At 38.5% G+C, this 267,441-nt stretch overlaps 2 pseudogenes; one reads left to right on the top strand and one right to left on the bottom strand.

Moving 5' to 3' along the window:
• Positions 1-30,397: 30,397 nt before the first annotated feature.
• Positions 30,398-195,347, bottom strand: LOC110213423 (mitochondrial import inner membrane translocase subunit Tim22 pseudogene; annotated as a pseudogene).
• A 12,527-nt stretch (positions 195,348-207,874) lies between these two features.
• LOC110213422 (AP-2 complex subunit mu pseudogene) lies at positions 207,875-208,992 on the top strand (annotated as a pseudogene).
• Positions 208,993-267,441: the final 58,449 nt, after the last annotated feature.

Genomic DNA, 267,441 nt, shown 5'->3' with positions numbered 1-267,441 from the left:
ATGCTCCGTTATTATCCCATTTTAACTGATGAAGAAACTGAGACTAGGCAGTAAAGGATCTCATCCTAGGTCACACAGCTCTTAAATTTCTGTATTAAGATTCTAACTTTGGCCTTCTGACTCCAAACCCAGCGTTCTATACCACCTGGGAGTAGAATCCAGGTCTCATATCCTGGCTTACCTAGTTTTGTCACCACTACATTTTGAAGATTTAATTCAGGAAAGTGATTGGTAAATATTCACTCTGTGGAAATTTGAAAATACCTTAAATAGAACTAAGTCTGTTCCCACTGTATAGAAACATTGAATTTTAAAGCTAGAGTGCAACAAAGAAGTCATAAAATCCAACCCCCTCACCCCCACTGTCAGGGACCTGAAACCTAGTGAGCTATGGTGACCTGCCCAAAGCTCACATGAGTAGTAATTAGTAGAACAGAACATTTCTTGTGTGAATTAGTTTTGCTTCTAAGGGAACGTGTGTGTGTTTACCCTACTTTGATTTGAAAGTAGGAAAAAAGTTTTCGTGCCTCTGATCAAGAAATGAATTACAATACAATTCAACAAAATATTGACAAGCATACCTTGCTTTATATAATGCTTATATATTTGAAAAGTTATGAGCAAATCAATTTTATTTATTTATTTGGTAAATAGGATAAGGACTGGTATGGGAACCAAAATCTATGGTTCTATTGTAGCAGGGTATCCTGGTGAGGATGGGGGGAATGGTTAAGTGACTTGCCCAGAGTCACACAGCTAATTAGTGTTATATGTCTAAGGCTAGATTTGAACTCAGGTCTTCCTCACTCCAGGGCTGGTGCTCTATCCACTGCACCACCTAGCTGCCCCGAGGAATTTCCTCTTACCAATGTTGTTAACACCTTCTCTGCAACAATAGTCTTCCCTAGATCATTGAGAGGGTAAGTAACCCAGCTTCACAGAGTGACTATGAGTCAGAAGTGGGACTAGAACCCAAAGGATCCTGGTTCCAAAGCCAGCTCTCTGTCCACTGCATGAATAAGGGTTTTGTAAGCAGAATAATAATTAGAAGGAACCTTAGAGATAATCTAAGACCAACCCAGTCCTTGACAGATGAGGGAACTAAACGTCAGAGAGTTCATGTCAGCTGTTCAGCCTGGTTTCAGCTCTCAGAATACATTGCCCCTTCCAGGTTAATCTCACTGCCATGCTGCTGTTAACTTAAGCCTTGACTGACACCACCTCACTTAGCCTCCTCTCTCCTCTAATTGGAATGCTGAAGAGTGGAGTACCAAACTCCTCAAAAACTTTTGACTCATTCTACTCTGCACCTGCAGCTCTGCCTGGTTTCAATTCCATAGAACAAAATACCTGGGTACCCCCTGGTGTCCCCTCACCTCCTTTCCTGCCTCTTTCTGTGTGTTCTTTCTCTCTGATAGACTGTAAGCTCCTTGAGGGTAGGGACTGCCTTTCTTTATATTGATTGTATCCCCAGCCCCTGGCACATAATAGGCATTTAATAAATGTTGATTGTGAGTTAGTTTATAGAACTGGGAATCAGTCTTCCTACTGTACCATATTGTCTTTGTAATTTTCTCATTAACTTTTGTAATAATTTCATTAGATGCTTTGTCATAAAATCTCAGTTGGAAGGCACCTCAGAAGCCATCTGGTCCAACATATACCTGTCTAATAATCACTTCCCTAAATCATTAATGAGTGGTTATCAAAGCTAAGTTTATTGGTCTCCAATGAAAGAGAACCAGTGCCTCCTAAGGTGGTCTGTTTCATATCTGGTTACTGCTAAATGTCAGGCAGTTCTTCCTGACATAAAGCCAAAGTGTCCCTCTGCAGCTTCTGTCTTTGTTCATCTTTTGAGGACAAGCACACCAGACCAAGTGTAGCTAATTCTGCTTGAGAACCCTCCAAATACTTGAAGACAACTAATCCATCTACTTGAAATCTTCTCTTTTCTAGGCTAACCATCCCTGGTTCTTAAATGGCACATCCTGTTATTTCACCATTCCATTCTATCGTGGACACATTCCATCTTGTTTATGTCTTTCCTAGAACATGGTGCCCAGAATGAGATGAACCTTCACATGTAATCAGAACAGGGTAGATTATGGTGGACCTGGATTACTTCTTTTGCTCTGAATGCTGTACTCTTCTTAGTGGGATCTAGAATGGCATATGTAATTTTAGGTCCTCATCACTGGAACTGTTTTCTAGCCATGTCTTCCCCATTCTTTATAGGTGAAATTAATTATTTGTATCCAAGTGTAGAACTTTATATTAATCCTTATTCAAGTATGCACATTTTCCAGCCTAAGATATGCTCACGAATGAGATGGTTCTTATAATAAGATAGTTCTCATACAAGAAAAACTATGTGGTTTTTCTAAGATAGTTCTTCCTCTAAGCTTTGTATCAAGGTCATTACCAAGATAAATGGCATTTGTATGTTGCTTTAAGGCATGAAAACATTTCCTTTAATCTTCACAACCACTCTGTGAGGAAGATGCTATTTTTAATCTCCATTTTATTGACAAGAAAACAGAGGCTCAGAAATGTTAAGTGACTCACCCAGGTCAAGGAACCAAGGCATGTCTAAGATGAGATAGGGACCACAATCTTCCAGTTTTACAAGGTCAGCATCCTATGCACTGTACCAGGCTGGCATATGATAATCTGACAGTCATGGCAACTGCCTTCTTTCAAGTTACTGATAAAAAAAAAAAGTTAACCATCCTAAGGCCAGAGTTAGATCTTGGGCTTTCCATGAAAGAATCCCAAATCATGATTTCTTTGTGGGGCCAGTCATTCGACTTGTTATAATTTCACTTAACTGTCTATAACCTAGCCCATATCTTTTCATTTTGTCTGCAGACACTATGTTTTATTCCATTATTTGCTGAAATTTAAGTAGACTGAGTCTACATTTCCCTGATCTGCCTGCCAGTCAAACTGTCAAAAAAAGAAATTGTGTTAATCCAGTACTACCAAACAACAACTCAGTAACAATGTGTTCTAGAATTTTTTTTAAAGTTTTAAAATAGATTTTTTTTACATTGTCTAGATTTTCACCCTAGTTCTCCTCCTAGCAAGCCATTCCTTAAAATAAATTTTAAAAAGTTTTTATTCATATGCTTTGTTTATATATTGCCTAGATTTCACCATGTATCTCTCCCCTTACCCTTTCCAAGAGAACCATCCTTTATAGGAAAGATTTAAAAAGAAAGATGAAAAAATCAGCAAAACTGCTGATTGATACATCAAAATAATGTGCTATTATATTCAGTGTTCCACACTTGGCCCCTCCTCTTCAATGAAAAGGAATGAAGAGAGCAAGGAAGGGAAAGTGGTCTCATATCCCCTCATATTTTGGGGGGCCAAGCTTGGTTTTTGTAATTTTGTACCACTCATTTTTTGTTACTTTATATTATTTTATTCTTTCTACACTGTTAATTGTTGTATATATTGTTTTCCTGCCCCTGCTAACTTCACTTCTTGGGGTTCATGCTTATATTCATTATTTTTACAGCATAGTCGTACATATCCCACTATATGCATGTACCACAATTTGTTTAGCCATTCCCTAATTGAGTGGTATTTACTTTGTGTCCAAATCTAACAAAATACACCTTTTAAAAAAAGAAAAAGAATAAAAAAGGGAAAAAAAGCCTTGGGGAAAATGGATGATTAATGGAAAAAATGCTAAATATTCTAGAATTTATCCGGGAATAGAATTCAGGCTCTTTGATCTATAATTTGCAAAATCCACCCTTTTCCCTCTCCCCACCTCCCATTTTTTTGGGTGGAGGGAGAAATTGGGACATTTGTTCCTATACTGCTACTCGTTCATGATCTTTCAAAGATCACTGACCTTTGCAGCTCAGCAATTATAGCTGTCAAGCTTTTGGGTCCTTTAGTGGCTTAAATTCATTGTGGTGTTTCCTGAGAGCTCACTTACCTTAGATTTCCATTTCCTATTAACTATTTTTATTCTGTTGTACTCAGTCCAAAGATTATTCTCCTTGGAAGAGAAAAAGAGCAAATTAAGAGTTGAGTAGTTCAGTTTTCTTACAGTCATCCATTGTCATCATCCTGTTTACTTGAATCCCACCCCTTCTCCATCTGTGCCCTTAGATTTTTATCTTGTCTTTGTTCTTCATTTATCTTTTAATATTCTCATTTATTTGGAGCAGCTGGGTGACTCAGTAAATATTGGACCTGGAATCAGGAAGAGCTGAGTTCAAATCTACCTTCAAACATTTATTAGCTATGTGACTTGGACAAGCCACTTAATCTCTATTCGTCTCAGTTTCTTCCACTGTAAAATGGGAACAATAACACCCACCTCTCAGGGTTGTTGTGACGATCAAATAAGATAATATTTGTAAAGCAATTAGCAAAGTATCTGGCACACAGTCAATGCTTAATAAATATTTGCTTCCTTCTTTATCTACCTTCTAAATTCTATTTATCTTCTTTATTGGCTTCTAATAGATCCCAGTAAGCAAGGGATTGCATATATTTCTCCTGAGATTTTGAAACCACAGATTTTGTGATTAATCTCTTTGTATTGTAGGGTTTTAAATAGTTCCCTTTAATTTAGTCTGTGGTGAGGCCAGTTTGCTGCTCAACATTGTTCTGCAATTGCGGTGGCTTAATGAGTGATTTTTTTGGTCTCCCCATAGTCAAGGGAAAAGGCCAAAAAATTTTCCCTTTTATAAACAGATTGGTTCTAAGCACAAGGAATAGCCACTGTGCAAGGAAAACCACTGGAAGAGGAATGTGCAGGTAGTAAAATTATCAACTGAAAAAAAGGAGAGGTCATCCTGTATGTTGAACATAAGGCTAATTTTTCCTTAACAAAATTTGCCCAAAGGAATAGGATCTCCTAATCATGATAGGGGATCCAGGGAGGTTTGCCACGTAAATGTTTGTGATTTATAGGTTTTCAATTCTCTAGTCTTACAGATGGGAAAATCAAGACAGAGAGAGAAATGCCCATGGCAAACAAATAATAGGTATCAGAGACAACATTTGAATCAAGAACTTTTGACCCTTTCTTGACTGTTTTTATTTAATCAGTGCCCTTCCCCCACAAGCTGTTCTGGCTATTCCTTACCCAGCACTCCAACTCCTTTCCTGTGCCTTTGCTCTAGCCTTGTCCCATGCCTGGAGTATATCCCCACCTCTCTAACTCTTAGTTACAAGAACAACTGGATCTTTGACTTCCTTCCGAATTTAAATGAAGCATAACCTTTCACATGATGCCTTTCCTTCTCTCCTCCCCACTCCCCATCAGATACCAATGTCTTCTCCCCTAACTACCTGGCATCAATTTTATATACATTCTCTGTGTCTGTCTGTCTGTCTGTCTGTCTGTCTCTCTCTCTCTCTCTCTCTCTCTCTCTCCCCACTCCCCATCTATGCCTCTCTTCCCTCTCTTTCTTTCTCTATCTCTATATTCATGTATGTGTATGTATATTATCTCTCCTCAAGGTAAAGGGCTTTTTCATTCTTTGTCTTTATCTCCAACCTAATGCCAGTGTTTGACACGTAATAGATGCTCTGTATGTGCTTATCGATTGCTAGGATTCTGATGCTAGACCCAATGTGTTTGCCCTTACATCATATTACCTTCCTAGGTCTTACTTATAAGTCCAGAGGTCAGTCTGCCACCAGGCAGCGCCCTTCTTGGAAAGGTATCCATGCAATAAGATAATCTAAAGATGAGTTAGAGCCATATCACCAGCTCACTGGGTGACCCTGAGTAATTCTGAACTCTTTTTGGCCTCTGATGCTTTTTTATCAGGAAAAAAAGTTGGGCTTTTGCAGAGTCAGTGTAGAACGGAGGAAAGAGAGCTGGATTTCTGGATCTGAAGTCCAAGGACCTGTGTCCAAATCCTGGTTCTGCTATTATGTGTACATGGGCAGGTAACTTAACCTCCCTGGGCCTGAAATTTCTCACCTATAAAATGAAAGTGTTGGACCACATGGCTCCAAAGGTCACTTACACTTCTAAATCTATCATGTTTCCTCTGTAAAAGGAGTAGTTTGAATTACATGATCTCCAAGGCTTCCTTGAGCTCTGACAACAAGGTTCTTAACCTTCTTTGTGTTGTATGTCCCTTCTCAGAATCATGTTCTTAAATGCATAAAATAAAATGCATAGTAATGCAAATGAAATACATATCAATACTGATAACTGTATTTCAATATATTTGATTACCAAGGAAACCAAATATATTGAAATATAGTGTCAGTCAGTCAATAAACAGTTATTAAGTACCTACTATGTGCCAGGCACTGTACTAAGCACTGAGGAAATAAAGAAAGACAAAACTAGTTCTTGTTATCAAAGAGCTCATAGTGGACAGGGGAGACAACACCCAGATAACAATGTACAGACAGGCTTCACGTAGGATAGAATTGAAATAATCAATAGAAGGGAAGGGAAATAAGCATATATATAGCACCTATTATGTGCCAGGCACTGTGTTAAGCCCTTTATAATTATTATCTCACTTGATTCTCACAACAGTCCTTTGAGGTATATATGATTACTACCCTCATTTTACAGTTGAGGAAACTGAGGCAAACTGAGGTTAAGTTATTTGCCCATGGTCACCCAGCTAGTATCTGAGGTTAAATTTGAACTCAAGTCCTTTTTACTCCAGGCCTGATTCTATTTACTGTGCCACTAGCTGCTTCCAAATTACACACACATATATACGTTTATTTTGTGTGTATATTTATTTTGTACATAGTAAACACTTAATAAATTATTCATTTATCCGTAATTTTTTAAAGAAAAAATCAAGTTCACTGACTTCAGATTAAGAACTCCTGCTGTAAATGTAATGATTTTCTTTCTGTAACACATACTTCCAGATGTGCTAAACTATCTTCTATTTGGGAACTGGATCCTGCTTCTCCTGGGCTCTACCATTCTGAATTATTCATGGAATTCTTGACTCCATAAACATCAGGAAACTTTAAAAAGAAAGAATAAGAGGGAAAAGGCTGAGGTCCTTCAACCCAGCTGAAGAAGAGATTCCAGAGTGAGCTCTCAGCAGGAGTGTTCTGATAAATGTTTAACAACTGGCTCTGAAAAAAAAAATGAATGTGCTCAGGATACACTTTTAAGTTTAATCTTCATTATTAACATTTTCTCCATCACTTTCCTAAATTTAGACGATCAACAAAATAGCAAATTGAACCCTGATTTGTAGCATTTGCTTATTTCCAAGGTGTGAATTCTTACACTGATAATTTAACAATCAGATCTTTTGAACCAGTTTGAGCTAGCTCTAGCACATTCATGGCTCTAAGTACTTCTTGGATGGGGATGAAGCAGTCCCCAGAGTTTGTCTGCAAGATGATTTGATACTGTTTTTATACTCACAAAACCATTTCCTTTTTTAAACTAATGCACTTTTAGGCACATAAGGAATATTAGTAAGTTTAGGATGCACGCTAAATGTTGCATGTGGGAAATAAGCCATTGGTATTTAAAACTTCCAGATGGAACAGATTATGTCTTTTTCTTACAATAGAACATTCTCAGAGCTGTGACGAAACCTTTGGAGGACATACTTGGCTTTCTATGCAGTACTTCAAAGAGTTGATATTACACGCTAAGCAGTATTATCCTGTTTTGTCTTATGAGTTACACTTTTAGAAATTCTATTAGAGCAGATGTGATGCTCGTGTCTTTGGACTCATTCAAAACAGGGTTTTAAATATTGGTCCTGGTGCTTCCAAGCTGTGTGGCTGGCCAAGTGTCTTAACCTCTCTGAGGCTCAGTTTCATCAACTGTGAAATGAAAGTAATAATATTTCCATGACCTAGCTCATAGCGTGGTTGAGAGAGAGGAAAGCTCTCTCTGTAACCTTAAAACACTGTAGTGATATGGTTATTGTGCTGGGCCAATTATCACTAGCTGCCTTATTATGTGCTGGTTACCCTTACAGTTGGCTTCTAACATAAAGTAGGTATAATATATGAGTTCCGAACTGCAACAGGCATATGTTATATATAGTTGAGGAAACAAGACTTATAGGGAAAAAGCAATCAAAATGTGGGGTAATGAAATCTCTACTATATCAGAGAATGGCAAAACTTGGGGCGGGATAACTAACATACTGTTAAAGGATTTGAAAATTTCTCAATAAATAAGATGAAATTTAAATGCAATAAATATAAAATATTAACTTGGGTTCAAAAAATCGATTTCCTAATTGCATGATAAGCATCCTGCCCCTTTCCTTCTGTTCCTCCACTCTCCTACAGAGATCTTATGTATTATAAAATGCTGCCATTGAGGCTGTCTGTTGAGGCCCTAGTAAGCTTCTACAGCCTGGAGCCTGGATCTCTACACCATTGGAAAAAGTCCCTTTCTTGGTACCTCCCCAAGAGGGACCAGGGTGTAGGGTTGAGTTTTGTTGCAAGCCCGTGGGTTGGGTCGTTGGGTCAGTTAACACAACCTCTCTATCAGAGCATGGTGGGCAGGGTGTGTGTGTGTGTGTGTGTGTGTGTGTGTGCACGCGTGCATGCTGGGTGAGCTCAAGGTAGGTATCTGTTTGTGTTTTTAATTTGTTTTTAACCCTGTTTTGGTTTCTTGGTCTTCTAGATCATGGAGACAGCTGAAGTTGCTTTATGCTTGATGCAAAATTTTTGTTTTACAGAGGTGTGAGAGGTCATGAGGATTAGAGAAAATGTTTAGTCCTCCATCATATGAATAATGTGACCACATTCTGCAGTGATTTTAAATGGAACATAGCTTTCTATCTCTTCCTATAGGATTTTCTTGATAGATTTAGAGTTCAGAATGATATATATGTATAATATATTACATATACACATATGCATGTGGTAGATAGATAGATAGATAGATAGATAGATAGATAAATAGATAGATAGATAGATTTGTCTATAGCCATTGAAAGAATTTATTTTGCTTGACCATGGATATTTGTTATAAGAAATTTATTTTTTTCAGGTGGGGGTATTTAGAAAGAAAATATATTTCTGTTCTTTTCTTAAGTAGATATGGTGGGGAAGGAAGTACTACAGATGTGAAATGTTGCATGCACTTTCAGATGAAGTCACTGTATTATCAATTTTACTCCATCATTTTCCTTTGTTAGAAGAGACTTCTCATGAAGTAGAGTAATCATCAATATTTGTGATGTAAAAACAAACATATCAATAAAACTTCAAAGGAAGAATAAAAAGAAGTGATAGGTTCCCCTCACTGTGGGAAGCAAAGATTGGATGACCACTGGTCAGATGGGGTGCTCTAGAAGGAATTCTTCATCAATTCCCTTCACTTTCTACTCTCAGGTTTTATGTGATTCTGAATGTTAGAGCCAGAGAGTCCTTTAGAGAGCACGTAGCCCTGTCCTTTGATTTTGTAACAGGAAATTATGATCCCGAAAAGGAAGTAATGCACTTAAGGTCACACAGGGAATTGATGGCAGAGCTGGAGCTAATACCTAACAATCCCATCTCCTTTCTCAGTGTTCTTATAGCTTTATGTTTATAGTGAAAATTTTATACATTCAGAGTAGTTTTTTTATGACCTACTCCATCTGTCCTAATAGTAAACGAGTACAAAGGGACACTGTTGACAGAGGCATTTTGGAATAGAACCAAGTGGTTCATGCCAATGAGAACATAAAATGAGTATAAAACCGACAGATTATAGCTAAATAGGGACAAATATGGGATGGTATGTTTGTAAGGGTGGGAATAAGCTATATAATTGTAAGGCCCAGGATGTTGTATAGAGACATTGTGGAAATATATCAGACTTGAAGTGAGGAGACCTGGGTTTGAATTACACTCTGACCAACTACAGATAATTGTGGGCAAGTTATGTAAACTCTCTAAGATTCAGTTCCCTCATCTGGAAAATGGGTACAATAATTGGGGAAATAATACCCCACTAACCTTACACTGCTGTGATAGAGAGAGTACTTAGTAAACTTAAAGGAGTATATTGAATTGTGTATTTATTAGAAGAATCTCAGAATTTCAGTTCTGAAAGCAAACTCAGATCACCTAATCTGGACAGGAAACTGCTATTTGTGCAGCCTAAAATTATATCAGCATTTTTGGTTGCTATATCATACTGTTGACTCATTTTGAGTTTCTACTTTATGAAACTTCCCCCTCTACATATGTATATCTTTTTCACCTGAACTATTGTTTACCCACACCTACTCTGGCTTGTACTTTCATTCATTTGATAAACATTTTTTTAAGCATCTGCTCTGATTAAGGTATTAAACTAGGTTCTGGGGATCCAAAACAAATAAGAAGCAGCTCCTTTTTGAATTCTGTTTGAGACCTCTGCATTTCTTCCAAGCAAATTTTGTCTTATTTGTGTTGGCCCATTATTTTAGCCTTTTGAGATCTCTTGGGCTCAAGATTCATCATCTAATGTGTTAACTGTCTTTTATAGCTTTTTACCATCTGTGAATCTGACAGATATGCCCTGCTATCTCTTTATCCAAGTCATTGATAAAAGCATTGAACTGAAAAGGGCCACAGAGAAGTCCCTTTGACATGCCACTTGAGACTTCCCTTCAGGTTGACAATGGCCCATAGATAGCTACTCTTGGGTTGAGACATTTCAACCAGTTCTGAAACTAATGGCACCATTCGTCATCCAGTCCACATCACTTCATCTCGGCCACAAGAAGATCATGAGAAACTTTGTCAAATGCTTCACTGAATTCTTGGTAAACAATATCTATAGATATCTCTGATGTGCCAGGCCAGCAACCCTGTCAAAAAGGGAAATACACTTGTGCTGTATGACTTTTTTTCTTTTAATGTAGCTGTGCTGCCTTTAGGAGTCATAGTGGACCACAAGTTGAATTTAAATCAATGTTATTGAAAAAGACAACATAACTTTCAGATGACTTAACAAATGTCTGTTTCTCTTGCATGCAAGATTCAGGGAAATTAGATATGTATACTCATGGAAGGGGAAGGAATAAGTTGGCCTCAAGGCACAAATCATGGACAAAAATGCAACAAATTTTTAAAATTTGTGTATGTGAAGATTTTGATTAAAATATTAATGAAATTCCAGATAAAGCAAAAAAAAAAAAAACCAACCCATGAATAGCAAAGTACCAGGGATGGCTTTCCATTTCATATGATAGCTTAAAAGCCTGAACAACTTAAATGAAAGCAAAGCACTTCGTGGAACAGTTGCTCATCTATCAAACCTCTTTCCCAACACACTGAGCGTAATTATAGTCATTCCCCTTTGGCTGGCCAGACTGGGTTATTTAATGCCATATGGATTGTTTGACTTAAAAAAAAAGAAGAGGTTGATTAAAACTGAAGCCAATAGGGAACAAACACAACAGAGAGAATGACTCATCAGTAAATAAGTGAGGAACAAATAACAACAAATGAAGTAATAGAGTAACACATTTATTTAAAGAAGGGGACAAAATCTGAAAAACGTTGTTGTTGGGTTTATTGAATCACATCCCTGATTAATGAACTGAGTAGTAGATCTGAAGTCATATAACCTAAGTACAAATCCTGTCTCTTCTCGTATTTTGGCAAGTCAGGTAATTTCTCTGAGCCAAAATAAAATTTGAGCCAAGCTCAAACAAAGATGACTGCATGGCATAACAGAAAGAGTAATGAATTTATATTCAAAGAACTTGGGTTCAAATCACAGCTCTGCTGCTACTAATTATCCTCGTTTCCATAATGGATTTCCTTTTCTGCTGTGGGTCTCAGTTTTCTCATTCATAAGGCAGGATGCTAGAATAAATTATACAACATCCTTTCCAATTATGTGATCCCAGGATCTTTGGAAACCGATCTTAAGTTTTATCTCAGTCCTCAGCCCTTTTTGCTATTTTCATTAAAAGTAATAATAGCAATCCCACATTACTTTGAGCCAGTGCCATATTGATACAGAGTACAAAACCTAGAAAAGACATGATTCAGTCTAACCTGGACTTAATGCAGACTCTCTTCCACACACTCCCCAAAGAGTGGTAACAAGTTCCATTTGAAGACTTCTATGGATAGGCAACCTGCTGTCTTCTGAGGTAGCTCAGTCCAATTTTATGTTACTAATTGCTAGGAAATGTTTCCTTACGTTGAGCTGGAATTTGCCTTTTTGCCCCTTTGACTCTGTTCCTAGCTTTGTTGTACGTGATCAAAGAGAATAAGCCTAATTCTTGTTACTCATGACAGGGCTCAGATACTTGAAGGCATCTCTCTTGTCTCTCCGAAGTCACAACCAAGTAATAGCTCCAAATTCTCATAAGCCAGAGTGATTCCTTTCTACTAAGAAAGGTAAATTAAAGTCTTTCAATTAAATTTAAAAAATCATTTTTACAAATACAAGATGGAGAAGTGATGACTAGAAAACATCTGGAAAAACAACAACAACAAAAACTAAGGGTTTTATTACTTCTAGCTTAATGTGTTAACAGCACAATATGGCCACCAAAAAACCCAATGTGACCTCAGGCTGCACTGAGAGACGGAATACCTAAGGAGAGGGCAGTGATAGTCTCACTGAACTCTGACCTACTCAAGTTATAACGAGAATGCCGTGTTCAGTACTAGATGCTCTGTTTTCTAGAAGGACATTGATAAGCTGGTATGTATCCAAAAGCAGATGATCAGTACGGTTCAGTGATTCAGAACCTGGAGCACATGACCTTTTTTTTTTTTTAAGAAATAGCATGATGATTATGTGTAATCATTATTAGTTTCCTTTGTAATCCTATGAATTTTGCTTTATTTCATTTAAGGACATTATTCTGAGAAGGGGTCCATAAGTTTCAACAGACTGCCAAAGGGGTCTATGATACACAAAAAAAGTTAAGAACCCCTAGTTTAGGGCTTTGAGGTCATGTAAGGGATTAAATGGAAAGAACTGGGGGTCTTTTAGCCTGGTAAAGAGAAGATTTAGCAGTGTAATTTGTTAAGACAGTGCAATTAGCACCATGTTACTCTCAAACGAGAGCACCCACAGCATCTTGCTGTCTTTATGTTCTCTTCCCTCTGGCCTCTGCCCATGGTATTTTCCATGACTATGACCAGGGTATTTATTTGATATTGAAAATCCCAAAATACTTAAACAAATTTATCTCTGCAGCTGCACTTAACAAGGCATTGTATAACACCTTGACATATGAGTGAGAGAAAGCCTATTGAATAAGAGTCTTTAAGGCTGTGGTTTTCCCTCTACCCTCATTGTTTGTGTGTGTGTGTGTGTGTGTGTGTGTGTGTGTGTGTGTGTGTGTGTGAAATCAACAAACAGTAAATGCAGCAGCATCCTGTATTCTCTATACTTTTCAGTCACATATGTAACTTTAAAGATGATATTCTTCTGTAGAAAATTCTCTGTGGAAGTCTCTCCTTTCCTAAGACAAAGGTAGGTGGTGCAGTATATAGAATACTAAGCCTGAAGTTAGGAAGTTCAAATTTGACCTCAGATCCTGACTAGCTGTGTGACCTTGGGTAAGTCAATTAATCTTAGTTTCAATTTAATCAATAATAAAAGGGGGATAATATAGCACCTACCTTCCCAAGTTGTTGTGAATATATATTATTCCCTTCTTCTTTCTACATATTTTCATCTAGGACACCAGTCAGTATATGGGTAGTCTCTTCTCAAAATGATGATAGAGATGAGAAAATAGGTCTATGGGTCTGTAATTGCTGGTTTCTTCTCAATAGCTTTTATTATATTAATATTAACTATTATTTTGCTTGCCCCTATTCCTTACCCTATGCCTCACCATTTTGGTATTTCTCCTTCTTTGTGATATCTTGACCATCAATCCCCTACTGATTCCAAATATCAATGGTAGCAGATTGGATGTCTTCTATGTGTAATCAATGAGATCTAGCTGCTTGTACCCCCTTCTTAAGGGCATGCCTCTGCTCTGTTTCAGCAGTGTGGAGACACGGGAGGTTTCTTCAGTCAGACTGGTCAGTGGGAGCTGAAAGTAGTGGGCCATTATTTGGTGTGTTTCAACACCCACAACAGAGGTAGACAACACATATTAGATAAGTGATGGCCAAGAAAGAAAATTTTGATTTGGGAGAGTCACAGAGCTGGTGAGCTGATTTATGTGCATGTGTGTATATGAATACTATGTGTACATGTATATTATAGAGAATATCTATTTGCATTGCCATTGCTTAGTATGGTGCCTGGCATGTAGTAAGCATATAATAAATGCTCATTCATTCATTCATTCATTCATTCACTAATATTGTGGGATACCTGGATTCTTTCTTATTTCCACAACTGGATAAATCAAATGGCACGGGCATAGGTTATATTTTGTCTCGCTTTGCTTTTCTAGATAAGGAAGAGTGGATCCTTCCCAATGTGGTATGTGCACAGGGTGTAGAGTGGGGCAGAGGGTATTCATTGGGTTTTGATGGTTCCCCGATTGTTTCTGTTCTGGCCAGAAACTCTGATGGTCTTCCCTGCCCAGAATGATTCTTTTGTAAAGGCAAATTAGGCCATCTTTTGCCTCAATTCTTACCTAGCCTTTAATTATCAAATCTCAGACAAACTGAGACCTGGGAAAGACCTTAGCTGAAAAAGGCCAAGGCGTCCCACTGCATCTGGGCCAAGGCCAGTCATCTTGACCTATGTCTTGCCACTGGGCTCTGATGACTCTGGAGGAGAGAGTGGGGTTGGTGACTTTGCCCAGCTCTACCTCACTTAAATCCAATTCACTTGCAAATCACATCACCCTCTTGGTATCATTGATCCTCTTTGAGAACATTGAAGGATGAACAAAAAAAATCAATATTGATTAAGCCCCTCCAACTCTGGCCAATTGATGAAATTATGAGAGTAAAAGGAACAAAACAGACAATAAGTTTGAAAGTTTTCCCTCTTTCAGACTCTGAGTGATTGAATTCAGAGCTCATAAAGGTTGGGGAAAATCTTTAGAGGTTCACGCCCTGAGGGACCTATTGGCAGATTATAAAAGATTACCAAATTGAAAATAGCCCATTTGGATCAAGTAAATGGTTCAAGCTTTTTCCAGATTTTAATGGGCCAGTGTAAATAAAATATGGAGAACTGTTTATACTTTTTACTTCTTTGGTAGGTGTGAAGTATTTCCGTAGTTAACTTGATGGGATCATAGGGCAGTTAATCTTTGAATGCCTGAAGAATCAGCCATCCCACTAGTTACATTACAAAGTAACAAGTTCTGAGAAGGTAGTTTCCCATTCTGGCAGTTCAGAGCAGTAGTACTTGTAACTGAATATGGCAAAGTGGAAGAAGAAATTTCTTTCTCTTATTTCTCCCACCCCTACTCCTCCAAGACAGATCCAAAGAGTCCGTTTACAGTTATGTCAAGCAAGTTGGTAAATGAAGCTGAGGACCTTCTTGGGAAATGTCAGTGAGAGCCAAGGCTCTTGCTGATCCCAGGGCTTAAGCTCTTTCCAAAAACAGCATAGGCCAGAATGTCAGCCAAATCTGCAAGCTAGGAGCTGGAATAACTATAGCCAATCTGTAAGGCAGTATCTAGCAGAGCCGGTAAGGACAGCAGCAGTTCTGCTGTCCATTTGCGTTGCATGGATTGCCCCTCCCCATAATGGCCTTGGCCATATTTGTTCTCTACCTGTGAACCTCACTTGTTAAATCTAGGAGCATCCATTCTTCCCACTGACACTGTGTGTATTTGTGGGAGATCATACCCCAGATTTGTGGAGGAATGATAGGGACGCTATTCTTATGATGACATTCCATAAGTGCCTTTCCCTCTAGTTTGTTGTGTCCTCCGACTGACTAGAGTACAAGGAAATGCACTGCTGGGAACCGGGGAGTGATATTTGAACCCCTCGAACCTATAGTATTCATATCTGGGGGAAAACAACCTTCAGCTCTACAGAGCTGGGGGAAATAATGAGGAAAAAAAACATGCATTGATTTAGCAATTCCTTAAAAAGTTCTCATAAAAGAGACTAGCTAATGAATGCTGAAAGTAGTAGATCTTTATTCAGCTTTGCTTCACACAAAGATATTAGGCTTAACTTTGATTCCCAGAGACCAGAAAATGGGGGAATTGGGTTAACAGAAGAAAGATCCAGGGCTAAGGATACAATTAAGTCACTTGATGGAGGTAGTTTCCATGGTAACCATGTTACCTTGGGTACCATGATATTTATACTATAGTCAGATGGAGGTCATTAATGGTCTCCTGTGAGAGGTTATCCTCCATATTTGACACACCCAGATTGTACCAAGTTCTTATCACTCCTAGTTGATGGAAAGGGATGTTTGGGTACTTTGTCACTTTCTTTCCTTTTCTTTTTTTAGGCAATGGGGTTAAGTGACTTGCCCAGGGTCACACAGCTAGTAAGAAACAATTTTAAATTTTTGTTTGTTTGTTTTTGTTTTGGGTGAGGCAATTGGGGTTAAGTGACTTGCCCTGGGTCACAGAGCTAGTAAGTGTCAAGTGTGAGGCCAGATTTGAACTCAGGTCCTCCTGACTTCAGGGCTGGTGCCCTATCCACTGCACCACCTAGCTGTCCCTTCTTTGTCACTTTCACATCAGGTCAGCTCAAATGTCACAACCTAGGGCAAGGAGGAGCAGATTCTCATGCAGTGCAGTACATCAGATTGTTCTCCTGTTTCTGATATTGCAGGCAGGGAGATGTTGGGAATTGCCCAGAGGATGGCCCCCACTGTGAATTATACGGTAGGGAAATTTCTAGTGTAGAAACATCAACATATAGACTATTTCAGAAAAGAGACAGAGCAGGAGAAAAAGATATGTCAGCATGAGAAGAAATCTTTCACAAATAAGGCTTATAAAACTCAGAAATGCCCTAGATAACAGAGAGTTTTTTGGACTACCCCATTGCCATTGACAACTGTTACAGTATTGGAGTCTATATATGGTCATTCCACTGTCACTGATGATGAGAACAGATTGCTTTGGAATGATGGAGTGGTAGGCTATGTATAGAACTGAGTCATTGACACTATTAAATAGTCAATACAGAACAACTAGTACAAGTTGGTGGGGAGATAGCTCCTCCCATGGGTAAACATTTCAAGGGGAAGGACTTCTCAAAGTAAGTACATAGAAGCTGCCATCTTCCCCCTATGGAATTCCTCAGTCCCAACTGTACTGCTGACCACTTTCCTTAGGGATTGTTAAGGAGGTCTTGAAAAGCTGGAGGACGTCTCACCCAATCTGTATTTACGACACTAAGTGTTTCATGCGTAACAAAGCAGATCAGACTTCCTATCCCATAAAAGGAGACAAGCCTAGTTGTGTGGGCCTTTTGTTGTTGTTGTTGTTGTCTGCTTTCAGCTTTTTCTGTCTTGGGATGGAAGAAATAGAGATTGTAGACTGGAAGGGAACTCCATTTTGCAGAAGAAAAAACGTGTGGCCTAGGTAAGTGAAGTGCCTGGCATGTAGGCATGTAGTCAGAGCTAAGATTTGAACTCAACTTTGAATCAAGAGTTATCACTTCTGCCCTTGCCCCATGTTGATATGACCTAATTGAATATCACACCAAGCTTTCTGTAGGATTATTTTTTCTTCTTCTTTTGCCATTTTGTGAGGCAATGCTGCTCCCAAATGGGCTTATGTGTTAAATGAGTTTCACTGCTGTATCTTTCTGTTTGTCCAGTTCAAGTTTTCTTGCCCTCTGAGGTGGTTTGGAATCCTTGTTTTGCAATTGTTTCTTATCAGCTAAACAGCTTTAAGAAATGCTGATAATCAGAGAGTTAATGTCTACTACTATCCATTGCCCACTTTTCATAGTCAATGACTGCTTGGAGCTGTTGTAATTACAGTCAGTATCTTTTACTCATCTTTATCCTTCTAATCCAATATTGATTTTGCCCTTCACTTTAATGATGATTTGACACACAAAATAGCTGCCATTTCAGTAATCCTTCATTCCTAGTCCATTAAGATATAGTCAATTACTTTTTTTATGTTGTTTACAACTCTTATATTGAAGAAAGTATTTATGAAGTTTCTGATTCCATTATTTCCCCCAGCCAGAAGTAAAACCCACAAATGACACATAGTTCTTGATGTATATTTCTCTTATGCACTTATATTCTAAATTGTGTTATAGTTATTTATGTCTCTGACTGCTTTCTGAAAACAGACACATCATCCTTTGCCACCTCTCCACTATTAGCTACTCCTGTTACACAAGCTCAATACATAGGGCCAGGAGAGGTTGACATACTTCCTAACATTGCTGCTTTGAAGCTCTGCCTCTGCTACCTCCATTCATCACCTTATGCTCCTCTGAAATTCATTCAATCCACTTATGTAATCTCTAGGATGAGCATCACTAGTCCCTTCAACCATTCCTCATGTGGCACAGTCTGAAGGTGCCTCACTATCTTGGTTCTTGTCTTCTGGACATTCTGGATATTGGCTATGTCCTTCTTAAAAATGTGGCACCAAAAATAGGTTATGATGCCCCATTTATGGTCTGACTAGACCAGTGGCAAGCGGGGCCACTTCCTTTATTCTGGATAACATACCTCTCTTTAAAACAGCTAAGGACATTTTTGAGAGAAAGCTTACTGTATTGGATAGAGAGATGGCCTAAAGGTCACGAAAGCTTGGGGTTGAGTCCTGCCTTTGACTCATATTGCCCATGTGACCCTAAGCAAATTATTTAACTTCTCAGTGTCCTAGACTATTCTAATACAATAATTTACACCGAAAGTGTTAAGCATAGGTAGAAGTTCCTCACTGGGAGTTCCCTATGATTATGAAATCACAAGTCTCATCCAAAGAAACCCAAAGCATTGCATCAGCCTTTTAGCCCCTATGTTGTACTAGTAGTTCATCTTAATCTTGCATTCTATTTAAAACCTGAGTAGTTTTTTTTTTCAAATTGCCTTTTGGCAATTCCAGTCCCAACGTAATTGTGTAGTTAATTTTTTTAAACTCAGTATAATATTTTACATTTATCCCTAATAATTTCATTTTATTAGATTTAGTCCATCGTTCAAGCTTGTGGAGAAATCTTCCCATATGCTAGTGCTCCCTCTTACCTTTTCATCATCTGAAAAAGCTTGTCAAGTTTATAACCCCTTCTAATTTATTGATAAATATATTGAAGAGAATAGAGTAAAGAACAAATTCCTAGGGTATGAGAGACTTATATCTATGTTAACATTGTGCCATTGGGGACTGAGAAGTCAGTTTTAAATCCACCCAATTCTAATATTGCTTGGCCCTTATGTCACCATCTTGTCCCACAGTGTAGCATCCGAATCTCTGCCAATTCCTTTTCTAAAATCTAGGTAAAATATGTCTATAGCATTATTCTCTTCCACCAGCTTAGTGACTGTATCCAAAAAGAAAATAATACTAGTTTTTCATAACTTGTTCTTGATGAAGGCTAACTGACTCTGGGGTCATGGCTTCCTTTTCTAGCTGTTCTTGAATTTTTCAGGGATCATATTCAAGGTCACTAGCCTATAATTTGCAAACATCATTCTCTGTTTATTTAGTTTTATTTTACTAATGGTATATTTGCCTTTCTCTAGTCCTGTGACATTCTCCTGATTCTTTATGATCTCTAATCAAGTCTGCCTTTAAAAATGGGATATATTTCTTCTGGCAATGGTGACTTGAAATCATTATGGGCATCTCAGTGTCTTCCTTGGGTTTCTGTTCCTTCGTTTTTGTTTTCTCCTTTCTAGTTCAGAGACTATTCTCTTTGGAAGTAAAAGAAGAATCTAAAGAATTAAGCAGTTCTGCCTTCTATCCTCAGTTACCATTGTTTCAGTCAGCACATGTTTCCATCCTTTTGTTTATCCACCTCTTTTTCCCTGTATGTCTACCAAAAACAAAACAAAACCTGCCCACTATTTCTTTTTTCTTTTCTTTTCTTTTCTTTTCTTTTCTTTTCTTTTCTTTTCTTTTCTTTTCTTTTCTTTTCTTTTTTCTTTCTTTTCTTTTCTTTCTTTCTTTCTTTCTTTCTTTTTTTTTTTTTGCTGTTTCTTAGTTTTTTTTCTCTCTAACCTCAGCCCCTTTAGCACTCCTTGGAACTATTTTCATAGGACTAGTCTAGAAATTTGCAGTTATGTTTTTCTGCCTTTTCTTCCTTTTTCTGTACATGCCTTGTCAAAAAAAAAATCTTAGATGGTTGATAACTTCCCTGTACATCAATCTGGTGCATTCCCTCTTTAATCCTCACTGGAATTGTTCTCTTTACTTCCTCAGAATTTCATTCTTGAGAGCATCTCATTTCTTTCGAGCTGACTTCCCTTGTAGATTTTTATGTTATGGGATTCTACCTAACCTTTCTCCGAATCTATTAACATTTACTCTTCCCAAATCTAGAGTGCTCATCAAAAGATTTCTAGCTTTCCTCTACTCTTTCTGTTATAAAAGTGGTTTCTTCCCTGCCCCCGAATCAGTCAATCAATCAATGGAAATAATGGAGTTCTAAATGTATAAGATGGTTTATATTCTGTGATCTTTATACAATGTGTGATTCTTTTTGACTGGATGAAGAAAGAGAGGAATGTGATTGGTTCAGAGAAGCAGTCATGCCCATTAAGCCTATGTATAAAATAATATTCTGTACATGACTGGTCCAGAGGAGTCCAGTCCAGTAACTGATTTTGATTCTGAAGTTGAAAATTCTAATGTGAGCAAAGCCCTAGAGGGAAGAGTTTCTCTCCGTCTCTGTCTCTCTGTCTCTGTCTCACTTCTCTCTCTCTCTCTCTCTCTCCTCTCTCTCTCTCTCTCTCTCTCTCTCTCTCTTTCACTTCTCTCTCTGTGTCTCTGTGTCTCTCTCACTTCTCTCTCTGTCTCTGTCTCTCTCACTTTCTCTCTCTCTCTCTCTCTCTCTCTCTCTCTCTCTCTCTCTCTCTCTCTCTCTCTCTCTCTCTCTCTCTTCCTCCCCCCCGTCTCTTCCTCCCCCCCCGTCTCTTCCTCCCCCTTCTCTCTCTCCTCTTAACCTTCACCATCCACGTCCAAGGAGCTTGTCACTGGAGATAAGTAATGAAGAGGAGACAACACATCTATTTCAGAACACAGAGAGACACACCAAAGACAAATATAGACCACCCAAAGAGGGATGCAGAAAGATGGCCACCTAGAGGAGAAAGCAGTCTTAATGCTTAGACCAGTTTGAACGGGAAAAGAAGCCAGCTGTTGATTAAAGAAAGGACTTCTGGTAATCAGGAATTTTTAATTTATCCTTAGGCCTCACATGTTGTCTATATTTGTGACTCACTGTCATCATACTCTAAGTGCAATCTCCCCCTCGATTACGTATGTACTTACGGGAGAGTATGACCCTGGCTTTGAGAAAGAAGTGGGGAGCAGAACATTTTATGCCAATTGCTCTTACTATATACTGCCTTAGCAGATAATTTTTTTTCAAAAGCCACTTGAAGTTACTGAATGATAATCAGTGGGTAGCACATTGGTAAGGAGCCATGAAGAACGACACTAGAAATCCTAGCCCCTTGGGGGTATCCTAGGAGTCCAGAAGGGAAAAAGAATCTCACTGTTGCTGCTTCAGAAACCAGGTCTTCTTTGTTGGTTAGAATCGAGTGTAAAATAGCACTTCGCCTCATCACTTCCTCCACATTTTGAAGGATGAAACTATCACCAAATATCTGATTGTGTGGGTTTTCTGCTGCAAAAATTAAACCCTTGGCTGTTCTCAGTTGCCTCTAGATTAGAACACAAAATGCTTTATTTAGCCTAACATTTAATGACCTCCGTAATTTGGTTCCAATTTACCATTCCAATTTTTTCCGTCCTCTCCTTCATCCTCCAGTACTCCCCTTCAGTCATTCTACCTTCTAGTTAAACTGGACGCTTTATCAATTCCAAGCTGCTCTTTGACCTTGATATTCCCTCTCACTCCCTTCTGTCTCCAGGGTCTGGCATGCACGCCCTCCTCACATAAGCTTTGGAATCCTTCTCTTCCTTCAAAGCACAGTTCATGTACCATTTCTGCATATTGTCTTATTCCTCCAACTGAAAATACTCAATTCCTTCTCCAACTTCCCGATAGCTCTTTGTCTAGATCTCTCCTTTGCCTCTATTAATCCCCAGTTTGTATAATGGTTATTTCTGTTTATTCCATATCCCATAATAAATGCGAGCTCTTGGGAGCAGGAACTCCCATTTTTTTATCCTTGCATCCTCAATGCACCTTGCCTTGTGCCTTTACACAGGATGTGCCATATTGTAAGTGATTAGTAAATTATTTTTGACTGATGGATATCTTCAGGGCTTATTATCAAATGTTTGTTGATTGATTGAATATCTACTATTCCCTTGTATACTTACAAGCTCCTACATAGGAGCTATGTCTTTCTTGTCTTTGCATCTCTTGTAGCACTCAGAATAAGGCCTTTTATATAGTAGGTACTCCAAAATGTTTTCTTTTCTGCTTTTGGTCCAAATGAATCTTGTGACAATGTTGCCAGACACATAGAATGTTTGCTTTGTGGATGATTAATATGCAAATATAATAATTAAATATATGCATGATTAATTTTAACTGTACTAAAAAAGAGATTATTTGTAGACATAATGGCAGATTAAACCCAGGCCATCCTCAGATAATTGAAATATCTCTGATTAGCTACACTTTAAAAAGAACAACCACCACTATGCATAAGATGCACCAAAAATAGTGTTTAAAATGCACTTCCCTAAGAGTTAGCATGATCAAATGTAGCCTTTCCTAAGTTATGTTTTTAGTTATTTTTACATGAATTCATCTCTCTCACTTTCAGCTCCAATTTAGCAAGGAAGGAAGGAAAGGAAAGAAAGAAAGAAAGAAAGAAAGAAAGAAAGAAAGAAAGAAAGAAAGAAAGAAAGAAAGAAAGAAAGAAAAAGAAAAAGAAAAAAGAAAGAAGAAGAAAGGAAGAAAGGAAGAAAGGAAGAAAGGAAGAAAGAGAAAACAAAACCCTTATAACAACATATAGTCCAGCAAAACAAATTCCCATATTTGACAAGATTTCCCCAACCTCTACAGTGACTTCACTTCTTCAAAGGTAGCCTGCAATAAAAAAAACAAAAAAGCAACTTCCCTCCTCCATCCAGCACCCCTCTTGCTCCCACAAATGCCCAACAGTGCATTTCACACATGGCCCAAAGTTCCAGAGCATCAAAAGCTAACCTTGGGGTTAACTGAGTCCAATCCCAGTGTGACCTTGAACAACTATAATAGTTTCATGAAGTCTGAATGAGATCAGACTTTAGTTTTACATATGGAATGTGTGTTCATTATTGGCTTCAGTTTTATTCTAGAATGTCTTTTTTTATTTGAATAATGATTACTCCCAACTCAACATTTGGATCTTTGAAGTGTGCCAAGCCCCTTGGGAAAGCTGAGCCGCAGGATCAAGGGTGGGAACACTATACTTTGGCTTTTGTGGGCTTATCTTGGTTTCTTCTCTTGACATCCCAGTTGTAAACCCACGCCATATTGATTTCTGTGGTGGTCAACTGATCATGAAGGAAGTCCTGGTCTTCCTTGAGAGATTCCAGATTGCTGGTGGCAATGCAGTGGTTCTTCTCCAAGAAGGCCTGAGCTTCATCAATGTCAAGCATGATGTTGGCCCTCAACTGCAGGCAGACTTTATCCATAGAAAGAACAGAAGCTTTGCAGCAAAGGTTATTAGCCAGTAAGAATCTAGTCTCCAGGGGCTTTGTGGTTTCCTTTTTCTTCTGCACATATTTTAAAATGTGTAATGTCTGTTTGGTTTCAGGAATCTGACTTTTTTAGCACTGATATTGGTGGTGTGATCCATCTTCAGGTCTCTGGACCCCTGTATTGTCATTACGTTAATCAGAATTCTTCTAAAGTCTTTCAAAGAGTTTTTCCTTTATAATATTATTGTCATTGTGAAAACCATTCTCCTATGTCTGCCCACTTCACTCTGCATCAGTTCTTAGCGATCTTCCCATTTTCTCCTGAGGCTGTTCATTATATAATTTATTTATTAATTATATTTTAATTAATTAATTAATAATATTCCATCACATCCATATACCACAATTTATTTAGCCATTCTCCAGGAGATGAGCACCACTTAGCTTCTAGTTATTGGTCATTACATTTTTGTTATTAATATTTTTGTACATATGGGCTCTTTCCTTCTGTCTTTGATTTCTTTGGGCTATAATCCTAATAGGGATATAGTTGTGTCAAAAGATATGAACAGTTTAGTACTTTCTGGACATTGTTCCAAATTCCTTTGCACAATAACTAAACCAGTTCACCAATCCTCCAGTAATGCACAAGTGCCTGTTTTTCTGTAGTCCCTCCAGGTTTTGTCATTTTCCTCTTTTGTTATTTTTGTCAACCTCATGAGTGTGAGGTAGAACCTCAGAGTTGCTTTAATCTATACTTATCTAATTATTAACAATTTAGAACATCTTCACATGGTTGTTGATAGCTTGGATTTCATCCTTTCAAAGTTTTCAAAATCAATCACTTATATATCTTGAAAATGAGACTTTTATCAGAGAAATTTAATACAAGGACTTTTTTTTCACCTTTGTGCCCTTCTGTTCCACTTGATAAGACTCAAATACTTAAGTGGATTTGTGATCTCAACAATTTGGAAGTTCCTTTCATTGATGGACATCACACCCATCTGTGCCTGCTCAACTTGTTGAACTCTTGGCCATGTCCTCCCATAAGTTCACCAGAAGGGGTTCACACTACATGTTGAAGGCCTTCCATGATTTTATCTGATGTTGGGAGGTTACCAGTGAAACACTCTTTTATCCCATTATCCTTCTTTCTTGCCAACTCACCAGCCTATCTTTTCTTTTTGTTGTATAATTCTTTGATGACATCCTTTAACCCTATTCTTCTTCAGGTTCCCTCAGCCTACCCAAACTAATCATACACCTTTCCACTGCCCTCTGTGATGTCCATTCTTAGTTATTCAGTGACAGTGATGGTCTAGGTCTCACTGTCATCTAGTAATACTGATAAAGTGTTTATGTGGAAAAGATAGGCTTTTGCCGCTTTGGACACTTGAAGTCAATGTCTTACCATCCATCTGCATTTTCTGCCACAGATATGCATACTTTTGGACAAGTCATCCATTTGATGTAGGAAATTTCTGTGGTTGGGGGAGGGGCGTGTTGCGTGGTGTTAGGAGTTGGAAATGTGCAGCAGGTAGCAAACAAACATATGAAGGATGACTACTGTGCAATATAGCTTTCCTAATTCCACCCTGAAAAGTTAAACCAAGTCAACAAGCATTTATTAAGCATCTACTTATGTGCCAGCAAGACCCATGTATTTCCCTCCTCTCACATTTTGGTCCCATCCACATCACACTGAAGCCCCATCAGTACATCCCCCCTCTCTTTGCTTCTTCCATTCCATTCACATCTCAGATCCCCTTTTGAGTTTTGATGGACTATAATTCAAAATGAATCAGCAGTGTGATGTGGCAGCCAAAAACAACCCAATGAGATGTTGGGCTGCATTAAGAAAGGCAGAGTTTCCCATAAGAGGTAGGTAATAGTTTTGTTCTACCCTTGTCAGAAGGCTCTAAAAGTGGACACTGATAAGCTGGAGCTCATCCAGAGAAGAGCAATCACAACTGGGATGATGAAGAGCTAGGAGTCTAGAGAAAGGAACAATGCATGCTTACCCTGAAGAGAAAACCTGGGGCTGGGCCAGAGGTGGGGGGGAGCATGACATATCTCTTTAAGTAGCTTAAGGATTGATATTTAGAAAAAGAATGATACTTGTTCTGCTTGACTCCAGAGGGCTGAACTAGGGGGATGGGTGGAAGTTGTCAAATGGCCAACTTAAGATTGATACGGAGGAAAAACTTTCTATAGCAATTAGAGCTGCCCATGAGTTGAATGGGATTACTAAAGAGGAGACGAACTTCAAGTAAAGGTTGGATGAACTCTTGTGAAGTATGTTATGATCAATATTCCTTTTCAGCATAAGTTGAAATAGATAATAATAATAATGTTGTTCAGTCATTTTTCATGTGTCTGACTCTTCATGACTCCATGTGGGGTTTTCGTGGCAAAAATACTGGAGTGGTTTGCATTTCCTTCTCCAGCCTATTTTAAAAATGAGGAAATTGAGGCAAACAGGTTTGAGGGACTTGCTCAGGGTCACATAGCTAGTAAGTATCTGAGGCTGGATTTGTACTCAAGACCCAGCATTTTTTTCACTGTACCACGTAGTTGTCTTATTATGCCTTGAAATTCCTTCTAACTCTCACATTCTGATTTTGTTACCTTGTGATTGTTTTCCTTCACACTTTGACCACAACCACCATTTTCTCTCCTCACACAGTTCCTGACCTCCCTCAAACCTTGTCCACGTTATGTATCCCATTATCTCTCCTCATGGCAAACATCTGACACACAAACCTAAAACTAGCCTGAAGCTAGCATGGCTTTGCTTAAGGTTGATGACATGGAATCATGGCATGTTTCCTTCCAGGAAAAAGGCATGAGGCAGCTATGATCACCTCCACCCATTATGAGGTATCCTTTGCCTACCTGCTCCAGCATGTCCTACAACCACTTCTTCTTCTCATTCCCCTCTACATACTTCACAGTCCTGCAATGGTAACTGGGTCCCTTTTTCTTCCTCACACAGGACACTGAATTTCCTGTCTCCTTGTCTTTTTACTTGCCATCCCTTCTGCCTAGAATTCTCTCCCACCTCATCTCCATCTCCTAGCTTCTCTGATCAGTCTTGAAAGAAACTGAGATCAAATCCATTTTCTTCAAGAGGACTTTCCTATTTGCCATTGCCCAGTTTAGTTACTTCCTTATAATTGCACAATATTTATCTTCCATATATGTTGTTATTTATGTGTTTCCTCTGTGAGGGCAGGGACAACTTTTACCTTTTTTATTTTGTGACCCCAGCCTTTAGTACAGTGCCTAAATTACAAGGCGTAATAGTTATTTGTTCGCTGAGTGTGTCTAGATCTTTCTAGTTGTGTGTTCTGAGCCTCATTTTCCTCGTTTTAAAAATCAGTCTAATAATGCTTGTACTGCCAACATCATGGGGTGGTTATGAAGATCAAATGAGAAAAGGTATCTAAAGCACTTTGCTAACTTTAAAAATGTTTTGGAAATATCAGATATTGCTATAATCTGCCTTTGTCCTGTGTCTGATGCACACATACTGTGATCTCTCCTTCACTCTGTGTTTCTCTCACATGTGCTACTATCAATCTTCATACTTCACACCATGTGACTGACACCTAAGGAGACCTTCCCCTTTATTTTGCTCCAAAGCTTCTACTTTATCTCAGAAGCATCCTGGGACCTCCACGGTGCCTTCTGCAACAGAAAAGCGGCATTTATCCGTATGGGAGAATGCACCACCTTTTATACAAACCCTTTTTTGATTTCCCCAGATGTGTGTCCTCTCTCCCAAACACCTTGCATTTAGCTACTTTGTATTTATCCTTTTTATTCTGTGTATAGTTATATACATCCTTTGGCCTCCCTGTTAGAATGTAAGATCCTTAAGAGAAGGGATTATTTCATTCTTTGTATTTGTAGCCTCAGTGCCTGGCACATGATAGGCACTAAATATCTTTATTAATTGGCTGATCATCAAGTAAAAACTGCCACTTGAATCATAGATGCATCAAAGTATCTCATCTCTGTGGTAACCAGATGTTTAGAATCAAAAGCAGAATCTATTTAATCTCACTTAATACGTTCTGCACATTTAGTTCTCTTTCCTGTGAGAAATCACATGGAAAAAAAATAGATGAGAACTCAAGGAGTGCATCTTTCTGGAGGCCTCTGACTTACAATGTCACACAGAAGAGTAAATGTTGTGCTATTACACAACAGCACTTGGATTATTTTGAAGGTTTGTTGTTCATCTTTCACTTTTAAAGAAGACCAATGACATCATGGGTGACATTTTGACTTGCACGTGAATTGGATTCACGTGAGGCAGAGTTGCACAAAGTTGTCAGCCTCACTCTCTCTTTTTGTTTATAGGGGAGAGAGAGTGGAGGGTCATAGCATCATAAATTTAGAGCTAGAAAGGACCTTAGATATTATCTAGTGCAGGGGTGGGGAACCTGAGGCCTTGAGGGCACATGTGGCCTTTTAGGTCTTTGGGTCCAGCCTTTTGACGAGTCCAAGTTTTATAGAACAAATCCCTTTATTAAGGGGATTTATTCCATGAAGTTTGGATTTAGTCAAAGGGCCACATTTGAGGGCCTAGAGGGTCACATGTGGCCTCAAGGCCAAAGGTTCCTCACCTCTGCATTTTTATGCATAAGGAAACAGGTCCAGAGACCAGATTTGCCCAGGGCTCACAGGTAGTAAATGAGAGAGTCAAGATTTCAACTCAGGTCTTTTGACTCCAAATCCAGGGCTCCATTTCCATTGTACTTTCCTGTTTCAAGGGAGAGAGGGTAGGACATGAGCCAACTCAATTGGTAGCATCTTAGTGGAGTGGTAAGTATAGAGAACTGGAGTTTGAATCCTAGCTCTGTGATAGTGAGCAAGTTGGTCACTTCCTAAGCCTTGGTTTCCCCATTGGTGAAAGGGAGATACTACTAATACCACCGATGACACAGGGTCATCACGTTCCGTGAACTTTAAAGTTCAGAGTGTTCTGGTGCCAGAAAGGGAATTCCCTCCCACAAGCCTTTGTTGTTCCTGTCTGTCCCTTCAGCCCTTCCCACCCTCCCAAGCTCTGTTTGGAACATCATGCAGAGGAGGCCTGGGGAATGTGTATTACAGCAAGGTTCTCTGAAGTGTATAAACCACAATGTGTTGAATCTTTAATACAAAACAAAGCATATGCCTAAAGTCTATTTTTCATCATTTCTGCTGCCTGTTGATATCAGAGCTCGCCAGCAAAAATAACCTTGGCTGACCCGGCTTCCTTTTGAGAATTTATTTCATTTTTCCTTGTTTCAGACACAATTCAGTTTTTTCCCTCTAACAATACAGACAATTATTAAAATGAAGAAGAAAAGGTTTGTAACATATGTAGGAATGCATTTCTGTTGATACAGCTCCAAAATGTGGACAAAAAATCTATTTGTTTTAGAGCAGGCTTAGTGTAGGGAAGAAAACATCTTCAGAAATTATGAAATGGGAGATAGATGGACAGAAATAAATTGTTTCTTCAGGGATTTTTGGAAAGCTGGAGTGGTGTGGTAGAAGGAGCAACAGACTGAGAATCAAGAGTCAAAAGTTCAAGTCTTGGGGTAGGTCTTCCTGTCTCCAAGCTTTAATTACCTCATACATAAAATTCATTGGACTAAACCATCTTCAAGATTACTTAAAACTTTATTTTTCTACTTTATAACATGCAGAATATTATTATTTATTAAATTCTTCAATTCTTCAAATATTTGTGAAGCCATCTATATTATTAGGGCATATTTATTGATGCCCACAAATGTAGATTGAAATGCTCTAGAGCTAGGTAGATGTTCAAGAATTTCTGTGTCCAAAAAACGTCATCATCCTATGTCCAACCTGGTAACAAATCTCTCCAAATTCAGCTAGATTGGCCCTCAGACAATGACTATCACCAGACCCATATTTGCATTTTTTCCAATTTTAGAAAATTTGCCAGAGCTTGTGGTCATGTGCCATAGCTTTGGAGAGTCCATAGTTATCACCACACCATGATGAAGTATCAGAGTAGGACTTCAATGCAGGGCTGATCTAATGATAGTTGGAGAAGGAAGTGATAATGGTTTTCATCAGGATGGGAAGATTAAAGCGAGCCATGCTAAGTAGTGCAGTCAAGTCATTCACTTACTCTGCAACTTAAAGTCTCTCTCTCTCTTTTTTTTTTGTCTTTTCAAACTGGTGGTAGCCAACAGGATGCAACCATTTCCTAGCCACAGAATGGGCTAGAAGGAACAAGTAAATTTTATTTTGCCCCCTACAGTCTTCCCCTTCCCTCAAATAAGGGGACCTTATGATATGTTGCTTGCAATTAATCCCAACATAGTATAGTAAAGAATGTCTATTTTTTCAGTAACAAAGGCAGATTGGACAGTTGCCCTCGGGATTCATAACTCCCTGAAGTCAATGAACAGTACCTGATCTGTTTGATGGGGCTATTCTGTGGCATTTCTCACTGGAAATTTCTGGGTGGAGTCCAGGAAGGACTGGGGATCATCGTGAAAGACAGTCTGCCAGCACCTGGAAAGAGATGAGTGTAGCTGTTCGTGAACCTGGAGGCAGCAGCAGCAGCAGCAGCCAGCAGAGCCCACCTTGTGTCACCCACCACTCAAGAAGGGAAACAAACCTAGTGAGTCTTTCACACTCATGGTCTAGGCAACTGTCTTCCTCCACTGCATGGCTTTTCATGGGGTGCTCGGCTCCTCACCCAGAAGAAGACCCTCTCATCATAAGTAGTACTTGAAGGCTTCAGAGAAAGCAGAAAAATCTCCAGAGTCGATGTCCCCAGCCTTTAAACCAGCTCTAAAGCCAATGGCTCCTCCAGGGATGCAGCTGGTGAGGATGCTTTTCTTCCAGTCAGATTTTCCCTGATAAGATTCTACCAGACACTTGGTACAGGAAAATGGCCCCCACAATGGCAACATTTTGGGCATGGGACATTCCTCTCTGTCTCATATCTTTAAGAACTTCTCTTGCAGTTGGTGTTCAATAAGGATCCTTTGGGTCAAAGCCCACATTTGTACCAACGCTAGAAGTGAACACTCGAAATACTCCTCCCAAGACAAATCTCCCCACGCAGGCCAGGGTGGCCTTCAAGGCGCAGCTCTCCATGGCTTTCTCAATCATCTTTTGCTCCTCATTCTTAGCTGGGCTCAGGATCCCACCCAGGACACCGGGCACCAGCAGTCACAGCTGCTGCTTGTCCCCCACCAGGTACTGCAGGAGCAGGCTGTCTAGAGGGGGGCATCAATGGCTGGCCTGCCTCCCAACTTAAAGTCTTAGAGACTTGTGTGGGGCACTGAGTGACTTGCTCAGGATCACACAGCAGTATTTGTCAGAGAGGAGATCTGAATCGAGTTTTCTTCTGACACTGAGACCTAACTTCCATCCACTACTGCATGAAGCCACTCAAATTAACATCTTAATTTGGATAAATTAACAACCAGCTGGGACCCAGCACTAAACCCAAATGAGCTGGTTCAGGATGCTGGGGAGGGTGAGAAGAAGCCACTGCTGCGGAGATGGGAAGAAACCATAGACAAGCTTCCCTACATTTTATCTGGGGTGGCGTTGTTCTCAAATGCAATGGGATGTACTAAACCCATTCATTTTACTTTTGTATTAATATTGAACTATCAGGTATATAAGTAGTTTTTTTTAAATTCTCAATTTAAAAAAAGTTGAAGCATTAGTGTCTTTGGCAAATTGCACACCTGGGGTGTCATTTGGTTTCATGATGAATTTTTAAACCAATTACATTGGTTATGATTTACAATCAACCGTCTATGAGAGATTATGCCTTCCCAAATCTCATTAAGACATTACAACCATGACATTAACTCTTAATTCAGAGGGAAGGGGAAGAGTTATGGACACAGTCTGCAGAGTTTTTACATTTAAAGGCAACATTGGCTAAAAGATCTATTTTGAAAAGTGCAGTGCACTTGATCACATTTTCCTGGAATGTATGCAGCATTGATAGCTGTTCCAGGAAAAAGGGGTTCCCTCATATTTTCCTCATGTATGAATTGATGCAATATAATCCTAAATCACAATGCAGGAGGGACCCAATGGGGGGGGCTGGGTAGGTATGTACTCTGCCTATGCTGCCTTGCAGTTGAAAGGAATGAGTCTTCATAACTGTTCACTTCCTCCTGGGCTAAGGCTACCCTCCTTTTTTTTGATGTTGTCATTAACTTCTCATAATGGCATTTGTATAGTGCTTTAAGATTTGTGAGGCATTTTGCAAATATTATCTCATTTTATCCTCACACCAGCTCTCAGAGGTAGGTGCAATTATTATCACTGTTTGATTAAGGGATTTGCCCAGGTCACACAGCTAATAAGTATCTGAGGTTAAATTTAAACTCAGGTCTTCCTGACTCCAGGTTCAGCTCTCAATCTACTAAGTCACCTAGATGCCTGTAGCAATCTCTTGATATATTTGGCTCACATATTAATTAGATATGTGCATCTATTCTTCCTTATTAGAATGTAAGCTCCTTGAAGGAAGGGACTGTCTTTTTAGTCCCAGCACAGTGCCTGGTGCATCGCAGTCATTTAATAAATTTTGTTATCGTTCAGCTGTTCAGTCATGTCTGACTCTTTGTACTGATTGATTTTGTTTTTATAAGCGTAGATACCTGACAAACACCTGAACTGCTTCCTTTACAGAGTACATTTGCCTAAAACCAATTAAGCAATACTGCATAATAGCAGAATTATGATTTGTAACTTTCCACTTTTGTAGTTTACCAAATGTTAGCAGAAAGTAATGTGCCCCATTGTATTTGACTTTAACTTTTTTTCTTAGTTTTTACTTTTACTCACAGTATGCTTTCATTCTCACTTTCTTCACTCAGCATCACTTCCTAAAAGGCCTTCCCATGGTACTTTGAATTCTCCATACTTGTTATTCCATAGAGCACAGTAACATTCTTTGCATTCAAATGTCATGGTAAGTTAAGTCATTGAATGGGCATCTTGGCATAGTAGATAAAGGGCCAGAATTGAAGTTTGGAAGAGCTAGATTCGAATATGGCCTCTGATTCTTAGCTGCGGGTCAAGTCACTTTCCTCCCTAAATTTCAGCTTCCTCAAGTGTAAAATGAGGGCCTCTAAGGTGCCTTTCCAGGTCTAAACCTATGATTTGATGATCCTAGGATCCATTCCCCAGTAACCAGCTGGGATCACGCATTTTGCTAAAAGCTATTTTGGTATCACAACTAGGTTACTAGCTCCTTTCTAAGGGGAAATTAAAGGAGACAAATAGCTTCTTTAGACAAAGATGTAACTAGGGATTTGTTTCATGGTACTGATATTTAGAAAGTCAAGAATAGTACTTATATTCTTCAGCAGCATAGAAACCACTGGGTTTAAAACTTAGAACAGGAGACTACCCCTTTCTTTTCCCTTCCTTCCCCTTGTGTCAATTCCCCTAGTGAGGTCCATTCTCATATAGCCCCACCCTTTTCTTCCCTCTTGGTGCTCACTTCCCCAGCAACAGTCTTCTATTGTGCCAGTGTCCCTCTTTTCACAGGCCTTATGTTTATTTGTGGAACGACTTCCTCCTCCAAAAAACTGTGTGTTTTAAAAATGTTGATGAAAGGGTGCTTTTCATGCTATTAATTCCTGGTGCCAAAATGACTAGTGATAACTTCCTTCTCAGATGACCATAATACTTTCTCTTCCTACCTCATAGGGTTATTCCCTTGTTACAAGGAAAGTATTCTGCAAAGCTTAAAGGGCTAAGAAATAGGCTATCATGATTTTTAGTCATATTATCATTTGAATTAAGAAAACTATGATTTTGCAAGTGTGGCTGGGTTATAGATCGCAGACCTTTGGAAGACAATCTCCATGAGTTACTATGACTGAAAAATTCATCTGTTGTCAACTATCCTGGTGTATGGCCTGCCATGACCTGCTTCATGGATCCAGCATTGTTCTGGAAGTCAGCACTGACCCCATTTCATGATTTAGTCTGTGGCAGTCTGAGCCGTGGCTGACACTGCAGCTGCATTAATCAACCTAAGGCATCTGACTTAGCCCAGCTCACCAGCCCCAGGGAAAATCCTTCAGCAAATTATATCCATGTGGTAATCGCTTTTGAATAATGGATCCAGTTTAAGTTGCTGCCACCAAAATCAATTTGGGTTCTTTAGAAATCAGTTCTTTCATTTTAAATGATTAGGCTTTTTTTTTTATTTCTCTTGTGAAATTGAAAAGACATTCTGTTTGGACTGGAGCTTGTGGGAGGGAGAGGGGAAAGGGAGGCTTAATATCGTGAACGTCAACAGAATGAGTGCCTGTCTCTTCTCCTTGCTAATTTTTTGCAATCTTTCTAATGGAATCTTTTTGAAAAAAAAAATGAGAAGTATTCACTCTAGCTTTCTCTTTGAAGACAATGTACCCTTACTGAAAATACATCATCTGACAGATGGAACACACACAAAAACCACAGCTCCCTGTTTGCCATTTACTAAGAGTTAATGTTCTAATGGAATTGTAAAGTTCATCGATTTATCACTCAAAGAAACAGTAGAGGTCAACTAAATCCAATCTCTTAATATTACAGATGGAGAAAGTGAGGCCCGCGGGGGTATGATTTTCCTGAAACTCTCTGGGTTATAAATGGCAAAACCTATATTTGAACACAGATCTTCTAGCTCTGAATCTAATGTTTTTGCCACTGGATTTTCTGCCTCCTCTAAAAATAAAGCGACCACGGTTGGTTCTGTCATTCATTGTTCCATAAGCACTATTTAAAATTAACATTGGGAAACATATCCATGACTGATTCCCCAGGCTTTTCACTCCAGCTATTGAATGACACATTTTGTCAGGGCCTAGCAGGGGAACAATGACCCCAAAGAGCCAAGTTTAACTTGCAAACCCAGGCCAGAATAAACTTGGGATCCTCAAAAAGCTCACTTTTCTGTTTTCAGGTGTGAGAAATGCTTTGGAGGTCCTTTAAAGCCCTCAGGTGCCCAGCCTGATAAGACTCTTGGCTATTACAATAAAATCATGGAATCTGAGAGATCATACAGGCTAGGCCTACCCAAGGCATGATTCTCCACTACACTGACCCTATTCTTCTGCTTTGCTTATTTTGTTTCCTCTTGTGTCTCTTAACCTTGTCCTCATAATATGACCTTGAGTTCTGCTGCTTGTCTCTACTTCAGTTCCAGACCTTGATTTCTATTGTACCAGCCCAGGATTATAATCCTAAAATTAGGTCCATTGTAGCTACTCCAAGGGAAGGGCCAGAATCCTTCCTGGTCATACTTTTCAGGCTCCCAATGTTAATTTAAAAGAGTGCTTGCAATGAATACATATAATCAAGATAACTTCACAGAAAATAGCTAGCATTTATATAGTGCTTTAAGGTTTGCCAGGCACTATACAACTACCATCTCATTTTATCCTTACAGCAATCCTGGGAGGTAAAGACTATAATTATAGCCATTGTATGGAGGAGGAAACTGAGGCAGAGAGAGGTTAAATGAGGTGCCCAGGTTCACACTACTTGTAAGAGGTTGATATGGTAAGGAAGGAGATAGAAGGAAGGAACAGGATGAAAGTTTGCTGTGGAACTGGATAACCAGATTTCTGTCCAAAGCAGAAGTGCCAGACCCTCACCCTTACCCCCACCCCTACCCTCTTGCCTTTGTCTCAGTTCTCCAGTTGACACTTTAAACACACTTGGTATCATGAAAGTTTCTTAGCAATAAAACAAATTTCACATTAAATCATATTTTAACATCACAATCTTAGGGTATGGCTGATTTATAAGGAACAATTTATCACCCTCATTGGCCATACCTCATTAATGCACATAAATTCCTTATGTTCAGAATCTAAAACAGATTTCAGTATAAAAACGTTTCTTGCATTTACTCTGTAAAACAAGATTCTGCCTTTAAAGCCAAACAATCTTTCTTGAGAGAGGTATTGCATAGCGGAATGAGACAATTGGGGTTAAGTGACTTACCTAGAGTCGCACAGCTAGTGAGTGTTATGTATCTGAGGTTGAATTTGAACTTGGGTCCTCCTGACTCCAGGGTTGGTGCTCTATCCGCTGTGCCACCTAGCTGCCCCTCACTTTTTTTTGGGAGGGGGCTTTTTTTTTTTTGGTTAGGCAATCAGGGTTAAGCGATTTGCTCAGGGTCACACAGTTAGTCAAGTGTCTGAGTCAGGATTTGAACTCAGGTCCTCCTGACTCCAAGGCCAGAGCTTTATCCACTGAGCCACCTGGCTGCTCCCTAACATTCTTCACAGATGAATATCCCACCACATTATCCCCGCTTAGTGCTCTACAGTCAGAAGATTTGAGTATGAATCTCAGTGCTGGCACTTATTAGCTATTTGACCTCACATAAGCCACTTAACCTCTCTGAAGCCTCAGTTTCTTCATCTATAAAATGGAGTTCATAATGCATGCAATACTTCCATAGATTTGTTGTGAGGAGAGCACTTTGAAAACTGCAAAGTACTATGTAAGTATGAGATTATTATCTTGTAGCACAAGCCCTTACAACTCTATGGAAAAGTGAGACATCTCCCTCTCCAAGATGCAAGAGAATTGTATCGATTGTTTGTAGGCTATTTTGGGGCAGCTAGGTGGCCCAGTGGATAGAGTGCAGGGCCTGAAGTCAGGAAGACCTGAGTTCGAATCTAAGCTCAGACACTCACTACCTGTATGACTCTGAGTATGTCACCTAACCCTATTTGGCTCAGTTTCCTCATCTGTAAAATGAGAAGGAAATGGCAAACTGTTCTAGTATCTTTACCAAGAAAACCCAAAAAGGGGTCACAAAGAGTCGAACGCGATTGAAAAATGACCTAACAACAACAACAATAAAATACTATATAAATATGAGAACATTCTTGTACAGGACAGATCCTATGTGACTCTTCAGGAAGATAAGACCTACCAGAGATGTAAGATAATTGTATAAAATTTGTATGGCTTATTTTGAGTCGTTTGTATATTTTCTACATTGTATAGAGGCTCCACGAGTTTAGGCTTCTGCATTTTTTTATAAGGTTAAATAAAGTCTGGCCACTGTTATACCACTCTGGCTCTGCAGCCATAATCTACTAAAACTCAGCTCCCTCTATTCACTACTTTTATACCAAGTTGCTATTAACATCTTCTTATGCTGTCATCTGCTGCTGCTGGTGGTTCTTCTTCCCCTTGGAGGAAAAGTGTTACTGCTTTTTCTTGAGATTGGCTGGAGAGAACATAGTTCAAGAGACTGAACTGACACATTTATCTCTTTCAACAGAAAGACCTCAGTGCAACTAATACCTTAAAAGGGTTTCTCAGGCCATTAACAAGGCCCCCCTTTTTCTCTGCCTTACCTCTTCACTTGCTCCTTCCCAATTATAAGTCTTCCAGCCCTCATTTTCAAGTAAGTTAGGATGAGTGAATTCCTCTAAACTCCCATCAAGACTCAAACAGCTACTATCTAAGCTTCGAATCTTAGAGAAATGAAGCCATCAACTTTTGCCCTGAATTTCTGCCCATCTGGCAAATCTCCCAGTTCCCTATATAGTTATTAAATAAAGGGCTGTTTTCCTCTGGTGCTCATGTTTCCTTGTTCTGTCCATGTTATCTACAATAAAATTAGCTAATTCTCAATTATTGGTGTTAATAAAGGAGATAAGCACTGCTTAATCAGAAATTATTTTTACTTTATGAATCTCTTTCAGTTCTGTAACCAGAGTGCCCAAAATTCAGAGCCCTCAAAGAAGGCTCTAACTCCAGGTTTCCATGAATGGTCAAGAATGGATCTCACAAAATACAAATTTGAAGGCAAGGTCAGAAGGATTCCTAGAACCTCTCTCTATTCTATCATGGCTCCTTTTCCAGACTATGTGGAATATCTAGGCCAAGATGTCTGGATTTGAATCCTGGCTCTAGCATTTGCTAGCTGTGTGTCTCTGGGCAACTTATTATACTTCTCTGAAAAACAGGTTTATTTTTTCATTTGTAAATTATATGCCATAATGCCAATTTTGTTTGTTTCACAGGGTTATTATGAGGACCAGACAAGATAATGAATGCAGAACTGCTATTATTAGAAACAGTATTTTGGCCTCCTCTCTGGGTATCCAGTATCTTCATTCTTTTTCCTGTTGGCCCAGGGCCTCCTATTATGGGACACTCCATGGGTTTGCCCTGACTGGGAAATAAACCAGAAATAAGGATGGGCAAATTAGGCAACTGCCTAGGAGTACATCATATAGAGGGGTATGACAAGAATTTCTTTTAACATTGCTTTTTATAAATGAACATGTTTTAATTCCAGAAAATCTTTCTATCTCTTACACTTTAGCATTTGATTTAGGATGAATCAAATCACGTGTGTGTCATGGAGGAAACATTCCTGGATTTGCAGAAGACCTGGCTTCAGATCTCTCTTCTCACTTACTACCTCCATGACTCGCACAAGCCACTCGACCTCCCTGTGCCTCAGTTTCATTTTCTGTAAAATTAAAGGGTTGATGATTCCATAGCACCAGTGATGAAACCTAGGTACCTATCACCAACAGAGAGGTGATGAATTTAAGATGAAAAATGAGACACGATTTTTGTACCTCCCCCCAAATGAAATTTGTTTTGGTTGACTAAGCATATTTTTACAAGGTTTTTGTTTCGTTTTCTTTTAAACTGGGAGAGAAGGAAGGAAAAAGGAGGGGAGCTGGGATAAGGTTTCCTTCCTCCCCACTTCCCGCCCAAATGAGAAGAAAACAGAAATATATCCAGAAGGAATCACAGATAAGCTGGACAGCTTTGAAAGCTAAATGTGAAATTTATCATATGCTTTACAAGAAAAGCAAGCTCTACGTCATAGAACTTGTAGCTTCAAGTACGACTCTTTCTTTGTTCAGTGTTTTCAGAAATGTTTATTTTGTTTGGTGTTTGTTACGTACAGAATTTTAAAAATGAAAAATAAAAAAAAAATAAACAAATAAAATCAAGGATCAGACAAGGTATTTTCCAAATCTCTTCCAGCTCAAATCTATGATCCATGATCCAATATGTTTGTATATTGAAGACCAAAGCCTTCAGGAGCTCAATTCTTAAAGCTTGCTTTGGGCATGCCCAATGCTTTATTCCTTCTCTGCTGAGAAAATAGATCTTTTTGCTCCTCTTACAACTTTCCTGCCTTCTATCCTACTCTTTAGGAATTCTACTCTCTGTTGTCACCATCTATTCAAGGTCCATAACAGGAGATCGTAACCTTTGTGTGTGTCATAGATCCTCGTGGCCATCTGATAAAGCCTATAGAGCCCTTCTTAGAAGAATATTTTAGATACAGGAAAAATATGTAAGATTACAAATAAATCAATTATATTGCAATACAGTCTATAGACAGTAGGACCGATCACTTGTGATAGAGCAGTGGGTCAAATAACCACAGTAACAGTCAGAATAAATAATATTTTGAGTTATTTACCACACCTGTAATGTGCTATAAAAAATGATTTGTGTTGCTGACAAAGTCACAGGTACTGCTAACACTGCTGTGGTTTGTTGCTTACATTAATGATTGAGGGAAATACTAAATTTCAGTTAGAGGCTAGTGAAAATAAAGATGTGATTTTTTTTTCACCCATCCAAGTTCACAGATCCCCTGAAATTTATCCACAAAATGCTTATGGGTCTGTGAACTCTAAGCTGACAATCCTTTGTGTAGCCAGGCCTTGGAAGGAGCAGGCTGGGCTTCTGTAGTGAATTCTGGGCAGAGTCTGGTGCACAGTTGAACTCCTCCTATTCTATTACTTTGCATGTTTGGAGATTGAAACTTCACATATACATGACTCCAGAGCACCATAGACACCTGGGAAACTACACAGTTACTGCAACGGGGAAAAAAATCCAAGTGCCTCAATACTATTATACCACTTCTTCCTGCCCCCTTAAGCTTCTCTGACTATACTTCCACCACACACTTTTCTCTGGCTGCTTCCATGCATAAACCAGGGTGATCCATGGCAGATAGGATTTGCTTTCTCTGTCTCCCTCCACTAAATGTTCTAGCTTACTGGAGCTCTGCTAGGAAGTTCTTTCTACTCTAATCAACCCTCACCTGTTTTTACCTTTGCCCCTTGTGGAAGCATCATTGGGAAGCCTCCAGAGGGCTTAATCTCTGGGACATGTTCTACTTTTTAATTATTAATTAAATCATTATTAAATTAATTATTAATTATTTAATAATTACTAGGACATGTTCTACTTTTCATATTCTCATTCCCAGTTTTTCTCCTACTATGTCCCCCAACTCCCTCTTTTCTCAGATATCTTTTAGATAAGAGTTAGGCCACTTTTACAATAAATTAGGCTAATGGATCACTCCTTCTAGAGAGCACATATCCATCTTGCCAAGGATCTTTGGCTGACAATATTTTAACCCAATGGAAGTCACCATAACGGGCCATCTAGCAGGCTGGATGGAGATATTTTGAAGTTTTATGCTTTTTTTATTCTTTATTTTAAAAAGTTTCATTGATGTCTCTTTATTTTTAATTTATGGAATAAAACAAGCATTTACATAACATAGTATAATAAAAAAAGATTGCATATGAAACTGCAAGTCTATTATGTACAACTTTTTGTTTTTCTAGCCTAGTCATTCCTGCATACACAATGAGGCTTTGAGTATCTTTTAAGGCAAACATTTGGGCAGAAACGCAACCTTGTCTCTACAACAACAAATTTAAAAACTGGGCACTGATAGCATCAGAATCCAGTGCTCCCAAAGGTACCAGGAGCCATGTATGTCATCCATGAATGTTATTTTACTTCATAAGTACCAAACATTGGATTTTTTTTTGCTCTATTTAAAATATGCCTTTCTCAAATGATATCCATAAAGGTGAGCCCTTCATGAGAGTATATCTTTTTTTCTATAATTGCTTTAAACATATATGTGTAAGTTGTGCTTATATTTCAGAGTTTTTCAGTCCTCATCATTACTCAGTTCAGAGTCAAGAGACTCAAGTAGAAGTCCCTATAGTAACTTATTTATTGTGCAATTCTGGAAAATTATATACATACACTTGCACATGTAATAAACAAATGTACATATATGCATACATGTATGCATATGTGTATGTACATATTACACACCTGAGTATATACACATACATACATATGTCTATATATACACACAGATATGCGTATATGTATATCTATACACAGAGATACATATACATATGTATGTACTTACAAATATATTAATTTCCTATAAATCTATAAAATAGTATCTCAAAATTATGCAATACTTTTTTCAAAACAATTCTGTAATGAAAGTATTATTGTCCATCTCCATCTCTACTTGAGTGGTGTGGCAATAGTCTCAGAGGTCGAATTATTTGTCTAAGTCACATAGCTAGTAATCATCAGAGACAAGAATTAATCTCAAGTCTTCTGACTCTTACCTATAATGTTCCTTCTTCTACCACTTGCTGACTCTCCACATGGGGGAAAATAATAAATTCTTTATCTTTGTCACAAACAAGATAATGCATGTAAAGTGTTTTATAAACACAAAGTATTCACAAATATAAGCTATTATTATTATTTATTATTATTATTATTATTATTATAAAATACCTTTCACATATATACATTGCTTTCTTATAGTCTTGTTTTAAAGAATTAAAGGTTATGTCCTTGTTTTTCTTCCTCACTACTATGGCCTCATAATTATGGTCCTTTGCCCCACTGAACAGGGCCTACTATTTATCATCTCTGGGAAGTAAATTTTTTCCTAGCTGGTGAGCTGGTAATAGATGATCACGTATACTTAGCTTTCTTTCCAGAGGAGTCAACCCCCCCCCCCCAGGAATAAATCTCTGCAGCTTCATTCATCTCACATTTTCCATCCAAAGGGATGCTAAGGCAGCTTCCCTAGGGAATACTAATGCCTGAGGATAAAAATGAAGACAAGTTTGGTAGTGAGACTCAGAAAGGAGAAGCCATTTGTTGTGTCATGGACCCCTTTGGTAGTCCAATGAAGCCTATGAACCCCTTCTCATGTTTTTTTTATGCATAAAATAAAAATACACTGGATCACAAAGGAATCCAATAATGCATATCTACACGCAGATGCATGAGTAAATGTATGGATGTGCATAGATACATGCATAGGTGTGTATGCATATATGTATTACAACTTCATGGACTCTGGGTTAAGAACCTCTACTCTGGATAATCTAATTAACTAGATTAGACTCAGATTCTTCTAGGTCATAATAGGCCCACAGCTTCCTGAAGTTGTACGTGTGTGTGTGTGTGTGTGTGTGTGTGTGTGTGTGTGTGTGTGTGTGTGTGAGAGAGAGAGAGAGAGAGAGAGAGAGGGAGAGAGAGAGAGTGCCCTCCCTGACTGCCACCATTTTCATCCATCAGCCTTTATGGATAACTTTCTCATGATTTGCCTCTTCAAATGCAGTTTCCTACTAAACACATACCTGGAGCCTCTCCAGCTCTTTGGGGTAGGGTCTGCCAGAGCTTGTGATCTATTGGCACAAACTTTGAAAGCATAAGGTCACCTGCATGCCCCAACAAGGCATCAGGAGAGAACTTCAGTGCACTTTTGCTTTAAGAGGCCTTATTTATTTGCTCAGGCTGTCTTTTGTAATGCTTGAAAGACATTGTGTGTGTGCAAGTGTGTGTATATGTATATATTCATATGATTTATATAGTACCCTTTGTCCAAGAATCTTAGTAAATGCCACCAAAACATCTACATGCTATTTTGTGAACTCTGTGTCCTAATTAACAAAAATTAGTAAGATTGATTTTAAGTAAGAGGAAACTAAGATACAATCATAGAGAGTCTTATGTCTTGTTCAAATTTTTTTCTGCTGAAATTAGGGTTGTTTAAATTCTTTATTTCATGTATTGTAAATTGTGATATTTTATATTTTTATAAATATTCATTTTTCATTCAAGTTGTTAATTTTATTGGCATATTTTTGGGTAAAATAGTTTCTAAAAATGCCCTGCTCTATTTGCAGTGATCTGAATACATCTAGAATATTATGTTCAGTTTATCATGTTTTATCAAGGATGTTAATAAGATGGTGTCAAGAAGACCACGGAGTGGGGGCATCTAGGTGGTGCAGTGTATACAGCACCAGTCCTGGAGTCAGGAGGACCTGAGTTCAAATGCAGCCTCAGACACATAACACTTACCAGCTGTGTGATCCTGGGCAAGTCATTTAACCCCCAAGTGCCTCACAAAAAAAAGCAACAACAACAACAACATGAAACATGGACCTAAAGCCTCAACCTAGGGGAATTAGTTGAAAGATCAAAAGATGTTCAATCTGGAGAAGAAATAACATGGAGTTGGCATGATAGCTGTTTTACTGTATTTCAAGGGCTGTCGTGTGAGTTATGTTTGTTCCACTTGCCTCCAGAGGGTAACATCAGAAAACGTAAATGGAAGTTATGGAGAGCTAGATTAAGCTGATTATTAGCAAAAAAACCTTTCTGATTATTTGAGCTGTCCAAAAGTGATTTGGGAAGTAGTGAGTTCCCCATCAATGGAGGTTTCAAATGGAGCCTACTTGTTGGGGATGCCATGGAATGGATTAAATGACCACTCAGACTGCTTACAATTTTCGAATACCAGCCTTGTATAAGGAGATAACAACTGAGCCAGGCTTTGAAGAAAGAAGGACTTTTGTTATGACTCTCTTGCCTCTTTTCTTTGCTCTAGTAAAATTAAATTCCTCCTTGTAATGCCTCATAACACCCACAATAATTTCCAATATCCCACACATGAGTTTACTCACCCATTCTTTAGTGTCCAAGGCAAGAAATGACAGATCTGTAGACCCCACCTATCCCACAGGAACCTCAGATCTGTTCAGTTCAAGCTGAATATGGATTTGACATATTGCAAAAAGATGAGATGAAAATGGAGTCATTCCTCTTGCAAAGATGCTCTGAAACACATCTCAGCAGGCAGAAAAACTACAGAGGCTGAACAGCAGGCCAATGTGGTTATTTACTGAGCTGTGCCCTAGAAATTACCCCACGTGAATAAGACTATGTTTTCCTGATTCCTTGGCAATGGGCTGCTATCAAGAGTTAGCTATGCAGTATCTTTGTTCTTATTGAAAAGTTTATAGAATAACAGTCTGATATGGGCTGTGTGACCATATGAGATATTAACCAAATTTCTGCAGTGGCAGAAATGTCAATGCAGATGATAGGGTTGATGTCTATCTAGAAAGCTATACTGAGCGAAAGGATACAAACAAAAATTCAATGAATGAATAAAAAAGCATTTATTAAGCACTTGCTTCATGCCAAGAATTGTGCTGATAGGGGGCAGTTAGGTGGCACAGTGGATAAAGCACGGGCCCTGGAGTCAGGAAGACTTGAGTTCAAATCCAGTCTCAGACACTTGACACTTACTAGCTGTGTGATACTGGGCAAATCACTTAACCCTAATTGCCTCACAAGAAAAAAAAAAAACAAAGAATTGTGCTGATCTTGGGAGTATGAATAGAAAAAAAGCAATAGTTTTCTTGCTCTCAAGGAGCTCACGTTCTAAATGGTGGAGACAACACATAAAAGAAAGGACAGACAACAAGGGTTGGAAGTCCTAAGGGTCCAATGGCAGGGCAGATGGCAAGGCCAAGGGGTCCTTAGGTTACTTTAGTAAGTAAGATGTCAGTGCAAGAGGTCCAGTGGGCATGAAAAAAGGTAGATGATAATGCCTGGAGAACCTTAGGAAGAAAGGGCAAAGTGGATAGTAAGGTTGGGTGGTCCTTCATCTTACTGGAAGGCAAATGCACTCAAGGTAAGCTTTTTTTTTTTATCATTTATATGCAACATGCCCATCAGTGCAGCCCGTAGTTGAAAAAGAATTTCCTCTTCAGTAAGCTTAACTATTAGTGAGAGCAATGTCTCAGTGTCAAGCTCTTTCCATGTATATCTTCATGGTTTTTCATCCTCTCCCTGACATATATCCCAGAACAACTATTTCTTCCCTGTATTAGGTTTTTTCTTCTGTACTCAAGGACTAACATTCTACTTTCATGTAATCATTTCTCTAATCACTTGCCTAACTCAATACTAACCTCACCCTTGATGATACCTGTCTGACTGCAGGTGGGAATGATCTCCATATTGACTCACTCCATCCTTTGGGTCAAGCCTTCTCCCTCCTGGACAGGCCTTATACCAACAGTTGGTGACCCAGTCAATAGTTTGACAATCATATACACCCAGGTTCCATCCGGTCCACAATCTTTTCATTGACTTGAACTTCTGCCTTTTTGTATGGCCTTTGGGAGAGGGGAGGAAAGATCTAAGAAACAAGAAATTGACTACAAGTAAGTAAAGGCCATTATATATTCTACAATGCAATACAATAATGTAAACACTAACATTATTAAGTGCCTACTTCAGGCCAGGCGCTGTGTTAAGTGCTGGGGATACAAATAAGGCAAAGAAAGATAGTTCATACTGTGGAGTCAAAACCAAGAAGCAAATGAAGAGGTGGCTGGTGTTTTGAGCTCTCTACAAAAGGAGGCTATGAAGGAGTTTTTTTTTTTTTTTTTGCTCTGCACTATGTCCCTTCAGAGAGGCAGAAGCAAATGAGGATACTAAGAGATACAAGTAGAAAAGCTGAAACAATCTCTGTGATGAGGAATTTCTTGGTTGGCTTTATCCTGGGCAGAGCATGATGAAGATGATGGTGAAAATTGAAATCTACTGCCAATCTGAAATGCTCCCTCACATTATGTCTTCCTTCCTGTATGGAACATCTTCAGGTAATGGAAAGGTCTTTTGCTCAAGCTGGAGAAAAAGTCAGTGTTTTTGCTCTACCAATTCCTAGCTGTATAATTTTGGTCAAGTCATTTTATCCATAAAATTGCTATAATAATACCTGACCCTACCTATTTCACAGCATCATTGCAAGGATCAACTTAGACAAGGCATATAAAATACTTCATAATCATAAAACCACATAAATATGTAGGATGCCTGGCATATAGTAGATACTTAATAAATTTTTTGTTATTATTATCATTATCATCATTATTACCTAATAACACTAGATAAGACTTTATTAGGACAAGATACTTTGAAAAGACTTTGTTCTGTTGTTATTTTAATGTTTCATATTTCTAGCTTTTATTGTTTTGCATTTAAGATATTGTTAGTTTGTATGTTTGTTTCTTATTGACCCATCCTTAATATTAATTTGAGTTTTGAAGGCATCTACCTTTCAATTAGTAAAGAGGCATTAATTAGTTTATACTAGAAAGATTTTCTGTTTTCTATATTTTTAAAAATTTTGAAATTCTTCTAAGTATTGAAAAACTGAAACTTTGTTGCTATTTCATGGAGCTACTTGGATTTTCCAATCATACTTTGGATATATTGTAGAAATCAAGAGAAAAAAAAATCTTCAGATTATAAATTCTGACCCTGAGTCATTGATCCTACAAAGTTCAGAAATTAGCTGCATTTGCTAGCTGTGGGACCATGGGCCAATCTCTTCACTGGAGGCTTTCAACTTGACCTTTGTCACAAACAATAAATACAGTAATGCAATAAATGTAGCCTTTTCCTGAGCTGTTCGGTAACAATGGGCTCATCTGCAAAATAGGGCTTGAAATGTTTTTGTTCTCCATCTCAAAGGGTTGTTGGGAAGAAAGCACTCTGTAAATCTTAACATCAGAGAATTATAGAATTTTCAGATGGAATGAACAAATAATGGCTGAATGAAGCATTGATTAAGCTTTTGGTATGTGCAAAGCACTGTGGAAAAGTCCTGGGGAAGCAAATAGAAAAGAAAGAAAGTCCTTGCTCTGAGTCAATACATATAGAAGATTCTAGCTGAAAGTCAGATGAAGAGATCTCTGTGTCTTTTCAGGGGCAGTGGCATAGTATATGTCAATGCTTCTTTTTAATGTCATTTTCACTGATAAAGTAATATCATTTTCTGATGTTGAGCAGTCTGATAGTGCCAAGGAGTTTGGTAGCAAGAACTTTTTCCCCCTAGTACTTCAGTAGCTGTGTTTGTAGTTAGCACCTGTAGGAGCAATGGCCAGACTACATCCCTACAGGGTTTATTTCCCAGAACAATGGCAGAGGGCACTGCGTTGGAAGCATTGCACTTCCCTAGGCTCTTGGGTTCAAGGTTGTGAGCTGTCTCCATCAGGGACTGAGGGAAGATGGTGGTCAAGGTGAGAGAGATCAAGGTGATAGATGGTGATCTTATTCTGTGAAGTTTGCAGTCAGTCAAAAGGCTGCACTTGAGGACCTAGAGAGACACATGTGGCCTCCAGGCTTCGGGTTCCCCACCCCTATACTACTTAATGATATGTCATTGCGTATTTTCTACTTCAAGAGAAAATGTAAGCTATCCTTTCCCCTGCTGCTATTACTACTATTACTATCATGCAACACCCTGAGAATCTGTATAGTTTGCTAAAGCATCTTAAAGAATTAACTCCATGAAGCTTTTCCTTCAGTTTTCATAATTCATGTTTGGTGATACACTACTCTTATTTCACCTTAATTTGACCTTAGATTTGATTTTGAAAATGCAGTGCTATTAGAGAGCTGAATGTTGGTTAAGCCTTGTTGTAGAAGTGGGCATGTATGGAATGGGTTAGTGCTCACACTGGGAACAGAGGAGAAGCATATAGCAGCCTAAACAAATAAATACATGTTGTCTGTACTTGACTCTTGTCAAATATGGAGGGCTATTTGGCAATCCTCATTGATGAGAGGCTATTCCGTTTTTAACAGGATAATAAGATGGAGGAAGACACAAGTACTTTTGAAATATCTTGATAGATACAGTAATAACAGTGCTTGGTGTGTATATAGCCAGTTTCATTTACTGCCATCAAAGCACTTTGTCAACACTCAGATATTAATATACTAATTTTAGAAGTGGGAAACTTGAATACCTAAAAGAGGCACTTTAGGGATATGGTGATTTTCTGGTTGTGAGCATTGGAAAATATCATATATATTTTGTTTTTGGTCTTGTACGTGTTAAAATAAATTCTATTTTAGCAACTTGAATATAGAGTATTAAAATGGAAAGAATGCTGAATTTTGAAGTTTCTGTGTGACCTTGGGCAAGTTATAACATCTTTGGGTCTCATTTCCTCATCTTTATAATGAGTGGTGTAGGACTAAATGAACTTCAATTTACCTTCTAATTAATCAATTAGAATTTATTAAGCAGCTACTAGATGCCATCCTTGATTTAAATATATCATCCCATTATCTTTTGAATTTCTTGTGGATCTTTCCAATCCTGGATTCAGTAAGAGAAACCATTGGGTACATGGTTGGACTGGGTGATTTGGGGCATCCTTTATGGACTCTATGATTATCTGATTCTATGTTCCTATTTAAAAACAAAACCAAACTGTCTCAGGAGAATCTTAAGGTCATTATGAGTCTTTGGCCAGAGTGTCTCAAATTATAGGCATATACTGACTGGATGTTTGTGGATTTAATAACGCACAAAGTGTATAATGTCTCTCCTAAATGAATTGGGCAGCTGTTCTGCTCATGGCTAGCTAGATTGGAAAAGAAGGGTCACCGAGGAGGGAATTGGTGCAAGTGTATAATTCTTTTTTCTGCTTTATGAAAACCTCATACCTGAATGTGTCTGTATTCTGAAGGAAGAGACTAAGCAGGGAACAAGAAATTAACTGCCTGATTATGATCATCAATAAGTTTTTTGACATGCCTACTACTATCTACTATAGTGTTTGTTGCTCTTGTTTATCCTTCATTTTTGAGGAGGAACAATGACATCACAGGGTGATGTCTTGACTCGTGGGTGATATAGAGTTAAATGAGGCAGAATTAAATAAAGTTGTCAACCTCATTCTCTGTCCCAGGGTCATCAAAGTCCAGAGGCAGGGCAAAAGTCAAGATGGCAGGCAATGGCCCAGGTCACATCAGATGACTTTGGCATCCTCAATGTCTAACCAAGCTCCACGGCACCTGCTTCAGCTGCCTTCATGGCCTTTAGAAAAATTGTTCTCATCCTCCCATTCTTCTGGGGGAAGCCTTCACATGCTTGAGATAGACACCCTCCTAAACCATAAATGGGTTTGAAGCCCCTTCATTGCTCTCAGCTTGGTTTAGCTCATCTGCTGAGACAATTTACCAGGGTATGGCCATTTCTTAGAACCACAGATGAGAGTCCAGTAGAAGGTAGACACCAAAGGAAGATGAGCATCCCTGAAAAGGACTTGATAAGCCCTCACCCCAGAGGTGCTAGTTCTCCTGGAACACCCCACATACCCCATCAAGTATAGTACTAGGTAGTGCATATACAATGAGGCATATGACACTCCTTTGCCCTCGAGTGCTGACGCAATTAGAAAAGTGTGAGGCAAAAATGTAGCAATTTTATTAATAGTCCCCCAAAAGGTGTAAGTTTCTTTTGTGAGGGTAAAAATAATCCAACCTATAATATGAGAGACTGAGGCAGAGCTCTGAGCCAATGAGGGCAGCTAGGTGGCACAGTGGATAGAGCACTGGCCCTGGAGTCCGAAGCAGCTGAGTTCAAATCCAGCCTTAGACAGTCATTAGCTGTATGATCCTGGGCAAATCACTCAACCTCATTGTCTAGCAAAATAAAATAAAATAAAATAATAAGAGGTCCATGGTCCACTCTAATGAAGTGGACCTCAGATCTTCCTCATGATCTGAGATGCTCCCTTCTTCCAGGGCCCTATTTTTATAGGATTAGATATGTAGACATTTTAGAACAGCTACACCAAATACATAATAATTTCATTGGTTGACATATGATGCATAAGCAAAAATAAACAAACAATATATCAGCAAGGTCACAGGTTGGGCAAAGCAGAAAATATCTCCACTGACTAGGTGGTCACATGATGGATGGACTTCTCCTTAGGTTAGGCAGGAGCTATACACATGCTGTAAGAACATATAAGGGGGACTTTCCATGTAATTGAGTCACCTCCACTGTACTGGGCTTGGTCATCATGACAAGGAAAAACAAGGGTGGGGGGCTCCTAGCTAGCTTCCTATGATTAAGCAAGTGAACTTACAATCTGTAGATCACAGCTCTGGTGACAAATATACAGAATTTATAATAAGTACTCTTATACAATTATATTAAATTGATTGATACTGATTGGAATAGAGTAGGGATCCTCAACGAATCATCTTTCTCAATGTTCTACTCTGACATGACCTGTAGGCAACAGAAAAAAGGAAAGAGAGTCAGCCTAAACCTCCAATCTCCTAGGAAGACTGTTTTGAAGGGAGAGGAAGAGAGCCAGGTGAGACTGCATTGCAGAAGTGGAAATACTTCCCCTTCTTTTACTCATCTTCCTTAAACTCTCATAATTCTAGTGCCTTCTCTCTGTTAATCGCTTCCAATTTATCTTGTATACAGCTTGCATTGTATGTATTTGTTTGCATATTTTCTCTCCCCTCCTCTCCTCCCCCAGTTAGACAGTTTTTGCTCCTTGAAGGCAGGGACTGTTTTTGGCCTTTTTTTGTATACCCAGCTTAGAACAGTGCCTGGCATGTAGTAGTCACTTAATAAAGTTTGATTGATGGATTGGTCACTGGTTGAAGAAGTCTGACATTGAGGGAATGACAGTTTGAATTTAATTCAGCAAATATTTATTGAGGGACTAGTATGTTTAGGTTTCCACTCAAAGTGTTGGCAGAAAGAGTAAGATTAATAATAAAAAATAATAGAAATAGTAAGATTAATAATAATAATTAATAATAAATAAAGTCATGGCATTTACATAGATAAACATAATACAAAATAGAATCCCATAATTGTGATGTAAGTACTGTAAGCAAAGTAATGGAGGAATACAGAGGAAGAAGAGATGATATTCATTTGGGGAGGGGAGAAAGAGGAGCAGGATTCAGGAGATGATGGAAAGAAACAGTGAAAGTTTCTTGAATGAGGTAGCCTTCGATCATAAGTTTAGTTAAACAAGTCAACTAATATTTATTCAGCACTTACTAAATGCCAAGCACTGTGCTAAGCCTGAGAAGAGAAAAATAAACAGAAAGATAGCCCCTGCCCTCAAGGGACTTACATTTTAATAGAGGAAAGACAGCACATGAAAGGATGCTAAAAAGGATTGGTGGGGGTAGGGTTGGCCTGGGTATCTTCCTTACAATGGAAGTTTTGAGAGGAACCAGCCAATCAGAGGGACAGAAGGTACTTCCAATGTGAGAAGTGCTGAGGTAAATGAAATTTCCAAGGGTCCCTGCCAACCCTTAGAGTAACTGAGTCCATGAGATGGGCCGTTACAGACAGCTAAGATTTCTTTCTTAAAAAACAAACAAACAAACAAAACCTGACCCATGATTTCGCTGCTATAAGAAATCATCAGGTAAGAAAATTCCTTCTATTATTACAGTTTAACATTTATTTTACCACCCAAGAGAGTTGCTTGGGTTTTATGGGGGAGGGGGAACCCACAGAACATTCCGGAACAATATGAGAAAACAATTATTCTGAAGGAAAGGTGATTGTTTTATAGGAAAAAGAAATATTTTATTTTGTTTTTCTTGTTCTTTGAGGATTGTTCCCATGAATGGGCTAGATTGAGATCAGGCTGATGTTGTTCTTGTCATATCAGATTTTTGTTGAATGGTTTCATTATTCCTGGAAGTGTGTTCCACATGATTACTGAGGGCCTCAAAGATAAGAGTGGTAATGACCCCTACATGTGTGGAGGCACTATGAGGTTCTTCTGAAATGTGGAATTTCTTCACATCTCTAGGATACAAGTCAATTTGTCATGATTGCCATAGAAAGAAGTGAGGGCTCACCTTGCAATAACAGCTAACAATTTCCCTGGGAACACTGAGCACAAAATGGAAACTGTAGAAAAAATTCAGTGGTTCTCAGGGCACCCATAGCCCTGAGGAAACTTCATGAAGCATGAATAGTTATGGCCAACACATGCAGAAAGAAAATTATAATCAATCTCTCCCCTCAAGGATTTTGTATTCTGTTGTATGGAAGATCTATGTCTACAACAGTGGTTCTTAACATGGGATACACAGAATCAAAAGGATCTGTGGATAGAGTCCATGGGTTATCAATACATGAATTGGTTAGGAAAATAAACCCTTTTTATTTTAACCTCAAGAAGAAATTTAGTATTTCCTTTTATTATGAATGTAGGCACAAACATTATGCTAAGAAGGGGTCCATGGGCTTCATCAACCCATATCAGAGGAGCCTATCACCCCCGCTCCTCCCCTCCTCACAGTTAAGAACCCCTGATCTAGAGAGGGAACAATAAAGGAGCAAATTTACCAACATTGGCATAGAAGCTAGTTGGGTCAGTGGATAGAGTGCTGGGGCTGGAGTCAGGAAGACCAGAGAGCAAATCTGGCCTTAGGAACTTACTGGCTGTGTGATGATGTACAAGTTGTTTAATCTCCATTTGCCTCAGTTTTATCATATGTAAAATGAGGATAATGATAGCAAGCTACCTTCCAGAGTTGTTGTGAGGATCAAATGAGGTTATATTTGTAAAATGCTTATCTCAGTGTCTGGTGTATAGTAGTACTATATAAATGTTAGCGTTTATTATTATTATTATTATTATTCAATACCACTTGCTTAGCAAAAGGGGAAAGGCTTGGTAAAGAGAACAAGTCAAAGTTCAAAGCTGGCAGGGAGATGAAAAATGAGCTTGGTTGAACATGCAGACTTTGACATCTCACTCAACTGAACAAACATGTATTAATGCCTTGCTCTGGATTCAGCTCTGTCCTGGGCTCAGAATAAGAGTCTGCTTCTTACCAAGACGATAGCTTTGCTTTGAGGCACGGTCATTAGAGAGCTATGGGAATTCAGAAATGGAAGGAAGCTTAAAAACTATCTAGCCTGATCCATACCTGAAAATAAATACTCTTTTCTTTCAGCAAAGTTTATGGTCTAGTGTTGGATTTGGAGTCAGGAATAACTGGCTCAAATGATACTTACCAGCTGTATGACTCTGGGCAAGTCTCTGAATCTCTCAGCCTCAGTTTTTTCATCTGTAAAAAGGGGGATGATAATAAAAGTGCCTGTCTCTCAGGGTTGTTGTGAGGATATAATGAGATAATATTTGCAAAGTGCTTTAAAAACTTATCATTGCATTTAAATATTAGCTTTATTACTTATTTATTCTAAAATCCTTAATAAATGGTCATTTAACTCCCACCTGAAGATTTCCAATAGTGAGCAACCAAAAACCTCTTGAAGCAACTTAATCCTCTTTTTGACAGCTTTTGTTGTTAAGAAGTTTTTCCTTATAAAAGGCAAGCTAAAATTTGCTTTACTCATGCATGGAAAAAACTGTTATCAAGTGCTTGCTCTCAAGGCAAGTTCTAGGCTATGTTCTAGAAGTTCAAAGACAAAAACAAGATACTCTATTGGGAGGGAAACATACACAGAGATGTCAATGAAAAGATATACAAGATTACTTCTCTATTTTCTATGATATTATATCTTTCCTAAATAAAAAATAATTTGAAGGCTGGGGTGGGGAGAGAATCCTAAGCTACAAATACTACTACTGACTACTACTACTACTACTACTACTACTACTACTACTACTACTACTACTATTACTACATTTATATAGCACTTTAAGGTTTGTAAAGTGCTTTACAAATATTATCTCATTCAATCCTCACAAAACCCTGGGAGGTAAATGCTATTTTACAAGTGGGGAAAGTGAGGCAAACAGGGTTAAGTAACTTGCTCAGGGTCACACAGCTAGTAAGTGTCTGTGGCTAGATTTGAACTTGGATTTTCTAAACACCAGAGCCAGTACTCTATACATTGTACTACCCAACTTCCTACATTTCAACTTAATAAAATTCAACTGCCAAATTTAACTAAATTAAGTTAGACAAAAATAATTATGCATCTATCTTGAGCAAAGCCTTAGGTTAGGAGCTGGGAATACCGGTATAAAAATGAATAATTTTCTATTAGTAACCCTCAAGGAGCTTACATTCTGCTGGAGGTGGGGATGATATAACTTATATTTGTTGTTCAGTTGTGTCCAACTCTTCATGACGCCATTTGGGGTTTTCTTGGCAAAGATACCAGAGTGGTTTGCTGTTTCCTTCTCCAGTGCATTTTACAGATGAGGAAACTGAGGCAAACAGGGTTCAGTGATTTGCCCAGGGTCACAGAGCTAGTAAGTGTCTGAGGCTGAGTTTGAACTTAGGAAGATGAGTCTTCCTAACTCCAGGCCTGAGACTCTATGCATTATAGCGCCTAGATAAGCAAATACAGAATCATTAGAGAAGCATTAGAGAGCTGAAAGCACAATCTAGAGGCTTCCTGTTGAAGGTGACAACTGAGTTGAACCTTGGGGGAAGTGAAGGATTCTAAAAGATGCTAGTAACCAGGGAGTGCATTCCTGGCATAGGGAACAGTCTGGAAAAAGTCTTGGGTGTGGACAATGGAATACTGAGTTCAGAGAACAGGAAGTAGTTCTGGTTCATTAGAACACAGTATGTACAGGTGAGAAACACCTAGAAGGGAAGGCTGCACTGTAACTGCGGAAGGCTTTAAACTCCAAATTGAGGAAGCTCGTATCTTATCCTTGTTTCTTCTACCTCCTTCTGGAGATAGGAAATTCTTCCTCTACATGGCTGACTTCAGGATCAGAAATTTAGTTCTGGAAGGGAACTTAGAAACCATCTAGTGAACCCCCTTCATTTTATGGAAGGAAAGAAGGAAACAAGCATTTATTTAGCACCCATTATGTGTCAGGCACTGATCTAAATGTTTTACTACATATTAATGTATCTCATTTGGAATTCACAACAACCTGAGAGTTAGATGTTATTATCATCCCCCTTTTATAGTCAAGAAAACTGAGGCAGACAGAGGTTAAACGATTTGACAAGGGTCAAAAAGCTAATAAGTATCTGAGGCCAGATTTGAACTCAGCTATTCTTTATTCCAGGCCCAATGCTCTAAGCACCATACCACCTACAAATAACAAAAGTGAGGCCCAGTCAAATTAAATGTCTCGCTCTACCAAAGGTGGATAAGTAATATACATCCAGAGGTAGGATTTGAACCCAGGTCCTCTGACTCTAGGGTTCTTTCCACTGTAGCACAGCATAGTATCTTGCATATACTAGAAGTTTGATAAAGGTCTGTTGATTGACGCTGCTTCCCTTAAAATATATAAAATATACAGCTATCTCTGATTCAAATCTAAAAGGTGATCTTGGGTCAGTCAATCAGCAATAGTCCAGGTGAGAGGTGAGGAGTATCTGTATATGGGGCCTGAATTTGCTCCCTTAGATGAATCCACATTGATGAAACCCAGCAGGTACTTCAAAATGTGGCTTGTGAAGACAGGTTAGAAGGCTGAGGCATTTTTAAATGTTTAAGATTTGGGTATTAGATATTGTAGCATCTAAGAACACACATAAACTCCATGTGGGGTCTTTATAAAATTATAAAAATAATAAAATTATGTAAAATTAAGTATTTATAAAATTATCTGGGGCCAGATGATATAAGCCCTGCCTTGGCCTGGAGCTAAGATACCATCCTTATATTAAAATCTCTTGTGAAACTTTTTCAACCTCTTAATCTAAGTTTAGATAGCCAAAACGTCCTATTTTCTCATACTAGAATTTTCCTCCTTTTTATTTTCCTCAGTATATCCTCACATCTCTCCAGGAAGCTGTAGGCCCTTGAAGTTTCTCAAACTTTCTCTTATCTTTTATCTTTCACATATTTTTGGCCAAATGTTCTATTCGTGCTGTTGGGTTTTTTTCCTAGTTTTTGTCTTAAAATGTCCTATTCAACAATATCACATACTCACCTGTTTTCATACTCAGCTATCCTTTCATTTGTCCAATGTAATTCTTTTCTTCTTTAATGCCAAAGACTATTCCTTATTTTTGTAGCCCTTCCAACCAGAGATGTTGCATTTAATTTGTGTGTGTGAATGCCATATGCTGGCATGCATTTATTTACCCAAATTCCCTAAGCTTCCAGAATCTTTTGACTTTGAAAAGACTGAGAAGTCACTTGAAGAGATGAAAAACAAAGGGGTTAGCTCACTCAAACCTTGACCTGATTATTTGTTGTTGTTCAGTTGTGTCCAACTCTTTGTGACCCTGAGGTTTTCTTGGCAGATATTGGAATGGTTTGCTATTTTCTTCTGCCGCTCATTTTACAGATGAGGAAACTGAGGCAGACAGGGCTAAGTGACTTGTCCAGAGTCACACAGCTGGTAAGTGTCTGAGACCAGATTTGAACTCAGGAAGATGGAGTTTCTGACTTTAGGTCCAGTACTCTATCTACTTTACTACCTAGCTGCTTCATTATATTTACATATATATATATATATATATATGTGCATGTGTGTGTGTGTGTGTGTGTGTGTGGGTAGATACACACGTACATACATCTTCTTCTTTCTATCCACCAGGGGTGGGGAACCTGCAGCCTTGAGGCCACGTGTGGCCTTCTAGGTGTGGCCTTTTGACCGAGTCCAAGTTTTACACAACAAATCCTTTTCTTAAGGGGATTTGTTCTGTGAAGTTTGGATTCAGTTGAAGGGCTGTACTTGAGGATCTGGAGGGCCACATGTGGCCATGAGGCCATGGATTACCCACCCCTGTACCAGTCGCTGTACCAAAATGTATATAGATGTAAGATAACCTGTGAAATATAATCAGTTGCTCTGTGAATTACCGTATCTAATAAGAAGCTTGCTAAGGGCAATTTCAGAAAGACTTGTGTCAACCAAGGTCATAAACATGGGAAGCTCTGGTCTGGCAAGTGGCATCTTGTAACCTACCTGGTTTGCACTATCAACAGCTCTTAACCTGGTGTCCATGAATTTCTATTTCAAAAAATTATTTTTCTTCATAATCCTACATATTTTATTTTTTTCATGCTATAACATTGTTCCAAAAAGGGCTCATAGGCTTTTTTGTTTCTGTTTTCCATTCGTTTCAGTTGTGTCCGATGCTTTGTAACCCCATTTGGGGTTTTCTTGGCAAAGATACTGGAGTGGTTTGCCATTTCCTTCTCCAGCTCATTTAACAGATGAGAAAACTGAGGCAAGCAGGGTTAACTGCCCAAGGTCACACAGCTAGTATCTGAGGCCAGATTTTAACTCAGGAAGATGAGTCTTTCAGACTTCAGGCCCAGCAGTCTATCCACACTGTGCCACCTAGCTGCCTTCTATAGGCTTCATCAGACTGCTGAACACACACACACACACACACACACACACACACACACACACACATACACACACACCTTTAAGAATCCTCTTCACTAAGAGACCGTGGTAGGCCATAGGAAATCCTTTGGATTGGCACTTTCTAGTTTTTCTTTTCTATGACCACAGACTCAAAACCTAGAGTGTCAGCCATGATAAAAGGGAAGCAGTTCCCTTTGAAGTTATAGCCCTGACTGGTACCAGGCTTCTCAATTCCTTTCCACCACTCTTGCTTTGGTGGTATGGGAGGAAAAGAACTGAATATGGAGTCACTGGACCTGGGGCTCAAACCTTAGCTCTGCTGTTTGCTGTCACCTGTGAAACCAGAGGCAAGTCCCTTTATTCTCTGAGTCTTATTTTCCTTATCTGCAAAATGAGAGTCATGGACTAGATGGTTTCCAAGTCACTTTCAGCTCTAAATCCCATGATCCTCAGCACTTAGTATAGGAGAAGAAGGTTCCCCATAGTCTCTTACCTACAACCCTGGATCCATCTTTAACTCAGATTTTAATGCTCAGAAATATGATTCTCCTTTTTTAGTATGTGTGCTGAATTAATTACAAAGGACCTATGAAGGAAGATGCTATCTCTATCTAGAGAAAGAACTGATAGATAGAAGTATGTATATAATGGTTTTATATCTATGTGTGTGTATGTATATATGTATACATATATATGTATATGTATATATTATATATATACATACATACATATTTGTGTTTAATGGTAGCTATCTCTAGGGTGGAGGAGCAGGAAAAGAAAGTTACGTGATAACTTTGTTATATATTTAAAAGGAATAATAAGTTGTACATAATAGATTTGAGGAGACACATGCACTCATCTTTTTTCCCCATTCTACTATGTTATGGAAATGCTTTCTTTCTTTCTTATGTTCAGAATTTAAAAAAAAATATGATTCCCCTAGGTTTATTTAATTGTCCTTATTAAAAAGAAAAATATGATAGCATCAAAAATTTTCTTTACTCACACCTCAAATCTGGGATTAGACATTAGATCCATAGAACTATTGATTTAGAACTGAAAAAAACAGTAGAAATCACCTACTCTGACTCCAAACTCAACAGGGATCCTTTTTATAACATATCTTTTGTGACATCCATCCTTTCACTTGAGTATCTCCAATCATCAACAATGAACTCGCCAGTTCTTCGGGCAATCTATTTCATTGTTGATAACTAATTATAAAGTAAGTTTTTCATTACATTGATTGTAATGAAAATTACATCTGCCTCTCTACAAACTCTGTCTCTTCCTTCTTTATGGCAGCTACTAATATCCATCCCCTTGCCAGCCCTAAGGCTTCTTCTTTTCTCTAGGATAAATATTCCTAGTTTCTTCCACTTTTCTTCAAATCCCTACAGTCACTTCTAAGTGTAGTATACAATAATTCTGTGTCTATTTAGGCCCCAATAAATGGATGAAGATTAAGAAGTTTTTCAAATTTAAGTTCCTTCTCTTTTTCCCTATTAAAGAAATCACCAATTTCATCATTGATAAAAACAATAAGACATGAATTTAAAGCCAATTGGAAACTCACAAACTCTTCCATTTCTTAATTCTCATTGTGGACCAGTAACTTTGCAGACGTTAAGGCCCTCCAAAGTTTTCCTAATAACAGAGCTATTACTTGAGGGCTGAAACCAGTGATTTTGTCTTTGGAAAGATTTGATAAATTTCATGTTTTTGAAAGAGCATGTAAATACTCTGATGCTGCCAAAATGTCCCAAATGGATATACTGGTCCTACTAAATTTTAATTCTGTCATTCCTTTCTGTTATTTAATTCTGTCATTCCTTTCTGTTATTTAATTCTGTCATTCCTTTCTGTTATTTAATTCTGTCATTCCTTTCTGCTCATGTTATTATTCACATAATCCCCTTTCTATCAGATGTTCAACATTCTAATCGTGTGCCTTTTTGCTGGCTAATTTTTCCCTCCTGTGGACAGTGCCCAAAAGCCAGAGATAAATGTCCTGGTGAGAGGCAGATAAGATTCAGATAAAACACTTGAGTGGCCACTTACCAGTAGGGTAGCAGCGACCTCACACAAGGAGAGCATCCCATTGTCTTTCCAAACTTTCTCTGTTTTCTTCTGGCTAGTAGAGATAGTCACCTGTATAAAGCACCTTGGAGGGAAATTGCTAAAGAACAAGGTTCTTCAGGTAGCAATTGACAAAATCAGTGTCAAGACTCAGGTAGAAGGGAGGAGATCATTCAGGTAGCACAACTGCCTCCTCTGAAAATTGTAAAGAAATGTGTCTGCTTGGGGATAATAGTATAACGCAGAGGCAGGAAAATGGACTCTGACCTCTCAAAGGAGCAGTATGACATAATCAAAGAACAACAGACATCAGAAGACTAGGATTCTAGTCTCTGCTCTGCACAAAGTAGTTATTTGTTGGACAGGTCCCCCCCACCCCTTCACCTCTTTAAGATACAGCTCCTTATCTGTAAGATGACAGTTGAATTTCTGTATCCCTAACAAACCTTCCAATCTTAAATAAATAAAATAAAGTCACTTATAGCTTGATCATTCAATAGCCACTAGCGTGCCTTCTATTTAATTCAATTTAAATTCGACACATATTTACTAAGCAATTACTATGTACAGAGCTTGAGGCTGGCTGCTAGACCCACTCTGAGGTTGAGAGAAGGCACAGTCCCTATATTTATGGAACTTGTAATCCATTGGGAAGATATGACCCATACACAAATAATGATGATATTCGACGATTATTAGAGTGGTACATAAAAAAGTGACAGCTGATGTTCAAGCAAAAGGTAACTCTGTTAATTTGTCTGGAGGGGGAGGGGAATATCAAGGACAAGTTCGCAGAGAAGGGATTTGACTCCACCTATAAAGGGCCATAGGAGTTCAACAGGTAAAATAGAGAAGGGAGGAGGACTTGGGGAAGTGCATGAGCAAAGGTAAGGATGTAAGAAAATTTCCAGTGATAGTGAGTTCAGTTTAAATGGCGCATAGGCTATGTGAAGGAAAGTAATGCGAGATAAGGCTGAAAAGATTGGGCTACTCTGCAGAGGACCAAAATGCCAGCCCAAGGAGTCTGAATTGTGTTGTTGTGGTGGTGGTAGGGGTTGTGTTGCTGCTGTTCATCCTTTATTCTCAAAGAGGACCAGTGACATCACAAGGGCCATGTCTTGACTTGCTCTTGAATTAGATTTAAGTCAGGCAGAGCTGAGCAAAGTCATCATCAGTCTCATCTCTCCTCCAGAGTCATCAGAGTTCAGTGGCAAGACATAAGTCAAGGCAACTGGTGATGGTCCAGGAATTTTACTTTATTTCATAAGCAGTAGGGAGCTGCTAATGTATTTTGAGCAGAAAAATGGCACACTTGATCTGGACTTTAATAAGATGAATCAGTCAGCAGTATGAAGGATGAATTGTAGTGGGGGAGAAAATGGGAATGAGAAGACTGTTAAAGAGGTTATTATAACAGCCCTGGCAGGCAGTATGGGGTGTCCCCAAAGTCTTAGTGCAAGATTAAATTATTAAAGCTTAACATTATACTAAGACTTCGGGGGCACTCTGCATAATGGGGGCTTATACAATGGCAGGAATAGGAAGCAAATGATGGGAGTAAGAATGGCTAGGGAGATTTCCCTACTATGCAATAGTCATTTTTCTTTTTCTTTTCTTTTCTTTTCTTTTCTTTCTTTTTTTTTTTTTTGGCAATTGAGGTTAAGTGACTTGCCCAGGGTCACACAGCTAGGAAGTGTCAAGTGTTTGATCTCAGGTCCTCCTGACTTCAGGGCTGATTCTCTATCCACTGCACCACCTGGCTGCCCCCGGTAGTCACTTTTCTGGGAGGAAAAGGAGATCTTGACTTATATAGAGACTGCAGTCTACTAAGACCCCAGGATGTCTTCCACACAATGATTAACCATGCATCCTCCATTCCCATCCAATCCATCAAGCATATGAACCACCTACTAGGTGCCAGGTACCATAGTAGGCATTGGGAATATAAAAGAAAACTGGAAAACAATCCTTATTCTCAAGTGGCTGCTAGAATAACATGGTTATGGCATATAAACAGATTCCCAGAGACTATACCCCTAAACCTGGCAAGCCTGTCTTACTAATGCAGATCATAAGGGGAATGGGAATGAAAATCAATCAAGGTTAATATACCCCCAATGCCAGAAAAATAGCTCAGGAGAAATTAAGGTGAGGGGAGGTATTGTAGCACGTAGCTTGTAATATGGATAGTGTTACCTCACTAGACACCTCCTATCCACTGAAGAAGAAAAAAAAGTGTATATGGACAGACTGATGAATTTGGTGGTATAGGTCAAAGGTTAAAATCCCTGTGTTATTATTTACCAACTGTATGATCTTTGATATATCATTAACTTCCCTGGAAGTTTTGATCTATGAAATGAAGGGATTTGATATGATGATCTTGAGGTCTTTTTCAGATTATTCACTCAATCTTTACATACCACTCATTCATTTAGCAATTAGTCACTAGAAATTTGCTAGGCACCACTGAGAAACCTCAGCCTCTGCCCTCTAGAATCCACCAGACTATTGAGGGAGAAATGCCACATGCCTAAGAAACAGTTATATAACTGTAAGGCAGCATTTGATTTTCTGCCAAAATGTGTGGTCCAGGCTATTTCATATTTCTTTGGGTTTATTATTTATCATTCCTTCTTTATTTTCACATCAGCTTTGTATCTCTGGATCAAAAGAAATGTTACTGTTCATATTTCTTTAAAAATTAAGATAAAAATCATTATTCCTGTTCTGAAGGCTACTCCCCATCACTCCCAATGGTTCTGACACATGGGGTAGCCAGGTGATGCGGTGGATAGAGTCTGGCCCTGAAGTCAGGAAGACCCGAGTTCAAATCTGGTCTTAGATACTTATTAAAAGTGTCACTGTGGGTAAGATATTTAACTTCTGAATACCTCAGTCTCCTCATCTGTAAAATGGGGGTAATAATGGCACCTACCTCCCAGGATTGCTGCGAGGTTCCAATGAGATGCTTGCAAAGTGCTTAGTACAGCGCCTGGTACATAGTAGGGACTATATTTTGTGTGCTGTCGTTGAGTTGTTTCAGCGGTGTCCAACTGTCTGTGGGTTTTCTTTGGCAAAGATATTGGAGTGGTTTGCCATTTCTTTCTCCATTTTATAGATGAGGAACTGAGGCAAACAGGGTTAAGTGACTTGACCCAGGTCACACTGCTAGTAAGTGTCTGAGGCCTCAAGTTCTCCTGACTCCAGGGCTGGTACTCTATTCACTGCACCATCTAATTACACTAGGCACTATATAAATGTTAGCTATCATTAATCCAGGCCCTCATTACCTTTGATCTGAAGTACTTCAGTAGCATTATTATTACTCTCCAGGCTTTAGGCCCTGCCCAGTGTTGCCAGATTAACCAAGCTTCCTAGTATACATATCTTTCCACTGCTTCGTAACTTTTAGAGGTTCCCTATTCCCTGCTAGACAAAACTCATACTCCTTAATCTAGAAATCAAAGTGTTTCATTTATCTTTCAAGCCTAACTTTATATATCCTTCCTCTGCTATATCCTTTATTCTCCAAGAAGCTAGACTCCTCAGTGTCTGCCACACATACCTTTCCCTTTGTTCATGAAGTTCTCTAGGCCTAGAAAGCCTTCTTTCCCCCCCCCCCAACTTTGTGTATTGATACCCTTCAAAGCTCAGTTTAGGCATCACTTCCTTAGGTTATGTGAGAAAATGGTATAATTCCCCCCAGCTGGAAGTAACATCTCTCCACCTTCTTGGAAAGTTCAGTTTAAGTGCCATCTCCTCCATGAGGACTTCCCTGATATTCCAGCTGCTATTTCTTCATTATTGCTTCATATACAGTTTATGTTTACTTTCATCAGTCAGTCAACATATATTTATTAAATACTTTGCTGTCCAGTCTTTTTTTCATTCATGTCTGACTCTTCGTAACCCTATTTGGGGTTTTCTTGGCAAAAATACTGGAGTGGTTTTCCATTTCATTCTCCATTTCATTTTGTAGGTGAGGAAACTGAGGCAACCAGGGTTAAGTGATTTGCCCAGGGTCATACAGCTAATAAGTATCTGAGTCTGGATTTGAACTCAGAAAGATAAGCCTTCTTGATTCCACGCCTAGCACTCTATCCACCTTGCCAAATTTACTATTTATTTACATAAATTTACATACTTACATTTATTTACATAGTAAATTTACAAATTTACTATGAGCCAAATGCTGAAGTAAGTACAGAAGATATACAGAAAAAAAACAGGCTTCCTCCCAACCCCAAGGAGCTCACAATCTAATGGGAGAAACAACATGCAAATCATGATGTATGTGCAAGACATACAAGGTCAGTGGGGAGTAATTTCAGAAAGAAGGCATTGGGTAGAAAGTTCACAGCAGGGTTTTAGGGAGGAGTAGAATGGTTTCTTGCAGAAGGTGAGGTTTTAGATGAAACTTTAAAAAAGCCAGGCGAGAAGGAAAGTTATGCTAGGCATGGGGGATAGCCAGTGAAAATGCATGAAGTTAGGAGATAGAACGCATTGTGCAAGCAACAGTAAGGAGGCCAGTTCATTGGGTCACAGGTTTATGGAGACAAGTAAGAGGTAAGGAAAATAGAAAAGTAGGAAGGGGCTAGCCCAGGGCTGGGGAACCTGTGGCCTTCTAGGTCCTTGGGGAGGGCCTTTTGACTGAGTCCAAATTTTACAGAACAAATCCCTTTTATTAAAAGGATTTGTTCTGTGAAGTTTGGAATTCAGTCAAAGGGCCGCACTTGAGGACCTAGAGGGCCACATGTGGCCTTGAGGCCACAGGCTCCTTACCCACCCCTGGGCTAGGCTATAAAATACTTTAAAAACTAAATAAGGGATTTTATATTTGACCCTGAGGGTAATAAGGAGCCACCACAGTTTACTGAATGGAGGGGTATGACATACACTTCCATTTTAGGAAGAACAATTTGATAGCTGAGTGAATGGGCTGGAGTAAGGAGAGACTACAGTCTGGGAAATCACCCAAAATACCTAACCCCAATAAAGGCCTGTGCCAGGCTAGTGGCAATGTCAGAGGAGAGCAGCTAGTGATTTGCGAAAGATGTTACAAAAGTAGAGGTGATACGACTTAGCAACTGATTGGATATGGGGGTTGGCAAGAGGGAGAGAGACAGACAGACAGACAGACAGAGAGACAGAGAGAGACAGAGAGGGAGAGAGAGAGAGAGAGAAAGAGAGAGAGAAAGAGAGACACAGAGAGAGAGACAGACAGACAGAGACAAAGAGAAACAGAGATAGAGAGAGAGTCAGAGACAGAGAGAGAGAGAGAGAGAGAGAGAGAGAGAGAGAGAGAGAGAGAGACAAAGACATAGAGACAGAGAGGAGTTGAGGATAACATCTAGGTTATGATCCTGGATGACTGGAATGATGGTGATACCCAAGACAATAATAGAGAAGTTGGGTAGAGGGGAGGGTTTGAGGAGAAAGACAATGAGTTCTATTGTAAACATGTAGTTTGAGATGTCCACTAGTCAGCTGGAGATATGAACCTGGAGGTTAGGCCTGGATAAGTAGATCTGAGAATTATCAGAGATAATAATTGAATCCATGGGAACTGATAAGATCATCAAGTGAATTAATGTTGAGGGAGAAGATGTTCCAAGACAGAGAACACCCACTTTAGCAGTCACAACCTGAATAAAGATATACAAAAGGAGAGGAGAAGGAACAGTCAGATAAGAAGGGTATTGGTGTCATGAAAATCTAGAGAGAAGAGGGTATCTGGGAGAAGAAGAGGGCAATTAACAGTATCAGAGTTGTAGAGAAGTAAAAAAAAAATATGAGGATTAAGAAAAGACCATTTAGATCCAGCACTTGAGAGATGATTGGTAAGTTTGGAGAGAGCACTTTAATTGAATGGTTAGATTTAAAACCAATCTACAGAGAATTTTGAAGAGAATATGTGCAGGCAGCAATTGTAGATGGCCTTGTCAAGGAATTTAACTACCAAAGAGAAGATAGATATAGCATGATAACTAGCAAACATGGACAGATCAAGTGATGGGAGAGACAGACATATTTGTAGGGAGCAGGGAAGTAGCCAGTAGACAGGGAGAGATTGAAGATAAATGAGAATGTAGGCATGACAGAGGGGGCAATCTGCTGTGTACATATTGTTTTCTCTGATGGAATGTAAAATCCTTGAGGGCAGGGATTGATGGTTTCATTTGTCTTTATATCCCAATCTTCCAGCCACAGTTCTTGTCATACAGTAGTACTTAATAAATGCTTGGCTGACCTTTTCTCATAACACTTTGAAATCCTCATGTACTGTGAGGATATTTTTATTTGTATTTGGGTTATTAGGGTATTTCCCTACTTGATTATAAAGTCCATAAGGGCAAAGATCGTCTAATCTAATCTAATCTAAGCAAGGTTTATAATGAGAGGCAGTGTGATTTAACAGAAAAGTTATTAATCATGGAGTTTAAAAATCCGGGTTTAATTCTTATTGTCTGTGTGATATTAGCAAGTTATTTAATCTATACTTTCTTTTCTGCAAAATGACACTAAATGGAGAGAGTGTTTGTGTGTATAATGTGTTTCCCACATAATAGGGCTGTACTTTCTGAAAGTGAACTACTACTAGAGTTTTCTTTCTTTTTTTTCTTTTTTTTAATCTCCCATACTGCCCAGCAACCACAGAGGTTGCTCAATAAATGTTAAATAAACGAACCAAGTCAGATTAATAGATGTTTAATGTATATTTGCTTTATGTCCAGATCTATGCCAGGAACTGTGGGATATAAGAGAATAATAGCTGATCTATACTAGTTTTAAATTTGTGAATATCTACACAGCTTACTTTGATTCTTGCAACAGCTCAGAAAAGTTGGTGTAGTTACCATCTCCATTTGGCAGACAAAGAAACTGGGCTCCAGAGTTGAAGTGAATTGTCCAAAGTGACACAGTAAATGTTTTCAATTGGATTCAAATCCAGGTCTTCCTAACACCAAGTCCCTTGTTCTATGGCATTCTGCTGTAATACCTTCTTTCAAGGTGTTGTATGTTCGCCCACAAAACCTCTGGGATCTATGTGACAAAGGTAGCCTGTGTTTGTCCTTCCTCATCTTGGTGGAAAATTCTAGAAGAATAACCCACTCAAGTGATATTGTGCTGTCATTAGGAACAACCAGAAGCCTTGCCTGCCAACCTCTCTCTAATTCTGCCAGGTCAGGCTAATTAGGAAAGTGGCAAAGACTTGCCTGAGAATTACCAAGTCTTCCTCATGGGCCTTCCTTCATTTCCCAGACAGTTACTCTAGGAATAATCTTCTTGTTAAAACTTAAGAGAGGAGGGGTGGCTAGGTGACTCAGTGGATAGAGCACCAGCCTTGGAGTCAGGAGGACCTGAGCTCAAATCTAGCCTCAGACGCTAGATACTGCCTAGCTGTGTGACCTTGGGCAAGTCATTTAACCCCAACTGCCTCACCAAAAACAAACAAACAAACAAAAACACTTGAGAGGGGAAAACTGGTGGTCTGTCCCCGAGTATTGTATTTCAGTCAGTGAGGGTGCTATACTGAGGACACCTGAAGGTTGATAATATTATCTAATGGCTTCATTATGGCCGCACTGGAGATTCTCAGGATTTTGCTACACAGTCTCTTGTTTTCCCCACCTTTGCTTCTCAAATGATCCATGAGATGGAATTAAGTGACTTAAGGAGGGCAATAAGTGGGAAAGAGGCTAGAATAGAAGTATAGAAGAGGTTGGACACTTCATACACTTAAGAAGAGGCTGGGCACTTTATGCCCTTATTCCTTTGGAATGGAGTTAAGGAAGAGGAGAAGTTATAAAGCAGGTGGGGGGGTGGTCATTCTGTGGCTGGCCCTTACACAGAGCCTGCTTTTCTGGGAGGACCTCTTGCCTTGGGGGAATATAGTTGCTTCCATTCCCCTTGTGAAGTCTGTGATTTAATAAGATATTTTTTTCCTCTTTCTTTCTAAAAGGAAGGAGAGCTAAGGTTTTGGGTAAAATCTGGCAGTGCATTTGATGAGACTATTTTCAGGCTTTTGGAATTTGGAAACCTGCAGAGGGTTTTGCAGTCTGTTTGATGAGCTGTTTTCTTTCTGCCTTCCACCTAGTTTGTGTCTTTGATCGTTTTAATTCTCAGAGTCTGGGTTCCCATTCTAATAAGGCAGGTTTGAAAAACATTCTGCCATCTGATTGACTTTAGCAGTTTCCAGGAGGGGAATCAGGGACAGCCTGAACTGTCAGGTGTCAAATGAAGCCAGCTCACAGAGTAGCTAGGATCCTGCTGTGCATTCAATATCGAAGATCCACAGAGAAAAGCAGAGCAAGTAAAACACTTTTGTAAGAGAAGAAATTTTTCTTAAAATATGTGTCTTCACCCTCTGTCTAGTATTGCATGATAGAGGATTCTGACATATTCAGCTGCTGATTTTAATCACCGTATGAACCCTTTATCAAGTAGATGGATGATTTAATCTATAGGAGCCACTGAGCATCAGCAACATCATAATTACTACAAGGGGTCAGATTCACATAGTCCCAGAGTTGGAAGAAGCATCCTATACTTGAAAGGAATCTTCACACCACTTCCCACGCTCAGCTGTAAGTTAGGTAGGGCGATTGCACCTTTGCTCCAAGGTACCACTGTCTTCCCAATGCTGTAACTTAAGAGTTTTAACTCTAGCTCTGCTACTAACCCTATAAATAGAGATCATCCCTCTTAACTCTTAGTAGGCCATGATTCTATAATTACTGGAAAGTTAATGTACATATTCCCCAAAATCTGAAATAATAATAATAATAACTAACATTTATATAGCCTTTAAGGTTTGCAAAATGCTTTACATAAATGTTTCATAGGAATCAAGCTAGAGTAGTAACTCATGAAATTTACAATCTCTGGTTCTTCATGGACAATGGTCATTATATAGATCTACAGATAGAAGGCTAAAACAGAATGATAGAAGGGTTGATTTTCAATTGGCTTTATTTATTGGTATCAAACAGGCCTGGAGGAAGTATACATTGATTCAGCTTTGAGGGATCCTTTTGTTTAGTTAGTGGACATGTTCCACAGCATCAAAAACTAATATCTAATATTGTTTGGTTTCCAAATAATAAAATCCAAAGACTTACTTCTATGTTTTTGCTGTTATTCTGAAAACAGGCTAGGATAAAAATAAGAGGGATTATTCAAGAATGATTAAGCACATGAAAAGAAATGCAGTTAATTTGTTCCAGCCTGATTCAAAGCTATGGCTGTAAGGATTTTTAAAAATGTTTTATTTAAATTTGAAGATTTATACTTTATTGGGAAGTATTGCTGTACTAGGATAAGGAAGGATCATAGCTGGTCACAGCCTCAAGCTGACCAATCTACCAGGGAAATATTGATTGGCAAACATATAGGTTGATTTAGAAAGTCAATAATCTACCCCATTCTATTTTCTTCTACTAGGATCAAAGGATTTTCAAACAGGAAGGGGCCTTATAGATGGGGGGAAGGAGAGAGAGAAAGACAGACAGAGAAAGACAGACAGACTTAGAGAGACTCAAAAAGAGGCAGAGACACAGAAACAACAGAGGCAGACAGAGAGGCAGCGCCCGTGGAGACAGGGAAACCCAGAGAGAGGAAAAAACATAACTTGTCCATGGTCACACATGTTAAAAAGTAGAAATCCACTGCTGACAAAGCAACTACTACAGTGCCTTGGTCTGATTTTGTGATTGATTGGAGAGACAATGAAGAATCATGCAGTGGATTTGATGGATCAAAAACACTTATTAAGTGCTTACTATGCATTAGACTCTACTAAATTTCTGATTTGGAATCAGAAGACTTGGGTTTGAATCTTGTCTTGGCTACCTACTACCTATCTGACATTAGATAAATCACCCTGTGCCTCAGTTTTCTATTATATGAAAAACAAATGACAAGGAACTAGGGGAAAACATGAAGATTAAATAAGACACATCTCTGCCCTCATGAAACCCCTCATCTGGAAGGGAGGTATATAACTTACACAAACAACTGGTTCAATTTAGTTAGAGACTAGTGCACCAAGATCAGGATTCTGTGAGACAGGCTGAATAGATAAGGTGGGATTAGATTATAGAGGCCCTTTGCCTGCCATTGTAGTGTTTTAAAACAGAATCCATATATCATCTCCTGACTTTTTATCCTCTCCTTTTAACTTCCTTCTCCCTTCTTGGCTTGGTCTAGACCAGGGGTTCTTAATCTAGCATCTACATACAGTAAGCACCCAAGGATAGATTTCAGAGTGTCCACAAACTTGTTTTTTTTTTTACTGTATTGATAACTATATTTCAATATGATTAGTTTCCTTTGTATACACATAATCATACATGTATATATATAATATTTCCCTTGTAATTATATAATCATATATCTCCATTACATATTATGATCAAATATATTATATGTGATGATCTTCTTTTGTAATCATGTATATATAATCATAGACATACATGTGTATTTATAAAGTAATGTATTAAATTACATATGATTAGTTTCCTTTGTAATTATATAATATGTACGTTACTTTGTAAATATATATGTATATGTATGATTATATCTATGATTACAAAGGAAACTAATCATATGTAATGAGTTTAAAAGCATCATTTGTATCCTTGAGAAGGGATTCAAAGACTAGGGGTCTATCACACACACACACACAAGTTAATAATTCTTGTTCTAGAACGTTTATTTGTTTTCTATAATATTTCCCATACATGCTTTCCCCAGGGCTCTGCTTGTAGAAACTGCTCCCCAACCATGACTCATGAGAAAAAGGGCCAATTTAACTTAGTGCCAATTAGTAAGAGTCTTTGCAATGTGACATGTGTATGAAGAAATAGCATGATCTCTAGCTGAATATTCAGTTAGGGTTCAGATGTGTGATGACATCCCCTAGGCTCGATGTGGTGTTCACTCCTCCATCCGACTGTGTTGATTTCACTGTAGGGCTTCAGGCTGAGCTTAATAGGAAAACAAAAGAGGTTTCTTCACTGGGGCTCAAAATTTCCTAAGAATGGTGACTTTGACACTGTCACAGATTCTCTTGGACATTTTATTAAATAGTGAGTTGGACTATGAGATAGCTGGGGGTGGGATGGGGTGGGGTGGGGTGGAAAGGCAGGAGGAACAGCTTCCAAGGACCTTGTTGAAAGTATTAATTTCTTCTGTGTAATGGGGCTACCTGCAAGGACAAGCAGGATTTCTTGATTAGTGTTAAGGATATACCCATTATGTTGCTGTTACAGAGCAGTTGGGCCTTGAATATAACAGTAAGCATTTATTGAAGATTTATTATATGTCAAGCACAAAGCTAAGAGCTGGGAATAGGAGGACAAAAGTAAAACTGTCTCTTTCTTGAAGGAGTTTATGTTCTATTGTGGGAAACAATTTGTACAAACAAAAACAACATTCTTTCAGGGATGTGGGGCACTAGCATCTGGGGGAACAGGAAAGGCTTCTTATAGGAGATGGTACTTGAGTTGGGCTTCAAAGGAAACTAGGAATTTTGAGAGACAGATGAGGAGAGAGGGCATTCTGGAAATGGAACCTGTTCCAAGGCAAGGAGGTAGTTGATGAGAAATGAGTCGAGCAAGAGCTGGACGGTTCTCAGAAAGATAAACAAAGTAGTTGGTAGAGTTGTTTTCATCCTTCACACACAGTTAATAAATGTCATTGCAGCTGATGGATGGCTTGATTCTCTAGGATTACAAAGCTATTGGTGAGAACAAACAAAAGGACAATCTGGCTCACAAGCATCCCTTGCCAAGGATGAAGGATTAAAATTAAAAAAAAAGAAAGAAAGAAAAATTCTATCTCCAGTCAACCTCTTTTAATATGCAAATACCATCTTATTATGGGATGGCTAGGTGGAGAAGTGAATACAGAGCATTGTCTGGAGTAGGGAAAACTCATCTTCCTGAGTTCAAATCTGACCTTAGACACTTACCAACTGTGTGACCCTGGGCAAGTCACTTAACCCTATTTGCCTCAGTTTCCTCATCTGTAAACTGAGCTGGAGAGGGAATGGCAAACCACTCCAGTATCTTTGCCAAGAAAACCCCAGATGGGGTCACTAAGAGTTGGACATGACTGAATAACAACAACGACCTTCTTATCGGCTATTTACTCCTTTGGGTCTGTTTTTTTTTCCTTTAATTGACCTCTATTAGTGGGGGTGAGGGAATAATATAAAGGATTGGTAAATTCTATTAGTGAAGAAGGGATCAGGGCAGGTCTGGAGTGTGAGATCGCACCTGAAAAGGTCAGGACTGTGCAGATGCTTATGTATTTTCTTTTCCCAGAGGGAAGACCGTAAACACAACAACAACAACAACATGCATAATTACTGCACACCAAAGCGGTTTCTAGTGGGGTTGTTTGCAAAGATGAAATCAGAAAACATATGCAAAGTTCTTTGTAAACCTTAAATCACTATATAGATGGTAACTGTATTACTATTATTGTTTTCTTATTATTATAATATCCCTCCTCCCCCAATTCTACCACAATAAAACCCTCCCTGGTATTTGTATTCTCAGTACTTAGCACACTCATCACAGAGTAAGCCTTGGTAAAGGCTAATTAACTGATTACAGAAACTAACTACAAAAAAGTTAAACAAAACAAACCAACCCAGGAGCTTGGCTTGGCAAGATGTCTCACTCCCCGTCTCTTGGCTAAGAGGAGGGAGGTGTATTTCGCCAACAGCCCCCTGGAATCTAGATAACCAAAGGAATTTTTTTTTTTTTACCATACCCCGTGGGCTTCCTCACCTAGCTTACTAATGACTGGGCTGCTGATCCTAGACTGGTATGTTTTCAAAGTACTTTAGTCCGTTTGGTTCTTCCTACAATAAAATTATTAGCCTTGACCTTGCTAGGCTACTCAGTTATCATTTTCAGCAGGCCTTGTCTGTTGGAACTATCATGTCTTGTTTCACCTCTTAGGGCCAAAATCAGGCCAGAAACCCAGGGTGGTGACAATGTAGTTTAATGATGTATATGTAACTCCCAGTGGCCTAGATTCTCATAATTTATTAGAAGAGTGTGGTGGAGTGTTTCTACTATTTAGTGTTCTGTTCCTTTAAATTTATAGATACACATTAAGGCCACCCTTGAAATTCTGAATTGGACTAGTAGAGACTCTGAGAAGTTAGGTGAGGCTATGAAGGCTCTGGGTAGCTGGTGATATACCAAAGGCATGCAAGACACAGAAAGGGAGGTGGGAACTTTGCTTTTTTCACAGTTTGGTCTGGAAAAAGTACTGACTAGAACAGAGACAATCTATGTATATATACCTCCTAATGTTGTCCTTCAAAACCATGAAGAGGGGAATGCCCATACCTTTCAAAAAGGGGAAAATTCAACTCATTTACCTATATTTCAGCTCAACTATATTTCAGGAATCAGAAAGTCATTTTGTCAAGATGCTCACTGAGGCAGTGAGTGGAGAGATGAGTTGTTTATTTCTTCCTCATGGCTATAAGGGTTGCAACACAATTATGGGAATGCCAAGGAATTGGGATTACAGATCATGTGTCATGCAGAAAGATAATATGGGATAATTGTCTAACACAAAGAACCACTCCTGGGCTCAGGAAGCCTGTAGAACTGTCCTCACTCCCTTTTTTTTTTTCAAGAATGGACCCCTACTCTTAACCAAGGCTATTTCCAGGGGAGCCTGACCTTTAATGGAAGGGAGGCTGTATTTCCTTTTTTCACCCTCTTTGGTTCATTAAGCCTCTACCATGGTACTCTGGGGACAAATTATTTAACTCTTGGGTTTGGGCTTATGTCTAGATTTTTCTAAAGAGGATGTAGAACCATACTTAATGTACAATATAAATCAAGCATGGTGCAGGTAGTTAGTTCTAAGACCAAAGACTCAGGATGACAGAACATCTTTACATAGGATTCAATAACTTAACTAAAAATTATGATTATACTTCATCTGAGAGGATGATACTTAAACCCCTTCACAATGTAAAGGAGCTTGCAGAATTGCTGATTATAATGGCCTTTTACATTTCCTTTCAGTTCTACATTGTCCAACAATGCCTAGGCCACCTCTTCTGGTCATACCAGCCAAGCTTGGGCCAATTCTATTCTTGGAGGTCATTTTCTGTAAGTGTGATGGAATAATTGAAGAGTTTCTTTTTTTTGCTGCCAGTAAGCTATAACCTAAAGGCTGTAGGACCTCTCCAAACCACAAGGTCACTCCCAAGTCTGGAAATGTCCATCTAGGGAAAGAAATTCATTTACCTAAGACCAAGAAAGGACAAGCACAACTCATTCTCAGGCTTGCTTACGGTAGCACTTGACATTTAGATGCCGTAGTTTATAATCACATGACAGCAAGGATGGAGGATTGGGTAATCTGCATTTCTCCAACCCTTCCCCTGAAGTGACTTGAAGCTGTCCTGACAGGATGCCCAAATCGTCTCCATGGAATCATTAGTTCTTCCTGCTTGGTGTCCACTAAAGCATCTCTGTAGTCTCCAAGTGCAAACTCCTCAGAGCAGAATCGCAGATGGCCAGAAGGAAACCCCAAAGCTCCTGTGTGGTCCCCAGAACCAAGAAGCCTAACATGTCCCATGGCTGCTTTTACAAGGCAAAAAGCACTGGCTTGCTAGTACAGACCTGGGTTTTTGAATCCCAGCTCAGCCACTAACTTGCATAACCTTGTATAAATCACCCCTCTGCACCTCATTTTCCTCTTCCAACAAATGACAGCGTTCACCAAATCAACAACAATGACAACAGCAAAACAGATGACAGTGTTGGACTAGGTGATCCCTAAGGCCCTAGATGCTCCAAATAGTCTTTCATTCTAGGGTTCTGTTTTATGACTAGATGTACTCTAAGGCCTCTTTTGATTCCACAGTTCTGTGACTCTAACTCTATACCTAAGGCAAAATTGGGCCCTTAGAGAACACGTCTAGGTCCCTCATGTACACCATTAAATGACAAATACAATTAACTTCTGTGTGTGGCAACCTCTGGCTACATGTGCAGGTAGACCCAGTTCCAGGATAAAAGGCATGAACTAGGCAAGTCTCTTTAATATCATTCTCCCTCTTCCTTTCTGAGCTGAACTTTGGTCATTGCTCCCAGAGAGACATATTAATCCTCTCCCCATCATATCAGATCCTAACACCATCGTCATTGTGTGCCTCTCCTGTCTCTGCTGATTTCTTTAGCGGGTAAGAGAGGAGACTCAGAGAAAACCAAATATATCCAGGAAGTATACTTAGAACAATGTGGTTCCTACCTTATTAAAGGCTTTACCCAAGCACCTTGGAGCCCATAACTCAGCGACTTCCTCCCTGGCTGGAACTCACAGAGCCTGTAGCTGTGGGCCAATTAAATGCGGTGGTAACTCAGCACAAGGGAACACTTCCTGGCTCTGTTATTGGATTTATCTCACTTTAAACCCAGGCTGATGAAAAGTCGAACAAGCCAGCTAAGCCTCTTTAACATAAACAGGCAGGAATTTCAATAGCAACCAGCATCTGTGTGAGAACAGACTGCCAGGCATTGGTGTGGTCCAGCACAGCACAGAAAATCAGAATGTGGACAACTTGTGTTTCAGGACTAAAGGCCATGTTTTGCTTTTTAAGTGGCACAGGTGTCCAGGAAACCAGGTCTAGGTGGTCTGTTTCTGTTCAAAGCACAGAGAGATTCTTTATCAACATTTGGCTTAGGCAGTCTAGAAGAATGAAAAGAAGGCTGGGGTTAGAGTCAGGAATTCTATACCCTCTGTGCTTACTAGCTGTGTGGGGAAGACATTTAATCTCAGAATGTTTTGTTTACATCTACAAATTAGGCCTATGTCAAAGAAATGTGATATAGTAGAGAGCATGTTGGGCTTGGAGCTGGACAAACCTGAGTGCTTCTTTGGAAAGAACAACGGTTCTGAAATCAGAGGACCTTGATTCAGATACTGCCTCTGACAATCCCAGTGTGCAAGTGGCTTAACTTCCTTTGTCTTTAAGTTTCCTTTTCTGTAAAACGAGGACACAGAACTAGATGGCCTATGAAGTCCCTTTTAGCTCAGATGATCTTATGACCTTGAAAAAACTGACCTCTTTGTTTCTCAGGTAAATCCGTAATACTTCCCCTAAGCAGCCTTATCTGCTGAATCATAGATGATCTATTGGAGGGAGCCGCTACCACGTCTTGTCATTATTACGTGTCAGAGTAACATAATTTCCTTTTAGTGTTTGGTTTTTTTTCTTTAAAATAAAAATATTTTCTTCTCTCTGCCAGAATCTAATCCAGTTTGAGTGATAAAATCCTGCTGAGCCAGAATTGGCGTAGGGCAGTAAGGGCTTTGACCCAGGCGATGACATTGACATGGTAATGGTTTGGGGGTGGGGGGTGGGGCACAAGCTCTTCCACCTTGACTCTGGCCTTCCAGTTTCTCAGCCTCCTTAACTCTCATGAACTCTGTCCCATTCTACCCAAGCCAGGTTAAAGGAGGGTCTGTACTTTACATGGCCTTCCCTCACTCCTCTCAAGGGAAAGTGCCCCAGGTTCTGGAATTCCCAGGTACAGCTCTGATTTGGGGATAATAATACATGTCCTGGCTGTCTCTTGAGGGAAAAACACTTTGGAAACCAGTAGACAGGCATTCTTCTTGTTACAACCACTGCCATCTAATGGCAGGCTTGTTTAATAGCGTGTTAACGACTCCTCAGAAAGAATATGGCTAATCAAAGCCCTATGGATTCAACAATTCATTACCAACATCTGTATCCAGATGTTAGCAACTGTCGTCAGCTCCCCACCTCAGCCAGCTGTTGCTTTCCCCAGGGCAAGTAAGAAATAATGGGGACCTTGGTAGCCAACAGAACTTGTAGGGCTGACTTCAGTGGCAGCAGTAGTGATCCTATCATGAAGTCCAGAAAGGCAAGTCTGGAAGGGGACAGCGGAAAGGTGTGTCAAGCAGGCAAGACGGTTTACAGTGGTAGCGTCATCTGGCAGTAGGCAAAGACAGCAGGCAGAGTTCCAGGCTATCATTTTGAGGGACGTTTGGCAATGAACACAGAGAGCTGTCCCATAAAATTGTGTCTGGGAAGCAGACAATAGTCTGAGATATAGGCAGGCCAGTGGTTGGTGACAAGGAGATTTCTTAGCACCCAGCCCACATTTCTATAGTACTTTAAAGTTTCCAAAAAGCTTCCTTCACAGCAACTTTATGAAGAAGACAATGCAAGTATGATTATCCCCATTTTGGGGATGGGGAAAATTGAGTCTTAGAGACATTAAATGAATATTCTCACTGTGTATTAGAATTGACAGCTGAACACAGGTCTTCTGACTACATATTCAGTGATCTTTCCACCATAACTATCAGTGGATAGGTGGCACTTAGTTAAAGGATAGAGTCAGGGGTGGAAATCTAAGCTCAGAGAAACTGGGATACCAAAGTAGGGACAAAATAGCAATATGGTAAATATTATTTGTAATAGTTCAATCAACCAATGAGTAAGCACCTCATGCCTACTTTGCAGTAGGCACTATGCTAGGAACCAGGTATGCAAAAACAAAAGAAACAGTTCTTGCCCTCTGGGAAGCTTCACTTTCTTCTCTCTCTCTGTCTCTCTGTCTCTCTCTCTTCATATATATGTGTTTGTGTGTGTGTATATATATATATATATATATATATATATATATATATATATATATATATATTTACTCATTTTAAAATTTATGGAATAAAACAAGCATTTCCATAACAGTATAATAAAAATGGTGATTGCACATGAAACTACAAATCTATTGTGTACAACTTTCTATGATAAAGTTATCGTGTAAATTTCTTTTTTCTCCCCTCCCCATGCCCAAGAGATCAGATAACCTTAGAGATGATGTCATCCGAAACTCACATTTTAAATAAAAGATAGAAGGGCAGAGAGGGGAAGTGATTTGATTAGAGTCACACAAGCAGTTTACTATCAGACCCAGGATTCAATCACAGATCTTCTGATTCTAAATCCATTGCTCTCCTGTTATCCAACTATGGCTTATGGGAGGGACATCCCAGGAATGAAGGGAGAAGAAGTTATGACATTAGGATCAAGCTGACTTGGATAGCAGAAGGTGATGTAGGGGGAAGATGTCCAGTTTATAGGACTAGAAAATCAGGCAGGTACCTAGCTACAAGGTACAAGACAAAAGACTAGTTATTGAAATAAGACTATTAAGTCAGCATGTTGATGAACCATCCAAGAGAAGGTTCCATGTGTCCTTACTCTTCCTATCTGTTTCTAGGCAGGATTAAGTAGTTCTGGCTTTGACAACTAGAGAAATGAATAAACCAAATATTGCCACAGTGTTTGCCAGTCCCTGAGTTATGGCTACCTGCATGTTTATTTTGCTCATCTGACCCCATGGCACTTCATCTGTGGCTTTCCAGTATGCCTGCCTGACTCTGATTTGATGTCTTTCCTGACTTTTCACATTCTTTCTCTTATGTGGCCTGACCACTCAGTTACTGACCACTGGACCATCTTTGAAACCTAGTTCTTTATGCTCCTCTAGTCCCCACTTTGGCTTGTTCAGCCCTGATCTCTCCTGAAGTGAAAATTTTATCTCCAAATTTGTCACCTGCCAAAGGGGTTAATGATGATGATGAGTATAATGATAGTGATGATGATGATGATGATATAAATAATAATAGCTAGTATTTGTATAGTGCTTTAAAGTTTGCAAAGAACTTTACAAATACATCATTTTATTTTCGCAACAATGCTGGAAGATAGGTGCTACTATTATCTCCATTTTACAGAGGAGGTAAGTGAGTTAGAAGTCAAGTGACTTGCCCAGGGTCACATGAATAGTAATGGTTTTAGTCTAAATTTGAACTCAAGTCTTACTGACTCCAGGTCCAGATCTCTGCCTACTTCAACATCAGTTGTATGTTCTGTGTTCTATTTTGTCATGAACATGGGTCCTACCATTTTGTTTGAGGATCTGTATCTTTTCTTGCCCTTTTGGGAAAAGAGTCAAATGTTTTTGAAAGATGTCTCTGCTATCATCTATGCTATTTTGGGAAAAAACAGTCCAGCAGCCAGGCCAAGAGTCCCAAGTATGGGTAGTGACAAAGCTCAACCGAGGCAGGGCCAAGAAGCCTTCAGTGTAGTTTAATTGGGCCAACGGAAAGGAAGGAAGGACTTTTTAGTTCTTCTACTTCCTTGGTAAAGATAAGGGTAATTATGTTTGGATACTTCTGGGAATGAGGAACATTTCTGTTTTGGCCAAACGTGAACACAGGTCAGAATTGCCCAGTCTTTGTGAAGATCCAGGGTGATAGTATGGAGTTTTGTGAAAGACTTCCAAGAACTAGCTAATCCTGGCATGTTTAGGAGCAGCAGCCCAGTGCTGGGGTACAATTAGGAAGAGCAGATAAGAGTCTCCCTATGAAACAATATGGAGAGAAGGGAGGATGAATCTGACTCCAAGCAATGTCCTAGGATTAAATAATGCCTAGTTAAGTGAAGAGGGACAAGGACTTTACACTCTCTGAACTTCAACTTCATTATCTGAAAAATGGGGCTAATGATATTTCCACTATTGCATCTATTCTACAGGATGCTTGTGAAGAAAGCATTTCATAAGCACCAAAGTGTTATGGCTGTAATTTAGCTCTCCATGGCTAAGAAAGCTGAGCTGGGAGAAGAGAAAACTAAATAGAACTGAACCATCAAGGGTCATGCACAGGTTAACTCTCCATTAGGATGTAGTGGATAGGGTTCTACTGGCCCTTAGGGAGAGGGGTATTGGTTTCAATGGCTCATCTCAAGTTGATAGTTTTCTTTTCTGAGCCCTTTTATTTAGCTTATATATGATTAAATCTCCTACTTTTGCCACTTCCTGTACCTTTATTGTCCCTTATTCTAATTCTGGGGCAGTTAGGAGGCACAGTAGATAGGGTACAGGGCCTGGAATCAGGAAAGCTCATCTTCTTAGGTTCAAATCTGGCCTCAGGTACTCACTAGCTGTGGGACCCTGGGTAAGTCAGTTAACCCTGTTTGCCTCAGTTTCCTCATCTATAAAATGAGCTGGAAAAGGAAATGGCAAACCACACCAGTATCTTTGCCATGAGAACCCCACATGGAGTCATGAAGAGTCAGACACAATTGAAAATGACTCCACAACTAATCCTGGGACATACAGGTGAGCCTTATTTAGTGACTAAGTGATACATAATTCCAAACCATGAAAAAGGCCAGATTATTTCTCTACAGAGAAATTCAACACATGGTTCCTTCATGACAAATGCAATCAAAGCATTTAAAATCAGATTTTATTTAAAAAAATGAAGACAAGTATCAAGGGGTACAAGGATCTTTCCATCTGTTACATAAACAACTTCATCCTGCTGAGCTGATCATTTGCTCATTTCGTTGGTTGGTTTAGGAGGAGGAATAGAGCAATGGAGAGCTTGGAGGAGAAGAGTTCTGGCCATGACTGCTGCTATGTACTGGAGATTCTTCTAGGATTCATTTTATAGCATCAAGTCCACTAGAAACGTCTGAATTACAAAATCTCAGTCGTAATGGATTTCTGAGGGCTCCCTGGCCAGAGGTGCCAAACTCAAATAGAAATGGATCCCTGCATGTTCACATATTGTATTGGAAAGCTACAAATTATCATTATGTATGCTGCATGGTATTTTTATTTGCTTTGTTAAACATTCTCCAGTTATGTTTTAATCTGGTTCCAGGCAATAGGGAGTTATGTAATCTGTCAGTGGCTCTGTGAGTTTGACACCTCTGATCTAGTCTAACCCAGGGGTGGGAAACCTGTGGCCTTGAGGCCATCCATGGCGCTCTTGGTCCTCAAAGTGAGGCTCTTTCTTTGGATTCAGTCAAAGAATTCCCTACCCCTAGTTCCCTACCTCTGGTCTAACTCATAAGCTGAGAAAAGATCCTCTTGACCACATGCCTCAGAAATCATCATCCCTTCCTTGGAAGACCATCAGTAAGGGGGAAGCTATTATATCATGTCCTCAAGTGGCCCATTCTACTTCTGGGGACCTCTTGTAAGAGTGTAAAAATGTAGCTGGAAGAATCCTTGGAGTTCATACAGATTCACAGATTTAGAGCTGGTGGGGACCTTATTGGTCACTTAATTCAAACTCCTCATTTTATATATGAAGAAACTAAAGCCATAGATGTTAAGAATTTCATCCAAGATCATACAAAACTAGGATTTGAACCCAGGTCTTCTTCAATTCTAGCATTCTTCCCTCAATAATATATTGAGTTATAATTGCTCCTTTGATTAAACCTCAGTCTACTACTTTTCAATTTCAACCCCCTAGTCCTTTGCTCTTCTCTCAGGGCCAATCAGAACATGGCTAATTCCACTTGAATATGAAGACCCTTCATATTACTAGAAGACAACCATCATGGTTGCCATAGGATCACCGAGATCCCAGTGTCATCAATTTAGATCTGGAAGGAATCTTAGAGGTCCTTTAGTTCAATCCCTTTCTTTTATAGATAAAGAAACTAAGGTCAAGGGGCAAATGATTGTCTCAGAATTTCCACCAGTGTATTTAAATAATAGAGCAAAGAAGAAAAAATAAAGCTACCATAGAGGGAATTAATAGAAGTATTGCATCCAGAAGGAAAGAAGTGATAGAGCACTCAGACTCTGACCTGGTGAGATAGACCACATCTGAAATATCATATTCCATTCTGGATGGAGGTTCTTTTAGAAAGGACATTGACAAACTGGGACTTGTCCAGAGGAGGGCATCTAGGAGCAGAGGCCATGCATTATAATGACCTAGTTAAAGGCACTAGGGATGTTGAGACTGGAGAAGAAGAAAATACTTAGTTTGGATGGCTACAAATAATAACAGTTACTTCCAAGAATTTGAAAGGCTGTTCCTGAAAGAGGAATTGGATTTCTTCTGTTTGATCTCAAAGAGAAGAACGAGGAGTAATGGGGTTGAAATTATGAAGATTCGAACTTGTTGTGCAGAAAAAACAAAACAAAACAAAAGCAAAAATCTAATCTGAAAAGGCTGCTTCATAAGCTAACAGCTTCCCCTTTACTGGTGGTCTTTGAGCGGAAGGTAGGTGACCGTTTGTCCAGGATATTATATATATATATATATATATATATATATATATATATATATATATATATATATATATATATATATATATTTGGGTAACTGTCAAGGAAAGGGTTGAAATTGATGATTTGGAAGTTGTTTTGTTATTTCTTCTAAATATAAGGCACTCTACTAGGCATTGTGGGAGACAAAAAGATGAATAATTCAAGCCATCCACAAACTCATAATATAGTAGTTAAGATGAATTGCACCAAAGTAACTTTAACTTAACACTTGATTCCAATGGATTTGTGATCTCATCAATTCAGGAACTGCTACTAGTGATGCAGATTATGATCCCTCTATGCTTACCCATCCTATGTGACTATCATCCGTGTCCTCCAAAGGTACACAGGGAGTCCACTCAACAAGCTGGAGGGTTCTCTTGATCTCTCCCAAAGTCACAAAATTTCAGGGGTTCACTCTGAACATTTCATCCCCTACTCTTGCCACATGACTGGCTATCTTCTCTTTCTGCCATGCAATTCCTTGATGACATCTTTGGCTCTGTCCGCTCTTCAGAGTTTATTATAGGTTGTGTGTTATAGCCTACTCATATCCACCACAGACCCCTTCATTACCTTCTGTAGAATGCAGTATTTTGTTCTACCTAGCAGAATTTACTTTTCTTTAATCCACAAACAATAAATACAATAGAATTTTGTATTCTCTAGATCTTTCAGTCAATCACAAGATGGTAAATATGTGGTCCATTGTTGAATATCATTTCTGAAAGGCTGCTCATCCCTTACTACTGTAGAGAGATAGAGACGATTTTTTTTAAAAAGTATTTATTAGGCACTTACGACATACTAGGCACTGTGCTAAGCTTTGGGAACGCAAAGAAAAACAGAAAGACAGTCCCTGCCTTCGAGGAATACGTTCTAATGGGAAAAGAAGGCATGTAAAGGGGAGCTAGAAAAGGGAGTGGTAACAGGGTGACTGCGTGCAGCTGCATGGTGTGGAGATGGCTGGTAGGTGCACTGGAGGCTTTGTTCCCAATAATGTTAGACAAAAACTTACCTGTCACAGATTTTGGTATCTTCCTTTCCATAAATGTCTTATAATTTGGTCTCTTAATGCCCTGACCAATACATCACCTCCAACATGGATTCTATATATAATGGATCCAATCTAGTTGCGTTTACTATTTTCGTGCTCTTTAATGATGTTTCCATTTTTTTTCTTTCAAAACACCTCAGGGTTTGCAAAGCTAGGATCCAAGTGTGGTGGTTTCACTCTCTTTTTTGAAGAAAATGATGTGTTTTAATAGTTTTTGCAAATTTTTTCAATGTAAGGCAAGATATATGAAGTTGAGCTATCAACAACATCAACAACAACAAACAAAAAAAACCTGTGGAAGAGAAGGAGGAAAGTACTTCTGGTTGAGTGCATCCTTCAGTGAAAAAGGGTGGCAGAACAATGGGATCAAAAGAATTCTTAGACCAGAAATGTGAAGTTTCACTACTGCTGAGCTGTGTGATCTTAGATCAATGCATTCTCCTGTCTGGTCTCAATTTTGATGTGTAAAGTGAGGGAGTTGGATGAGATGATGTCTAAGGCCCCTTCCAAATCAAAGATTCTATGTTCTATTATGAATTGATAAACCTCTTCAATGATCTACTTCATAAGGTTGTGGGAAAATCACTTTGCAAGTCTTAAAACACCTTATAAATCTGAAAGACAAGTGTGATGTATGCAAAGAATATTGGACTGGGAGACTTGGGTTCAATCACCCCTGAGACATTTAGTGGCTGTATGATTGTAGAGCTGTCATTTAACCCGAGTATCTTACAGTAAAATGTGGACAATTTTATTTTACCTACCTATCTCACAAGAAAAGTGAGATATGGGAAAAGTTCATTGCCAACCTTAAAACAAGACAGAAATGTGAGTCATTTTGCTCATTTTAGAAAGACTAGACCTGTGATTTTATTAGTATAAGGAACTTCCAGTAAGGAAACTCCTTCTGCCAATAAAGGTTCACAGATTTGTTCTGTGAAATTTCGATTCAGTTAAAAGGCTGTGCTTGTGGTTCTAGAGGGCCATATGTGGCCTGAAGGCCACAGGTTCCCCACCCCTGGACTATACTATAATATCTAACCCTTATTTGTCTGTTATTTCTTTTAATCATAATAATCCCTTCAGAACCCATTGACCATAACCATCATTACCTCCACCATCATCATATACATTTCAAAACTTTAGAATCCTTGGTATGGACATAGGCCTTAATGATACATACATCTAAAGTTTTGAAATGTATATGATGATGGAGTTTTTGCTCTTAATCTCTGAAAATAAGGGAACCAAGACAAGATGATTCAAGTTCCTTAGCCTTTAAAAAAATATGTATATTTCCTTGAAACTAGATTGTAAATAATTTGAAAAAATAGAGACTTAGAAGATTAAGCAACTTGCCCAATGTTGCACAACTAGTCAATGGAAGAGCTAGGAATAGAAACCAGGTCCCATCACTCCTAGTCTAATGCTCTCTAAATTGTACTCTCGTATTAATTTTAGCACCAGAATTCCCCTCTTCTTGTTAAGTGATAACATTCTGCTGATTATATCAAGCCCCAGAATATTGCAGATCCTCCTGAGTGAGATTCCTTCGAAAGAATTAAGCCTAATTATCTATACTGGAAAAAAACCAATGATGAAGAATGCTTATGCTACAAATTATGACATGCAGTAAGATGACTGGGCCTTCCTTCTCCTCTAAGGCTACCTTCCATCTCTCTCTCTGTCTCTCTCTCTCTCTCTGTCTCTCTCTCTCCCCCCCTCTCCTCCTCTTTCTCAAGTGGCACCATCTTAGTCCAGCCCCATTCTACACCCACCTGAACTATACGAATACCATCCCCTACATTCATTCCTCTTTTCTTCATCCTTCATATGCTGCCAAATTAGTTTTCCCTGTACACGAATCTGATTGTGCCATTCTTTTGCCCACATTTCCTCAGTGACTCCTTCTTGCTTACTGATTGATTAAACTTCAGATGCCTTGGTGTGGCCCCCAAGGCTCTTTACAATCTGTTGCCAGCCTACTTTCTTATATCACACTCCTGCCCTCCACATGTGTTATTTTCCAGAGTTGGATGAGATGACTGCTGAAGTCCCTGCTAAATCGCAAATTCTGTGATTTGTGCCTTGGCATTGGCTGTCCTTGCCCATGCCTGGAATGCTCTCCCTATTCACTTCTACCTCTTAACTGACCTCAAGACTCATCTGAAAATCCCATCTTTTGCAAGAAGCTTCTCCAATTCCTTGCCTGATGCCAGCGTCTTCCCCTCTGAGATTTTACCTTCACCTGCTCTGTATTTATCTTTCATACATGTAGTTATTTACATATCTCTCCCATTAAAATATGAGTTCCTTGAGGGCAGGGATTGTCTTTTACCTTGCTTTATAACCTCAGGGCTTAGCATAATGCCTGACACAAATTACATGCTTGTAGACTGACTGTGATATTCACTTTGCTGAATATGTATCCTTTGTTGTCCTGTCTCAGTGCCTTTGCATAAGCCACCGCATTCATCCATGATGAATTCTTCCTTCCCACCTTTGTTTCTATGTGGTTTTAATTTTATTTTTAAATGATGGAATAAAACAAACATTTCCACAACACGGTATGATAAAAAAAAAAAGATGATTATACATGAAATTGCAAATCTACTATACTATTCCTTTCAAGTACACAACAAAATTATCATGTAATTTTTTCTTTTTTATTCTTCCCTCCTCCACCTCCTCCCTAGAGATAGCTACCATTAGACACAAATAGGTGTATATATATATATATACATATATGTAGATGTATATATATATATATGTAGATGTAGATGTGTATATATATATTATATAAATACATGTAAAATTATTCTACATGTACTTCTATTTATCAATTCTTTCTCTGGATGCAGATAGCATTTTTCTTCATATGTCCTTTATAGTTTATTTGGATATTTATAATAGACAAAATAACTTATTTTCTTAAAGTCATTCTTAAAACAATATTGCTGTCATGGTATACAATGTTCTCATGGTTCTGCTCATTTCGCTTTTTATTATTTCGATGTATTTTAAGGTACAGTTCAAATATCAACAGCTCTTGAAGCCTTTCCTGATATCCTCAAGTCAATAATGGTCACTATATCCCCCTCAAAAAAAATCATAGAGCATCTGGGTCACAAGCCTTCCTTATGTATTCATCATGTATCATTATGAATCTTATCATCCTGCTACATGGTGAGCTGTACAAATGCAAGAACCATGTGTTATTTAATCTTCATATCTCTTTTGACTCCAAAAACTGCTATCTGCCTGTGAGCATCCACTGGATATATCCACTGAACTTGAAGCTTCCAACACGCACTGTCTGTAAGTAATATATGCATTTATATTTATACATAGTAAAGCTGAATTTTTTTTTAGAAGGGGTAGGCAATTGCATTTTGGAAAGAAATTATGCTCCTTACCCTTGTCTTTGGGATAGAATAGATCCACAGGGCTTCTGCCAGAAAGACCAGGAGTGTCGTTCAGTGCCATCCACGGGAGGAGCTTGTTCCTAATGCGTATGAAACAGACTGTGCAGATTTTCCCCATGTGCTTGATTTTTAAAATTGCAAAGGGGTACTATATGGTATTATGGACCCTGAGCTCCCATCTTTTGAAACTTTTAAATTGCAATAACTATAAAAACTGAAAAAAACATCTCTCTCTGGAGCCAAAATGCTCTCCTGTGACCGCTTCAGAAGCGCTGTACTATAAGGAGTGTGGTGAAAATTTTAAAATCCTTGAATTGGAATAAAAGAACCTATATTCAAATCTTGGCTGTGCTACTTCCTACCCTTATAACCTTAGGTAAACCATTTCCTTACCCTGTTTCTTCCTATATACAATGAGGGGTTTGGCTTAGAGACTCTAAATCTTATGATACTTGTAACAGTAAAGAGAAAGCTTTACATATCATTAGGAGCTGGAGAAGGCAGAGATAGAACAAAGACTTTCAATATCTTGATGTCTTCTTTGCCTCACTATAGTACCTTAACATAGAAAAAAGGAAGCATGTTGGGAGTTGCAAGAAACAGGATGGATTTTAAGCTACCTCTTTCCAGTCTTTACTATCTCTGTTTCATAGTGAATGTAAGAGCATTTCACGTAGTCTCTATTCAGTAGGATTGTAATTCATTTAAGTTATGATATCATTTACTCATCATTTACCTGTACCATTTATGTTTCTTGCACAAGATCCACACAAGCCGCAGAACAGGGATTGTGTACAATGTCTGGACGACTGTTAGCATCCGTTGTACTGCAGAGACACTTACATTAACATGTTGCTCCAGCAGAAGTAAAAGGTAAGGTTGTGACAAGGAGATACCCTGGTTCTTCTAGGTAGGGAAATGGAGATTGGACACCAGCATTCTGACCTGAGTCTTAGGTTTCACTAACTCACAGTCTGTTTCAAAGGGCAATAGTTCCAGAAATAGAAGAATGTCAACGTCTTCTGCTCTGGTGAGATTTCACTTTAAGTATTGTGTTCAGTTCTTATTACCATATTTTAAGAAGCGTGTTAATAAACTGAAGAATATCCAGAAGAGGCCAAGAGGCATGAATAGGGGACTAGCCAATGAGGCTGGTCCTTAAGAGCATGTGCAGAGTGCTTGGCTGATGCAGTCGTCAACCATATGGACTTGGAAGCTAGCGCAGACATTCTGTGACTGGCTCTAGTTGATAACTATGTGGTGAAGAGAAGTATTTTTGATTGACTGCACAGCTGGGGTGTATTTAGAAAGTCAGCCAGGCTTTTCCCTTGTTGTCACAGAAGAAGAACTAGCTGATGAGATACTCCAGGTTGGAGAGGATTCTTGGACTTGAAGCTGGTAGCATATGGCCCTACTGTTGCATTTGCCTTTGTTATTCCCAGTCTTTTCCACTTCTAGTCAATGTAGATTGGAGCTGGCTCCGACCTTGTGAGCTTTAAAAGGTCAAGAAAGCAAGCTACCAGAAGGTCTAATGGAGTTCATGATAGATTTAGTCACCAGTCAGTCCAGCATAAAAGCCCCAAGGGAACAAACTTTGGACCCCTATCCAGCAATAGCTGATATGTAGACTAATCCATTCTATATCATATTTGCAAGTGAACTTGGGGACAATACCAGGTAGAATCTGAGTTAAGTCTGAGCCCATTCTCCTTAGAGACCAAAGATAGCATAAGGGAGATTTTCCCCCTCTTCCCCTCCAGGTATTGTAGGGAAGTGTTTGTACTTCTGCTTTTGCCATGTATTAAATGAATAAAATATTTAAGTGAATTTATTATGTGTAAAGCACTGTTCTAAGTGCCAGGGCTAGAAACAGAAGAGTAATAAGTCCTGCTCTCAAGGAACTCATAGTTTAATGGGGGAAACAACACATATGGAAGATTACAGCCACAAATCAAATGGAAAGGTCCCATAGTCCTTAGGGTGCAGTGCCAAAGTAGCAGGTGATTCTTTAATGTAATTTCCACTAATATAATCCCATCCATTTCTGATGTAGAACTCTCTGAGTCTTCAGTAGCTGGAACTGCAGGAGCAGTGGCCAGGCTGCATCTCCATAGGCACTACTTCCCGAACAATGGCCAAGGGTGCCATGCTGGAAGCATTGCTGTTCCCAAGGCTCTGGAGTCCAGGATTCTGGGCTATCTCTATCAAGATTAAAGGAGAGGTGGGAGTCAAGATGGTGATTGTGGTTCACCTTGCCCGGCATGTGCTTCTTCTTGTTTTTCCCTCAGGATGCCTCACTGACTCAGGTAGGCTAGCTTGACTGCCCTATGACTGGCAAATAGACTAGCAGTTACTGGGGATGGCTGGATCCTTCCTCACAGGAGTTGCTTCCCGGGATGATGACTACGATGGCTAGTCTGGAAGCAGGAGAGGCGGTTTAAGGGGATAAAGGTGTGGTACTGCCATGCCTAGGACTCTTGTGCTCTGCCTATTGGTAGCAGTTATTCAGCAGTTGTTGATTTGGAAGGTGGCTCCCTTTTCCACAATGATTTCTCTCCTTAATGATCGCTGTGGGGAGACTATGTGGAAATCAAGTCGGGAGGTTTGGAGGAACACTGCTATTCCCAAAGCTCTTGGGCTCAGGGTCTGGGCTTGTCTTTATTAGGATCTGAATGGAGATAGTGGTTGGGATGGCGATTTAACTTGTCTTTCATCCCTCCTTCAGGTTAGCTTTCTTCTTCAAAGTAAATGGCCATTTGCAATTTAATCGATGTTAATTGGTTAAACAGAACTAGGGAGTTAGTCACTGGTAGGTAACTGCTGTAGAAGACACCAGAATCAAGGCTTGAACTGTTAGCATTAGAAAAGAATCACTCCCAACTCCCCAGGCTATCCCTAGATCTATGAGGGGGAGACATAACCGGCCTTACTCTGGGAGTGTAAGTTTAGAGCCGTTGTTTAATAGGGTTCAAAAGAGGGATTAGACTCCTTGGGCATAAGTAGGAATAATAGGGAGAGAGGAAAGAGGTGAGTTACATAGAGAGAATGTTTGGCTCAAAGTAAAGAAAAGCTATTAGAACTGTCTAAAAGTAGAATGTGTTGACTTAGGGGGTGATGAAGTCCCTGTCTCTGGATAGCTTCAAGAAGATACTGGATGATTATCAAGGATGCTGTGGAGGGAATGTCTGCTCAGGTACAAATTGGACTTTATTATACTTTGGGATTGTTTCTTTCAACTCTGAGATTCAGTCTCTCAGAGACTGCCTAGGGATCCCTTGGGACTTCTCTATTGCTTATTCCTAAAAGCTAAGTTCCATGACCCCTGAACCTCAGTCTGAGGAGCTGAATGCTTCCTGAATCCCTTTCTGACCCTTTAGGAACTTGGCTTTCTAAATTCAGATCTCTCTCTCTCTCTCTCTCTCTCTCTCTCTCTCTCTCTCTCTCTCTCTCTCTCTCTCTCTACTCACACACACACACACACACACACACACACACACACACCCTAATCACCTATTTCCCTTCCCTTCATGTGACACTACCTCTGTCTCTGACTATCCTTATTTAATGCCCACTTTCCTCTTTTCCTTCTACCTATATTGCTGTACATTCCAGACCATAAGATTTTTTTCCTACAGTTTATTAACACAGGATAAAAAAAAACATTCAGAAATAATACGCGAGGGTGAGGTAATTCACAGAATCAGAATTTGAAAGGTGGATGACACCTCAGAAATCAGGAGTTCTTAACCTGAACTTTAAAAAATTGATAATTGGATTTCAAAATAATTTGCTTGCTATGTGATCCTTATTTTATTTTATACATTTAAAACGTATTCAGAGATGGGTCCCATACACTGCAAAAAGGGATTCATGACACAAAAAAGGTTAAGAATCCCTAATATAGTTCAACTCATACCTGATAGCAATCCCCACTGTAATATACCTGGCAAGCAATCATCAGGCTTGTGTTTGAAGACCAGGAGTCTCTTAAAGCAGTTCATTCCCCTTTTGGGAAGCAGTATTTGTCAAGATTTTTTTTTCCTGACATCTAACTCAAGTTTTTCTCATTCCTGATTCTGCCCTCTGGGTTTAAATAGAATAAACTTAATCCATACTACACATTATAACTCATCAGAAATTTGAAGGTCAGGCTCAGTTGTGTGTTCTATGATTCTACATGGCTAAAAAAGTAACAGAAACAGAATTGGAACCAAGGTCTTCTGATTTCAGCCCTAAGGTTCTTTTTGACTGTCCTCGGTACTGATTTAGCAGCAATGGTCAGGATGATCTTTTACCTTGTTGGGTAAAAGGTGAGCCTATCAGGTCCTCTTTTTATAGTGGTGGCTTCCTGTTTGTTATGGGCTGGAGGCTGAGCACAGTTTCTTTACCCACATACCCCCTAAAGCTAGTCTTGTCCTGTAAAGTTCTCAATTCATACATCTGTGAAAAGGAGAGGCCTTCACATATCATCTTTTCCCAATTTCCCTTTGTAAGCCTTCTCTTGTACTCCTGTCCTCTCCTGGCCTCCCCTATCTCATTCTGTCTCAAGCCGGTTTCTTTTATTTCTTTCCTTCTCTCTTTTCTTTCCTTTTCTCTTCTCTTTTCCTTCCCTTTTTCTTTTCTCCTTTCTTCTCTGTTTTTACCCTATCCCTGACACCCTTAGTATTCTTACCCAACCCCAAACAGGGGGAAAAAAAGAGAAAAAACAAATCCCTTGTAATAAATATGGGGCATCTAGGTGGTGCAGTGGGTAGAGTGCTAGGTCTGAAGTCAGGAAGACCTTGGTTCAAATCTGGCCTCAGACACCGGCTGGGGGAGCCTTGATAAAGTCATATAACCCTGATTGCCTCAGTTTCCTCATATATAAAATGAACTGGAGAAGGAAATGGCAAACCACTCTAATAACTTTGCTAAGAAAACTCCAAATGGAGTCCGTTAGACATACCTAAAGTGACTGAACAAACAGCAAACAAAATAAATATGCATTGTTAATCAAAAATAAATTCCTACTTTGCCTGCCTATAAAAATGTATGTTCTATTCTGCTCTTATCTCCAGTGGCTAATACTAACTAGCCCTTATATTGATTCCCAGGAAAACCTAAAGCCCTCTGGGAATCAAAGGATTACCCTTTGAACTCCTCAACACTATCTGCTGATCTCAAGATGTTTTCTCCCTACAGTCTTCAAAAGGAAAAACTTTATGCTTATTAAAAAACATCCATCTTTTCAAAGCTTTCAGAAATCATTCGTGTGAGCTTAGGGTGGAAAATGGATAATGAGAATCACACTCCCCACCCCCTTTACTTGTCAGCCAAATGTGCTCATAATTATGTCCCAAATTAGTTACTAGGTTCTTCAAACCTTACCCTACTCAGGTCCCCACTAAGGTGTTTTATTGTGTACTACTAATCTTATTCGGGTACATCTCACTGCTCTGAAAAGCTGATTGGGTTGGAAAGCATTTATTGTGGCCATGACTGTGCTGTTTAGTGCTGCAGTGAGATGAATTTGCCACAAAATTATCTGAAATATGGATCAGCAAGTGGTTTCTTAAATGGTAAAGCTCAATTCCTTTTAAATGTTCAGGTAAATTAACAAAGTCCTTTGTCTACAGGAATTCCTCTCATCAATGGATATAGGAACACTACTATGCTTTGCAGAGGCAGCATGGGGTAATGGATAGCTGAGCCACCCTGGGAGCCTCAAAGAGACTTGGAATCAAGTCCAACTGCTGGCATATTGGCTGTAGGACTCTGGGAAAGCCAGTTAAACTGTCAGGGCTCTAGGAAGCTCTATAAAGTAAATTGCAGAGACAGTGACAAATCTGAATTGGTAGAAGGAATTTCCTTATCTGGAGGTGCCTCATATCAAATGACAGGTCCTATCTTTATTGCATGCAACCTTAAATCTGGAGGGCACATTAGAGGCTATTTAGTCCAAATCCTCTGTTGTTGTCGTTTTTTTTTTTCCACAGGTGAAAAACCTGAGATTCAAAGAGATGGGATGATATCTAGAGCCACATATGGAAGAAGTTGCAAGGGCAGAGTTTCTATGCAAGTCCATTGACTCCAAATACAAGCTCTTTTATACTATACCAAGATGGCTGCCACCAACACATGCAGTTGTAAATGAAGCTTGCTCATTCACCTTTGCTTTCACCAGTGATAAGCAAAAACAAACACTAATAACTATCAGAAGATTGGACAGAACTTGGTGGCTCAGAGGGGTTCATTGGGTGTGGGAGGCATTCAGAGATAGAAGTAGGAGACCCAAGAGTTTTAGAGAAACTTAAGAGGAAGGATCAGAGGATAGGGTATATGAGAAGAATTTCAGATAAAAGGAAGGAAAAGAATGAAAGCTTTGTTACCCAGAACTTAAATCATATAAAACCTTAACAACTCTTTTTTGGGGGTGAAGGGTAAGGAAAGGGAATTCCCAGTGTGGAAACTTACTGTACTGACATAAGTCTGCAAGAAGTCTTTGCTTATAATCCTAAAATATTGTGTAGAGCCCTCAGATCTTATAACTCATTCTTGGTCCTGAAGCAAGCACATATTGGTTGCAGGGCTTGAACCTAAGTCTTCCTGACTCCAAGGCAGATCATCTATCTGCTATCCCACTCTCCTTCTCTGCCATTCCTCCTCCTCATTGTCATCCTCATCCTTATGTTGAGGTTTAGGGGTGCCAGGACCCAAAATCAGAACAAAAGAATTTGACCCAAGCCTTCTTTCAGCCAAAGACAAGGTTTATCAGAACATCTGTCATATTGGGCATACTCTTAAGGAGTCTGAATGTTAGTGAGCTATTGGCTAGATTTTAAGAATCTGAGGCCATGCCTAGATTATAAGAATCTGAGCAGTGGCTAAATTTTAAGAATCTGAGCACCTTGATGGAGACAAAATGGACCTGATGTACAGAAAGACTATGGGCAGGATCTAGGAGTGGCCAAGTAGTCTATGAGGTGATAGAACTCTAGGGTCCTGGATAACATGGCCAAGGGAGAATGGAAGCTAGATAGGATTAAGGGTGGGAAGTGGCTGGTGGCCATACGGTGGTAAAAAAAATGGAGAGCTAGTCTAGGTTAAGGGTAACAGAATTGGGAGATTGGGTGCAGCCACAGTGAAAGGCTAGTTGATGGGATTATAGCCTCAGGCAAATGCAAGAGATTTGGCCAATGTGGGAAAGTCCAGGGTTTTTCCTTTTTGGGGTCTAGCTCCCATCTTCATCACTTAACTCTAACTTGTTTCCACTGAAGTCTTCCTCCATTGGCCTACCTTGGCACAGAGCTAACTCTGGGCTCTAGAAGGGTAGTCCAGTCAGTGAGTACCTATTACATGCCATGTACTACATTAAATCATAAAGATACTAAGAAAGGTAAAAGACTGTCTCTGCTCTCAAGGATCTCACAGTATAATGGGAGAGACAAATTGGGAATAATCAACAGAGTGAAGGCACTAGAATTAAGGGACACTGGAAAAAAGCTTTGGGTAGAAAGTAGGATTTTAGCTCGGACCTGAAGGAAGCTAGGAAAAGCCAGGAGGCAGAGATGAGGCCAAGAGAACACAATATCTGGCAGATCTTCTAGAAAATTGTTTGGAGTGTGGGCTAGTTATCCTTCATGGACCTATGCAGTTATCTACCTTCTTGGAATCTCATCATTAAGTTAGGCACAGCTTGATCATGCAAATTAATAAAGGCTGGGAAGAGATGTCTGGCATCATGGCTTGTTTGCTGGGATAGGTCCAGGATGGAAAATTAGGAGCCTGATGTCTCCATTCTTGTTTTATTCAACAGAAAGTATTTATTTATTCTCTCATCTGTGTCCTTCAGTCCCAACCACCCCAGTTTTCTCAGGCCTCCCTCTCCTTGTACTGAATGAGTGGGCTGCTTGTCACAATTTTTAAGGATGAGCTTACAGCAGCAGACTTGCTCCAGCTCAAATGCAAAACAGTGGATCAAGGAAAGCCCTTTCTTTCCAAAGGTACTTTTAAGTGAATAGACTTTCAGGACCAGACTGACTGACAGCTTTGAGAGCTGGCTGGAGTAGACAACTTGAAAACTGACTTTTCTTATAAATATTCTCATCAAAGTTGATTTCCCCCCTTTGTTCCTGTTCTCCTCCTAGCCCTTTCTTTAGGCTTTCCCTTTGAGTTTTTCAAGAGTCACTTCTCTCCTCTCTTAATTCCCCTTCTCTTCTGCATACTTGTAAAATATGAGGACAAGACATTGTTATAAAGATGACCCCAGACTCAGTTCCAAAGACTGGTGTCTCAAAGACTTCTTATTAAAGAGGTTGAAGTGTGTCATTTTGATTCTCGAGAGAAGCGGGCGCATCTCCTTGAAAGGAGAGAAGTGAACCCAGTAAAAGAAGCCAGGGCAAGCTTTATAGTTAGTAAATACCTAAATCCTCCCTCCTGGATCAGGATTGGTCCTAATCCTTCTGGGTTACAATCTTCCTTATATGCCCCACCTCTAATGTACATTATCTCCCCTCCCTGGACACATAAGTTAGCCTGTCTGTGCTGATTTCTTATCTATTTATGTGGAAACTTAACTCTTTCATTTCTCACAGACATGAGTGGGACTTTTATAACAGACAGTATTTCAAGATGGAACTATATGATTTCTTTTATCCTATTTATTATTGCTGTATCGGTTTTTTTTTTTCACCTTATTTGAGTCCCTGGTTTTCACATACTCTTTCTACGAGTTCATTTTTGTGACTTGCCCTCCTTTTATTTCTGGGAGCACTATGTGGTCACACAATCACAGAAATGGAAGGGACTTCAAAGGCCATGAAGTCAACTCCTCCCCCTATCCCCCAATCACTTCAGCACACCTGACAAGTGGTCTTAGAGCCTCTGTTAGGAGACCATGGCGGTGTGGATAGAGTGCTGGGTGTGGAATAAGGAAGACCTAGCTAGGTTCAAATTCCATTTTTCATACTCATTAGCTGTGTAACTCAGGGTGTGTCACTTACCCTTTCTGGGCCTCACTTCCCTGATTTAGAAAATGAGGCCTTTAGGCTACACCGCCTCTGAATTCACTTCCTGATCCAAATTAGTCCTGTAAACCTACTTTAGTTAGGTCTTATAGGAGGTTTTTCCTGGTATCCAGTCTAAATTTTCCATTTTTTTTCCCAGCTTCTACCCATTATTCCTAATCCTATCCTGTGGGTCTAAACAGAACAAATTTAATCCATCTTCCCTATAACAACCTTTCAAATACTGAAGATAGCTACCACGTTTATTGTCCCACTTCACTTTTTTTTTTCCCTCCAGGCTGAACATTCCTATTTTCTTCCATTAATCTTTATGTGACATAAACTAGAAGCATTATTCTGACGGTCCTCTTCTGGATAATAATAGGAAGAATAATAATACTATATCATTTTAAGGTTTGCAAAATGCTTAACAAATATATCATCTCATTTAGTCCTTCCATAAACTCTGAGAAGTAGGTGCTTTTATTTTCCCCATTTTACAGTTAGAAAAATGAAACAAGAAGAGGTTGTGACTTGCCCAGGATCATGTAGCTAATAACTATCTGAAACAGGTTGTGAACCTAGGTCTTCCAGAGTTCAAATCCAATGTTCTACCCACTGTTCCACCCAGATATCTTTCAGCTTATTAAGATCTTTTCTAAAATGTAATGCTCAGAATTCAATATTTTATTCTAGGTATGATTTGAGCAGGGCAGAGAAGAACAGGACTGTTATCTCCTTATTCCTGGAAGCTATACATCTTTTAATGAAGCCCAAGATCTCATTAGCCTTTTTGGCTGTTACATCATGCTATTAACATATATTGATCTTCAGGTACACTAATAACCCCAGATCTTTTTTAGTCAAATTGCTATTGAATAGAGGATTTGCCATTTGTTGCAATCATTCTTAATTTCCTCCTTGTGGCCCATAGAACAAAATTAACTTTAAGGCAGTTGTTATGAAATAGGCAAAGATTTGCTTCAGTTCAATTCATTCCACATTTCGAATATACATGGCATTGCCACCTCTATAAGCTTGATGTCATAAAGGTACCATTCATGGTTTATTTAACAGGAGGATCAAACAAGTCCTATTTTAAGGAGTTTACAACAAATTTTTTAAATGTATTTTTAAATTTTATTTACTTAGTTGTTTGTTTTTAGCTTTCAACATTCACTTTCATAATATTTTGAGTTCTAAATTTTCTCTCCCTCTCTCTGCTCCCTCCTCCCTAAGATGGTGTACAATCTGGTACTGGTTATATATATACAATCATATTAAACATATTTCCACATTGGTCATGTTGTAAAGAAGAATTAGAACCAAAGGGGAAAATGAGAAAGAAGAAACAGAGAGAGAGAGAGAATAGTGTGCTTCAATCTGCATTCAGACTTCATAGTGCTTTCTCTGGATGTGGATAACATTTTCCATCATGAGTCTTTTGGAATTGTCTTAAATCCTTGTATTGCTGAGAAGAGTTGTCTATTAAAGTTGGTCATCACACAATGTTGCTGTTACTATGTACAATGTTCTCCTGGTTCTGCTCATTTCACTCAGCATCAGTTCATGTAAGTCTTTTTAGGTTTTTCTGTAATCTACCTACTCATCATTTCTTATGGAATAATAGTATTCCATTACATTCATATACCACAACTTGTTTAGCTATTCCCCAGTTGATGGGCATGACCTCAATTTCCAATTCTTAGCCACCACAAAAAGAGCTGCTACAAATATTTTTGTGCATGTGGGTCCTTTCCCCATTTTTAATGATCTCTTTGGGATACAGACCTAGAAATGCTATTGCTGGATCAAAGGATATGGTACAGTTTTATAGCCCTTTGGGCATACAGCACCATTTTTAAAAAGGTACATACACAAATAACTATCTTAAAAAGAGAGAGTGAGATAACAACATCATAAGTTTTACATGGGGAGATAGTTTGGAGATTGTCTAGTCTAGCAGCTCCATTTGAGAGAATAGAGAACTGCAGAGGGTTGAAACCTGGACTTTGGACTACAAATCCAGCATCGTTTCCAATACACTATGAGTCGAAAAGGGTAGAGCAAAAGTAGGGGAGAGAGATGGCTATTTTGGCTAGAACACTGAATACATGAAAAGTAATTGCATTAGATTGAGCTAGACTGGCAGTATATAACCAGATTGTATGTGGCTTGGTATATCAGGATCACCAGGGAGTTTGTACTTTATTCATCAAGCAATTGAAGGTCATTGAGGCCTTTTGAATAGTTATGTAATAATAACCCATATTTATATAAAACTTTAAGGTTTATGAAGAGTTTCCCTGCTAATAATCAGGGAGTATACAAACCACTCCAGAATCTTTGCCAAGGAAACCCCAAATGGGGTCAAAGAGTTGGATATGACTGAAAAATGACCAAATATCAACACTGGAAACTATGTTTCCATTTTACAAACAAGAAAACTGGGGCTCAGAGATTTGTGTCAGGCAGAACACAGAGGAGATGGGAACAGAGAAGAAGAATAGGTAGCTGAGATATAACTAAACAATCTTGTGAGTCTACCTGCTGAGGTACACACAGGCACTACATGAACTCAATTATAAAAAACTCAACACAAATAAAAGTAGCTCTAAATAACTGGAAAAACGAATTGCTAGTGGGTAAGTTGAGCCAATATAATAAAAATGGCAATCCTCCCTAAATTAATTTGCTTATTCAGTGCCACATCAATAAAACTACCAAAAATTAATTTATAGAGCTAGAAAAAAAGAGCAAAATTCATCTGGAGGAAAAAAAGTTCAAAGATATCAAGGAAATTTTAAAATGGTGGCAGGGAGGGAAGGGCCTAGCAGTACTAGATCTCATACTATACTACAAAGCCATAATAACCAAAGCAATTTGGTACTTGATAAGAAATAGGGAAGTTGATCATTGGAAAAGATTAGGTACCTAATATACAGGCGCAAATGAGCACAGTAGCCTAGTGTTTGATAAACCCACAAATCCCAACAATTCATGCAAGAACTTACTATGCAACAAAAACTGTTGGGAAAACTGGAAAGCAGTCCAGCAGAAAACAATTCTAGACCAATATTTCTCACTGTATACCAACACCAGCTCCAAATAAGTACACGATTTAAATATAAAGAGTGACACTATGAACAAATTAGAGGAACACGAAAGAAATTATATCTTATCACTGACTAGGAGAAGAGTTCATGACCAAAAAGATTTCAAAAGGTTTACAAGGTATAAAATTAACAATTCTGATTACATAATTTAAAATGCTTGTGCCTAAGCAAAACCAATTTAACTCAAGTGAAAAGAGAAGTGGATAGATGGAGGAAAATATGTGTATCAAGTTTATCTAATAAAAGTCTCACTTCTAAGAGATATAGACAACTATTTCAAATGTATAAAAAGAGCTATTCTCCAATTGATAAATGGTCAAAGTATATGAATAGGCAGTTTTTTCAAGAAGAAATCCCAACTATCAAAAGCCATATAAAAAAAAGCTCTAAATTACTAAAAGAGAAATGCAAATCAAAATAACTTTGAGTTACTACCTTATAGGCATCAGATTGATAAAGCTGACCAAAAGAGAAAAAAAAGACTAAATGCTAGAGGGGCTATGGGAAAACATGTACATTAATACACTGTTGGTGAATCTGTGAGCTGGTCCAACCAATCTGGAAAGCATTTTGGGATTATGCCCCAAATGCTACTGAATTCTACACATCTTTTGACCCAGTGATACATGGTGATACTCAAAACTACAGACCAAGTCATTTACGTATATGCCTCATTCAACAAACATTTATTAATGATATACATGACATGGTCAATGGGAAAATTTGTTTTGCTTAACTAACCATATTTGAAATGGGTTTTAGTTTTCTCACTTTCTTAATTATTGGGGGAGAAGGGTAGGTAGAAGGAAACAGTGCACACCTGAAAATAAATAAAATTCATTGAAAAATTAAAATTTAAAAAAAAACTTTAGAGTAAGGCATATTTTGCTTTGATATATGGTTCACCTCCTAGTAATTAGAGTTCTCCAAAAGTGAAATGGGCTACTTTGTGTGGTAGTGAGTGCTACCCCATTAGAGATATCCAAACAGATGCTGAATTTTCATTTGTCTTGGGTATTGTAGAAGTGATTCCTGGTTTGGTTAGCTTTATGAAAAAGATCAAACTTAAATTATGCAATTCTTTTCCCAATAGAGCTTTAACCATCTCTTATCAAATTACTTTGATACAGATTGCTTTAACAAGAGCAGTATTTTTGAATTAATCTTTCTAGTATTTTTGAAAAGTCTGATAACCCTAGAAGAACAAAAAAAAAATTAAACTCTAATCCAAATTGAAAGCTTACTCTTTCTTACCCCCTCTAACTCCCAAATGGATTCAAATAGGTTTCATCACAGTGAGATAACAAATTAAACTGTTAGCTTCTATGAACGATTTAATGTGAATTTTATGTTTAGATGTTTATCATCTAGAGATCAATACACTGAAGGAATGGGAAGCTTAAAAAGGGTAATTTTATACCATGGACCACTGACAGATATCTTTTTCTATCTCTAGCACCTAGAGCAGCTTATTATATGCAGAAATAACACAAGAAAGCTTGTTCAATTGAATTGAGTTATTAGGAGTATGGACACATCTTGATGAGAAAAACATAGGAGCATTGAGCGTCTGAGGGTAGGGGAATATGACAGGGAAATGGGGGAAAATAAGTTTGTTGCAGGGAAATTACATCTAGGAAATCACAATTACTCTCTCTACTCTTAAATGGCTATTTCCCATTTATTAGGATATTTCAGTGCCTTTCCCCCATGATAACACGACTTGACTTTTCTTTTTAAAGAAAAGAACCTCATGGACCACAAGAAGATTCATGTTCTGATTCATTTGGGGTTTGGTAAGAGGGCTTATTTGGGATGCTATTATTGTAGTATTCTGTCTATCCTTGAAGATTACAACCACTAAGAACCATGATGATGGAGGGTTGGGAGAGGTAGAAGGCTCCAGATTGGCTCTTGGTGATAAGTTCTTTTTTTTTTTTAAATATGAGATATTATTGTATATATTTGAAGTTAGCTTACAGGAAAAATAGAATGCTCAGTTCAAAGATACACAGAGCTGCTTTCATGACTAGCTGATTTTCAGAAGCTGTCAGGATGTTTGACAAGTTCCCTGACTTGCTGCTGGGTAGCAGATGTCATTCCCTTCCCCCTCCCCTGTGCACTTTTACTTGCTGGGTTTCAAAATGAGAAAGGTAAAGAGGAAGGAGAGGGAAGAGAGAACTAATTGGAAAACATGCTAACTCTCAATTCCTAGGAGAATCAGTTCAGAGTTGTGTCTCCCCACGGATTCATGGAAAGAATTCCAAAGGGGGAAATAAACACTGAATCCTGTGCCCCTGGCAATCAGAGGCCATACAATATACATTTCTATTGCTCTCTCTACCCCATTTGTAGATATCTCTAGCCAGAGGATTTTTGCCTAAATCTAATCTTCTCCTTTGGCAGGTAGTGACTCAATGTTGCTGATTCTTATTTATTCTTTTTCCCTTTCTTCATTATTCTTTTCTTTAACTTCCCCTCTAAAAACCTTCAAGTCCTGTTTTCCAAACTCCTTGCCTTCTTTTTATTTTAACTTATTCAGCATTCAATAACCATTTATTAACACTTTTCTGCAAAATATAGTGTGATATGGGGGAAAGGCACTGAATCTGAGTCGGAAAGCTTGGAATTTAAACCTAACACTAGTACACTAGTACTTACTATGTGCTTGGGCAATTCACTTAACGCTTCTAAGGGTCAGTTTCTTTATTTATAAAATGGGAATATTGATATACCACTCCAAAGAGGTTTTTTGTTTTTGTTTTTGTATTTTTAGTGGGAGTTATTATTATTGTCACACTTGCTCCCACCTCCAACTCGTTTCTTTCTTTTCAACTCCTTTCTTATTTTCTTTGGGGCCTTTCTAAGCTGGGCTTTGTTAACTCCCTCATTAGCCAACTGGTTGTGACTGTGCCAATGCTAGCCAGGGCATGAAAGACAGACAAATGAATAAGAAAATACCTTAAGAAGGCTGTTACCTTTCTGAACTCTAAGGTCAACTTCTGAGCTCTATAGTCATAGAACTTTGAGGGATAGCTTATCCAAGGGGTAATCAGGACCTGTAAAAATCTACTTATACCACCTCAACTCACAAGAGACTGATTAGCTACAGAAAGTCAGTACTTTGTAATGCAAAATGCTTCTTACTAGAAAAAACAGTTTTGGGACAGCAAATCAACCTCAGAAGATTGCATGTCAGAACTAGCAATATGACTACAGTGTTAGGCCAGACCCAGCCACCAAGTCTTTAATTTAATTATAAAAATACAATTCAAGGATCAGGTAGGTGGCACAGTGGATAGAGCACCAGTCCTGGAGTCATGAGGACCTGAGTTCAAATCCAGCCTCAGAAACTTACTAGCTGTGGGGGCAGCTAGGTGGTGCAGCGGATAGAGCACTGGTCCTGAAGTCAAGAGGACCTGAGCTCAAATCCAGCCTCAGATCAAACACTTGCCACTTCGTAGCTGTGTTTGGCAAGCAATGGCCTCAAATTGCCTAAAAAATAAAATAAATTAAAGAAACTTACTAACTGTGAAACCCTGAGCAAGTCACTTAACTCTGCTTCAGTTTCATCATCTGTAGAATGTGATGGAGAAAGAAGTGGCAAACTACTCCAGTATCTTTGCCAACGAAACACCCCAAAGGGGTCTTGAAGATTTGGACACATCTGAAAATGGCTAAATAACAACAAAAAGTATTTGGGGCCAAGAATGCTTAAAATTAGAGTGGGTCCTGGAAGGGTTCATAGAGGGGATATTGCCTGAGCTGAGCTTTTGAAGAAGTGAAGGATTTCCAGAAGGCAAAAATAAAAATAAGATGCTAATTCTAAGGATGGGATATAACTTCTGCAAGTACACAAAGGTGGGAGATCACACTCGAGAGAGAGCTAATAGCTCAGTTTGGCTGTAATGGAGAGGGTATGAAAATGAACAATGTGAAATAAATCTAGAAAGGTAGCTTGGAGTCAGATTATAGAGAACCTTGAATACTGTGGAGTTTGTACTTTATTTAGAAGCAATAGAAAGTCACTGTGGGCTTTAGAGCAGGGAAGTGACATAAGATGTGTACACTGGGAAGATCAGTGTGACACGTAGATAGAGTATAGATCAGAGCAATGAAGGATGAGAGTCAGGAAGCCCAAATAGAAAGCTATCAAAAGAGTCCAAGGGGGAGGTGATGAGGGCCTGAACAGTGGTGGCCCTGAATGAGTAAAGGAAGGGAAATGAACAAGAGAGATATTACAGGGGTGGAATCAGTAAAACTTAGCAAATGATTAGGTTTGTGGTGGAAGTGAGGGAGAGGTTCAAGATGACACTGCTGTTACAACCTTGGATGACTTGGTGGAGGGCAGTGCCATCAATAAAAATAGGAAAGTTTGGAGGAGGGCAGATGGAGGCAAGGAGAGGATGAGTTCAATTTTGGAAATGCTGAATTTGAGGTGCTGAAAATCCATCCATGGGGGAGATTCCAGCAGGAAATTAGAGATATTCCTATCAAATTCAGAAGAGAAATTAGAGCAGAATCATGTAGACTTTAGGCTGTCTCCCCAGCAGCATACAAGATACGTCCCAAAAATATCTCCTAAGTTCTCCCTGTTCAGTATTTAAGCAGCTTCTGTGTCCCTCTGATCACATCAATATTTAGAAATCCTTGGATTTCAGAGATCTAAGGAATTTTAGAGGTCATCCAGTCTAAGCAATGATCCTCTGATACTTCAGAAAAGGGCCTTCCATAGAGTCAGTCTGTTGCCTAATGTCTGGTGAGATCACAACTTCAGGAAGTTGTAACTGTGTATGGCTCCATCTTTTAAGATCTTCTGACTTCTGATGATTAGCTCTCAGGGAGGGGGTGGCTTCAACCATACAGCAACTCAGCATTGGGCATCTTGTACTTATGGGAATAATGGGGAACAGTTTCTCTGTATTGTGGGCTATCTTTTCCAGATGAGCCCCCTAATGATTGTTCCACTTTGCCTGGTCAATCATAGCCTTAGGGTCGCTCAGTTTGGAACTTCCCTAGCTAGCATTCTGAAGTTGGAAGTATTTAAAGCTCTCAGCCTGACAGTTGAGATTTGACAGGGCCAAATATTCAAGGTGCTTTCCTGAAGTTATACAACATGTTGCAGTCAATGTTGTATGCATCCTTCTCTATTTATAAATTCCAGATGCCAATCATAAAGAGATGGATATTTACAACCCATGAGATTCCCCTTCAATCAAAAAGGTTCAATGACCTCCTGTAGGCAATTAAGAATCTGCCATTCTTTTTTTTAAAAAAGAGTATTTTCTTCATTAGGCAATGATGATTCTCTCCCATGTCCAGATGTTCATTAATATAACCTTCAAATGCATAAGGTCACAATATGTGTTAATAAATATATGGAAAAATCAATGTTTTCTGTGGATATTATTTCTCATAATAGTGGAAGAAGATGGATGTTTCTAGCTGTTGAGTGTGTTCCTAGTCACGTAAGAAGGGGAAGGAGTTTCTCCCAACACCAGATGGCCATTTCCACTTCCTGAAACTAACAAAAGATTTGTAACCAAGCCTCCACACAATGATAAATAGGTCTACTCACTACACTGAGACATATGAGTTATAGTTTATTTTATAAAAGGGTCATGAGAAAGATGCTAATGATGCATTGAAAGAAAGGAGATGTTCTGTTTTAATTGACTTACCCTAGACCCTATGGCTATCAAAATTTAAGATCATATTGAGTTTCAATTTCTCTATAAAGCATTTCCCCTTCCTCTCACTTCAGCCCATTCTGATTTTCCCATTTTCTAACAGTTTGCACAATTCACTGCAGCACTTTGTGCACCCTCTTCTGTTTGCTAATTATCTCAGGTATGTAAGTCATGTCTCCTTAAAAAAAAAATTGTAAACTTTCAGGGCAGGTCTTGTAACCACAACAAAACTTTTTTTTTCCACTTCTGAGCTTTCTTTCCCTCCTTTCTTTTTATGGGTTTAGAAAATGCACATTTTCCCAAGAAATGTGTGCATCCCACAGATTTCAATATGTTTTGTTACCATTTTTTATCATTAAAAAGAATACTTATTGTTCATATTTTTTCCCTTAGGATTGCCTTATTTGCTGTCCATTTTTTCATCTGGCTACTTTTTATACTTCTATCATTAATTATAATAATTATTATTGTAGTGTATAAAGTATATGTTTAACTGTTCTGTCTTTCTGAATTTATGCATTCATTGTGCCCTAGAACATAATGACTTTTTGTAAAGGTGCCATAAAATTCTAAAAAAAAAATGCACCATCTTTAAGATGCCCATTAAAACACTGCTAATAATCTATCGTATCTAAATTTCCTAAATCTGTACAGTTCCTTAACTTCTTACTTATTTATCTATTAGATTTGTCTAATTTTAAAAGAGACATGTTGAAGTCACCAATAGTGATCATTTAACTTGCTACATTTTCTGCAGTTCGGTTAAAATTAAAAGTTAAGAATCACTCAAAGGGTAAGAGAATTGCATGGTGAACACAAGCAGTTGCAATGACTCACAAAAAGGAGAATTATAATGGAGAAGTGTTATAAATGATAAAAAATGGGTTAAAAAATGGGTTATTCAATAGGCAGGAGCAATATATATAAGCAATGCAGAGCCTATATACTTTATTTGTAACCTTATGATTCCGAGATTCCTGGAAGGCCCTCACTGTGGTCTGACCCTTTCCTAGAACCTAACAGGAGAATATAGACAAGAGTTATAGTGTAGGCAAACATAGATGACTTGTGATCTACATCATTGGAGGGGATATCCACATCAATGATCTTACAATATGTTTGAATATTTTAGTATTGTTCCATTGTCAATGATGCTTTTATCTATAATGTAGTTTTCCTGTTTATCTCTCTTGACTATGTCTATTTTTCAGCTGCTTTTTCTGAGATCACAGTCATTACTCCTGGCTTTTGTTTTTTGTCTTTTAATTCAGTTGAGATATAGTAAATTCTACTTCAACCTCTCATTTTAACTCTTAATAAATATTTCTCTTTTGGATGTGTTTCTTGTAAACCAAAAGAATTGTTAGGTTTTGCCTCTTGATATATTCTGTCATTCTTCTTTATAGATAAGTTCATCTCATTTAAAATTAAGAATTGTAATTGTTCCCCCAATGAAATCCCATCAAAATGTTTTTGGTGTCCACTATTTCTACTTTAGAAAAAAAAGGAGAAAAAGGGAATCAAAGCTAGGTGTCTGTAGTTTATTTTTTCTTTTTTTGGGGGGAAAGTATCATTTTTATTCATGAAACTTACTTTTTTTTCATTCAAGTCAATACTTAATACATTAATGAAAAGAAGTCTAGATAAACCTGAAAAGATCTAAATATCTTCACTCCAGAGTATTTTGGATTTTTTTTTAAATTTCCAGTGAGCCTGGAAGTATTATCCCTGCAGAGGGACTAAGGAAATGACAAATATATTGATCTCTTAAGACATGGAATTATTACACCTTAAAATAAATCCCCAAATGAAGATAAGATACCACGTAGTTTATTTTTTCTGAAACAGTTGCTCCTTCTTCTCTCTTCCTATTATCCCAGGTAAGTCCCAAATGACTGTCTCTCTCTCTCTCTCCCTCTCTCTCTCTCTCTCTCTCTCTCTCTCTCTCTCTCTCTCTCTGTGCCTCTCTCTGTGTTTCTCTGTCTCTGTCTCTCTCATCAGCTCACGGTAGCGGTAGGTTGTTTTGCTTGAGGATAATTCTACCCCGACTCTACTCTTCACCTCATATGACTCTCCTCCATCTCTCTGTCTGAGCCCAGTATCATCCATGCGTTATTTTTTGTTTTGATCCTTAGTATGTATTTCCTCTCAACCTTTCCTTGCCTGGCTCAGATACCAGTACGGTTAATGATATTGTCACCTCAGCATCCCCACTTCCATGTTTGAAATGCAATCATTATTTTTTTCACTGTGGCAATCTATCATAACAAATAGCATATCCTTTCCTCCTCCTCCTCCTTCTTCTTTCCCTAGGATATGATGGGTTTTTTTTCCCTCTGTTTGTTTATGTTATCACGAAGGCACTGAGTTTGGTTTTTTTTGTCCTCCTTGCTATTTCCTCATTGACTGTCAGAGATGTTGGACTCTGGTGGGACAATAATTTCTTCTATACTTTTCAAGACATAAGCACTTGATTACCTCTTTCAAATTGTTCAAACTTGACTATTCTTCAATGTGATGATTTTTTTAAACAAACTGCTTTATTTACCTGCTGAAGGCTCTTTGCAATTCTCATTTTGTTAATAGAACTGCTTAGAATTGACATGTTCTTTCAAAAGTCCATTCTCACAGTCCCAACGTGGCTCCTCTTTCCTCACAAGATTATGTTCACCTTTGTAGGATGAATTGTTATTCTTAGGCATAGACCTTTCTCCTTTGTCTTTTAGCATATTATATCCCGATATTTTCTTTCCTTTCTTGTATTGTACATGAACTCTTGTATGATTATGACTGGGATTCTTTGTTAAATGACCCTAACTAGCAATATTGAGTTTGACAATGGTGTTTTTCAGTTATGAAATTTGGGGCTTCTTTCTCAAGTTGTATCTGTGAATTCTACTTTTTTTTTTTAACTTTACTCTCTGATTCCAATACCTCTAAGCAATTTTCTTTTATAATTTCCTAAGATATGATATCCAGGTATTATGTTTTATTATGCTTCTCTAGGAAACTGTTTGTTTTAAAATTCTCTCTCCTGTTATCTTCGCTGTTATCCAGCTCAGTTATTTTTGATAGTTGGTATCTCACATGTTCTTCCAACTTTTCATTCTTTGATTTGTTGTGTCCTTAAATATTTGCATTCTGTTTCTTATAATTTGTTCCTTCCCAAAGTGCTCAATACTTTGCTAAAGGTTTCTAGATTCTGTACTAAGCTCACTATTTATTTCCTTTTCAAGTTTTTCTTCTTGAGCTCTAATGCAACTCCTTATTTCTTGCTCAATTTCTCTTCTAAGAGCTTCCAAGGACTTTCAACAGAGCCCTTGTCATCAGTCTAGTCTCTTTTCTGAGGTTTTACATATAGTTATATAGATTTTAAAAATTATCCTTTTCTTCTAGTTTCATCCTTCAATTCTCTTAATCCAAAATATTTCTTCATTGAATTAAGAGTTTTCCTATGCTGAATCATGTCCTTAGTCTTTCTGCTGTTTTTCCCTTCTTTTTCCCAACAGAATATTAATTAGCTACTGAATTTCCACTGTATAAGGGTTGGAAGGCTCTGAATGAATTGCTACTAAGGGTAAATCCACTAAAGAATAGCTGGTGAAGGTTGCCTTACTTCTTGTTAGTATTAAACTCTCAGCATTATGACTGTCAAAGTCATATGCATCCCTTGGCCTTCAGGACTAGAGTGGAGATCAATTAACTGAAATCAGTCATAAATAATCTTCAACCTTTCTTTTGAGGTGACAGTGAGGGGGGTGGGAGCAGGTAGAACAATGCATCTCGTAGTATGGATATTATCTACTATTGTTCCTCCTCTCCCCCTTTTTCTAGAGATTAGGAAGTAGAAATTTCTTTCCATCTTCCTATTTTAGCTTTTCCTTTTTTTACTTCATTTGGTACAGTTCTTATTACTTTGGGGTACCAGTAGAGGGACTTTGTTTGTGCTGGAAATTTTTACGTTACCATCTTGTTGGAATGGTGTAGCATTCTGCTGGATTCTTTGTAGATTTCTTAAAGTTGCCTTTCCTCAGTGTCTAATTTGTCTTAGGCTCCTGGTGTAGACACTTTATTGTTTTTTTTTCTATTTCACACTGTTTACTTAAAAAAAAAAACCCTGTGTATAAATACTACACATCATTTTCAAAACTTCCCTACTTTTTTTGGTGTTTCCTTCCAAGTTTTCTTTTGTTCTCTGGTGGGCAATTTTTATTTTTTTTCCTTTCCTCCTCACCCTCCCCCCACCATTAGACACAAATATGTATGTATGTGTGTGTATGTGTATATGTATATGTATAAAACCACACTATACACATTTCTATTTATCATTTCTTTCTCTGAATGTGGATAGTATCTTCCTTCATAGGTCCTTTGTGGTTGATTTGAGTATTCATAATGCTCAAAATGACTTAGACACTTTCACCAGCTGCTGCTACTGTCCTAGGAACACTTTTAGGATGCCAGTGAAAGCTCCAAATCCACTGAAGTTCACATGGTCCTCCTCTAGTCAAAGGTGAGAGAGGAAGAGACCAAGGAACACCCCACATGACAGCCCATGGCCCTGTAGAAAGATTCAAAGGGTATATATGACCAAGTTTCCTCAGCTTTTCCTCAGTTCCAACAGAGCTCTTGTGAAGAACCACTTCAGTTTATCCAATGATTTTGAAAGACTTCTTGCAAATAGTCCAACACTACTTCTCACTTGGTTAGGAAGACTTGAATTCAAATTCTGGCTCAGACACTTACTAGCTGACTGACATTGGGCAAATCACTCAATCTCTGTTTGCCTCAGTTTCTTCAACTGTAAAATGAAGCTAATACTAGCTGCCGACCTCCCAGGTTTTTTGTGACTATCAAATGTGATATTTGCAAAGTGCTTAGCACAGTACCTGGCACATAGTAGGCACATTTATTATTGTTGTTGTCATTATTAAATTATCAGGGACAGTGACCATGTCAGAAGCTTTCACATCTTTACTCCAATATAGATGCAGATTTGGAGGACCACAGCAGTACCCTTCCTGTCTTCAAGTGACTGAGAAGAATATATTTTAATAATAATGTATCTTTAGGCACATAAGTATCCTGTGCATCAGTTTTCTATTTTTCCATTCTCTAGTGCTTACATTGGGTTACCACATAATCAGTCATATGGAAAAGCTTTTCTCATAAAAAGTAGGAATTGAAATGAGTAGGAGAAAGTGGTCAAGGCTCTTCATTTTAAAACTCCTTGACCTCACACAGAGATGCTCATTCTGATTTCTGCAGTGAGTAGCCCTAATTTAGTGCAATCGTAGATATAATCTAATTATAGAATCATGGAATTTTTGAATTGGAAAAGACCACAGAGGCCAGCTGATCCAACTCATACACAAAAAGAATCCTTACCATAACCACTTGATAAGTGATTATTGAAATCTCGCATTGTGCAGATGATTGGCAGACTTAGGCCTAGAAAAGTTGAATGACTTGCGCAAAGTTACACAGATAGCAGATGTTGGAGCCAAAATTTCAACCCTGGTCTTCTGACCTCAAATTCAACATCCTTCCCACCGTACCCCACTGTTTGCCATGCCCAGTGTTTCCTTCTCTTTTCTTTTCTCTCCATGTTTCCTCCTTGAGAGATCTCATCTATTTCCACTGCTTTCCGCTATACAGACAGCTCCCAAATCTTCAGTCCTGACCCCTTTTCTCCTGTGCTTTAGTCCCCTATTGCTAATTTCCTTTTTTGGCATCTTCTATTTCAGTTAATATAGAAGTCACTTTTGATTCCTCTCTCCCTTGCTTCCATCACTCTTCCCAATCTTCCCAGTCTCCCTCATATCTGTCCCTTTCTTTGCATTCTCACCATTGCTGCTTTAGTTTGAATTAGGATTACCTCATTCCTTTTTCCATTCCATTTTCATTTATTAGGAAGCAAAAGTTCCCTAACTTGTTTTCCTACCTCCAGTTTCTCCTGCTCCACAATCCATCTTTCACACGTGTCAGATTTGAATCACGCTGCTCCCCTACTCAGAAACCTTCAACAGCTTTCCCTACCCACAGGGCAATGCCCATATCCTGACTTTTGAGAATGCCTTCTATTTGCACTGTACCTATCTCAGAAGGACAATTTTTTATATTCTGTTTCTTCCATTGGAATGCAAACTCCTTGATGGTAGTTTTGCCTCTTTGTACTCCCAGTGCTTACCAAAGTGCCTGGTACATAGGTCATAATAAGGACATAAGTAATGTGTACATATTTACATACTTACATAAGTAACTTCACTAGCAAGTCTTATCTTCCATTATTTCCCCATACAAACTCCCAAATCCATTTAAAGTACTCAACTTGCTACTCACAGGAACTACTTTGCTTTTGTATGATCCCTCCACCTGGAGTTCTCTCCCTCACTATATCTACCTAGCAAAGTCTTACCAATTCTTCAAGGCCTGGTTCAAATGCCACTTCTTCAATGAAGTCTTTCCTGACCTAAAATGACCTTTTTCTCCCATTAACTCCTGTGAGACATATTACTCACAAGGCACACATGGTTCTTACTCTGTAACCCACTCTTTTGGACTTGCGAAGTTATTGTCGTTCAATTGTTTCAGTCATGTCCAATTCTCCATGACCCCATTTGGAGTTTGTGTGGCAAAGGTACTGGAGTGGTTGGACATTTCCTGCTCCAGCTCATTTTATAAATGAGGAACTGAAGCAAACAGGGTGAAGTGATTTGCTCAGGGTCACACAGCTAATAAGTGTCTGACATCACATTTGAACTCAGGTCTCCTTGACTCCAGGCCCAGTACTCTATGCACTGTGCCACCTAGCTGCCCTAAAGATATTTTAAGGGGCTGAGAAATCAGTGTGCACCAAGTAGTGACATTTTGCCATTGCTACTTTCTCAGTGTGCAATAATAGTATACCTATTTAATCATAGACTTCTGTGCTTGATGAGATCTTAGAAATCATATAATCTACACACTGATTTTATATATATGAAGAAACTGAGGCCCAAAAATGTTAGAAGACTAATCCAATGTCTTATAGATAGCCAGTAACAGAGCAAAGATTTGAATGCACGGGGTCTTTTAAGTCCAAATCCATTGCTTGTCCCAGTCTCCCATACTATCATTTGGGGGAACCACAGAACTTTTAACATTAAAAATGAGTATTCATACTCAAAAGAATGTGAAGAATCACTGGTTTAATATATTATATTTTATTTATTGTTATAAATCATTTTTCCTCAATTAGAAGCTTTATGAAGGGTGTGACAGTGCCTAAGCACAAAGCCAAGTAGGCACTCCACAAATACTCGTTGAATGAAGAAATGACTGGATTTTATTTCATGTACTGAATATCATGGCCTGGAACAATATCATTAAGTAATGTTTTAATTGAATTCAATTCAGTTGGTTTGAAGAACAATATGATTAACCAACTATTTCAAGGGCATAATGATACTAAAAGGACCTGTAGTTATGTTTATCTGGAAACATAATTATGAGTTCAATTCCATCCTTTATTCAATTCTCATTACAAGCAAGGTAATGTCTAAGAAACATAGGTTAAGGGTCAGCTGATAGTCACGAAGCTGAAAATCAGGAGTTTGAATTTCTTCCCCAGCTTCTCCCATTTCCTTCTGTACTTTGTTGTTGTTCAATAGTTTTCAGTGTCTGACTCTTCGTAACCCCATTTGGGGTTTTCTTGGCAAAGATACTGGAGTGGTTTGCCATTTACTTCTCCAACTCATTTTACCTATGAGGAAACTGAGGCAAACAAGGTTACATAATTTGCCTAGGGTCACACAGCTAGCAAGTGTCTGAGGACAGATTTTAATTCAGGAAGATGAGACTTCCTGACTCCAGGCTAGGGAAATCTATCCACTATGCCATCTACCTGTCCTTTACCTGCTCTGCTGTTCCCTTTAACCGTGAAAGTAAAATAATACTCATTGTCTATTTTAGTGCTCTCTGGTGAAGGTGAATATGTCAAGATGAATATTCTCTGCTTCAAAGTAGTTCCCTTTGGCAGTGATATACTAATTTCAACAAAACTCTCATTGCACCAAAAATTTCTGGAGCTCCTTTTTAGGGAATGGTTTTCAGTGGTGCATTATTTTTAAACTCCTCAGTCATGGTGAACTGTTGTCCCTTGAGAATTAATTTTTGGAAACAATCAAAAAAGGTTTGAAAAAATCTAGCAAAAAGGCTGGTGGTCAAGCTGAGAAATCCTGTTTTGGATCAAAACAGAAGAGTAAGGAGACATTTTTTTTTCATGTAAGTCATCACTAACCCTGATGACTATTGCAAAGAAGGAGTCCCAGATGTTTCTTGTGCAATGGAAGTATCGCTGGGAGAAGTGTACAACCTGCCAAGATGGTTAATTTGAGGACAATACTCATTTAGATAAAGAGTGATACAAGAATATCTCGTTACTGCAATCAGTTCAAACCAAATCCAGGGTACTGGATCCAGTTTGGTGCATAATATTTTAGAATACTTGGCACTAGGACCACTGGGTGGAAGCTTCAGCATTGCAGATTTCAGTATGATATAGTGGAAACTGTCTCCAAATTCCCTATCCCTGGAGATCTTCCAGCAGTGAGGAGATACCTCCTTCTCAGGGCCATCATAGAGAGATTTTCTCTTTAGATGTAGACTCTAGTAGATGACTTCTGAAATTTCTTCCAACTCAAAAACTTTACAATTCTATAAATTTACTGGTAGTTACATCTCATAATTCTAGCAGCTATTTTAAGCTGAAATATTTCTTTTAATTATAATACTATAAACATGAATTTGTTAATTCATGCTGTCAACGCTTAGGACAGATCCAATTAAGAAGGAAATCTTTGGGATTACACAAAATGCAGTGCCATAAGATGAACAATACTGAAGCTAACATTGCTACAGCTATTGACTGAGTCAGGAAGAGCAGAAAACAGATAATAGCAGACTGCTTAAACCATTGTCTTGCTCTTTATTGGGTGACTTCTAGCTAATCTGATAAACTGATTCATATTTAATAGGTGTTAGTGAGTTCATTATTACAACCACAGGATTTCAGAGTTGCAAGAAATCACTTTTTTATTGAAGCCTTTTATTTTATCACAGTCATTTCTAAGCACATTATTCCCTCACCTGTCCAGTGACCCTTCTCTTATAACAAAGCAGTAAGACGAACTGACACAGTAACTGCATCTGACAATGTTTACAATGCCCTACACCCATCATTATACACGTCTCTAGGGACAGGAAAGACGTTCATTGCTTTATCTTTTCTCTGGTCATTATAAATGCATAGAATTCATTATAATTTTGGTGTTCTTTCCATTCGTATCACTATAATCTTTTGGTATATCTCTTTTCCTGGTTCTGCTTTTTTCACTATGTATTTGTTCATCAAAGTTTAAAGTTTCAACCTTCCATGAAGTGCAAGAAATCCTTTTTCAGCATTTTTAGTATCCCCTTCTACAACATTCGGCCAACTCACTTCCTCATTATAAGTTAATCCTCCAAGAAAAGGCATTTGATTTTAAACCAAGACCATTCAAAATTAAAATCAAAATCAAAGGATTGATTCTGAGAGTGGGAATCTCATGCAATGGGGAGAGTCTGGGAAAGAGGGGAGGAAGGATACACTTCTGTTTAGTCTGACCATTCAAGCACCCTCAACCACATCACAGTCACGTGAGTGGCTGCTTCATTTCTTCATTCTCTATTTACAAGGGCTAATTCTTTCAGCATAGACTAGCCAAATGAAAGTGGCCACAAGGAGAGCAACTTGGGAAAGTTATGTCTCTTTTTGGGGTCTTGGTGTTTTCATTTATTTGCAATCAGATGTTCAACCAATCCTGGGATGTTTTCTGTGCTGCCAAAGGAGCATATGCCTTCTGATTAGTGGAGAGAACAGTGGGGTGAGACTTTATGCTTGTTTAAGAGGAATAGTTGGAGATAGAGCTTGTGAGGAGGGACATGTGTGGTTCCAAAAATTCTTTGGGAGAGAGACATGAAGAGAAAGAAAAATTCTGCTAGCTACAGATAAGTAAAAGAAATTATTTCCTCATCCTGTCCCTGATTTCCAGCTTTCCTGTTGAGACACTTCAGAGAGAAAACTTCTCCTTGGGTTACATCAGACTCTCTCTTGGTTGGGCCAAGATCTTGTCTCACTTCCATGTAAAGAGCTCATTGTGTATTTTCTGATATATTTTAGTTTGTATAAATGCTCCAATTTCTGTTTGCTATTTGTTTGCACAATTATGTTTACACGGTATTTCCTATTTGTGATGGGTCTTTGTGTAACTAGCATTTGGTGAAAAGGGACAATGCTGGTGATTATAAACAGAAGGGCTGTCTTCCCCCTTATAAGAGACCAGGGAATTGGCTTTCATTTTTAATTCCTCCAAATTTTATCCCAAACCCAACAATATTTGAGGGGCAGATAAATATAAACTTAGCCCAATACCCTTCTTAGAGAAAGATGAGGGAAGAGGCAAGTACTATATTCTTTCTGACCTCTTCCAGCTGTAAATCTGGTGATCTTGAGAAAAGGTTTAATAAAGGCTAAAGGAGCCATACTATTTATCCTTTAGCTTTCATGTACCTGAGAACATTCCCTTCTTCTATTTGTCATAGATTCGCCCAATTTCAGAGCTGTCTCTTCCATAAGTGAATGTGAATCTACTCTATGATGCAACAAATAGTAAATCCATTTTCTGCTTCAAGATCTCCTCTGAAGAGAAACCTGTTACATCCAAAAGCAGCCCATTCTATTTTTGTACAGCACTATTTAATAGGAAGTTCTTCCTGTCATTCAGTTTAGTTTTGCCTCTTTACACATCCTACCCATCAACTCTGCTTCTAATTGTTGTGGCCCAATAGAATAAATTTAATTCCTCTTCCACTTGGAAGTCTTTAAAAACTGGGTATTCACCGTCCCTTCTCTCTTCACTTCTATCTCACTAGGTAAAAAAAATTCCCACCACCAGACTTTCTTCCTTTCCTGTACTACTTAATCATCCTAAATACTTAGGAGAAAATTATCTCTAACTCCACCTACTGTTCACTCATCCTTTTTCTTCTCAGGATAGAGGATGAGAATGATCTTATAAAGTCTCTCCAACCCAGGCTTCAGTCCCAGCAGCTTTCTTATCCACATTCCATTCCAACTCTTCCCATGCCTTCTTTCACTATGCTCACTGGAATTCCTAATCCATAGAGAACAAACTTCTCTCCATCCTGGACTTCTTTCTGTCACATTCCTTCTACCTACTTCCTTTCATTGAGACATGGTTTTTCTCCCAAATGAGCCTGTGTCACTTTTCATCTTTTCTAGCACCTACTGTACTTTCCCTTACCCTCTAACATGCTCATGTTCAAAAGTAACTTGGAAGAGTCTTTGTTCCCCAACACCACTTCAAAAGTCTTTCTTTACCTCCTATTTTAAGCAATCTATTCCCCTTTGAAGCTCACATTATCCAAATGTTCCACATTTTTCAAATTGTGGTTGTTGTCTATTGACCCCAGACTATTCTGTCTCCTTTAACAAAGAACTTAGTACCGGAATCATGGTCTTTCTCTCCTTCCCAGCTCCTGTTCTTATACTAGGGAAATTCAATAGCCATACTAATGCTCCCTCATATTCCAAAATTTCCAAAATTCTCAATTCCCTTGAACATTAACCCTATACCTAATCAATTAATTCCATACTCTCACCAGCTTTTGAATCTCTCCCCTCCCTTGTCCTGTTGCCAACTTATTCTTTGAGAAATCCTAATCCTAAATTATTTCTATCATCCACTTTCTTGGCTCCTATTGCTATTGAATGGAGTTAGAAGTCACATAACTCTGTGGATTTAATGCACTACAAATTTGTTAATCCATTTCATCTGGGTCTTCATTTACTCCTCCTCAATGGCTGTTACTCCTCCCTAATTGTCCTCCATATTATTTCCTGCAAAAAGTATTTAAACGTTCCTTTTCTCCTCTATCCTCCAATTTTTTTTTTTAACAAAAGATTTTCCTTCTTACTTTCCTGAGAAAATTGAGGTCATTCCACATGAGCTCCCTCTTCTCCAATTCTCTTGATCTCAAAACCCATTGACATCACATTCTGTTTTTACCTTCTTTCCCGAAGTTTTTAATAATGGTGTGGCCTTTCTCCTTACCAAGGACATTTCCTCTACATGTGTCTCCTGGATGCCATTTTCTCCCATCTTCTCCAGCATTTCACATAGAATATCCACCCTTCTCTAAACATTAACCTTTTCTTATCTACTAGATCCTTCTCTACTATATTAAAACATAAACAAATCTTCCCCATCCTTACCTAGATCATGGTGTCCCCTCAAGCTATCGTCCTGTATTTGTCCTCCCTTTCTCAGCCAAATTCCTAGAAAAAAGCTCTCTATACTTATTGCCTCTATTTCTGTTCCTCACTCTTACTCCTCAGTCGCTTGCAATCTGGCTTCTGAACTCAACATTCAACTGAAATTGTTCCTTCCAAAGTTTACAATGCTCTCTTAACCGCCAGATCTGATGATCTTTTCTCAGTTCTCATCTTACTTGGACTCTTTTGCATTTGACATTGTTGCCCAGCTTCTCCTCCTGGCTACACTCTCCTCTCTGGAATTTCAAGACACTCCTCTCTTCTAGTTCTCCTGGGTAACCACTCCTTCTTGTTTCCTTTTCTAGGTCATCAACCAAATCATTCTCTTAACTGTGAGTTTTCCCCAAGGCTTGGTCCTTGAGCCCTCTCCTTTTTATACATTCTTTCCTTCCCTCCCCTCCTTTTTCCTTCCCTTCCCTGGGCTTGGAATCAGGAAAATGAGTCTTCCTAAGTTCAGATCCAGCCTCAGACACTTACTAGCCATGTGACCCTGGGCAAATCACTTAACCCTGTTTGAGTCAGTTTCCTCAACTGTAAAATGAGCTGGAGAAGGAAATGGCAAAATCACTCCAGTATCTTCACCAGGAAAACCCCAAATTGGGTCACAAAAAGGTCAGACAATCTTGAAACAACTCAACAACAAACTATATATGCATGTCCAAAACAGAATATATTTTATCCCCTCCCATTCCCAAACTTCCCTATTTCTGGTAAAAGTACCACCATTCCCTCCCAAATTCATAACCTCAGTGTCATCCTCACTTTTTGACTTTCCTTCACCCTTCATGGTCAATCAGTTAGTAAAACTTGTTCTTTCACCTCTGCTACAGCTCCTGCATCCAAACTCTTTTTTTTTTCTGCTAACATAGCTACCATCTTAGTTCAGGCCCTCATCATCTCAGTTAGATGGTTGTAACAGCCTCCTATTGGTATCTTTGCCTCGTCTTTCTCCACTTCAGTCTATCCTTCACACAGCTGCCAAAGTAATTTTCCTAATGCACAGATCTGAACACGTCACTCCCCTACTCAATAGGCTTCAGTGGCTCTATATTGCGTCTAAAATAAAATAGAAAGTCCTCAATGTATCATTTAAAGTCGTTTATAATCTGACCCTCAACCTATCTTTCCAGTCTCACTATATATTCATTTCCCTGCTATATGCTTTGGTACAGCCACAATAGTCCCCTTCCCTGTTCTTCACATATGGCAATCAATCTATATCTTTGTGTCTTTTCATTGGCCATCCTTCCCTTGAATACAAGTCCTCCTCTCTCCTACCTCATGGAATCCTTCTCTTCATTTAAGATATAGCTCAAGTACCATCTTTTACACGATGTCTTTCCTAATCTCCCCAACTGCCAGTGCCCTCCCCTCCTAACTAATTGTATTTAACTCTTTTGTGTTCATTGATAATTATTTATGCATACTTATACTGTCTCCCATCTCTGGGCATTTTCACTGGCTTTCCCTCATAACTGGAATGTTTTTCCTCCTCTTCTCTGCCTCCTGGCTTTCCTGGCTTCCTTCTAATCCCAGATAAAACTTTACTTTCTACAGGAAGTTTTCAATACTCCTTAATTATAGTCCCTTCCCTTCCTTGATTATTTCTCATTTATTCTGTATATAGCTTCTTAGTACATAGTTGTTTGCATGTTGTCTCCCCAGTTAGACTGTTAGCACATTGAGGACAGGAACTGTCTTTGATGTTTCTTTGTAATAGCGGTGTAAGCTTAGCAGATAATGCCTGGTACATAGTAGATGCATGACAAAGGTTTAATGACTGACTCATATGTACTTTTTTCCCTGTTAGAATGTTAGCTCCTTGAGAATAGGAAGTATTCAATCTTGAATTTATATCTCTAGTATGAAGCACAGGGCTTTGTATATTTTAGGCACTTAATAAATACTTATTTAATTTGGTTGATTAATTATCCTCCAATTGATATCCTCCGTCTTATCAATACCCCTTCCAAACATATGGGGCCTGGACTGGATCGTGTGATCTGACTGCTTCCATTTTCCTGTAAAGCAATGCCTAGTAGCTCAAAATCTCATTAGCTTTTTTTGACTGCCATATCATTTAATTCACTCATATTGAGTTTGCAGTCCATTAATACCTCCAGATCTTTTTCACATAAAATGCTTTCTAGCCATGATTCCCCCATTTTATACTTGTGAAGCAGATTTCTCAAACTCAAGATATGACTTTTTTATCTCTGTTAAATGTCACCTTAGTAGGTTAAGTTCAATGTTCCAGTCTGTAAGTTTCTTTTTAGGATCTTGACTAACTATCTCTCCCAGTTTTGTGTAACATGCAAATGATAAAGATGTTGTATATGTCTAATCGTGAATGGAACTATTACAATGTGAAGAAGTAAAGAGATTACTCACAGGGATAAAGTGGCTAGAGTCATTGAACTAAGTCTTGAACACAGCTTTTGGTATTTAGCATAGCGTCTGGTCCACAGTAAGTGTTAAAAGATGTTTATTATCTGGCTTAATGACTAGGAAGAGTGAAAGTATGACAAAGCAGTGAAAACATCTCATATAATCTTAGACTACATTACCAGGAGCTTAGTGCCCAGAACAGGTGAAGTACTTGTAACCCCTTGTACTCTGCTGGGGTCAGACCACATAGAGAAAGAGCTTGTAAATGCAATCATAAATATTAAGTTCTAGGACCACATTGAGTATGTACAGAAGGTTAACCTGGGTAGTGAAAGGACTTCAGACCATAAGGATGTTGAGACAGAGAGATGGAGAGAGACAGAGACACAGAGACAAAGACAGAGAAAGAAGCAGAGAGGGACACAGAAAAGGAGAGGAGAGAAGAGGAGAGATAGAGATAGAGACAGAGGCAGACAGAGAGAAAGCTTAGGAGGAAATATGATAACCATAAATATTTGATGGGTTGTCGTGTGGACAAAATTAGACTTGCTCTTATTGGCCTCAGGATATAACTAAGACACATTTCCATGAAGTAGATTAATATTATAGAGAACTAATAATTACAGCTATCGAAGATAATGTGATAAGATAAAGAACATTAAGCCCAACTCCAACATTTTACAGATTAAGAAACTGAGACTGAGAGAGGTCAAATGACTTTTGCAGGAACACACAAATAGTAAGTGTTTGAGGCAAGATCTGAACTCATGTCTTTCTGATGCCAAGCCCAGAGCCCTATCCACTGTGTCATCTAGTTACCTAACTGCGGAATTTAGATAACTGCTTCATGAGCTGATGAACTCCTTCTCCTTGGAGGTCTTCAAGCAAAGCCAGGATGACCTCTACTGCATCTATCTGTGTGATGTTGGCCACATCCCTTCACTTCTCTGAGGTTTCAGTTTCTGCCACTTTATTTTTTTTTATCTTTGCTTTTTGGTGAGGCAGTTGGGGTTAAGTGACTTGCCCAGGGCCATACAGCTACTAAGTGTTACATGTCTGAGACTGGGTTTGAACTCAGATCCTCCTGACTTCAAGGCCAGAGCTCTACTGCACCACCTAGCTGCCCCGGTTTCTGCCACTTTAAAATGAAGTAGTATACCACATGGCCTCTGAGGCCTCTTCCAATCCAATCCTAAATCTGTGATCCTATGTTACAAAGGAGAGCCATGCTTCACACAGGCCCAGGCTTGATCACCTCTGTAATCCTCTCTGATTCTCTGGGCACCCAGGACACCAGTAGGGATGGCAAAAGCATCAGCAGCCGCAACCTCCAATGTGTCACACAAGGAGAGAAAGCTGGGCTGTGGTAATTAAGCATTCCCTACATGGATAATTCCTAGAGAAGGCTTGTTCCCTGGAGATAGGTGGGAGATTGTTCTCTCCCAATGTGACCTTGGCCTTCTGCTCTAGCTCTGAAGCAAAAGGGGAGAGTGGTGGAGTCATAATCACAACCTGTCGTCTCTTAGCCTACAATTAATCATATTCTTTAGCTTGGCCCAAGCAGATGATGTGATTAAAAAAGGCCTAAACCCTTTGTCTGCTGGCACGATGCTTCTTCCTTACCAGTTTTTCAGTCTGGTTCCAACAGCAGGGAGGGAAAAAAAGCAAAGAAAAAAAAAACCCTAGCTGGACCAATCCCAGGAAAGCCCTCACACATGTCTTAGCATCATCTAATTGCAAGACCAGCTCTATCCCATTATAACTCATTGGGTGAGCAGGCACCTGTGGGACAGATGGATTTTAGAGAGGAAGGTCATTCAATACATATTTCTACAAGCACCTAATATGCATAAGGAATGTCCAAAAAATAAGCATTTCTCAGGCAGAGTTGTTGACTTTCAGAATTGGAAGTGACTTTAGTGATAATCTACCTTGACTACTTCAATTTACAGATGAGGAAACTGAGGCACAGAGAAGGAAAGTGATTTGTCTCACAGGTAAGGACGGAGCTAGGACCTACATTTCCAGGTTCCTGGCCAGTATTCTTTCCACTGTGCAACATTATCATTGAAACAGCACACAGATAATCCTGGACAACAGCAATTCTCTATATTCCCTCACCACCCTTCCATACAATCTTTGACCTCCCTTTTGCCTGTCTTAGTTTCTTATCTATTAAAAGTGCCTACTGACTGTCTCTCCCTAACCTTCTGAGGATGGCAGAAACACAAAGGGTGTTTTTTTGCAGATCAAATGACCAGAATTCTTCAAAAGCAGGGTGAACAGCCTCAAAATGTCTTTCATCCTTGGAGATGTTCAAGAAGAGGCAGGTGGCCAACTGGAAGGATCACACAACTAAGAAAATTTGAACCCAAGTCTTCCTGATGCCAAGCCCAGAGCCCTATCCACTGTATCCTCTGATTACCTAAATATTGTTCAGGAGATTCCTGTCAATTTAGGGATTGGACTAGAGCAGAGGTTCTTAATACGGGGGGCCTTGAATTTGTGTTTTTTTTTAATATTTGGTAACCCATATTTCACTTTAGTTGGTTTCCTTACAATCTTAAGCATCTTATTTTATGAATTTAGAGACATTATTCTGTGAAGGGGTCCATGGGCTTCACAAGACTGCCAAAGGGATCCATGAGATAAAAAAAAATTAAGAATCCACGGACGAGATGAACATAGAGACCCTAGCATAATACAGTGAGTAGAATGCTTAACTTGCAGTCAAGAAGACCTAGCTTTGAATCCTGCCTCAGGTACTTACTAGCTGTGAGATACTTGGCCAGGTCATCAAATATTATGATACCCAGTCTGCTCATCTGTAAATTGGGGACAATAATAACAGGGTTTTTTGTAAGGTTTAAATGAGATAAGGTATGCAAGATGCTTTATAGACCTTAGAGTGCTATATAAATGTGAGCTGTTACCATTGTCCTTTCTGGTTCTAAGATTTTGTAATTTTGTAAGTCAAGCATTTCTTAAACACTTACTATATGCTATATGCAAAGGATACTAAGAAGGGGGTAGTCCCTGCTCTCAAGGAGCTCAGTCTAATGAGGAGACAGCATGTGAACAACTATGTTCAAATAAGATATACACAGGATATACTGGAGATAATGTATAAGCATCTCCTGAGCCCTTGCTGGGTCTGAATACTGCATTGAGCTCTTTGGCTGGCTGTTATAAAGCATGGTTATCACTGCGTCAATCATCCCAAATGCTGGGTTAGCTGTTGTTCAGGCTGCATGTAAGGCCAGTGGCAGCTCCTCATCAGCAAACTTATTATACCACAGACAACTGGAAACATGGAGCAGGGCCAGAAGATAAATGAGAATGGGAGGTAATGAGTCCAAGAAAAGACAAAGCAGAAGAGAGAGGGAGAGGGAGAGAGGGGGAAGAGAGAGAGACAGACAGACAGACAGACAGAGAGGCAAACAGAGACAGACAGATAGAGATAGAGAAAGAGACAGAGATAGAGAAAGACAGAGAGTGTAGGTGTGTGTGTGAGTGTGTGAGTGTGTGTGTGTGTGTGTGTATGTGTGTGTGAGAGAGAGAGAGAGAGAGAGAGAAATAGAGACAGAGAGACAGAGACAGAGACAGAGATAGACAGAGAGGCAGAGACAGACAGAAACAGAGAAAGAGACAGAGACAGAGAAAGAGAGAGAAAGACAGAGAGACAGAGTGTAGGTGTGTGTATGTGTGTGTGTGAGTGTGTGTGTGAGATAGAGAGAGACAGAGACAGAGACAGACAGAGAGGAAAACAAAGACAGACAGATAGAGACAGAGAAAGAGAGATAGAAAGACAGAGACAGAGTGTAGGTGTGTGTATGTGTGTGTGTGTGAGTGTGTGTGTGTGTGTGTGTGAGAGAGAGAGAGAGAGAGAGAGAGAGAGAGAGAGAGAGAGAGAGAGAGAGAGAGAGAGAGAGAGAGTCCACATATTTCAAATGGGGACTCTAGGGAATTGGGGTGAGAAGAAGCACATAGAAATGGAATGAAATAGCCATGAGCAACCAATGGAAACAGATGTAAGGCTTCCTAAGTATCCTTTACTGTTTCAAATTATATAATGACAGTAAAGATTACCTGGTCTGTCCCTGTCACTATCATAACATTTTAGTTTCTTTTAGACCTGTGATTTTATCAGTGTGAGGTGGATAGGTGAAGGAAATAGGGGGTGTTCATCTTGGAGAAGAGAAGAATCAGGTGAACATGATAACAGCCTTCAATATTTGAGGGGTTGTCATCGATTGGTAATCTCACACTTATGCAATAGAAAATAATTTCCATTTTATGCACACTAACACATACATTTTATGAGAGAAAGTGTAGTGTATCAGAGGGAGCACAAATCAGGAGGTTTTGCTCTGCCATTGGAGAATTTTAGTGGACAATAAGGTCAATACATGGACACCTAGATAGTGCAGTGGATAGAGTGCTGAGATTGGAGTCAGGAAGACTCATTTTCCCGAGTTCAAACCTGGCCTCAGACACTTTTAGCTGTGTACATCTAGGCAAGACATTTTACCCTGTTTGCCTCGGTTTCCTTATCCATAAAATGAGCTGGAGAAGGAAGTGGTGAACCACTCCAGTATCTTTGCCAAGACAACTCCAAAGGGAGTCACAAGAGTTGGACTTGACTGAAACAACTGAACAAAAACAACAAGGTCAATATGAGGCCACAATGTGACCTAGCAGCCAAAGAAGCTGTAACATGAGCGCAGGCTTCTTCAGGATTGGCAGCGTGTCTAAGCTGAAGGAGGTCATGTTTCTCTTTACTTTTTGTGGCCAATCCATTCCGTGAGTATTCTAGTCAGCTCAGGATCAGACTTAGAATCACAGAGTTGGAGGCTACCTAGTCCAAACTGTATCTGTATATGAACCCCCTTTATATCATCCCCAATAAGGGGTCATCCAACCTTCATCTGAAGATCTTTAATGAAGGAGATCTCTCTTTTTAAATAAGAAAAACCATTATTATTTTGGGCGTCTCCAGTTCAAATAAATTCTCCTTTGTCTTCATCTGAAATCTTCCTGCAAATTCTACCCATTGTTTCTAATTCTGTTCTGTGCTGCCCAGCAAGTCTCCATCACATGACCAAACTTCATGTATTTTTTCTGATAAGTCTTTTCTCCTTCAAGCTAAGCATCCCCAGTTCCTTCAGTTGGTTCTACTACTCCACAGTCTCAAGGCCCTTCACCCTCCTGATGACTCTTCTCTTCATTGTTACCAACTTTGTGGCCTTGAACTCATTAAGAGACGCTAGGTGTTATCTTCTGATCTCCACACTTATCTTCAGTTCCAACTCCCTATTAATCTTTTGTTTGGTCCTTTCTGGACTAAAGATAATTCTTGTTAAAGAAATGATAATTAGGGGCGGAGCCAAGATGGCAGAGTGAAAGCAGTGACTTGCTTAAGCTCTCCCCCAAACCTTTCCAAATACTCATAAAAAATGGCTCTAAACAAATTCTGAAGCCCACAGAACCCACAAAAAGACAGAGTGAAGCAAATTTCCAGCCCGAGACAACCTGGATGATTGATCAGACAGGTGTATCGTGCCGGACTGGGAGCACAGCACAGTGTGGGCGCGCAGGCTGCAGCGACCCTGGAGCAGGTCTCACAGGAGTGAATCACGGGCAGCTGTGGCAGTTTCCAGACTCCTCAATCCACTAATACCAAAGAAAACTTAGAAGGTCAGTGGGAAAAGTCTGTTTCTGTTGGTGCTGAGAAAGGAAGGTGGGGTCTCAACTCCATTCCCCAAGAGCGTGGCACTGGGGGGGCAGCTGCTTCCCGAGTTTCTGGCCCACAGACTGAGGGGGAATCCAGTGGCTGATCAGAGAGGGATTGCAGGGATCTTTTTGCCAGTGGATCTGGGTCACAGTTCTGGGTGGTGGTGCTGGGGTGAGAAGGAACGCTGTCGTGGTGGAGCTTGTAGTGGCTGTGGAGAAGAACCCCTCCTCACAGTTACAGGACAGAAAGAATACTTGTGGTCACAGGCCAGGAAAGGAGTAAACACCTCGCCCCTTATCAAACTACCTTGGAAGAACTGAAAATTTACAGGGCCCTGCAAGTATCTCTGAAAACAGCTATACAAACCCCTGAAGCTTGGGACAGTACATTCTCCACATTGGAAGCAGACTCTTACCTTAATAAAGAGGTTAAAATTCAAGTAATTGGCCGGGATCATGAGCAAGCAGCACAAAAAGAGTCAGACTATATTATCTTACTTTGGTGAAAAGAAGATCAAAATATACAACCAGAAGAAGACAACAAAGTCAAAGCTCCTACATCCAAAGCCTCCAAGAAAAATATGAATCAAATCCAGGCCTTGGAAGAGCTCAAAAGGGATTTTGAGAAGCAAGTAAGGGAAGTAGAGGAAAAACTGGGAAGAGAAATGAGAGTGATGCAAGAAAATCATGAAAAACAAGTCAACAGCTTGCTAAAGGAGACCCAAAAAATACTGAAGAAAATAACACCTTAAAAAATAGCCTAACCCAAATGGCAAAAGAGGTCCAAAAAGCCAATGAGGAGAAAAATGCCCTAAAAAGAAAAATTGGCCAAATGGAAAAGGAAGTCCAAAAGATTACTGAAGAAAATACTTCCTTAAAAATTAGAATAGAGCAATTGGAAGCTAGTGACTTTATGAGAAATCAAGACAAAGTAAAAGAAATGCAAAAGAATGAAAAATTAGAAAACAATGTGAAATATCTCATTGGAAAAACAACTGACCTGGAAAATAGATCCAGGAGAGAGAATTTAAAAATTATTGGACTATCTGAAAGCCATGATCAAAAAAAGAGCCTAGACATCATCTTTCAAGAAATTATCAAGGAAAACTGCCCTGATATATTAGAACCAGAGGGCAAAATAGAAATTGAAAGAATCCACAGATCTCCTCCTGAAAGAGATCCCCAAAGGAAAACTCCTAGGAATATTATAGCCAAATTCCAGAGTTCCCAGGTCAAGGAGAAAATATTACAAGCTGCCAGAAGGAAACAATTCAAGTACTGTGGAAACACAATCAGGATAACACAAGATTTAGCAGCTTCTACATTAAAGGACCACAGGGCATGGAATATAATATTCCAGAGGGCAAAGGAGATAGGATTACAACCAAGAATCACCTACCCAGCAAAACTGAGTATAATCCTTCAGGGGAAAAAATGGTCATTCAGTGAAATAGAGGACTTTCAAGCATTCTGATGAAAAGACCAGAGCTGAATAGAAAATTTGACTTTCAAATACAGGACTCAAGTGGAACATGAAGAGGTAAACAGGAAAGAGAAATCATAAGAGACTTATTAAGATTGAACTGTTTACATTCCTGCATGGAAAGATGATATTTATAACTCATGAGACTTTGTCAGTATTAGGGTAGTTGGAGGAAAAAATTATGTGTATGATAGAAGATAGATAGATAGATAGATAGATAGATAGATAGATAGATAGATAGATAGATAGAGGCACAGGGTGAGTTGAAGATTAAGGGGTCATATCTGGAGAATAAAATTAAGGGATGAGGAGGATTATACTCAGAGAAGAAGAAAGGGAGAGGTAGAATGGGGTAAATTATCTCACAAAAAAAACAGAAAAGTCTCTTACAGTGGAGGGGAAAGGGGAAGGTGAGAGGGAATGAGTGAATCTTATTCTCATAGGATTTGGCTTAAGGAGGGAATAACATACACATTCAATTGGGTATGGAAATTGTCTTACCCTACAGAAAATAGGGGGAGAAGGGGACAAGAGAGCAGGGGGATGATAGAGAGGAGGGCAGATTGGAAAGGGTAAATCAGAAGTAAATACTTCTGAGGAGGACAGGGTCAAAAGAAAGAATAGAATAAATGGGAGGGCAGAAGGATTAAGGGAAATAGAGTTAGTTTTTCACAACATGTCTACTATGAAAGTGTTTTGCATAGCTGCACATGTACAACCTGTGTTGAGTTGCTTGCCTTTTCAGTGGGGGTGGGTGGGGAGGTAGGATGAGAGAAAATTTGAAACCTAAAGTTTTAAAAACATATGTTTTTAAAAAAAGTTTTCACATGCTACCAGGAAATAAGAAATACAGGAAATGGGGTACAGAAGTCTATCTTGCCCTACAGGAAAATAGAAGGGGAAGGGCATAAGAGAAGGGGGAGAGAAAGAAAAGAGGACAGGCTAGGGGAAGGGATATCCAGAATGCATACCATCTTGGGGTGGGGGGAGGGGTGAGAAGGGGTGAAAATTTGAAACTCAAAAACTTGTGGAAACGAATGTTGAAAACTACAAATAAATAAATTTATATTAAAAAAAGAAATGATAATTAACATCATAATTGTCTTCAAATATTTGAATGGCTGTCACATGGCAGAGGATTTAAATTTGTCCTGTTTATTCCTTCAGGGAGGCAAATTCAGCTTTCCTAACAATTAAAGCTGTTCAGAAGTGGAATGGGCTGTTGTTTTAATAGGCAGTTCATTCCCCTTCCTTGGATGGGGACTCAGCTCAAGCAGAGATTGATTGACCACTTTTATGCTGAGCATTTCTTTCTGGTATGTATTGGAAGAGGTCTTTTCCAACTCTCAAATGCTGTGATTCTGAAAAATCCTAGTTGAATAGTTTTGCTTTGTCTCCATCATACATTCTCATCTCAAGCAAAGTCCTGTTCCTCTTGAATCATTCTTGCTCCTTCATCACAGGGAAGATAACCTCTTCTGTTGTCCTTATTTTTTTTGTCCAACAGCTCATTCTGGGTGTTACGACTCCTGAAACTATTTTTTTTTGTCCAGCAGCTCATTCTGGGTGTTACCACTCCTGAAACTATTATTACTATGCAATTCTGCTCCTTATACTCATCTTCTGTTTTGGGTACCGTATTCTAAGAATGACGCTGCCATACTAGATAGATCAAATAGAGAGGGGCTAGGATGGTGATAAGGCTTGAGGCCATGTCATGGGAAGATTAGTTAAAGAAACTGGGGATGTGTAGCCAGCAGAAGAGAAGTCTTAAATGTGCATGGTAACTGCCTTTGACATTTGAGGGGCTATCACGAGGAAAAGGGACTAGATTTATTCTTCTTGGCCCCAGAAGGTATAATTTGGAACAAATCATCATAGTTACAAAGTGACAGATCTTGGCTTATATGAGGGAAAAACAAAAACAAAAAATAACTTTCTAACCATGAGAGTCAAGTGTACTGCCTTAGTGGATAATGATTTCCCCACCCCTGGAATTCTTTAGCTGGCAGTTGGAAAGGATGACAGCTTGAGGCAGGTGTTTTAGCCAAGATTCCAGTTCAGGAATGGCATTAGATGAATCTGGAGGTGTCTTTTAACTTTAAGATTCTGTGATAGCTGATTCTGTGGTGTGGGCCAAGGCACTTCAACACTTTGTGCCTCAGTTTCCTCTTGGATAAAATGAGGACGATGGTCTGCATGTACTGAGTCCTTCTAATATTCTATTGATCTATAATAGGGATTGGGAGCTACACTAAAAACTCCATGTGAAAAAAGGGGTGGGGTACAGGAATGAGGAGTTTTACGTTGAGGTAGCAAAAAGAGTTCTGGATTAAAGTTGGGAGACCTAGGTCACAATCCCAGTTCTCTTATTAACTGTATTTATGATGTTGGAGGAGTTGATTCGACTTTCTAGGCCTTAAGTACCTCAGACCTCTCTTTCTGCTAAAGGCCCCTAGCCGGGGGTATTGTGAGGCTCAAGGGACACAATGGATGTAAAACACATTGCCAACCACAAAGCACTACATAAATTCTATTATTATTACTATCATTATTATTATTATTAGCCTTCAGTCACCAGACCTCCAGTCTGGCAATGACTTCATTCTCTGAATCTTCTATTACACTCCTACTGAGCTCAAGCAATGTTTATAAATCTATACAAGAATGTGCTGGTAAATGTTTAACAACCAATCCAGGGGAAAAAAATGTGGATGTACCCACACTTTTATGTTTAATCTGCATTATTAGTATTTTCTTAAGTCTACAATGAATCAAGCCCTGAAGTTGAGTGATAGCCCAAAACTTAACAACTGACTGTCCTCCTTCTACCCTTTATTGTCTGTACTCCATGTTTTGCACCTAGAATTAGTTACACAGTGCCGTTTGTTATCATTTTAGTGCAGCCTACTTCCCTTTGGGATAGCTCTAATTCTAAGGAAGTTTACATCTAGCTTGTATTTTCCTCTCTTGAATAGCCATCCATTGCTCTTAGTACAGTGGCTCGTTATTGCCTACCATATCAAATCCACTATCTTCTCTGTGATTTCCTAACTCCGTGATCTGGCCACGCTCTCCCTATCCAACTTAATTTCCTACTAGTTTCCAACCTGAGCCCTTTCTCCATTCATCCCAGGGCTTGCCATTTCTCTCTCTCGGAACAACTTCATTTCCTTGGCCTACCCGACCTTCCTTCATGGCCCAACTCAAAGCCTTTGTTTTTCAGGATGAGTCTCAAAATGGTGAGGTAGCAAGCTCATGATTGTTTGTCAAGTAAGCATTGGAAGTGGAATTCTAACCTAGATTTTGTCTGATATCAAGTCCAGTGTTCTTTCAGTGCCATTGTTGTTGTTGTGAAACCGTTTTTCAGTCACATCCACCTCTGCATGACCCTATTTGAGATTTTCTTGGCAAAGATACTGGAGTGGTTTGCTGTTTTCTTCCCCGGCTCATTTTACATATTAGGAACAGAAGCAAACAGAGTTAGGCAACTTGCCTAGGGTCACATAACTAGTAAATGTCTGAGGCCAGATTTGAACTCACGAAGTTGAATCTTCCTGACTCCAGGCTCAGCACTTTATCCACTTATCCACCTAGCTGCCCCAACCATGATACCTCTTTTAAAGAAGAGAGAACAGTTCAGATTATTTGGAGTTTACCCAACGATATCATAAGTTCCAGGTCATGAGAAACTGTATCTTAATCTTTGGTCTCCATCATTCATCCTGTCTCCCATGCAGCATACAATAGCTAACATTTATATAGCATGTTAAGGTTTACACTCATTATCTCATTTGAGCCTTATGACCATACTTTTAGGGAGGTTCTGTTATTGTGCCCATTTTACAGACAAAAAAATGAAGCCAAAAGTTTAAATGCCTTGCTCAGATTCACATAGCTGGTAAGCCTCAGAGGTACAGTTTGGATGCCAGTGTTTCTGACTTCAGTCTACAATACTATCTTACTTCATATAACACAGATCTGATTTTATAGGAAGTGATTTCAAAAAGAAGAGTTCTTTCATTGTGAATCTCACAAAAGAAACAGAATATTGTTGCCTGAAAGGCAAAAAGATAAACAGTCAAATTATTACTTCCAGACCTTCATTTACTTTCCCTATTCTGAATACCTTTGCCTGTCACATCTGTGTTTACCTCCCTAACTTTTTTTTAATAATGGGTATGGGGGAGAAAACCCAATTTGTGTTGAAAAATTTATAATTCTTGTATTATAGCAGTGCATATTAGAGACAAATGTCATTTTATAGGTAGAGATACTGATGCATGCATGTATGTTTTCCCCAAGAATATATAGCAATTCACTGAGTCAAGAAGAGAATAACCTCCTGATGCTCAAACCTGTCTTCTTCTTTAAAAGATTGGGCTGCCCCTTAAGGTCACTTCCTTTCTATTTTTAACTATCTAGAGGACAAAGGATGCTGCAAACCATTCTCAGCCATCTCACTCAAAATATGTGAAGGAACCTCTCTCCATCCCCGAATAGGATCTCTTGTTGTCTGTCTCTCTCTGCCAACTTTTTGTCCAGAGGGAGCTGAGCCAATTCCTGACAGCAGAGGTTTTCAACTAAAGAATTTTCAGATGATGGCCTTGGCTCTTTGAGACTTCTGAGTGGTGGCACTCATAAAGGTTTTGAACGGAGATGAATTGGGATGGAGACTAATCCTGTAGCCAGTGTCCTGAATAATTGAAGAGAGGAATGGCAACTTAAAAGTGATCTCTGGTGAGAGTGTCTGGAGTAAAATTTATTTTGGGCTGGGCCTTCCAGAGAACAAGGGGAAGGCCAGACAGGCTTGCCAGCTTATCTGAAACAACACACTGAAAAAAAGAAGTGGAAAGGGGACTATCTCTTGGGTGATTTAATCTAATTGATGATCAGTGCCAGACTGCCATGTTAGGAGGAGCCCAGACGGTGCCCACTTCACTCTCAGTTTCACCTTTCATTCTATGGACTTTCAAACCCCTAACCTATAACTTTTCTTCCCTGGAGATGCTTCCATCCTGAATTCTTCTCTCTTGATTGGCAAATTCCCTAGTCCAGAGCACCATTTCATGCAATGCAGAGGCCATGCTTACTTCACTCCTGGCTTTCCTACTCAATCTTCAGCCTTCCCCACCTCTTTTCTGGCAGCTTTGCTTCTCATGGGTACCTTCCTCCCTTCTCAGCTCACCTCATGTGTTGTCTTCTTACTTTAGAATATCAATTCCTTGAAAATAGAAACTGTCACACAAAAATAAAAGAGAGGTCTGTATTTGTATCCCCAGAATTTAGCACAGTGCTCTGCACATAGTAAATTCTTAATAAATATCTATCTATCTATCATCTGATTAGCCATGGTTGAATGCATTATAACTTAACTCTAATATAGGGATGTCATTTTGGTCTTCTTCAAGAACAAAGGACAGCAATCAACTAACCATCATCTATCTTCTAGCATCTATCATCCATCTTCTACCAACTCTCTATCTGTCTTTCCATATCATCTGTTGCCTGGTTCTTCATACCTTCAAATGTATTGACACGCCTGTGACAATACACCTCTGAGCCTATTCCAATGACAGTTCCCACTTATACAATATTTTAAAGTTACAGAACACTTTGTAAGTTTCCATTTTGCAGAAAAGAAGCTGAACTATTTGTGCATGGTAGTAGTTAGTGAATGTCAGAGTGTGAACTAAATTGCAGGCCTCTGCCGACCCCAAGTTTAATTATCTTTCATTATTTAAAAGAAAGAAAAAGTTTTATTCATGGGATCATGAGTCTACAGCTAGACAGACTCTCAAAGGTCAGCTAGTCCAACCCACTCATTTTACAAATTAAGAAACTGAGGCCCAGAAAAGTGAAGTGACTCGCCCAAGATTACTTAGATAGCATGAGTCAGTGATGGGATTTGAAGTTTTAGACTCTAGAATCAAAGCTGTTTAGCTACATAGATAGATAGATAGATAGATAGATAGATAGATACATAGATACATAGATACATAGACACATAGATACATAGATAGATATAGATTCTATCTATATAAACACAGGAAGCCTGTGATGCAGGCAGTACAGTTATAAGGAAATGACAGCCATGTTATATAGATAGATATCTTAATAGAGATCTTGGTAGATACATCTTAAAGTTATCGTGATGTAGGTCTTGATATATCTATCAATCAAGATCTATATCAAGAATCTATTGGGGCGGCTAGGTAGCACAGTGGAAAGAGCACCAGCCCTGAAGTCAGGAGGACCTTTTAAATCCAGCCTCAGACCAAACACCTGACACATACTAGCTGTGTGACCCTGGGCAAGTCGCTTAATCCCAGTTGCCTAAAAAAAAAAAAAGATCTCTACCTATCTATAACACATGGCTGTCATTTCCTAATAATTGCACCACCTACATCACAGTCTTCTTGTAAGGAAAGTACTTCCAAGCTACAAATTGTTACGTGGCATGTGTGAATTATTATCACTGCCTCTAAAATAAGGGGCATAGATTAATTTATCTCTGAGTTCTATTCCAGGTCTAACACCTTAAATTCTAAAATGCTCATGTGCCCTAAACTCCTCTGCAGAGATAGGGGAGAATTGAATTCCCTATCAATTAAACGAAACATATTTATTATTTGCCTACTCTGTGTGAAGAAAAGGCAGCCAGGTGGCATAGTGGATAGAGTGCTAGGCCTGGTCTCAGTCGGGAAGAATCATCTTCCTGAGTTCAAATCTGGCTATAGACACTTCCTAGTAATGTGACTCTGGGCAAGTCACTTAACTCTGTTTGCCTCATTTTCTTCATCTACGAAATGAGCTGGAGGAGAAAAAAGCAAACCCCTCCAGTAGTTTTTGCTAAGAAAACTCCAAATGGGGTCATGGAGAGTCAGACATGACTGAAAAAATGACTGAATGACAGCAACAATGTACTAGGTGCTTGGGATACAAACACAAAGAATGAAACATTCCCGACTCTCAAGGAGCTCATATTATAGTGGGAGAAGATAATAAGAACACACATATAAGTATGTATGGGATAAAGACAGCATGCTTCTGGAATCCAGCCCTCTATGTAGAGGACAGCAATTTCCTGCACAGCATCAGCCTTGGGGATTTCCTCATGGGTAACTCCAAGTTTAATAGTTCAGAGATCAGAACTTCTAGAAAGAGATGATTTCCTGTTGCAATGTGATTCTTGAAGAAACTAGAGGATGACCATATGGCTCCTTAACAGTTTCCAATTTGGAGAGCAAAGACAAAGAGTTATTTGGACAAGGAATAGAATGGCATGTTCATCACCCCAAAGTGTGTTTGCCTTCTGGGGGGAACACAATACACAAAATGGTACTAGAAATATTGAGAAGACTGTGTCAGATTCCTATGGAGAGCTGAGGATGCACCAGAATTTCAGTGGATTACCCGATCAGTAGCAGAACTTCAGTTTACTTCTAAATGGAACTGAGGGGTTATGAGTGTTTCATTTATTTCTATATCTGTTTAAGCTCCTATGAGTCCACTGTCCAATATGCTACTTTGATTCACATAATACAGATCTGAGTGCATAGCAAGTGATTGAAAAAAGGAAAAAGAAAAGCTATTTCACTGTGAATCTCAAATAGATACAGAATATTGCTCCTTGAAAAAAGAATTTTTTGAAAATCAGGACAATACTTGCCCTTCTCAAGTTCTGTGGCCCCTTTCTTATCTTTCCATTCATCATTAACCCTCTCATTCTTGGATTTCCTCAAGTGTGTTTGTCTGCTTCGTGCATCACTACCATTTCAGTGCTTTCATCTTTGCTTTTCCTTTTGAATAAGATCCAGGGTTGGGTAACCTTCAGCCTCAAGGCCACATGTGGCCCTCAAGATCCTCAAGTGCTGCCCTTTGACTAAATCCAAATTTCACAAAACAAATCCCCTGAATAAACAGATTTGTTCTGTAAAACTTGGACTCAGTCAAAAGGCCACACCCATGGACACATGTGGCATCATCAAGGTCACAGGTTCTCCACCCCTGACTGTTCTAGAGCCTTAGTTCAATCTCGAGTCGTGTATGATTAAGCCTTATCTATGAAGTCAAATCTCTTTGCTTGCTTTAGGATTTCAAGTTCACACTGTATAATATTTATTTCTTCATAAACAGTGGAAGTCATAGACTTTGTTTCTGGCCCTCTTCTTGGATTTTTATCTTCCATGAATTATTGGACCTTTCTTCCTAGGTTATAGATGCTCCCTTTATGGTATCTTGTTTAGCATTCATGTTTGTCATTTACTTTCTCCTCTCCATATTTAGTTTAAAACATCCTTGATCATATTAATATTACAAGAGAATGTATTCTATTAGCTCTTCTTAGGTACACTCCAACCCTGCCCGAGGTCCCATTTATCCAGGATCTGAACCTATTCTCTGACACCATCTTCTTAACCATATATGTATTTCCTAAATTTGCCATTTTCTTCTGAGGCCTCTACCTTTAATTAGAGAGAGTAATGAAAATGCTACCCATGTTCTGAATGCTGTAGCTTTTTTCACAGACTTCTTAATCCCAGCTATTCAATTTAACGAACATTTCTTAACTGTCTACTACATGCAAGACAGTTTGCCAAGCGCTGGGCACAGGAAGATGAAAATGAAGAGTCTTTGCCTTCAAGGGATTTATGTTTTACTGGGGGATTATAGCATATTGAGAAATAAATTTCAAACAAGGTCATTTGAGAGAGCTGGTGTGTGGGGGGAACCGAGGAAGCCTTTGTCACCTCGAGGCAAAAGAAGCAGTTTTTGGTTTCAGGTGTGTAAGGCTTTTGGGGGGGGCTCTCCTTCATATTCAGGATTCCTGCTCCAGGAAGCCAACTGTCCCCTTTGTTATTGATGCCTGTTTCACAGATGACTGCCTGCCTCAGGCCCTGTTCAGTAGGGAATCAACAACTGTTAGCAACAGGAAGGACCTTAGAGGTCATCAAGTGCACCCCCCTTATTTTAGTCGTGAGGAAACCAAAGATCACAGAGGCTAAGTGAATTGTCCAACATTACACAAGTGGTATATTGCAGAACTCAGGTTCTATGCCTATAAGTTTAGTATTCCAAGTTCTTTCAGTACCCTTTACTCTCTACCATGCTGCTTCTTCCTCTGTCTCTTGTTAGATAAGCTCCACCTTTCTCAGAGCACAAGAAGCTATTTACTTCTGAGAGCAAACTGAGGTCCAGATCCCCCTCCATGGGAAGACCCTTGTCCATTACTTAGCTCCAAGTGTTCAGTAGGCCTGATGCTTCTTTGCTCCTCTGTGACATTTTTTCCACCCACCAACCTGCTGACACATGTCTGGGTTTTTCCTCTGCATTTTCAGAACCTTTTTCTTTTTTTTTTTTATTTTTCACCTTATTATATTGTTTCTATTCTTTCAAATAATGTAGCATTTCCATTATAACCTGGAAAGTAGAAATGTATTATTCTCAACCTTCCATCTCCTTGAGAAGGAAGGCTAACTACATATCATTCTTGTTATCAAAAACAGTATCAGCAGCAGCAGCAGCAGCATCACTGGAATTTATATAAGTAATATATAATCCTATTTGATCTTCATAGCATCCCAATGAAGTAAGTACTGAAAATACCGTGCCCACTTTACGAATGCATAAACTGAGGCCCAGAGAAGTTGTGACTTTCCCAAGGCAACAGCAACATTAACTTGACACTGGAAAATGTCTGTACCCCCAGATTACAGACCCTTCAGGTAATTCACTAAAAAAAGTCCCCTTGTTCCCTATGCCAGCTGAAATTGAAATCCTGTGTTCTCTGTCCTTCCTAACGCTTCCATTCTTGAATCTACACATTGAAACCTTGATCTAGGTGAAGAGACCAACCTCTCCATCTTGCCTTGAATCCTTTGTCTGGAATTCCTGACTTCCATGGCTTCCTCCAAGTGTTATCCAAAGCCCCAACTTCTATAAATGGCCTTTCCCAGTCCTTAATTTTAATGCTTTCTATCCGAATGTAGCTCCTGTATGTAGCTTATTTGTACATAGCTGTTTGCATGTTGTCTTCCTGATTAGACTGTGAGAGCAGGCACTGTTTTTGTTTGTTTTCCTTGTTTTTTCCCTTTCTCTGTAACCCTAATGCTTAGCATAGTGCCTGGCACATAGTAGGTACTTAATAAATGCTTGTTGATTTCTGCTCAACTTTTTCCTACTCTGCAATCCATCCTAGGAATGATCGACATTGCTCCTCTAATTGATGTCATGAACCATCCCAAACAGAGCTCCTTCTTGCTTTGTAAAGCATGCATGTATTACCGTGGTCTATCATGTACCATCCCTAACAGCAGAAAAAGTAATTAAGTGTTTATTTTAAAGCAGAGAAATTAAAACTTACTTTTCTTCCAGCTCCTACTATACTGTAAACAGAGTTGACAATAATTTAAGCAGAGGGATTGCTTTAGCAGAGGAAAAGATACAGAAAACTGTGAAGTCAAATAAACTCCACCATAGGGGTCATCCGCCAATAAAAGTAAATTAAAAAGGTCGGCTTCTTTCGGATGAGGAACACCCAAAGCTGCCTTTTGTTACCCTTTGTTTCAAATTAAATGGGAAGCATATTCACGAACTGGAAAAGAAGCCAATATACTTCCACACACAAACTGATTTTAGAAGTCTTTGCCTATGTTTCAGCCGACGGCATTTCAAGTCTTTCATTCCTAGACATCAGCCTTTCTCTGAGGACACAGAGAGATAAGAACATGAATGACATAGACTGCTGTTGTTTTGGGATGGTACAAACAAGGCTAGCCAGGGTTCCAAGGGTGGTGGTATTAGGAGGGATAAATTAAGACTGGGGGAAGACAGATGCAGTCATTCTTCGACAGTGATGAATGGCCTTACCTTTGGGCATAAATCCCATAGGGCCCTGAATAAAGAACAGCCAGAGAGCTTTGTTCATCTAATGTAATGAAGTCCAACTTGTTAGTGTTAATGGTCAACATTTGCCAGCTCTTAACCTGTCTTCCTCTGGGTCTGGTCAGTCTTTAAAGACACATTATTTCTTCCTCCAAACTTGAGCTATCTTGAACTTTCACAAAAATATAACTTCATTGTATTTAAACTCATCAAGGAAGGAATGTTTAGGTTGCCAGAGAGTAAGATTTCAAAGCTAGAAATGATCTTAGAAATCATGTAATGCAACACCTTTATTTTACAGATGAAGAAACTGAAGCCCAAAGCAAAATTACTTTCTCAAGGTCACACAGCAAATAGTTGACAGAGTCAATACCCAAACCTGGGTTGTTTTTTTTTTATATTCCTAGTTTAACTCTCTCTTGGTTGTGCTATCACATGAGTTGAATGTTATTTGTTAAAAGTTCTAGGAACAGCTAGGTAGCACAGTGAATAGAGCTCTGGCCTTGGAGTCAGGAGGTCTTGAGTTCAAATCCAGCCTCAGACAATTAACACTTACTAGCTGTGTGACCTGGATGAGTCATTTAACCACCAACCCCTCACCAAAAAGCAAAAAAAAAGAAAGCTATTGGACCTTCCTTTTTTTTCCTTCCTTTAATCATACAACATTAATAAGAGCTTCAAGAGAATTATTTCTACCAGAAATGGCCTCTGATAGGGAGTTGTGAATGTGACATTAATCCCATCAGATTTTCTACTCCTAGAGGGTAACATGTCTTGTTAATCCTGGTATCTTTCACAGGGTTCAGCCCCCCATTTTTATTCAGTCTCTCTCCACTACATTTTGCAGCTGTCCATCATTATGCCATTGACTCATAGTCATAGGAAGGGCATCTGGGGCTGGGGAAAGGAAAACAAATAGAAAGAATGGAAGAACAAGGGAGCAGACTCTCTTACAGATATATTGCTGGGTAAGATTGGAAGTCCAAATCTGGGGGTCCTATTCTGTCTTATGCTACAGGAGATCAGGCTACATCAGAGAGATAACTCAGCAGACAGACATCTATTTCCTGCTGTGTAAAGTGTGACTGGATACTTCCATCATGGAGAGACACTTATTATAATAATTATGCTCAATGATGCTTGGTTACCACTAGGTTTTATAAATGCCAACATTCTGCTAGAGGTATGTGCCCAACTGAAAAAGTGGCAGTGGTTAGTACCACTGTTGACAATTTTTAAAATCACCTGGTTTTTGCAGATGTCACCATAGTACAGCTGAAATTTGATTAGCTAGGTAAGACATTAAGGATGATCGGGGACCCAGGCTTTAGTGTCAAGTCTGCCGCTAATTGTCCACAGAAAATATGCCTCACCAATATGTAAAATTGAGCAGTTAGTCAATTTATAAGCATCCATTAATATCCATTAAGCATGTACTATGTGCCAAACACTGCGGTAAGTGCTGGGAATACAAACAAAGGCAAAAGCCAGTCCCTGCTTTCATGAAGTTCAAGTTCTGTTGGGAGTGGAGACACCAGGAAAATAACTATGTCCATAAAAGATACAGGCAGTATGCCCAGAAGAAAATCTTAGAAGAGATGTGGGGGGAGCCTGAAAGGTGCCTGTGAAAAGCCAACTGAAGAAGGTGAGATGTGAGGTGAATCTTGAAGGAAGCCAAGAAAGGTAGGAATCAGAAGTGAAGAAGGCTACCATTCATTCCAGGTATGGGAGAAAACCAGTATAAATGCACAGAGTCAGGAGATGGAGGGATATGGGAGAAATAGCAGTGCACCTAGAGTTACAAGTAAGAGTAAGAAGACTAAAAAGGTCAAAATGGAAATTCTTTATACCTTTAAATCTAGGATCTTATCCATCAATTTGGCAGGTGTGTGGAAGATAGATAGGAGAGGGAAGAGTCTGAAAAGCCAGGAGACCAATTAGAAGGCTATTAAAATAGTTCATTATGATGGTTCAAAGTAGAGTAGTGTGAGAGGACGAGCAGGACGTAGACTCGAGATATTATAGTCATAGAATGGAAAATATTTGGCACCTGATTGGATATGGGGAGGGGAAATGGAGAGAGGAAAAGATTACTCAAAGACTGTGCAATTTGGTATCCAGTGGGCACTTAAAAAATGCTTATTTCCTTCCTTCTTTTTTTTTTAAATTGGTCAATTGAACTTGATCTTAACATCAATGAATCCATTGTAATCAGGATAAATAATAGGCAGCATTCCAGGGACTGTAGTGTGTGTGTGTGTGTGTGTGTGTGTGTGTTGTGTGTGTGTGTGATGGTGGTGGTGATGAGGGATGTTTTGGGGCGATGATTCTAGGACCTGACACGTAAAAAGTGCTTAATAAAAACTAGTTGATAGCAGCTGTCCTAGACTTTCTTCGTATAATTTCACAAAAGAGAGGTCAAAGATGCTCTAAGTGTAAACATCACTGCTTTATGTTGAAAAACACCTCTGAAAAGATGTCTCATTCATCAAAGGGAATAGACTTTTCTTTGTTTCCTAGACAATGTGTTCACGAACTAGCAAGGCATTTTCCAGACATTCTAACATGCTAACGTTCAGATTTAAAAATAATTTCTTTATTCCTTTGGCTGTTAAGCACTGGCTTAATTCACCATAGGGTTCACACATTATGAGTTGAATCAGCAGAAAACAATAAAGGATTTGGGGCTTGCTCCAATAAACATCCATCTAGTACAAAGCAGTTAAATCAGACTGGCAAAAGTAACATGATCTTCAGAGCAGAAAAGATGGGGAAGGTTATCCCGTTGTAATCATTAATGAAAAAATATCCTCAGAGTCCACAGTAAGACTTTCTCTTGCATAGCCAGAAATATCTATTTCTGAATGAACTGAGGAAATGAAACAGCAGTAAAGACACAGAAATTTTTCCAGCTAGGTGGTAGGCCTGAAATCAAGAAGACTAGTTCATGGGTTCAAATCTGGACTCAGACGCTTACTAGGTGTGTAACCCTGGGGAAGTCACTTAGCCCTGATTGCCTTAACAATAGCTTCTAACACAGGCCCTTAAAAATGATTAGCAGTCAAAAAGAAGAGACTTTCTCATTCTTTACTAAAGCTCAAAACAAATCAGAAATGAAAGTCCTACTACATGCAAAGCTCCTCAGGATGCAAAGGCAAAACAAAGGAAACAGAGGTTGTATAGAAGGAGCTAGAAAAAAGAAAACTACTTCAGGTGAATAAAGAGAATTTGTGAAGTTTAGTGGGGCTTGTACTAATGAAGACAGAGATTTATGGGGGAAGAGATTAAGGGAAGAAAAATCTGGAGAAATATGGAAGAATTTAAGAATAAAAATGAAGAAAGAGAAGCATTGAATCTGAATAAAGAGAAGCTCTCAATCTGAAGGAAGAAAAAGATTAGAATATGGCCCTGAAGAGAAGGTAATTGACAAGGTAAGATAAGTTTTTTAAAAGGTAAGAAAAACAAATTAGTCAGTAAAATATTTTGGTTAAACACATAAGAGGTTAGTGAAAATAGAGAAAGGAAGAAGGGTGTAATTACAAAGTTGTTGAGAAAAAGGGAAAGTTCAATATAGTTCTCAAGTTGTTAAGAGTGATAAAATGTTATAAAAGGTATTTAGCAAGTGAGATATAAACAACCCAAAGCTAAAAATATAAGGGTAAGAATCTCAGTCAGTATGGATATCAGGGAGAATTTTTCAGCCACTTACATTGAATGTGTTGGGTTTATATTTTTGCCACAATCAAGTGAATATCCAAACCTTCCTCTCTTCCTCATTTTCCCTATTGCTGTTGGAGGTGTAACCATCCAACCAATCCCCCAAGTTTAAACCTAGATGTCATACTGAACTTCTTACTCTCTCTCACCCCCACATCCAATCAACTGTCAAGTTCCATTGTTGTTTCTACCTTCCTGACATCTCCCCTATATATCCTCTTCTTTCCTCTGACACTGCCACCACCCTCATCACTTTATACCTGGACTATTGCAGTAATCTACTCAATGATCTCCCTTCCTCAAGTTTCTCCCCATCCAATCGATCCTCTATTCACCTGTCATATTGATCTTAAAATGTAGGCAGTTCTGACCACATCACCCTTCTATTCAATAACTTCAGTGGCTTCCTCTATTTCTTCCAGAATCAAATATAATGTATTCCGTCTGTCTTTTAATGTCCTTCACAACCTGGCCCTTTTCTACCTTTCCAGTCTTCTTACAAATTACTCTTCTAAAAGTACTCTGACATCCAGTACTATTGGCCTCTTCCCTTTCTTAACTCTCAACTCTCTTCATCTCCCTCAACTCAATAGATGTCTCTCAAGCCTCCTGTCCTCCTCATCTCCACTCCCTGGCTTCCCCAGCTTCCTTCAATTCCCACTTAAAATCATACCTTTGGCCTTTCCAAGTCCTCCCTAACTTTAGTGCCTTCCCTCTGAGTTTATCTCCAATTTATCTGATAAACGTCTTGTTTGCACATAATTGTTTACATGTTGTCTTTCCCATTAGATTGTGAGTTCCTTGAGATCAGGGACTCTTTTTCACTTTTTTTTTTGTATGTCTAGCACCTGCCAGGCACATAGGCTTAATAAATATAGTTAACTGAGTGACTGCTCTCTGTGTTATACAAATAGGCTAGTTTCCCTGATTATTGCAACCTTCTTCACAATTCCTACTTGACTTTCTAGTTGTGTTTATTCTATGGGCCTTGTCTTGATTTGGAACTCTATTGCATTTACTATGCTTTTGCTTCACATCATGACTTGGACCATATCTTTTTTCCCTTCAGGAAGACATTCTCCTGGGGCCCTCTTAATTGGCTCCAATCATCAGTACTTCTTAACACAATCCCCTTAGAAAGTAGTGTCCTGACCCTCCTTCCTTCCTCCATGTACAACAAAGACTACCATGACCAGCCTGCTTTGATAATTCAATGCAATCCAAGTCCTTCCCCATCCATCTCACTTATCTCACTTTATGTGGTAACATGATGAGGTGGCAGTCTTTGGATCATGCCCCCTTATCTTGGTGAGTCTTGTTTCACCTCTTCAATTTAAATATATATGCTGCCAGCAAGCATCCTCTACCAAGAAAGGACTGGGTGCTTCTCTCAACTCAACACACAGTCCCATTGCATTTTCTTACTCTTTGATAATGGAACGGCTCTTCCAAAGAAGAGGCAACACCCCCTCTCCCTACCCTCTCCAGCTGCATTGCCTTTCTACTGTGCTAACATGCTGTCTTTGTGATTCATTGCTGCCCACAGTCCTGGCATGAAACAGGCAAAGAGAAATGTGTGTTTTTCCAAGAATTTGTGCTATGCAATTACCACCTTTATAGAGAGTCTGAAGAAGAATAGCAAGAACAAAAGAGACATTACCTCCTATGAGAGAGATTAATTCCTCGTAATTTAGGTAAAGTATTTTCTGTAATTGGTCCCAGGCAACATGTTATACCTGAAAATGAAAAAAAAAATAACATTTCCATTGTGTAAACAAAACTGAGAAGGGAGTTGGGGAACAACAGTAACTCAGATAAATTTTGTCATAGAAAAGCATTACTATATGTCTGCATAATACTACCTTACTAGGTTCTGTGTGGCTGGGCTTTGGGTTAAATGAGCTACTTACCCCATAGAATGTTTTAAGGACAAGAGACATCAAGTTTGAGCTTGTGGAGGCACTGGGCTAGCCTTCCACTGGGACAAGCAGGATAGTAGGCAGAGCAATGGGCTAGATTTCAGAAGATCTATGTTTGACTCTATGCTTATTAATTGTGTGATCTTGTGTAAGTATTCTTACCTCTCCAAATCTCACTTCCTTCATCTGTCAAGGAGGTTAAGTATTTGTTTTATTGGACAGCTAGGTGTCAAGGTGGATAGAGTGCCTTGCCTGGAGTCAGGAAGACCTGAGTTCAAATTCAGCCTTAAACACTTACTAGCTGTGTGACCCTGGGCAAGTAACTTACCACTGTTTGCCTCAGTTTCCTCATCTGTAAAATAAGCTAGAGAAACCAACCACTCTAGTACATTTCCAAGAAAACCCAAATGGGGTCATGAAGAGTTGGACATGACTGAAACTTGCTTCATAGGGTATTATGGGGGTCAAATGAGATGGTGTACAGTAAATAAAGTGCAATGATAATGAAGAAGAAGAAGAAGAAAACTATATTTCTGGTCCTCAAAGTAAGGGTTACAATCCACATCCACTGCTAATCTATGGAGCCAGTAACCAGCATAAATGGGCAATGGTTCTATGAGTTGCCCCTAGCCTCCCTTCCTCTAGGACTGCTCAGAAGCAACAAAATAAGAGCAGGGAGAAAGAGAAACTTGGGTCTTGTGCACTAGCCTGACCCAGTAAAATGTGGTTGCAGAGCTGATTGTCTTGGTACGAGGAAGAAAGGGACAGATGATTTCTGTACACAGAAGAATGTGTCTCCAGGGGTCACAGGACCATAGATTTGGATTTGAAAGAGACCTCAAAGGCCATCTAGTCCAACCTCCTTTTATAGATGAGAAAACAGGCTCATTGATGTTAAGTGGCTTGCACATGGTCACACCTAATGAGATGAAGGGCAGAATTTGAATCCAGGTCCTCCTGACTTCAAGTCCAACTACTACTACTTTGCTTTTCATTTTATGATGAGGAAACAGGCCCAGGGAGGTCAGATGATTTTTCCAAGGCCACGAAACCTAGGTCCTCTATAAATCCAGTGATCTTTCCTGTTGATATGTTATTCTTTGCCTTGTATCGAGTATATTTCTAGACACTGCTGGACCATGCTGTTATATGTTCAAGGACAGGACACAGAAAAGACCAAATGGTTTGTATGTTAATAAACCTCTCCATAACATCTCCATAACATCAGTAGATACATTGTTTGTAGAATCATCAGATTTTAGAGTGAGCAAGGACTTCAGAGATTTTCTAGTCTAACCCACTTATCTTACAAATGAGGAAACTGAGGTCCAAAGAAGATAACTGGGGTTTAAACCCAGATTCACTTAATTAAAAATCAAAGCTCTTACTGTTACATGATGTAGTTTTACTATTCAATTCAATTCAACTATCATTTATTTAATCCCCACTATATGTAGAGCACTATGTTAGGCACCAAGCCAAATATCAAGTGTAGATAAGACACGGCCTCTGCTCACCTGATGCTTATAGTTTAGTAGGGGAATATAGCACATGTAAAAATGATTAAAAGTACAAAGTAGGATGTATACAAGAAATATTTATTCATTATTTGGCTAAAACATTAAATATGGGGACGGAACATGAGGTTAGGAAGGTAGAGTGGTAGATTATAGGTCTTTACTGCCAAACTAAGAAAGTTGAACTTAATTCTAGGCAACAGGGTTTGAGCAGAAATATGACACGCCAAGATCTAGGCACAGGGAAGATTTCTGTCAGTAGTTGAGCGATCCATGGAGGAAAATCGAACTTGGAAAACTTGTTAGTAAACAATTGCAGTATTTCAGGAAAGTGATAATGAAGAATTGGGGTTGCAGTGAGGAAAAAGCAAATAGAAGAGATATGTATGTAAGATATTGAAGAGAAAGAACTGTCAGGACTTGGTAATTGATTGGATATGAGAGAAGAGTCAAACATAGCATCAAGGATTTGAATTTAGCTAGTCAAGAGTGACACCAGTGCTTTGGTACTTGGGGAGAAGACAATAAGCACTATTTAAGACATGTTAAGAAGGAGTTTCTGGTGAGAGTGTGGAAAGAGAAGATAAGGTGGGGGGGGCAAGCCAAAACCTGGAGAACACCTTAAGGATCTGAGAATAGGAAGAAAACCTATTGAAGAGGTCTCTCAAAATTGCAGATTCCTTATATACAACATGGAAGAGGTTCAAGAATTAAGAAAAGGTTTCACCTTACACCCAACATATTGGCAAAGATGGCAAAAGATGGGGCGGGGAGGTACATAAAGACAAGCACACTGATACATTCTTGGTAGAACTGTGAATGAGTCCAATTATTATGGAACACAATTCGGAATTATGTAAGGAAAATGACTAAAATATTCATACCCTTTGATGCAGATTTTCCACTGCTAGGCATTTATATCCCAAGGAAATCAATTATAGAAAGAAAATGCCAATGTATACCAAAAAAAAAAAAATTTAGCCATGTTTTTTCCCTTAGCAAAGACATGGAAACAAAACAGATGACCATCGACTGGGATGTGGTTAAGTAAGTTGTAGTGAATTAATGTAATGGAATATTACTATAATCTAAGAAATAACTAATATACTGAATATAGAGACACATGAAAAGACATGAAATATTCACAGTGAAACAAGCAGAACCAGGAAAACAGTATAGATAATTACTATAATAATTCAAATAGAAAGAACAGTAATGACAACAACTGAATCTGAATGCCACAAATTTATAATGACCAAGCTTAGCCCAAAGAAGAAACATGAGAGGGGATGTCTCACCCTTCTTTGGAGAGTTGGAGGACTGTGGGTGTTGAGCCTTAAATATAATGTCAGACTTTTTCAATGTGTTGATTAGTTTTACTGAATTATCTTTTTCTCTTTTATTGTTTATTATAAGGGAGGATGCTCTGGGAGAAACAAAGGGAGGAATATACTGGGAAATAAAGATGTTGCAGAAACATTTATCTATCTATCTATCTATCTATCTATCTATCTATCTATCTATCTAACTAGCTATCTTTAAAAAAAAAAAGATCAGGCTAGAGTCTAATCACCTCTCAGGTCCCATCTAATGCTGAGATTCAATGAACCTGTGATTCTACTATACATGTGTAGATGGATGGATAGACTAGAATAGAAGGGAAGAAGCAACATTTTATCACTTTAAACAGGGAACAGCTTTCAGAGAAAAGCAGCCAAATCAGTCCTGGGAGTTTTTAGGAACAAAGGGATTAATATTGATATGAATCGAGTTGTGCACTGATTCTCAGGGGTAGGAGAATCAATAAAAGAAACAGATGAAAGAGATTAGAGGAGCCGACAGCAGGACTGCTAGGGAGATGCTGCAGACAAGGTGATAATTCACTTACATTTAGCAATGCAATCTTCAGGTGAGGCAGCACTGAGGCACGATTAAAAGAGCAGCCTTGTTGTTCCCAGCTTGTGCCTCTCCTTTACATTAAGAATTCAAGACCAGTGCAGAGCTGCTCAGGCTGAGCTATGTTTTATAGGAAGATGGAGTACACACACTGTTCCTTCTTACGTCCTTACTGAATTTTGATAAAGGCAAGGTTTACAGCCCAAAGGGGAGATGTGTATTTATTGTGGAAATAAACACACTGCACCTACCACAGGGAATGTATGTAGGGCAGAAACGGAAGAGATTCCTCAACTGAAAATGAGGAGCCCTGGGTACTAATCCCAGTTCTGACATGAACATTTTTCATGATGACAACCACAAAAGTGTGTTGAGTACCTATTATGTGAAAGGTACTGAATTAGTCCCATGACACCTTTTTCTCAATGGAGGAGAGAAGACAAAGGATTGTTGGCATGAGGTTGGGTAGATGGGTGACTACTGATGTAAACTTAGAGAAAGCAGTAAGGTCCCCTTCCTACCTTTGGTGACATACGCAACTATCCTCTTCTTTTGATCATGGGCATTTGACCATTTCTCTTGTATTCCAACACATTCGGGATTACCTTGGTGCTTTATTAAAACCCAGTGTTCCTAGGAGATGGAATGTCAGTCCTTTTCTATTAACAGGACTTTGTTACCAGAGTTTTCTGTTGGCTAAAAGGAAGGGAGCATTTCTATTCCCTGTGAATATCACAAGTTCTCTGGGGCCCTGAGTCTCTGTTACAAACTATAGGAAATTCTCTGGAATACAGTAAAAAAAACCTGAAAAACAATCCCTGCCCTGTAGGAATTTACATTTTAATCACATATTGAAGCCCCTTAACTTCTCTGGTTCTCAGTTTTCTTTTCTAAAGAACACAAAGAGGTTGGACTTGATGATCTCTAAGGATCCTTCCTGATCTAATATGCAGGCATCTTCTGCAGGCATCCATCTTTTTTCCTCTCTAGAAGATTCAGCCAATTCATGGCCTGATGCTCCCCATTGCACCTGAGTTAGTTGGCTAGTTATGAAGAGGGAAAGAGTGCCTGTTTTCTCTCTAAACAACAGCAAAGAGTGTTGTCCCATGGAATGAAGAGCTACAAAATCATAGAGCTCAATGAGCCTTTCTTTAGAGGCCATATAGACCAATTTCTCCCTATCTCAATTCTGAATCTCCTCTAAAATTCCAGATGTGGTCTAAATAGAGCAGATGATCATCTCCAGCCCAGAATTATGCCTCTTCAGAGTTGAAAGGGACCTCAGTGCCTTCTACTCCAACTCATACCTGAAAAAGGAGCTGTTCTACCACATACTGGACAGCATATATTGAGGATACATTTGGGATGCCAGTGGAGCACAGATGTTTAAAAACCAGCTTTAAAAAATGCACACACTTGGCCCCCTGGAGTAGGGAGAGTATGAGGTCATATTTAACCTCAGGCACTTACTAGCTGTATGACCCTGGACCCTGATTGCCTCCGCTCAAAGAAATGTACACATAAAAGCTTTTAAGTTAAATTGGCATCATTAACATTTTCTCTATCACCTTGTTAAGTCTAGGCAATCAACAACAACAATAACAAAAAAACTAAGCTAAGATTTGTAGTGTTTGTCAATTGAAAATTGAACAGTCAGCTTTCTTTAGCTAGTTTGAGTTGGTTTCTGTACACTCCTGGCAGCGAAATGGGGCTAAATGGCATTCTTTTCTTTGGCTGTGAATATATATTGCTGACTCATGACTTATCAGCTTACAATCCACTAACACCTGGAGATTTTTGCCACATCCTCTATTCTCCATACAAGTCTCCCATACTTATGCAGTTGATTTTAACTATTAAATGCAGCAATTTAGTTTTTATTATTTGTATTTACATTATGGATTCCAGTAATTTTCTAAGTCATCAAGATATTATCGAACTTCCCCTTTGTCAGCCAGTGTTCTCTCCGCTGACTTTTGCCTCTTGCTAAACACATTACCCATTGTAATTACTATCCCTGCCAGCATTGTGCTCTCCCTAAGCTTGATGAAATGTGCTACGCTTCCATTCATTAGATGGTAAGCTCCCTGAGAGAAGGGGACTATCTTTGGCCTCTTTTGGATCACCAGCATTTAAAACAATGTCTGGCATATAGTAGGTGCTTACTAAATGTTTATTGATTGGTTAATCTTGGTCATTCAAAACAAAAAAATATTGAACAGAAAAAAGCCAACCAAACCAAGAGCCCAGTGGTACCTCCCTAGTGATCTCTCTCCAGATTGATATTGATTTATTCATTAGCTAATTGGTTTCAATCAGTGTGCCAATTCAGAATCCACCTAGCTGTATTATCATGTAGTATGGTACATTAGGAAGGGCATTAGCTCTAGAGTTAGAGAACCTGAGTTCAAATTTCACCTCTGATCTTGGTTACCTATGTGACTTCAGGCAAGTCACTTAATCTTCATGAGCCTCAGCTTCCTCATCAATGGGGGAGGGCGGGGCAGACTAAATGCCCTCTGAGGTTCCTTCAAACCTTAGGTATACAATCCAGCCCACTTAAAATTCAGTTTGATAGGGGCAGCTAGGTGCTGCAGTGGATGGAGCACCGGCCCTGAAGTCAGGAGGACCTGAGTTCAAATCCAGCTTCAGACCAAACACTTGACACTTACTAGCTGTGTGACCCTGGGCAAGTCACTTAACCCCAATTGTCTTGAAAAAAAAATTCCATTTGGTAAAGCTTGAGACATTGTTAAATGAATTGCTGAGATTCAACCAAAAGTTTTGTAAATCCATGTTTAAGTACTGATAATCAATGCTAGGTCTCAAAATTCAACTTAGAATTTGACTTTATTTTGTGCCAAGTTAGAACTGTGATAATAAGCTATCCCTCACGCCTAATATGTTCTCGTCCTCCACTTCTACCACCTGCAATCCCTAGCTCTTCTCAGATTTCAGTTCAGGTGCCCACTTCTATACAACACCCTTCCATGTCCTCCCCATTTGTTAGTGTCCCTTCTCTCCTAAATTGCTTTGTACTTATTCACGTTTGTATAAGCTTTATCAAGCTCCCAGTAAGCTCCTAGAGAGCAGTTGACGGTATCCCTAGTACCCACATTATACTTTGTCCATAGTAGCCAATCAATTAAAGTTTGCTGAATTAAATGAGAGACATTTATTTGAACATTTTATAGCTTCTTCACTCTTAGGTCTAAGCAAGTTGCCAACCAGTAATGACAGAATGTGTAAATTTTCATCATGGACATGAATAGGTAGCTAATGAACTAAAAGCCATGCTAGTCAAGATTCTTATTAGGTAAATATAAAATATTCCTTGGAGTCAACAATGCCCTTTCCACCAGTGGAGTGGAAAAGACAAAGGATGTCAAAGGTCAGTCTTTTCTTGGGGAGGTGGGCAGCCACTGGGGTAAACTGAGGAGAACTATTTAAGAAAGTTCCTTGAGAACAGAGATTGCCATTTGCCTTTCTTTGTATCCTCAGCCCTTAGCACAATGGCTGTCACATAATAGGTGCTTAATAAATGTTTATTGGTTGACTAATTGGCCCCAAAAGCTATTAATAGCTTTGTGGATAGCTACTGACTCGTTGATACTGCTACTAGTTCTGTACCTCAAAGATGAAAGAAAGAGGAAAAGGTCCCATACGTACAAAAATATTTATAGCAATTCTTTTTGTGATGGCAAAGAATTTTAAATTGAGTGGGTGACTATCAATTGAGGAATATAGTATATTAAATATAATTTGTGCCAGGCACTATCACTTTTAGTGCCTGGGACAAAAAGCCCTTTTTGTGTCTGCCGCTTCTCTTTGATCTTCACAAAAACTCTGCAAGGTAAGTGCTATTAACATCCCCATTTTACAAATGAGAAACTCAGGCAAGCAGAGATTAAGTGACTTGCCCAGGGTCACACAGCTGGTCAGTGTTTGAGTCTGGATTTAAATTTAGGTCTTCCTGACTCTAGGTTCAATGCTTTATCCATCATGCCACCAGTTTGCCTCTGACAGGATAAAAGAAATGATGAATGGAATGATTTCTGAGAAACCTGAAAAGACTTGTATGAAGTGATGCAAAGTTAAGTGAGCAGAAACAGGAAAACAACTTATATAATAACACTGATATGATAAATACAACTTTTTAAGACTTAAGCACTCTAATCAACACAATGACCACCACAATTCCAGAAGACTCAAGATGAAACATGCTACTCATCTCCAGATAAAGAGGCAATGGACTCAGAGCTATGATTGAAACAATTTTATTTTATTTTGTTTTATTTTATTTTAGGATGTACCTAATGTGGGAATTGATTTTGCTTGAGTATACATATTTGTTATAAGAGTTTTGCTTTCTCAATTGGGAGGAGCAATAGGTGGGAGTAATTGCCATTTAAGAAATAATATTTAATTTCAAAAATAAATGAATAAACATGTGTAAAAGGAAAACTGGTAAGGTCCTAATTATCTTGATCTTCTATTAAAACTAGTGCTTCCAGGAGGTCTAATACCATTCCTTCTCTGTTAGTAGGAGTTGCCATGAGAGTTTTCTGTCTGCTAAAAGAAAAGCAGCCTTGATACAGGTGAGATTTTATTGTGCACAATGCAGATTCTTTAGGGCTCTGAGTCTCTTCAAACCATCTGTTACAAACTAAACGAAACCTTGTGTCCCCTGACATATTTAAGGAATGCAATGTTTTGGTTAATCCTATAGTCTGAGGACATGAGTTACTCTGTATACTGTGTGGCATACTTTGTGACATTTTTTTTATTTTTTAAACATTTTTGTTTAAAGTTTTGAGTTCCAAATTCTATCCCTCACTCCCCTCCTGAACTCTCTGAGGTAAGCAGTCAAATATAGGTTATGCGTGTGCAATTATGTAAAACATTTCCATGTTAGTCATTTTGTACAAAAAGACAATTTTTTAAAATGAATGAAAGGGAAAAATTGCTTGCTTCAGCTATATTCAAACAATATCAATTCTTTCTCTGGAGACAGATAGTATGCTTCATCATTAGTCCTTTGGGATTGTTCTGTGACTTATTTATAGTAGTTTCCAGTCAAGCTTGTCCTAACTCTCAAGTTATAGCCACCAGGTGAAAGAAGGTTCTAAAGTTTTGCCATAAAGTAAGAAAGATTATAGGTGGCAAAAGTAAGGAAGAAGTACATTCCAGGCATGGGAGAGTAGCTTGTATGTATGCACAGAGGCAAGAGATATAGTCAGGTTTGAGGAACTGATCATAGTCTGGTTTGACTAGACTATAAAATACATGGAGGGAAGTAATGTCAAATAGGATTTAAAAAGGTAGACTAGAGCCAGATTTTGTCAAGCCTTTCACCCTAAAGGTAATGGAGAGCCATCGAAGGTTTTAGGCGGAAGAATAACCTGTGTCTTGGACCTCTTTTGCCATTTGGGTTAGGCTATTTTTTAAGGTGTTATTTTCTTCAGTATTTTTTTTTGGGGGGTCTCCTTTTGCAAGCTGTTGACTTGTTTTTCATGATTTTCTTGCATCACTCTCATTTCTCTTCCTAGTTTTTCCTCTACTTCTCTTACTTGTTTCTCAAACTCCTTTTTGAGTTCTTCCATGGCCTGGAACTGATTCATATTTTTCTTGGAGGCTTTGGATGTAGGAGCTTTGATTTTGTTGTCTTCTTCTGGTTGTATGTTTTGATCTCCTTTGTTACCAAAGAAAGATTCTATGGTCTGACTTTTTTTGGACCTTTGTTTATTCATGATCCCAGCCAATTACTTGAGTTTTAAACGTTTTGTTAAGATAGGGGCCTACTTCCAGTGTGGAGAATGTACTGCCCAAGCTTCAGGGGTTTTGTGCAGCTATTTTCAGAGATACTTCTAGGGACCCGTACATTTTCAGTTCTTCCAAGGGAGTATGATAAGGGGCAAGGTGTTTACTCCTTTCCTGGCCTGTGCTCTGGTCTATGAGTGACCACAACCATTCTTTTCTGCCTTGGAACTGTGAGGGGGATTTTCTCTGTACCACCACTACAAGCTCTACCATACCAGCATTCCTCCTTAACCCAGGACCGCCACCCAGAACTGTGACCCAGATCCAAGCACGGGCAAAGCAAGAGAATCCTGCACCAGCAGAGAGATCCCTGCAAACCCCCTCTGATCAGCCACTTGATTCTCTTTCAGTCTATGGACCATAAACTCGGGAAGCAGCCACTGCCCCAGGGCCATCCTGAGGACTGGGGCTGGGACCAAGCTTCTCTCTCTCACCACAGTCACAGACTTTTCCCACTGACCTTCTAAGTTGTCTTTGGCATTCATGGGTTGAGAAGTCTAGAAACTGCCACAGCTACCTGTGATTCAGTCCTCTGAGGCCTGCTCTGGGTTTGCTCAGGCCTGCCTTATCTTTGTACCCAAGCTGAACTGTGTTCCTCTTACTGCTCGTGCAACATACCTTTCCAATCAACCATCCAGGCTATCTTGGACTGGAAATTTGCTTCACTCTATCTTTTTGTGGGTTCTGCTGCTTTATAATTTGTTTAGAGCCATTTTTTAAAATAGGTATTTGGAGAGGTTTATGGGAGAGCTCAAGCAAGTCACTGCTTTTACTCTGCCATCTTGGCTCCACACCTACCCTGTGTCTTGGGAAGATAATTTTTGCAACTGTAAGCCCAACTCTCTTTCCTTGGAGAGACTGATTAGGAGGTTATCACAAAGCTGTGCATACTATTCATGTATAATCCTTTCCTTCTGCTCTTCAGTGAGCATGAAAATGTTTATTTTATTTGGTGTTTATTAAGTTCAGAATAAAAAACAAAGTGAGGAGAGAAAGAGAGGAAGGGAGAGGGGGAAAAAGATATACAGAGAGACAGAGAGAGAGGGGAGAGAGAGAAAGAGAGAGAGAGAGAGAGAGAGAGAGAGAGAGAGAGAGAGAGAGAGAGAGAGAGAGAGAGAGAAAGCAGCTGTGAGAGTTAAAACCCTTTTTAACTTTTGAGTCATTGTAACTAAAAATGTCTCCTTCCCAGCCTGGAATTAAACACCTATCCTCTGTCATCAATTTTGGGAATTTTGCCATTACTCATTCATTCCATCACGTTCAGAATTACTTTGGTTTTATATCAAAACCAAATGCTCCCAAGAAGTCTTCTTGGTTAGTAGGACTTAACATCAGTGTTTTCTTCTGCTAAAAGAACATTCTAATATTCTAATGCTCCTTAGCAAATAAATTCTTCTAGTTTTTTGAAAGGAACTAAATTGAAAAAAAAATCCATGCAAATACTTCTTTAAAAATAGATTTTACTAATCATTTCTCTCATAGAACCATCTATCATAACAAAGAATTATTCTAAAAAAATTTAAAAAGGAAAGGAGGAAGAGAAAAAAATCAGTAAAACTGATTAAAAAACGGAAGAAAAACTTACATTATATCAATATTCTAAACTCCTTCACCACAAGTTCTATGCATATTCATTAGGCCCTTTGACGGAATCCAAACTTGGATTTGTAACTTGCAACATGAAACCATACAGTATTGTATTATAAACAAGTCATTAGAATGCAAACTTGGATTCAGTCAAAGGGCCACACTTGAGGACCTAGAGGGTTATATGTGGCCTTGAAGCTGCAGGTTCCCCACCCCTGGCATAGAGCCTGATGTCACAGGATCTAAAAGTGGAAGAGACCTTAGAGCCCATTGAACTCCCTCCTTTCGCAGATGATGAAACTGATTCTGGGAGAAGTAAAACGACTGGAGCAAGGTGACAGAGGCCAAGGCAGAGCTGAGATTTAAACCAGTCTTTTGAATCTCATATACAATGCTCTTCTCACTACAATACGGCTTTCTTCCAATCATTGGTAAGCATTCTTAAGTCTTAAAATTCAGTTGGAAAAACATTTAACCATGGCCATGCTTAGTACATGGCAGCAGCAGAAAGTCTCTACAGACCCATTCCCTCAGAGTCCTGACTCTGGCTTCTCATCACCTGAGTAGCTCCTGGTTCCAATCTGTCTTTTCAACTTTCACTACATAAAGGGCTACAGTTCTTTGAATTAGAGAATGTCTTCCTGTCCCAGGTTGTCCTTGCTAGGAAAGTGATACCTCTCTCCCCTTTCTGTACTTTGCAACAGCCCCCAGGGAAAAAGGAAGGAATGAATCCTAAGAGCTCATTCAGTTAGCTTCAGAGCTAAGTACTCAACCTGGTTGGCAGGCTTGATTCAGAATATTGCCAGCGTGATGTTAAAAGGCCTGCCAGGTATGAATGATCCTCAGCCAGTCAATCACTAGATGTTCCCTGTTTCCAACCAGTTGCCTCTGTCTAATGGCCAATGCCTTTTAATGCTATCAAGTCGTTAGGGTCACTTCTTTATATCCTGTTATTAGATTCTTTAGAAAAAACTTCTGTAACTCTTGGCTCAGAGAGCCTATGGTACTGGACTCTCTTCATCTGGTGTAATTGGATGGCATTGAATAAAAATAAGGGGCCAGTGGAAGTGGAAAGAAGAGAAGATAAGAAAATTTTGAAAAACCTCACATATTTCATCTGTTGCATAACAGAGTTAAAGTCATAGTGATTATATTATTTTCCAAATAAACACACAAAATGCAAGTTGTAACCTATCAGTGGTCAAGTCCGCTAATAAGTCTTAACAAGCAAGTGCTGGCAGGCAAGCATGTCATGCATTGTCGGGAAGTCCAGCATGCATCAGCAGGAATATGTGTGTTTAATGACTTGTTTACAGTATGATACTATACAGTAATATGGCATCACCAAAATTTCAATGTAGGGAAAAAAACACAAATTTACAATAAATTGTTAAATTTAGATGCATTTTTTAAAAAAATACTTATTTTATATTTTTAAATGATGCAAATTAAAAAAAAAATTAAAGGGTTAAGTAGATTTCCAGAGGAAATCATTAGAAATATTTATTCTTATCTTCTGTGTGCCACATCTAGACAAATCCATGTGGACATAAAATAACGTACACGGGTAAAGGAAATATCACCCACACACCACACCTTTACACCTCCCAATCTGATTTGGAACTGCCTTGACTTTCTTCTTTATATAAGCAAGAGAACTGAAGCACAAGAGTCAGAAATATAGAGAGGTATGGGGGAGGAGCAAATGGTGATGCCAGGAAAGAAACAACATGGTGTTACAAATAGCAGGACCCTAGAGGAAAGCATTGTGATGTAGGATTGACTTTAGAATTCCTCCCACCCCTTATTAGAACCTCACCTAGCTTCATATTTTAAGTTGCAAAGACAAAGATCTTTTTGAGAAAGGTCCACTGGAGGTAGAAAGGATTGATTAACTCATGGTGACATGGTATGGTGGAAATAGAACTAGACTGTGACAGAAGAACCTTGCTCTACTCTCACATCCATTATTAACTTAGCTGTATGAATTTGGATAAGTTCCTTCATTTTACAGTTAGAGAAATATTACACTAAGAGGTGAAATTACTCCCCTAAAGTTCCTTTCCAGTTACCAGCAGAACTGAGATTAGAACCCAGGTCTCCCAACAACCAGTCCAAGGTACTTTGTATTGCACTATGCTGTCTCCCTAATCTGTAGTCCCATTTATGCCATTATATAAGTGATTTCTGGAGTATTTACCATATAAATATTTCAATTTCATAGAACCCAAGAAGAATGAACAATTAAGCCAATTTACAAAATTGTGCAAAAAATCTAAAGAGTTTGTAGCCTGGGAAAAAAAACTAATCCCCTAATTCAGTGGTCAATAAAAATAAGAGTCAACACACATTTATAAACACCTACTATGTGCCGGGCACTGTGTTAAGTGCTTAGGTACAAATAAGAAAAACAAAGACAGTCCTTGTCCTTAAGGAGCTTACAATCTAACTGGGGAAGACAATACGCAAAAAGAAAGTGAAGGGGAAGAGGCGTGCAGAGAGTACCCAGTGCTGGGGTATGATGTTTGTGGAGTTGAAACCAAGCAGAGTGGCTGGCAGAAAATAAGTTAGCTAGAAAATTCTGAGCCCTCAATAAAGGCAGGCTTTGGAGGTTCATTGCTCTGTCCTCCAGCCATTCAGTGAGAGGGGAGAGACAACTGAGAATGCTGAGGAGTTTTGAGTATCAAAGTTGAATCAGTTTCTAATTTGAATTTATTGACTGACTTTTGAGGATAAGGACATTGAAAAGGGGAGAAGTGATATGCCTAAATTCATGGAACTAATTAGTGGTAGATCTAAAAGTAGAACAACTCTCCTATCACACAGTTTAGTGACATTTTTAGTATATCCTTGGCTCTCAATACAGGCACTGCCTTGGGACACTGATGGGATTATGAAATGCCCCAAATTCTCAAAGCTTTCATGTTCCTCTTCTAGACAAAGAAAGGGGAGAAAGGAGATCTAGGGCACGGCCAAAACAGAAGTCTTTCCTTCCCTCTTAACAGGTTTTACAAGCCCCTGTGGCTAGGAATGTTCTAGGCTCCTAGGAATCCCTAAGAACTAAAATGTTCTACTGGCTCGAATCTCTAGAATGACTCCAGTTTTCAATTCAATTGATATTTACAAAGGAGCCCTTGGGTGCAACCAAATTTCTTCAACCTATTCCAATATGCTACCTGGGCATAATCCAGTTCCAAGTAATTTCACACTTGATCTAAAGCTTAAGAGTGATTGATTGATTGATTGATTGATTGATATGCTTTCTTAAAAGGCAACAGAGCCTCTTATCACTTACTTTAAGTGGGATAGAGTGACAACTCAATCAAGCATTTCATTTCTTAACACCTTGAATTGTTAGGAAGCCTAGTTGAAATATACTAATATGAAAAATGATGCCACAGAAATGAGGAATTTACAAAAATAATTGAAAGGTCTGGGTGAAGAAACACCATCTGCTTCAGAGTTATTACACAATGATGATTTAAAATTACTCCTATTAGGAACTGGCATGGAATACACATGGATAGAATTTGCAAACAGTAGTACCTACATGGTTACACAGTATCTTGGCATTTTGAATAAGCAGTTCTGAATTGTATTTTTCGTGTGGGTTTATTTTTGTCTTTTATTCATCTTTTTTTAAAAAAAGTTAATAGATATGAACTGACGATTTGTTACCAGAAATAATAGGATTCTCCTCATTAATGGGTGTGCATTGTGGGTGGGGGTGACAAATTCCCTGCATATCTTTACATTTTGACTACACTACAATCTGTCTCAATAATGCAATGGAATCACTTGTTTAAATGACAGGGTGAATGAAGTACTTTGGCAATGTGGTGGAGTATATTGTGTTCTAGAAATACTTTTATTCATTGAAGCAAGGGAATGTATTGAAAATTATTTAAATCTCTATTCACAATCCTTATTTAACATTTGCTCACAGTATTCTGTTCAGGGTAAAAGATGTAGGTGAAAAAAGTAGTTTCTGATGGAATGAGACTGAGGAAGTTTGTAAAAGTTGACAGATCAATCCAAATTTTGTTAGTTAGCTAATTACATAGTTTATGCCAGGTAGTTATCTTTTTGATAATCAAATTTTATATCAACAGTTTAATCAAAATTAAGTGTTGGAAGTAAGCACTGGGGGAATAACTTATCCAAAGACAGAGGCAAGTGGCTTTTCTTCCTCTCCCTCTCCTCCTTTGAATTGGAAGAGGAAAGACAAAAAGTCAAGAATTGACTAGCAAACAAGAAAATAGCTTCCCCATTTAAGAGGGTCTGGAACAAAGGTGCTGTTTATTGAAATAATGTTCCTCGTCAGTTTGAGGGCCAACTGGTTATCTGTTGCCCCTGTTGATTTATACCTATCACCGCCTTCTTCTTTCCATGGGATCCTAATGGTATTTTTTTCAGGGCATAGTGTTGGTGATGTGCAGGACACTGCTGTTCAGCTGGTCTTTTTTTGTGGTTGTTGTTGTTTCCAGAACACAGTATCTCCATGGTAAGGGCAGTTCTGTTAGGCTTTGATTAGTCAAAGGCATAATACCCCAGATAGATGGGGCCAATAGCTGCTGAGCAGTGACTTCACCAAGCAGTTGCTATAGAACAATGCCAGACGGGGTCACTGCTACAAGACAATGGCTGTTGTTGAGGGTGTTGTTGAGAAGGTGGCTCAGCTGCTGAGCTCTCCTCAAGATATGGTATTTCTGCTGAACAGGACGATCCACTTCACTCTCTGGGCTGGATCAGCAAATGGGCAACTGCAGTTTTTTCTATTGTAGCTAATGGCTTACTTATGTGGAACTGTGCTGTTACTATACTTCTTTTCTTTTCTTTCTTTTCATTTTGAGTACTATAGAACCCTTTTGGCTAGAGCAATGGTCCTTAACTTAGGATACCTAGAAGTTTCTTCCCTATGATTCCTTTGACCTCAGCTCTGAGGTTATTTCTATCTCCAGGCAAGATATGGTCTAGATGCTGTTTTTCCTATTCCATGGTCTGGCTCAAAAACCCCTTCTGTCAGTAACCCACCACATGTTACCTAGGATGATTTTTAAATTTAGTCAGTTCCATTTCCCATATTCATTTCAATATCGTTTGTAGACGATTGCAAATACATAACCTATATCAAATTACTTACTGTTTTAGGGAAGGGGAAGGGGAGAGAAGGAGAAAATTTGGAACTCATTTTTTAAATTAATATTAAAAAGGCAGGAGTGGCAATTATGATCTCAGACAAAATTATAGCTAAAATAGATATAATTAAAAGAGATAAACAGGGTAACTACATTTTTGATGAGCTCAATGATTTAAAAAAATATGGAAAGACTTGCATGAAATAATGAAGAGTGAAATGAGCAGAACCAAGAAAACATCATATTACAATAACAGCAATATTGTTTAGAGAACAACATTGAGCAAAGAAGTTATTTTGTGTATCATAAATACCCAAATTAACTACAAAGGATATATAAAAAAGCCACTATCTGTAACTAGAGAAAGAACTGATAAATAGAAGTATATATAGAATAATTTATATTATATTATATTATATTGTATCATATTGTATCATATCATATCATACTATATTTGTGGTAGCCATCTTTAGGGCGGGGGAGGGAAAAAAGGAAAAAAGAAATTTACATGATAATTTTGTTGTATTTTTGAAAGGAATAGCAAGTTGTACATAGTAGATGTGCAGTTTCACATACAATCATCTTTTTATTGTACTATGTTATGGAAATGCTTGTTTTATTCCATAAATTAAAAATAAAAGGAAATAAAATAAAATGAAAACAAAGGACAAAAATTGTCTTTACGTGGAATTGCAAAAAAAAAAAAACTGTTTTTAAAAAAATCTTATGCATCAAAGTACCCAGGTACAAAAGTATGGATACTATCTACCACATATCCTGGAAGTAAGTTTTCTTGAGTTGTTCAAGTCTCAGACCTTTCCTATGGTGGAGAAAGTCCATTGTGTATCTGAGTGACTTCCTCTTTACATTTCAAGTTCTCTGAACTCAAGCTTTTGCCAAAGTCTCATCCTCATTGGGTACTCCCTCCTGTGGAGAGAGGTAGAGGAAAGGGCTGAAGAAAACTAAGGCTGATAAACATAAGAAGACACGTTATAACTTTCTCCTCCCTCTCTAAGTTGTTGCTTTGGTAGTTAAAAGAAACTACAAAAATTGAAACCACTGGCAGGTAAAGGAAGTAATCGTACAGAATCATTTTGGGTACAAACACAACAGTAGTCCAGAGAATCAGAGTAAGTCTTAGATAACAACAACGATAATAGCTAGCATTTATATAATGCTTCTAAGGTTTGCAAAGCACATTATAAATATTATCTCATTTGATACTCACAACAAGCTTGTGAGGTAGGTGGTGTTATCATCCCCATTTTACAGGTGAGGAAACTGAGGCAAATAGAGGTTAAATGATTTGCCAAAGGTCATAGAGCTAGTAAGTTTCTGAGGCAGCATTTGAACCCACATCTTCCTCTCTTTAAATCTAGCTCTCTAACAACTATTGTACATTATTGGAGAAGATGGCATCTGAGCTAAGAGTCGAGAGGAAGGAATTTTGTAAACATTAACATTTGGTGCAGAGGGGACATGGATTCTATGCCTCAGTTCCGTAGGATTTCAGAAGAGGCAAGATAAGCATTGTGGATGGAAAGTAGCCCTGTATAGCTGAAATATAGAGCTTTTGAAAATTAGCACCATATTTAGGTAGCTATTGGATGGTCAGTGGCCCTGAATGACAGTCAAAATGACCAGGAAGGCCATGCACAAAGAGATGCAAAATTGATGTCATAGTTGGAAGGGACTGAAATGGAGCTAAGAGAAATCTGGATGTCATACAATAAGTGTGCCCTGTGGCTTCTCGGTTACCTGCGTCAGCTCATACCTTTCCCACCTAAATATCATCCATTATCACCATCATTACTGAGAGAAATATGCCACAGTGTGGTACTAGAACCCTGCCTGGTGCTGACAAAGAACAAGTTGGTTGTTTAGAATTTTCAAAAGGCTCCAAACTCAGCTTCTTGGCTTGTCACAAATTGGGGTGGGGGAAGGTGAGATGAGAAAGGGGGATATGAGGTGAAAACAAAGACAGAAAGATGAGATGGTGATTAATTAGAAGTAGGAATACGGGCTCAGCTTAGAAGCTAGCCAATTTCTTGATAACCCAGGTACCCCGGCCTGTGCTAAGGAAAAGTATCACAGCTTTAAGGATTACGTTCTGAAACTGAAACTTCCCAGGACTCTGCTCTTTATTTACACATTCATGATACCCCATCTGGAGACAAAAACCAGGATGGGGCCCAAGACTGAATTTTTCACTCTACTGATTCCCTCTTAAGTCTGAGACCCAGATTGTGAGGTCAAGCTTATAAAGATAATGAGAGCCAAGGCACCTTCTTTGAAGAGCCTGCTCTGTTCTTTGATAGGAAAACTTTGATCTACCTCATTTCACTAATCCATAAATCCAATCATGCTCTCAGCTAAGCACTTGGATCTCTCTCCCAATCCTCCCTGCTTCCTTCTAGCAAGACATCCCTCTGTATTCATAGTGAGAGTTCATAGATGTAGATCAGGAAAGGACCCTAGAGAGCATGCAGCCCAACCTTTTCATTTTATAGAAGAGGAAATTGAAGTCTGCATAGGTGAAGGTCATAGGTAGCAAATAGCAGAGGCAGGATTTGAATCCAGACCCTCTGACTCCAAACTCAACAGTTCATTGACCTCCCGGGAGTTATGTGGAGGGTAGTCCATATCAGGTCTCATGATTGGTAATTGAATACTTTGACAAAATATAGTTGGGCCATTCTTTTTCTAGTGAGATCAGATACCTTCGGTTAATCTAATGATATTAGAATCATCGAGTCAAATAGTTTTAGTGCTATAGCATCGCAACTATTTATAAATAGATTAGGGACCCCTTCTAAGGGTTTCCTGAATTATAGGTAAAAAAGATGCATTATGTGTCGCATTGCACATTGGAGGTAGAATGTGATCTGAGCCACCTTGTTGTTGAATCATTTTTTTTAGTCGTGTCCAACTCTTTGTGACTCCACTTGGGGTTTTCTTGGCAAAGATACTGGAGTGGTTTACCATTTCCTTCTCCATCTCATTTTACAGATGCAGAAATTGAGGGAAACAGAATTAAGTGACTTTCCCAGGGTTACACAACTAGTAAATATTTGAGGCCAGAAATCTCAGAGTTTGAAGGGACCTCATAGGCCATCCAACCTGATGAATACTTGAACAAGAATCTTCTTCTACAATATACCTGAGTAGTTATCCAGCCTTTGTTTGAAAACCTCCAGCGAGGGGCGAACCCACTACCTCCTAAAGCTGTCTGCTAACCATTCCACTTTTGGATAGCTGTCATTATTTCACTGCCATTAGCTGAATCTGTGCCCAACTTCATTCTGGCTTGAAGACTTCCCAATTCCACCCCTATGGGATTGGCAGAGGTGGCCAAGCCAGTATCTGTTTGTTTGTATTTAATCATTTTTGTCTAGAGCTCAAAGATCTCACTTATTTCCTCTGCATCTCTGGACTTATGTAGGAAAAAAAGGTGTATCCTTTGTATGAATGAAACAGAAAGCTAAACTATGGCTGCTTTGCTCAAAGTTCCCAAAGGAAGTCAATACAGGTGGTTAGGCTTCCTGAACTATAGCATAATACTCCAGTGCTCCAGCCAAGCTGGCTTTCAAAACTACTCAAGGCTCTACACTGGACTTTGTCATCAATAGTGTGGGTAAATATTCTGTATGTGCCTGCTGGAGAACCAGTGGATATTCTGAATGGATCTTCCCAGATCATTTGGAGTCTTTACAGTAAAGACATATGTTTTCCAGAAATGTTGAGCCCGTGGAATAATGGGCCCATGGGGCACAACAAAGCAGAAAATGACCAGAGTAAAGAGGACGTTTTATATTCTCAAGGAGTGCTAAGCTGAGTGACTTGATTCCCTGAAGTTATAGTCTCTGGAGGCCTGGTTTGGAGAGTAGAGCAGCAGGAGGCTGAAGGGCAGGAAAATCCTGTCAGTGAATTACTGATTTAGATTCCATTGGAGATGGGGATAAGGTCCTTATGCACAAACATCAGAACCAGGGGATAAAGGGCTTACTTGTCAATATGTCTATGTATAAATGTGTATGTGCCAGTATGTATTCTATTTCAAGCAATACTGATTTATTTACATTCCTCAGAATGAGCAATGATAGGCCTTGAAGTTACAAATTCTAAGTAACATCCATATGTACATAATAAGGAGGGTAGAATGACAAAGACAGAGCATTAGGGAAAGTGTTTTTAAAACATTTAAAGTTTTATTGGCCCTTCCTGCCACACCATCCTAATTTAGGCCTTCATAACCTTTCTTAGACTATTATCTCCCACAGAGAAAATGGTCTCTCCAGTTTGTCCTTTGTCCAATTAATTTTCTACATATTTACCAAAGTAATCTTTATGTAACACAGACCTGACCATGTCACTTTCTTGCTCAAGAAGCTTTGGTGGTTCCCTATTACCTCTGTGATAAAATACAACTCCGCAGCTTGGCATTTAAATCCCTTCACAGTCTGTCTTTACCCTATCTTTCCATATTTACTTTGTATTATTCTCCTTAATTCACTCTGTTCAAGACAAACTGGTCTATTGCTTTTCCCTAGACTTAGCCGGTGCTGATTTTCCATATTCATGCCTACTTTGCTTCTTCATTTTCCATCTCCATGTCTTTGCACATAGCTGGAATGTATTTCATCCTCATCATCCCTACTTCTAAAGTTTTCAACTTTTTTCCCCCTCAACTCAAGAGCTACCTCCTATAGAGACCTTTCCCTGATCACCTTAATTATTTTTAATTATTATTTTATTTCCCCCCAATTACATGATAAATACATTTTAACGTTTGGTTTTTTTTCTTTTAAAGTTTTGAGTTCCAAATTTTAGCCATCCCTCCTTCCTTCCTCTCACCCCTCCCTGAAACAGTAAGCAATCTGATATAGATTATCATGTAAAACATTTTTATATTATTCATTTTGTTCAAGAAGACTCGAACAAAAAAAAAAGAAAGTGCAAAACGATATGCTTCAGTCTAGACTCAGACAGCATCAGTTCTTTCTCTGGAGGCAGATAGCAAGTTTTATCATAAATCCTTCGGAATTGTCTTGGATCATTATATTGCTGAGAATAGCTAAGTCATTCACAGTTGTTCATCGTACAATATTGCTGTTGCTGTGTACAATGTTTCTCCTGGTCTCTGATCACCTTAATTATTAATGCTTTAGCTGTTGTTTAGTCACTTTTCAGTTGTGTCCAACTCTTTGTAACCCTTTTTGGGGTTTTCTTGGCAAAGACACTACAGTGATCTACTGTTTCTTTCTGCAACTCACTTTACAGATGAGGAAACTGAGGCAAACAGGGTTAAATTATTTGCCCAGGATCACACAGTTAATAAGTGTTTGAGACCAGATTTGAATACAGGAAAATGAGTCTTTCTGACTCCAGGCCCCAGTACTCTATCCACTATACCACCTAGCTTCTTTATCCTTCCTTAGATTATATTGTACTAATTTACCTGTCTAAATGTTGCACCTTTTAGTAGATTATATCCTCCTTGAGGGCAGGGGCCACTTTTTGTTTTGCCTTTGTATGCCTAGCCTAGCTAAGTGCTTTTCAGATAGAATGTATTAATAAATACCTGTTGAATTAAATTGAATAAGAATACTTATATGCATTTAGAAACTTCCATGATTGGCTAAGAGCGAACCTGAGACTTTAGAATGACTAATGCTTACAATTTGGACTGTCAATACCAAATGGTTAAGGAGTAACTGTTCTTTTCTCAGGCCGTGAGAGAACTATTTTGTTAGCCTACTGAGAATCAAAATGGTTCAGGCTAGGACTAGGAACCTAAGGCTAGTTAGATTAGAAAGTCAAATTGTAATTGGTTATTCTAGGATCATTCTAGGACCTTTTATTTACTCTTCTAATTACTCTGCTCTGATATATGTAATTTTTCAATGTTTATATTCTTTTCTCTTGTAATTTGATTGTTTATTTTGCATAATTTTGTATGATATAATTTCTTATTTGTATATTCTTTTCCCATCTAATTTTCCCTTTGCTTGCTTTTGGGAATTTGCAAAGTTTGTTTTAATGACCCCAAATTTCTCCCTGAAGCATGGGTCTACTTTTAAAATACAAACATCCATCTGGTGATATGTTGAATGGGGACAAGTCACGGAACACTTTAGTGTCAGAAAAATTCAAAATGACCATCTTCCAGAGGACAATGAAAAGCACATGGTGTGAGTATGTAAGTACAAATGTAGCATTTAGAAGATTAAGAATTTTCTCAAAGAAATATATGAAGGGAAAAGATGGGCTTGGCACATGATGAGAGAAAGATATAAATGACAGTGAATGTGCTTTGTTAATATACTTGTGATGTCCAGAGAATGGGAGGAAGTCCCCCAGAAAGCTGGAGCTTCTGGGTGGTAATGGATAAATGTAGCACAGGCAGAGGGGGGTTGAAATCTACATAATTGGAGAAAACATTCATATCAGTAAGGACACAGATCCAGGTGAATGTTTCTCTCCAGAACAAATGTTAGGAACTACTGTGATCTTGAATGTGTAAGAAAAGGGGAGAGACTTAGGTGAAAAGGAAGGAGGCAAAAGTGAGCATGTGGTGATTATGGATTAAATGTGGTAAATCTTGGAGCTCAAAAGAGCCAGGTAGACTCCAGTGCCAAGGAATGTCAAGGGCTATCAAGCCTTTAATTAAGCTTTCTTTATCTCTGTAGAGAAGTTAGCAATGGATGAGAGCTGAGGCAAAATATACCTTGAATTGAAGAGAAGGAACTGGTGGCCCAGAAAGCTGATGAAGCTCAATAAGGCCTGAGGCCTAAGACCAACCCTTTCCCAAAGTATTACCATGCATGATAGATTCCATCTGACATTCCATTATCCATTTTTATTCTGACTCTTCTAAGAAGCATATTCAGAGGAGGGGGCCATCTCCAGTCGTCCTGATCTGTATCTGGCCACTGGACCCAGATGGGTCTGCAGGAGAAAGTGAGGCTGGTGCTTTGCACAGCCCTCCCTTACTTAAATGCGATTCACTTGCAAGTCAAGGCCTCATCTTCCTGATGTCATGGTCCTCTTTGAGAATGAAGGGCAAACAACACAAAACAAACCACGCAGACTCAGGCTCTGGATGACAACTTGGGTATTGAGTGAGTTATAGAGGGCATTCCTGGTCAAGTATGGGTTGGAATAAATGGGTTCTCAGGTCCTTTCCACAGATAGTGTCTGAGGATCAGCAGGTGTCTCAGAGATCACATGTCACAACTTACATTTGCACAAGAACTCCTAGGAATACATTGTTGTTATTGGGTCATTTTAATTGTGTCCAACTCTCCTGACTCCATTTTGGGGTCTTCTTGCAAAGATACTAGAGTGGTTTGCCATTTCCTTCTCTAGCTCCTTTTACAGACAAGGAAACAGAGGGAAACAAGGTTAAATGACCTGCTTAGGGTCACATAGCTAGTAAGTGTCAGAGGCCAGATTTGAACTCATGAAGATGAGTCTTCCTGATTCCAAGCCCAACCTGCCCCAGCAAGGAACATATAGGTGACGCCATCGACAATTTTCTTTACATAGCAGTTTTCATTATCTGGTTACTTGAAGATGTAACTAAACCCTCAAGTTACTGAATGATTGTGTTTGGTGACATTGATTTGGCAAATATTTGTGATGGTGCTAATGTAACAGAAGAATAGAATGTAAGCACCTTAAGGGAAAGCACTATTTCTTTGTTTACGTTGGTCTCCCACATTCTTGCAGTTGCCAAGAGCACTGGCAGGGTGAAATGATTTGTCTGGGATTACATAGTTAATATGTATCCAAGGAAGGACTTGAACCCAGGCCTTGCTAATTATGCACCATGCTACCATGTAGTTTAAAAAGAAAATGAAATAAAAACAAACAGCTTCCTTGCATGTTTAGGCTCTTACTAAATGCTAATTAAATTGAATTGATTAGTGCCCAGTTCTGAAGTGAAATGCAATAGCACCAACAATAGGCTCCCAGCATATCTTGCAGAGCAGTCCGCAGATGGGTAGAAAGCTGGATACGGGAAAGTCTATGGTGGTAAGACTGGCTTCCTTCTCCTGAGTCCACCATTCACCAAACAGATTCATTTTCAAAGTATAATGGTTCCATCATAAGAAAAAATCCCTCAGTGAATGCTGTTACTTTTGCAATGTGATTCACATGTCACACACTGCTGTTCACATTCACAGAACAGATCTTCCACTACCAATGGAAGTAGAAATTTCCTGAAATCAGTTGCATCCTCTCACTTTTCCTTCTACATCTCTGTTGTTAAAAGGATCAGGTATGCCAACAGCTGTGCTTCCTTTACCCATTTTCCTGAACCATCTGCTACAGATTGCATCCACAAGTCAGGCTGGCAAGGAACAAAACAAACCAGCGATCAATGTCTTTACCAAACCTCCTCAATCCCACCTGTTAAAAGTATTGAAAGATCTATCTATTCCAGAGAAGATACTCGGGTTAATTTCCTAAATGTTATTCATTTCCAAAGGATCTGAAGGATTAAATTAGAATAAATGATGCAGAACTCCAGTGTTTAAACCAGATGGAATTTACTCTGGGACTTTAGATTTAACATAGCATTTAAATTACTGTATTACAAATGACATGTGCCAGAGCAATGATGGATTATAACCTTCCCAGAACTCAAGCATAATTAGTAAATCTGGCTTACAGAACATAAAGTTAACTTGAAGTTAAACTTTCTCCAAACTTCCCATCCAACAAAATGCTCAACTATCTTTCTTTCCTTAATTCCATATACTTTTTCAGAAATAGCATATAACCCCTTAAATAACTTTCAAATGATGCTTTATTTCTGCACATGTCAAATAATTTACAGTTTGAAAGATGATTTATTGGGAAGGTTTATTTCAAAATCTTAAAATTAAGAGGCAAATGTGAAAATGCTAAACAACAGGGTAAATTGAGTATTTTGAATGTAAGGAGCTAGATGCTTAAACGCCTTATTTTAGGTTCATGAGAACTTTTATAATATGTCTGAAAAAATACTTTAAAACAAACCTTTTAATTAGAAAAACTTTTTATTAAGGCTAAAGTTGTCCTTATTCAGAAAGATAAATATTATACAACTGCTTCAATGCTGAAAACTTTAAAAGAAATACCTATTTTCAGTTAACAGGGTCACATATTTGTTTAGGTTTGTGTTATCTGATTTGAGCATCATAGCCTAATTTAATAACAAAGTAAAGAAAGTGTGCAATTCTTTTTTTAAATGACTTTTCCTTTTTATATGAATGTCTTTCTCTTGGTTTCTTGAAAAATTTGTTGCTGTTGTGGAAGGGGATAGTAATCAGATCAGGACCACTAAATATTTGAAGCATTTGATGATATTTTCATGAAGTTTTTACTTTGTGAGGCTCCCCCCCTCCCCGCTTTCTTCCTTTTAGAAGCTCTGGCTCTGATTCTGGAGTCAGGATGATCTGAGTTCAAATATGACTTCCGATTCTCACCAGATGTATGACTATAGGTAAGTCACTTAATCTCTGCATGCCTCAGTCTCTTCACACATAATATGAGGATAATGATAGCACCTATGTTCCATATATCCCATGGTTGTTGTGAGAACCAAATAAAATAATATTTGTAAAGTACTTAGCACAGGACCTGGCACATAAGAAGTCCTTAAAAGATGCTTATTTCTTCTCTTTCCTTATTCACTTATTTCATTATTCATTCAACTTCTGTTTCTCTGAAGTGCAAAGTAGAAAGAATACTGGCTCAGAAGTAAGAAGACCTAAGAGATTCAGATTTTGCTTCTGGAATTTATTACTGTGTGACTTTGGCAAGTTGCTTATCTTCCTTGGGGCTCATTCTCCTCATCTGTGGCCTAGAACCTCCTACATGGTCTCTGAGGTCTCTTAAAGCTCCAGAACTTTGATCTCATATCTGGTACATACTCCTTTTTCTGAGGCTTTTGTTTGAAGAAATTCATTCCACCATCTTGTCAATAACACAATGTGTGTCTTTAGCATACACAGGGAGAGCAGACACTCCAATAGAGTACATGCAGATTTATAATAATGGCTTTTCTCTATCTTCTAGATCTTTGGGCTTTTTGCTTTTCAGTTAAATCTGCATCATTAACATTTTCTCCATGACTTTCTTAAGTGTAGACCAACAAGTCCACACATTATAGAGTTTGCTGATTTCTGAGGTGTCAATTCTCATGATGAAAATTTAACCATTGACTCTCCAACTAGTTAGAGTTGGCTCCAGAACACTCCTGCCAACTGAACCATTGCAATTAAGAGGGTGTTTTCTCCTAATTGTCTCTGGACTTCTTATGTCTTCCTTCTCCAATCCGTTCTCCATTTTGGCTACAAAATTGATACTCTTGAAGAGTAGGTTTGACTATGTCACTTTTCTGCTCAAAAGATTCTCTATCACTTTTAGAATAAAATATAAGCTCCTCCATTTGCTATGAAAGCCCTTCACATCTATCTTTCTAGAATGATTTCACGTTACTCCTTCTCATATATTCTATGTTTGAGCCAACATGGCCTTCTTGCTGTTTTCAGTACATTGAACTCCATCACTTGGCTTTGTGTCTTTGCATGGACTCAGCCCAAGCACGACCTCCCATTGGAGATCTTTCTTGTTTCCTGAGATTGCTTGTTCTCTCTCCCCATGGCAAAATCACTTTGTTCTCTCTCTCTCTCTCTTTCTTATTTCATTTTTAATTTGCTTATCTGTGTATCCATTGTTTTCTCTCATCAGAATGCAAGCTCCCTGAGCACAAAGTCTATTCATTTTTTTAGGGTTTATATCCCTAAAGCCTACCTTGCCATTTAGTAACCAGTGCTTGAGAAATGCCTGTTGAATTGAATTGATCTGAATTTTAATTCTTCAAATTTGATTTTAATTTTGATCTTCTAGAAAGTTAATGGCTTGATTGTGTCCCTAGCCCCATTTTCCCCTTAAGCCATTTGTTTTTTAATTGCATAATTTTGCAAAGCACAATGATTTTTAGGAATAAATATTTTGAGTTATAACAGAACTGACTGTACTGACCTTGGAGTCAAGAAGACTGAGTCTGAATCATGCTTGAAATATTTGCTATGCTGTATGACCCTGATAAATCACTTAATTTTCCCCACCTGTAAAATGGAGATAATAATAGCATATTTTTCATAGGTCTGTTGTAATGACTAAATGAGATTACAGACAGATATAGAGAGATAGATAGATAGATAGACAGATAGATAGATTATAATGAGTTAACTTTATAGAGTACTCATTGTTTACCAAGTGCATTTACATATGCATGCAAAGTGTATTTATAGAGGTATGTGCATGATCAGTGACCATAACCCCCAATAAAACAGTCTCAGAAGATAGGCTAAACAAGGTTGAGGGTAACTGACAAACCTCAAACCCATTGGTGACTTAGGGGATGTCCACGTCAAGCATGTGAAGACTTCCCCCAGTGGAATGGGTGGATGTGAGCAATGAAGGTGGCTGAAGCAGGCTCTGTGGAGTGCTTACAACTTGGTCAGACACCAAAGATGTCAAGGTCATCCATTATATCCCAGACCATCACCAGTCATCTTGACTTTTGTCTTTCCACTGGACTTTGATGACTCTGGAAGAGAGAGTGAAGCTGACAACTTTGTGTAACTCTGCCCACATCTAACTCACCCACAAGTCAAGACCTCATCCCCATGATGTCATTGGTCCTCTTCAAAAACAAAGAAAATACAACATCCCTCCTTTTTGTTTCCTCTTTTCATCTGAATTTTCTTGATTTGCCTCGAGGTCAAGAAGTGGGGAAAAACAGTAAAATAGCTTTATGTTTTCAATGCTGCAAGTCACCCCAAAGCACAAATGGATTAACCCTGACTCAGTGTCCTAGAACATCATGCTTTCTCATCAGCTATGAAATAGAGGATTATCTTGACCTACTGTGCTCATTATTTCTCTCAAACTCCTTTTTTTCTAGTAGAGTAGAGCCACAAGGCACCTATTAAAAACAAAACCTCCACTCAGGTGATTAAATTTTGCTGAACAAAATGATCTACTTTTTTAGCTAAATGTAATTTTCTTCAAATTTCTGTCCTAAGTGGTCTTTTATATAGCTGTATAGTAGTTGGAATGCAAGTCTCTGTGATATTTTTTGGAGAGGTATCGATGAGAACACTCAACTTGGAGTAGAAAGAACCACAATTGAATATTGGCCCTACCACTGTCATTTTCTGACACTGGGAAAATCTTTTTCTTCTCTGAGTCTCAGTATCTTTATCTACAAAATGGGTATAATAATAACTACCATTTAAATACAATGTAATACATAGCACTTTAAGGTTTACAAAGAATTGTACATTCCTCCTACTATTTAATTCTCATAACACCTATAAGGAAAGTATACAGGTATTATTACCCCTGTCATGAGACAGAAAGGTTAAACAACTTGCCCATGGCCACAACGATGTCAGAATTAGGATTCAAAAGGTCTCTTCTGACTCCAAGTTCTGACTTGGAGTCAGAACAGATTGGAATCACAATCAAGTCCAAGAACTTTGGACTTGATTGTGTGATATGGGAGAGATTGGCACAGGACTACTCAACTTGGTGTGCCCACATGAGAGAAGGTGCTGTGCTCTATGAGCAAAACAGAATTAAAAGAGCTCAAAGGAAATGCAGGATGCACAAATTTAGAGAATCCACCCTAAATGTTCACGTGGACTATTTGTGCCTGACTTGTGGTAAAGTATTCTGAGCTCAGATTGGTCTGATGATCCACAGTCGACACACTGAAACTTAACTCTAGCATAGTGATGTAATTTTGGTCCTCTTTGAGAAGAAAGGACAGCAACCATACCATACCACACCGTTCCATGCTTTCCTTTGAAGTATATTACAAGATTCAATATTATTTGTGAAAGATCATAGTAGCTATAAAATCTATGTACAAGTAGACTAATACATGATTTTTGTTTCAGTTCATTTTGTTTTTATACTTATCATTATTATTGCCCAGAAACATTTTTCTAAGAGTCTACCATGTCAATGTTAGTATGGTTCATGTTAGTAAAACATCGGTGTGATAATTGTAAGATTACAGATTTAGAGAAAAATCACCCAAAATATATATTTGGGATAATTTCTGAGATACCATATTTGACTCCAGAAAAGGATATGGAAGTCATTATTTCCTATATGTTCCAGCCCAGTGTGCTACTGAGGACTAGGTGTTATTAATTAGAAAATACAGCTATCCTTTTCACATCAAGGATCAAAAATTCATGTAAAATTTTTTGGACCTATCTTCATACCAGAGAAGAAAGCTGAATTATTATGATATTAAAAGACAAAACATATTGATGTTATATAATACTGCACATATATTTTATGAATTTCTGAGTTTCTGAACCCTTTCTGTGCCATCTGCTAATCTTCAAGTGTCACCTGCAGCTTCCACAAAACTCCCCCAAAATTCTGATTTAATTTCTTATGCCAACCCATGATATATCAAAGCCGAAATGGGGAATGTCACTACGTGAAAGGGAAAAGTGTATATACAAAACAAAGCAAAAAAACATAGTTCCATTCTTATACACACCCACGGTGAATCCACATCTGTCTTATTTTGGTCACTCTCTTTCAAAGAAATACTAAACTGAAATAGAGAAGGAATTAAACCATTCTAGAGGATAGGGGACTGCATGTCAAGGTCAAGGGAGGACTTTTCCATTTAAGAATCATAGAACATTAGTGTGGGAAGGAATGAATGCTGAGGATCTCATAGTCTAATCTCCTCATTTTACATGATAAGAAAATGAGATTCATATAGGGAAAATATATCACCCAAAGGCATATACCTAGTTAGTAGGAGAGTTGGACCTTGAACCCAGGTCTCCTACGTCTTAGTTCAGTGCTCTATCCCCTAAACCGCACTGCCTCTCTGAGAAGTTAACAAATGAGGAAGTTATCAAAATCCATAACATCAAGAAAGGTACAAATAAGGTCAACTGGGATTTATATTAGAAACAGGTTTTAGGATTTAAAAGACAGGTGTAGAATGACAACAATTATGAAAAATTAGAGTGGATTCATTAAACTTAGATTTTCTGAAGATAGGGGGCCATATCTGTGTTCACATATTTGAAGGTATAATGTAGAACAGGGATTAGGCTTATTCAGCTTCAGAATAAGGAATCAGAACTGGAAGTAATGAGTGAACATCACAGAAGTTGGTTTAGGCTCAATATACTGAAGAACTTATTAATAATCAGAGGTGTCCAAAAGAGGAGTGACAAGTTTCAGCAAGTCATGGCTTCCCACATCCTGCCCCTATCTTTAAAGGTCTTCAACTGGGGATGGTATTGCCCCTTATCAGGGATGTGGTGGAAGGGATAAAAACTGGGGTAGGATTGGTTTAGTTTATCTTTGAGGTCCTTCGAAGTCTAAGACCCTATGATCATGTGGCTCCTCCAGGAGATGAAGTGATGATGGTAATAATGATGATGATGATAAGAGAAGGAGTAAGAGGATTGTAGCCCACATTAAATAGAAATCTTTCCGTAAATTATCTCATTCAATCATCACAAATGTTGGTACATTTGTTATCCTCATTTTACAGATGAAAAAAAAATGGAGAAGTTAATTAGCTTGCCCAAGGTCATACAGCTAGTTTGCTTAGTGGTTATTATCAACCTGCTGAGATTACTATCAGGGAAAACAAACAGATCTCTGGGTTCTTCCATCAGAGACAGGCTCCTTCACTGGACAGGCCATGGATCTGAACTGCAGCATGGAAACTCATATTTTTATGTCAAAAGTCTTTGGGTTCCTCTAACAAAAAGCATTTATGAGAAAATGCTCCCCTTCAAAAACACTGAGACAAGTCTACTACTCAAATACTTCTTACCATCTGATTCTCAGCTACTTTGGCATATCTATTCCTATCCAAAAGAAGTAAAACTGGGTCCCTACATGCCTACCGAATTTCGCCATTCTTAACTACATTCTAGATGTGTCTGAATAAGAGGAATGGAGCTTTCCCTAGGACAGACTAGGAGAGCAAGGTGTAGGTCACTTCCAAAGAACAAAGCAAAGTATAAACTTAACATCAGATGATGGCAGACATCACAATTATTTGTGTACCTGTCCTTCCTACTGTATTGCAAGCTTCTTGAAGGCAGAGTGCATGTTTTCTCTTAATAATGATTTGCTGAACTAAATTGAACAGGCCTTGCTGTACATGATGACAACTTAATCTGGATGCCACATTAGCAAAATTATTTATATAGCTCTATTTTACCTTCTAGTATCATAGAATTTAAAGCAGTAAGATAACTTAAAGAGTAACTCAGTCTCCTTCTGTTACAGCTGAGAGAACTGAAACCTAGAGAGGGTAAGGTGACTTGAGTTACTCAGGGTCGTAGTTATAATAAATAGTGAAGCCTGGATTGGAACTCAGGTCTTCTGTTCCAAATTTTGTAGCCTTTCTACTGCAATATGCTTGTGTTTCAATAGTTTTCTCCTAATTCTTGAAACACACCTTCTATGCCTCCTTATTGCCCACTGGCTGCCCACAGCTTCCCATCATCATCTCTTAGGCCTGTCCATGGCAGTATCATTCTCTCTATTTCACCTCTACTACTGACGAGTAGAATACAATACTTCTATATGGAATAATGATAACCAAAACATAAGAGACAGCCTTCTTTTTAATTTTTTTCCTAAGCAATGGGGTTAAGTGACTTGCCCAGGTCACACAGCTAGTAAGTTTCCAGTGTCTGGGGCTGGATTTGAATTCAGGTCCTCCTGACTCCAGGGCCAGTGCCCTATCCACTGAGCCACCTAGCTGCCCCATAGGGGCCAATTGTCATTAGGAAAGCATTTCACAAATGAATTACCCCATAAGGCATTAATAAATGATAATGGAGTGATATACCACCCCTCATCAGATTATAAACTCCTTGAGGGAAGGGAGTCTTTTGCCTACTTTTGTATCCCTAGCACTTAGTACAGTGCCTGGCATATAATGGGCCCTTATTAAATGTTTATTGATTGATGGATTTCATGTGAACAAAGCTCTCCAGATGATTCAAAATCTCAAACCTCATTTTGTAATCTTGAGGTTGTGTCTAACTAACCTCCTCTTCTATCCTCTTAGCCTCTAAGGTATTATTTTTATCTCTGTGGCATTAGGAAATTTGTAAGTAGTGTTTAGAAATGTGAAATATTCATATAATCTTATTAATTATTATTAAGACACAGGGACTGGACCTATGATTTCATTGGTATTAGTGATTCCTGGATGAAGAAACTCATTCTACAAATGCAAGTCAGTACCTCTTCTGTAGCTTAGAGTCTCAGAGAGTTGTCTTCAGTGGTTAAATAATTTGGCCAACATGGAACAGATAGAATGTCTCAGAAATGGAATGTGAACCTAGGTTTTCCTAGCTTTGAGGCTGCCTCTATTCACTCTACCATGATGCCTCTTATTAGTACTACTTTCTACTACCAGTAGTAATATTTCTAGAAAGTGTTCCTCAGCAGGCTTACTGTTGAGTTTCATGTAATTCATATGATTCAGACTTCAATATGGTCAGTGTGATGTACCAAGAGTCTTGCCCTAAGAGCACTGCAAGTGTTCCACTGAGGCCTAAGGGCAGAGAAGCATGTATGTGTGTGTGTGGAGGGGGGATATGTGTGGATACACTTCCAGATGCACATGTATGTAAAGATGTCAGTCCTTGTCCAGATGTATGCTAATTCTATCAGCTGTATAAACCAAACTGATGTGCACTCAGAGACATGGAGCTGAACCAAGAGAGAGATCACCACACTCAGTTGTTAATAAATCAAGTTGGCAATTTGGTGGGCAAAAGACGCCAGCAGGAGCATGATTCGTGTAGGAATTTGTATGCCTCCTTCTGTGCAGGTCCCATAATCCTTGAACTGAGAAAAAGCACCAGAGATACCCTTGGAGCTTCCACTGATTGAGAGGTACCACTAAGGGTCTACCAGCCTGACTGAAGTGCCCTCCATTTCATCTGTGAAACTTTTACATGGTAGGTAGCATGGGTAAGCAAAACTGTATCAGGTAGTCACAACACTAAGGAATGGCCCACTTGGGGTCAAGCTTTATAGGACTGGTAAACCTTCAGGCTTGGCCCTTCATGAGTCAATCAAATACTGTGATATATGGGTAGTATAACAAAGGAAGATACATGGGGTCAGGATAGAAAGCATACACCAATGCAAAGCCAAGAAACAGCAATCTGAAGCCCTAACTCTTTAGACCTCCTGTTCTATTCTAATGACTTCCCTTGAGCCAAAGAGTGCCTTTTCACCTCCCAACATTTCATTCTCCTCCCTCAAACACACACACACACACACACACACACACACACACACACACACACACACATATACTCTGTTCCAAAAAAGCAATCAGATATAAAGTACAGTAAGGAGGTAGCAAGTGCCCTCAGTAAACCCTGTTATGTACTCTGATGACCCGTGGTCATCCTGATAACAACAGGCAAAGATATTTCTATGTCTTGAGACAAATATTTATTTTCCACTGCCCCAAATTGTGATTATCTACCTGTCCCCAAAAGATATTGAGTTGTTGAGTCAGCAGCTCTTGAAATACAGGCCTGCCCAGAGGGTAAATTATAGAAATTTTCTGGGAAATAATTTCTTACAGATTTACAGAATGCTAGAGCTAGGAGGCATCTTGGAGATTATCTAGTGTACTGCCCTCACCTTAAGAAGAGAGACCAGAGACTTAGTGAGGTTAGGGGTCTTGGTCAAAGTCACCTAGCAACAGCTAGAGGCAGGTTGGGGAGTCCCAGGCCTGGGCTCTGTCCACTACCCCTGTCTTTTGAATGATTAATTTTTACAAGGCAGGCTCTTTCCTTTGAGATCCATAAAGTACTTTGGGCTTCTGGTCTCCTGTGCACATTAAAAGTGGAAATGGATGCTATTCCTCTTAGCCATTCTGCTCTTGTAGCATTTCCTATCCTCTAAATTTCAGCTTCACTCCCCCTTTCCAATTTCTGGTCCTGCTTCAAGCTGAATCTATGTTTTGTTAAATTCATACAAATCAGCCTGCAAAAGAGTGAATTTATGAGTGGAATCTAGAAGGCCACCCTTCTCCTCCTCAAAGTTTCTTCTCCTTTGCAGATGTATTCAAACACAAACACACACACAGACACACACACATACACCACCACCACCACCAACAACAATAACAGATCCCACAATAAAAACTCATCCTAAACTTATTCAGCATGAACATTAGGTCCTTCATTTTTCAGATTAGTGAAATCTGTCGGTGGGATCTCATTACACATTATTATGCAGTTACCCTGGATAATGAAATAATTAGAAGCTGGGAATTGTTCAAGGCATTAAAAACACCACTATTTGAGGCATACACATATGACCACAACCTTACACTAGTGAAATACTTATAATTTTCCCAATTGGAACAGTAAGCAAAGTTTCGGCAGGTGGAGTTGCAAATCCAGCTCTGGAATATTTCTGCTGATTAACCACTGCCTTCAGAAAGGAGAGGACAAGAGACAAAGCCAAGAGGGATGTTAATTGTTACTTACCACTTATATTGTGCAGCAAATGGGTTTGAAGAGTCCTTTATTCATCTCACAGGTGCATACACCTCCTCCCAAAAAACTATCCGGAGATGCCCTGCTTACTTACTACTGATGCGAACCTTACCTTATGAACTATCTAATTCCCTAGAAGTCTAGACTTGAAAGGCCAAAGAAAGATCAAGGAGTTTGGTTCAAGGAAAAGGTATTCATTTCATCTTTCCATAAACAATTGAACTATTAATGAAGGCCTCTAGGGCTTGAGGCAATGACAGCCAAAAAAAATCACTTATCTTGTTTTCTTCAACACAAAGGCCTAGGAAGTGGTGATGGAGGGACAAACAAGTAGTGAAAATCCATCCTCCCTCTCCCCTCTACTCCCCAGCCTCAGGTCTTTGAAGAACATGCATTGGCTTGTATGGTCGAGATTTGATTTTTGGACAGGTATGGGAAAGGTGGATAACAGTTATAAGTGGCATTTATATAAACTTTAAAATTTACAACAATTTTATAGGCATGTTTTAACACTTTTGTAAGGTAGATAATATTAATAGCTTACATTTATCCAGTTCCTTGAATTCAGGTACGATTATTTTTTTGTCTTTGATTCCCTAGTACCTAGAATATTTCTTGGCATGCAATAGTTGTTATAGGGCAGTTAGGAGGCACAATGAGTAGAGAGAAGGTCCTGGAATTAGGAAGACTTATCTTCCTGAGTTCAAATCCTGCCTCAAATACTTATTAGCTGTGTGACCCCGGGCAAGTCACTTAACCCTGTTTACCTCAGTTCCTCATCTATAAAATGAGCTGGAGAAGATGGCAGCAAACCACGTCAGTACTGAATGTTGTCACAAACTATTGAACGTGACTGAAACAATGAAATAAACGAGTAACAGTTGTTAATAGATATTTATTGAATTGGAATGACTATAGTACTGCAAGGTTTGTAAAATGATTTAGAGACACCATGTAATTCTATCCTCATAATAACCATATAACATAACTATTCCTCACTTTATAGGTGAGGAAATTGGGACTTGGCAGCAGTAGCAGCAGCAGCAGCAGCAGCAGCTAGCATTAGTATATTGTTTTTAGGTCTGGCAAAAAACTTTACCAACGTTATTTCATTTCATCCTCACAACAACCCTGGGATACATGTGATATTATTATCATCTTTTTACAGATGAGGAAACTGAGGCAAATAGAGGTTAAGAGACTTGCCTGGGGTCAGACAGCTAGTCAAGTGTCTGAAGCGTAATTGAAACTTAGGTGACTTGCTCATAATCACATATTCTCAAATATCAGTGGTAGGATTCAAACACAGGTTTTTCTGACTCTGAGTCTACCATTCTACTTACTATACAGTGCTGCCTCTGGATTTCTTCTCTATCCTAGCTCTCAGAGTATGTGTGCATGTGTGCACATGCACACACATGTACATGTGTGTTTGTGTGTATATGCTGGTATTGTCTTTAACTAGTTTGAAACTGTTTACTTTTCCCTTGACAGATTAACCTAAAATGCAAATAAATACTTTCTCTACTGATTTTTTTCATCTGAATGTCCTTTCAGTCCAATATGACAGGTCCATTTTAGGCATAGACTTATCATTGCAACATAGCAGAATAATGGGGAAGGTAGCTATAGGATTTTATAATGATTTTCTCTATATGTCTCCATTCAAAACAGCAAAATGGAAAAAAAAAGATATCCACACTTTTTTCATATATGAGATATACTTAGTAAATTCTTATTGAACAATTGATACTATTCCAAAAAAAAAGGAATAGCTAATTTCTATTACCAAAATTCCACAAACCCTTTGAGAACTAGATTAAATGTAGGCTTCCTATAAGAAGCCAGATACTTCCTATCAATTTTTATAACACTTACTGCCCATATCAGTCATTTTAACCTTTATCATATCCTGTCATGAGCAGTTCTCCAAGTATTTTCATACATGTACACTGTTACTCCCCAAAGAGGGTGTAAATTCCCTCATAGACCCTAGTGCAACTTGGTCATCACATAGTAGGTTCTCAGTACAGAAGGGGCAAAGTGGATGAGTGAGAGGTCATGTCTAAACCCAGGTTCGCTTCATCACCTCAAAATACTAAGAAATACACAAAATAAAGGAAATGTACAGCACTAGAAAAAGAAAAGATTGAGTGCTTTATAATGAAAACCATGGAAAAACTAGAATAGAGGCTAAAACCATGAGGAAACAACCAAAAAGAGACCTCAATAGAAGAAAACAAGGTAAATGTCCCCAAAGAGCAAAGACGGGGATAATGCTTTAGACAACAACTAGACTTTAGAAAAGATAATGGAATAACTACAAAAACTTTGAAAATAATTAGAAGGGCATCATTTCCCCCATATTCCCTCCTCCTTCCTAACTTCACTTTTGCTGTCAAGGACATCAACATCCTCACAATTACCCAGGCTCATAACCAAAGTGTGATTCTCAAGTGCTCATTGTCTCATTTCCCATTATCTAATCTGTTGCTGGATGCTGTCCCTTATGCCTTTGTAATAATACACTCCATCCTCTCCTTTGACACTGCTACCACTCCTGTGTAGGTCCTCATCACCTCACACTTACATTGTTGCAATGACCTGCCATTTAATCTTTCTACCATAAGCATCTCCTCACTTCAGTCCATCCTCCACTCAGAGGTCAAGTTAATCTTCCTAAAGTGAAGGTGTGATAATGTCGGTCCCCTTCTTCACCCTTATTCCCATTCAATGAACTCCCTATGCTTCCCTATTACCTCTAGGATCAAATATGAAATCTTGTTTGGGTTTTGAAACACTTTATTAACTGGTCTATTCCTACCTTTCTAGTCTCCTTACACTTTACTCCCCTTCACTTTGGCCTCCTTATTGTTCCTCTCACAAGATACATAATTTCTCAACCCTATGCATTTTCACTGACAGTTCCCAGTGCTGGAATTCCCTCCCTCACCTCTGCCTCCTAGCTTCCCTGAGTGTCAGCTAAAATTATATCTTTTGCAAAAAATATTTCTCTATCCTACTTAATGTTACTAAAATCACCATTTATACTGCATATATCTTGTTTTTACAAAGTTTTTTGCATGTCGTCTCCCTCATTAGATTGGGAGCTCCTTGACAGTAAGGGCTGTCTTTGCCTTTCTTTGTATCTCAAGTGCTTAACACAGCGTCATATACTAGTTGTTTAATGAATGCTAATTGATATGACTGAATAGAAGAATTAAAGGAAGAAATAATAAAAAAAAGACTACTAAAGTTACATCTCAAATAACAATTCAAATGTCAAACAGAAAATTGATTGTTTAGAATAAATTGTGGAGAATCTATAAAGCAACTCTATAAAAAAGAATCACAGATTCTGAACTCAAAAATGCAGAGATGGAAAAAAGAATACTACAAAAATACCCAAATCAAGCTAGATTAATTACCTTGAAGAGAACATGTAGCAAGATAATCTGAGAATTATTGGTCTCACAGAAAAAATACATAAAACAAAAAGACCAAATTCTATGATCTAGGAAATCACATAAGAATATTTCCTAGAAGTACCACAGATGAAAGACAAAATAAAGGTCACTAGAATCTGCAAGATATTGTCAGAGAGAAACTCCTAGTTCACCTTATCTAGAAATACGGCCCATTTCAAACACTTAAGCATTAACTGAAAAATCTTGCAAGCAGCCAGGTTGTTTGCATGTTAATGAAAACAGTCACAAAGATTATTCTTTGCTCTTAAGACATAAAAGGAAAAAAGGTAGAATATATCTTAAAAAAACAAGGGAAATGACTTTGTATCTTAAAATAACATATCCTTCAAATCTGAGCTTAACCATGGTGTGTGATACATCGGGTAGGGGTTGGGTTTTTCACAGGAAAATGGAATTTTAATTGCTTTTACTGAAGAAGTCATTGATAATCAGGACATTGATGTGCAAGTTCATCAATCAAAATAAATTTAAGGAAACATGTCCATTTAGCATGAGAAGACCAAATAGGTTTGTTTACGCACACACACACACACACACACACACACACACACACACATATATAAGTAGACACACATATACATATAACACTCACATATTATACATATACACATGTATATATGTATACATGCATGTATGTGTATATACACATATATTTGTTGCAGTTCTTCAATTGTTTCAGTCATTTCCAACTCTTTGTGACCCCATTTGGATTTTCTTGGCAAAGATACAAGAGTGGTTTGCTATTTTTTTCTCTAGCTCGTTTTACAGATGAGGAAACTAAGGGAAACAGGGTTAAGTGATTTACCCAGAGTCACACAGCTAACTAGTGTCTGAGACTGGATCTGAACTCAGTTTTCCTGACTCCAGGCCAAGCACTCTATCCACTGTGCCACCATCTAGCTGCCCTATACACACACACACACACACACACACACACACACACACACACATACATAGACATATGTATATTTTTGTATATATCTACATATACATACATATATACAACACAAGTTATCTAGGGTCTCTTAGCAGTCTCACTTCATCTGAGGGTGAACAAGATGAAAAGGGAAGAACATATATTTAATCTTATTTTGTGGATTTAATACATAAAAGTTCCCAGAAGAGTGAAGGTAGGTAGAGGGAATGAATTAATATTTTTTACAGTGAGGAACCACATGTGAAATTCATTTTTAAAAAAGCCAGGGAGATTGGGGTGGGAGATGAGAGAATTCTGAATCAGTCTACTATCTGGGATGGACTAAGGAGGAAATAAGACTATCATCTCTTAGAAATTTCATCTTATCTGTGGGTCATTAAAAAATAACAAAGAAACAACCAATGTCTGTGGGAAAAGTCCATAAAAAAGGATCAGAAATTAGCCAAGAGACCGAAAGGAGAAGAGAGAAGAAAGAAGTCCTCCCAGAGGGAAGAAACATTGTAAATAGTGCGGTTCAAGTCACTCATTGTGGAGATGGAGGCATTGGGGCCCAGAGCAGAGAGACAGTGAATGATGGAGACTGCATCCACCCTGGGCCCTCAAACTCCAAACACAGCATGCATCCCACCTGCTTCCTCATGATTCTTACCTGGTGAATTAATATTTCTGAAAATTGGGCTCCATTCTCAGATCTTTTGAACAAAAAGGTGGGAAAAGGACAGGGAGGGAAGGGACAATGTAGAATCATACTTTTGTCTGGGCTGGGCAAAGGAGAAGATAAATTGATTTTCTTGTAGTTCATTAAGAACAAAGACACGATGACAGCTAACTTTTATATAGCACTTTAAGGTTTGCAAATGCTTTAGATTCTAACACATTTGATTCAGACAACAACCCTGGGAGGTCAGTGCTAATGTTATCCCAATTTTCAGATGAAGAAACTGAGACACAGAGAGATTAAGTGATTTGCTCAAGGTCACCTAGTTAGTAAATGTCTAAGGCAGGACTTAAACTCAAGTCTTTCTCACTCCAAGTCCTAAATTCTGTACCACTGTACCACCTAGAAATAATAAATGAATGAACTAAAAGCATTTATTAAATCTTTACTATGTGCAAAGCACTATTCTAAACACTGGAGATATGAAGAGAAAAGCAAGAAAGTCCCTGCTTTCAAGAAGTTCAAATCTGGTCTGCTGTGTGACCCTGGGCAAGTCACTTAACTTGTTTGCCTCAGTTTTCTCATCTGTAAAATGAGGATAATAATAATACCTACTCCCAGGATTGTCATGAGGATCAAATGAGATAATACTTGTATATTTTCACCAGATTAGTGATCAAGAAATCCAATGAGAAGATATGGGTGTGTGTGTGTGTGTGTGTGTGTGTGTATCCTCAGAAAGGATGAGAAATTAACTCCATAATGACATAAACACAACAAGCAGAGTCTCGGGGGGGGGAATGGATTTTTTAATGTAAAAAAAAAATCTCTGTAGAAAAGAATTATCAGGAGAATAAGTAGCTTAGAAGAAAAAGGGATAAACCTTACCTAAGCAATTTGTTCCCAGAAAAACTGGAATGGACCAAATAGAAATCAACAACCCCATGGGATAAGAAATACTGACAAAAAAAATTCAAAAAAGATAAAATTTGTTATACTTGATATAAAACACAACTGACTGGAAAAATAAGTCATGGAGACTTAATTTAGGAAGAATTTGACTCCCAGATTATCATTTTTTAAAAAAAATCATTATTTTAAAAAAAATGCCAGGGTGCTATATTTAAAAAAAAACAAACAAACAATGAATGAAAACTACGCATGTCTCTTAGAACCAGAGGGCAGAGAGAAGATAGAAAGAATACATTCATCGCTTCTTGAAAATAAAAAGTCCCAGAAATATTATAGTCAAAATTCAAGAGCTCTAATAAAATAATGACAATAACAGCAGCAGTGGCAACAATGATTATAATAATACTGTGAGCACCCAGAAAAAAAAACACATTACAACTACCAATAAATCAATCAGAATCACACAAGACATCTCAGTTTCTACTATGAATTACTAGTTAGAAACTTAGTACACTAGCTAGGTAACCCTGGCCAAGTCACAACCTTTCTGTGTCTCAGTTTCCTCATCTGTAAATAGTGGATGATAATAGTAACTTTCATAGGGTTGTTGTGAGGATCAGAGTTAACAAAGAACTTTGCAAACCTTAAAATACTACATAAATGCTAGTAATAGTAGTAGTGACAGTAGATCCTGGAATATGATATTCTAAAACAGATAGGAATACAATCATGAATTACCCTGAAAAACTGAGCAGAATACTACAGGGAAAGAAATGGACCATTAATGAGACAGAGGAGTTCCAAGATTTTCTGATGAAAAGGTCAGAACTGAGTAGGAACTTTGAAAAACAAAATAAAGTCAAGATAAACCTAGGAAGTTAAATTCATTTGAGAAATCCCTAAAGGCTGAATGATGATGTAACTAACATTCTAACAGGAAAAGAAAAAAAGTGTCCCTTAAGCATTCTAGTATCTTCAAAAGCTATTGAAGGAGTTAAATAATAGTCACAGGAGACCTGGGAATGGCTTGATTTTGATCATTGGGTGTTAGGAATGGAAACAGTAGGGATGGTAAAAGGAATGGCACTAGTATAGAAAAGAGGAAGAAGGAGGTGGAATTCTCATAATTAGAATTCCTGAGAAAAATATGCAAAGGTCGGGGAAAGGGTGGGGAGGAGTGGGTATCAAATGAATCTCACTCTTATCTGAAATGAACAAAGGACACTTGAACACATATACACAATTCAGCATGGAAATATATCAAAATGATCCTGAAGGGGATATTAAAAGGGAGAAAGAAAGGGGAGAAGAAGAAAGAGGAGAAAAGAACCAGCATCTTGAAGGGTGTCTGCCCATCCATTGGGGAATGGCTGACCAAATAGTGGTATATGAATGTAATGGAATATTATTATGAAATTTGACATTATGAAAGAGGAATTTTCAGAAAATCTTGGATAATATGAAGTGATACACAGTGAAGTAAGCAGAAATAGTAGAAAAAAATTACAAAAAGGATAATAAGATTGTGAAGAAAACAACTCAACTCTGATTAATGTAATGATCTACCATATCTCTAGAGAAACTATGATGAAGCATGTTACCCACCTCCTGACAGAGAGGTGATAGACTGCAGGTGCAGAAAGAGATATTCATTTTTGGAAATACCATTGTATATTTCTTTACTAATACTAGTTCATTATTTTCTCTTGGTTCTTTAATTGGGAGGGGGAGGGGGGAAATTGGTAGTATGGAGGGGAAGTGTGGTTAGCAATGATCATTACCAAAAAAAAAGAACTTTGATTTTCTTAATATATGGAAGAGAACAGAAGCACAGACAAGTGAGACAATATTGAAAGTAATGTTTGGGAATACTAATTGCTTTTTGGAAAAAGTAATTAGTATGAAACAGAGGTTTGTAATTGAAAATGCTCTATTTTGCTGTTTAAATTCAGAAAGAAAAATAATTAAAAATAAAGTAATATAACTAAATTTAATGAAGGAAATACAAATATAAAAATTATAATACCAAATATTTATAGAATGCACTTGCTCATAAAGTGGAAAGGAAGGATATAAAAAATAGAAGTTGACAATTTGCTACATAAAAGAAACAAACTTAAAGCCTGTAGATGTAAAAAGCTAAAATCAAGTGCCAGAATAGAATTCATGAATGTTCAGGTGAATAAAAAAAAAAGCAGAAACTGAAATCAAAAGTTCAGATAAGGCAAAAGGAAAAATAGATAATGTAATGAAAGACAAGCTCGGAAGCTTGATTATTTTAAGTCTCTTAGGAAATGAACAAAGTCATTGTCAAATACACTCAAACAGATCTATGATCACACTGAGTTGAAATATCCTTCCAAAAATACAGATTGCAACCCATCCATGTCTGCCCATCATGTGTGACTCTTTTCCTTGTCCACCCATAAGTTTGTCACAGGGAATCTACCCAACGTGATAGAGAACTCCCTTAATTTTTCCTAGTGTCTCACGTGTACCAATGTGGCACTCCAGCTATCTATCTGGCATCTCTTATCCTCCATACATAACCATTTTGTCTTCTTTACTTATTATGCATTTTTTCAATGGCACCTTTTACTTCTATTTTTTGTGACATGTTGCAATTTCCCCATCACATGACTCTCTATTACCAGGATGTAGAAAATTCTTAAATAAATGTAGGAAGGGAGAAATAGTTAGAAATTCTAACACAATGACAATATAAATCGATAAGAAAAAAATGGACTTAAAAGCTAAGTAACAGTATCCTAAATAATGAGTGGGCAAGAAAAATAATCATAGAAACAATGTAAATTAAGTTGAATGTTATTGATGAGACAGTGTGTCAAAAATATATGAAATGCAGTTAAAGCATTCCTTAGAGGAAAAACTCTGTCTCTGAAAACATGTAGTAACTAAGAAGAAAAAAGATTGGAGTAGTATACCAAGCATTAAATCAATATATAACTGGTAAACGAAAGACTGAAAATCAATCATTCCCATATTTAATCTACATGAAGCCAAAATAGCTGAATGTTTTGGCTTCATGTAGCCACATTTCTTTCCAGAGATCTTCATAATGGAACTGTCCCCACTAGGATTTTACTAGTGACAGGAAGGTGTGCTATGTGCAAGTCCTTTGGCAGCAAAGACAATTTTAACTGTTCCCCTTAACCAATATTGCCAGAGGGGAGGTCACATAGACTCTCCTCTGCAGGATAGGAAATATTGCTAAATAGGAGACAATTAAAAAAAAAAAGACAGTCTGCGAGGTAATATACAGCTAGCTGAATACAATCCGTATTATTAAGGTGAAACTGGAAGGCCTTTCTTTGGGCATGTCTCCTCTCAGTTCATGTTGGAGGCCACTCTTCACACTTTCTTTCATTCCAGAGAGCCATGAGGTTGACATCAGCAACCATTTGTATGTCCAAGAATAAATAAATCTTTAACCAATCTTGGCAATCAGAAAGTACTAATGATAACAAGAGATTAGATGATAAATGGACAGCCAAGTTAAATTTTTTGGGTCATACCCATGTACTGGTATTGTGTGATGATAAAGGAGTTAGGAGTACCACATTTCCCCACCCTTTTCTGACTTATTTCATTTGTTGGCACAGCTCTTCAGTGGATTCTCTTCTCTGTCCTTGTCAACCCTGGATCAGGGGCTATGTAGGCATTCTTATATTATTTTACATTTCAATAGTCTCTCATCATCAACTACATTGTAAGCTATTATAATGGAAGAGCTAGTCACATCAACAAGCATTTGTTTAGCAGCTATTATGTGCCACGTGGACTATTTGTGCTTGACCTGTGGTAGAGCATTCCGAGATCCTATTGGTCTGATCAGCCACAGTTGGACACACCATCCCTTGGCTCCAACATAGTGATGTCATTTTCTTCAAGAGTGAAGAACGACAATCAACCAATTATGTGCCAAACGCTGTGCTAAGGGGTGGGGTTACAAAGAGAAGCAAAAGCAGTTTGCACTCAAGGAGCTCACTATCTAGTGGGAGGTAAGGGAGAGCACTGTATCTATAACTATGTGCAAACTCAATATATACATGATAAGTTGGGACAACCACTGAAGGAAGGCACCAGAATTAAAGGGATCAAGACAGGCTGCTTTCAGAAGATGGTATTTTAAATGAGACAGAAAGCCAAGAAGTAGAAACAAGGAGGGAGAGGGCATTCCAGACATAGTGAACAGCCAATGAAAAATGCATGGAACCAGGAGATGCGGGGTCTTGTGCAAGGAATAGCAAGGAGGCCAGTGTCACTAAATTTCAGAATAACTGGAGGACTGTGGGGTAGCTGAATGACATCTCTTTCCTTCTGAATTCCTAAAATACTTTCTTTGTACCAATCCTAAATTGAAAAAAAGGAAGGGAAAGGAGAAAAATGTTCAGACGTAGCCATTAAAGTAGATATTGTGGAGAATAATATTCATGGGTAAAGATAGCATTAAGAACTGTGATTTCATTATAGGGGTAGAGAGTTCCTGGTGAGACTCCAACTTGATCTCTGATAAAGCAGGATCCATTTTTAACATTAATCAGTATTTGTAGAGATTTTCTGCATCATTTTCTTATGTCTAGTCAATCCACCAAACAGTGCATCAAACCCGGATTTTATTTTCTGAATGAAAATTTAACAATCAGGTCTCCAGTCCTTCCTGCTGACTCTAAGTATACCTCTGCCTTCTACCAAAATAGGTAAGTGCCTTCTAGTTTTAGAAAGCCACTTGTTAGACTCAAAGGTCAATTGATTTTTCCAAGATCACTTAGCCATTTTGTATTAAGGCAGGACTTTGAACTGATAGATCAAATCAGGGCTTCCTAGCTTTGAGCACAACTCTCGCTGTCCAATATGTCATCTGCCTCTTGTATAACCTAAAAGATAGTAAACAATACCCGTGCAAGGAGAAGCCAGAAAGCTAGTAGCTGTGAATAGATGTCCTGACATACAAATTGGTCTTCCCACCTGGGTGTGCATGTGAAAAGTCAAAGGAACCATCAAGTAGCTGGTTCTCTCTGAAGTTTCCTCTGACTAACCTGGTCCTCTTGCTTCACTAGTGGGACATGTGGACAGTGGGAGGGGAGGCTTCTTTGGGAAGATAGCTCCCTGCCTGCCAGGGGTGTGTGGCTGGGGACAGGATAGAAAGGGCTGTGGGCAGAGGCAACCTTTGCCTCCCCCTTTCTATCTCCTTATCCCCTTGCATTGCCCTCTACCAGCACTTCCCATCCCCAACGGCCACAATAATTTTATCCAGTGAAAAAGAAAAAAAAATTAAAGCATAACAATGAATGTTAAGTTAATGGGACAAAATAAAGAGACTATGGACAGGAACATAACTCACTCTTGATTTTCCTCCTACCTTTCTGACAGCCTTTGTTAGATCATTATGCTCTCTCTGTCTACTGTGAGAATTGCCTAAAGTTCTTTCCTGGGCCCTCTTCTCCTCTCCCTCTACACTGTCCTGTTGTGTACTCATCACCTTCCTTGGGTTCAGATATATCTACAGATCACTCCCAAGTCCACATATCTAACCCGAGTTACTCTTCTGGACTACAGCCTTGAAATACCAGATGCTTGCTGGACAAATCCTCATAAAGGCATCTCAAACTGAACATGTCCAAAATGGAATTTCTAATATTTCCCCCAAACCTATTCTCTTTCAAATGTCCCCATGTGTTGGTGACATCACTATCCTCCCAATCACCTAGGTTTATCACCTCTGAAGTATCCTTGATTTTTTCCATCATTCTTTTCCCTCCTATCAAATTGGGTGCTAAATCTTGTATTCCAATGCCATAGCACTTCTTATATCATCTTCTTATTTGCAGGCACACAGTCTCTACCCTGCTTCAGACTTTTATCATCTCTCATCTAGACTATTACAATAGCCTCCTGATTGATTTCCTTGCTTTCTGTCTCTTCTTCCTTCCAATTTTGCACAACTACCAAATTTATATTCCTAAACCCTAGATCTGGCCATGTTACTCTTCTGCTCAGAAATCTTCAGTAGCCCTCTGTTGCTTCTAGAATAAAATACAAAATCCTCAGTCTTGAATTTCAAGTTCTTGACAGCCTCCCTCTCCAGTATTGTTTCACATTATACCCTTTCATTCATCTTCCATTATACTCAATCTGGCCTCTTTGCTGTTTCTCACATACAATATTCCATCTCCTTTCTCTGTGCTTCTCCAAAAATTGTCCACCGTATTTAAAATATACTCCTTTTTCCCCATCTGCCTCTTAGAATCCCTAGCTTATTTTACAGTTAAGCATAGTACACTTTGCATGAAGCCCTTCCTAGTCCTCCAGTGTTTATTCTCTTCTCCCTCTTGAAATTTCATTATATTTTATATTTACTTATCTGCATATATGTGTACATGTCATATCACCTGGGTAGCATGTAAAGTCTTTTGGGGGCAGGCATTGCTTTATCTTAGTCTTTATATCATCAGCTCATTAAAATAAGTGCTTAATCACCTTTATTGAATTTAATTGAATTGTTCACTAATGCATGGGATGTGAGTGTGTATATAATCTCAAGAGCTGTAATACTGCATTTCAAGAAGGTATTCAATTCAATTAAAAGCCATGGAACTTGAGTATGAAACCACAATGAAGGCATCTGGATAATAATTAAATGAGGTGAAATAGATGGTATCATGGTAAGTGTACAATATAGGTCACAAGACAGCTAAAGAAACTGGATGATGAATTCTTGACTCAGGCAAACATCTGGTACCAAAGTAGGAGAGAATTGTGATGGTAAACTTCAACTATACAGTCATCAGCTAAAGATCTGTCATTGTTAAAAGCAGAGGAACTGATACATTTCAGCTTGTCTTGATGATAATTCCATCCTTTAGAAGGTAGAGTAAACTGCTAGTCTGGATTTTATTCTGAATAATGAAGAACTGCTTCATGAAGCAGAGATGATAAGAACCCTGGGAGATACTGATCATGGAGTCTTAAGAATTTTTTTTAACAAATAAAGAGAAAATATAGGCTTATATATGCCCTAGATTTGAATGCTGGCCTTGGTATGATGGGGTGGGGCATCACTACATTTAGAGTCAAAGGGCCCAAGTTTTCATCTTACCTGTGTTATTTTCTACTGTTGTGACCCTGAGACAATAACTTAAGCGCTTTGGGTTTCAATTTTTTCATCTGTAAAATTGGGAGTTGTGGACTAAGAGCTGTCCAAGGTTCCTTCTATATTGAAATTATATTCCATCTATTCTATACATATACTGTATATATACCCAATTATTTATGTGTTGTTTCCACCATTACAATGTTAACCTGTTGAAAGCAGGGAGTTGGTTTTTTGCCCTTTATTGTTTCCTCTACAGTGTCTGGCATGTAGTAAGAGCTTAACAAATGTTTCTTGGTTGACTGAAGGAATAATTTTAGTATAGCTCAAGCCCCAAAACCCATTGGTTTGGGACTATCTTGTTATTGATAGAGATCAATTACCCATGCCTTTGGAATGGGCAGGGTAGAGTAGAAAAGAAGAGGAGAGATTCTTCAGTCACTTTACAACATTTTGAGTCTCTTTGGACCCTTTAGTCAATTTGGATGCTTGAGACTTCCATCTCTGAGAGAGAAGATAGATGATGCCAACCCCACTTCAGGTTCCTGAAGGGAGAATAAGATTCTGGGAAGAAGCCAACAGGAGAGGAGCTAACAGTCCCTATCTTCAACTTGCTACACTAGAGACTTTGGGGAATTTCCCCTTGAGTAAGATCTGGAACTTTTTCTTGTTTGACCTGAGCTACCCCACTCCAAATGGGAGAACTCTTTCACCCTGTATTGTCTGGCGTATATTCTCCTATATATGCTTTCTTTGATTTCTGTTTTGTTATTGACTTCTTTGCGACTTCACAAGTGTATTCATTATGGAAATGGTATTTTGTTGGAAGGAATTCAAGGCCCTGGATACAAAGTTTGGTGTCATCCTCCCCATTAATGACTAGTGATTAGAAGTTTAGCTTGAAGGAGGCAGAGCCAAGATGGCAACCCAGCCAATCCCAACATTCCTCTCCAAACAATTCTAAAATAACATCTCAAATTGAATTCTGGAAAGGCAGAGCCAACCAAAGATCAGAGTGAGATATTTTTCCAGCTTAGGACAATGTAGGAGGTTGATAGGAGAGGTCTCTGACACCAGGTAGGGGGCCAGACTGCAACACATACGGCAGAAGCATGAACAGTAGGCCTACGAGGCAGCTGCCATAACAGCAGCAACAACTTCAGGGGCTCTCAGCCCACAGGTGATAAAGGGCTGGAAAAGTGGTTAGAAAGAGATTATAGGGGACTCTCTGCTGGCACTGGGTAGCAGCTCTGTTGCCTATACCCACCTCTGTGTCACAGGTCCAGAGTGGAGAGGAATGCTTGTGGTCAGTCACAAGGGATCAGGGGCCCCAGTCACAGTTCCAAGGCAGAGAGGAGCACTAGCAGTTGAAGCTGCAGGGAAGGAGGAATCTCCTGGGTAAAGACTAGGAGAACAACGACTACAGCACTCTCCAGATCCCAATACCAAAAACTTGCAGAAGCCCAGAATTCACTCTAAAAACAGCAGCATGAAAAAACCTGAAGCTTGGGACAATGTCTCCTCACTCCTGGGTGAGCAGCCCAGCTTTAACATAAAGTTAACATAAAGCTTAAAGTCAGGAAATAGGCTGAAAAATGAGCAAACAACAACAATAAAAAGAATGTGATCATAAAAAACGACTATGGAGGCAAGGAAGACCAAGACACAAACTCAGAAAAAGACAACAATGTGGAAAACAGCTACAACCAAAGCCTCAAAGAAAAGTGCTAGTAGGACACAAGCACATCAAGAATTTCTGGAAGAATTGAAGAAAGATATAGAAATGATAGAGGAAAAATTGGGGAAAGAAATGAGAGTGAGGCAAAGATTTATGAAAAGAGAATTAACAGCTTGGTAAAAGAAGCACAAAAAATTCACTGAAGAAAAGAATTTCTTAAAAAGTAAAATGGGTCAAATAGAAAAGGAAGTACAAAAGTTCACTGGAGGAAATAATCCTTTAAAAATCACAATTGGGCAAGTGGAAGCTAACGACTCCATGAGACATTAATAAACAATAAAACAAGTTTAAAAAATGGAAAAAAGAAGAAAATGTGAAATATCACATCAGAAAAACAACTGACCCAGAAAACAGATCAAGGAGAAATAATTTAAGAACTATTGGACCACTTGAAAGCCATGATTTTTAAAAAGCCTAGACATCAACTATCAAGGAATTATAAAGGGAAACTGAAATTACAAATTTTAAGAAATTTTATTTTATGTATATATTATATTGTAATGTATTCATATCTATTTATATTATACATAATATATTTTATATTAATATAATAATATGTTATATTTATGTATTATATATTATATTTGTATTATTCAAGAAAATTATGATTTCAAGAAATTATAAAAGGAAACCCAGTATCTGAGGTCTAGAGAGCAAAATAGAAATTTTAAAAACCCACCAATCACCTCCTTAAAGAGATTCCAAAATGAAGATTCCCAGAAATATTATAGGCAAATCCCAGAGTTCCTAGGTCAAAAAGAAAATATTGCAAGCATCCAAAAAGAAAAGCCACCATCAGGATCACATGAGATTTAGCAGCTTCCATATTAAAGTAGTGGAGGGCTTTGGAATGTGATATTCTAGAATAGAAGAGCGAGAATTATAACCGAGGATAATCTACCCAGCCAAACTGAGTAAGTCCTTTAGGGGGGAAAATGAATGTTTTATGAAATGGAGGACTTTCAAGGACCAAAGGTGAATAGAAAATTTCGCATTCAAACACAACACTGAAGAGAAGCATAAAAAGGTAAACATGAAAGAGAAATCATGAGGGACTCAATAAGGTTAAACTGTTTATATTCCTATATGGGAAGATGATATATGTAGCTCCGAAGAACTTTATCATTATTAGGGCAGTTAGGAGGATTATACATAGACTATAATAGGATGATATAAAAAAATTAAGGGATGAGAAAGTAAGATACACTGGGAGAAGGGTGAAGGGAAAGGAAAAATAGGGAAATTTTTCTCACAAAAAGAGGTGCACAAGGAAGAGCTTTTATAGTGGAGGGGGAAATGGGGTGGTCAACAGTTACACCTCACTCTCGTCAGAATTGGTTCAAAGAGGGAAGACCATATACACTCAGTTGGGCCTTGAAATCTATCTTACCAAACAGGGAAGTAGGAGAGGCATGGGATAAGAGAAAAGGGGTATGATAAAAGGGTAGGCAGATTAAGGGAGGCAGTGGTCAGAATCAAATATACTTTTGAGGAGAGACAGGGTAAGAGATGGGGGGGAGGAGGGAAGGAGAGAGAGAGAGAGAGAGAGAGAGAGAGAGAGAGAGAGAGAGAGAGAGAGAGAGAGAGAAGATAGGATCCCAGTCTAAGAATAAAAAAGGATAGAAGGCTCTCAAGAAGGAAATTCTGATGAGTCAGTTGCAATAGACTGCAATGAAGAGGCACTTTCTAAAGAGAATCAATATGGCTACATAGTAAGCTCATTGATTAACTAAGATTTTTAAGAGACATATCTATATCTATATCTAGATAGATAGATAGATAGATAGATAGATAGATAGATAGATAGATATAGATGGAAGAGAAGAACAGCAACCATAAATGAATAATTTACAAAATGGAAAGTTCTTAAAAGAATAGTCTAAAACAGTTTAAAATTAGATTTTAGAAAAAAAATTAAACCCTGCCAATGGAACTTAATTACGTTTTTTTTTTTTCTTAGAGCCAAGCAGAAGATGAAAAAATGTACAGACATTCTCTTGGGTGATATAAGAAGAAAAAAGAGAAGGAGATGAAGGAGAAGGAGGACAAGGAGGAAAAAGTGGACAGGAAGGAAAGAGACAGGAGAAGATGATAAAGATGATAATGATGATGATAGTGATGATAATAAACCTAGCATTCATATAGTATTCTCAGATTTACAAAGTACTTTATATATGTTAATTCACTTAATATGTATAATATATACACATAAATGTATCTTTATGATTACTGATCATTGTCAATAATCTTTGAGAAACCTCAGAGAAGAAGAAAGATTTAACAGGACTGAGGAAAGGCAAATTTTGCTCTAATTTTGAAAAAGAGGAAGAAAGAAATCATTTTAGCTTATAGGCTAGTGAAGCTATAGGACTTCAATTCTTGCTAACAGTCTAGAATATATTATAAAAATGGTGCTAGTGATAAAGGGAAGAAATGGTTCCTGGGTTTATTAAGTTGAAGTCTTACCAGGAGAGCTTTATTTCCCTTTTTAATATTGTTCCTAGAATGGTTGTAGAGAATATCCTGATACTCATTGGTATGGACATTCCTCAGCAGGAGCTTCCTGTACCAATTTAATCACAAGTCTAGTTTTACAAATGTGCCCAGGATATTTGGATTTCAGCAAGGCAGCTGATGAAATTTCACCATAAGATGGAAAGATGTGGATTAGATGATAGTACAGTTAGATGGTATTGGACTGCTTGACTAATGGACCCAAAGAATAATTGTGTTGACATGAAGTGAATTCTCTAGTCCAAAGGTCCCCAACCTGTGTTTCATGGACTTAAATATATACATACAGAGATATACATATGTGTATGTATATAATATTTGTATGTATTTGATAATTATGTTCAATGTAATGATTTATTTTGTAATCGTATATATTTTATTTTATGCATTTATACATTATTCTGAGAAAAGGTCCATAAGTTTCACCAGACAGCCAGCGGAGTGATCTGAAAAAAAGTTTAAGAACCCCAGACGGTTCCACATAGTTCTAACATTCTTTGACACAGTACTTGTCCACATTTTTTTTAAATCAATGATTTGCATGAAAACATGAGATACATTCTTTTTACTTTTTCTTTTTCAAAAATCTCTATGCTTTGGAGAATCCATTATCACACTATTAATTTGAAATCATGATTATTTAAAGTCTTTTTCTATTTAAATATACTAAGAAACATTGTTTCTTACTTCACAGAAGTAGCTTAATTGAATAGCTTCATTATCTAGTGGAAAGAGAGATGGAGTAGATATTAGGAGAAACTTAGGTTTCAATTCTTCTCCCAACTTTTATTTTCTTTTTCTGCAAAATGAAGGTAATAGTAGCTACAATACTTTCCTTATAGGGTTGTTGTGAGTCTCCAATGAAACAATAAGTATAAAGTCCTAGATAAATGGTAGTTCATATTGCTTATGTGCTACGCATGGATCATATCATAATTTCTGTAAAGAACAAGTCATCAAAATCAACAGCAATATCTTAATATGAAAAACTGACTTAATTTACAAGTTAATTACAAAAAATGAAAATACTGTTGGTCTTATGATAGTTGGACATGGTAACAGCAATAGAAATCAATATCATTAATATGGTGATATTTGCCTCATTGATTTCCCTTTTCCATTTCCCACAGGAACTCTGCATCCACTTTCACCTTTTATAAGCCCCTTGCCTTTGCCCTCAGCATGTAACCCTGCCTCTAATTTTACTGAGAAGACTGAAGTTATCCAACGTGAGCTGTCTTGATTTTCCTCTAGATAATTACCCATTTTATCTTCTTTTTTTCCTGTGTCTGGGGAAGATGTGTACCTTCTTTTTCAGGCCCATCACTTTACATGTATTCTTGCTTTCATTCTCTTCCATCTTGCCTTGGATCTGCTTTTGTCCATTATCTTCTTTCTCATAGATGACATCATCAGCTTTATAGTTGACACAAGTAGAAGACATGGCAAAGCAGAAGACTTCCTTTCACATGCTCTTCCACTTTAGACACTCCAGAGACGATTCTATTTTTGTCTCTAGTCTAGGGTTTTCCCTAAAGAGGGGAAAGAGAGGTTAATTCCTATTAGAAAAGAGCCATGATAGCCATGAGAAAAACATAGTGTATATTAAGGAACTACCCTAACAGAATATAGTATAGTATACATTAATACCAACACATTAAGCTAAGAAGCCAATATTCAAGCCTCATTTGGACATAAACAATTGCAAGACTGTTAATTAGCCATGCTATGTTTCACCCACATTGGCATTTTATGATTAATAAACAGAATTTGATCTTTTTGGTGATTTCCCTCCAATGCCCACTCTCTTTTTTTGTGCCGGCCCACTCTTGTCATTGCTTTAGTACTCTCCTACAGTAGCCAAAATGATCAATGTAGGTATTTCCCTTGATCTGGGTATCAATACTGGGGACATTTTGCTAATGGGCAATATAGCCTATAAGGCTTTCAAATTCTCACAAGGACTTGTGCCAAAGGAAAGAAGATGCCAAAAGGAGGGAAGGAAGCGTTCCAGGCACATGATCATCTAGAAAGAACACATTCTCATAGCTGAGTGTGGCTGGGTATGGGTAAAGACAACCCCTGACTAAACTTCCAGACAGCCTAGAGTTGTCTTCATGCTTTGTAGTTGGGGGCAAATTGAGATACAGGTCATCCCTTTGTGGGATTCCTGGAGTTCCTGCTCAAGAGCCACGTGTACTCAATAGTTACCCAATCAAGCAATGAGTCATTTATCATCCAGAAGTTAGGCCTACCCCCTCCCTCCAAACTGTGGCATCACCAGGAATGTTCCTAAGGTGGGTAAGAGGAGAAATAGCACCTAAAAGGCACCGACTGCAATAGAAATATGTATTGAGAACTAGGAGATATTATAGACATCATCCATTTCATCAACCCCATTTTATAGTTGAAGAAATTGAGGTCCAGGCAGTTAAATGACCTTCCTATGATCAAATAAATGGCAAGTAACAAATTCAGGATTTGAAACAAGATCCTCTGACTGAATTCAATGTTCTTTCCTCATCTTTAAAATGAGGACTAGATAACATTCAAAAGTCTTTCCAAGTCTAAGCTTCTATACATCTACTTTGGATAACAGAATCAGAACCCTAAAAGATCTCAGCAGACTGGATGGAGCATTGAGCTAAAGTTAAGCAGGTAAAATGTAATAAGGATAAATAAGTTTGCATTTAGCTTCAAGGGCTGTTACAAAACCATATGATAGGAGACAGGTCACTCAGCAGTAGTTTATATGAAGAAAAGATCTACTATTTTGTGGGGGTAGGGGAGGGAGCATTCATGAGCAGAAAAGCTACATACTCCCCTTCCCCTGAGAAAACAGGAAGGAAATCTCTATCTGGGGTCAAAGAGGCAGAGAACAAATTGAAAGGAGCACAAATATGAACGGGAAAATCAGACAAAGGTAGTATCAGGATATCTAAAGCAAGGGATGAGACATATTGAAAGACCAAGTCCCTTTCATAGTCTGAACAAGATGAAAGAAGATGAAAAGAACAGAATGAATGCCTGGGAGCTGACCATTAATCTGATTCAACCTAACTATTCAAAGTGTCAACTTTATTTTTTTTTTAGTTCTGGTAGCATGTGTTCCTAACTCCTGGCTGTCCCTTCTAAGTGCTGACAAGTTCAGATGTCTTTATCAGGTTGTGGTGATCTGCAATTTTAGCAGAACACAATCCCAACATAAGTGAGCATTATGCTACGGCTGCCAAAAAAGAGCTGGCGAAATCTCCAGCGGCATGCACAAAAACACAGCCTTAAGAAGGAAAGACATCAAATCTTCTTATATTCTGCCTTGGCCAGGCTGTATGTGGGGAATTGAGGACCAGATTGGAATGCCATATTTTAGGTGGCATTTTAACAAAGTTGAAATGCATTCAAGGGAGAACACCCGAAATGCTAAGACCTAAGAGCATAAGTCATAATGATAAGTTGAAGGAACTAAAAATAAGTGTAGCCTGGGCAGAAGAAGACTTGAGGGGGCCCATGAAAACTGTTCAAACATGCTCAAACATGTAGAAGAGAATTAGAATTGGTCATGTTCTCATGGAGAAGGACAAAGAGCAGTGGACTGAAGTTTTAAGGAGGTGGATCTGGAGACCAGCAGAGGGAAACCCTTCCTAATACCAAGAGTTATCCAAAACCTGAATGAATAGTTTCCATTGGGAGTTAATGAATTGCCCCCTTCACTGGAGATCTTCGTACAGAGGCAGAATCTTCATTTTTCTTGCATGTAGTAGAAGGAATTTCAGATTTGGGGAAAGTTTGGTCCCAGTAGTCACCCATGAGATCCCTTTCTGCTCTGCCATTCTGAGATTCTTGGATTCCATCCAGCACTCATCCTGTATTACCTTTCATTGTAGTATTTGTGTGAGTGTCTACTGTCCCTTGCTATATCATAGTATTCTTAAGGGCATTGCTTTATCTGTGTGCTGTATGTGTGTATATGATATAATGCTGGACTCTGAGTGAGGAAAATTTGGCTTTAGGTCCTACCTCTGAAGCATACTAAATGTGCAACTGCAGAAAATACTACCTTCTCCAAGCTTCAGTTCTTCATTTTTAAATGGGGAAAAATAATGGCTTCAGTATGTACCTCAAAAGGTTATCTTGAAGCTCAGGTAAGATAATGTATTAAAGAACTTAGAATCTTTAAGCATAATGTCATTGTTAATCATTTGTATTGTGCATAACAAGCAGTTAATCATTGTTGGGATTTTTTTTTTAAAGTTTTGAGTTCCAAATTTTTCCCTCTTTTGCTTCCCTCCCTCCCCAATGAAAAGGTAAATAATCTGATAGGGGACTACACATGTGCAATCATGTAAAACATTTTCATATTAGTCATTAATAAGTCTTTACTGAATGATCAATGTCTGTTTTCCTGTCACACTCTGTCAATTAGTGGTTATTGACTAATTTAAATTTTATTTCAATAAGAATGAGAAGCATTTCTGCCAAAAATAGCAACACACACACACACACACACACACACACACACACACACACACCCTTACCTTTCTATTGAAATGGGACTTCCCTTTCTGCCCAATCACATGTGTCTCTTGGCCTCTGCTTTTCCCGGAAATGTCTGTGGTGTCTCATTTCTCTGTATCTGAACAAGACAGAATATTGTAGATGAGAATCATTTAAGAAGCCACTGACAAATATCTGAAAACTGATTCTAGGAAATTGAAGTTTGAGATAAATTTACTGTGTGTGTGTGTGTGTGTGTGTGTGTGTGTGTGTGTGTGTGTGTGTGTACGTATTTGTGTGGGTTTGCACCCACCTCACAGCTTAGCTATGGCCTCAAAACCTTCTTGTCTTTTATTCTTTCTCAGAGTGGCTAACGTTGGTAGAGAAGGTCTGATTTTTCTCAGTGCTTCATGTGTAAATTATCTGCCAATTCAACTAGCTAGTCTGTGGATTCCCTGGAAATTTATTCTCTAATCATTCAGGCACAAGATGTGAGTGAATCTATATGTATCTGACTATGGTCCATTTCACATCAATATTTCTGGTATTTTGGGTTGTTTGGGGGCATACCAGTCACCATGCTTTCTGCATGCCAGCCCATGACACCCCGAATAACTTATTTACCTTTGCCCCAGGGGCCTTCTTTTCATACTGGCAACACCTCCACCACCATGGTTTTTTCCTCTGATTACTAAGTCCTTCTGTCAACTTAATTTGGAAAATAACTCATGCCAATGATTATGCTTTCTTCAAAGCTGGACCATCCTACCTTCACTTGACCACCACAAACCACCTCTTCACATTGCCTGTAGTAGATGCCGTAGATACCCATCATCCACACCCCTTTGTAGCTCCCCTTTTGTGTGTTGTCTTCCGCCATTAGAATGTAAACTCTTGGAGGGCAGAGACTTTCTATGTATTAATTATAAATTAATTAATTTATTAATTGTATCTCCAGTTTTTAGCACAGTGCCTGGCCCATAGTAAGTGCTTAATGAATGTTTATTGAATTGGATAGAATTAGTCTCACTGAGAGCTCCCTATAATGATAAAAATCATAGTTCAAGTAAAAAAGAATAAGGTTCAGGGAACTATTCTGTGTGCTGGGGATTCAAAGATGAATATTATGGAGTAGCTGAAAGATATATAAATGAATGACTACAAGAAAAATTAGAATTTAAGTACATAGCAAAAGTGAAACAAAATGGCAGGTGAGAATTGAGCAGGAAAGGATAATTTGGGGGGCAGGTACATTTTTATTGTTAGGAAAATGTTTCATTGTTATGACAATTCAATTTAGCAGCATTTTGTTAGTTCAGGTTCACAATATATGAATATATACAAAACCGGTGTTTCTGACCCATAAATTTTTGTTGCTGGGGAGATGGGTGTACAATGATAGAGCCAGCCTTTTGTTTTGCTTTGTTTTTTGTCTTGGATCAAATTGAGATATTTTAAAGCACTTAGTAGGTACTATATAAATGTTTATTATTATTATTATTATTTCTTCATCTATGTTTATGTATGTTATATTTATAACTAGAAGTGTACATATGTACATATATAGCGTAATACTATCTAGTATTTATATAAGGCTTTAAGACTTGAAAAACACTGCAAATATAATCTCATTTTATCTTTGCAACAATTCTGATAGGTAATATAATTATCTCCATTTTACAGATGGAAAAACTGAGTCAGATAGAGGTTAAGTAACTTGCCCAAGGTCACAAAGCTAGTAAATGAAGCTGGATTTGAGCTCATAGCTTCTAAACTCTAGATCCAGGAATTACCAACACACATATGCATGCACACATAAATACACACATGTACATTCACACACATATATAAACTGTCAGTTCCTGGACTTGGAGTTCATAAGACCTAAGTCCAAACTATCTTCGATATTAGCTATGTGATCACAGTCAACACTTAAATTCCCTGAATCTTTGTTTCCTCATCTGTAAAACAAGGATAGTAATTAATGATGTTGGTTGGTGAGGTCCAAATGAGTTAATGCATATAACGTATGCTGCCAACCTTTAAAAGATATTCACATAATTACAGAAAATTACCATTGGGAGGGTTGTCAGTAGCCATTTAATATTACCCATATATGAAAAAAATAATCCCCTCTGCACCATTTACTACAAGTGACTCTCCAAACTTTGGAGATTTCCAGTGAAGGGGACCCAGCTCTTTGGAATTTTCATTCAACTAATTGGAAATCTATGCAATTATATACTCATACAAACTGCATCTCTCCATCTAGTTCACTAAGATATCATTAAAAACTGCCAAATACCCTGATGACATCCTTATATATTAGGTCTTTAACACTCCCTTGACCTAGCTATTTAGTATACATAGAATAATAATAGCTAGTACTTATATAGTGCTTTAAGGCTTAAAAAACATAGCTATTATATCATTCTATCCTTGTAACAGCCCCTGGTAGGTAGATGATAATTATCCCCATTTTACAGATGGGGAAATCCCATTCAATTCAATGAACACTTATTAAGCATACACAAGAAGGACAGGGTTAGTATGGCGTGACTTACTCTTTATAAAAAAAATACAACAACAAAAACCAAGAAGAATTATCAGAACGTCAGTAAAGCTAACTATAGACAGTCTGTTTCTCTTTTGGTTAGCTCTAATTGCTAGGAAACTTTTTAAAAAATTAACATGGTTCTGAAATTTCCATCTCTGAAACTTCCATCTCCTGCTTCTGGATCTGCCCTCTGAGGCCAAGCAGAACTGGACTAATTTGTCTTCCACATGAGTAGTCTTCAGATGCTTCTCAAATCTTCTGTTCTTCCTGATAAACATGAACAATTCCTTTTTCTGACCTTTGTATGACGTTATCCAATTATTTCATCTTCTTGGTTGTCCTCCTCCGGGCTCAGTCCTCTGAACTTTGACCCCATTAACACAATGTTTACCAGTCACACAGACATACCTGGTCTATTCATTTAAAATTATTTATTTTATTTTTAGTTTATGGAATAAAGCAAGCATTTTCATAGCATAGTATAATAAAAAGATGATTGCACATGAAACAGCAAATCTATTATTTACAACTTGCTATTCCTTTTAAATATACAATAAAGTTATGTACATTTCCTTTTTTTTTCTCCATTTTCTTCTTCCTTCTCCTTTCCCTGCCCTAGAGATGGTTACCATTAGACATAGACATGTCTGTATGTATAAATATATATTTACAAATATACATATACATGTAAAATCATTTCATACACACCTATTTATCAGTCCTTTCTCTGGATTCAGATAGCATTTTCCTTCACGTGCTCTTTGTAGCTAATTGGGGTATTTATAATACTTAAAATGACTTAGTCACTCAAAGTTGTTCTTAAAACAATATTGCTGTTACTGTATATGACGTTCTCTTGGTTCTGTTCATTTGGCTTTTCATTTTTTCATGCAAATCTATCCATGTTTTTCTAAGATCATCAAGCTCATCAGTTGTTAGAGCACAGTAATATTCCATCACAATAATATACTACAGTTTGTTCAGCCATTACCCAATTGACAAGCATCCCCACAAATTCCAGTTCTTTGCCACCACAAAGAGAGCTGCTATAAATATTTGAGAACATACGGGTTCTTCTTCTTTTCCCCTAGTCATCTTTGGAAACAGCCCTAGTGGTGATATTGTTAAGTCAAAGGGTATAGATATAGGCAATTTAATAATACTTTGGACATAGTTCCATTTGCTCTCCAAAATGGTTGGATCAGTTCACAAGTCTGTCAACAATGAATTAGTGTCCCAATTTTTCCACATTCTTTCCAACATTTGTCTCTTTTCCCCTCAATTCTAGCCAATCTGATAGATATAAAATGATATCTCAAGGCAGTTTTATTTTGCAGTTCTCTAATCAATAATGATTTATAGCATTTTTTCATATGACTATAAATTATTTTGCTTTTTTATCTAAAAACTGCCTGTTCATATCCTTTGATCATTTATCAATTGGGGAACGACTAATATTCTTATAGATCTGACAAAGTTGTTTATATATTTGAGATCTGGGAAACTGACTATAAAAACATCTTCCCAGTTTTCTGCTTGCCTTCTGATTTTGGCTACATTTGTTTTATTTACACAAAACCTATTTAATTTAATATCATCAAAATTATCCATTTTATACCTCACTCTGCTATTTCTTGTTTATTCATAAATTGTTTACCTATCCATAAGTTTGATAAGTAGTATGTTCCATGTTTTTCAAATTTTCTTGTAATATCTCTCTTCATATGTAGGTCATATATCCATTTTGACTTTATCTTGGTAAATGGTGTAAGATAATGGTCAATGCCTAATTTCTGCCATACTTCTTTCTAGCTTTCCCAACATTTTTTTAACCAAATACTGAATTCCTATCCCAAAATCTTGTCTTTACACTTGTCAATATAAAGTTATTATGTTTATTTGCTTCTGTGAACAGTATGTCTACTCTGTTCTACCTTTCTATTTCTTGGCCAGTACCCGATAGTTTTGAGAATTATTGCCTTATGATATAGTTTAAGATCTGATATTGCTAAACTTCCTTTCTTTACACTTTTTCATTAGTTCCTTTGATGTTCTTGACTTTTTGTTCTTCCAAATGAATTTTCTTGTTATTTTTTTCTAATGTACCTGACCTATTCATGCAAAGCTTATTAGATACATTTCCCCTCTAATTTCCCTTCCCCTAAACAGAGAGTCCAATACTCCATATGTCACATTTATTCCATGAAGTTTGTCCCTGTAGTGCCAATTATTCCATCTGAAGTCATGCCAAAGCAATAATTTAGTCTAATTAAATGAACAGTTTTGCTCAATTAAATAGTAATTTAGCAATTGTCTCCTATGAACAAAGCATGATATCTTACCCATAGTAGGTGCTAACAAGCATTCATCTAACAGACATTCAACATCTCTTTTCCTTCAGAAAAAAAAAAAAAACAGGACAAAACAATGTGCTGGTTCTAAGAGTGAAGCTCTAATCATTACTATTTTCCTTACAGCAAGTTAGCTTCTCCTGGCATCATCTTACCTGACTTCAGAAACCCACAAAAGTTTCATGGGCTTGCAAATTCCATTTCTTGCAACCTCACAATTTGCATACTGTGCTTGCATCCAAGGAAAATAGCTATTTTAAAATGGTTTATTTCCCCACCACCACCACCATCTGCGCTTTGTTCTTCTCCTGCCTTGTACAGACAAACATGTCTTATGGCCTTCAGACTCAGCTACCACCCTCACAAGACAGGCAGCTGCTTGCTTTCCAAAACCCAGACTTAGGCAATTTGTCCTAAATTAGCACTAAATTAGACAGTTAGTAGATTTTCTTCCTCCTCTTCATTTTCTTCTTTTTATACAAACCTTTGTTGAATATAATACCTGGAAACTCTATGTTTCTAAGTAACCATTGTCTTATGAACATCAATCTTTTGTCAGAATTGAAATAGAAATACTACCTTTGGCCTTTTCCAATAATATTTTTTAAAAAACCTAATACTTTGATGGTGTGATAGGAAAGATTTCCAAAAGGACCTTCTCTTATTCAAATACAGGTTGAACTAGATGGCTCTGAGGTTCCTCCTAACTCTGAGGTTCTAAGGACTGATTTTAGTGACAAAAAACCCTTATTTGGGTCCCAAATCTAGTTCTAGTTGGATGAACCTAAGTCAAATTTGGGTCTCAGTTTCCTCATTTGCAAAATGGAAATAATAACTGAATTATATACGTCATAGAGTTTTTAAAGGAAAAAGTTAAGACTCAGTCCATGCTTTTGTTGACTTTAAAGCACAGTAGAATATGTATGTGTGTGTGTGTGTCTGTATACACACATACAATGTATATATCTGTATGTGTGTATATATACATGTATATATATGTATATATACATATATACCTATATGAATATATGTATGTATAGAGTGACTTGAGGCAGGCAGACCCAACAGCAGGCTACATGCAGATATAAATAAGACATATATATTCTGGTGGCTCTGCCTGCCTCAGGTCTGTTTCCCACTCCAATACATCCTCCATTCAGGCACTAAAGTGATTTTCCTAAAGCACAGGTCCATGCATGTCACCCCCACTCTATAAACTCCAGTGGCTTCCTATTGCCTCTAGGATCAAATACGATATGCTACTTCATAACCTTGCCCCCTCCTGTCTTTCCAGTCTTTTTATACTTTCCTCCTCAACACACACTTTTTGATACAGTGACACTAGCCTCCTGGCTGTTCCAGGAATAAGACAATCTATCTTTTGGCTACAGGCATTTTTTTCTCTCTGACTTCCATACCTGGAATGCTCTCCCTCCTTCTCTCCAACTAGCTTGCTTTGTATATATTTGTTTTCATTATGTCTCCCCCATTTAATGTAAGCTCCTTGAGGGCAGGAACTGTCTTTTGCCTCTTTTTATATTCCCAGTACTTAGCAGAATGCCTGGCACATAATAGGCGTTTAATTAATGTTTATTGATTAAAATAGAAAGTTGTCCACGGTGAAAGAATTAATAAAATGGAAAACAGAAGTGTTATAAGAGGACAAAAGGTGAAAGGTCATTACCCACTGGTGGTTATCACTGAGAATAAAACATTTGAGTTGGGTTTTACAAAATTAGTGGGGAGGGGCAGCAAGGGAAGGGGAGAGCATTCCAGGCATGCCATGAGACAGAATATGAAGCCAGGAAAGCGTAGGACCTGGAATAGCATTCCCATAAGCCTGTATTCAAATGTGGCTGCGTAGTGGATATGACAGGAAGCAGTATAAGACAAGACTGAAGAGTCAAAGATGCCTCATTGTAAATGGACTTCGACGCCAGATAAAGGTATTTATATACTCAATAGTGTTAGCAATAAGGAGCTACTGAAGAGTTCTGGCCGGAAGAGGTACATGCCAGATCTGTCCAGGAGAAGATTAATCTGAAATGGAAGAAGAGAATTCTGCTCTGACCTTGTTGCTGAAAATACTTGTTTGTCATTACCCCATCATTGATGTTCACAGGATGATTGAATTTAGGAGCTGGAGGAGATCTCCAAGACCATTTCGTCCACCCCTCAGCAAGAACCTCTTTCTGTATCATCCCTGACAGGGAGTGCCCTGGCCTCGGCTTAAACATCTCAAGTGAGAAAGAACCCATTACTTCCCTGGGCAGCCCATGTCACTATGTTTTGGGGGAGGAGAAGGCAATCAAAGTTAAGTGGCTTGCCCAGGGTCACTCAGCTAGCAAGTATCTGAGGCCAGATTTGGTATCAGGTACTCCTGGCTCCAGGCCAGTGTTCTATCCACTGCCCCACCTAGCTGCCCCAGTCATTGTGGCTTTTGACCAATGCTAACTTGGGAGAAACCTGCCTTTCTGTGAATTTCAACCATTGTTCTTTTTTCTCACTTGTGAACCAAAGCGAACAAGCCTAATTCCCCTTCCACATGACATCCCTTCAAATAATATGAAGAAAGGTAAGTCTCTCTTAAGCCTTCTCTTTTCCAAGATACACATGCATATACCTGTTAACCGATCTCCCTATAGATTGATCCTGAGGACCTTGGCCATCCTTTTCCATTCATACACCTCCCTCATATGCTTTGTGCCACTTCTCTTGAACAAACTACAAAGGTGACAGGGCATAACCTACTCCACTGTGTCTCTCCATTGCCCTTTGGGTGACCCAAAAATTTGATTGTTGCTATACTGTTATATAACATTATTCATAGCTGTATAGTATACTGGGAAGAATATTGATGTCTAGTCTGAACTGAACACTGTCCATGACTGTGTAAAACACTTCCTGCAAACTTGCTTTCTAGTTGCTCTGTTGCTTAATATTAATAATCTGCTGGTCATTGGTTTTCTCTGTTGTTTCACTTGTCAAGGATTATAAGATATTAATATATACATGGAAGATATATATGTATATATACATACTTATAAATGTGTGTATATGTATATATATGTATGTATACACACACACACACATATACATATTAATAACTTCTGAGAGCAGAGTCTTGAAGACAATGTTTTTGGTTATAAGGTCTATATTTTCCATGAATTTGATATCCTCCCCTTTTCCAGATAACTTGAGATTTGGATCCTTAATGGTTTATAAATTGTATCACCTCTCACAGGACCCCTCCTGGGTATTAGACCCAGTCTAATCAGATGGCCTTTTCATCTTGGTTTTCTTTGGTGTCTTCTCATCAGGCAGCATAATAGGAGACAGCAATAGTACAGCCAAATACAGATCTATTGTTATTGGTGAAAAAAGGAATCCGTTAGAGAAGTCTGTATAGGTGCTTTCCCTTTTTCATCTGCCCATTGTCCTCCTTTTAATTTTATTCTTAAATGCCCTTGGGATAATTTGGATTGGATAAATCTCTTGCCAAGCTTTTAATGAACTTGGCTATCTTTGCACTGCATCTCACTTTTCAAAGATGATACTACATGGCACAGTGGATAAAGTTCCAAGCCTGAAGTCAGGGAGACTCAGCTTCATGAGTTCAAATCTGGCCTTAGAAATTTACTAGCTGGGTGACCCCAGGCAAGTCACTTAACCCTGTTTGCCTTGGTTTCCTCTTCTGCAAAATGACATGAAGAAGAAATTGGCAAACCAATTCAGTATCTTTACCAAGAAAACTCCAAAATGGGTCAAGGAGAGTCAGACATGAGTGAAATGACTAAAAAGCATGCTTTTCATAAACTTGCAGCAGCATCCTCCGTAAGATTTTTATATAGAAGTTTTTATTCTCAACTAGTGTTGCCATTGGCTGCCATCCCTCTCTGTTTGGCAACATCAGGTAGTTTCTAGAATTCTTTGGTCTCATTGTATCAACTTACTTACATTGTTAAAACCTCCTTAGGAGGTGATGAATGCCCTGATATCATCTCTTTTTTAATCTATATCTCATAGCCAGGGTCAGGCCATTTAAATAGTTCATGTTAGAGTTGCCTCCCTTTTGGCCCATATTGTCTTCTCTTTTATATTGTTTCCTCTAATGTGGTATTGATTTTAATGTGGTATTAGGTATCTTGCCCTAAGAAGTGGGGACCTGTAATAGCCAAATGACATAGAAATGACTCCCATATTGGGAAAAAAGGAAGGAAACAATCATTTATTGAATTCCTACTATATTCCAAGCACTATGATTAGCACTTTATAACTATCATCTCATTTTATCTTCATAATAACAACCCTTGGAAATGGGTGCTATTATTATCCACATTTTGCAGTTGAGCAAACCATGACCTGAAGAGGTTAAATGACTTGCCCAGGGTCACACAGCTATAGAAAGTGTCTGAGGGTTCTTGGGAGTAGTGGCATCAGAGGAGAAGGTAGTGGAGGAGCCAGAGCCATGCACAGACTGACAGAAAAGTTGACATGGAGGGCCAGGTCACAGCAGCAACTGGTCTGTTCTCAGAGCAGAGCCACGGGCAGGGAGATTGAGTTGCTACCATGATTAGAGGGTTCTTCATTTACAATCACAAGGGGGAACTGCTCATCTCTCATGACTACTGAGATGTTATTGAGCAGAATTCTATGGACAACCTCTGAGTCAGTGTTATTCATACTGGGTAGCAGGTGCACTCCTCCATCATCAACATTGCCCACACCAGTTTCTTCCATGTCAAGTGTTCCAACATTCGGCTGACAGCCATCACCAAGCAAAATGTCAATGCTGCCATGATCTTCAAGTTCCTCTTTAAATGTGAGATGCAATGGCTGTCTACTTTGGAAAGATCATGAAGAGAGCATCAAAAACAACTTTGTACTCATCTATACGTTTCTGGATGAGATCATGGACTTCAGCTACCCACAAAACTCTGACGCCAGAGCTCTAAAATCCTTTATCACTCAGCAAATCATTAAGAACCAGCATCAGACAAAGGAAGAACAGTCTCAGATCAGCAGCCGGGTGATGGAGAAGATTGGTTGGTGGCAATAAGGGCATCAAATTTCAGCAAAATGAGCTCTTCCCGAATGTGCTTGAGAGTGTCAATCTGCTCACGTCTCCTCAAATGCAGTTAAGAGTCCATGTGTCTGGCCAAGCTGTGATGAAATGATACTTGAGCACCTGAGGGCACATCTCAAAGCAAGTATGTTATGAATAACAAGATGGGAAAGAGCACAGCTGATGAAATGGGAAAAAGTGGGAAGCAGTCCATTACCATAGATGACTACACTTTCCACCAGTGTGCGACTCATCAAGTTTGAGTCTTAGAAACCAACAATTTCATTCTCTCATATGGGGACTTTGGGCTTGTAAGGGACCAGACCACCAAGGACATCATCCTTTCATTCCTGGTGATCAACTTGGTTCAGGAGGTGGGACAGAATAAATTGGAGGTCAAAGTTGTCATTAATTTAACTTCAAGCCCTTCTTGCTGACCCAGAAAATTGAAGTCCAGATCCCAACACTGCTAAAAACAATTGGAGTTCAAGCAATCTGTATTAAAGGGAAAGCTAAGCACAAGGCCAGTGAGAATGCCATTTTGTGGAAGATCAAGCACATGGTAACAATAAAGGAATCACAGATCAATATTTGTTATTGTCTCTACTATTCTTATATTTGAGATCCATATGTTTTGCTTTGAGAATATTTTATTTTGATTTAATTTTATTTATTTTTAAATTTCTCTTCTTCTAGAATACACTTCTGTGTATTTACATTCCTATTCTGTTTTTCTCTCTTTTCTTTCTTTGGTGATGCTTGCCATCGCAGATTCAAGTTTTTTTCTGTTCTGCTCATTTTTTGTTGTGCAGGACATTATTATGCTCACATGTGCATCTCTTTTTTAAACTACTCAAGAACAATGTATTGTGGTTCCATGTTCTCAAATTCCACAGGGTCTTCTATCGCTATATAATCTTCCATGTTTTGCAGTATTTATTCATGGACGCCTAAATTTGTTCACTAGTTCTGGAGGCCATATTTCCTTTTGTTCCTATTTTTTTTCAGTTGATTTGTCTGTTTATGTTCAAGGTCGCTGAGATTTCTACTTTGTAAAATCGTTGGTACTTTTAATTGTTCCTCCCTTATTTTCCTTATTACTCACTTTCTGACTTCTTCCTCTCTGGTTGTGATTTCTAAGCCCCCTAAGGGAGCTGGATCTCAAAGCATCTCAGCCTCCTCCCATAATTGGCAATTCACAATTCACCAGCTTATGCCTGTATCCCAACTGACTTTTGGGTAGTCAGAACTGGCCTCAGGCTTAGTGGAGTACTGCATAGCCCCCTATGTGTGTCATATTCTCTCCCAGTGACCTATCTTACTCTCTCTATTCCTTAGTTCTATAACCTGGCACCAGAAGTTTAGAGTCTACTTTCCCCAGTACTGGCAGTACAGAGCTTTATAGTAGAGTACTTCCAGGTTGCAGCCCCCTGAAGGCCTTTGCTCCTGAAGGGATATGGACAAGCTGGCTGTTGAGGTCTGAGCAAACTTTCACAGCCTAGTGATGGGGCCTCTAAAACACTAGAAAGGAGGCAGGGAAGAACAAGATGCAAGGATGTGTTTTGATGTAAGCTTATGTTATAACATTGGGTCTGCTAATAAAGGTTTGTTGCCAGTAGCATGGGAGGCAGAGGAGGGGTGATGAGTGAGCTTAGGGTGAGTGAGTGTGAGTTGCTGGGTTTTGTTTTTTTGTTGTTGTTTAACTTTTTAACCTCCTTTTCTATTTTAGGTGTTCTAGACCATAAAAAAACAGTTGAAGTTGCTTTATCTTTGGTGCATAATTTCAGTTTTGAAGAAGTTTGAGAAGTTGTGGGGAGTCAGAGAAAATGTCTAGTCCACCATCTTGTTGGTTATGTGACCTGGTGAATCATGTGTTTCAGTATAGCTTTGTCATCCTTTCATATGTCCACCTTTTCATTGATGTTACCAAGTGACATTATTTTCTATTGATTTAATTTGGAAAGTCATATCAAGTTCTTCATAGACTTTTTCTATCCCCCATCTTCTGAAACAAAAAAGTGAAGTTATAGAGAATGTTTAGTAAAGAAAGAGAAGACTTGGGGAATGGGGCATGAGAGCTGTTTTTAAGTCTTTGAAGTGCTGTCATGTGGAAGAGAGACTAGACTTGTTCTCCTTGGTCCCATAGGAAACAATAAGAAAACTGAGTGAAAATTTGAGACAGAGAGAGAGGCAGAGCCAGATAGACAGACTGACAGGGGGAGAGAGAGAGACAGAGAGAAAGAGAGAAGGAGAGAGAGAGAGAGAGAGAGAGAGAGAGAGAGAGAGAGAGAGAGAGAGAGAGAGAGAGAGAGAGAGAGAGAGAGAGAGAGATTTAGGCTTAAAGAACTATCCAAGCATAGAATGGGCTACTTAGGGAAGTGGTAGGTTACCCTAAGCATTCAACAAAGATCGCTTATTGGAAATGCTGTAGAGAGGACTTCGCATCAAGTACAGCTTGAACTAGAAGGTTTCTGATATCCACTCTAACTTGAGATTCTATTATTTGTAAAATAATGGGGTAATTTATAGTTTGTAATGTCTTTTGTCTCTTCTGCCTCTAAAATGTTACATTATGGGTGCTAACCTCAGATGGTCAAGTGAAAAGTGTTTACCTTGTAGTCAGAGGATACTGATTCAGATAATGATTCTGTAACTTATTACCTGTACCTGTGACTTGGGTAAGACATTTGGTCTCTCTGGGCCTTAGTTTCTTGATCTGTAAAAGGAGGGAGTTGAAGTAACTGATCTTCAAGGTACTTTCCAACTCTAAATCAATGACTCTATTATAGCACAGACTTTGGAGCTATTCTTTCAATGTCCCCTCCACTACTCTTACTGGTAGGTTGGATGCCTGGAAGTTTGTGGCTACATCTCCCCCTTTATGTTATAGTGAACACTGAGGGGTTGGTGGTTGTGTTTTCAATGATCTAGTTCATGAGCTCCCATGAGTATGCTTCCCTCATTGTTATGAGATGATATCAATGAATCAGCCAGAATTAATTGGCATTTTTTTTAAAGAATGGGGTACCTTTTTTTACTAAGGAATAACAGCATTGGTACAAAACACCCCCCGCCCCGAGTTCTGTGACAAATTCCAATATTCCCGTGGAAAGTGGACTCAAGCTTAGAGAGAACATGTAGCAAATGGGTAACTCAGAGCTCTTACTTGCTGGAACACTCCTTCATTGGGGATTCCTTTAGGCATGGTGTAATTTCTTACTAAGCTCTTTATATGACCTTGAATTGGTCTTTCTAGAGTGTGCCTCCTTCATCCTTGACTCCTGAATGCAGACATTGAACCAGCTCTTTCAGGGGTGCTGCTGGGAAAAAATGCCCAATGGAAAGTCCAAAAATCTCTTAAACCTCTAAAATTCTCATGGTCTTCTTCTGGTCAAGGGGCAGGGGAGGAGACATAGACTGACAACTAAGATAGAGTGTTTTAATTGTGAGTTTTGAAAAATCTTATTTGAAGTTTTAATATAAGCGATAGAATTGGGGCAGCTAGGTGGTGCAGTGGATAGAGCTCTGGCCTTGGAGTCAGGAGGACCTAAGTTCAAATCCAGTCTCAGACACTTGACGCTTACTAGCTGTGTGACTTTGGGCAAGTCACTGAACCTCAATTGACTAAGCAAAACAAAAAATTATATATTATATATATATATATACATACATACACACATATATATGTATATATATGTATATATGTATATGTGTGTGTATATATATGTATATATGTGTGTGTGTATATATATATATGTATGTATGTATGTATGTGTGTGTGTGTATATATATACGTATATATATATATACGTATATATATATGTATATATATATATATATGTATATGTATGTATATATAAAGTGATAGAATTCCAATATGGTGTCACTTAGGCTAAGTGGTCCTAATCACCATAAACACATAAGCAATAGTAGACAGTCTATACTTTTTTCACCGTCCTGACTCAGTCTGATCTTATATTATATGTAGCAATTGCATCACCTGAATGGACAAAGTTCCTGGCCGACTGCAGTGGCTGCATGCCAACTCCCATTTCTAGGATCCCTGATTATGGATTCAGACCTTCATCTACTATCTGGTCCTGATTAGAAAGCTCCAAGTCTGGTATCAACAAATGACTCAGGGAATTTTCCCACCACATCTGGGTCTGATTAGGAGTGCCCCCTTTCATATCAGGCATCAGTTAACTTGTTCTTAACCCAGCCCATCTTTAAGGTATAAAACTTTCCTACACTGACTCCACTCTAAGCATGCATTCCCACTAAGATCTCACAAGAAATCCGCACGTGTCTTCCTCGCATCTGACTCTGGTTGATCGAATCTCTGTATGGTGCCAAATATTATTTGTGTATATGTATGTGTGCTTACTTTCTTGCTGTACCATATATTAATGAAGCTCATGCTTGCATTAGATTCCCTGAGTATCAATTTTCTGTAAATCCTCAAACCTGAGTCTCTGCCCCAACCTGAGCCACAAGGCCAAATGGTGCCAAATGCCAATGCTGGGGTTGGAGCTGTTTTTCTTCCCCCCACCCCAAATGATTCTCAGGGGCTTGACTGGAGGCTTGAACTATTAAGCTTCAAACCACTCAAATGCCCAATCCCCCACTAGTTTCCTGGTTCCTATAAGCCCCATAGAGGGTGACCAATTTCCTCAGTCAATCCAGACTTCTGGCGCACCTAGTTGAAATGCCTTTTATTGATTGAGTAATGGATTCAAGGGAGATGCCCAGAGCTTGTTCATACCTTGTTCATGCCTTGTTTGAATTTCTTATTGGTTGACTGAATTCAGGTGTTCTCACCTGATAAAGGTATCAGCATAGCATATTGTTATATTTTAAGGAGGATGAGGTCATTTGATTGATTGACTCAATTGACCTCAACCATGAAACTATTTCTATTTTAATAGAAGTAAAAATTTCTTTTTTAATAAAAATAATAATTTCTATTTTAACAGAAATAATAATGTCTATTTTAATAAGCCCTTACAAGTGCTAATTCACCCCAGGCTGGAAGATAAAGAGTCCCCAAGACAGGGAAGTAATTATGTCTCAAGACAGGACATTCCAGTTTTGGACAGCTTTCATTGCTAGCATCTCCTTCTTCACATCGAACAAAAATCTACCTCCGTTTAACTCCTACTCATTGTTTCTCATCCTGCCCTTTGAGGCCAAGCAGAACATGTTTTATCATTCTTACACAAGAAATCACTCTTGAAAGTTTAGACTACTACTGAACCTCCAAAGAAACACATTAGACAGAGGTAACATAAGTATCACCCAGGAGCCAAAACACCTGATTTCCTTACAATCACAAATCTCCTAAAAAACTGTACCCATATAAAGCAGAAAGGATGAAAATAGTTCATTGCTTGATTTCTTTTAAGTTTTGATTGCATGATATGGGACTAATTTACATGATTGACATAGTGCCCTGAGGTGAGGGTGACATGTCACACTACATACATGTGTACTGTGACCACTGAATAGAAGGACTGGCAAAGGAGTTGGGAGATAATTGCTGCCCAGCTGTGGATCATCAGAGCCATGGTGAGCTCACACACACCTCAACAGCAATCAGTACTTCTTCCTCCTATGGTGCAAACAGAAAATACTGCTTTGCTTTTAATACAGAGAAGGATCTAATACTAGCCATCAGAATAAACTTTTGGCATATATTAGCATTGGTACGTACTTTTCTTCCTTGGCGAATTTGTTGTAATTATTTCAAGGCAGCAGTGGAGAGGTACTGTTCACTGGCATGTGGAAATAGACTTCATCTACAAAACACTTCCTATTATTTTCTCTTCTTCTTTAACAGAACCTATGGCAAATGATGATGATGATGATGATGATGATGATGATGATGATGATGATGATAACATTTGTATAGTGCTGTAAGGTTTGTACAACACTACAAATATTATCTTATTTGATCCTCAACAATCCTCAGAGGTAGGTGCTAATATTATTCCCATTTTACACATGAGGAAACTTCTAAACAGGTTAGATGGCTTACCCAGAATTACAGCTAGTAAGTGTGTGAGTCTGGCTTTTGACTCTGTTCTATCCACTGCACTTGTGATAGTGTGTTGGGTGATAAGGATGTTCATACCATTGGTAAGAGAGACTGTTTGAGGTTTTTGAAATTCCTGTTCAGTGTAATTCTAGCCCCTTGCCTGTCATGGAAAAAAGACATTTTATGTGATAGTGATAGGATATTGGACTTTGAGTCAGGAAAACTTGGCTTTAAAATCTGCTTCAGAAATTGAATAGTTGTGTGAACCTGAGCAAGACACAATGACACTGACATATATTAAACGGAGGTAACAATTAACATCCCATTAGCATTTGTTAAATGGAGGTAACAATGACACTTATGTCATAGGGTCATTGAGAAAAGCAAATGAGATAATGTACATAAAATACTTGGCAAAGTCATATATAAATGTGAGGTGTGATGGACTAGATGTGTGTCAATGTATAAGTCAGTCCATCTCTCTGGCCTTCAACTTCTTTATCTATTAAATGAAGCATCTTGGCTAGGTGATCTATATTGATTCTTCTGACTTTAACTTCTAGTAACTATAAAGCTAAGCTTATATTTCCCAGTCGCAAAGATACCTGAAAGTTATCCTGGGTACCATTCCTTAATCTGCACATCACTCATCCCCAAGCCTCAAGGTAGCTCTAAAGCTTGAAGGAAAAAGGAAGGTCACATTCTTAACATCCACATTTTTGGACTTCCGGAAACAGTTGCAGACAGAAGGAAAACAAAGTAATTAGTGAGTATTATGTGCTGTGAGTCTTTTTCCTCCTTTATGGTTACTTGAAAACTAATTAAGGAGGATTATTTTCCTTGAAGTAGTATTGGACACTTACCTTGAGTGCCAACATCCTTAAAGACTAAATTGCAATTAATTGGCAAGTCTGTGTCAGCTGTGAAGTTGTTGCTCTTGCTATTTTTGTTCCTTTTTTCTTTAATCTGATATTCAAAAGCTCCTTTCTCCTTTCAGGAGAAAGCTGCTTGATCTTACATAGCCAATTTTATGGACTCCAGTCCACAATGTTTGTCAATAACCAGTCTAGTGGTCATCTTGGGTCCACAAAAGTTAAACCAAAAAGGTGTAAAGGTCTGAAAGGTTATACCAAATCACAAAAATTTCTAGAATAGCCCCAATGAGAGGCAGTCAGTAAACAGTCATTCAACTAGCATTTATTAAGTGTTTACAATGCCAAGCAGTATGCTAAGTGCTGGAAATACAAACAAGTAGAAAAAAATGATAGTACCTGTGCTTAAGTTCTAATGGGACAAGACAACATTAAAAAAAAAAGGAACCTGAAAAGCTGGTGAAGGGAGGACATGGTAGAGGAAGTGTGGAGTGCTACCTGGAGAAGAATGAGGTTGTGCCAGATGCCCAAGGATTAGCCTCACTAAGAACTAAGAGGCTCATTACCTGTTGGTTGTCTGCTTTGACCATGGACATCCCTTCAAAGGCAGCTAGAACTGTCCAAAGCCTACCTTTCCCTACTCAAAAAATAACTCTAGGACTAGATTTTGTGGATAAGAAAGGGAGGAAGAAGGACTGTAGTCAGGAGAGAAGAAGAAAACAGTTAACAATCAACAAGCATTTATAATGCACTTACTATGTATCAGGCAATGTGCTAAGCACTTGGGACATAAAGAAAGGCACAAACCATTCCTTTTGTCAAGGAGCTCACAATCTAATGGGGGAGACAAAATGCAAACAATTATGTACAAACAAGATAAATACAGAATAAATTGGAGGTAATCTCAAAGGGAAGTCGCTAGCATTTAAGGGAGATGAAGAAACCCTGCCTGCTGACAGTGGGATTTTAGCTGACACATAAATAGAGTAAGGGAAGCCAGGAGGTAGAGACAAGGAGGGGGAATCATTCAAAGGATTGGGGATAACCAGTGAAAATACATGGAATCAAGAGATGGAGTGTTGTGTGAGGAACAGCAAGGACAAGTACCATTGGATTATGGAGTACCTGGAGGAGAATAAAATGTAAGACAACCAGAAAGGTAGGAAGGAGTGAGGGTATAGAGGACTTTAAAGGTCAAATGAGATTTTATATTTGTTCCTGGATGTAACAGGGAATTTATTGAATAGGAGGATGATATAGTCAGACCTGTGCTTTAGGAAGATCACTTTACTAGCTAAGTGGAAGATATCCTGAAACAGACAGGGAAACCAACCAATAGGCTATATAGAAATAGTCCAGAGATGAAGGGATGAAGGTCTGCAACAGAGTGGTGGCAGTGTCAGAACAGAAAAGGTGGTGTATATAAGATGTGATAGCGAAGGTGGAATTGATAAAAATTTGCCAATAAATTTGATGTGGAGAGGTAAGAGACAATGAGGAGTCATGGACAACAACTAGCTTCTGAGCCTGGGTGCCTGGGAACACAATTGTGCCCTCAACAGTAATAGGGAAGTTAGGAAGGGGGGACAGTTTTGGAGGAAAGGTAATGCCAGTTTAGGACATTTTGAATTTAAGATGTCTATGGGAAATTTAGTTCAAGATGCCCAATTGGTGGTTGGAGGCATTAGATTGGAGTTTGTGAGTGGTTAGGACTGGGCAAAGAGATCTGAGAATCATCTGTATAGAAAGATAAATTGAATCTATGGGAGCTGATGAGATCACCAAGCAAAATTGTATGGAAGGAGAAGAGCTTTGCGTAACATTTACAATTAGTGACTATGACCGGTTGAAGATCCAGCAAAAGAGGCAGAGGAGTGGTCAGGCAGGTAGGAGAACCAGGAGAAAGCATGTTGATAAAATCTGGAGAGAAGATAGAAGCAAGCAGAAAAAAAATGATAGAATGTCAAAGGCTGAAGAGAGGTCAAGAAAGATGAGAACTGAGCAAAGATTATTACATTTGGTAAATAAAAGATCACTGAGAACTTTGTGGCGGACAGTTGGAGTTGAATAATGAGGTCACAAGCAAAACTATAGAATTAAGAGGGAATAAGAGAAGAAGTAGGGGCTTTACAAGGAGTTTAGCCAGTAAAGGAAGGAGAAAGACAAGATGACAGCTGGCAGAGAAGGGCAGATCAAGATGACTCTCCTCAACTGATTGTTGGCCATCTTGTATGCATCATGGTTTTAAGGATTTTTTTTTCTTTTTGGTCATTGTTTATATTCAGTATTCATTTAAGTCATTATATATGTATACTGCATACATACATTGTCTGACATTGTTCTCTATTTGCTTCATTATGTCTTAGTCTTTTGGGGTTTGGGTAAATGATAAGAGCCTGAGGGCAGTAACCTATCATATGCTATGCCCCACAGTGATTCATATGGTGCTAGGAGCATTTTTTTTTACCTGACCTATGATTTTGCTGGGACAGCAAATTCCTAATGATAAAATTCCATCTACCAATGAATATCAGCAAATATTATGCAACTGATAGTCCTAGAAGTCCCTAACTTTTGTGTGAATGTGTGTGTGTGTGTGTGTGTGTGTGTGTGTGTGTGTGTGTGTGTGTGATGACCTCTTTAGCAGTCTGGTGAAGCCTATGGACCCCTTCTCAGAGTGATATTTTTAAATGCATAAAATAAAATACATAGGATTACAAAAGGAATTGAGTATATTGAGATACAGTTTTTTAAAGTTCACTGGACTGCAGATTAAGAATTCCTGTCTTACAATGTTGTGTTGGGGCACTGGGAAGTTGTGACTTGTCCAAGATCACTCAAGCAATGTGCATCAGAAGCAGAACTTGTGCCTAGGTCTCCCCAAAATCAAAGCTGGCTTTCCACACCCTACACAAGCTTTCTCTTACTAAGCACATAGTAGGTGCTTAGTAAATACTTGGTAAATTGAAAAAAGAGTTTCCAGACCTGGGTCTTGATTTCTCCTCTCTACAAAACAAGTGGCCAGGGTAGGATAGGTGAGCTATTTACATTGGCAATGCAAAGATTATCAGTCTTTAGTAGGACTACTTCCCTAGCTCAGTAGTATGCCAACCCCATGTCTTCCCTTCAAAGGATGTAATAGGAAAGGAGAAACAAGCATTTATTAAGCACCTACTATATGCCAGGTACTGTACAGCAACTCTGAAGGCAGGTGCTATTGTTATTCCCATTTTATAGGTGAGGACACTGAGACAGACAGAGGTTAAATGACTTGCCCAGAGTCACATACTTAGTAAATATCAGAGGCTGGATTTGAACTCAGATCCTCCTTAATCTAGGCCCAGCGTTCTCATCATTGAGCCATCTAGTTACCTCTAATAGGTAGAAGAGGGCCAGATTGTAAAAAGCTTTGAATGCTAAACAGAATTTTGTATTTGATCCTGGAGGTGATAGCTACTGGAGTTTATTAAGTAGTGGGGGAGAGTGTCATGACTGTATCCATCCTTTAGGAAGATCATCCTGACAGTGGAGTGGAGGATGGGCTGGGGTGGGGAGAGACTTGTCAGAGGCAGACCAGCCAGCAGGTTAAACCTTGGAAATGCTTCCAAGCAGAGCTTGGTTTATTGTTCCGTTGATTGTCTAGACTTAGGAAAGTGATGGAGAAAATGTAAAAAACAAAAAATGCATGTTAAATGACACCCATGCAGCTGGTTGTTAAACATTTAAAAGCACACCCTTGCTTATATCCTCTGCTGCCTCTCTTTTTACACAGTAGGGCTCAACCCAGAGAGTGTGGATGAGTGATGAAGCAAACCGTTAACAGTAGGTATATAAGCACTTGGGAAGTCTGACAATAGAAAGCCATGTGGTCAAATGCAGTATCTTCCAACCCTCAAGAAAATAATGCTTATTCTTAACAACTCTTTCCCTTTGTTGGAATCACTCCAGCCCACTAACTAAAATAAAAGCATCTTCCTACCGTTAGAGAGTATTTCCATAGCAACAGGCAACATGCAGTGGGGTCTTTTTTCTCCTTAGATTGCTGAAAGAACTTCAGTCAGTCTGTGATAGAAATGGAGTTCTGCATTAGATGGTCATTACCCATTACCTGATGACACCTTGAATTGTCATCTGATTAAAAAAAATCCTTTTTGCCTCCTTCAGACAACAAGTGTGATTGTGATAGCTGGAACAACGTGCTTCATCCTCTGACCCCCAGGCATGTATTAAATAGATAGTAAAGTCAAAAAAGAAAACCATTGCAAACATAATTAATCCCCTTCCAATGCAGCAGCTTTGGAATTTACTACTGTCTTTTCAGAACAAAGAAAACTATTTGATCAAGGAGAAAGGACTGAATTCCATTTTAACCTTCACCAGGCTTGTCAGCATCTCTGGGAAACAGAAAAAGCTGATGAGAATATTTGCGTGGAAACGTTTTGAAAAAAGGATGCCCAAAAGCCTCCTTCAAAATAGGCTAGCCCAGTTTCCATGGGAATCTGCCCAATGCTCAGTTTCTAGTACTGACAGCATCGAGTGGCAGTGACAGACAAGATGGAATGAGGGCTAATGCCGTGGACATGACCTACATAGCACACGGGAAATTGTTATCCACATTCTAGTTCTCTGATATGCTAATGTACCTGTGGGTTACGTACCAGATTCCCATTGGTCGGGGCACAAGTCCTGAGTCAACGTCATACAGAGTCTGACCCTAGACCTTAACAGACTTTGTTGCCTTGAGCTGGTGCTGTGGATGCCAACCGTCGACTTGTGCTTTCTCCCCACCAGACTGGTTTGCCGATGCTCCCTTAGAACCTGCTCTTCCCTAGAACTGCTTAAACCCTTAGAGTCTAAGGTCATTTGCATTATCCTCCCTCCCTAAAGGTGATCCCTTCAATCACCATGTTTCAAATATGCTATTAATCAGCCAATAAATATTAATAAGAATCTACTACTAGCCCAACCCCTGTGCAAGGCCCATCCAGAAGGAGATACATGATAATGACAATGGTAATTGCAATGATGATGATGATTACTTCCATGTAGAGCATTTTAAGGTTTGCAGAGCAATCTTATCTGATCCTCCTGATGGTCCTGAGAGGCATGTGCTATTTTCCCTATTTATAGATGACAAAACTGACACTCAGAGGGATTAGTAGAGATGTAAACGAAGATCATCCCAAATTCAAGTCTTGCCCTCTATGACTCACTCTGTGCTACCTTCCTTAAGCTAAGTAGTCCTTGCTCCCAAGAAGCCTACAAGTTGGTTGGGGCCAAAGCTGTAACTAGCATTCTGGGGTATGTGCCATGAAATGCATGCTCAAATCCCCTCTGATTTCAAAGACAATTTCACTTTGGAAGGAGGGGTGAAAAGAAAAGCTTTCAGGCTTTGGAATATGAGAGACTGTGAGTGGAGAGACTCCGAGACAGTGCCCTATTTGGAAGAGAAAAACATACTCAGACACTCATCCTCACTGGAATATCAGCTCGCCCTGGGGCAGGAAGTGCAACAGTCCAGTAGCTTCCTATTTCAAGAATAGTCAAACACTTATTAAGCACCTACTCTATACTAGACATTGTGCTAAGCATCAGGGATGCAATTTTTTTTTTTAGTCTTTATTTTTGCCATCTAGATCCTAATCCTAGCTATTGCTTCCTCTTAGAAGAGTATAAGGGTAATTGGTACCCCCCCCCAATTTTAATGCCCTTGCACAACATCCCAATCATCCCACTTTTCTGACTAGAGAAATAAGAGACAGTGTGGTGTAATGGAAAGAGAACTTGATCTAGATTTAAATGAACTTGGTATGAAACCTGGTTAAGCTCACATAACCCATTTGACCTTGGGAAACTCAGTTCTTCTCTCTGGGTCTCAGTTTCCCCATCTATTATAGTAAATATTCTCTAAGATCTCTTCTAGTTATAAATGCTATGATTCTAAAATATTAACATGTAAAACAGAGAGCTGTGAATAGATTTAGTCCCATCTTCATCCAAAAGACAAATACGATTTTAAACATAATAAAAGGAGAAATGAAAGCAGAGAAAGGGTAGAAAGGCACACATAAGGAGAGTCAGGGATGTGTTAGTAAATGTATAACAGTCTCTTCAACAAAAAAATACACTTTCAAGTTTCATCTGCATCATTAACATTTTCTCCACCATTTTTAATTCTAGGCAATCAATGAAACAATAAATCAAAGCATAATTTATGATATTTGCTGACTTCTGAGATGTAAGTGCTCAAAATGAAAATTTAACAATCAGCTCTCTAGAGGAGCTGGCTCCATTACACTCTGAATGGACAGATGTAGATGAGAGAAAAATATTAATCCATGATCATAATTCCTTAGTTTAGAGAATCCTTAGTAATAATTAACCCTGTGTTTGAGAAAAGGACAGATAAATGGAAAAGGGGATGGAGGACTCAAAGCTTCTGAGGCATAGAATGTCATGGGATTTGTAGATAAGAATGTGGCTTCTATATTGAACTGAATCTACCACGTGATGAACCTCTTCAATCTATTCAACCTCATCCTATGTTATGTTGAATCCAGAACAGTCTCCTGATGGTGACAATCCCAAACTTCCAGGAGAGAGTTCTTCATATGTACCTTTGAGGGAAACAATATGTCACAATGGAAATTGTGAGATTTGGGATCAGAGAACTCAGGTTCAAATCTCACCTCAGTCATCTACTAGCTGTGTAACCTTGAACAAGTCACTACCTCTTTGGGCCTGAGTTTCCTTACCTGTAAAAAGATGGGTTTGGTCTAGATGTCCTCTATGGTCCCTTCTCCCCCAAATCCATAATTCTTTAGAATTCAAGGTATAGGAAATGTTGTTCTACTCACTAACTTTGCATATTGAATCTATTTCAATTGGCAGCAGCCTGTGCAGTGGGAATATGGTTATAGCAATGAATCCTCATTCTAAGAAGCCCTCCACACAACAGAAACCATTGCCAAATCCTGCTATAAAGACCAAAGGACTGAGTATTTTATGAGCCCTCTTACACCTTCCTCCCACATCGTGTTCTGGTTTCTCTTTCAAACAGATAATCATAGGACCATAGACTTAGCGCTGTAATGGATCTTAGAGGACCCATAGTCCAACTCCCTCATATCTTGGGTGAGGAAGCTGAAACCTAGAGAAGTTTACATGGCTAGTGACAGGTAAGGCTTGAGCGTGAGTCCTCTGACTCAAAATCCAGTGGGTTTTTTTTTACTCAATGACAACATGGCTTAGAAAAAATATACCATTACTAAATGTTCTTTGGTAAACCTTAAAACACTATAAGATGTCATCTGTTATTCTAGCAGTTATTACTGTCATCATCATCATCATCATCATCATTCTTCTTTGGCTCCTTAGAGGATGGGAGATTAAGAACTGGAAAGGACTTTAAGAGTCGTCTAGTCCACTCTCCTAATTGTACAGATGAGGAAACAGGGGCCCAGATAGAGAAAATAATTTGTCCAAAGTCTCACAACTAGCAAGTGGGAGAGATATGACTTTACAGTTGGCCTCTGATACCAGATCCAGTATTCTATTCACGATGGTCCAGTGGTGTCAAACTCAAATAGAAAAAGGGCCCACTAGAGCATACTTAAGTATACCTGCAGGCCACATATTGACTTAAAAGCCACATATTAACAGTATCTAGGTTCTATTGTATTTTTATTTACTAGTTAAATATCTCCTAATTACATTTAACTTGGTTCAGTCTGCACTCAGGAGTATTGTGGGCTGATATTTGATACCTCTGCTGCAGTATGCTGCCTCTCATTCATAGTAGGTCTATAACTGCTATGAGGTTCTAATAAGATGCTTAAATTTCCTTGGGTTCCTTTCATTTCTATTGTACCTTTAGTCTAGATGGCTCTTAGGTGACATCTGGCTCTAAAGTTCTAAAGTTCTGTGACCTATTTTCTCATCAAGATCCTTGCTAGACAAATTCACGGTGCAGACAAGGCTAGTTCCCGCAGTATGAATGCTACGGACAGTACAAAATGCAGGGACACGAAAACATAACCAAATGCACATAGCACAGAAATTTAAGGATGAGGTTTTTCTGTCTGCTTTAAGTAATTTTTTGCTTTGGCTGTCTGACAAAGAAACTAGAAAATAATCCAATTTCCACTGATGTTCTTAATAGGAAATCCATTATCTTTAGACAGTAAAAAGCAAAACAATATAGAACCCAGATTCCCTTACATGTTTGTTTTAATCTCTCTCTCTCTCTCTCTCTCTCTCTCTCTCTCTCTCTCTCTCTCTCTCTCTCTCATCTTTCTGTATCTTTTGACTCTTTTTGTATTTCTGTATCTCCCTTTCTTTCTGTATCTTTTTCTGTCTCTCACCTTTCTCTGTAGTTCTATCTTTCCTTTTCTCTGTCTCTCTCTTTCTCTCTATCTCTCTGTATTTCTATGTCTCCTTTTCTCTTTCTCTCTCTGTCTCTTTGTATTTGACTATCTCTGCCCCCTCCTCTTCCTCCTCCTCTCTGTGCCTCTCCTTCCCACTCCCCACCAACCTCTCACACAAGAATGTAAGATCACACATCGATTTCCCCCTGTGGCAACAACAGTTTAGTAATCATCCTGTGAATTAGTGAAACCAACGATGATGAGATTCTCAAAGTATGCATTCTCCTGTGCAGCGATGCAGACTTGGCTGACTTAATGAAAATAGTCCAGTGACTTGGCATGCCACACCATTCTTAAACCAGTACTGAATTTCCCCCTCTCTAGGATGGACTAAAGTGGAGGCTGGAATGAGGAATTCACCTGGAGGACCCTGCTGGTTTTATAAAAATAAGCAGCGCACAGCTGGCTGGAACATCAACTGTTTGCCTGCCCATTCAGGGTGGTGCATGAACTAATGAGGAACTGGAGCCCAGGAGCCTGAAGAGCAATTTTTAGCCTAGTTTCTGCTGCTGGGATTGGGAGCTGCTTTCCTAAAACTTTGAGTACCCGCCATACAACTCCCTCCTGGGCATTTGCAACATTAAGTTGGGTATTAATGCTTCCAGAAATCATTGCCTGGAGAGCAGTTAACCTTTATGTCTCAGTTTCATGGAAGTTTATTACCTCCTTGGAAGGATCTCACACTGCCCTCTACTGTCTTTTGGTCTGTACTGCCAAGATACCAACCAGCCAGAGGCTGGAAGGAAGAGATATTTCTGGTGCCCGGAAAGAGGATTCTGGGACTTAGAGTTGGAAGGGACCATGAAGTCACCCAATCCAAAACTATTTTCTTATAGAAGAGGAAAATCAAAATTATGTTCGATAAAAAGGCAGCTAGGTGGCTCAGTGGGTAGAGCTCCAGACCTGAAGTCAGGAAGACCTGAGTTCAAATGTGGCCTCAGACACTTACTAGCTGTATGACCCTGGACAAGTCACTTAACCTCTTTTTCCCCATCTAACAATAGCACCCACTTCCCACTGTTGTTGTGAGGATCAAATGAGATAATAATCATAAAGCTCTTAGCACTATTGTTATTATTATTATATAATTGCATACAATTATATACTCCAGGAGTATATATTTAATATTATTATTAAATGTGATAACATATGTAAAGCACTTTGCAAACCTTAAAAGTGTTATATGATCATCATTGTCATTATTATGATTGTTATTATTATTAAATGTGAATTATGTCCTTTGTACTTGAAAATGGTCCTGCTGATAGTGGTTTCTCCTACAGTGATTGAAAGAATGATTCCTGTCATTTGAGCCTCCAAGGCACTCCTTTCTTAAGTGATCATGGAGTGTTCTTGAATAAAACCCATAAATTTTAGTCTGAAATACAGTCTTATAGAATCATCCCAGTGGGCATTCTTCACTAGGTTTAACTGAGTTAGGCATTCTGTCCAGGTTAATGGTAGGCTACCTGGGCAGAATCCAGATTACTGAATGTAGAACCTTTCAGTGAGCAATGAAGGCATCCTAATGATGCCTTAATGGGACATGAACACAACCCTTCATGGGTTCAAAAAGGCTTCACACACACACACACACATGTCTATAAAATTATTTTATACTTGCACCATCTCACTAATTTTCAGATATTTTAGGATAGCCATGACAGTTCTAGAAGTTATTTGTTTCCCTCCCATGTATACCTCTGATGAAGCTAGCTAAGTATTTTAAGAGTTGGCAGGTTCCTACAGTTTCTTAAAGTACAGGAAGATTTTCGTGCTAAATTCTGAAAAATCCATTAAAGATTTATGATAAGAAGCTCATGTGCCTATAATAGGCAGAGACAGGTAAACTGACCAACATATTTCAAATACAGCTTAATAAAATAGCCATTTGGGGATGAGAATAAGGCAGCCTAGATAAGTCTTTTAGTGGAGGGATGATTGAAATGCTATCTGATGTAGGAAACACTTCAAGAATGCCAGTAGAAAGATTTCACCATGGAGGAAGGAAGGAGCTGAGAGAAGATATACTTTAAGAACATTTCTGGTAGCTGTTTTAAATTCCAATTTTCAGTCTCAGAAAGATAGAAGTCATTATTTAAGGAAATTCAACATGTGTGAAATCACCAAACTCATCAGCTTTTATACAAATGGGCTCTCCCTTCTCATACCTCCATTTCATACACACACACACACACACACACACACACACATACATACATACATATATATATATATACATATATATACACTTACAGAATAAAACAAGCATTTCTATAACATAGTACAAAAAAAGATGATTATATATGAAACTGCAAATCTACTATGCACAACTTGCTATTCCTTTCAAATGTACAACAAAATTATCATGTAATTAAAATTTTTTCTTCCCTCTTCCCCATCTCAGAGATGGTTACCATTAGACACAAATAGGTATACATATAAAATTATTCTATACATATTTCTATTTATCAGTTCTTTCTTTGGATGCAGAGACTATCTTTCTTTATATGACCTTCATAGTTAATTTGGGTATTTATAATAGACAAAATAACTTATTCGCTCAGTTATTCTTAAAACAACATTGTTGTTACTGTATACATGTTCTCTTTGTTCCATTCTCTTCAGTCTTCATTATTTGTGCAAGTATTTTCATAAAATCACTGAGTTAATTATTTCTTATAGCATACTGATATTCCATCACAATCATATACTACAAACTTGTTCAGCCATTCCCAATTGATGGGTATCCTTGCAATTTCCAATTCTTTGCCTACACGAAGAAAGCTGCTGTAAACATTTTAAAACAGGTTATTTTTCTATTTCTCCAATAACCTTTGGAACTAGACCTAGTAGTGGTATTGCTGGGTCAAAGGGTACAGGTATTTTAATAACTCTTTGAGTATAATTCCAGATTGCTCTCCAAAGTGGTTGGATCGTTTTACAATTTCACAAACAATGAATTAGTGTCCCAATTTTTCCTCTTCCTCTTCAACATTTGTCACTTTCCTCTTCTATCATTTTAGCCAATCTGGTAGATGCAGAATGAAATCTCAAGGTTGTCTTAATCGGCATTTCTCTAGTCAGTTATTATGTAGAGCATTTTTATATGACTATAAAATGTTTTGATTTCTTCACTGGAAAACTGCCTGTTCATATCCTCTGACCATTTATCAATTGGGGAATGACTTGTATTCTTGTAGATTTGACAAACTTCTTCTTATTATTTTGAATTTCTCTCCATCTTATTTTGACTCACTGTTTCCTTCTCAGATTCTCTTTTTACCCTATCCTTGTTACCTTATCTTTTCCCCCTACCTTCTTATTCCTCATTTTACCTACCCCTCTAAAATTATCTCCCTTATGTTCTCCCCCATTTTCCTAATATCATCTGATACATCCTTTTAAAAGTCTGTCTCTCATCCTCCCCCCCACCTCCCCACACACAGCTTTCTCACCTCTCTAGAAGTTTGGAAGACTCCTAAACCTCTTCAGATGTACACTTTGTTTCCTCTTCAACCCAGATGATGTAAAGTTCCAGCATTACCAGTCTTCCACCCTACCCCATGGTTCCTCTGTATTATTTCTTCCTTTCATACCCTGTTTTTATGAGATAATTGCTCCTTTTTACCTTTTCCTACCAGTCTTATTTTTTTAGAATCACCACATTATACACAACTCATCCCCAACTTTTTTTAAACTATCTTAGTAATGATGACAGTTTTAAGAATATTGATAGCATATATATCATAAGTAAATAGTTTAACCTTTATCAGTGCCTTATAATTAGTCTTTAATGATTTCCTTGTATTTCTTCTGGATCCTTAATACAAAATTTTCTGTTGAGTTCTGGTCTTTTCATTACAAATATCTGAAAGTCAGTTCATCAAATGTCCATTTTTCTTTTCATTCAGGCTTATACTCAATTTTGCTGGATAAGTTATGTGTGGATGCAATCCCAGCTCCTTTACTCTTTGAAATATAATGTTCTAAGATCTGCGGTCTTTTTGTGTTGAAGCTGCTAGGTCTTGTGAAATCCTAGTTGTTTTTCCACAGTATTTAATTTTTTTTTCCTTGTTGCTTGCCATATTTTCTCTTTAACCTGGGAATTTTGTAACTTGGCTATGATATTTTTGTAAATTTTGTTTCTAGGATCTCTTTTAGGTGGTGATAGGTGGATCCTTCAGTTTCCACTTCATCTTCTTGTTCTAGAACTTCAGGGAAATTTTCCTTAGTAATTCCTTGTAATATTGTATGCAAATTCTTTTTTATGATCATAACTTTCATGTAGTCCATACCTCCATTTCTAGAGATGCTACCACAATTAGCCCCCAGAGGGCAGAATCGGGAACGGTAGGTGGAAGTGAGAAAGAGTCAGATTTGGTCATGATGTAAGGAGAAGTTTCCTAGTAATGAGAGCTATTCTGAAATGGAATGTGCTTTCTTCAGAAGTAACGGGTACTCGCATGAGGAAAGATAGAGCAAAGGTTGTAGGACTATATGTTATGCAGAGAATTCTTGTGATGATATAGGTTTGGCTTCAAGGTTTCAAGGACCTGTTCAACTGAGATTCTGTGATTATGATTCTTCCACTAGTCCCTTCCCATCATTCCCCTCAAATCTTAATTCTTCTTTGACCCAAATGTCTATTTTACTCATTATCTGTCTTCCATTTCACACTGCCTCACACAACCTTTTATATGACAGATGCTGGATAAATGTTGAATTGACTTGAAAGTATATTTTCTGAAAATGGATAGTGTATCTTTTGGGGCTGCGTTAAATGAAAGAAAGATTCTTTGGAAGAAAATGGACTATCCCCAGCTGAAATAATTATCATTATTATTATTAGTAATAATAATAATTAGAATTTCATTGTAGTCCTTACTATGTATCTACTGCTGCACTAAGCATCTAACAAGTGTTATCTCATTTGGTGCTCACAACAATCTTCCAGGTTGGTGATATCATTATCTGTGTTTTACAGTTGAAGAAACTGAGACAAATACTTAGTATCTGTGTGACCTTACCAAAAATCTTATATCTAGTAACTCTCTGAGGTCATTTTTGAACTGGTCTTCTTGACCACAGGCCCAGCACCCTGTCCACTGCCCCACCTAGCTGCCCATATTACTGATCTCTTTATTGTCTTTCATTGTCTGGTAACAAAAAAGGATTTGGTGGTTATATCCCTCAGGATTATTTTCCTCCATGCTTGCCACCAACAGTGGTGATACCAAGCTGTATAATCCCAGGGAAAAACAACACTGACAGCATGTTTGCTCTAGATAAAGCTCTTCTTCTTGCCTGGTACTGTTCCTACCTTGCCTCTTTTCTGCCACAACTAGGCAACACTGTGGATAGGACCCTGAGCCTGGACTCAAGAAGACCTGAGTTAAAATCAAATATCAGACAGTTACTAAATATTTGATCATAGGCAAATTGCTTAACTGTCTTGCCTCAGTTTTTTCAACTCTAAAATGTAAATAATAATAGTATCTACCTCCCAGGGTTATTGTGAGGATCAAATGAGACAATATTTGTACAGAGCTTAGCAAAAGTTGTTCTTACTTCTATGGAAATTTCAAAGTCCTCAAACATCAGGCATACTGTCCTAAATCTGGATTGTTGCCTAATTAGCTACCAATGGGTATATCTGACTGTAAAGAGCCAATAAATCATAGACTTCATTCTGATATTGGATAAACATGAGAAGGAGATGATGCTCTTAATAAACAGAAGAGAAATATACCCTGTAAAATGCCTTACTAAATGGAAGTTTATGAATTTATTTGAGACTAGTTATGAGTGAAATATGACTAGGTATCTATAGAAGCCTCATACTCATATGTCTGACATGGAGCCCAAGGAAATAGAGTAAATAAAACCTGTTATCTAAGTCTGAAGTTGGAAAGGGAACCTGATACACTATTCACATGTGAGCTGAGCTGAGCTACTAACATGGGCATAAAGGCTAATGGGTAATGGGTTATTTAAAGAGGATTAAGAATGGTGTGACTCACTGGTAGTTGAGACTAGTGATCATTCTAGAGTTTTCTAAAAGGTTTGGTTCAGTTTAGATCCCTAAGACTCAGGTATGTCTTTTCAGTCTCTTAAGTGTATGGCTATACTTCCAGGATCTCTAAGGGATTACTTGGGTGGGTCACTGTGGGTTTTCCTTAGGATACCAACTCTAGGGAAGGGATCTAGAGAAGTCATATGAGTGCCTTTGTTTCTCCTTGTTCTGGACATTCTGTATACTGTGAATATGTAGATTACCTACTGCTTGGCCCAAGGTCAGTCTTCTAGTATTAGATGAATCTACAATGATAAGTTCTTCCTTAGATAAATGAGGGCTTCATCCCAGATAAAGGACAAGTCTTGGTCATTACCTTTAAAGGTGTTCGAAAGTTCCAGATGTAATATCACACATATTCATATGATTATGCTTAAAAGGTAATTAAAGGGTAATATTTATTCTAGAGTAATCATGTCTTTTACTTAATTAGGTATATATGTACCATAAGGGCAGGTAGGTGGCACAGTGGATAGAGTGCTGGGCCTGGAGTCAAGAAGACTCATCCTCCTGATTTCAAATCTGGTCTCAGACATTTAGTTGTGTAATCCTGGGCAAGTCGCTTAACCCTATTTGTCTCAGTTTCCTCATCTGTAAAATGAGCTGGAGAAGAAAATGATAAACCACTCCAGTACCTTTGCCAGGAAAATCCCAAAAGACATCACGAAGTGTCATACACAACCAAAGACAACTAAAAAAATATGAACAGTATAATTGATGTAATCACTTCACGAAGAGGAAAAATGAATAAAAAAACAGACTTACAGAATTAAGTCAATTCTAAAAGCAACAGAAAGTCTGGCAATCCAAGTGACAAGATCTGCCTTAAATATGTTGCCAGAAGAAATTTCTGAATGAGGAGACGAGTATCAGAGGGAGATTGCCAAGGATTTTTTTTTTAATGAAGCAGCAACTGAGATCAATAATAAAGTCCAGGCTGTCTTATTATTGCTGGTAGCTAAAAATAGTATTTGTATAAGGTTGTCATCTTTCCACATAATAAAAAAATGTGATTATATAAAGAAAAGTGGGAAATAAGAACATCGCATTAGTCTGGAACACTATAGAAAGAGATGGCATTGAGGGTGACACTGTTGGCAAAGAAAGGCAGACTGGGGATTGGCAGTAGTTTTTGTCAGAAGGCCACCAATTAAGCAGATAAATTTAGAGGCATATGGCTATGGGCCAAATATTTACTTTATTAATATACTTCTTTTTAATCTAACTCACTTCAACTGTACTCTGACAAAACACAACAGGCATTCTTCATTTGGCTATTTCTCATTCCCATAGAATCAGAAAATACCAGAGTTACAAGGGACCTTCAAAGTCTGAAGCATGAAATCCCTTTATAAAATTTCCCCAAACTGGACCTACCCATCCGTTTGAACATGTCTAATGAACCTTCCTACTCATAAGATACACCTTTTGGTCCTAGATCTGCCCAGTTGGAGTAATTTAGAGCAAGTTTAATTTCTCCTTGACATGACAAGGCTTCTAATATTTAAAGAAAGCTACCATGCCATCCATGATTTCTTCCCTCTAGGCTAAACATGACTAGTTCATAGGATCATACATCTGGAGCTGGAGGCTAAGTCATCTGCTGTAAGTGTGGTTTATGAAGCGAGAGAAATTAACTCAGATGTTGTCATCTCAAGTAATGCTTAACAGACCAAATAGGAGCACGAGTAAAGGAGACAAGTGGTAGATATCCTCCAGGGATGAGGACACTCATTTCAGGAATGGAGGAATATGGAGAATAAAGGATATTAAGATAGTAGCTAGTGATCTGATAAAGTGGCAGACCATGGGATCAGGGCTGGGCACAGAGGCAGGCAGGCAGGCCTGAGTAAGAGAGGTAGACTAGAAGAATGAGGTTAGGCCAAGAGACTAAAGGTCATGATAAGAGAAATGGGAAAGTTTAATGTAAGCTTAAGATTATACATGTAACTATTAAAATGACCTTCAAGCTTCTCCCTGAAACAAAGATCCTTCTTTTTAACATCAGTCGTTTCCCCCTCCACACTCCCACCTCAGGGAGTTGCATGTCTCCAAACCATAGGATAACATAGTCTATGAAGAATAAAATTTATAGGGAGATGGAACCAAGGCAGCAGTGAGAAGACAGGAAGTTGCCTGAGCTCTCTTCTATTTCCCTCAAAATAACTTCAAATAACACCCCAAATTAATTCTGGAGTGACAGAACCCACAAAAGGATGGGGTGAAACAATTTTCCAGTCCAAGACAACTTAGAAAGACGGCAGGAAATACCTGTCTCATTTAGTTAAAAAGGGAGCATAGCCCAGAGCAGGTGTCAAGCCAGTGGGAGGTTCCTAGCCCCAGCATAGGTCAGCAACCCAGGCCCCCCGCCCCATTCCTGGCTCAACAGGCCGGCAGTACAATGGGCCAGCCGGCTAGTGGTCACTCTGGCAGACCAAGAGGCCCCAGTGCAGGTGGCTAGACTAGATCAGGTAACGTCAACACAGCAGACAAGCTGCCAGCCCTGAAGGCCCTGGCACAGAAAGACAGTGACCAGCTCCCTAGCGCCCTGAGCAAGAAGCTTGGGAAAATGCTTCCTGGACCCCAGGAGTAGAGCTCAACTTTAAAAGTCATGAAATGGTTTGGAAAGCTAGCCAAAAAAAAAAGCCCACCCCATAGAAAGCTACTATGGTGCATCAGGGAAAATCAAAACATAAACTCAGAAGGGGACAACAATCTCAAAATGCCTACCTGTGAAGTCTCAAAGAGAAATATGAATTGGTCTCAGGCCCAGAAAATCCTCATGAAAAGCTCCAAAAGTGTTGTAAAAATCAAATAAGAGAGAGAGAAGAAAAATTAGAAAAAAGAAATTAGAATTATGCAATAGAATCACTGGAAAAAAGAGTCGACAACTTGGAAAAAGAAAATAACCCCTTAAAAAGTAGAATTGGCCAAATGGAAAAGGAGGTAAAAAAATCCACTAAAGAAAACAACTCTTTGAAAAACATAACTGGCCACTTTGTTCTTCATCATTTTGAACAAGTCTTTCAAAACACTGTTTTGTGTGGTTATATAAAGAAAAGTGGGAAATAAGAACATTGCATTAGTCTGGAACACTATAGAAAGAGATGGCATTGAGGGTGACACTGTTGGCAAAGAAAGGTAGACTGGGGACTGGCAGTAGTTTTTGTCAGAAGGCCACCAATTAAGCAGGTAAATTTAGAGGCTATGAAAACCGGTCTCCATAGTTAGATGCAAGAAATGAGTGTGAACTTAAAAGAAATTGCACACATTACTGGGATTAAAAACATTAAAATTTATATTTTGTTGTATTTTGTTTTGTTTTATAGGAAATTTGTAGGTCATTTTTGACTGATGGGATCTTTAGCTTTTCACTTGTTTAGAAGAAAAGGGTGGAATATGTGTGAGAATTCTCCATGTAAAGGCTGAACCACTTTGTATATCAAGGCCTTCCATGCTGCTGCCAACTGAAAGTGATTCCTTTTTTTCCCCAGTTTTCCTTGAGCACCTTGTCCTCTTTTCTCCTTTGTCTACAATCTTCCCCAATTTCTATTTTAATTTATCTTCCTGCTTTTGCACATTCATCAGCAGAACCATCATCATCATCATCATTATAGATCATGACATTATAGAGTTAGCAGTGAAAAGGATTTTAGGGGCCCTACAGCCCAAAGATTTTATTCTAAAAAAAAAAAAAACTTAGAGGGGCAGCTAGGTGGCACAGTAGATAGAGCGCTGGCCCTGAAGTGAGGAGGACCTGAGTTCAAATCCGGCCTCAGACCAAACACTTGACACTTACTAGCTGTGTGACCCTGGGCAAGTCACTTAACCCCAATTGCCTAAAACAAAACAAAACAAAACAAAAAAACTTAGGCCCCAAGAAGTTTTTAACCAACATTCAGTAAAATTTTAGTTTTCTGAGAGCTCAGCATACATCTTTAAAAAAATTTTATAGCATCAGGTCCTCACAGAGTGTCTTCATGCTAGCATTTATATAGCGCTTTTAGCTCTGCTTTAACATATGCTAAATTGTTAATTCATTAAGTCATTTGTTAATTAATTAAACATCTATTAGGTGTACTGTACTGTACACTATTAGTGCAAGTATAGGGTAGTACATTATACCTAATAGGTCTTTGATACTTGTTTTATTAAAGAGGACTCTGATTTGTACAGTGATTTAATATTTTCAAAGCACTTAACTTACATTCTGTCATTTGAACCTCCCAACAGCTCTCTAAGGAAGAGATACTGCAAGCATTATAATCTGATTCAAATGGGAAAACTGAGGCTCAAAGAGATGCCTTGTTCATGACCACATAGTAAGGTGAGAGTCAAGATTGAAACCAATTTTCCACTACTCTGCACTATCTCACATTGATATTATTATTACAAGAAGAAGGAGAAGGAGGAAAAGAGGAATAAAAAAGAGAAAGAAGAGGATTACAAATGAAAATTTGAAAGGACTTTTTTTTCTTTTTATATTAACACTGACTTAAATATTCTTTGTCTGAGGTATAAGGAAGTAAATAGCTGTGTTGTTGAGCATTAGTCCGGGAAGCACCCCAGGTATAAGAGGTACAGTACTGGATTTGGAGTATGGGAAAAGTGAGTTCAAATTCTACCACAAAGCCTTACTAGCAGTGAGATCCTAAGAAAATCATTTAACCTCTCTGCCTCAGTTTTCTGGGTTCAACTCATAAATTCTGTTATTTCCTAGATGTGTAATCTTAGGTGAGACATAATCTCTGTATGCCTCAGTTTCCTCATTGTTCAAATGAAAATATTAACACTTGTACTACCAACCTAACTGGGTTGGGGTGAATTAAATGCTTGATAAATTTATAAGGCACCACTTAAATGTGCCACACTATTATTGTCTAATTTAAAAATCATGATATCTTGCACAAGAAAGCTAATGGTGGTATGATAACCCATATTTCAGTCAATCAATATTTGTTAAGCACCTACTAAGTACTATGTAGTGTGATAAGTGTTAGGGACACAAAAATAGGCATAAGACAGTGCCTGTCCTCAGGGAGCTCTCAATCTAATGGGTAAGACAACTTGCAAACCTATATATACAAAGCAAACTATATACAGGATAAATAGAAGATAAATAGCAGAGAGAAGGCACTAGAATTAAGACATATAAAAGGCCACTACAACCTGAGGTCTATGGATAAAATTTCAGGGGGTCCATGAACTTCGATGGGGAAAAAATATTTTTCCCTTATGAATGTAGGCAACAAACATCATCCTAAAAAAAGAAGTTAATAGGTTTTACCAGCTTGTCAAAGGAATCTATAAAAACCAAAAATGGTTAAGAACCCCTGCACCAGAATCCTTTGTCAAAATCTCTTCATGAATGGTGGTGACCCTGGCTTCTTTCAGACTCTTTCAAGCCTCAGGTGAGAAGAGGTGCAACACTTTGCTGTGACATGATGGAGGACCTTACGTCTCCTATTGAGCTTGTCACCTGAAGGAAGGCTGCTAGAGGCTAGGAGAGCAACTTCCTTCTGCTCCAGCACAGGGCAATTTCTAACTCCTGTGGTCAGTCTGTTCTTCCAACCAACCTGTGGACAACCTCGCATACAAAGAGGAACAATATTCCCTTTGATCTTGGGCCTTTCATCTCCTTCTGCAACTGTTCCTTGAGAGAGAGGAAGAGAAAAGCCGATAGAGAACAAGACTTCCTTCTCCTGCTCTGCAGGTTCAACTTCTACCATCTGCTGCCTTGTTTCCTGCCTAAATCTCCAGCCTTCAAAGTGAAAAGGAATAGTGAAATGGGTCCTCCCCTCTGACCATATATAACTATTGGCCTTCTACCTCCTGTTGCACTTGTCTCCAGGCTGCTTTGGGGAAAAAATGGAGAACCTTCCATCAATAATGAATATTCTCACATTTGGTCATACCCTACACGTCCTAGAGATTCTAAATCCCTATAGGTCATCACCCAAACCCCAGTCCTCATCTTACACCACCTGATTCCTTATTCCTACTCCCCTTAAACCTCCCATCCCAAACACCACCAACTCTTTATCCTACATCCTCAAGAATACCTGTTCCATAGGCAACAAATCTCCTTTCATCATAAGTCTTTTCCTGACAAATATTTCCATCTTCTAGCTATCACTGAAATTTGTCTCCTCCTGACACAGCCTCCCTGGCCACCTTTTCTGGTATTGGACATACCTTCACTTATTTCCCTCAGCTCACTGGCTGAGGTAGGGTAATTGGAATACACCTTGCTCCATTTCCAAGTTCTCTCTCTACCTCCACCACTCAGTGACCTCTTCTCCTTCAAGATTCTTGCAATTTATCTCTACAACCCAATAAAAATCCTGGTATCTGTTGTCTACAGACCACTAGTTCCTTCCCCACCTCAGTCACACACAAAGATGGTCATACCCTTGATCTTGCCATCACAGATAAATGCACCACCTCCATGGTTAAGAATTCTGAAGTCCCTTTACCTGACCATAATCTATTGGCTTTCTATTTCTCTCTCTCCCTGCCTTCCATTACCAAACCCAATTCTTTTTCACAATCATGGCCTCCAATCCCTTGACCGTTTAGTTCCTTCCTAGGCCATCTCCCTTGCACTAGTTACTATTTACTCTCTTCCCCAGCTTGACCCTTGGTCAATTGGTGAACCAATTCAAATCTGCACTGTCTTCTCTTGAGTCCTTAGACCCGAGATTGCACCTTGCCAAGGCTTAATCTTGGGTCAGTTCCACCATCTACTACTGTCTTTGCTCCTACACACATGGTGCTGAACAAAAGTGGAGAAAATAATGCAACTGTTCTGATTACATCCACTACAAATTTATGTTACACAACCTCGGCTGGGCCCTCATTACTGCTAGGCAACCCTACTATATATCTCCCTCATCAACTTACTATCCCACTCACAATAGCTGTTCCAAACCTTTTCATCCTGTCTCAAACCTCCTATTACTCCCCCTTCCCCCACTCTCTCAGCTGAGAATCTTGCCTCATATTTTACAGAAATAACTTGAGGTCATTGACTACGCTCTCTTTTCTCCCCTTTTCCTCACCTTATATTACTCATACTCCTTCTGCTGCCATTTGCTCCTTCACCCCTGTCTCACATGATGATGTGGCCTTACTCTTATCAAGGCTTTCTTAAATGCAAGACACTTTTAAATTTAATTTGCATTTTAACAGCTTTCTCATCACTTTCTTAAGTTTAGACAATCAACAAAAAAGTCAATCCCTGATTTGTAGCTTTTGCAGATTTACAAGGTATTAATGTACTCAATGATAATTTACCAATCTGCTCTTATGAGCCGGTTTGAGCTGGCTCCAGCGTGTCTTTGGCCAGAGAGAATGAGTTGTACTTTGACAAGCTGAGTCTAAGGTGGCTAAAAGACATAAAGTTTGATATGTCATGCACTACAAAAACTTGGAAGAGAAATTAGGGTTAGATCTATAGATGTGGTAGTCATTCACATAGAGATGGGAATTAAACCCATGTGGGTTATCAAATGAAAAAAAGTTTAAACTATCCATTTTGACTACATTCATACAGATTCCTGTCCTACCTCACTTTATTCCCTTTCCCTCCAGCCTCTCAGCTGAGAATCTTGCCTCGTATTTTACAGAAAAACAGCTGAGGCCATTTGCTATGATCTCCCTCTTCTCTCCTGTTCTTCATCTCATATCACTCATATATCTTCTGCTGCTTGAGGCTGAAACTAGGTAGAATCATTAAGGACATGGACTTGGACGCCACCTCCAGCCCTGTCTAACTATGTGACCATCATCATAGTTAGCATCAACAACATTTATTAAACACTTTTGGTGTGCCAGGCATGGTGCTAAGCATTGGGAATACAAAGATAAGCAGAAACATGGTCCCTGCTATCAAAGAACTTATACTGTAATGGGCAAAACAACATATAAACAATGTTCATACAAGATAAATATAGCATAAATTGGGGCAGTTTTAGGGGGAAGGCACTAGCAGTGGAGAGTGGCCTGGGAGAGATCAGAAAAGATCTCTTGCAGAAGGTAGGATCTGAGCTGAATCTTTTTTTTTCTTCTTTTCCTCTTTTCTTTAATTACATTAATACATTTTTTGTGGAATAAAACAAGCATTTCCATAACATAGTATAATAAAAAGATGACTGTACATGGAACTGCAAATCTACTATGCACAACTTGCTATTATTTTCAAATAGACAACAAAATTATCATGTAAATTTCTTTTTTTTTCTCCTTTTCCCCTACCCTTCTCTCAGCCTGCATTAGAGAAGGCTCTGAGCTGAATCTTGAAGGAAGCAGGGAAGCTAAGAAGTGAAAGTGAGGAGGGTGACCATGCTAGGAATGGTTCTATTTTATGCTTTAGGTAAAAGAGAGTCATTGGAGCATATTGAGTAGAAGGAGTGTAACATGGTTAGACCTGCGCTTCAGGAAAAATCACTTTGGCAACTTGTATAAAGGGTAGATTAAAATAGGGAGAAAATTAAGGGCAGTCACTTAAGGAAACTGAGGCTCTGAGTTCTCTTTAAAGCGTGATATTACCTGTAGGATAGCTCATGATTTTGTTCTGAGGTTCAAGGGAGGTAACATATGTCAAGTGCTTTGCAAAGCTTAAAGTGCCATATAAATGTCAGTTATATTATTATCACTATTGAAAAAGGAGAGTGGTGTCTGTGGGTCTAAAATACATCCCAGATTTATGTTATATGTGTCACATTCAAAATATATTTTATTTCTTAGTTGTGGAAAGTTTATTTGAACTGGTATTCTATCCCATTCCTCTGAGTATATTTTTTAAAGTGCCCTGGTCTCTTTGATAGTCTGGTATTTCATTCGCCTTCCAGGTAATTTTCCAGATATAAAATTTCCTACATTTTGTAGAATGAGAATTTTAATGAAATAAATCCAACTCTTCCTGGACTATGAAAACAAGCCCTGCAGGATAAACAGCATGGAATAATGTTAAAATAATAAGATTTCCTTAGAGAGCCTTATAAGTTTAGTGCTTTATCTCACAGACCCAAAGAAAAGGTTGAAAATTATTTCCTATAAATTTGACAAGGTAATTTTTCTCTTCTGGGAAGATTTATTTATCACTTCTTAAAGGGACTTCTTAATGTACATAAAAGTATATAAATAAAGCTTATGTGAATATAAATTGAAGAATGTTGAGACACATCAGAAACAAATCCAAGAGATAATAATTAAGTTGTAAGTAGAACAGAATACATGATTAAGAAAGCCAGGGTTAGAATAGCATCTAGTCAGAATTATGAAGTGGGAAAAGCTTGTCCCTGCACTGTTCTAGCCACCTTTCTTCAGTCCTCTGTCTTCCTTTAAAAGGCCCTCTTTCTAGGCACCCAGTGTCTTTAAACTAACCAGATCTACACAGGGTTCCCTGACATGGTGCCTGGCTAAGTAAGGCAGGACTCCATTCTCTGCCCTCTAAGCTCTAGCTATACTGGTTTCCTTGTTCTTCCCTTACACACATTTATCTCCTGTCCTCTTTGACTTTGAACAGCTGTTCCCCATTCCTAGAATTCCCTGTCTCCTCTGCTTCTACCTCTTGGAATCCCTATTTCTAATCAAGGTTCAACTCAAGTTTGGCCACCTTCTAAAAGAAGCCTTTTCCCTTCTCCCTTCCATCATATTGTTTCCAACCCTATCCACCAATAGAATTAATTTCCATTTACTTATTTGTATTCATGTGGTTTCAGCCCCACCAATCTGTAGTAGAATGTAAGATCCTTGCAGTCATGGATTATTTTCATTTTTGTCTTTCTAACCTGAAGCACATAGTAGGTACTTAATGAATGCATGTTGACTTGAATTTTCTTAACATAACCTAGTTCCCTCCTTAAGCTAGAAAACTTACCTGCCTTGTGTCCTTTTCCCCCAGGCCCTCTTCTCTAATAAAGTGAACTAATGGGCCAGTCTACTAGTCAATCAAAGAGCATTTATTAATAATTTAGTATGTCAGTCAGTCAATTTGAATTTATTAAATGCAATCTATGTGCTAGGCACTGTAATAAGCACTAGTAAAATAAAGAAAGGGGAAAAACCACAGTCTCTGCTCTCAAGGAGCTTAGAGTCTGATGGGGGAGACAACACGTAGACGAGTATGTCTATGCAAAATATATACAGAGAAAATGGAAGATAATTGTAGAGGGGAAGGTACTGGTAGCTGTTAGAGATAGGTGGGAGGCCAGAAAGGCCTCCTAGAGAAGGTAGGCTTTTAGTTGAGGCTTGAAAAATCTAGGGAAGCAGGAGGTGAGGAAGAAAAGTATTCTAGGCATGAGGGACAGCTAATGAAAGACACAGAATCCAGAGATAAGAATATTCTGTTTGAGGAATAATAAGATGAGTAGTTTTGCTGGATCATGAAGTCAATGGAAAGGCGTAAAGACCAAAAGACCAGGGAAGGGTCAGTTTGTGAAGGACTTAAAAAGCCACATAGATGACCAGCTAATTTGGGTTTAGGGGTTAATCAGCGTGTAACACTATAGCTAAATGTTCTAGTTGATCTATGATCTTATTGATTGGCAGGAGTGGAGGAAAGGCACGGTCCCTTCCATGACACCGATCACAGCCCATTCAGGCCTGCCCATCCTGTCTAGGTCCTTCAGAACGTTTTCCACAGGGGTCCACCCAACATGCTGGAGGCCTTTCTCACCTTCTCCATCATCAAAACAGTAAAATGAAGTACTCTGGTTGGCTACCTGTCATCACTCTCTTTTTTGCCATGAGACCGAAGACTTACTTCTTTGTTATATGTCACACCGTGAAACTTATCTCCTTTGCCTTCTCTCTGACCTATATTTTTAGTTATTCGAAGGCAGTGATATTTCTTGTCTTATTGCTCTGTGGTGAGACTGGTAAAAATGTTAATATGCACTTTTTTTTTCCATGAGAAGTTTAGGGTCAAAGCAAGTTCTTCAAAGCAATCAACTTTCTTCTGTTCAACTCTTCACCAACTCTGCCTGTCCTCGATACTAGACAAGCACACTATAATAAATATAAAATGGACCAAGGTTCAAAATATGAAATATCATTCTAGGAAAAAAAATTGGGATGAAGCCCTATAACTTTCACAAATATGTACAAGGGAAACATTCTTAATCATCCATCAAAAAGGAAATAATAAAAGATGAAAAAGAGATAATTTCAAATATGTAAAAAAGGGATTATGAACATAAAAGTAATGCATTTAGAATAATAAGAAAAGAAATGGGAAATAAACTTTCCATTAAATATCTGATATCCTAAATCTAAAATAAATTAATGTGAATTTATAAAAAGGAAAGTCATTCTCCAATAGTTAACTCAAAGAAAATAAGAATTTTTAAATGAAGTACCAATTATCAACTGTTAACAAAACAAGTATTTAAAATATTATTAAATAGATAAATTTTAATCAAAATAGCTCTATACTGCAACTTTATATGCATCAAGTGACAAAGATGGAAAGAAATGAAAAAAATTTAGTGTTGATGGGTATGTGGGAAAACAGGAATGTTAATTCACTATCTTGAGAACTGTAACCGATCTATCTTAAAAAGTAGTATGGGATCGTACAGTTAAAATTGCGACGATGTGTATACCCTGTGAGCCAGCAATCTTAGTTTTTAATTTTATACAAAGGAGGTCAGTGATAATGAAAAAGGACCCATTTATACAAAAACATTTATAGTGGCACTATCCATATTATTTTTTAAAAATTGTAGAAACAACATATGTGCCCAACAATTGAGAAATGGCTAAATAAATCATATGAGTATAATAAAATATTATGTCATAATGAATGATGAACATGAATAAGACAAAAATATAGGAAAAGATGAAATAATGAACGAAAAAAACAGAACCATAGATACACACTGACTTCAACTTCCTAAAGAATGATAATATGAAAGAGCAGCAAAACACAGCAAATTCAGTGAAAAGAAGTTAGTGCGAAATTGTTAGAGTTAATATACATGGTCGTTGTTTGTTTCATCCAGATCATCAGGGTCATACAGCTGCAGTCATTTGCAAGCATGTTTTTTCAGTTTATGATCATATGTCTACATGTGGGAAATAACCAATATTCCATTTTGATGGAAACAAAGAGTATATGGTGATATGCTTTAAGCAATGAACTTCTGGGGCATGTTACAGTGTACTATGGTTTACGCTGTTTGTGTTTGCTTCACACCTAAACAGGTTTTTATGGCTTTTAACTTGTTGTTTCGTTCCTTTCATGATTGAGAGTCGCATGGCATAGTAGATAAAGGGCTGACTTTGGAATCTGGATGAGTTGAGTTCATGGTTTGCTTCTCACACAAACCAGCTGAATGAGAGGGTGGGAATGAGGGTAAGAGTGGGGGTGGCTCATTAAACTCTTAATACTCTCAAGACTCTATGATACAGAGAAATTTCTGATCCGAATTAGTAGAGAGTTCCCTATGCTGATAAAGTTCTATTTCTAGAACAAAACAGGATATTCTGCATTATATTGGATTTGTTTGGAGAAATTAATACACAGTATGATTCCTAAAATCCCTCTTAGCTAAAATGTTCCATGATTCCAATCTGCTTTCTTCTAAAGGCCTAGCACAATTAATATAAAGAATGAAATAGAAAGCTTTGCCTTCCCCTCAATGTACAATCTTTAAGGATAAAGTCTATACAGTGCCTTTTGCCACTTTTCCAAGATGCTGCTGCTAATTTTTGGCTAATTCCCTCCTTAGAAAATCCTTGATCATTATCATCATTGACATATGAACTCAAAACCTGTTTAGCTGTTTTATTTTACCTCTGTCTCCATTACCAAACACAGTTCTTGGGAGGCTTTCAGTCAACTTCACTATTCCGGTCTTCCTATTGAGTACCATTTGGGAATGAGCTTTTAAGCCAGCTGTGTTAGTAGTGAAAGCTTTGCCTCTTTTGTAATCTCTGTTCTATTTTAGTAGACTTAGTGTTACTTGAGATGGAAGCAATAGTGAGATTAATACTTAGTAAGTCACAATTATTTTACTTTTATGGGTTGGGAAGCTATTTCTCATTTTTATATATTTTTTAAAGTGCCATGATTTGGACCTATTCTTTCCTTTATTGAATTTGCTAATTTTGAATGATCAGGGAATGTATTTCTTGAATTACTAAATTTCAGAATACCATTGAAATATCCAGTCTTCAGAGTCATCAAATTTGGCATGGCAAATGATAGTATAGACAGTAATATTTCATTATAATATTTATTCTGTATGAGAGCAGGATGAAATGCACATTGCAAAACTTATTTTGATACATTAATGTTTCTATGACTTCATCAATGTGGGTAATGCTCCCAAAGGATCAGCTCATAGCCCATTTATAGCTGCCCATCCTCTATAATTCTTGTCTGTGTCCCCTCCTAAATTCTTCATGAGGAACCAGCCTAATAGAATTCTCCCTGTTGATGTCTTGACTTGGTATGAATATCAATGAAATACATGAGCCATCCATCATTTATACCTCAGTCTAGCTATATGAGTGTCCCATCTCATCTTCTGTTGTACAGCTTTTGTAATAATATCCTTTGTGTGGTTTCTGCTGAGTAATTATTTCTTAGGGCAGCTAGGTGATGTAGTGGATAGAGCACCAGGCATGGAATCAGGAAGACTCACTTTCCTAAGTTCAAATCTGGCCTCAGACATTTACTAACTCTATGACCCTGGGCAAATCATTTAAACTTGTTTGCTTTTAGGTTCCTCATATGAAAAATGAGCTGGAGAAGGAAATGGTAAATCACTCCAGTATCTTTGCCAAGACAATCCCAAATGGAGTCACAAAGAGTAGGGCATGACTGAAAATCCTGAAAAACAACAAAATGATTTCTTAATGATAATAATAGCTTACATTGATGTAATGTTTTACTATTTACAAACAGCTTTGTATATCCGATGTCATCCCCAGAATTAGTACATATTGTGACAGCATTTTAACTTGTCTTCCTTACCCCAAGTCCAGCATTCTATACACTGTACAACCTAGTTGCCAAATATGTCGATAATATACTAGTAACATGTTTGTGTCTCTTCACATCCGTCATGCAATTCTCCATTGCTTTTTGGGCGACCCCACATGAATTCCACAGAGTCATTTTCTTCTATGACTTCACAAAATCCCTCAGTTGCCTTTTTAATAACACGAAGTTATCAATAAACAATTATTAAACTTCCATTATGTATATGATAATGCGCTAATCCTTATGTGAGGGTAATAAAGATGAATATTTCCTCTGCTGGAATGCCATATGCTATTCACACTATGCATTTTTAAATAACTAGATTATCAAGTGAAGCATTTGTATAAAATCCAAACTTTATGTCCACAAGAAAGGTAGAAAGTGCCAAGTATAATCTTAAGATGGAAAGCTTCTTTTAGATTACAGAGAGATGCTTAAGATATGCATCATGGATGAGAAAGCGTTTGGACTACACTGAAGTGGGAAATTTGAGTGTTACAGGAAAGATATTGCAAATATAGGGAGTGATGTGGGAAATGCAAGTAGTCAAATCTGGTTAAAACCTGGTGCTAACTAGTGTGACACAGGCTGAAAAAGACAGTGAGAAGCCAGATAAAGGATTCTGAATTTCAGGTTAAGGAGTGGCTATGGAAGTGTTCTGATCAGAACGCCACAATCAGAAATATACATGAGGGAGATTAATCTGAAAATGTTATGAAGGTTTATACGTACCCCTTGGATGCAGCTAAGGAGTTCATACATAATTCAGTGGGTAATGGGGAGCCAGGGAAGCATTTGGAACTAGGGTATGATGTGATAAGAGAAAAGCATCAGGAAAATCACCTGAGTAATCATGGATTGGAAGAAGAAAGAGATTCCTGATTTCATCAGTCACTGTTGGTCTTCCCTATACTGATTGCAGGATCAGAGATCTAGACCAGAAGGAATCTCAGAGACCAATTAGTCTAACCTCTTCATTTTACAGATGACAAAAATGACATCCAAAGAGGCTGAGTAACTTGCCCAAAGACACACATATAGTAAATTTCAGAGGCAGTATTTGAACCCAGGTTCCCTGGCTTTGAGAGCCAGTATTCTTTTCTCTGTACTGTATTGCCTCCCAACACAGATCAGAACCCCTAGTAGACAGTCTTTCAGAATTGCTCTGGCCCCCACATTATCACCCTGTTTAGAGCTTTTCAGGATTGTCCTACACTATTCCTCAACAACATACCTTCAGTGGGGAGATTCTCAAAGACTTTCCAGTCTAGAAGGATTTGTTATAGCTTGTGTTTTGATGATATAGCCTTTGCGAATCCAAGGTCACACTCATGTCTTCATGAGGCACTGAAGGAATAGTTAATGTACATTTATATGGTGTTTTTTCTCATAACGACCCTGGGAGATGGGAGTAGGAAAGAAGAGACAAACTTATGAAATATTTCAGAGATGGAATTGAGAAAATATGGGAACTAATTGGATATAAAATATGAGTGAGAGGGAAAAGTCAAAGATAACTGGGAGAATGAATGGTGATTCCAGAAGAAGACAGGCATGATCATTCCCTACAAATGCCTTCCATCTCCTGCTGAACATGTACCCTGAGGGACTATTCCTCACTACTTCCATGTCCAATTTGTTTTCACCTTTGTAACATTTCTCAAATATGCCCCTTAATCCCCTCTGATATTGCTACCACCTTGGTACAGGTCCTCATTACCTCCCTCCTCAACTATTGCAATAGCCTGCTGGTAGATTTACCTGCCTCAGGTTTCTTTCTACTCTAAGTAATCCTCCATTCAGCCACTACAGTAGTTTTCCGAAAGCTCTGGTCTAACCATACCACCCCTCACCCTCCATTCAATAAACTACAATGGCTTCCTATTGCCTTCAAGAGAAAATACAAAATGCTCTGTTTGACATTCAAAGCCTTTAGTAAGATAGCACCCTCCGGATTTTCCAGTTTTCTTACACCTGTCATCTAGACTGAACCTCTTGGTCTATAGAGGCCTGAGCTGAACAGACAGAATAGGCAAGAGACTAAGACAGAAGTTTATTTTCTACAGCAAAGGGAAATAGCTTGCAAGCCAAGAGGGAAATTAGACATATGTGTCACCCTTCCCCGTGGTGGGGGATTCACATCAGTGTGGACAAATCTCAATACTTATACCAATGATTACACAGTGAGCTGTAGCTGTGACAATGAGGGGGAACAGTAACAATGAGCCAAGTTTGATTCATAGCAGGGCTTATGACCAGACTGCAGGTCGTCCAAGCTCAGGGAACACCTGGTGCTGGTCAAAGCAATACGATAATTATGGGAAACCATTCTGGGATTTTGCTGTGGCAGAGGGTGAGTGCAAAGAATTGTTACCCCAAGCTCAGTGCACAGCTTGCTTGCCGGGGCTTTAGATCTGGAAAACAAGGCATCTCCTAATAATATCTTGATGCACCTTACTGCTAGCTGCGTACTCTTTGATACAGTGACACTGGCCTCCTTAAAGTTCTAAGAATAAGACACTACATCTTTCTCTTGGCTCTGAGCATTTTCTCTGCTTGTTCCCTATACCTGGAATTTTAATGTTCTCCCTCTCTAATCTAGTGGCTTCCTCATCTTTAAGTCCTAACTAAAATACTACCTTCTTTAGGTTTCCCAACACCCCTTATTCTATTGCCATTCCTCTCAATTACGTACCCCAGATATAACTTGTTTATGCATATTTGTTTGTTTGTTGATGCCTCTATTAGATTAAAGGAAGGGAATGTTTTTGCCTTTTTTTAGTGTCTTCAGAACTCAACCTGGCACATAGTTGGTGCTTAATAAATCTTTATTGACTGACTGGAGGATGAACATATGGAACCCAGACATTGGAAAACTATACTGCTGATGATGTAGATTTCAGAATAATTTGAATATAAAATTGCAGACTTGCTATCAGAGTCCAGAATAATCAGAAAATCAAATTTTGTCAAAACCATAGACAAGAAAGTTAAGAAAAAAAATTGAAAGGACAGAAAATAAATTGGCCAAGGAGAGAGCCATGGGAAATGTCAACTTTTGGGAACTTGTATGGGAGTCATCGAACAAGACAGAGAAGTGGTTGAGAGAACTATAACCATGAGAAAGAAGAATAAGCTTCCAACTGGGAAGATTAGAAACAAAAATGGTTAACAAGAAATTGAAACCTCAAATAGGGAGAGCATCTAGTTACCACAGTGATTTCAAACTGTATCTTAGAATATGGGATAACATACATATATAAATGCTAAGTAGCATTGATGCTGTTTCCTCTCTCCTAAAGACTGTCTATTCTCTAGACAAACTCCCTCTTCCCGTCTACCAAACCAACTCTCTTGTCCTATCCCCTTATCTGAATCTGGAAATTCCTCCCCCAAATCTAGAAACTTCCTACCTGATTACTTCAGGAGTGAGAAACCTATCAGAACAGCCTTATCAATATCCTTCCTTTCTCTTTAAAAAAACATTTAAGTAACTATGATTCAAGAACTTTCTGAGCTTTCCTGAAGCATGGATCCCTGAAAGAGTTCTAGTCTACTGTGGACTCCTCCTTCCTTCCATTATCTGAAGACCACCATACCCAAGACTCCCTCCTGATATGCCTGGTTGTATCGTTGCCTTTTCCCAGTCCCCACATGGAGGTGTCAATCCTGGACCCAGGGTAAATAAGGTCAGTGGGCTAAGCTAGCTGGGAGGCATTGCTCCTGATATCGTGGAGGATGGTTTGTGAACTACCCTAATACTCCAATTCTGCCTCTTTGGGATGTCGCCAGTCAAATCATCTGCTCTTCCCTTAAACATGCTTATTTAAAAAGCTTATTGTTTACAGTATTGAGCGGTTGATCTATTCTGCCAATCTGTTTTAGTTCCAGTAAAAGAATCTAGCAGTTAATGATGGGCAGTGTAGTCCCACTATTCAATAAAGGTAAAAAAGCAAATTCTCAAACCATAGGCCAGTGAGCTTGACTTTCTTTCTTTTATTTTTTTTTCTAAATTCTATCTATGATGAGACTGGATTGTGAATTCCTAAAAAGGAAAACAGTGATCACTAAGAGCCAAACTGGGCTTGTCAAGAACTGATTATGACAAATGAATCTCCCTTCCTTGAATAGAAAAATGGATGAGTATATCTGTAGCATAAGAAAATTCTGCAAACTTAGTATACTCAGATTAGAAAAGGGCATTTTAGGAGAAAAATTTTAGCCTATTAATAATAATGACATTTTACTAAAGTCTTTTGAAAGATTTTCTCATGCCATCTTTGTAGTTAAGGTGAATAAATGAACTAGATGGTGGTATAGTTAGGTGGATATGAAATTGATTAAATGACCTGAATGAAAGTATTATCATTAATTAACTAATGTCAACTTGGAGGGAAATTTCCAAATGGCAATCTGTGGATTCTTGTGACTGATATAATTTTCTGTATTCAGAAATTCTGGGCAATTTTCTTGTGTTATTTCTTATATTATAGATTTAAATTTTTTTTCCTATTATTCTCAGAGGCATATAATCCTTAAATTGTTTCTATGTACCCTTCTATGTGTCTTCAAAATCAGTTCATTGCTTGTATAAAGATCATGCCATTTTAATGCTATTACTTTTTGTTTCTCTTCTTCCATATTATCATTAACTTCAATATAGTCTATTATAGTTTATTTCATTTTTTTCTCTTTTGCCACTGTGGATCCAAGATTTTTTCTGTTTAGTTAAATATTTCCTCTCTGTAGACTATATATTTTCTGCTTTTTTCTTGTCTAACTTCTCTCAAGATTTTCATTTCTTTCTTAAAATGTCTGGGAGTGTCTTGCTCTAGTTACATGGCATTTGGAAAGGCACAGGATTCTGCCTTTCATGAGGTGGGCTTTTTTTCAATTACCTTTGTCTTGCAATATTTAGTTAGAGACATTTGCAGTCTTTTAGATGTCTTCTTAGTTATATGCCCTTTTAATATTTTGTATCTTTTCTGTGTATTTATCTCCTTGCACTGTAGATTTTTATCTGAGTTTTATATCTCCTGAGATCTCTGGCAATTTTAGTCTTTCTTTTTTTCCTTATTTTCCCCTGTAGCTCACTTTCTGAATCCATCCTCCTTTGATGTTGTGTTTACCAAGCTTCCTTCAGTGTTAGAGAATTCACTTTTTACTGACCTTAATCTACGTTCCAAATAAATTCTAGAGGGACAAGACTGACTTCACATGGATATCAGTCCACTTTCCTTTAGGCCTTGTAAAGTCTCATGTTCTATCCCTCTGCTCCAGTTCCCTCTTGTCTTTAGTAATATGAATGGATTTTAGTCACTGTCTCCTGGCTTTTTCAGGCTTACAGGAAGAGGAAAGGAGAATTCAGGAAGATTTTCTACTACCTTGTGGATTCCTCAACTGAGACTGCCCCCTAAGAGAGTGTAGTTCCCCCTTATATATTTAATAAGAATGTTTAATAGAGAAACACATACATTCCTGCACAGGTTCAAAATCAACTTCTTAAATATGGGATTGAGGAAGTATGACTAGATTTTTCATATGGAAAAAAGTCTGGCAGTTTTAGAGCTCGAAATAAAGCTCAATTCAAGCTCAAAATAAATTATCAATGTGTCATGATAGTTAAAAAAGACAAGGTAATATTGTTGTTGTTATTGAATTAGTGAGCATTAAGTGAGCATTAAGGAATGAATAGTGGCTAGGACTGGGGTGGTTTACATAATTTCTAGAGGAGAAAGACCAAGAAGGTAAAATTGTGATTTTAACCTCATGAAGAAATGGAGACTAGAAAGGTAGGGAAGGGGGAAGGAACTAGCTGAATTGAGTATTTGGAGGAGTATATGGAAGAGATTTTTTTCTGTTTATTTCTAGAAGCTAGACTTAGAAGTAATTAGTGGAAGCTTCACAGAGGCAAATTTCTGCTAAGTATAAGAGAAATTTTCCTAACTATTGCCCAAATGTGAGATGAGCTGTCTTAGGAGATGGGGAGCTCCCCATCCATTGCAATCTTCAAACAAAGGTTGGATGACCACTCATTGTAAATGCTATCTAGGGATTTGGCTTAAGGACAGAATAACACACACTCAATTGGGTATGGAAATCTATCTTACCCTACAAGAAAATAGAGGGGGAAAGGGACAAGAGAGCGGGGAGATGATAGAAGGCAGGGCAAATTGGTGGAGGTGGGTAATCAGAAGCAAACACTTCTGAGGAGGGACAGGTCAAAAGAGAGAATAGAATAAATGGGGGGTGGGACAGGATGAAGGAAAATATACTTAGTTTCTCACAACATGACTACTATGAAAGTAATTTGCATGACTGCACATGTATAACCTGTATCAAGTTGCTTGCCTTTTCAATGAGGGTGGGTGGGGAGGGAGGAAGGGAGAAAATTGGGAACCCAAAGTTTTAAAAACACATGTAAATGCTATCTAGAACCTTTCTTGTTGTGGCATACAGAATAGACAGGATGCATGGAGTCCCTTCATATCTGAGATTCTGTGGTTTAATGTTATAGAAGAAAAGAAAGATAAAGAATGTAGAAGTAGGCAACAGATGATAGTGTCAACAGCTTCTGGTAGGTTAAAGAGGAAAGTGTAGAAGAAAACAGGAATCAGATACTGCCATAAAGATGTTATTAATGACTTCAGAGAAGGTCATTTCATGGTAACAGAGTCAGATTTCAGTGGAGAAGAAATGCTTCATACCTGTTGCTGCTATGCTTCCTTGATGTGGTCTTTTCTACTTGAATGGATTCCTATTGCTTACTCCTGGGACTTTTCTGCTTTCATGCCCTGCTCTTGAAAAATATGTCTCATTTTCATGCCCTAGACTTCCTCAGGCTGCCCCATTCCAATTATGAAATTTTCTTGGATTCACCAAATTTACAGCCTCAAAAATATTCTATTGCCCAATTGAACTTAGAAATGAGTATCTTATTAAATACAGCATCATCAGTCTCCACAGTTCCCAACACATACAAATTTGTACTGGATTATGGCTGCTACTTAGTTAAGAATCTCTTGAATCAAGTGTTGATGCTGCAGAAGACTAGTTCTCTTCTCAGGGATGTAGAGAGACATTCTGAAGATATAGAGGTGGTCACTATTTCAATGACATTCTCAGAGATCAGGAAATATATGTATGGGAGCTATATAATGTTTCTAGAGGAGTTCAAAGGCTTAGACTTCCCTGTTCTTTGTTCCTTCAGTCTCCCTGGTTCTCAGAGTATTTGGCATATGGCACTATCAAAGATATGCCTGCTCATTGGGGTGCATTTTTTTCTGGGCCTAGTGATTATATAGGCTATTTTGGAGGGAGATCTAGATAAAGTATTTGTTTCACATGTTGGCAAACTATTGCTTTTTTTGTTTGTCTGTTTGTTTTTACTTTCCATCTGGATAGATAAATACCCTCTTGAAACCTGAGAAGGCACAGCTTCCCGTAGCGGCCAGCTCTATAGACTGCTGTCTGCAAGCCAAATCAAGGGCATTTTTATGATGTGATGTAGAAAGTGAAATTTTCTGTGTACTTGTGCACAATGACATTAACTAAAAGCATCCATCAGCTCCTTTCTGTGTTACAGAACATTATTTTTAGCACTGAGGGAATTATAAAGTTTATATAAGACATATTTCCTTAACCTCATAGGATCTGAGGTCCAACCCATTCCTAAGCAGGAAATTGACCTCTGGTATACTTGCACACTTCACCAGTTGTCATATAGCCTTTGCTTGGAGATCTCAAGGTGGAGGAATCTTCTTCATAGGACATAATCAACTTTTGGAGAGTTCTAGTTATCAAGAAGTTTTTCTCCGTATTTAGAATATGTATGCCTCTTGGAAATATCCATTGATTATTTCAAGGTCTGACCTCTGGAAGCAAGCAGAAGAAGAGTAATCCCATGTACATAACCATTCACTTTAAACTAGCTATCATGTACCAACTATATTTTCTCTTCTCCATACTAAACTTCTCCAACCTCTTCTATGGATCCTCATATTTTCTCAACGACCTTCACTTTCCAGGTAATCCTCCTCTCCCCATCATATAAATTGTCCTTCCTAAAACATGGTACCCATAACTGAATACCATATTCAAGATGTAGTATAACCAGGGTACAATGGGACTCTCTTCATAGTCCTGGGAACTATACCTTTTTAATGCCACCTAGTATTGCATTTGTTTTCTTTTTTAAAAATTTATTTTATTGTTAATTTATGGAATAAATCAAGTATTTCCATAACATAGTACAATAAAAAGATTACATATAAAATTGTAAATCTATTATGTACAATTTGCTATTCCTTTTAAATATATAATAAAATGATCACGTAAATTGTTCCCTTTTTTTCTTCCCTTCCTCCCCATGACCTAGAGAGGACTACCATCAGACACAAAAGGTGTGTGTGTGTGTGTTTTGTATAAATGTAAAATTATCCTATACATACTTCTATTTCTCTTTCTTCGTATGTCCTTTATAATTAATTTGGGTATTTATAACAGTCACTCAAAAGGCATTGTTAAAGCAATATCGCTGTTACTGTATGCAATGTTCTCTTAGTTCTGTTCATTTCACTCTTCATTATTTCATGCAAGTCTATCCATGTTTCTTTCTGAAATTACTGAGCTCATCATTTCTTACAGCACAGTAGTATTCCATCACAATCATATACTACAGCTTGTTCATCCATTCCCCAATTGATGGGCATCCCTACAATTTCCAGTTCTTTGCCATGACAAAGAGAGCTGCTATAAACCCTTTAACACATGTAGGTTCTTTTCCTTTTTCCCTAGTCATCTTTGGAAATGGACCTATTAGTGACATTGCTGAGTCAAAGGGTATAGATATAGTCAATTTAATAACACTTTGGACATAATTCCAGATTGCTCTCCAAAATGGTTGATCAGTTAACAATTCCACCAACAATGAATTAGTGTCCCAATTTTTCCACATCCCCTCCAACATTTGTTACTTTTCCCTTCTATCATTTTTGCCAATCTGGTAGGTGTAAAATGAAATCTCAAGGTTGTTTAATTTTCATTTCTCCAGTCAATAATAATTTATGGCATTTTTTCATATGACTATAAGTTGTTTGATTTCTTCTTTGGAACTTTGCCTATTCATATCCTTTAACCTTTTATTGATTGGAGAATGGCTCGTATCCTTATAGATTTGATAAAGTTCTTTATATATTTTAGATACTAAGCCTTTATCTGATTAACTGTCTATAAAAATTTCCCCCCAATTTTCTGCTTTCCTTCAGATCTTGGCTACATTTGTTTCATTTGTACAAAAATGTTTTAATTTAATGTAATCAAAATTACCCATTTTACATCTAACTTTGCTCTCTAACTCATTTATTCATAAATTGTCCATCTATCCATAAGTCTGGTAAGTAATATGTTCCTTGTTCTTCTAATTTTTTTGTCTTTGTATCTAGGTTTTATGTACATTTTAACCCTATCATGGTAAATGATGTAAGATAGTTTATGCCCAGTTTCTTCCATACTGCTTTCCAGTTTTCCCAACAATTTTTATCAAATAATGAATTCTTATCCCAAAAGCTTGCCTTTACACTTGTCATGTACAAGGTTTTATGTTTATTTGCTGCTGGTAAATTGTATGTCTACTCTTTTCCACTGATCTACCTTTCTATTTCTTAACCAATATCAGATAGTTTTAATAAATACTACCTCATCATATAGTGTAAGATTGGGTACTGCTAAACCTCCTTCCTTTGCATTTTTTCCCATTATTTCCTTTGATATTTTTGACTTTTTGTTTTTCCAAATAAATTGTATTATTATTTTATGATATAAAATAAGATATGTATGATAAAATTTTCACATATAAAATAAGTAAATAGTTTGACCTTAATGGGTGTCTTGTAATGTCTTTTATGTTTTCCTTATATTTTTTCTGGATATTTTGTTATATCAAATTTTCCACCTAGTTCTGGTCTTTTTGTTACAAATACACAAAAGTCTTTCAGTTCATCGAATATCATTTTTTTTTCATTCAGAACTATACTCAACTTTGCTGGGTAAGTTATTCTTGGATGCAACCCCAGCTGTTTTGCTCTTTGAAAGATTATGTTCCCAAGACCTACTTTTTTAGTGTAGAAGCTGCTAGGTCTTGTGAAATCCTGACTATTTCCACAATATTTAAATTGGTTGTTGTTGTTGCTTGAAATATTTTCTCCTTAACCTGGGAGTTTTGAAACTTGACTATGACATTCCTGTAAGTTTTCCTCCTACAATGTCTTTCAGGCAGTGAGTGGTAGATTTTTTTAAAAAAAAAATTTCTATTTTATTCTCTTGTTCTAGAACTTCAAGGTAATTTTTCTTAATAATTTGTTGCACTACTGTATCCAGGGTTCTTTTTTTTTTATCATAACTTTCAGGTAGTCTGACAATCCTTATGTTGTCTCTCCTCAATCTGTTTGTTTTCCTGGCTACCATAACATAATGCTGACATATACTGTTTTCAATTCATTAAAGATTTCCAATTTTTCCATATACTTCTAAAACCATCTCATTTGCTGACATTTGCAAATCGTTTTCAAACCCTAATGGTTCTGCAAACTTGACATTTGCCCCATCTGCATTTTTCCTTCATTAGTCAACTCAAACCATTATGCCAGAACCATATATTTCCTTCTTTATCTCTCCTTTATTTAATTGGACTGCTTCCTACATCAATAAGAACTAAGAATAAGAAAATCTCTGGGTTGGAAGGGATCTCAGGGGCCATCTAGTCCAAAATGTAAGTGTGCAGGAAACCCCTCTCCAACATCTACAAGTACTCATCCACACTCTGCTTTAAGACCACTAAAGAGGGGGAACTCATTACCTCTTGAGGAAGATTCTTCCAATTTTAAGTAGTTCTTATGATTAAGAAGGTTTTTTTTCCTTTTTCCTTACATAAAATTTGAACCTTCCTGATTGCAAAACCCAATAACTGTTCCTCATTCTGACCTCAAATCCCAAGCAAAACAAACATATGCTTTCTTCTACATGAAAATCCTTAAAATACTTGAAGACTGCAGTCGTGTTCTCCCTAAGTCCTCTCCTCTCCAAGTTACATATGCCCTGATCTTTATTTGGATGGTGTTCAGAAAAGGGCGTATAGGGTGGCAGTTGGATACCATACCAAATAAGGCTCAGTTAAAGGAGCCCCAATGCATGGTAGTTGTAAATAGGATGATCTCTGAAGAAGGCATTATATACAAACTGTATGTCCAGAAGGGAAGCTGACTAGATTTGTAGCAAAAGCGATAGGTGACAGGTCAACAGAGTGCTCTGCTGGTACCCTCAGCATAAAATAAGGAAGGACTGCAAAACATTTCAGGTGGACCTTCTGGAGTAAACTCTTAGTAGAACATGGACAAAAGTTAAATGGGATGGGCAGGTATAAATGACTTGTACTCTACATCATTGGAGGGAAATCATGAACCAATAAGATCACAGATATATTTGGTCATTGAATATAAACTAATCTACCTGATTTCAAATTGCCCTGCACTTAAAGATATCATAGTTAAATGGATAGAGTGATGGATTTGAAGTCAGAAAGACCTGGATTCAAATCCCTTATCAGATATTTATAGGCTATGTGACCCTGTGACTCTCTCAGTTTCCTCATCTGTAAAATGAGAATAATAATGATAATACTCCTCTCATATAACTGTAAGGATTCATATATACAAAGTATTTTTTCAAAACTTAAGATGCTATATGAATGTCAACTATTATTATTATCATCATCATCCCATTCTTCTCATTTTTTCCCATGGGGTGTAGATAGAAAGAGTCCTGAGGCAAGTTGTTCCTTTGCTATTATTCTTTTATATTCAGTGCTTTATTTATCATTGCAAGGTGGCTAAAATAACTGCTTTTTGTAGTTGAATTAAAACATTATTTATGCATGCTTATCCTCCGTAGGCTCAGTGAAAGCACCCTCAGTAAAATTCCAGTAGCAGATAGGACAACAGCAATGAAATTATACCTAATCCTTTCCCTCCATGGTTTTTTTTATAACCTTGGGCAGGACTCTATACTTTAAAAGCTTTTTTTATTTCATGTAACTTGGAGGTTACAAGCATTTGGAATGGTGGCATCTATTAACAACATGGTTCTTATATTTTTACAAATCAACATTGTTCCTGGGTGATTTTGGACAACAGTTTGGTCTATGATAATGTTCCAGTTCCAGTACAATTTATTGATTGAGTCTTCAGGTTATTTTGAGATATGGATTTGTAGTATGGGAGTTTGTTGTCTGTCAGACCATGAAATATAGCATATTTCTAATGTATAATTCTAACACTTGGTCATATCTTACCAGGTATTTGGTAGATACTAATTTTTTATAGCCTGCAGTAATACATTGTCTTGTCCCCATCATTTCTTTGCATATTCCACACTGATCACTCAATCAAGGTGCCCTAATAACTGTTCTGTCATTTCTGATGGCGGTGTCCTAGTGTAGAATTGCCATTATAGACTTCTAGCTCTACAAATGCAGGATTTAGGCATTTGTTCAATGTTTCTTTAATAACATATTTTTTGACTGAGTTCTTGTGGTTATCACTCAAAGGGGGCCTTTTGATTCTACTCTTGGATCTTAGTTATGTCCTAGGCTCCATTCAGAGGTAAGCTACTTTCAGTTACATTTGACAAATCCAATGGTATATACGTATTATCAGGATTTACTACTGCCTGGGGAAAGTATAGTCTGCTTTTTTCAATCATATTTCTGTAGCTTTTTCCAATTTAATTCAATAAACATATGTTCTGCTGGGCACTGGAGATATAAAAAAAAAAGACAGGCCCTGCTTTCAAGGAGCTTACAATCTAATGGCTGAGACAACACGCAAACAAATATGTACAAAGCAAGCTACATTCAAGATAACTAGGAAATAATTAACAAAGGGAAGGCACTGAAATTAAGAGGGGTTGGGGAAAGCTTCCCATAGAGGATGGGATGTTGTTGTTGTCATTGTTACTGCTGTTGCTTTTGTAGTTGGGACTTAAAGAATGCCAGGAGGTCAGTAGTCACAGCAGAGGAGGGGGAGTATCCCAGGCACGGGAGACAGCCAGAGGAAATGCCTGGAGCCGAGAGATGGAGTATCTTGTTTGCGGTACACCCTAGAGGCCAGTGTCACAGAATAAAATAGTACATGTTGGGGACTAAGATGTAAGAAGGGTGGAAAGAAAAATTGTTTTTAAATATAATTGGGGAAAATATATAACATTTTTAAAATGTTAAAAATGTCAATAAAACATTTCCAAAAAAGTTTGTTTTTTTTTAAGACTGGAAAGGTAGAAAGCGGCTTTGAATACCAAACAGAGCATTCTGTATTTGATCCTGGGGAAAATAGGAAGTCACTGGAGTTTATTGAGTAGGAAGATGAGATGGTGAGAATGCACTTTTGGAAAATCACATTAGTGGCTAAATGGAGAATGGATTGGAACAGGGAGAGGCTTGAGGCAGGCAGACTCACCAGCAGGCTACTCTAGTAATCAAAGCCCAAGTTGATAAGGGCCTGCAATTGAGTGGTGGCAGTGTCAGATGAGATAAGGGGGTGTATTCAGGAGAGGTTTTAAAGATGAAATTAATAGGTATTGGCAACAGCTTGAAAAAGGGGGGTGAGAGAGAGTAAGGAATCCAGGATGACTCCTAGGTTGCAAGCCTGAGGGACTGACTGGAAAGATGATGTAGCTTGCTACAGTAATAGGTAAAGTAGGAGAGGAGGGGAAAGATTAGAGGGAAAGATAAAAAAACAGTTCTGTTTTGGACACATTGATTTTAAGATATCTACTGGATTTCCACTTTGAAATGTCTAAAAGGCAATTGGAGATCCAAAATTGAAAGTCAGCGGAGAGCTTAGAGCAGGAAAGGTAGATTTAAGAATCCTTAGCATAAAGATGTAATTAACTCCATAGGAACTGATGAGATCACCCAGTGAGAAGGACAGAACCCTGAGAAACCTAGAATTAGAGGGCATGATCTAAAGGAGGATACAGTAAAGGAGATGGAGAAGGAGTCAGGTAGGTAAGGAGGAAAACCAGAAGAAAGTGGTATCCCAAAACCCTAGAGAGAAGACTATCAAGACACAGTCCAATCAACAGTGTCAAAGGATGCAGAGAAATCAGGGAGAATGAGGATAGAGAAAATAGGTCAATGGCAATTAAGAGATGATCGATCACTAGTAACTTTGAAAAGAGCAGTTTCAGTGGAACAATGAGTTGGAAGCCAGATTTTAAGGGGTTAAGAAGAGAGTGAGAGGATAGTGGAAGCTCCTATTGGAAATTACCTTTTCAAGGAGAAAAGGCTTACGAAGTGCAGGAAAGAAATAGAACAATAGTTAACGTGGATGGCAGTATCAATCTCTCATAGGCTCAAAGAATATCTAAGAATATCAATCCTCTTTCCTCTTTTTGAAATGGAAGTGTTCATTTTTCTAGAGCTTCCTTAGAATGATGCTTTGTTAATATCATACGGATTTTTGTTAGGGTACTTCCCAAACAGTGCCCTCTTTTAATTCACAGTAGAGTTGTATCTCTTCATATCTTCTGATTTATCCTTGTCTTTTTTTAAGTAATGTTAAGATATCAGATTCTCTATCAGAATGCATTAATGTGTACTCTTCTAAAACTTGGAGTTTAGGTCCAATTATGCCTGGCTTTCTTCAGCTCACCTTTCTTCTTCTCCTTAGAATTACAAATTCTATGATGGGAGTGGTCACTTATCCCAAAGAGTCCCACAAGTTTTCCATCACTTCCACTCCACAAAACCAGTTCTTTGTGAATAAGAACCAAATGTTTTTTAATAATAGAACTTTCCTTGTTGGTTTCTCTACTTTTTCAACAATGAAATTATTGGTAGGGCAAATAAAAAATATTATCTTTGCTTTGGGTATAAAGAGAGCAACTATAAATTTCTAGATAATTGAAGTCTTCTATTTTTAGCATAAGGTACCTTTAGGTCAGACTTGATTTGTTTGCTAAACTTTGTATCCATTTCCTCTTTCAGTCCAGGTGGTCTGCAGTATACTCTTATGGTATTATTGCTTCTGTCTTTCATCTTCAGCCAATTATTCTCTACCACATTTCCACACTCTTGTTCCTGGATTTCCTTACATGAACATATCTTTTCAACATATAATACTATTATTACATCATCCCTTTTATCTATCCTGTTCATTTTAACTAATATATATAGTCTTCCATAGTCACATTCTAATAAGGCATCTCATCTCACCAAGTCTCTGTAATACCTTCTTGCCTCAGTATCTCAAGTTTTCCTAGATTCTTGTCTATTTTTTTTGTACAAAGAAATCATTAGTGGTAAAGGAACATGGCCAAATTGACAGAGTAAGTCTGTGGAAAAACTAGTCTCCAAACTCCCACTCTAAAACTCCCTTTATTATACCATGGTGCTTCCTTTAAATAAAAAGATAACCTAGAGTACACATGGCATATACTTTGATTTACAAAAATTCCATTTAGACGCAACTTATTGGTGACATATCTATTCTGGTATAGTGGAAGAGGACTAGGAGCCAGAAGACATGTGTCTAGGGTGTCAACTCTGTCACTGAGAAGTTATGTGACCATGAACATTTAGCCTCTCTGAGTCTCATTTTCTTTATCAGTAAAATTAGAATAATAATAACTTATGCTTCTAGAGGTATGCAAAACACTTTATTTATGCCAGTTGAACGAAGTAGGTATTGCAAGTATTATTATCCCTATTTTGTAGATTAGGAAAGTGAGGTTTGCCCAGTATCACACAATTAGTATTAAAGGAAGAATTTAAAACTAAATCTCCACTGACTATAAGTTCTGTATTCTTTCCACTATTTTTACCCAAACTATAAATGCCATAATATTTGTGCTACCTGCCTGACAGAGGTGTTATGAAGGTCAAATGAAATAATATCTGTAAAGTGCATTGCAACTGTGAAGTTATTACACTATTACCAACAAATCCTATCAACAGTTCTTATCTGAACACATAAATAGTTACTTCTATTAGAAGAAGCATCAGGGCATCATGGGAATTTAAACCAGCAGGAAAAATATTTAGATAAACCAGTATTCTTCTGTGTGGGGTGTAGGGGGAGTGTGGAGGTGTATTTTATCAATCATTTTACAATTTACCTTTGCAATGGCCCACATTCGCCTAATTCCACCTAGGACTACTATGTCTCATTGATTTCCCACATCGATGCCTTTTATAAAGGCAGGAGGGAGAAAGACACAATTTAGCCGAGGGAAAAAATAAAACTTCTTTCTTTTAATTTTTCCCCAGAATCTTTTCAAACAAAACCTCCTTACGGAAGCAAACTCTGTTCTTTCTACTTTTTTTTTAAAAAATGTTGTTTCACATGTTTGCAGAGGAAATAAAAGATACATGATTAGGAGAATGCTCCTGTAGGCTGTGAAGCTTAGCAAATAACATCAAGGTGGTAATTCTCATCAGAACCACAAACAGTGCTCTAAGAATGGTCTTAAATGTAGGTGGGAGCGTTTAATCTTTTGATTAAAGATACACTTCAGGTTTAGGATAACAGCATTTCTTTATAATTTGTAAATAAAACGCCAACCCCCACATATCCTTGGCTTTATTTTCCTGTTCTTTTAAATCTTTCTTCAACTGTCAAAATGTATTCATATGCACCTTAGCCTATGTGCACAGATACAAAGTGAAGGGAGGCACTTATCAAGACAATTCACAGCCTGCCCAGAAGAACAGAAAGTTTACCTAGAACTATTCAATGAATGTAAGTTTGGGGTAACGTTCAAATCAAAGCCCTTCTGAAGCTTAAGTGACTTCCATTATTGAGTAGCTAAATGAAGCAGTTTTGCAATCTAGTCAGTAGTAATTTACACCTATTCTGCTGCCTCTGTGCTTGGTGCATTCAAATACGTGGGTTGGCCTGAGGACCCTTTCCCCCTCCCCACCCAATCTACCTTACTTGATCGTCTAGTCTGTAGAGCCTATTCTTAGGAGTTCATTTGGCAGAATTACTAGCCATATTGTCCTTAATAAGGGCATTTCACAAGCGCAGCATGAATTGCATTAGGTGGTGGCCCAGTAGATAGACCTTTTTGCAGTTAAGACCCGAGTTTTAATTCTGCATCCGATACTTATTAGCTATGTAACCCTGGACAAGTTCCTTCACCCTGTTTGCCTCAATTTCCTCATCTGTAAAATGAGCTGGAGAAGGAAATGGCAAATCACTCCAGTATCTTTGCCAAGAAAACCCCAAATTGGGTCATGAAGAATTGGACACAACTGAAAATGATTCAACAACATCTATAAACTGAGGATAATAATAGCGACTATCTCACAGGGTTGTTGTGAAGACCAAATGAGACAAGTCTAAAGTACTTCACAAACTTGAAAAGCACCATATCAATTCTAATTGTTATTACCATCAGCAAATGATTGGACCACCATAATTGAAAGGGCCATTTTACTAGGACCTCCAGCTGTAACACTGTAGCTCCTCTGTAGCCTGCTGGAGCTTCCCAGCCAGCTGTCAATGACCTCATGAGATGTTTTCTTTGGGAGACTCAATGCCATCTCTCCTTCTGCTCTACCTCCAAAGACAAGTAAAGCTGAATCCAGAATGGCTGCACAGGCATTCCATCTGATTACCATCTGAGAAATAATCACTGCACAGCATTTTAAGATTTGCAAAGGGCATGGTGCATAGTTCCAAACACTGTTTTCTGAACTTGTCTATTATTGTCATAGATACCACCACTTGTCACTCAGATACCCTGTCACCTAGACTCCCAGGCCTAGTATCATCTTCCACTCCTCATTCTCCCTCACCCCACACATCTGATCCTTTGCCCAATCTTGTCCTTTCCCCCTTCCCCACATTTCTCCTATACAGCCTAAACTTCCCCTTTTCTCTACTCATAGTGCCACAACAGTAGTTTAGGATCTTGTCAACTCTTCTGATGGCAATAGTCTTCAAACTGGTTTCCTTTCCTTTCCAATCCAACCTCCACCTAGCTGCCCCAGTGATTTTTCTAAATCTCTTTACTAACATTGCCACCCTTCTGCTCAGTTTTCTGCAATGGCTCCCTATTAACTCCTGGGTCAAATATGGTCTTCTGTCATTTAAAGCCCTTCATAACCTGGCCCCTTCCTATGTTTCTAGTCTTATTGTACTTTACCACCTTCCGCATGCTCTATAATCCAGCTAAAATGGCCTACGGTTCTTGAACATGATGTTCTATCTCCAAACACTATCTTTTACTGAGCTGTCCATGATGCTCAAAATAATCTGCCCCTCCCCTCCAACTCCTCTTTTTCAAGCTCCCCTTTAAGTATTGTTTTCCCCCATTTAATGGAAGCTCCTTGAAGACAAGGATTATCTAGCATCCTTATGTTGGTATATACAGCACTTCAGCATATTACCTGACATATAATAAATTCTCTCTCTCTTCTCTGTCTCTCCTCTTTCTCCCTCTTTGTCTTTTTCTGTCAGTCTGTCTCTGTCTGTCTGTCTCTGTCTCTGTCTCTCTCTCTGTCTCTCTCACTCTCTCTCTTCTCTCTCTCTCTCTCTCTCTCTCTCTCTGTGTGTGTGTGTGTGTGTGTGTGTGTGTCTTTCTCTCTCTCTCTCTCAATACCTCCCTCAATTTGTTTGGCACCCAATTGCCTTCTTTCTAAATTGAGAATGTTGGATTCCATTATTTCAAAAATCTAATCTAAAAATCTAAAATCCCTTCTAGCTCCAAAATTCTATTATATTCTATTTTAGTAGTATGTTGTAGCATAATATAATAGAAGAGGAGAATGTTTTGAAGCAAATGGGCAGAATAAGGAGTTAATAATAGTGGTGATAGAAGAGGAAGACACTAGTCCTTAAACCTCGTGAATTGTTCTTTGTACTGAAGAGCAGGTGATGAGTGCAATTGGTATTATTAAGAAGGAGATCTCAGCATTTAGCAATGGCATGATTACCTATTTCCAAAAAGGATGAAATTAAAATGGCACAGTTGTCTGTAATAATTAGTGAATCAGTGGGTCAATAAGAATCTATTAATCATTTACCATGTACCAAGCACTATGCTAAATGTTGAAAATACAAAAAATACAAAAATCTGCTCCCTGACTTCAAGAAGTTTACATTCTAATGGAAGATAATATGCAAATAACTATAAACAGACTAGATATATACTAAGTAGATGGAAGATAGTTTCTAAGGGGACACATGAGCAGTGAGGAAGGGGGAGATGTAGGAAACCCAGAAAGCCCTCCTATATGAGGTAGGATTGGGGCTGAGTCTTGAAGGAAGCCAGGAAGTTAAGGGGTAGAAGTGTGGAGAAGGAGAGCCTGCCAGGCCTGGAGGACAAAAGGCCCACAGCCTCTGAGTCAGGGGACAGAATGCCCTGTGTGAGGAGAAGCAAGAAGAGTACTGTAGCTGGATCCTAGAGTTTGTGAAGGATAGTAAAAATCTAAGAAGACAAGAAAGGTAGGAAAAGACCATGTTATGACTGGCTTTAAATACGAACCAGAGAAATACCTACATATATATGTATTATGTAAGTATGTATGTATGCTCATGGAGATTATAGCAAGCCACTGAAATTTGTCGAGCCAGGAGGAGACATGGTCAGAACTATACTTTAGAAAAATCACAGAGCAGCTAGGTAGTACAGTGGATAGAGCTCTAGCCTTGGAGTCAGGAGGACCTGAGTTCAAATCAGGCCTCAGACACTTCACACTTACTAGCTGTGTGACCTTGGGCAAGTCACTTAATCCTGACTGCCTCACCAAAAAGAAAAAGAAAAAGGAAAAGAAAAGAAAAGAAAAGAAAAGAAAAGAAAAGAAAAGAAAAGAAAAGAAAAGAAAAGAAAAGAAAAGAAAAGAAAAGAAAAGAAAAGGAAGGAAAAAAATCACTTTGGTGGTTGAAATGAAAGGTATATTACAGTAGAGAAAGACAGGAGGCAGAGAAATTAGAAACCAGCTAGAAATCTACTGTAGTAGTCTAGAAAAGAATCAGTGAGGGTCTGAGTCTAGGAAGGATCAATGAGGGTCTGAGGTAGGGTCAGGCTTATGTGAGTGGAGGAAAGGGAACGCATTTGAGATATGTCATGAAGGTCCACAACATATATAAAGGGTATTATTTCCATCGGGACAGAAGTAGATTAAAAACTTGGTTCAAAAGATAGTCAATTAAAGCTCCCTAACCATGATAAAGTGAATAATCAGTTTCTGAAAACCTGGTAGTGACTCAATCCATTGCTGCCATCTCAAGCCATTGCTGTAACTTCTCCAGTGACCTAGCTGCTTTTGGATAATTTCCTTGCTTATGGAATTGTCTCATCAGATCTTAACCAAAAGGATGCCAAACGCAGAGGAAATATGGATATTCTATTAGCAACTCTCACAAAAGTTGGATTTAGGACGAAGGTTGAAATAATCCAAGAAATCCTTGAATGCTTTAGGACTATCTGTGGATTCAATTTCAACTGACCATATCCACCTGGTCTCTGATTGCTATACATAATGGAGAGTTGGTGGCAATGGGTGTCAGACATCTCAAATGTCTTGCAAGGTTAATGCTGATTTTTTTTGGTTGTGGTTGTTATCTATGCCACTGAACTCTGCACAGGGTAGGCAGCAAGTACGTATAAGAAATAGTTCATGCTGCTAGATTACGGCCCAAACATGAAAATCTGGAGAATTAGAGGGTGAGGTAATAGATCTGGGTTGGGTTGAGTGGGAGGAGAGTGAGATGATGCAGCCCCCTGCTACTATTTCAGCGGCTGCTCTTTCCCTAAGGCCTGTTTCCATGGCTGCAGATCCTACCCTCGCCTTGACTGCTGTTTCCATTGAAGGAACTCTTCATGTCTTTTATTCAAAATTCATTTAAAATGGCAGGAACTTTCTTGGGCTAGGGGAGGTAATTTTAGCAGGTCCATGGTACATTTTTGCTAGCGAAAAGCATCAGTATGATTATCCAGCCTCAGTAGTGGTGGGAGCTAAAGGAGGGAGGGTCTACTAGGCGAACTGAGGTGGGGGAGGAAAATGTGCAAAAGCAAAACAGAAACTTAATATGTCAAATACAGATCTAAAAAAGAGCAGTTGGGTGGGGGAGGCTCAAGATGACATATTAGTGAATTTCAAAAATCTTCTAGACATTTTCAGATGAACAAACTTTCAAAAGTTAGGATTGTTCACATGAAACAGACAGCTATCACAAATTGCTCTCTGAAAAAGGTTGGTTGTGTTTGGATGAGGAAGCAAATTATCCCTCCTTCCTTCTACTGCTCAAGAAGTACTTACAGTGCTTTAGGGATTCCACCAAATAAAGAGAATCTTAGGTTATAGGACATATGGTTTTGGGGACAGTAAACCTCCTTAAAGTATGCTACTTAGGCAATTGAACTCTCCATATCATTCGATCCAAAGATACCAGATTGTTGTTGTTATCATTTTTTAGTCATGTCCCACTCTTCATGACCCCATTTGGGGTTTCTTGGCAAAGATACTGGAGTGGTTTGCCATTTCCTTCTACAGCTAATTTTATAGATGAAGAAACTGAAGCAAATAGGGTTATGTGACTTGCTCAGGGTCACACAGCAAGTAAGTGTCTGAGACCATATTTGAATTCATGGAGATGTCTTCCTGACTCCAGGCCTGGAACTCTTATCTACTTTGGTAAGCAGCACTTTTTGTGACATCAAAGAATTGGATTCAAGGTGCATCATTTGAAGAATAGATAAACACACTGTTGGATATGCATATAATGGAATATTTCTGCACTATAAGACTAGACTATAAGGAATTTTTAGGAATATAGGAATATTTGTATGAACTCTCAAAATAAACTGGGAAAATAATATAGACAATGACTACAACAATATGAATAAAATGCTCATCAATTGAGAAATGGCTGAACAAGTTATGGCATATGATTGTGATGGAGTACTATTGTGCTGTAAGAAATGATGAGGGGGGTGGTTTCAAAAAAAACAAACAAACATGGCAAGACCTATATGAACCGATGCAAAGTGAAGTGAAAAGAACCAGGAGATCATTATGCATGGTAACAGCAATGTTTTAATAATGATCAAGTGTGAAAGACTTGGCTACTCTGATCAATACAGGGATCTGTGACAGCTGCAAAGTAATCATGATAAAAAAAAAAAAAGTTATTCCCCTCCAGAGAGAGAATGAATGAACTCGGTGTAGACTGAAGTATAATTTTCTCACTTTATTTTTATTACTTTTAAAAGAATATGGCTAACATGGAAATGTTTTGTATGATTTCACATGTATATTTACTATCATATTGCTTGCCTTCTCAGTGAGTGAAGGAGGAGCTGGGAGGGAAGGAGAGAATTCAGAACTCAAAATTTAAAAAGAAAAGAATGTTAAAAATAAATTAATAATAAATTGGGGAAAAATAAAAAAAACATAAACAAGAGTAATAAAACAGGTTGAAATCTGGATAATTTGTATCGACTGTGAAGAAGAAAGAAGGAAATACAATTTCTTCTTCACTGACAGATGTGGTGGGTGAGTCTTGGTTTTACCTGTTTTTGCTATTGTTGTTGTTCTTGGTTACAAGGGAAGACCTTGGAAGGGAGGAAGGGTAGTGCTATATCTAAAAAAGTTTGCATTAACCAAACTTTAAAAAAATTGAGGAGAACTAGAATGTAAACTTACTTTAATGTTCCGCTTTAGGACCATGCAGCACCATAGATCTCTGTTTCAGTTTTTTTCCCCCTTTTCCATTTCCTTGCTTGAAGCATCAAATACTCTGCAGCTTTTTGATCCCCTGTAATTTCAGAGGCAATTCCTCCAGCAGATTCATCACTTCATTAGAGTCATAACATTCCCCTAGCATCTACTATCAAGCCTAAAGATTCAAACCTGTTTTAAGTCAGGAATTCAAATATTGATTAAGCACTTATTATGTGCCAAGCACTGTGGCTGGGAATTTAAATAAAAACAGAAAGACTTCCCCTGCCCACAAAGAGCTTGCATTCTAAGTGGGGAAGACAAAACATGAAAGAGAGCTGAAAGATGTGTGTTGGGGGGGAAGTACCCAGCCTCTAAGTCTTGGTCAAGAAAGTCCTTTGGAGATGAGTCAGCAGCGTAGTCTAGAGATGGATGAAGACATCTTTGACCTGAGCCTCCTCCTTAAATTGGAGGTTCTGGGAGGAACTAGCCGATCAGAAGGTAAGCCCTAGAAGTGGCGGGTACTTCAATTGTGAGAAGTAGTCCATGGGAGGAGTGAGCTTCCAGGGTGAAGAGGAGAAGGAAGGAAGGAAGGAAATAAATAAATGTTATTAAGTGCCCACTGTGCATCAGGCACTGTGCTAAGTGCTTCACAAATATCTCATTTGATCTTCAAAACAACTTTACAAGGTAGGTCCTCTTATTGTTCCTATTTTAAAATTAAGTGTGCCATAGAGTTCAAAAAAGGAGAATGGGTAGTATGAAATTAGGCAGAAAAGGTTTAGAGTGTTCTACCTGGAATAATCTCCCTCCCATATTGCCTCCTGGCTTTCCTGGCCTCGTTGTAGTGCCAGCTAAAATCTTACCTCCAGGGAGAAGCCTTTCCTGATTTTTCCTTTCATGCTGGAGCATTCTCTCTATTAACTGTATCCAGTTTATCC

The sequence above is a fragment of the Phascolarctos cinereus genome, unplaced genomic scaffold (genome assembly GCF_003287225.1).
Source record: "Phascolarctos cinereus isolate Bilbo 61053 unplaced genomic scaffold, phaCin_HiC Scaffold_726;HRSCAF=1367, whole genome shotgun sequence".
Classification (NCBI taxonomy): Eukaryota; Metazoa; Chordata; class Mammalia; order Diprotodontia; family Phascolarctidae; genus Phascolarctos; species Phascolarctos cinereus.
This window is presented reverse-complemented; position numbering and strand designations above follow the sequence as displayed.